The sequence below is a fragment of the Vanessa tameamea genome, chromosome 9, assembly GCF_037043105.1.
Source record: "Vanessa tameamea isolate UH-Manoa-2023 chromosome 9, ilVanTame1 primary haplotype, whole genome shotgun sequence".
NCBI lineage: Eukaryota > Metazoa > Arthropoda > Insecta > Lepidoptera > Nymphalidae > Vanessa > Vanessa tameamea.
Window position 1 is genome coordinate 6,009,550 of NC_087317.1, and position 255,331 is coordinate 6,264,880.

General features: G+C 31.1%; 3 protein-coding genes across 6 annotated transcripts; all 3 read left to right on the forward strand.

Moving 5' to 3' along the window:
• Positions 1-13,035: 13,035 nt before the first annotated feature.
• Positions 13,036-200,467, forward strand: LOC113394950 (uncharacterized). Of its 4 annotated transcripts, XM_064215858.1 has the most exons (17): positions 13,036-13,970; positions 103,212-103,268; positions 156,268-156,497; positions 188,724-188,799; positions 189,748-189,840; positions 191,331-191,392; positions 192,598-192,669; positions 193,262-193,399; positions 195,708-195,773; positions 195,895-196,086; positions 196,236-196,455; positions 196,586-196,841; positions 196,982-197,150; positions 197,332-197,547; positions 197,624-197,790; positions 197,910-199,710; positions 200,254-200,467. In XM_064215858.1, exons 3-16 carry the CDS (start codon positions 156,453-156,455, stop codon positions 199,702-199,704), a joined length of 3,567 nt encoding a protein of 1,188 aa, XP_064071928.1. In that variant the 5' UTR covers positions 13,036-13,970; positions 103,212-103,268; positions 156,268-156,452; the 3' UTR covers positions 199,705-199,710; positions 200,254-200,467. The 4 variants fall into 4 exon arrangements, with proteins under 4 accessions (XP_064071928.1, XP_026488226.2, XP_026488228.2 ...); XM_026632441.2 differs by having other exon boundaries at positions 13,037-13,970; positions 197,910-200,467; XM_026632443.2 differs by lacking the exon at positions 103,212-103,268 and having other exon boundaries at positions 13,037-13,970; positions 197,910-200,467.
• Positions 200,468-242,962: 42,495 nt separating this feature from the next.
• On the forward strand, positions 242,963-245,260 carry LOC113395135 (serine protease easter-like). The gene is made up of 5 exons (XM_026632693.2): positions 242,963-243,398; positions 243,555-243,677; positions 243,751-243,919; positions 244,479-244,672; positions 244,752-245,260. The coding sequence occupies exons 1-5, from the start codon at positions 242,987-242,989 to the stop codon at positions 245,138-245,140; spliced, it is 1,287 nt and encodes a 428-aa protein (XP_026488478.2). The 5' UTR covers positions 242,963-242,986; the 3' UTR covers positions 245,141-245,260.
• A 4,775-nt stretch (positions 245,261-250,035) lies between these two features.
• Sro (shroud) lies at positions 250,036-254,602 on the forward strand. Its single transcript, XM_026632471.2, has 5 exons — positions 250,036-250,149; positions 250,515-250,661; positions 251,701-251,858; positions 253,850-254,012; positions 254,143-254,602. Exons 1-5 carry the CDS (start codon positions 250,050-250,052, stop codon positions 254,481-254,483), a joined length of 909 nt encoding a protein of 302 aa, XP_026488256.2. The 5' UTR covers positions 250,036-250,049; the 3' UTR covers positions 254,484-254,602.
• The last annotated feature ends 729 nt before the right edge of the window (positions 254,603-255,331 follow it).

Consider the following 255,331-nt stretch of genomic DNA (forward strand, 5'->3'; position numbering starts at 1 on the left):
CACCTTGCCCAAGGAAGGATGAATTGACTATGCGGAGACGGAAGCCTGATGTTACAAATTTTTGTTAACAATGTGTGTCATTGTTGCTATAGAAATTACCAACATTTTCATGGATATATAAAATATTGTTGTGAATATACTATGAAGTTACCGTTATTACGATCCAACTTGGATAAAAATATCCTGATAGGTCTCAAGCTATGAGATTTTAAATAAGCCTTTTATCCAGCGGGGATTTACACCAAAGTGGATTGTATTAGAATCTGCTTCATGAAAAATTATATAAATGTGTCAACTTTTATGGTGATCAGTCAAATAGTGTCGAAGTCTATTACTTCCAAAGATATATAACAACATATTTTTTTACAAATAAGTTGTAATCGATCAAAATATGTTATTATAGATTTTTTCGAAAGTAAATATATTCTCAAGTGATTGCAATACTCAAAGGGCGAATTCTTTGAGCATTAATGTTTTCGTGACACGAAACAGGCGGTTCTGACCGATAGCGGTGCTGTAATGAATTTCCAAACGTCTCGACATTCTGCTTTTAACGGCTTTTAGTGTAGTTTATGTGTTTCGTGTGTATTTTGCCCTGGGAATATTTATTTATACTTACTTGGTCAAACCTTAAACCTCAATCGCTTAAGCGTAATCATTTATTTATTAACGACAGACGATTAAATCTCTCATCAGTAAGTTATATTTTTATACAATAGCTCGAAAAGCTAATAAGAATTGTTGCAAAATAACATTTTCACCTGCATGTTATTAAAATTAGCTATATCTACAAAGTATATATATATTTTTATGATAGAGGTAGGCTAATGAGCATATGGGCCACCTGATGGTAAGTGGGCACTACCGCCTATAGACTTTAGCGCTGTGAAAAATATTAACCATTCCTTACTATACCATTGCGCCATCAACCTTGGGAGCTAAGATATTATGTCTCTTATGCTTCTCATTGCACTGGCTCACCTTTGGCTCACCCTTCAATCCGGAACACAACAATATAAAGTATTGCTGCTTGGAGGTAGAATATATGGTGAGTGGGTGGTACCTACCCAGACGGGCTTGCACAAACCTTACCACCAAGTAAAAAATATATAAATATATATTTATATAGATACGTCCATCTTGAAACTATAACCAGTAATAACTAGTTTAAAGTAAATGTATACAATACTTTCACTTTACCTTACAAGAATAGTAACACCTGGCGTTAAATAATTTTACTTTCTTGTGGTAAATAGTAGCTTTATGTACAATTTATAATATATTAATAACAGTTAGCCGATAGCATTATAATACATAGTGTAAGCCTTGTTTGTAATCGTCTAATTATTTATTTATTTCTTACATAATCTGACACGTGCATTTTAAAGGCAAGTACCACAGAATTTTCATGTGCTTAATTTGTGTTTATAGTTCATTTCGTGCTCGGCGGTGAAGAAAACATCGTGAGGAAACCTGCATGTGTCTAATTTCAACGAAATTCTGCCACATGTGTATCCACCAACCCGCATTGGAGTAGCGTGGTGGAATATGCCCCAAACCTTGTCCTCAAAAAGCTGAGGAGCCCTTAGCTCAGCAGTGGGAAATTTACGGGCTGTTAATGAACAATTCTAATTACGGAGATTCTTGCCTGTTCTTTGCAGTCGAATCTACATTCTAAACCGTTTTGCATTTAATTAATTTTAGTAATATTACGATACAAAAAAGCCTACCTGAACAAATAATATTATAATAAAATAAATCGTGAGCATTTAATATAATTTATTTCGACAAAAATTTAAAAAAACAATTTATATGGAATGATCAATAAAAATACATATTTTCTTTTTTATATGAGCATTTTACATTGATACCAAAATAAAAGTGGTTTTTTAATATCGTCCTTTTATGTTTTTTCATGGGCGGTAAAAATTTAATGGCAGATCCCGAAGAAATATGTAAATCTGACGCTTTTGAGGGTAAATGAAATTCAATCAATGTTGATGAAAGTTTTGTCGACAGATAATATATTTTGAACTCATTGTTTGCTTAAATGCAAAATAATTTGGTTATACATATTTTTTATAGCATCGGTAGGCGTGCGAGCAAACTCACTCACCCTACAAACCGGAAACACAACAATACTGAGTACTGTTGTTTTGCGGTAGAATATCTGATGAGTGGGTGGTAACTACGCAGACGGGCTTGCGCATAACCCTACCACCAAGTAACATCTAAGTTCCCAAGGATGTTTGCGGATTGGTTTTGTAAAATTCCATATAATGTCTATGGGCAGTGGTTACCACATACCATCAGGTGGCCCATAAGCTCGTCCACCAAACTATACCATAAAAGAAGTCCCTTGTGCCTGTAAACATACAAAACATTACTATTATTAGTATTATTTATCTGCTGTTAGTTACCCAAGTTCGCAATATCGAATTTGAATGAGATATAATATAATCTTTATAATATCAAATATATAATATCTAGGTTATATTTATGTAATATTCAAAAAGGTATCAAGTCGAGATAACCCTTATCCAAATCGAATACAACGTGATCTATTCCTTCTGAATGTAACATAAGGTTTAAACTTTGTAATTTTGGTTAAATGGATGAATAAAGTTTGGAGTATCGTAACAGAGATGGCTGTCGTAAGATAGTGACGGGTTGAAGCCCCCAGATGGCAAATTAGCCCCCGAATCACTTTCCCATAGCGGTTAGCAACTCCACGAACATCTGTACCTACATGTTTCAAATTAATGATCTTGCGGTAATACTTATGTCTTCATCTGCATTGATTGATGATGTATGCTTTGTCTATAATAACAAAATCTCTGGTTATCACATAAATCTTTGTTACAAATAAATGGATAAAGGATTTTGGTGTTTTTTGCTAAACCGTATTATTAAGGCTGCTAAAACGAATTATGTTCTAAATTTGATGTGAAGTAATTTTGAATTTCGAATAAATTGAATTGACTTAATAAAGAATATTTTGATTTCGAAATGATCTGGACGTGCGGGGTGAAACTCTGCCGCATGTGTATCACCCGTCCTGCTCGGAAGCAGCTTAGCGCAATAAGCTCAAAACTTTTTCTTTAAGAAGATAGCAGGCGTTTGCTCAACCGTGGGAAAAGGGCAGTCCTTAATACTTTATAAGATACAAAATATCAGTGTTCTCATTTTAAATAATATGCACCAGAAGAATATAAATGACTGTGCACAATTAGATTTATAATAAAAAAGTAATATTTATAGTAGATATTTGCGATTATAATCTATAATATTCTTGCTTTTATATCTATCCTGACACCTTGAGCTATTGTCGTACCCACTCCTAACACAAGTGATAAGCTTAAAAGGAGGGGTAAATAGGAATATTAGTAATTCCTTATTTAATTTGGGGCATTGCTAGTATTCTTTTAAAATAAAAAATAAAAATATAATTAATAATAAAAATAATTATTATTTTGATAATTTATCAAATCTTCTTTCGAAGAATATTGTAATTAACACAAATGTGCTGTTCGTAGTTTTATTGCCTGCTTTTTTTAATAACGCTGGCCATGTACAGCCAGTGTAATTAATTCGAATATGTAAATTAAAAAAGTAATTAAGATAAATAGAGAGTGCGTCTTATACAGATAAATTAATATTGAGATTTGTAGTTTCATTATCGGTTGTTGACCTCAAATTATCTGCAAATATAATAATGTGGTTTAACATTTGATTACTGAATAGCCACAAATGCAATTTCACTCGATCTTCCCTATTAAGCATAAACGAATTATAATTCTGTAACTTGGTATTAAGAGCCAAAATAGTTGAGTAAAATGTTAAACACAATTTGCAATTGGACGAATGTTTAAAAAAAAAGTTACATAAAAATGTCATATGTTATTTATACATCCAACATCGTTTCATCGTTTCTATTCTGATTACCATAAGGACAATATTGGCCCTTTTAGCACCAGGAGTCAGAATTTAGATTACTATGTTTATTTAAATAAAATAAAATAAATACTTCATTTAGCCTTTTATAATTGAAGTTTTAAAAATCAGTACCAAACGTGCTAGTTACTAGCTGTTACCGCACCCTTTCGAGAGTTAATTAAACGTGTGTAGTATTTTTATTAAAAATAATTTGATACGTTCTTACTTTTTATAGTCGTTCTGGCTGGATTACTTGACAAAAAATCAAATAATACTTTTATGTTTATAATCTTAGTAAGAAAAGCACAATTAAGGATTTTTCCATCGTTTTATTTTGTTTTATGATAGAGTTTGAATGAACGATAGAAATAGAATGGGAGATTAACGTGCCGGCTGTATCTCCGAAGACCACTTCACCTCACTATCTCCACACAGTAAATATTCCTATAGTTACCGCAATATATCATAAATAATGCGATATATAACAAATAAGGAATGTTGGACAATATATCTCATGTCGCGCGCAAAATTTCATATAATATATTACAGCTAGAATAATAGTCAAGACGATAATTCAATTTCAAAACAGTTCCACCGACTATACAAGTTTTTGAGGTATTAATTTATAGATGAACGAATTCATTTAGTGCAAATATAATGGAGACAACACATACACTCCGTTTAAAAAAAAAGCCTTGGTGAAAAATTAAATGTATAACCTCAAATGCAATAATAGTTAAAAATTATTTATTTTTTCAAATACATAACATATGTTAAAATTTGCCGTTAAATAAAAGTGTAACCTTGTAACCTTTAAATGTCTCCCTACTGGGTAAATGCTTGACTCCTTTTAAGGATAAGCTTCGGAGTTTATTTCATCGCTCTAGAGCGGTTTGGTGAATATAGACGTGGCAGAATAACCTTCGTATAGGTTTTATCACGACGTTAACCCTGAAACACATGATGATGTAAATTATTTACTTAAAAGTTCAATAGTGATTGCCGGAATCGGTTAATATCTATCGATGCCGCCATCTTCGCATATTTAACAATAAAAATTACAATTTAACTACTTTTTAATCTGAATATGAGTTTGTTCCAATTTTATAAGTTCAAATAACTTTGATAAAGTTTAGAGCTAAATATAAGTAAAGACTATAAATTTAGATTAAATATTGATTTAAGCTGTTCATGATAGAGTTTCGACCAAGGATTGGAATTTACATAAGAAAATTGAAAGTTTTTAATACTATGAAACATTATTCCGTATCGAAGGAGTTTGAATAAGATTTCGATATTGACTTTTTAATATTATCAATTGTCTTTTCGTTGAAGATTCCTTAAGTATATTTTAAATTCAAATATACTTTTACAGTTTGGAATTAAATGTATATATTAAGTGTTTTTTATCAATTTTAATGTAGATGATGTTTGAAACAATATTTCATAGACTTAGGTTTTATTTAAGTCATTAAATTAAATGCTGTAAATATGGCATTACCTGACCTGGCCTTTACCACCTAGATGTCGCGGTTTTTAAGGTATTTTCTGCCTTGCACAACCACTCTGAGGAAACAGCTTTCGCTGGCGGTTTTTCCGAACAGCTACGTCTGGGAGAAGAGCCTACACATTTCTTAAAATCATTGCCTGTGGTAGTCACTTTCTATCAGGTGAGCCTCCTTGCCTATATCATAAAAAAGTAGGTTGTTTGATGCATATATTGCAAAAAATCGTCCTGCAAGAAGTAGTAGTAATCCACATGCAGGTTTACCGTATTACGATCCTTTGCCGTTGTGCAAGAGAAAAATAATTAAGAACATCAAAATTCGCTTGCTCTTTGGTCGAAACCACTATCTTCGGTTAAAATTACAATTCACATATACTAATCCCTGTGTCATCGCAGCTATAACTATATTTATTAATTAGTAGTCGCCGTTATGACAGCGCTTCGAAACGTCTGGCAAAATAGCCGTGGATCAAATTTGAGTACTATATACTCGTAAATATGAATAACATTGTTTAAATTAACAATAAAGTAGACGGGAAAATGGCCGCAAGCGTGGTAGAAGTTTTAAAACCGACAATATGCCGCCAACTATAGGATATGTTTGCACTGCATATGATTTAATTACTTATTATAATGTTCAACATATAGATAGTATATGTAGATATGAGTAGTTTCAGAAAATCCTGTTTCGATACCTTATTCAAATCATTTAATAAAATAATAATAATAAATATTATAAATATTGGACAACATCACATACATTACTCTGATCCTAATGTAAGTAGCTAAAGCACTTGTGTTATGGAAATAAGAAGTAACGACGGTACCACAAACACCCAGACCCAAAACAATATAGAAAACTAATGAACTTTTTATACATCGACTCGGCCGGGAATCGAATCCGGGACCTCGGAGTGGCGTACCCATGAACACCGGTGTATACACTATTCGACCACGGAGGTCGTCGAAATATTATGATTATTGCTAAAAAAATGCGATCAATGAAGTATATTTCAATTAAGTTAATAGTTTGGAGGCCGTGATAGACTGACGGACTTAACAAATTAATGGGAGTCGCTGGTGATTAAACGGATCCCTAAAATCGATCTTTTAACTAAACAAAGATTGTATATAGTGTTTGTTCCGGCCATTCGCTCCCAAATTTATATCCCCTGTAACTTGAACATGTTTACATAAATTAATATTCTTCATAAGCGGAAAGCACATAAATATTCCGATATATATAAAACCCTATATAAATAAGCTTCTCGTAAGATGCTATACATTTCATTTGAATACTTTATTAATAAAAAATGTTCTTTGAATAATTGTTTTTCTGTTTTGTGGTATACATACACGAAACGGTATATGTGATCTGTTTGCGTACGCGATAATCTTTTTCGAAATACAGGTTTTATCACACACATAAAGTTCCGATTTGCTTTTATAAGACATCGGGTAATAGTGTCACTAACTCACTCCGTTTCCTTTTATATGTGTGTGTGATGTGTGCGTGGTTATCTTATGCTACCTTATTGCAATATCGATATAATTTACATATTATACTGATTAGTTTTTTCTTTAAAAAACATTTTGTTGCTAGCAGGTTTTTGTTACAATTATAAATGTTGTTTATATAAATATTAAGATAAATTTTAATTACAAATACAATGATACATGTTCAGCGATTAGTTGTTCGAGTATTTTAATAAAAAAAAACTACATTTTTATTCCAATTTCAAGTTTTCGACGGGTTGGAATAACTAAATAACAATTATTCCACCACCAAACAGCAGATACTTTGTGTTACTGTGTTCCGGTTTGAAAGGAGCGTGAGTCAATGTAATTACACGAGATGGCTTATATCTTATATCTCGTACTTCAACGCATCGATGGCGTAAGTATTAGGTTATACTTTTACAATACCAGGGCAACGGTGATTTGCGACCAACAAGCCTTTTGATTCATGTTCCTTAAAAAAAGTAATTACCTACATGACAATGTATGACGTTGTGTTACAGAAGTCATTTAAAAACTGATGGAAGTCGACTTCCAAAATAATTAAAAACTAATAGAATGTAAAAAAATATTGTGTAATTAACATATCACTAATATTAAAAAGATGACGAAGGGTGTGTATGTTTTACTAGACTTATATATAGGCAGCAATAAATCCTTGATTAACTTTTATAGTGCGAATAAAAGTGACATGCGTGTTAAACTAGGAACATCGCTGGAAGGCAACGACCTCGTAAATTTTATGTTCACGAATTATTGTAGGTTCAACTACTGTCTCAAATATTTTGACATCGATCGACAAGCTCAAAAAGCAAGGCGGGCGCCAAAATAACAATTGTAAGAAAGAAAGGGACCACCTTCCCCTAACGTTATCCATCCGGGAAAATTGCCCGGTGCGAGTCTGCTTTATTTATAAAAGAATATTTTTGAAGACCAATTTTTTACATTGTTATTCTTGTTTAGTAACTAATCACTTTAACCCTTCCGCAAAAATTAATGCGAGCATGAAAATATTGAGTGGATAAGAATATTTTTCTTTTGCCATGATTGCTTTTGTTATGATTTCAAATATGTACGGTGAGAAATTAAGGCTCAATCATTAAAAAAAAAAGTGCTTAATATGATATTTTTCAATTTATTTAATTTCAGAATAAGCAGAATAAAATATTTAAAGTGCATGATTATGGTTTTTAAATTGAAAAGTCGCTTGTTGTTATTAAAGTTTAATATTCACAAATTTAAATAAAATAACTGTAAATTGCCGATTATTTATATCCAACCTTTTTCGGGGATATGCAAAGTTAATAACGTATCCCCAAATTCCTCATCCATCAAAGTCTTATTATAATCTGTGTACATTTTTATCTGTACGTACTAGGCGATTTCTTGGAAAAGTCTGCATTACATGAATAATGCATACAACATGGCGTCTATTGAACGGTATGATCGCCTACGTTCTATTGTTACGGGAGCATTGCGCCATTTCTCCTACAATAGCTTTGTCCTTTACATGTTCTTATGTAACATAGCTTAACTTTCAAGAGAAAAAGCAAACATTTGGGTTAATAGCTCGAAGAGATCATGCTTTTACGAATGTGCCATTTTAATAAGAGCGCATGAAATAGCATTTTGTCTTGTTTACTTCGAAACATATACATCATGTTAAGCATTATGAAAAATATTTGTAGGCTCAGTTTGTAGGCTCATTCAATAAAGCTAAGAAAAAAATTAAGCAGGATTTACAGTTTGTGCCTTGGCCTAATTTTATTATAAAAAAATTACTCTTGAACTTCCAAAGCAAAATCCGTTTGATTTCATACTTCATAAGTATTTTTCAAAAAAAAAAACAAAAACAAAATATTATTTTAATATAATTAAATGTATAAAAAACATTACATACATATTATTGGTTTTTAAATGTCACTCAGATCGCCGAATGTTACGCATTCGTATTTTGGCTCCGAGTTGACAACGGCCCTTATTAAACTGTCGCCAATCTTGTCCATGGCGTGCAAACTGCTGACAACATAAAAAATAACAGGCCCATAAAAGTGTATTGTGCCTCTCTGGGCTTCTCGCTCATTATATGCGTATAGTATTTCTAGTCAATTATGATCACTTTATCTGTCTATTATATTTCAACTATATTCATTTTGAAATGACGATTATGTAGAAAGAATAAAATATAATTTTGAATATAAAATTTAACAACTAACATTAGTGACCTTATTTTTTGTGTGAAGTGTTCGTTAAAACTATTTAAATATTAATAATAGAATGAAATTGTTCTATAAAAAAAACTCATATTCCGCATTCCATTTAGAAAGCTTTTTATTTTATTTCGTGAAATATTAGAATGTAATGCAATTTTCGTCATATTTTTGTTTTAATAAAAGAAAAAAGAGTTATTTTGTATTTATTTCGATAGCTTAACTTATTTTATAATTAAAATACTAGTATTACTAATGCACTTCCCTAGCAGTGATTGTTATGAAGTAGTCGTATCATATCCGATGCCGTCTGATGCACTCACTGTAATACGACAAAATTTATTATTATTGTTACCATCGCTGTCCACTTGTGGTGGTTTAGCGTCGTAGAAAACATAAGACATAAGATCAACAATGATTTAAATGATATTTAGAGAGGGAAAAGAAAATATGCAAGATTAAATTTTTCTAGAATTCATTATTTTCTTTTTTAAAGAACCAATGAGCCGAGATGGTCCAGTGGTTAGAACGCGTGCATCTTAACCGATGATTTCAGGTTCAAACCCAGGCAAGCACCACTGAATTTTCATGTGCTTAATTTGTGTATAAACACATCTCGTGCTCGGCGGTGAAGGAAAACATCGTGAGGAAACCTGCATGTGTCTAATTTCAACGAAATTCTGCCACATGTGTATTCCACCAACCCGCATTGGAGCAGCGTGGTGGAATATGCTCCAAACTTTCTCCTCAAAGGGAGAGGAGGCCTTAACCCAGCAGTGGGAAATTTACAGGCTGTTAATGTAATGTAAAATGTTAAAGAACGATTGAAAGATTGTACAGTGGACAAAACACGTAGATCTTAGTGATGTTTGTAGTTTCAAATTTTGTCCGGATTTGAAATTGTAAATCACAATATTGTCATGTGCTTAATGCATCTTCTACTTAAAGATGACAAAAAACGGTAACGAATGTGTTGGATAAAATTCAATCCCATGTTCATCCACCAACCCGCACAGGTGACGTGTGGTGGAATACGCACCGAACCATCCGTTTTTAAAAGGTTATCACCAGTTTTTTTAATTTAAATTTGCCTTTTTATGTGTGAATCTAATGTCGATCAAATTTTTAAACCATAAAATATTATTAATAATTATTTATATAAAATATAGTTTTAGTGCTATTCCAGACCGCTCAGCCGTTCTGGTGTGATTGAGACTTTCAAGATTGTAATTTCTCTCAAAATTGTCGCCAAATATAAATACTTGGTTTTTTAATGTGTATAATGCTCCTTAAAATTTGATACCTGTTCCTAGTGTTATATTGTATTGAGAAATATCGTATAAACTGTCAACTATTCGACTTCTATTTCGACATCAACTGTTATTCAATGAAATGCGAGGACGAAGCCGAAGTGCTTTGAATGAAAGAGGTACGTCTCTATGGACAGACTCGATATCCGTCAGAAGAGTTCGAATATAAGATATTATAAGACACAATATTATCATGTAAAGATACACATTGCAAGTTATTTGTTAATAAGAGATCCGTTTTGAAATTTTCCTTTGACAGAGAGAACTGATTAACACAATATATTTTTACGTTTAATATTGTTGTCTCTCTGTTTGTATATTGCCATACTTCGTTTCGATGTGTTTGTATCATATTTGTTGTTGTTTGAGTAAATTTATTTATTTATATTTTTTTTATACCGGGAAATAATAAAGTTTAGAAATGTTAGTCAACAATCAGTATTATCATGTTCAATCTAAATAAAGGCGCGGACACAATGTACACTCAATTATTATAAACTAAAGTCCTATAAACTACTAGACAAGTTCTTGTTGAAATTAGAAAAATGTAAACTAAAATTAATTTATAGAATATCTTAAGGAACATTTTTAAATGGTTTTCTAAGTAGTAATATTTAAGTATTGACAGTTTTTTTCGATTGAAACAACGACGGCTCTTAATCGACTGATTATTATGTATGTGTTGTACTGTCTGATCTCTACTTATATTATAAATGCGAAAATAACTATGTCTGTCTGTCGTTCTTTCACGCCCAAACCACTGAACCAAATTTTGTAAATTTTGATGAAAACAGACTTTACTTACTTTTAGAGGTAATATCTTGATAGAAAAACCCTACCCTCTCCTGAAAATAGATTTGAAGCTTAGACCTCGGGATGTTCAATCTTATATAATACTCACTAGACTGACAAGGCTTGTTAATTTTTTTTTCCGAATGAAACAATACGATTTTCCGAGTAAGTATATTTCAGAGTGAGGATGGGAGCTTTACATTAAATTAAATCTTTTTCACTTGTCATTTGACGATTCACGAGGCCTAGTAAGAGCCTCCTTCAATAAAATGTATTTTGATTTTAATGTATATCAATATGATACAGATTAAAATAGACGTATACAATGCATATAAGTCAAAATATTACATGAAAAAAAATACTGATACTTTAAAACTTTGACATAAAAAAAGTATCAAAAATCCATTTTAAATAATTATTTTACTATTTAAGATTTATTAATATGACTATAATTAAGAGTATTTACCTATGACTTCAGATTAATTCTTTAATCAAAGACGTATTTCTTTCTAAGCTATAAATAAATAAATATATATATTACGACAAGCAAAACTTCCACACATAGGGACTCAGACTTTAATACACACTGGTATCTCATACCGTACAGACAAAGTTTTTTTTCTCACGCTATCTTTCAAATATCATTAGAGACTTATTAATGTACCGAACTACATATTTATAAAAACAATTTGTATATTTACAAATAAAAAAAGTTTTCGTAGTATTAATTCATTTAAAATAACGTTACAATAACGCATAATGTTTGTAGCTCCGTGAACTACATGATATTTATTAGTATTAAAAATAAATTCTGAAATATTTGATCTTCCAGTATTGAAATTAAATTAAATTTTTACCTCATAAAACACTTATAATCGTGATCAATGATGTATTATTTGGATTATAAAAATGTTATATTAATATTTTTGAAAATGGAACAGCAAAAATTCAACTTATGGCCGTGTCAACTTTTCCTTACGGCAGATACAAATGGCTTTCGTAAAGTTGATCACTGGAGACCAATATAAAAAGATTCTCGAGAGTGACCGCATCGATGCGGCTTCCTTATTATATGACTTATCAGTAAAAATGTATTTTTTTTTGCTGAATTGCTATCCACTTGTAACTTTTACTTTTTTACTAATATTAGTTTTATAACAAGATTACTGTGGCTTATTTTTTTTACTATTTTGTACATATCTTTGTATTTTGTCCTTCGTATAGCTTCGTGTATTGTATTAATATTAAATTGTAATAAAGTCGTTTCAATAAGAAAAAAAAAAGATATAACTATTAAAAAATGTTAAAATTTAAGCCATGAAAGTGGTTTAAATTTAATACATTTATATAAAGATAGCTAATGAAATTGTTGTCGTTGCGCTTGTACATGTGAAATTTCCCTTACTTTACGACCATGCTTCCTGACCTAGTTTGGAATCGTCGCGGGATCACGAAAGGGTTTACGGTTTTCAATATTTGTTATCCAGTATATATGACTACTTCTCTATATCTTATGGGAATAGTTTCAGTTTCATTGGAAGATATCTCTGGTGTCGCATAGCAGAAACGATATTTTTGACCTATATCTGAGTCTATTTTAAGAAATGTAAGAGGCTTAAATTAAGGTTTCTTATATAATATTGCACAACCTTTTGAAAGAATAATCTGCTTTAGCGAATGGAATCCAATTTGCGCTCAGTGGTGTGGACTTGTGGGGCTTCGACCACAGCCAGATAATTGACACCGAAGTCACAACCGCGGCCGTAATAACCATTATAGACGACAACCGCGTCATGCAAAAACATCAAATTACAACACGTCGCCGCCCAGAATATCCAATCTCCTAAATGCTTTATTATTATTGTTCCGACTATTGTGACTTCCAATAAAAATAACGTAATTCACGGTCCCAATAGCGCGGTCTTATAGGTTTAGTTTAGAAAGTTGGCATCTTGTCCATAGCGGTTATTTCGAGTTCCTTACATAGGTTACCGGGTGCCGGCTGCACAAAAAGAAGGCTCTATTTAACGGGAAAAGATTCGGAAAAAAGCGCTCTGAGTCCCAGAGCCAAGAACTGGATTACTGTGGCCAGGCTGAAAAACAAATCTACCACGATTTACGTACCGTAAACTCGTTACGCGATGTGAACGAGGCGAGTTCGTGGATGGGGAGCGATTCAAAGTGTATCTTGTTTTGATTATAGGACGGTCGAGATCGGGTTAAACGGGAGTCGATAGAGATACGTTTAGTGCGTAGACGGGGCGGCGAGAGAGAGGCGAGCTTATACGCTGACTATACAGAGGTTCGCAGGTTCATTCGTAAGAAGTGTCGTTATCACAGTCGCTGTTCGGCAGTCGGGCGGCGCGCTAGTTGCAGGGACTCTCGCTCCCGTTGCGCACTGAATCACTTCGGCATAACTTTTACGAACATCGCGATCGGAAATTTGAGAGCCGGCAGCCATTTCCGATTCGTGACTGATTACGATACCCAGTGGAAAGTGAAACCGAGCGATTGAGACGAGGTAAAACAATTGTGTAAGGACTTTACTTTTGGTGTTAAATTGAGTGACTAAGTGGAACCATCTATTTGAAAAGTGAAATTAAACTTATATTGGACTAGTTTCGATATCAACTCAGTTTTGTAATAAAAACTGTGTCTTGACTATTGAAGCTCGATTGTTTTTAACTTCCTTATACGGTAAGTGAGTTTTATTAAGCTTTTGATGTATATTAAGATTATTATATTGCATAAAAATGTTAATGTTAGAAAATTGGCATAAAAGCGATGAATGCAAATTGCTTTTGCCAAGATAATATTTTTGGTTTAAAGCAAGGGACCCACTTCAAGTATTCATGAGGAAAAAATTTAAAAATGAAATATCATTAAGTCGGCGCTGTACTCTGTTACGCCATGATTTTTTTAAAACGAAAACAGCTTTATTAGCATTTAGCTTACTTTTAGGGGTGAATATATACATAAATGTATGTATTCAACTCTGTTTCTAATATTGGATGATATTAGTATTTTTAAAACATTAAAAATATAAGATTATAGCTGTTATTACATTTCAAAACAAATATTATTCCATTCGAGGTTTATGATGTAATTTTAAAGAAAAAAACGAACTCAATTTTGCCGTCACTTAAATATTACAGTAGAGATAATCGATTACGAATAAAAATACCGATTTCGGTCGATTGCAACACTAGATTGTCATTACAAGTAGAATTTGTTCGGTAATCTATATTTTATTTCTATTATATAATACTGGTCGCCGTCGTATTTTAGGTAATAAATAAAGAGTGTTTTATATACATACAGTCATGCATACATATATAAAAAAAATATTATTCTTAAATTCTATTTTTAAATTTTATTCTTGTTTTAGATATATGCAAATTTAAAGTTAAAAATTGTAGTGCGTGTTGTGTTTTTTTTCAATATAATTGGTTAAGACTATGAGATGGAGAAATGTCCTTCTTAAAGGGAACCAAAATAATTGTCCCTTATTATGTAAGCTCCTAATTTAGTCGTAAGTTAATGCGTCAGCCATACAAAAAAAAAAAAACGTTTTTAAGACGTCCTTTTTAAAAGCTATTTATATAAAAAAAACAACCTAAAAACGGATTGCTATGCTGTTTAAATTTGATTTTTTTTTAAACCTTACGATATTTAAAATCAGATTATTTGTTTTATTTCGTAGTGACTATTTCATATTTATTTTTAGAGAGGTAATTCATAATTGGGTCAATTACAAATCTGTTGTAACAAACTTACAGCCAGTGCGTGCTGTCTTTACCATGATAAAGGGCCTTTGTAAAATTATGCTAATCGTTGGATCCGTGGGTTTGTGTTGGCCCCATTCGTCATCAACCAAACTGACTTAATGACGATTAAATCAATTTAACTTTGAATTAGGATTTAGTTGAGTAGTAACACAATATTTACTACTATTAATACGTATTAATACATTCGCATTGGAAAGTTTGTAATTGGTTGGATTTTGTCAAACTGGACGTTTTAGTTGTAGCGTCATCGGTTTAATGTTTTAGGATATCTACGAGTATTATTATAAAAACTAGTTGTTTAAAGGGTTATTGTCAGGGTTTAGGCATATAAAGTAGTCGTTCTTTGGAGTTAAAGCTTGCTTCGTACCAAGTTTAATTGAATTTGTTTATTTGGTTTGAGTGTGCAACAGACAAAGAGACAGAATTACTATCACGTTTATAATAGTAGTGTAAATAAATATTTTTTAGAATTCTCTTTAATATTTTATATTTTGGAAATGTTTAGTCTCTATGTCTGTGCGCGTATTTATGTGAACCCTGCATATTAAGCGGTGTGGCTTTAGCAATAGGGTTCCATCCATTTGTGTACTAAAAATATCGATTCCAATTTTCATCTTACGCGTAATTGCATAATGAATACTTAATTAAATGAATCTTATCTGTACGAACATTAATCGTGAAGTTACTAGTGCGGATAGACCAAATCGCACGCAACCAAAATTTGTTAACTATATTACAATTTAGTATATGTTTGATGGGAAATATGGATATAAACGATTTAATATTATGTCGATCAATATATATGTCACTTTGAGTTTATGTCAAGGGCTATCTTTAATAGGTTCCTTTTATTAGGTAATACTTTAACGAAGACTGACAGATAGTCAATATCATCCTTTATTTATTTACATAATAACAGATAACTTATCAATCAATTTATAATATTAATGATTATTATTCATGATCAGTGTTCGTCCAGTGTTCTAAATTTGAACATAATCGATATTGAACATTTGTGGAAATCAAATATGGAATTGTATATCTTGATTTATTTTTGTCTTAATTTTTTTTTATTAGTAATACTAAACAACGTCGATGAAAACAATTAAAAAAAAAATCATGACAAACAGAGGTGAAAAAGGTATTGAACTGTTTTATCTTTGCGTGTTTATATATAGATTGTGATCAAATTTATTTCAGTTTTATTATTTCAAAACGTATTTGTTTCAAGAACCCATATTTAAGTCGTAATATTATTTGTCGTAAGTTTCTTTAAGCTTAATAGGCCGTTGCCTAGCATAAGAATATATGCAGAACCCAATACATAAAGTAATAGAATGCAATATTAAAACAATGTTAACATTTTCATATAAATGTATTGAAATTATATAGAACAATATTGAATCTCGTATCCCATACATCAAATACAACGGTCTAATTGTAGCTGTATTTCGTAATAAGGAATTTGTTTTGTTTTCATGTTAGGCTTCTCTATTTGATATAATCACGTGTCGGTTGCAGATACATCTAAGAAGGTCAACCGTATTTTTTGCTTATTACTGTTTGATTCATATTATTCATTGTATTCAATGATGAGATACAGATTTCAATCTAAGCGTATATAAATTATCTACGCGCGAATGCGAAATTATATGATATCAATTGCTGATTTCATTATAAATGGTAAGAGGAAAGTTATAAATGTGTATTATACATCGCTTGCTATAGATTTTGTTTTTTTTTGTATTGTACTTTGAAGAGTGCTTTGTAAAACAATCAATTAATATCTATTGTTTGTTTATGGCCAATGAAGTACCTACAATAATACTTGTCAAGTGTAATTAGTAATTTACTGTACCATGTACTAAATTAATTTACTTGAAATTTAAACAAATCAATATATCCTATTGTACTTTACAAACATTTGTAAGCTGTATTCTATAAATACAAATATTAAAAATATTTAAGATGCACAGTGATCTTATTGCTAAAGTAGCAATCTCTTCCAGACAAAGGAATCACGGGCTTGAGACAAAATATATAAATATGTTATCCGACATGTTGGGTGTTGGGTACTCGTTAAAATGTTGATAAAGTATTATTAAAAAAAATTGATTTTTTTATGATTACTTCATATAAAATTTGGGTCATTTTTTGCGTGTCTGTATCAGTAACCGGAGTAAACTGGTATTTTTTTTCGGGAAGCGCATTGCCCTCGACGCTACCCCGCGGCTCGTTTGAAGAGAGAGACGAGGGCGCGTGAGAGAGACCGGAGAGTGAGAGATTAATGACGGGGGTTGAATGTCTTAAGCAAGCCTTTTCTTTCTATGTTCACTTAGCTTATTACTTCCGATTCAAAAACTGACGAGAATTCGTAAGAATCAATCAAAGATAATGATTTAGCACTTCAATACATTGAACGCTGGAGTCGCGATGGTTTTGTTGTTAAAGGTGTGGTATAATCTGGACAACCACTGAATGAAAATTTCGTTTGCTTTTAATTATTATCATGTTCGGAAGTAAAGAAAATATAAATAGGTATTGGATAATGTGGTGATATTAATGTAGCGTGGTAAAATAAACTCCAAGATCTTCTTCAAAAGGTTTGTATGCCTTGGCCCGACGGTAGTATATTTCATTTCCTTTCAGCAGTAAACTTATCTCCACTAATATCATAAATGCGAAAGTAACTCTGTCTATCTGTTTCACGCTTTCACGACCAAACCACTGAACCGAAATTGATAAAATTTATTATGAAAAACTAGTAATCTATAATTGGTATAAAATATAATTAGTCTGTGCAATGTCATTGTACTTGAACTACCAAAAACCTTTTGGAATATTTTCTACCATTAAAATATCATTTGCGATGAATGGTTAGGCGTAGTTTTTAAGCGCACGTTTTTTTTTTTATAAAAAAATACGATATAAAATGTCATAACTATGCAGCGGTCTCGTGTTTTCAATATTCATTAATTAATTCATTGAATTAGGGACTTCTATAATCAATCATGTTTGTTGGCAGCGCTGTCAGTGTTCTGCGGGCTATTTTAATGATAAATAATTATTGATCGAACTGTGAATATGGTAATTCAATTACCATTAAACGGTAATGATCTGTGCGGTGTGCAGCGTAAAATTGGAATTTTAAATATGGAACGCTTCCAGAAGGTTCTCAATACTAGGATAATACTGATAAATAATTAGTAAAAAAAAAACACTTTAAATCAAGCTTATCTACATGATATTTGATGTCTATGCCATTGAATGTTGAGGAGTTTCTGGGTGTAGAATCAGATCATGCTTATCATAAAAATGCATTGCTATCTTAACTGAACCAACGTGACAAATTTCAACTCTGTGGAATAACATTAAGTTATCTTAATATAGCTTGCAAGATTTGACCTAAACACAGTAACAGACAAATATTGCATTTTAGATGAAAGTTTGTAAAAATGTGTCAAGGATTAAAGATAATTTATATTTAAAAAAAAAAAATGCTTCTATGAAATAAGATTTATTAAAGCTTACTTCGTTGAGTACATCACAGATTCACAGGCGAGATAATTGGCAAGTAGAGGGTATGATTAAAAAACTATACAAAGTACTATACATACATAGGATACAAGCGAATTAATCTTTCAGCACCACCTCTGTAAGAAATATTAGACATTCCTTAACCTATTCCTTATCGTTATCCCCAATGCGCCCTTAACCTTGAAGACCGAGATGTCTAATTTGTCCCTTGCACTTGTTGTTACAATAGATTACGTAAGTAATGGAACTGCAAACTGGAAGAACGCAATAAAACTGAGTATTGCGATTTGGCGGTAGGATATCTGATTAGTGGGCATCCTCTGGGTCTTACGTCTGGGTTTACATGTCCTTATACAAAATCCAACCAAGTGCAAACACTATTATGAAAGGCATCCTTTAAATATTATAATTATTGTGCAGTTTATGTCCCAAATTTTTTTTTGAAATTGTGTAAGACAAGGTAGTGTTGAGTTTTAAGTTTGTTATAAAATAGCCCTGCATGTTAAAATAATTAACTAACGTAAATAAATAATATAAACATATAAAAAATCTATTTAAGTTATCACATTCATAACTCACATATTAAATTCTTTACTTCGTAATATTTATAACACGTAAATTTAATAATAAATAAAATTAATTCAAAATGCAAATGCAATTTTATTACAATAGGTTTTATAAATATTTATGTATGTTATAATACGAACATACATTAATCGGGTCAGTTGAGTCAGATGTATAGACAATGTGTTAAAAAAACACAATAGTATGTCATAATTGATTTACATAAAATGAAATAGTATTGTTTATTTTGACAGTTGGAAGGAATACAAAATTTTATTTGAGACTTAAGTTCATAAATTGTAATAATCTTGTATTTAATTGCTGAAGACGAATAATTTCTCACCAGTTATTTTCAGAAGAATCGATATTTCAACCCTATGATAGCTTTCAATTGAAACTAACCCGTGGAATGACACTACAAAAGTGCTCCAAAGAGCCTTATTGCCTTTGTAACGCGTGTGTGGTATAGTTATATAATATAGTTATATAAATAATAGTTAATGTGTTTTATGAAAGGTATATAACCCTTTTGCAATAAATTTAAGTTGTTAAATATATGCAAGTAATTAAAAACGTTTTATTAAGAAACTCTTCACGGTCAGTACATCAAGTTATTACTGAGAGAATAATTTAAGTTACACACAGGTACGTCGTAAATTTAAATAGTAATAAGTTTGAATGTTGAAACTTAATAATTGTTTCGAAACTAGTTTTTACATTTTTGCAATTTTTACCGTCACAAAGAATATTTTTAATAAATAAAAAGGTTCTATATTTTGTTCTAGTCGCATGACATTTACTTAAAGTAACAAGATCTTAAGGTTGAGTCAAGTCAAAAAAAGAAGTTGTACCGTTACAAAGATAATATTAAAAGGATTATTATGTTCTTAAACAATATCTTTTATTTTATATAACTTTCAAATTTCCACAGAGGTGTCGCTCATATATTTCGGTGTGCTGTTTGTTTTGATCGAGTTCTGTATTTAGATATGCTTTAACAATTGGGGTATATGTTTTTTACCATGTAGTTTATATATATATTTTCTACTATTCTTTCTTATAACGACATGATTTTTACACGATTTATGAGCAAGAATAGTTATAAGTTCTAACCAAAGAAAATGTAATTAATGACTGTATCCATAAAGTATCGCTTGTGAAAAAAACTGTTTTTCTGGGACACGCTTAGTAGGGGACTAATACTCGAAAAATGCTTTCCACTTTTCTTCGTTATCACTAAATAAGGGCTCTCAGCTTTTGCGGTGGGTTGCTATACCGCTCCTAAAATTTGGCTTTACTTTATTTATCATAAAACAGTACTTTCTTTTTATTTTAAATAACAAAAAAAAAAAAAATCTGCCATATTTTTCAGATAGGTAATTATTAAGTTAGTAATTTACATTTATTAATTATTTTACAAACCAAGCCCAAATTAATGTTTGTAAGTGAGTGTTTAACTCAGTATCTCAGTGTTGCCAGTGATATAATTCTGATAGATAAATATTTTATTGTTACAAAAATATAAAAGGAAATCGCTTGTCTTGTATCAAAACTATATACATACATACGAATTATGCATGCAATATTATTAGTGGTATTTTTTTTTATCAACATTTGCACGAGTTCACGGAGCATTTGTCCATTTTGTTTTTTTTTTACAATGTCGCGTATTCGCATTTTTATCATGGATATACTCTTATGTTACAACGTGACGTGTTTAAAATTTTAATCTATATTTTATTTTAGTAACTTAATTGTCACTGTAAGAACTGCAGTGTTTTCTGTGAAAAAACACTTTATATTTCACTCGTGAAATTAACGTAAAACCTACAGTCATAGGTTATTTTTAATAATTTATTATTCGATAATCACTTTCAGAGAATTTACGATCGTGTTTTACGGTTAGTTTCGAATATGTTCGTACAGAATAGCTCTACTGCTATAAATGATGATGACATCTAAAGTGATTCTCAGATATGTTATGTTGTATAATATTATACATCGGTAAATGTATTTCCGTAATGCAATGACAAATATCGAGGCAAGTTGACCGTTACTAGGCGTGCCTCAATTCGTGTTTTACCGTTACGTGTATTCGCAACAGCTCATCATGTTAATTGACCTTTGCGATTGGTATTAATATTAAATCATAATGTATTGATGGTATAAGAATGAAATCATTGTTATAATTTAAAATGCTGCTTTACAAATTGTTGCTTTTTTGTATTGACAAGGATGAATGATCTTGATGAGTAAGTGAAACTACTTAGATGGTTTTGGGACAGCATTGAACTTTTCTTGAACATTATATAGTATTAGTGACATTATTTAGAATTTAATTTTTGCAAAACGAAACTTATCTACAGAAAAATATTTTTTATTTAGTATTTTTAACTCTGAACGTAATACGTGGGGACGATTGAACGTATAGTATCAATAAAGTCTCTTTTAAAATTTTTAATAATTAACTCTGCAATTTCTATTCGACTTGTTTATCTGTCTATGTTTCGGTGAAAATTTGTAAATCGGTTTCATTTGAATTCAGCCACAAATATTTTCAATAGCAATAAAGAAAACTATATTTTATATTAATCTTTTCATCAAATATTTCATATAAAGATCCCCACTGCAATTTTATTATATGTATAGATGGAAGTCCATTGGCATTCTCTGGGGTAATGTTGCCCATATCAATACAATCGTTGTCCTGCGGAAGAGGGCTATTCACGGCACTTATAACGTTGGCCATAAAGTTTAATTAAGAAGTAATTTACTGAATTTTCTCGTAATTGTAACACGCTCTTAATCCTAGAACAAGTATTCATATTTTATCTCTTTTACTGGAACTACACAGAGTATATAACTCTTACGAAAGAATTAAATATGTAGGTTCCTAGAAAATACCTAATAAAAAATATTAAATTTTATAAAAATAATAATGGAAAACCGTGTGTATTGGTCAATTTAAAAAGGTTAACCAATCGTTTTTGATGATTCACTTCTCGAATTAAAATGTTGCATTTTGTCCGTTTCAATAAAAAAATAAAATTACATATATTTATTTATACCATAAATTTAATTTGGTGAAAAAATAACAAAAAAGTCTTTGATTTTATTTTGCTGATAATTAGCATTTCTTTCTAAATTAGATTTTTGACTTTCATATTGTGCAGCCATTGTTTCAAATGGTGTTAAATGCTACTCAATTGAATAGAGAATAAGACTGATTTGATTTTAAACGGATAAAACAAGATTCATTAGTGTTTGGTAATAACTTTAATATAACAATGTTATTAATGATTTTTAATATATTATCTTAGATTATTTATATATCTAGACTTGAGTTGAACTACAAAACAACTAAAACAAATGGACCAACTTTATTATCTTGGTTGCGTGACAACTAAGCTTAACACTCGCCAAACGTCACAGTACTTTACTAAGTTAAGTTTAGTAAAAGTACGCAGTACGTAGTGTCTATAAATAAATAATCAAAGCACATCATATTAATGAACGAGACACAGATTATCCTCATTTAATGGTAACGATAAAAACTCTTGTGCAATCTTGTTTGGTTACATATTATATTCATCGAGCCACTGTAGGCAATACTTGGTAAATAAGGTGTAACCTATTAGATTTGCGACGCATTGAGTGTTTAAAAATCGTATAAACCTCCTTTTATATTTAAAAATATAGTAACTCAGTTATATGAGAGGAATTCGTTAAATGCCGCAGGCACCACCACAGATAACATATTATAATTAACAATTAATTGAGATAAAATCTATTTGTTTGTATTTATCAATTCTCATGTGATTCCCGTTAAAATTTTATTTATTATAATTATAATTACATAAGCCGTTGGGACTCATAAATGCTGTTGATGATTTGTTACTTAATGATGCTATTATTATTTATATAAAATTATTATATTCGTATCGATATTTTATTATGTACACTATTAAGTTGATACAGCGATTGGATTTAAAATGTCATTTTAACAATATGCAGACTTTAATATTCATAATGTAAATGTATTTATTCACATTAATTTTAATATGTCCGTCCAGTCCGTAATAAGCATAAAGGTCAATTATGTTGCAGATGATGTTTACAATTACCATAATCTTGTTGGTTGATGAGATGGCGCCAATAACTTTAATTAAAAAAAGAAGGAGATTATCAATTTAGATTATTTTTTTAATATTTGTTACCTCCGAACTGTGTCCTTTACGAATTCAGTTTGTGAGGTCATACCTACTTCAATTAAATTTGAAGTCTGTTCACTCTGTGTCACTTTGTTCGTCTGAATCTTTGTTACTCGACAACATAGTTCCCTTCCGTCAGCGTCTTTCTTTGTAGGTTATGTCAGTATTTCCCAATAAAAAAATATTATTTTATATTCACTTAAATTTTGATTAGATTCATCTTTGTTAATACGTAAACGTACTTAGTTAAATGATTACAACAGGTACATATCAAATCATTGGTTCCTAAAAAAAAACAACAGAGGACTTACGACTTAACGCCACCGCAGCAAAAAATAAATAAATCTGCGCCAATATATGTTTATTTATTTATTAAATATAAAAATAAATAATCTAACCTAACCTAATCTATATTGGCGCCTTTTTGCTGTGGTGGCGTTAATACGTAAGTACCAAAAAACAGTCTACAAAAGCGCGTCTGTCGCCCAAATCTCGACTTCTGTTAAGGATAAGCATAAACAGCTTATTCCTCCGCGTTGCTCTACTTAGGAAATGTACTTGAATCAGAATATATTCCTATTTTCTAAAATCAAGATTATTGTAATATACAAGTTTCCTACATATTGTATTTTACTAAATCGCGAACGAGATCAATAAAGTCTATAAAAACTCAATATTCTTAGCCCCTCATTCATTTAATTTCAGTTCATTTCCTCGACTCGGCTATACAGTTAGTAGTATTTGTTGTATTTTCTATTATAACTCTACAGCAGGTACCAATCAGTGTAACGTTATTGCAATTAATCTAAGGTATAATACGGATAGTGTTCACTGACCGTAAAGATTGTTTTCTCTGCGCACGGGCAGCCAAGAACTGAGACAGGTGCCACTTTCATCCGGCGCACGAGCGTGCCGTGTCGAATTAAACGAATTATAGCAAAAACGTATTGAATCGCCTGAACTTTTTCATGTCTAACAAGTTGGTCAAATGACGTATTTCATTTCCATATTGCTACTTTTGTCTTTGTTGCATTACTATTGGTCGTCGTACAGTTTTTTTTTTTAATTTTATAATTAGGAAATCTTTTTACGAATGATATTTATTATCTATTTTTTTTTTATCAAAAACTGGAAACTTGATAGAGATATAAAGCGTAAATATTTTTCTTGTTATTTTTATTTATTAGCGTAACCTCATTGCAGTTACAAAACATTTTGAACCGTTATTTTATTTTTTAATTACGTTCCGCTAGGCTTGTGCTTATAGGCTGCAATGCCTTCAAAGTGTTTTGACATAAATATTTTTTAATCTCTTTGGAAATTGTAGAACCATTAAAGAGATAATTTCAACAATATCAGCACTTGTAGCAGAGATCAGGATAACAAGAAGAAATACTGGGTGGTAGGGGTATGTGAAAGGACCTGTGATTAGGTACCTACTACACAATCATCGAATGTTCCAGCATCAATAATTAGTATTATTGTGTTACGATACAATATAAAAAAGAAAAGGAATCAAGATTGTGTATATGTGTGTATCTGTTGGGGCTTTTATTGTTGTTATATGGTTATCGCTTGCTCAATTGCCAAGAAGGGCTCAATGACAATGAATTGTGTTTACATTCGTTATGTTTTCATGTATACTGTTGTAACTATCTCTGTATTTAATTGTATGTTTAATTTGATACTTATTTTCATTACTAGGAACATATTAAGTTTGATACAATAATTTTATATGTTTTATATTGAGATTTTGACCTATTTTTTTTGGGAAGTTTAACTTCTTTGCAAGCGATTAGAGTGAATAATAATAATTATTGATAATAACTACTGATAATAATTATTAACAGAAGTACCTACGCAACTTTTTAATATATGAAATAGGAATCTGTGGCTTTATAAACTAAAATCTAGACCAAAGAATCTCATAACCGAGCATTATTCGAGGAATAGTGTAGTTACGTAAAGCAGAAACACTTAATATTATATCTCTACTTAATCAATATTTAAATGTCTTATGGAAATTTGAGAACACCGTGTTGCCATATTAAGACACGAATTAAAAAAAATAATCTTTTGCTATTTGTTATATTTGGTGAGTTGCACTCACGTTAACGTGTTCTTAATTACAAGGAAATGATCAATACAAATTTTATAATAAACTAAAACCAAAGACGATGAGATAATCGATACAGTAGGTATTATTTCCGACCTTGACGTTCACTTGCTGAATCAGTTTCGAACTCACGATTCTTCGAGACCCCTGTTGGTTAATAATGTGATAATGGGTTTTGTTAGCACGAATTTTGAGAGACATGAGAATATTTCGTACAATACAATAATCAAAAACATTTAATTCCTATTTGTTTTCGTTTGGACAGAAACAGTGCTTGAGAACAAAAACAACGAAACGAATACCTTTTGCGATTAATACTTTAAAGTAGTTGTACAACTGGTATTTAAAGAACTTGTCTTAATTTATGTTTGTAAAATTACTTAATAGATTTTTCATACAAAAAATAAACAAATTTGAATAACGTAACATTGAATATTATTTGCTTTCGAGAGATTCGAGATGGCCAGTTGTTAGAACACGTGTTCCTTAACCGATGATTGAGGGTTCAAACCAAGGTAAGCACCACTGAATTTTCATATGTGAAATGAAATGTGCATGTCTCTAATTTTAATGAAATTCTGCCGCAATAATATTCACCTACCCATATTGGAGGAATAAGTGCCAAACCTTCTTCTCAAAGGGAATTTGCCAAGCAGTGGGACATTTACAGGCTGTTTACTTTATAGCCTTTTAGAGGAACATTAAACCCTGTTCATTTACTCATTGCTCTCTTTCTGTCAACAATGATTTGACATTCGAAAGAAGAAGACGCAGCAAAAATAATTAAAGCCACCAGTGTGAAATGGATATGGAGTTTAAGGATGACTCAATAAAGTCGATTGCAGCCTCATTGCAGATTGTAACCTTTGCGATGGTGGAAATGAATAGAACTATGAATTCTGACTCAGCAATTGAAGAGAAATCTGTGTTTATTATTTCATAACCCTCTATACTATTTACTTGTAAAGACTATTTGATTTTTACCGGGTCTTTTGTTCGCATACACATTCTGAGCCAGCAATTTCTTCTAGTATAATTGACGCAATAAGGTATAAATAAATTATGAGGGCCTAAAATTTTCTGTGTTTTTTAATATTTATATTTTGAAAAATGACACATTCTAACCTCGGTAAGGTAACTGTATACATATTAGAAACATGAAAGCACCGTTTGAATTTAAAGGTACACTATAAAAATTTAAAGGTTAATAAAAAAAAGTGTATTTTAAAATTCATATTTTATTAATTCGTACGTGACGTTGACAAATAATCTGTGGCCCTCTCGACACGATTAAAAGTCATATTTGCATAATATTTCTTATTTATTTTTCCGACCGTGCCATCGGTATAGCTAGCTGACAAGGTTCAACCAATAAAAAGTTAACGAGTTTTCAGTCAAGAAACTCAGTGGTAAAGTTTGGAAGTTAGTATTAACCCTTCCGTCCGTCGAAAAGTACATAAAGCCGTTCCTCCGTCAGTTTTTGTCGGACTGCCGTCCCGTCATATTATTAGGGTAAGGGAATAGCGAGTGTAATTGTGCTTGAGCAAACACTTGAGCTCTATAAAATCACTTGCACAGTTGGTTTGACCATGGCGTTGAGAACGGTCGCGGTGACCGAAACCAGTAAAGAAGAAACCATCATACATACACACTATCAATTTTTACTCTACTTCTTTTAGTTACTATAATAACATCCACGTTTTCGAAAGACACGAGGAATAAATGCATGGAATTTTGATACTAAAATAAGCAATTTTTTGTATATTTGTACTAGTCGAAACTGCGGCTTTACCCGTGCAAAATTTATTTAAAATTACCTATAGCGCTTTACTAACTCGATGGGTGAATTAAAACAGAAGCCTATGCCCTTGACCGGGACTCAAATTATCTCCATTTTCAATTACATCTAAATCGTTGCAGCGGTTCAGGCGTGACGACAGACAGAGTTACTTTCTCATTTATAATATAAGTATTGGTTTACGGTTATTACTAGTAATACAGTTGCCACTTATGTATATATATACATAACATAAGTTTTGCATGACGCTTAATATTAAGTTTTTGATTTTAAGTCTTTTTCGTTTAGATAATAATAATTATTTATGAATCATTCATAATACGCTCAGATATACCATTCAGCGTTCGTTATCAACTCTACTTTCTAAATCGACAAGGGAATGAATTTAGATACTTTGTAATGTGAAAGCAAATTAATGAGAATCGATCGAAGTGTTAAATGATGAATCTAGATTTCCTTTTTTATAATGGCTATTAATTTAATACGACTCTGTTATTAGATCATTTATATGAAAGCCGGTATATCGCATGGAATAGAATCCGTGGATCTTACTCAATCGGTATCTATCCGGCTATCAAAGAAAGAAAAAATAAATTCTTTATGACAAGGCGTAATTATAAAAAGTATATATATAAAATAGGTATATACTACTTAATCTACAAAAAACACAACAAAAAAGAAGATTTGGTAAGCAATAATAGTAATCGTGGCCTAAATAGGTGTACCATTCAACTTCCAAGTTGGGTTCTAAAAACCCAACGCTGATTTTCAATGGTACCCTAAAGATCATTGAGTTTTCATTTCTGTTGAAAAAAAAAACATTTTTAGGAAACCTGTATGTTTTGAATAAAAAGCTCTAACGTTTGTACGACCATATATCCATCAATTCGCTTTGTGGAATAATCTCCAAACCTTCTTAAGAGGAAAAGAAGCCGTTAGAGAGCGGTGATCCATTTACAGGCTGGTATTTTTTTAAATATCTTTTTAAATCCAAATATAAGTAGGTCATGTTTCATAATTCGTTAAAATTATAACCGTTTAAACATCTATGTCATCTCAAACATCGATGTGGAAGTAGATCTGTCTGTCTATCTATCTGTTTGTTAGTTTTTCAGAGCGAAACGACTGAATTTAATTTGATGAATATTGGTTTAAAACTAATTTAAATGAAGAAACCAAGGAAGAAAATAAATTTATGTATACCTAAAACCTACCGATTCCCCCTAACACGGACAAAGTCGTGGGTCACTTTTCGAAGTCTCTTTTTATCTTTACTACAAAAACGAACTGATTTTAGAAGGTAAATGGTCCTCTAGCCAAATATATTACAATTGTTACGAGAATATGTCACTTTATACATTGCTAATGAGTTGTCTCTGCAATGGTATTCTGGGCTTAGGTAAACGCATCCGTCTCGACATATTTGTTTTATTTTAATTATATTTACAGTGTTTCTTTGGCAAATGCATTTACCATTAATGTATTTTATATAATCTATGTTAATAATATAAGACTGGAGATTTTGTTTGAGCTCGAATCTCAGGTTCTTTTAGGTCACATTAAATGTATTATGGAGTCAGACATTCAGCAAATTAAAAGGGTAATAGATGTAAATTAGATATCTATCAGGAGCGGAGATGGATGGAACACGTGCATCTTAATTGAAGATTGTGGGTTCAAACCCAGGCAAACACCACTTAACTTCCATGTGCTTAATTTGTGTTTATAATTCATCTCTTTGAATTAGATTTTTCGTGGAATTAGCTCCAAGCCTTCGTCTCAGAGGGAGAGGAGGCTTTAGCCCAGCAGTGACATATTCATTGGCTGATACTTTTAGTTGTATATATTGCATACCAATACCAAGGGGTGTGACATAGTTACGTTTAAAGAAATGAAAACTTCGGAGTATTAGGACTATAACATAGGTAAATAAACCGGTGAACCATTTTAAATGTATTTTTATATGATAATAGTCTAACATAACCTAACTCACGTTACCTTTCGGATAAATTGTATCGAATATGGTTTTGGTAATTATGAAATTAAACTATATTATTAAACATTATGACTTATAATAAAATCATTACGTCCGTTTATATAAATAGTGTTACATAAAACTTCATACCTAGTTCGGTCGTTCATCGGTTCATAAGTAGATAGGAAATAAAGTGACCGACGAGATAACGATGTTTAACGATTCGGTTTCTACGATGCCTTTCACCACTCACTAGCCTCTATGATATCGCTTAGTGTCAAACAAGTGTAAGGGCAAAGGAACTGTCTCTAATTTATTACGTTCTTTTAAATATTTATTTTGTAACAACCAGAAAAACGAGCCGAGATGCGCCAGTGGTTAGAACGTGTGCATCTTAACCGATGATTACGGGTTCAAGACCAGGCAAGTACCACTGAGTTTTCATTTGCTTAATTTGTGTTTATAATTCACCTTGTGGAAAACATCGTGAGGAAACCTGTATGTGTCTAATTTCAACGAAATTCTGTCACATGTGTATCCATCAACCCGCATTGGAGCAGCGTGGTGGAATATGCTACAAACCTTCGCCTCAAAGGGAGAGGAGTCATTAGCCCAGCATTGGGAAATATACAGGCTTAAATTAAAATATTGTGTTTATTTTATTCATATGCTTAATAATTATACCATGGGTTATACAATAAATTTAAATAATTATGTTTAATTTAAATTTATAATATCGTTAATTAATCAGATTTACACAAAACTGTGTAATATTTCATCGCTAATGAACTAGACAAGGCAAATTACGTCGAAACAAATATTGTACTTAGTACTAAATATTCGTACATCTTTTTTTTTTTAAAGTATAACATATATTTTGTATTCAAGCGATATCAGTAAGAGATGTAACTGTTACTGGTGACCCTCCAGCAATCCATTAATATATATATACACGGCAAAGTAAAAAAAAAATAACATTAATTTTGTTAAATGACAGATTACTTTAAAATATTTTGTAATTTTTTAGTTACTTATGAAATCAATTCCATTAAAAAATAGCTTATATTTTTTCTTTAAAGCTGGTATATATTTTTATGTTTTTTTTATTAATATTCTGTAACATTTATACAGTGTTAGTTTGACTAAGTTTAAGCTCAATATAAATACTTAAGCAAATTATTGATGCTATGATTTTAACACTAGATTCTGATGAATTCGTGAGCGCTAATGGAATTTCCGCATCGGAAGTCAGAACATTGCACGTGCATGTCGGGACCGGATCAAGGTATCCCTGTTGTTACGATGCTGGTGGAAATGCTGTATACATATTATAATAATATTCAAGTACAATAATAAGTTTTTACACTGACTGACTGAGATAAGCTGTTTCAGATATAGTTATTATACAAATACGCATGTGATAGAGTTGTGTGACATTTAATGACTTAATTAAATATCCAGGCCAAATAATGATTTTTCGAGGAATGTTCGATAAGTTTTCAGGACTAGCGTTACTATTGTCATGGAGTAGATGCATCGAAATCAGGTTACTGAGAAAAAACAGTAATAGTATTTACTATTTAATATATTAAACATTACAGTTTATCCGGTAGTACATATAAAATACAATTTCATACAATTTATCCTATAAAGTCGTGACATCCTTTACTGTTAAATAAAATATATTTAACTACTTTTTGGTGCGACTGGTTTAGTTTAAATAGTGTTTGTTTATTGTTTTAAGTACTAATGAAGTTTTGAACTCTAAAGACTCTTTTCTAACCTAAAATATTAGAAAATAAAATCCATTTTTCAGTGAAATATATTTTAATTTCCAATTGGAACCTTTATGTTTTCTATATTAAGATATACATCGATAGTCAGTCAGGATGCCTTTTATTACAATTATATGAAGATCTGCCGTTAGGATTTCCATGTAAAGGTTCTATCTAGCAATATAGCTCAAATGTTACTCAGTTATATATTTTGTTTGTGCAATTTTACAGAACTTATGAAAAACAATGATCTCGGCAGAGGCTATGTAATTTCAATCTATTCGACCGCTCAAACTGTTCTGTCTCCCAATGCCAATATCGAGTCATCATCAAGCCGTTAATCAATTCCTCTCTCAACAATGCCACCATTTGATGCATCTGTACTAACGTCAGTCAATCATGTCCCGATTACAATCAGCTCATACAAGATACTTGACGTTTCTTTGCAACTAAATACCGTTAAGCTAATAATACCAAATGAAGGTAATATCCAAATTAATTGTTTAATATATATGTATAATTGTTTATAAATATGTATTTTTTGTTCGTGTATTGCTTTTATGTACGATTCAACAGTCTCTTAGAATTGAGCACTCTGTATGCTACCCCAACCCTTATATTAATCGGATTAATTCCTAAAGGCACCTCACGCCTGAGAGGATTAGGGCGTGTATTTAAATCATTTTTGCATGTGGCATTTTGACGTTGAACCCCTAAAGTTACCTTTCACAGAGGATGTAATTGGACTCCTACATTTTGCTATAAAATGGCTAATGAATATTTATTTACGTAATCTAAGCCGTATTTATTATAAAAAAATTCATCATCAAAGTGACGTTTCGGAATAATCCAGAGTATGTCTCTTGATCGTTTTTGTTGTGGAATGAGACAAAACCAATAATAAATGTTAATAAATTGCATTTGAACGAGACAATTGGTAAAATCCTTTTTGGTATCGGTTGATTATGTAAATGCGAGATTGTTTCCAATCTGAACATATCGTAAGGATCTCAAATAAAGATATCTCCATTCAGTCGGAATCAGTGCTCAGTGATCTTGGTTTGCTTGATTTTAATCAAAAGTTTCGATTGGACTGCCAACCACTCGGGCGAGTGCAATCGAAGCGTATGTTCCCCTCCCATAGCCTAGGAGGATAGGGTTTAATGGCTACAACCGAAATCTCTGTTTGCAGTCTAATACCTATTTGTTCTCACATAATTGTGAAAAGTTTCCACAGAGTGTGACGTGCTGGAATCACTGAATTCATCTGTTTTCGGATCTGAAATTGTTACTTGTTAAAAGGACATACATTTCAAGTATATCAATATCTCTGTCAAGTCGTAATATTAGTAATGAACGACCAACATAAATTTGTACCATAATTCATAGTATGTCTCATGTATTAAGAAATAGTAGTCAATGTCAATACTATGGGTATGGACTACCATATCAATACCGTGTCTAATTACTAGATTAGAGAAACCCTATCTATCATTTCAAAAGAATTGAAGTGTACGTGTACTAATAACGTCTAATAGATATATATACAGATCTGATAGACGTTGATATTATGCCGAATAAATGTTATGCTGATAGTCAATATAAAAAAGTATCTCATAGATCAGATGAGCGATTTGTGAACGCTAAATTTTACATTATTAAGCGTTGATGTCATCAAAATATGCTCTCAAGATGATGCAATATAAAACAAAGTATACAACAATACACATTCATTTCTTAAAATATTATTTAAAACCTGCGAACCTCCAAAGGATATTTATTAACTTCTAAAAATCTGATGTTTCCGTTCCATTACAATAACAAACGCGGTTTGTATTGTGAATGAAACCGAGCTTTGTAATGAAAAGTGAAGGTAAATCTCCTCGGATCCATGGTTAAGTGAAATAAAAATATAAATTGCTCTCAAAGTGGGATAGCCGCTCAAATTAAGCACCTGAATAAATTGTGTGATAATCTGTAGCCGTCTTATAATGCTTTATTTTAGAGAGCCGCTGGCGACGAAGGCGTGCGGAAAAGAATAAACGAATAAGATAATGATTACTCTCATTTCATTTACTTCGTTTGATCCTAGTAATTGAGAAAATTAGGTCGCATCTGAGATAAGACTATTCAGTTTTGGGTTCTCTCCATAAGTACCTTTAAACGCGTTTATTGCTTTTACCACCTGAGGGTGTGAAATAGACCGTGACCAGCAAACATAAGGTGCAGATATTGGTTTCAGAAGCTAAATTAGTGTTGAAGCAAACTTTCTAATTGCTATAACAGTTCCAAAGTCAATGTCGTCGTCGTTACACGTGTTAATATTAGTCGAGCAGTTATTGTTGGTTTTTATTTTATTAAACGCTTCATCTGGGTTTAACTTATATTGAATACATTAAAAATATTCCTTGCTATCCTTAAGGATATAATATAATATTTCGTTGAATAAAAAAAAATGGATGATCAAAATTACTAATTGGTTTTATTACTGAGAGATAACTGAGAGTTTGCGTTAAAATCTTGCGTTTTTGGAGCCGACGGTGGTTTTAATTTATTTCTTTCTCCGTTGCTATCATAATGGACAAAACATTAGCTCGGCCTACTTCGGGTGAAAGCTTTCAGGGTTTTTTTGACTCATCTTTGTTAATATTCCCAGTAAGTGCATCGTTCGTTTATTTGCGTCGAAAATAAATTACTAAATTTTATTAAAATATATTTGTGTTTATTTATTTTAGAATACATTTTATTTGTTATAACTATATAATTTAATATTTTTTAGATGTGAATTGAACTCTCAATTAATAATACTAAAATAGATTAATGTTTTCATTAATACTCACACAGTATTTTTCGTCATGTCATGTTTCGTATATGTTTAGTAAACTCAAGATTCCCGTAAATCATTGAATGTAAATTGTTGTAACAGATGTCATTTAAATTCAAGAAACATACACATTGTGACATGTTAAAATTAGTAACAAAGTTCTTTAAAAGTATTAAGAAAGTTGAAAAGTAACGAATGTCATCTCAATTTAATTTAAATACAAAGTACCGGAACGAGTGACAGCAGACAATGACATAAATTTAATTAAATTATTATTTGCATCACTTCATCGGTAAAGGAAATTATTATCGCAAAAGGGTAAAATGAATTGAGTTATAAATTATTGTTCAACGAAGACCTGTTATTTTATATTATAAAGTATGTTATTTTTGTACTTATTATTTAAGGCAGTGGAAAGTATTTACACATGTTTTTAATTATAACATTATTTTTGTAAGTTTGTTCTGTTCTGTTAAAATCAAAACCATTTTGATCACTTGTCACGTAAACGTTGTGACGTCACGATCGCCGTGTAATGTTGTTACCGTGTGTCAACAGGGCGCGTCCATTAAAAGCGCGGCAACGATTTTGCAGGAATATATGGGTTGAAGGTTGATATAAGCGTGTTTACACGAACACGACCGAAATACGGAGCACAAGATGAATGGTATTTGACCACTAACATCATAAAGGCTTGAACATTACCGCAAAATGTCTGAACTCGACTAAAGTGAATGTGGTGATTTCAGTAGTACAAAAAGATAAAAACGTTTCTTAGTTAAATAAGGATTTAATGGCTGTCTGGCGATGAATATGATAATGATGTTGATTCAATTCTGACTCCCCATGCTATGGATGTTTACACTCGTAACCCGAAGCTCTTATAAAGATGCTCTCCAATGCGAACAACAATAGGGATAATTGAAATTTAATGTTATTGTTATTATATAATATCTTGAACCTGATGCTTTGATTAAACTGCCCAATAGTCGTTAAAAGAATAACCTAAAACCTTACATTTTTACTTTTTCACTGGCAAATCTTCAAAGATTTCTAAATATGCTGCTTATAGACGGACACAAATTTAAAATTAATTAAAACACACAGTATTTCATACTCAAATAATTGCAAACAAATTTAATTACTGCGGAAACCAATTCCTTCGGAAATTTTTCATCTTCCTAGAAATACGCAAAAGTTTCTTTTATAAGCCCGCATTCAAGTAGTGTAGTTGAATAAGTCAAACCTTCTCTTCAACAGGTTAGAAGCCATTAACCCATCATTGGGATATTTACAGCCTAGTTTCTTACTTCTTTTGTTGTAATAGAAATCATTTAATAACTAAAATGTAAAAACTACAATTGGTTTTATTCAAATCATCAACATTAACAGTCTGTAAATTTCCCACTACTGGGCTAAGGCCTCATCTCCCTTTAAGGACAAGGTTTCAACCAACATTCCACTAACCCTCATTGGAGCAGCGTGGTGGAATATCCTCCAAAACCTTCTCCTCAAAGGGAGAGGAGGCCTTATTCAAATCATTTCTCCTTTATTGTGTATACTATGCCAGCATAATGTCCATAATACGATCTATATGACCACTAAACGGGTTCGATCAACCTTGTGAAGTGAAAGTTCGATAACAGTGAAACCTTCAAAAATGCAGCCGAACCACTTTTCTAATAACGAGATGCATAACCATATGTGACATTCGAGTTTAACCCGCCGGACACAACATATGATTATAATCTATTAGGACTACGCCGTGTATGTTAATGTGAACCGCTTTCACGTCGTTCGTCTTATGCGGCATAGCAGGGGGTTATTTTCCAACAGCTTTACGTAAAAGGTTAAAAAACTGTACGAGACTATACGTGTTTTTTTTTGTTCCCGTTTTAATATTCGTTATATGTGCTATGAATATCATCACGTATGTATTTTGAATCCGAGATGGACTTGTTAGGACACGTGAATTTTAATTGAATTGAAGACTGCGGGTTCGACCCCGGCAAGCGTAATTTAATTTTCACGTACTTAATTTGTGTTTAAAATTATTATTTTAACTAGCGACCCGACCCGGCTTCGCACGGATGCATTTTTGATACTAAATATACTACAGAATGTCTTACAACTTTCACAGCTTTTTTGTCATCAGACAATACAAGCCGCTATGTCCCTGCAAATGCAAATGTAAATCTGTAATATCTTCGAAAAATTACATGCTGTACAGGGCCATATTGATCTATATTAAATGCACAATGAATTTAAGGTACTTCATTGGATAAGGATTAATGCTGTATTGCTTAAAATTGCTTCGAAAATAAGCCATTATTTCTCGTAAAAAGTAAAGGATAAAAAATGGTTATTTTGGGTTATCCCTACGAGATAGACATATACCATCGCGGATTTTGTTGAAGACCTTTATAAGGTGTACAATACTGTAGTAGGTACATCTTGATCTATCTCATACGGTTTAGCCAGCGTTTGCAGTGTAAGCGCAAAAAAATGTGTTTATTTACGACATCACTTTAGAAACCTCTAAAACTATCAGTGTTTCTCATATGAACCTTCCTCTTGAATCATACTATCTATTAAAAAAATCGTATCAAAATCTGTTGTGTAATTTTAAAGACGACGACTTTATTTTATACAATATAATAATAATCATGATTCATCCTTGGTGGTGACGGAAAATATCGTAAAGAAACCTGAATCTGTCGGATAATTTGCCACATGGGTTTTCTATATATATCTTCCAAACTATCATCTTAAAAATAGAGTTAATAGTTCAAATTTCAAGCTAGGAATTTGTTCAAAGTAACTACTCTGAAAATTTTATACAGTTACTAGGGCAGAAATAGAAAATACTAGGTTAAATTCTCATATGAACAGAATTCTCTTGAGGAATAAGTAATTGGATAAGTTTATGCAAGATGAGTCGACGCCTGAGCAAAAAGTCCCTCAGAGGCAATGTTATCACATATTCTCGTAATATATTCGCAATAATTTCACGTCCCTACCTCAGGCGAGCTGTAAAGCACGGGTGACAGTTTTACTGGTAGTATGCGCAAGAAATAAAACTTGCTTGAATCCGCGGATGTTCCACGCCTTAACGCTTCGTTTTTAATACCCGTTTTATGATTGTTCCGAGAAAAAGATTTTGTGAAAATACTTTGCCTTGAGCCCGGTAAACTGTATTTATAGGCAATGACTTTTTTATCATGACATATATTATTGTACTGAACGAAAATGCGAACTAAGTATGGAATTATTTATTTATTATAATTGTGTGGTATTTATTATATGAATAGCAATTGCGTTGAAGTATAACGATCACACACAGAATATTAATTTATTTATATACTGTATTAAAAATATAAATGGGAAATAACTTTCCCTTTAATTGTACTCCTTCGTTTTGTTTGAAAGATATGGAGAGAGGAAAATACTTTGTGAGTAGATAATAATAAAGTGTTCCTGGAGAAATGTTTATTTGTTATCGATGCCAGAGATAATAATTTTATATAAGTGTCCATACAGGTCCACACTTTATTCGCTTATATAGTCTGATGGGATAGCATTCTAATACGACCAGGATGAGGAAGAGTAGGGCCAGGCTTTACGTTCCGTGGCAGAGAAGTGCAAATACTACAGTTTAAAAATCTTTGATTCGCCTGACTTGAGTTTTATACCCAAGACTAGGACATCTCCGTCCAGTTATATAAGCTAGCTAAAAGACTGCTAGAATGAAGCTGTGAGTTTACTAATGTAGGTATACTCACAGCTCAATATTAATATACACCTATACTAATATTGTAAAGTAACTCTGCCTGTCTGTCTGCCCGTCTCTCTTTCAAGGTCAAACCACTTAACCGAATTCGATGAAATTATGAAGGTATGAAAGACCTCGAACCTCAAGGAAGAACATTGGCTTTTATATACCTGCAACTCGACGGCAACCCCCTAAAAAGCGAACGAAACCGCGGTTGACAGCTAATCTCTTATATAATATCAGAATAGTTTTTAAACATACCCATCTGACTCATAAAATAACTTAATGGAAAGTATAATATTAAAGTTATTAAAATATACTTCGCTAAGTGGTCTTTAAATATAAAACACACATTTCACCGAAAACCTCTTAAGTACTTTATAAAAAAAAAAAACATGTAAAATTTTTAAGTACCGACATCAAGAAAGTTTGCAAGCGCAGCCATTAAGAAGAGATGGTTAGTTATATTGCTTGCAGTAAATTCATATCATGGCAAACATATTGCACAGTACAGCCTACTCCAATCATGACAGGGGCTGAGAAAAATAAGCGAATTTGACATTTAATTGAAATGATATCATTGATCGAGATGTTATCGTTATCAGAACATTATAAGTATTTAAGAATTTAATAATTGTTTTATAAATAAATATATATCAATGAAGAACTGTTTGTGGTGCAGCGTTTAGTAGAACTATTAGAAAATCAGATAGTATCTGATGTTTGTTTATCTTTTCAGTTTCTATTGGAATAGACCAGTGATTCCCAAAGTGGTCCAGGTGGACCCCCAGGGGTCCACGGGAGACTTGCTAGGGGTTTACGTAGGCGTGAATAAAAAATGGGGCTCCATAAGATGTTTATGGGGGTCCACGAAAATTTATCTGCTTTTGATAGTAAAGAGCAAAAATGTAAGCATAGTTTTTATAAGGGCCTACCTACATTGTTTTAAGTACCTAACTAAGCAGATAATATTTTAATAAGGCAAACGACTGTTACTTGTCCAAACTTGCGTATTCGATATTACGTACAATTTCGTGTACAGACTTGCAAAGCGCTGCTTAATGCTTGTTCAGACATGAACTTGATCACCACTATAAATACTTGATGCCAAAGGTACCTACCTTTTTTTTTTTCTTCGTTATCAGTTTGAGAGAATCACTAACAAATTCATTGATTTTAATAGCTGAAATACTCGTAGGGTTACTAAGGATGGAATTTAAAGCACCAATATGAAACAAATTTAAATTTAGTTCATATTTTAGTGTTTCTCTCAAACTGTGGTTACGGACACGTGCCAATAGGTGGTCCACGAGAAAAATAAGTTTGGAAACTACTGGAATAGACTTTAGTTATAAAGGATGTAGTTAAGACGCCTGATGTAACTTAATATGGCAGAATTATTCGTGTCCTATCCATTTTAGCAATATATTCCCTTGTAATTGTTCTTAAAAGCAACCCCTTCTATTATTCGATGAAGTGTAAAGGGATGTAATTTATAGGGTAAGTCGGGGCCACTTGATTGTACGCAATAACTGGTAATAATGTTTGTTTAATTGCTCTTTCGTACCCGAAAATGGGTAATAAAATTAGTTTTATAACTACATTTTAGTACTAGTTTTTCACGATGAAGATAATATTAATTACTTTAATATAAAGAAAACAGTTCTTAAACTACATTCTGGCGACATTAATGTCTTTATCTAATATATATTATTATGGTTTATTACAAAATCATCCTTTTTGATATCCATATAAACGTAGGTAGCATGAACAGACTGGTCTGTCGTCTAGTGGCTTGCTTATACGTTTGCAGATCATAGAGTATAATTTTTTTTTATTTTCTTAAATTAAATTCTCAATAGCAATTTCTTATAAAAAAGAATAAAGTTAGCTGAAATAAACGGCTAATTATATTTCAAGCTTACCAAGTAGAGTACAGGCAATCTAGTTGACAAAATGTCTGGATCTTAACTAAAGAGTTTAAGGTTTTAAATGTGTTAAATTTTAATATTTAGGCAAAAGTAGGCCTAGTTGTTAGGAGCCGAGATATAGACTTAGAATACGTTTATCTCAACCGATGATTACGTGTTCAAACCCAGGCAAGCACCACTGAATTTCCATGTGCTTAATTTGTGTTTGTAATTCATTACGTGTTCAGCGGTGAAGGAAAACATCGCGAGGAAACCTGAATAAGTCTAATTACAAAGAAATTCTGACACATGTGTATCCACTAACCCGCACTGGAGTAGCGTGCTGTAATAATCTCCAAACCTTCTCCTCAAACGGAGACGAGGCCTAACCCTAGCAGAAGGCCCTCCATGCTGTTACTTTATAAACAAAATTCTTCCAAATGTACATAATATATAAAATAAATCGCAGTGGATCAGCGTGGCGATACGAACTCATAATCTTCGAGGAGAGCATTGGTACATACTTACATTTATTTATTACATTATACTTTTTACTAAAGATTAGGTACTAAACATCGTGTTGAAGCACGTGCCGTAATTAGAAGAATCCTTTTTCCAACATTTACGACATTTAGGGCAACATTTTAAATTTGTATTAATGTTGAAATATACAGCATTACGAAAGTAACCCACTCTCTTCCAGCCAAATGTAAAATTTATAGGAATTAAAGCAAAAGTAACAACTGATAAAACTCTTGCCCTATATTAGTCCCCACCGGGCCCAGTTCATCCCCAACTTAGTCCCATAAAAGTTAAAGAGCACATTACGGCAAGTAATAACCGAACGGACCCCTAAATTGGACAGGCCGGCTCGTGTGATCCGATCTATTTGTTTCGTACCCTTTTTAATGACACCATTTATTACCTAATTATAATATTGTCATTTAATTTTATTAATTTGAAGTACACATGTGTGAAGCGCTAATAAAAGTCATAGATTTTGTTAAATATTTCGATTACGTTTTGTTTATGTTTACAGCATATTGCAATGCTGTGTTGGTGTCGAAATCAACCGGTTGCGGTAAGTCTTGGTTGCGAGACCTCTATTATCTAATCCAACCGTGCCCTGCTAAAGAGCAATAACCTCGCTAACATTAAAATGCTTTGTGCAGGTTGCGAGCCTACGTTTCCTAATAAACTAACAAAGGTGTCAATTTCACTTAAGTTTATAGCCCATTTAACGGCTCCGCTTAAAGGACAGTACTGCGTCTATTATTCGGTTCAGTCGTTCACCCAGATCTGATGTTGTTCAATTATTTTTTATAAAAAAAATTAAAAAATTAAATGTGATATTATTTTTTATTTAGGTGGTGAAAATTTGTTTTTACTCATTTTGGCATTCCAATTAACATTTCAAACGTTCAAAATTAGTAAGTATTCGGAAAGATCCTTTTGTCAATATATTTTTAATTATATTACATATATGTACATTATACGTAACAATAAATTTGATGTAATTAAAATTACGTTACAGAAGAGTATGTTAGCAATAGTCGAACATAACTTTGACTATAAATTCAGCCACAATAAACCTTTTCTGTAATTCAGAAATTCCATAGGTCGTTAAAGTATTGTTTAATTAAGTTTAAAATTAAGCAATCCGTCCTTACGTTCTGTAATCTTCAATATACGTTTAATGTAAGTTAAATCTTAGTCTGAAGATTCAACATTTCAGTAACAATCGTCAATCTTGAGATTGGCGTCGTAATCCCGGTATGAGTTAGTTGGATGATCGTGAATTACGTAATGTGAGTCGTGGCTAACAGTTGCTTGGCGCTTACGTTTTACTAATCCCCTTGTCGGCAAGATTCCATTCAACGAAGGGTGAGGTATTAATGTAACTCACATCTAAACCTTTTTTGTCTAACACACGTCTACGTCACTTATATTTACGATAATATGATAATTGTGTTCGTTTTACTGAGATTTACAGAAATATACAAATAATATATATTCTTATAAAAAATATTTTTTATGTTTTCCGTGGATTTTATTTATCTTCGAGCTGATATTGCGCGAGGAGATTGCGGGTTGAAATCTGCGAAAGCACCACAAAGTGTTGAAAAATACTGCCGCGTGTGTATCACGAACTTACATTGGAACGCGGTCGAATGATCCCCAGATTTTTTTTATGATATAGGTTGTCGGATGAGCAAATGGTAAGTGGTCACCACCGCCCATAGACAATGGTGCTGTAAGAACTATTAACCATTCCTTTCATCGCCAATGCGACGCCAACCTTTGGAATTAAGATGTTATGTCCCTTGTGCCTGTAGTTCAAGTTAGTCAAATCGGACCACAACCATACTGAGTACTGCTGTTTGGCTGTAGAATATCTGTTGAGTGGGTGTGGTACCTACAAGACGGGCTTGCAAAAAGCCACCAAGTACGCAAAGCCCTACCAACAAGTAGACCTTAAGGCCTTTGTTCAATTTTGGGACATTTACCGGCTGTTAGTTCAATTCTCTTTATTATATTAGTAGTTTAATAATACTAATTACTTAAACACATTCCAATCGTATGCTAAGTTCTTCAAGTTAAATTGGACAGTATTGCTTAGTTAATAGTAGTAACGTTTATTCAAAGCGTTTGAAGGTATTATAGGCATTCGACGTATGAATGCCAACGCTCCTCCCGCAAACTCGCATGCATTTGACATTAACTGATTTGAATGCATTTTGTGTGCGATGGGAAATTTACCGTAAAGTTATTTGATCGTCGTCCAAGAAATTCTGATAGAATTGAAATGTATGTTCTTCTATATTTACTATTATTGTATGAGGCTATCTTATGACGTAATAAAATATTAATGTTAATAATTGTAAAATTAAAATTTGTCTGTTTTCATGATTTTAGTTGCAAATACAGTAATTTATTATTTATCGATAAGTATTACTAATTAATTTTAATTTAAGTTAGTTAATTGACCTGCTGGGTCGATACTACCCGCTTAGCGATTATTACTAGTTTTCGTTATTAGTAATTCGTATAATGCTAGTAATCGATAGAATGTTCAGTTAGCTTTATTATATGTATGGGACTTAATAATCATAGCACATGATGCACAGATAATATTTATGCTTATGATGTGGCTTTACTTTTTTTATTGCGTCTGTTTTTATAGACAAAGATGACGACTTATCATAAAGTGGTAATTTATTAATCTTCTCAATCAAAAAAAAAATATATATAAATAAACAAATAAATAAATATTGGACAACATCACATACATTACTCAGATTCCAATGTAAGTAGCTAAAGCACTTGTGTTATTGAAAATCAGAAGTAACGACGGTACCAAAACACTTAGACCAAAGACAACATAACAACAATGAACTTTTTCTTCATCGACTCGGCCGGGAATCGATCCCGCACGAAATCGAACCGGTGTACACACTACTCGACCACGGAGGTCGTCAAAATAAAACAAAAAAATAAAATTGAAGTCTAAGTCCCTTTGCATACTTAAGTTTATATCTACGGTTTGATCAAAACGCCTGATTTACTTGTTTTGAACTTTTAATTGAAGAGTTTTCAAGACCAAAAAAATCTAATCAAATTACGATTTTCAACTTTCGGACTGTTATCAAGGACAACCATAAAATGTTTCTTTTTCGAAATGATAAAATTTTTCTGTCTCGTAATTCTGATGTTTTAAAGATAAAAAGAAAGACTTCATAAAGTTTATAAATGTAAAAAGACCGTGACGTGGTGAGATATTTTGTAAGAATTCGTATACTTTCAGACGAAAACGAAAGGGTTCAACAACACAAATACAAACTGTGTATTGTAAAAAAGAAAATCAATTTCCTTTTAGAAACAAAATAATACCGATGCAGACGAAAGTAAAGCTTATCAAGTTAATTAAAATATTGTATTCAACTAATACCTTAATAACCCTAATAGCTTGACTCGAGGCGAGTATTCTTATAATTAATAAAACAAGAACAACGATTAAAATCGAAAAATTCGTAGTTTGAAAATTTAAAAATAAATAAAATTCGATCAAATTTCGTCAACCTTCTTCCTATCTGTGCCAGATTTTCTTTTGTTTACAATTCTACGACTTACGTAACAAAAACATCCGTTCTGAAACACGTACACGTCAAATCCTCAATAACAAGACGATTGTTGTTCTACTCGTAATTGGCAATAGAGTCATAATTCACGATAACAAAAGGCGAATATCGCGCGGAGTATCAGTGATTCTAATTAACATCGCAGAATTGAGTCAACTTAGGTGATACCCTGGAGCAAACAATACCTCATTCCATTGTTACATTTGCGCTGACTTAATGGTGACACCCGAGGAAACGTTAATTAAACAAGGATTCGACGAATAAGATATTGTGCGGTCTCATAACTAGATTGTGAATGTGCGAACTAAACTTAATTATTGTTTCACAAATATTGTTTACGCGCTTTTGGCACTGAATCCCGTGATCCACTTAACGCCCTATAGAAATTAAATACAATATTTATTATATTGTCCTTTAAGCGCGACGTTTTAGTTGCTTTTTTTTAAACAGAATGAAGAAAGAGACGAGGAGAAAAAGAAAGTTAAAAAGACAGCTTCAGTTTTTAAAAATTTTAAAAGTTCTTGTAAGCGAAAACCTAAATTTAAAGACTACTCACAAAAGTCTGGAAATCCTAACCTTTGGTCGTTACCTAGAATGTTTTCAACATAGTACTCTTATAAGTTAGCCAATAGACCAACGAGTCTATTGAAAAAGGGAGTAAAAAAAAGGTGGACAATAACACGCACCTTTGCACAAATGGCATCGCTCAACCAAGACAAATACAAGAAAACCTAAGAAAAGTAAGGATTTTTCCACATTAAATATATTTTTTTAAATTGTTTATAAAGTAAAGATATCCCAAGTATAAAGATTAATGAAACGATCAGATAAGCAAAGTCATACTGCAGGGATTTTGTAACGAAGAAACAATGAAGCAATACAAAAATGTTGGCACAGGTTCACTTTTCGATATTCAGATATTCATTTTCAGATGAAGCGATCAGAGTTTGCTCCACTTTCATAATTTATAGAACACCAACAAAAGAGTTCAACCTAAAAATACAAATGAATATTCAATGCGAACAGTCAAGCACAGTTAACGTAGTTACCCTAATAATTATTATTGAATATTAAGTTTACTTTTGAATTCATGGTAAATTATAGAATTCATTTCAAAATTAAAAAGCAATTTAAGGAAAAGTTTCAACTACTGTTGTTCCATGTTATTTGTTAATATATACATTAGTATAACAATTTTTTTTTATTATTATTACTTAATCCATCCATTTTATTATTATTATTGAATATATTATATTATTAATTCAATTATTGAGTTATAAAATAAATATATAAGCTATTTACTTTGTGATATTATAACTATATATTTGGGTACAAAGAAACAATTTTAATGTTATACCTCAAAATTAAATTAATGTGTTATGCTTTATTTCGTCCAAAATATGGCGAGGCCTTTTCAGAAAAGGTATGACATAATAGTAGGATGGAAACTCGTCTCATCCATCATTTTATTTCACTTCATTAGGTACTGCGTATAAAATGTAAACTGTTGTCCGCCGCCGCCGGTCGCTTGAACAGAAATGTCAACTGGTTAACAAATATTTAACCTTATCATAAGTGATGTATATTACTGACATTACAACGAGAATTTGACTAATACTGTGCACACACCCTTCTGGATACATACCATTAAATTACCAATGATACGAAACATCATGTAAATGTACCACTACTGGGCTTAGGGTTCGCTAATTCAATACGCTGTTCCAATGCGGGTTGGTAGATATACATTTGGCAGAATTAAATCCGATTGATGTAGGTTTCCTCATGACGTTTTCCTTCACCAATCAGAACGAGATGATAAACACAAAGTAGGTACCACAATGTCATCATTTGAATCGAATACCGACATAAAACATATATATAACATAACATATTATATGAGCTTGTATGAAGAGTGAAAGTTAGTATATGTATAAGGTAATAGGGATTAATGCACTCGTAACGTATTCGATCCCACACTTGATGAAGCATCGATGACGTAAGCAATGGATAGGATTTCTTAAGGTGGAGGTGACCACTAACTTAAAGTCAGGTGTTAGTAACACTCGTACAATAGCAAAAAGAGCTTATCTTGGGGATAATACTTACTAATTATTTACCTTATTTTATTAAACATATTTTATTTATTTAACACACTCTACCTTTAGATATTACATTGTATATTAATGGATAATGTTCTTCAAATATATTTTATAATCAACAACAAGATCCTTTTACAATAAAACTTTAACAGCACAAATTGTAGTTTAATATTTTATATCAGAAATAGATTTTCACACTGGAAATGTACGTAGCGTGTGAAAAATATTAATATTGCAGCAGATACAAGAGAAAGTTATTTTTAAAAACGCCCACTGGGAACTTCTTTTCTAGGAATTACTAGACAATAAATTATATAGTGTATCGTATTAATAGTGGATATGAAAATATGGTGTCAGAGTCAGGAACGAACAGCTATTATTACATCTCTATGCAATTGGAAGTGTTGAACTATTAATATATAGAGGCTCTTTAGTTTTTGTTTTTTTAATATACTTTTTTTACTGTATTTTGATAGTTAGACGGACAAACAGCGTTAACAGCGTCACCAAACTTTGAAACTAAGATGTTATATTCGTTGTACACGTAGTTCCACTAGCTTACTCACTTTGAACACAACAATACTTATTGCTGCTATGCTGTAGAATATTATGAATGAGTGGCATCTACTCAATCGGGCTAAGTCATAAAGATTGTAATTATAATGAATTTTATTGAAACATAAGCGTCACTGTATTAAACGTTTTTATTCTTTCGTAAACTGTTTCTGAATATTTCAAACATGTTGGCACTATTCCAGTAACAGGAAGCCTCGCACAAAACAAAAGCTCTGCAATTGAATTTTGTTTTGATTGGTGATTTTGTTATCGTATTGATATTTAAATATTGAACTGTATTGTAAACGTTGTAACAAATATAAAGTTAAATAGACTGAGTATTCATACAAAACTAAATTTGATATACGGTGGAACAGTTTTTTTTTTAATTTATTCTCAAAAAATGTGCACTCGACTTGGTCTAAAATTTGAATGAGTTCAGTAAAATTGCTTCGTTAGTCTAGTGGTAGATTTATATGACTGTAGATTTTATAGTCATGGGTTTCATCCACGGGTGGATCAATCAGAGTTATTGAGTTTCTCGGTCAAGAAGTTCTAGTAGCATCTCGGAAGTTAGATATTGGTCTTGCACTTGATCTCTCTTCGGTCACATCAAGTTGCTGTTCCATTTGACTTCGAATGTGAGGGAATAAGAAGTGCTGCGTTTGTTCACACACTTTGTACCTACTATAATATATTTATTGAATTTGTTTGTGTTTGATATTGGCCGCACTTGACTCGTTCAGAAAAGTTTTAAGAGGATAATCTATGATCTAAAAGGACTAAATTAGTTAAAACAATTTTGAAATAATTCACATTAATCTGAAAGAGAAACGGTTTACTCAATTATGCTCCGACTATAAAGACATTTTTCATTTACATAACTAAACGGCTTATTTTATGATTATGACTATGTCGTCCTGACCGATTTCGGCCAAGACTGCAAATCTCGAGAGAGACACGGCAACTGGGCAGGACATATAGTTCACGAGTGTGTGACAAATACACGTGCCTTCTTTTCATTTCCTCCACTGTAATGAACAGGCGCACGAACAACGGCTTTAAAAAACTTTTAGATAATCCTGAACTGGGTTTGAACGCAGGACCTCGGGTTCTGCGCCCTTTTATTTACTAAAACTTATTTTAGAGCCACTAGAACAATGAGGCAGTCTAATGTAAATAATTTATTTTACGATATGTATAGATAAAAGAACATTCTAGATATCAAATGTGTCATATTTAAAGAATGATTTTAGTGAGATGTACACACGTATTACGTGTAGAGTAAAAAGTCCCGTCAAAATAAAGGAATAAGTAATACAATTACTCGTGATAAATTACATTTTAGAATTGAAAGCTTTGACAAAGAGGCCCAATGATATTGTTATTAAGTCAACTGTAGCTACTCTACACATGCGGCGCCCGAGGCGTCAATACTCGCCTCCCCGATAAATAAGAAGTAGCTGTGTTCCGAATACAATTTAACTTGAAATAAAATTTTGTTACCCTTCGCAATGAATAAGTCGTATATGACCCGGAATGGGAGGGCCTTCTCCTATCTAACGGTATATCGCTTCGGGAACACGCTACTTGCCGATTCGCTGACTTTCGTGTTTTTCTTGGTTAATGATATGTGCAAATACGATAATAGATATGCTCTGTTATTTTTTTAATACGAATATTTTATTGAAAGAACTTTTTTTAACAAGTATTAATCATTAATTTTATCTTTCGATTCGTTGTCAATGTTGATAATTTTTTTTTATATTAATCAAATATTTTGTTCGTTGAAAAAAGTATAATATTAAAGTTTTCTGTTCGTAAAAAGTAGTAGCAATATTGTGATATATTTTTTTAAAAGCAGTTAATTTTAGATGGCGGATATATTTTTTTCAGAGTTTTTTTTTTGCTATCATGACAACAACCAAAAATAAAACGCTCAAGCATAGGCAAGTTAAATGAATCTCGATCGTAACATAGTTTCGAACTCCCTGTTTATTGGTCGAAGAATAATCAACATTTTCCTCTTTTAGTTCGTTATAACTTCACCATAGGTAAACAATATCGTGTGTACAGAACTGATATCAATTTCACGCTACTTATACGGATACGTCTTGAACAAACAAGGCTGGCTCCAAGTGTGTGGCGTGGGAATCCACACTTGTTTGCAACACGGGTATGGCTTGCTCCTGATTATTATGTACAAGGACTATTGATGATATTAATATTAATATAACACTATATTATATAGAAAGAGATGAAAGTTTTTTTATCGAAATTGAAGTAATTTTTATTCAAGAAGTTTCTTAAAAAAGAGGTTATACTGAATCGCTTAGTTATTATTATATTTTTTTAATTACAAACCTTAACTTTTACACTTAAACGATCATCGTGTAAATATATATTTTTCTTTATATACATTTCAACACATTATATTTATACATTTATATATGTAATTATTGTTGTTTATTATATAGTATTTAGGAGAAAACAAATAAACTAAATAACGCATTATAAACAAGGGCGAATTGGAATTTTCTTTTAAGAGTGCGTTGTTTTATTCATAAGATTCTTTGAATAAAGATGAAAATATTAAATCAGTCCAGAGAAACGACGTCTCCGGGCTAATGTGGTTGGGGGTTAATAGTCATACATATTAATGCAAAAAATAATATGTTGACCGCGCAAAAGATGAGGGAGCAAACAAATAAGAAAAACTTATATGGTACTAGTTGTCGGTCCTGGCTTAGCTCGGGTTTTAGGGGTCGTTTGGTATAAAAAGTAGCCTATTCCGTTCCCTATGCTTCAAGCTTGCTTCATATTAAACTACATCAGATTCGGTTAAGTATTTTGACTGGAAAACGTAACAGTCAGAGTTACTTTCCCATTTACAATATTAGTATATATTAATAATAAAATTTAAATACACACGAAATATGGAATGAAAATATATTAAGAAAACATTATAAAAATAAGCTTTTATTCGGTAACATATTACGTTATTCAGTTCTAATTTCAGCTCAATTGGTTCGGTTATCGGTTCGGTCGGTTGGAGCTAGATTTTAGTTGTAAGATTTCGGCCGCAAATGCCAGCAGGTGATGTTTAATAGAAGTAAGTCAAAACGTTTTATAAATACATTTTAGACTTTAGTACAGATGGTTTTTCGTAATTTTTTATAAGCTTTGCCCGCGTAGATTAAGAATATATTTACAAATTAACTTAAAATATTACGTTAATGTAATACCTCTTTGTAATAATATCTCTTTCAGCCCTTAGGGTAGAATATCCAGAAACGCTTAAATGCGAATCAACTCATTTTTAATCGGTAGCCCAAAAATAAAATTTCGAGCTTCTAACTTCAAAATGACAGACTTCCAGACTAACCTGAATACGAAATGTTAACATCTATTATTCCCTTTACGCCTAAAATATCAAGAAACGCATAAATACGTATCTACTAATTTTTAATAAGTAGCTCAAAAACAAAAATTTCATGCTTCTAACTTAAAAATGACGGACTTCCAGACTAACCTGTATACGAAATGTTAACCCAATTTCCCGCTTTAGGCGTAAAATATCCAAAAACGCTTAAATGGGAATCTACTAATTTTTAATAAGTAGGTCAAAAATAAAGTTTCATGCTTCTAACTTCAAAAATGACGGACTACCAGACTATCCTATATACGAAATGTCAATTCAATTTCTCTCCTTAGGCGAAACATATCCAAAAACGCTCAAATGCGAATCAATACATTTTTAATCAGTAGCCCATAAATAAAGTTTCATGCATCTAACTTCAAGAATGACGGACTTCCAGATTAACTTATATAAAAAATGATCTACCCCTATTAAACCCCTTAGAGGTAGAATATCTAGAAACATTTAAATACGTATTTAATCATTTTTAATCAGTATCCCAAAAATAAAGTTTCATATTTTTAGCTTAAAAAATGACGACTTCCATAAAAACTTTCAACTCTTATTTCACTTCTTAGTGGTAGAATATCAAAAAATACGTAAATACGTATGTACTCATTTTTATTCAGTATCCCAAAAACAAAGTTTCATGTTTGTAACTTAAAAAATGACTGACTCCCATAAAAACTTTCAACCCTTATTTCTCCCCCTTAATGGTAGTTTATCTAGAAACGCTTAAATACGTATCTACTCATTTTTTATCAGTATCCCAAAAATAAAGTTTCATATTTCTTCTTAAAAATGACGGACTTCTATACAAACTTTCAACCCTTATATCACCGCGTAGGGGTAAAATATGCAGAAGCACTTAAATAAGTATCTGGTCCTTTTTAATCAGTATCCCAAAAATAAAGTTTCATGTTTCTAACTTAAAAAATTACGGACTTCCATACGAACGTACAACCCCTATTTCACCCCTTTAGGGGTAGAATATCCAAAATTTCCTCCTTAGTGGGTGTTATGATATGTTAGTTTATAAGTATACAGCCTAAAATATAAGCTTTATTCTTCTAGTTCTAAAAATTCTAAACATGACAATACTTTTAACAACTTTTAACCTTTAACCCCCTTTACAGCACTTTTTTCCAAATAAAAAGTAGCCTATGTCCTTTCTCAGGCTCTAGACTATTTGTGTACCAAATTTCATTTAAATCGGTCTAGTAGTTTTGGCGTGAAAGCGAGACAGACAGACAGAGTTACTTTCGCATTTATAATATCAAGTATGGATATATGATATCAATATTAAGTGTTGGACTTTGCAGCATGACTTTATTCTAAACACAAAACAGAGGAATAATGAAGTGCTTTTTATCTCTATGATCTAAAATATGTCTGTTTTGATTATATTTCAACTGGTTAATTTATCTTATTCTCCTATGTATGTGTTCAACTATAATAATTAAATTGATATCATAATGTCGACTTAGTATAATTTATTTTCAAAGTATGTACATGTCGTATTTTAAAAAATACTATACAATACTGTTCCGATGTCAATGTTACGTTTTTTTAAATGTATTGTTAGTGAAGTTCCAATTGCAGTTTGTTAGAAACGCATGCTCTCAGCTGCCGGATCATAAAACACTGAATAGCTGGAATTAACTAATAAACAGTTTCATTTGATTAGTAGACCGTTGGGACTTAGGGAGGGAGGCGAGTAAATTAGCCAAATAATGGCAATAATCACATATTTCAACGCAATATGGACCTAGTAATGCCATGTTGTACGTTTTTATTTTCTTTTTTATAGCTTTCGGTACAGCGGTTTCAACCCACAATAATACGACCGATATCAACGATACGTTTACTGACCTTGTTGATGTGTAGTATGTATCATTAAAGCTCAAGGGGAAATATGTAAAGTATTTATACAATTAATTAAAAATGTATCGGTGTTCTTAAGAGTATAGTATTTGAATCGGAGAGTAATCAGAGTATATATATGTGAAGACGTGATGGTGCAGTGATTGCGTGAATCCCGATGATAGCGGGTTCAAATAGAAGACCAACTTTGTTATCATGCTTAATTTTTGCTAATAATATCGTGAAGAAATTTCCACTTATTTGACAAAAATCTTCCGTAAGTGTATCCAAAAACAGGCATTTGAGTAGTGTGAGGAAAAGACCTTATCGTCTCCTATCTGAGCTGTAATATTTATTCATCGTATTCCGTATTTTATTTCTAAGATACTATAACTATTATACACAATTGCTATCTTTGTTCAACTTCACATGCGAGAAAAAGATGGTCATTGTATTTTGAGGTGAGAGATTGTATAGAAAATCAATACTATTATATAATAATAATTTCCTTTAATAGGATAATTTAAAAATAACCGTGTACTCTTGCCTGGTATCAGGCGTTTAACTATAAAATAAATACATTAAATTATAAATTGATAAGTAAATTTGAATATAGATCTATTCACACACGAAGGCACCCTCTGATTAAAAAAAAAATGTATTTTTTTGCTGTTGGTACTCTTAGTCGTCTCACGCACACTAACACATTTTGTAAATACGAGCGACACCCGTACAAATGCACAAAGATAATAACAATTTAACATGGCAAGGCGTCCCTTGTGATTAAAAAGATCTATAACAATATCTAGCTGAAAAACTATTTGTAACAAAATTACATAGGTCCCCACTTTGCATATTTGTGGTTTTTGTAAGACAATAAGTGAATACGAATAGGCTTTATGCAAATTATTATTAAATATTATATGGAATACAAACATATGTAAACTGCTTCTATATGGTGCTTAGGGCTGTAATATTATGTAGTTAATTGTTAACTGTCCACTCAACTTAATGAGAAATATGTATACCTATTATATACATACATTTAATTATCACCATTTCTGTGTGGTAAGGTTTTGTGCTCCTCTGGGTAGCAATATTAGTATAGTTGTGTTCCGGTTTGAACGGTGGGTGAACCAGTGTAATTTTAGGCACAAGCGACATAACATTAGTTCCCAAGGTTGGTAGCGAATTGTCGATGTATTGAATCGTTAATATTTCTGATATCGCCAGTGTCTATGGGCGGTGGTTATAACTTAATGTTCGGTAGCCCATTTCCCGGTCCACCTACCTATGTCATAAAAAAACACCGCTATTTGAACTGTTTCCAATCGGTTCAACCTTTGGGTGTTCTGGTCTAACAAACATAATTAAGTCCTTACCAGCGGACGTATTTCGTTAATTGTGTACGAAATTGCCATATTTAATAAAAATTAGGCAAGGCCTTTAATATGATATAATTTCGAATTTGGAATTCCATAACAAATGTAGAATCTAATTCCAAAATATGAAACATTATAATACGACAATTCCGTAGATAATAATATAAAATGACTACACGTTTGAAAAAACATTGGTACTACGAAAAAAGTAATATTAAAAGCGTTGATTTTGTACATTTATTTTAAAATTGTAGCTTTCATATAATGTGACACGTAAAGAAATATTTTTAAAAACAAAAAGGTTAAGCGGTATTAAGGGAGCGGTCAGATCTGCGCGGTCGCTGTTTTATGCCTCGCTTCGACTGACAAAAGTGATGTCTGAATTTCGGCGTCACATGTCCGTTATGGCCTCTAGTTTTCTGAATAGGAGTTACTTTACTCTTTATTTAAGTAATTTGTTTTTGTTTAGTTTATTAATCAAGTATAAGTATATAACCTTTTTAATAGTCATAATGATATTAAAGATAAGTTTTAAAATTCGAACGAAAATAGGTAGTAGGTATAATTTTAAAAGGTAGGTAATTTTGGTTTTTCCATTTAATAAAATAATAGCATTTTGCAAAAAATACGCAAATTCACTCATTGGATTTGCGTTACTTTTATTGGGTTTATTGGAATTGGGTGGCTTGGTTGTAGTTTTATGTATTTTTTATTCAATATTTATAACCGAGAATTACTGTGTTTGGCGCTGTGTACAATTTTTTTAGGCTTCTAAATTTAAATAATACGAAGATATCTGTGAAATCTGTGTGTGTGTGTGGTGTGAAATGTTTATATATATTTATATTTATTATTATATCTGTAGCTCCACAGTCTTGCTGTCCGAGCTTTTGGTGTATATTATCTTTAATTTGTTTTTATTTTAGTGTGCTTGCAGTTTTTATTACAAGGAAGCATCACAATTTAAATATCAAGTTTATGGTTTTCATTTGCAATATATGTTTCTTTAAATGATAAAGGCAAAGAATAGAAGTCTCGTGGTCATTATATTTATATACTTGGTCGTTCGTGTATCTCAGCTTCCGTGAGGAATGAGTGCTGTCTGTTTTGACGTCACGTGTCCGTTAATGTCTTTAGATTTATATTCTCACCTTCCCATCAATATCCCCTCTCATACTATAATGGCATAACAATAATTTTATTTGATCTGACTTGACACCCAAAATGAGTTTGATAGGTTTTGATTTCCATGCTAATGAAACATCAGATCTGCTGTATATCTCAACAGGATTCTTTTACGAAAAGAGTTCTACTCCAGCAATCAGTCTATGGTAATGGATGGTGAACAGATGACACGGTAGCAAGGGCATAGTCTCCTAGGACACCTAGCATGATCATACCCCATAAAACAGGGTATGTGTGAGGAAAGCACTGATTTCACCCGAGAACCCATAATCTTCGTTTTATATATAAGTATGTACATAAATTGTTATATATTGTTAATTCATTATTAATTACCGATTTCATGGTCAGAGAATGCCTTCAGGCATTAAGTCCGCCTTTTGTCCCATTTATTTTGCGGTGGTCAATAAAGTATTTAAATAAATTAAATAAATCTGTAGCAAAAAAATCTAGTCACTATCAATTAAAAATGTTTTCCTTCAGAATAAATGATATACATATGTAAGTGTGGATCTAAATGAAATAACTTTTTGGGTATCAATCGAAGTATTTTTTTATTTTTAATATTATTGGCTCACCGTAACCCTTATGTCATCGGTGGCGTCGTTACAAGAGAGAGACTGAACTGTCACGCGTCATACGGCAAAATCAACTTTCACTCCGTTCAAAAGTTAATAGTAAATCAATTCTGCAAATCAGTCCCTCATCAGAATGAAGTCACTTAACTATGACTTAAAATCTACATATAAATCTAACAATTTGAATAAACTTACTGATGACTTTAAATAAAAATCTTTTTTTCAAAACAACACTATATTATATTACATACTTATATTCTTTGCGCATTTATAACAACAGTATACAAATTACTAACACATCATGATATTTACAAGTTTCTAAAATATCTAATAGATACGATACGCACTAGAAGTTAGGCACTAGGTTTATATACGCACTAGAAGTTATACAAATGACAATATATATTCTGTATCATAACTAAATTAATCTCCGATGATGAAAGGAGGGCTGGTTGATTTTGTTGCTCAGAGAATGAGATTCAACGCGATATGCTGATAGAATTCTTGCCGCCATTCCACGCGGTCATGATTTGTATAGTAACAATTTTTTTATTTGTGTATAATTAAAGCCAGAGTGATAATAATTCTTATTTACATAGACATTTAATTAAAAAGTTTCGCAGATCTATTTATGTTCGATAGAAAAATATTTTTGTAGACATCTTTGCGGTATGTAATTGCCGTCTGCAAAGTTTTACTAAATCTATAGTTTTTTTCTGTTATTGCCTTTCCTTTCACTACGTTAATGTAACTAATTATATTTATATTTCATAACTTATAAATTTGAAACAAAATTATAAAACGTATATAAATATTATAGGTGAAAACAAAATAGTAAAAAAATATGATAGCGTTGTTTTATCATCATCATCATCATCATCAGCCCATATTCGACCACTGCTGGACATAGGCCTCTCCAAATGCACGCCACTGTGGTCTTTCTTCGGCAACTCGCATCCAGCTCCTGGATTATACAATTGGCTATTTATAATTTGAATATGGAACGACAAACTTTATTTATTTTAACTTTGCAAAAAAGCACTGGCATTTGTCACCGTTTACTTAAATCAAGAATTTGAAATCGGGGCGTGAAAACGCGTTAATAGTGTTTACAAAGAACATTGACTAACGAATCGTAATACGTTCGTCGTAACACAGAACAAGCGCGATGTTTTTCTTCTTCTTTTCCCTTCAAAGTCAACACTAGTGTTTTGTTACGCGTGCTTTCTCCGTTAGTACAATCTTTGCTTCGACGATAGCAATATTGAATGCCGGCCGAATACCTAGAAGTAATGTCTAAGAAGTTAACTTCCGATTACAAATAGATTTTCAACGTTGTTTAGCGAAATTTTAAAGATGCTTCGACAAACTTCAACTCGCTTTAACAGCTTCGAAAAGGGTTTGTTTTGTTGTTCACGAGAAATTTATATCCGACATAACTTTGCCCTCAGTAGCCCCTTAAGAGCCATTCGACTCACGTGCATCGGTTATTTATTGTATTATTTTTTTGTTATATTAATGTATATTTGTTATATTCATTGAATCAGAAACTGTAATTTGGAAGTTAAGTTGATACTAATGGTTTTAAAACTAGTACAACGCTCATCTTTATTCAGCGAGCGTTCATGAATATCACAACGATGTAAATACAGGTCCCATGAGAACAGAACTTTTGATAACACAGATACTGCGGATACATTGGGGGCAATACAGTTCGGGATCTTTACGGCGGAGGTACCTACTCGTAACAGCGAAGTTTTGGTCTTAAGCCGTGGATAAGACAGAATAATATAAGATTAGCAAAGTTCCGCTTGAATAATAAATGTCTTTATGGATATAAACAAACAAGATTTCAATATATAATTTTAATTGTAATTTATAATTATTTTAAGAAATTATATCGATTTGTTTTATTATTATTATTGGTTTGTGTTATAATATTGATATTTACATGAATAATATCGTATTTGTTCCACACGATGTCCTGGATTTGTTGAAATAAAGTCAGTAATGTAACTATCCAGCACTAAAGCTGTGATACTTAGCCAACTTAGTGCAATGAATTAGGTTATTAATAGTCTAAGTCGTTCCTAGCAAGACGCATAGGTCTCTGCGGTACAAGGTGTAATGAAGGCAGGATGGGTTAACTTACCAGACATTTGTGCAGTTTCTAACATTATAACCGAGACACTTCAATTGTTGCAATACGATTTAATGTTATACATAAAACGGTAGGTCTTAAAATTGTGAATATATTTCCTTTCATTCTTTCTTTCTTTTTTTCTTAAGTTCTTGTCAAATTTGTTATTGCTGATGAAATCAATCGACAATAAATTAACCAATCTTTTTTTAATGAATATCAATACCTATAAATAAACAGATTTTTTTGTAATGTAAATTAATTATCAATATAAATTAATTTATACCAAAAGATGTAGCGTGTTTCGGAAAAGGTTTTTAGTATATAATACTGTTGTACGAATCGATGCGTTTTGCGGTTGAAACCGCATCAATTTTTGACTGTTATCGTGACAAACGTGAATTTCATGTTCCTTTATATTATTTTGCAAAAAATCAAAGAATATAAGCATTTCATTACTATTACTTCAACATTCTTATTAAGATATAAAAAATCTATATTAATTCTTATTGCAAAAACCATTCACGATAAACATAAAATTTAAGTATCAATTTTATCTCCGCATTGAGTCGTTGAAATATACCGCATTATAATTTTAAAGCGCAGCGTCCCTCATCTCGTAAATAATTTTATTTAGATTATTATCGAATTCGAATGTATCAGCTGTTATTATTTATATAGCTTTTATTTTCTCATTTTGTGATTAGCTGACTTATTTAAATAAATAGCAGAAAATTGTGCATAGATATAGTTGTAATTATATGTATATAAATACATGTACATACACTTTATTGTATTTTAATTTAATTGACTAACAAATAAATGCTATCTACTTTCAATTTATAAATTAAAAAAAACTATATATTATTAAAAATGTAACCCCAAAAATCGAAATAGTATTTTATCTATTTATTGTTATAATTAATATTTTGTGTCTATAAGTGAAGATATCACTAACAGGTGATTATAACTTCAGGCGTTAAAAGTTATGATTAATGATAAAAACATAATAAAAATATCTCATTGAGGTGGTAAATCTATATGGGTTTATTTGGTAAGATAGTTTGTTCATTGAGGAAAGAGTAAGGCTATAAAGCTTCAAGCTATAATTCTAATTTGCAAAGTTGTAACTATAAACGTTAACCTATAAAGTAAACTGTATGAAATAGCAATTGTATTTGGAGAGCAGTCTAGTTATTTAAAAAAAAACATTTTATAAATTTAAATTCACTTAATTGTACATTTTTTTTAAATTAAAATGAAGCTTTTTTTTTCTTAAGAATGGACAATATCAAATGCCACCTGAAAAGTGGTCATCTTCGCTCGGATAACGATTGACAAGAAAAAAAAAAATTCACGACTTGTAATAATAACAATTATTTAGAATTTATCTTATTACTAATTAATATGTTTTGAGGTTTATGTTGTTCTTGGTTAAGGATTAACGAGGAAATTGCTTTTATTATGTTTATATTCAAAATTTAATTGATTTCGTACTCTCGACCGCACCTATCAATCTCGAATCTTCTCCGTTCTACTTGACATTGGCGAAATAATCTGTGCCCTGTCAGCACAATTACAAGCCATTAAGACATTGACAACAGCTAAATGGGCTTCTAATGGCTTAACCTAAAAAGCATGTTTAGCTAAATCTCATATCGTCTAATATCTAATATCGTGGAAGGAAAAAAAATATATGTTGATCGAGATTGTATATAAAAAAATATTTTTATGGTCGATACGAAAAATCTACCTATTGTCTAAAACAAATCTCTTAAAAACATTTAAAAATAATAATATTTATGTTATATTAATTAAATGAATATCAACAAGTTAGAAGAAAATAAAAATATATTGTATTTTAATTTGGATTAGTCAACCTATTTTTAAGCAATTCATTTCTTTCCTTATTTAGTGAGTGAGTGAAATATCTCATCACTTCGTTTCAATCATTTGCGGTCTAATAGCTATCCGAGAGATGCGATGCTATAAACAGTTATTTCAAAATGAGCAACAAACCTAAAAGAATATTATACTGTTGAAAACAGTAAATTAATCTAACATATTTATTTATTATTTACTCCAGAGAAAGTTGTAAAACACACAAGCCAATTTCGTATGAAATATTAATTGTCAATTATATAGTTGAACGTAGTTTAAATATCGGAACATAGAAGGTCACTATTATCAGCGTCTCACCTAACCGAAGATATTTGACATACAAAATGACAAGAACTTGATATTTCGAGTTTAACATATTTCCCATGTAAAATTCAATTACTCGTGATACAATAATCGTCTACACTTTATTAAATCCGCTCAGAGGCCAAGCACATGCAAGTTACATATAGCGGTATAAATCATGTAATAACCTAACAGGCATAGCTTTATTAAATGGTCCCTCTTGCGACGGTCCATGCATTTTCAATAACCAATCTTTTTAAAACGAATTCTGTCGCAACTTCACGTTAATGATTTTTGGGAAACATTTTATGAGGTTAACATGGCTACGTAAAATTGTAATAAACTTGTCTAATATATATTCACACATATTTTATTAAACCCACTCATAGCATGCAACATCACACATACAGAAATACACTTCACACACGCGTGCGCACATAAAAGTAATAGTTATTTTAATTCATTACTTAGATTGGTAAATAATTATTTTTTTGTGTTTTTGATTATTATTATTACTTTTACTAACATTTTTTTCATTTTATTTTGTAATAAGAAGCAATTATGTAACCTAACATCTGGGAAGGAACTGACTTCCAAAACACAGCGAAAGCTAGTTTGGAATTCAGGGCTGATATTAAAAAATGTAAACAAAACTTGTGTGTAAAATAAAGAACAAAAAAAATTAAAATGGCGGTACTTCATTTTTCGTAACGTTCGCGTATTTAAATTAATTGTTCGATTACGGAAATCAGTAAAAGACTTCATTAAATTTCTTTCATTTGAACAAATATAATTATTATAGCTTTAAATTAACGCTGATTTCAAAAATGTATTTAATTTCGCTTGTATGGTTTTTGTTCCACATCAAAAATTAAAACTTGGTTCGTAACACTGTTATAATTTTTTGGTTATTTTCTTTATCTGGGAGCTAAGTAAATCCTTAAAGATAAATGAGCTAATATGTTTAATACCTTCTAACTGGTCTGATACGAGATTCGAAACCCGTACCTTGGAATATTTTGGCTTATAAACTAGACACTATCCCTATTAGGCAGTTTGTATAAAATACATATTAAATAAAATAAATACATTTATATATACAAATTTGTTTATCGTATCAAATTATTATACTCTTCGAAATATTATTTATACGGTCCATGAATTTCAAATGAGATGAAAATATTGATAGCAGATATAACGACTGTATTGCTTAATATTATGTTGATACATAATCGTAGCTCCATAATATAATCCCGACAATGACACTGTGGTAACCACACGTCATAATTATATAGGAACATTTCGGACGCAGATTACATAACTATAATTTCAGTAGTCGAATGAAAATTGTCATTTTAATGCAAATATTTATTTGTAATATGAAACATATTACTACTAGTTATAGTAGTAATTTTAATTTTTTTTTTTCAATGTGAGAACTTATTTATTTACTCGAAATTGTTATAATTATTAATTAATTTAATTAATAGATATGTTTGTATTTGCGTGAAATATTTGAAAGTAATTAAGTATTTGCACTAAATAATGTGTTTCAAATATAGCTCTTCCAACTGAATTGTATAATCCAAACGAACTTGCAATGATTTTCGAAATCCAATCTCTAAGGGATTTAAAACTTTTTATTATGGAATTAACTGAAATCTAAGTTTAAATATTCGTTAAGAACAATAATGAGACCGAATCAGTGCCTCTCAAGAACCAAAAAAAAATCATTTGAATGGAAAAAGAATTTTTACAAATAATCTGCTTTACCTTCATAAATTAATATTAGATATTTATAATATATATTTTAGTAAAGAGTAAATTATATATGGTAGGATTGTCATTAAGAATCGTTTAAAGCTTTAAACTAAGTCTTAGTAATCTCGTAACATAACAATACAAAGCTGTTTGTAAAAAGAGACTACATGAATACTGAGCGTTTTGATTTTGAATGAGAATCGTGTTTCTAGAATATATTTTAAAAATAGAACGCTCTACTTAGGACATGTAAGACGTAGTGGAGTCCTGATTGTATACGTAACAATATTTGTATTGAAAAGTAGTGAATCGCATCCGTATTCATATATACAGTCATGGAGACAAACTTGAAATTAACGACAATGCCTTGTTTACCGAAGGCACTCGACTGAAGAGACGTGATGTTTTTCGAATCCATTCGGCCGAGAGGAATCACTCTCATTGGTTTTTATGCTTATTCCCAACCTATTGTTATTAATCCATCGTGCGTTTGTTTTATAGATTTTTCAAGCCTTAACGAAATATATGCGGCTCTGTGGTTTCATTCCATGTATATATTTTTGTTTCCTTTTTTATACGTTGTGAATTTAATACAATGAGAAGAGTCAAATGGCTAGAACACGTGGATTTTGAATTTAAACGAAGATTGCGGGATCAAACTCTGGCCAACGATGCGTTTTCGTGTGTTTATTTTGAGTTTTTTTTTATGTCAATGGTTGGCGGACGAGCATATGGGCGCCTGATGGTAAGTGGTCACCACCGCCCATAGACAAAGGCGCTGTAAGAAAAATTAACTATTCCTTACATCACCTATGCGCCACCAACCTTGGGAACTAAGATGTTATGTCCCTTGTGCCTGTGATTACACTGGCTCACTCACCCTTCTAATCGGAATACAACAATACAGAGTACTGTTATTTGGCGGTAGAATATCTGATGAGTGGGTGGTACCTAACCAGACAGGCTTGCACTTAGCTCTACCACCAAGTAAATACCTACCTATTATAATTGATAACTTACCTTTTATTTAAAAAACATATTATAAAGAAGCCGTGTATTCGCATTTATTGTATATGTGTGTATTGGATTAACCTCCATTCATCTTAGCCCAGTGATGGGTCATTTTCTATATTTATTGATATTAAAAATACATACACATATATGCTAGTAATCATATTTGCTTTTTATTACTTTTGTGTAAGATTATATCATTATATAATGAAGATAGCTTTGAACGAGGAAATATTGGATTACGTAGTACGATCCAGACACCGCATTGATTAAAAGTTGGAGGGGCATTTTGTTATACTGAGCGTATTATGGAAATGGCTTAATATAATTATGTACAGTCACGTACGCAATGTTTAATGATTTTTGTACATTCATATAGAAAGTTATGTAACATTGAAATTTATTTGCTTAGCGTAATTTTTGTATGTTTTTAAATGTTATTAATATGCAACTAGTTACTCGTCTTGGTTTTACATGAGTAGAATTAAGGTCTACATAAAACATTTGTATTAAAGATTAATAATATGCAATATGCGTATGCAAAAAATCCCATCAAAGTTTCATTATAATCGGTACAATGATTTAGGAACTCATATACTCGAGGACATATCACATTCATTTTTATTGAGAGATTTTGTAAAAAAAATTTTTTTTTTAATATAACATATTTGTGGCATGGGAGACACTTGTGAACGTTTTAAAACGTCAATAACTTCACATCACGTATGCACGCTGTCATCACACGTTTACATCTAGTATTTAATAATTGTTTACGACTGTACCTTAATAGCAATGTCGTGTTTACAGCGAGGTCGAGGGTAGTGCATAGTTTTGACATCGCGCCGCGCTAATGTAAACTCTTTGGAACTTTCCCTCGTTGCGTCGTTAGCATAGAGAAAGCGTCGTCAGCTGAGTTTAAAGTTTTCCTTTTCTGAATCTTAACAGCTATTTTATCTGACAGTACGTTATAATGATTTATTTATGAGTTTTTCGATGGTTTCTGTAAACATTCTGTGCGTGTCTAACATATCTGAACGAGTAACACGGGCTTTTTTATTTCATGTTTATGTAATGACGCTCTACTTAAAAATAAATACGCGTACAAAAACAAATATTATGCTCTTTGATCTAAAGATTGAAATCTAACTTTAAATTCAATTAATTTTATTACAAATAAAATATATTTTAATAATTTCAGCTTTAAGAGATTGCCTAGACAGAACACGAGAATCTTAACCGATTGAGGGTTAAAACTCAGGCAAGCACCATTAAATTGCCATGTACTTAATTCATGTTTATAGTTCAGCTCGTGCTTGGCGGTGCAGGAACACGTGAGTTTCTTGCACGTCTCTTCTCGCTATAAGCAGCTTTACGAAGCAGCGATAGAGTTGAAATATTGACATTAAAAAATCTTATACTGTGAAGTTAACTTTAATAAATACATTAGATTTGGCTTGGAAAATATAGTGAGAAAGCGTGCATTTGTCGGATGAAAATCAGTTAGCAACGTGTTAAGTTCCAAGCCTTCTCCTCAAATGGAGACGAGGCTTTAGACCTACAGCTTATCTTATTTATTAACGTTTCACATTTATTATTGTAACATTATTATTAATCAGAAAAATCGTTTGTCATATTGACAATATTTATTATAAGGTTATTAAAACTTACGGATGAGAGTGAAATGAAGACGTCAACATTGTCAGAGGGCACGCACGAAAGTGCTAGAAGCGTCTGTGGGTTTCATTTCCGCATAACTCCTGCCGCCTCTAATTAAATGTTTCGTGAACTTGTTGCCTGTTTCATTTAAATCTCCTAAACCGAACTTGAGACGGAAATTAAAAATGCCGGACATTTTTATTGTTAAAGTTTCACTTGTTTGTAGACAAGTTCTGTCATCTCGAATGTTTTCTATCCGATTGTTTTAGGAACGGGCTGGGTTTTTCGTGGTTTTTTTAGTCGTTTTTGTTACTGAGAATTGCGAACGCCTCGTTGTTTTGCGACTTGTTTATATGGTAGTGTAGTAGCTGGGTTTGATTATCGAGTCTACTCAGCTCATGTTAACAATTTGAAGGTGCTATACTCTTGTCTGTCTCGGAAAGCAAGTGAAGCCCTGTGTCTAAATTATATCTTAACGTTTTTTTATTTTATTTTTATTCAATTGCTGGCTAATCATTTAACTGAGAGACATTATCTTTAGCATCATTTATATTTTTATCTTTAAACTATATACGTTGCCAAATATTACCCGCACCACGTAGATGTCCGAAAATCCACAACAGCGCGATTTTTAAGACACTTTCTGCCTCGCACAACCACTCTGTGGAACCAGCTTTCGCCGGCGGTTTTTCCGAACCGATACGACTTAGGAACCTTCAAGAAAAGAGCGTACTCTTTCCTGAAAGGCCGGCAACGTACCTGCAAGCCCCCCGGTGTTGCAGATGTCCATGGGCGGTGGTAGTCACTTTCCATCAGGTGAGCCTCCTGCTCGTTTGCCACCTCTAACATAAAAAAAAAAAGCTATAACAGCTAAGAACATTTAATACAATGAAATAAATAATTTCTGTGTATTATTTTTTTAATCCATATTATATTTTATAATTATATTTTATTAAATGCGAAAGTAACTCTGTCTTTCTGTCTGTCTGTCTTGCTTTCACGCCAAAACTACTGGACCGATTTAAATTAAATTTAGTACACAAATAGTCTAGAGCCTGAGAAAGGACATAGGCTACTTTTTATTTGGAAAAAGTTCTGTAAAGAGTTGAATGAAGTTGAGTTTGTATGAAAGTATTGTCATTTTTAGAATTAGCAGGATAAAAATTATATTTTAGGTTGTACACTTATAAAATAACATATCTTGACACCCACTAAGGAGGAGTTTTGGAAATTCTGACCCTAAAGGGGCGAAATAGGGGTTGAATATTTGTATGGAAGTCCGTCCTTTTTTAATTTGGAAACATAAATCTTTATTTTTGTGCCACTGATTAAAAATTACTTGATACGTAATGAATGAAATAAAATGAATTAAACGTTTCTGGATATTTTACGCCTGAGGAAGGAACTAGGGGTTGCCATTTCGTATGTAGAATAGTCTGGAAGGCCGTCATTTTTGAAGTTTGTAGCATGAAACCTTATTTTAGGGCTACTGATTAAAAATGAGTAGATACGTATTTAATCGTATCTGGATATTTTACGCCTAACGAAAGAAATAGGGGTTAACATTTCATATACAAGTTAGTCTGGAAGTCCGTCATTTTGACGTTAGAAGCATGAAATTTTATTTTTGGGATACTGATTAAAAATAAGTAGATACGTATCTAAGGGCTTAAATAAACACCTATGTGGTATACAAAGTCGTCTTACATTAACGTAATATTTTAAGTTAATTTGTAAATGTATTCATATTCTACGCCAGCAAAGCCGCGGGTAACAGCTAGTTTAAATATAAATTATATTGCATATAATGGAATATCAATATTAAACGTGATAAACGTTAACAGAAACGTACCATTAGTAGTCGATAAATGATTTTCTGCTTGAATATCTGTGTTAATGACCACAACAAAAACAAAATGTCTTAGGTCTTGACCAAGAAGCACTTTCCCTTTAAATCGTTTGGGAAATTCAAGGAATAAATTACGGTTACCGTCGTTACACCATTTAATCTGCCCCAACGTGTCATGGAAGAGATCATTCTACGATAAGCTCGCTTCTTGTAACATCCATTACTTTGCTTTATTTTTATTGGAACTGTTTTGTCTTGCTGTGCAATGAAGTGTATTAGGGGGGTACCTCACAGGCAGCACACGCTTGTAATGTAACAATCAAAGATTTGATTTTGAGCATTCATTTGCAGTCATTCATTTGTTTTTATAATAGTGGTAATGGTAATCTTACAAATTGTATAATTCCAGGTTGTATACTTTAATGCTAAGTTATCTTATGTAATGCTCGAATCTGAACTGTTACAATGCAGGTGAATGCTCCCGGCGAGCGATCGTCGTTATGCAAATAACTTAAAATACCATAAATATCGTTTATGGGATAATCAGTTAAGCTAAGTCTTTCTTTTGAATGGCAAATCAATTATGTAAGAAGGAGAAAAATCGGTCAAATCACGCGCTAAACATGGATTATAAGAGCCCGTTATATTAATTTTTCTTTTAACCATAACAAAATATTGAGAATCAAATTAAAAAATAGCAGCTGCTCGGAAATTAGTTTTTTTTATAGAAAGATTACAGATATTGTGTAGATGAAATCAATCGTTATTTATAAGCAAAATATATTCAATATGTTTTACTTCAACGCACATCAGTGGAGCTGTTCTGTAAAAATAATCTAGCTGATAGTTATATGGAAGTTCGACTGTAATACAACCTTAGATTTTAAAATAAAAGGCAGGTGAAGAGTGCGGAACGTTATAGTGAAGCACCGGAAGTGCGGAACGTCACGTTTCTTGTTAATACGTTATTAAAGTACTGTGATACTGTGTTAAAATGCTGCACATAAATAATTAATTATTAAAATCTGAGATTATAACACTTTAAGGATACATTTACGCATCAAAATAGAATATCAACGTTTTTGAGATTAAGTGTGTTTGAAGTGAGTTGTTACAGAGTAGCGGTTCAGTGACGTAATAAAAAATTGTTAAATTTAGTTATATTATGTTTGTTATGCTTAATTTTATAAATCACTATAGTTCTTTATATTTATTTAATGTTTAAATCTTGTCTATTTATATAAGTTTTTATACTTTTTCAGTTGTATCGTGTCCTGAATAAACATTCTAAATGGAATGGATAGGGTTTGTTTGTAAATTACGAAATACTGCGTCTGATTTTAATATCCAAATTTAATAGAATAATTATAATATAATGTTTATAAATGGGTAATAACTGACAAACAAATTTTCTAATACATAATTAATTAACCTTAAGATATTATCTTCATCTTGAGAATTAATTAAACCATCTTGTTTACAGGTAAGAGTCCAGTTTAATGAATTACGGCAAAAATTTATAGGAAATGTAAGTAAAGAAATATAATACTTTAATTATATTATGAATCAACTTAATGACGATTTATATATTAAAAGATACGTTTGATTAAAATATCAGTTCCGGGAAGATTCGAAAGCTGTATGGATGAAGAATGTTGAAATTGTTTTCTTATCATAATTAAAGTAGGAAAGACTTACTAAGTAGACATTTTTGGTTGATATTCTATCCAGAGTACTTGTATACTGGTATACTGGTATATTTTGTATACTGTCTCGAGTACTATGAATACGAACACGAATTAAAATTTATATAGACAATAGTTATATTCGTATTTGATAACATTGACGAAACTTCATATTATGTCGGGTAGCGTTTAAAAAAATAAAAACTTTTTTCCCGAAAACTGCAATGCAAACTATTTGGTTACCAAGCGGACTTATAAGGAGCTCTACCACAGGAAATTAATACTAAGAAATAATTGAATAATTTTAGAGTAAGTAGTATTTTTTACTTGAATTTATAGATTGCGAATGGCGCCGAAATTTTTTGTTATGTATTCAGAGGGAGCGGTCAGCGATTACCGTGCGGATATTGTGCGTTCGAAGATGAAAGTAAAAAGAGAAAATGGCTCCAACATGACACCGATTGGTCAAAAAATATATAGAAACGAAGAAAATACGTTATTGGTAGCAAATGATATTGAGTGGTCGAAAAAAGATACTGGATAAATAATCGTTTATATTTTCTAGCGACGGAGTGGCGGTTAAGGCGCGGATTGATAAACCGCACGTCTTATTTTAACACGGTTCGCAATCGCGCGGTTTCCGCGGGTCTGACCAGGGCCAACCTCTTTTTAGTGGTCAGCAATCCATCTCGTTATCAGCAATGATAGAAATTAGGTAAAGAAATTACATTAGTCGGAGCAAATTAGTCAGACGGGAGTCGTTGTTGTTAGTTGGAAATTAATAACCTGTTATTTGTGTACTCATATGCTTTTAAATTTTAAGGTTATGTAAAAATTGGTTTTAATTAAAAGGTATTAAGATATAATATTGAAAAATTTTACCGTAACGCAAACTTTTAATTATTATAAATAATAAATAAATATTGGACAACATCACATACATTACTCTGATCCCAATGTAAGTAGATAAAGCACTGGTGTTATGGAAAATCAGAAGTAACGACGGTACTATAAACACCCAGACCCAAGACAACATAGAAAATTAATGAACTTTTTCTGCATCGACTCGGCCAGGAATCGAACCCGGGACCTCAGAGTAGCGTAACTATGAAAAACGGTGTACACACTACTCGACCACGGAGGTCGTCTATTTATATTGATTAACATTTTATATAACATATTTTAATATTACACATACCCTATTTAGTCACTGTGATGAATGTCTAAATACGTTTTGTGAATTATGAAAGTTTAATTAAAAATATACAAACAAAATTGGTGTACATCAAATAAGGATATTATTTGATTTATTAGAAAAATGCATTCACAAAATCCTTTCCTTAAATTAAACACGAATTAAGGAACATAAAAAACATTAACCTCCTAAAAATAAATTGTTTTATGGTTACAAATTATTTGAGGCTAGCTGCGATATTTCGCAATAATTATTGTTTAATTGGTTTGTGGGCAAATTCGTTTAAATTATTCGATTTAAATATTCATTCCACAGTATTTCGTTGTTTTTTTATTTCTTTTGATATCAATAATTTATGGTGTATTTTTTAGAACAAGCGAACATAAACTTTGAACTTGTTCGAAGTTTCTAAATTATAACCTCCGATATTGCAGCCTTTAGTAAAACTTTTTTTGTTTACCATTTTTTTCACCTTCAATATTTTGTCTATATAACGGTCCTGTAAGATATTTGGTTATATGATAGTCCTGAATACATAAGAAGTTCCAAGAATAACGTAACATATAAATATATAGTTGATACAAATAAGGATTTAATCGTTAGCGTATAAATTTTTTTTTTTTAGTAATAATTCAAAATATCTAATCAATACTACGTTTAATTTTATTGTCATAACCTTATTTCCTGCAAAAAATTGTTAATAATTGTTGAAGTCGCGTGCGTAAAAAGGAAGTTAATATTATAAAACAAAATTAATAGTCAATTATAAGTTAATAAAGAAAATGTATACAATACATTTTCGTCCCAAAAAATGTACATATATAGTTTATACTTATAAACATAACAATTTTAATTATAAAAACATATATCCATATAATATGTGTTTATTCGGTACGAAATAAAATCAAAAGATGTTCACTTACATTATAATTTGCTACGCGTTACAATTAACCCAATAGTAAAATACTTTTGTATTGATTGAATTTAAAAAAAAAACAAACTAATTTTCTAGCATAAAATACATATTTCAGACTTTTAAGGCTTTTAAACTGCAAAACGTATATGGATCGTTAATCAGCAGTCATTAAGGCAATCCATGCAGTGTATCCGGTGTGCCATTGGTTGGTGTAATTAAGAAAAGTTGCCTTATAAGTATGGATTAAATTATTGTGAAAAACGTTAATATATACGGATTATGGTAGTGGTTTCAAATATTTTTATACATTTACGAAAATAAATAGTTCTCTTTTTGAATTAATAATTTACATTTACTCTTATTTTGATAAAAATGTTATTTATCAAATTTGTCTTTATGTTTGTAGCTACATATATTTTATACGTACGTACGTTTATTAGCAGATATGGTTGAACGTGATTCCTCAGTTATATCTAGTTACAGTAATACTTGAAAATTGCCGGTTCAATCCCGAGCCACCTTTGAGACTTGTTATTGATACTTATTATGTTTTCGCAAGAAAACCTGCTTAAAATATAAACCCGTTCGATATACAATAATGAGTGTGACGGAATAATGTACAAATATTTTCGTCAAGAGACGAAGCCTTAGTAGAATTTAGTCGAATAAATCGTCAAAAATGTTCCAAAATCATAATCATATTGCAGTGTTTTTTCGCTGCCGTACATTTTCTAAATAAATCCCATTAAAGACTAAATATATTAAAGAAATCTGAGCAAGGAGTCGTTAAAACGTGTAACGAATCGGATCATATTTAGGTAATTAAACGTGGAAAATCTAATAAAGTTTTTTTATGTAATCAGTTGATTTAATAATATTTATATATTTTTTTTTGTTGTTAAATATTATTGAGGTATTTTTGCTACACTGCGACCGGCTACTCGGTAAACCGTAACGGGTTCTATCCTTACTCGTGATTCATGTATGTATAGACCATATGAGCATTTTTCGTGGTCTGGTTAGCGTTGCTTGTTTAACTACTATTCCTTTTTTTTTGTCGCTTTTTGAATAAGCTTTTAATCAAATTATCACTTAAGACAAAACATGATTTTAATAAACTTTATTATCTATATAAAATAACTACATATATTTATTTTAAATAATCGCCTTTTTTTGATCTAAGAATAACACGGACACACAGGGCACGTGACAGGACCAGCTTTGTGCAAGCCTGTCTAGGTCCATCATTCATCAACCCCCTATATTTATTATTTTTGTGTTCTGGTTTGAAGGTCAAGTGAGTCAGTGTAATTACAGTCACAAGGGATATAACCAATTCGATCCCAAGGTTGGCGGTGCATTGGGGATGTATGCAATGGTTAATATTTCTTACAGCGCCAATGTATATGGGCGGTAATAGCCACTCACCATCAGGTGACCCATTTGCTCGCCCGCCTACCAATTTTATATAAATGAAAACACGATTTTTGATAAAAACCTTGAATAATAAGTCCATTGTGTCATTTATAGCACTTGATGAAAGACAATCACAACACAAAGCTTTGTTTATGGGTCGCATTAGTCGATGTCATCGGCAGTTCGACCTTCATTTTTATTCTTTCACGTTCAGTAGAATCGTAAGCAAAGAGATTTGCATAAAACATTGAAGAAGCCAGAATATTACGATTTATCAGAATTACAGACATTTATAGTTTTTTTTTTAAAATATTTGTGACTGGCATAGAACTATCAGTACTGAATAATATAGGAGAACTAATAGAAAATCTCGTGGAATACGTAAATCTAAGTTTGGTTTATGTTCATTTATTCTTCGATTCGAATAGATGACACATACTACAGATCATTCTCATTACTACTTTTGTATGTGTAGTAGTCAGGTAAAAAGGTTGTAACACACTTAATCTGCACCAATGAAACGAACAAAGACTGTAGTGAATTTTTATATTTGTTATATGTGTTCAGTCCGTGATGGATTTCAATTACTCGAGTGTCAATAGATTCGTTAGTCGTTTCTGATTGATCAATCGCAATTGAATGTCGTTCTATTGGAAAATAAAATATCTTTCAAGTGAAACAATTAAATTGAATGTTTCTGATTAAAATACCTTTATTACATAATATGATTTGAAATATATCACTCAGATTTGTAAAATAAAAATAAAGTCGTATAGTTTGAAATAGTTAATATGTAATGATGTTAAAAATTATATTTTTCGCTGTCAGCCCTTGCGTGCATCACGGTCACTTTAATAGATGGTTTGTAATGTGTCAAAACTTTCTTTTGTAAATGTTTACGGCACAATAACGGATTATTTTCAAAATAGCATAATCGACAAAACAGCAGGTGTTTCTTAATACCTTTCGCAATTGTTATTAGGTAGTTTCGTTTTCGTTGGCACTATTTTGTGTAATTTAAAATCAAAATATTCTTTATTCAAGTAAGGTCATAAAGCACCGTTGAATCGTCGAGCTACATCGTTGTATTAAACGTAATGCAACCACCGGTTCGGAAAGTAGATTCTACCGAGAAGAGCCGGCAAGGTAACGTACATACAGGTACAAAGAACATAATATCCTCTTAGATCCCATGGCTGGCATGGTTGCCGAATTTGAAAGGCCGGTAAGCCTGTGCACTTATTGCAATGCAATTAATGTCAATATGCTGGTCTTGCCGTAAAATTAAATGATGCCGAAAAATGTATTACATGTCGAGCCTGTAAATTTCCCACTGCTGGGCTAAGGACTCCTCTCACTTTGAGGAGAACGGTAGGAGCATATTCAAACACGCTGCTCCAATGCGGGTTGGTGGATTAACATGTAGCACAATTTCGTTGAAATTAGACACATGCAGGTTTCCTCACGATGTTTTCCTTCACCGTCGAGCACGAGATGAATTATAAACACATGAAAATTCAGTGGTGCTTGCCTGGGCTTGAACCCGCAATCATCGGTTAAGATGTACGTGTTCTAACCACTAGGCCATTTCGGTTCTTGAAAAAATGTATTGCTATTATCATATCATTGAGAAGCTGATAAATTACTTTTAATACCGAAGCATTTTTTTTATTGGTATATAATACATATAAATATATGTAAACGGAAAATGTATCCTTATCTCTTACAAGAGTTCTCTAGTAGAAGCCCTAAAGTAATTGGAAATTTTATTTTTTATCGTCATTTTTTTAGCATAAATATGTATTTTCGTTTATAGTATGCAAATTATACGTTGTGTGTTTCGAATGGCAACAAGCTAAGTCCTTTTCACAAGCATTTATTTTAAATATTTTTTTAAAAAATAACAAATATAACTATTTTAATTTTCTTTAAATATTATTATTATATCGTTTTTATATATCGGGGCAAAATCTGTTAATTTATAAACACACTTCCGTTACCTAAAGTAATATTCCTTCCATTGTCGAGATTGATTATATATATATATAACGGTTTATATAGTACGGTCCACAATTTTTAAGATTATATATATATATATGTATCATTGCTATTTAATAGGATCTGATTAAATTAATCTGATGTGAAATGAAATATTCAGTTCGCACTCAATCAATTCAGCTGGACTTTACAATAGTTCACGTGACGTCAGGTTGAGCCATTCCCACAGCATAGAACTCAATTTGCCGTGGTCCTATTGGAACCATAGAAATTTTAATTTGAATCGCTCTTGGTTAGCTGAAAATGTCATGTTCAGGTGAAAACCCTATTTAAACTTTCAAAAGTTGTCACAAATAATGGTCCGGTTATGTTATTGACGCAACATTTAACCCTTTCGTATTAATATGTTGGTTTTATGAAGAGGTAATTATGTTTCAAGTTAACCGTTTTACCGATAAATATCGTTTAACGTGTAATTAGTAAAATAATATTGTTTCCTCTTTCGAATGTCAAATCAGAAATGATTGAAAGAGAGAGAAAAGGTGTTTAATTAAAAAAAAACACACACACTAGGCCGTCGGTGTATTGTAGTGCTTTGTGCAAGTCCGCCTGGGTACCACTCATCAGATATTCTACCGCCAGATAGTACCGGTGTATCGGTTTGAAGGGTGAGTTAGACGACATGTACAAGGAACAGAACATCATAGTTCCCAATGTTGGTGGCGCATTGGCGAAGTAAGGAATCGTTAATCTACGGGCGGTGGTGGCCTATTTGCTCGTCCCCCAACCTATATCATAAAAAATACACCTTACTCGATAACATTTTTTAAGAAATGAGCCATAAATATGTAAATAACTTTACTATTCATTGCGTGCCATCATCATATCAATGTATGTGAAAGCAGGTGTGTCCTGCACATGTCTTTTAAAATAACATCATTATTCTACGTGCGTACAAGAATATGTGAATAAAAATTTAAAACAAAAAATGCAATTTACCTTTGCAAAATATATAGCCCACACACACATATAGAGCCGAGGTGGTTCAGTAGTTAGAACGTATACATCTTAACCGATGATTGCAGGTTCAGACCCAGGCAAGCGCCAATGAATTCATGTGTCTGATTGTCAAGAAACCTGCATGTATTTAATTTCAATTAAATTCTGCCACATGTGTATCCAACCCGCAATGGGGCAGCGTGTTGGAATAAGCTCCAGAGGAGGCCTTAGCCCAGCAGTGTAACATTTACAGGATGTTACTTACATACTTTACTTATACCCATAGTTATAGATACTGCATATAACAGTCCAATAACGAAAACCATATTACTGAAACATAAACTTAATTATTATTTAGGTAATACATACTTGAAATAGTTATGTCGAGCGTAACAAGTTTTATTTACCTTTGAATCGTTTCTACCCTCCCCGCATTCAAAGGGCACAGAGAGAGATCCGTCTATATTTATTTATCGATATCGTATTGGCAAGAGATCGCAATTACCGCGACCCTCGTGCTACTGCAATTTTGCAAATTGCAGATTTTACCCGTCGATGGGAAGAACTTCGAAATTGCGAGTCGTTCCATGCATTAGCCCATCTTCACCTCGTCGCGTAGTCTTCGACGTGACTTGAGCCAGACGTGTGGAAATTATAATTAGAATAGAAATCAATAGGATACTATATGAACGATAATTTTGTATATAATAATATCGTATCGTATGATATGTTTTGTACATAATTATTAAAATGATTAGTCAATATGAAACAATAAAATGCTTTTCTGTGTTTTATTTTAGAAAAACGTAGCCAAGTTCGTTCTGTTAGAATCTTTTCAAGCAGTACTGAATATAATTACAATTTATCTCATTCTTGGCGCTGAAGTAAATCATGGCGAGGCTCACCAACAGACGAGGCACCAACCCATACTTAACCGGCGGTGAAATAGGTACTAACATTTTTTTTACAAGGATATGATAGGCATATCGCCTCGCTTCGACTGTGCTTCGCCTTATGCTATTTTAGACATCTTAAATTAAATACAATTTTTAAAACTTGAAACGGCCTAACATTTATATTATTTATGTGAGAATAAGATGTGAACAAAATATAGAAGAAGTTCATATGAATACGAATATGTAAAGCTCACGTACAAAGTCACGAACGAAATTCGATAAATAAAAAATGACAGTCGAATAAAAGACGCCACTGGAAACGTGAACATTTTTATTATAAAACAAAAAAAGCGTTTAAAAACGTTGTAAACGAAACAATACATTTAAAACGTATAATTAAATAAAAGTTTCATTTGAATTGGACTCAGTTATACAAAAATAATCTAAGCCTCAATAAGAAACCATAGTCCTCCTCGTGGCTCAGAATTTTTATGTATCCCAAAATCTTTATAACGTGGGTTGTTACATTTTGGCATTACTGAGATATAAAGAATATATTTCTTATAAAGAGTTTATTATAAAAAGAGTTTTAAGTATACTATTAATATGAATGGGCATTGTACAACAATTTTAAGGTAATTTAGTTTTAAATTGCAATAGCTTCATTAACAAGTTGCAAGATCGTGAGTACAAGACATTTTTCTTAACTGGAGCAGACGGTCTTATGCATATTTGATGTACCATGGCCGTACTGAGTACGTCTACGCTAACGATGTAATGACTACACGACTGAACTAGAATAGACGCTATTGTATTTTCATAAATATTAAAATCGCATACCCCTTGTATGCGGTATTGTAACGATTTAATCTTTTTGTCGTATGTTACGTCGATTCTTTAAAGTTACCTAACTAATTAGATGTGCACTGGACTCGTCTATCGTTCTTATTGCGCTCGAAATAGGATTTAAATTGTCGTTTTATTTAAATGTAATGTCCGAGAACACGAGTGCATCGCTTGAAGCATATGTCAAGGGCGCCCGCCGTGCCCGTAGCCCTTTATACAGGTTCACCAGCATTGAACTAAACGTTTTAATAGGCCGTACTTGTGATTCGCAGTATACCGGGCTTGGTGATATTTTAAAATTCTGTTTAGCTTTTTCGAACGAAGGAAAGTTTTTTTGTTCCGTTTACATGCACGAGAGCCATTGGTTGGGTAGTTAATTAAGGAATTTGAAAATATGTAAGACTAATATTGTTTTATATTTCGAACATAATACTATATACTAATACTATTATATATACTACGCATTGCTTAGTACGTATATTGAATTTGATCCTAAAGATACAATCTTGTATCTAAATCCTTTAAAATTACCTGTCTGTTGGCTTATCATTATCCGAGGTAATGTTTTATAAGTGATATAAGATATCATGGTTCTGTATTTATTAACTAGCTTATTTATTTTCGAGGAAAATGTATAAACGGAAATATTGACTAATAGTCGCTTCAATTCAAGTCAATAACGAACTCATGATTACAAACAAACTAATTCAATTGTTTTCCTTTATAAATATTTTAAACTATAAAAAAACTTAGTAAAGAACTTTTATACAATTTAAATACTTTTATAACTAACACTTTATGTGAAATACGAGTTAACAAAGTTATTTCTGAATGGTTCGATGTATCGAGAAAGGAAATCTTAACTGAACTTTGCGAACACGCGAGACGGCCTGAGAATTTTTTAACCGGTATTTGTTTATAATTTCCATCGCGGTTTATATTTATGAAAAAAAATATTTATCCAATGATTAATTCAATTGAAAATTTTATTAATCTTGTTTCATTTTAATCAAGTATACTGTATGATTAATTCCAAACCATTAACATTTTAGAAGACGTACCCATTTAAAGTTCCGTGTTGACATATAGATCATTCACTTATGAAGGCGCGCCCTTCTACCCTTAATTATCGGCGTGCATTAGATGAGTGACGCTCATGGTCACAAGATGTCTTAGTATTCGTGAGATGTCTAATGGAAGAATAAAGACAGCTAAAGAAACACAAATTAGATTATATTTGTTAATGCACGTCGTTAACTAAGCGGAGAGGATCGTGCCTTTGTGAATATCTAATATCTATAATGAATTGTTCTGAAATTATGTTGAGTAGTAATTAGAACGCATACATTTTTACCGATGATTGCAGGTTTAAATCCAGGTAAATACCATTTAATTTTCATGAGCTTAGTTTGTGTTCATACTCGGAGGAAAACATCACGAGGAAACTTGCATGTGTCTAATTACAATGAAATTCCGCCTCGTGTGTATCTGGAATAAGATCCAAACTATCACCTCAAAAAGGAGGAGGCTTTAGCCCAAATATTTACAGGACATTACAGTTGCTTCTTTATTTTTAATTTTACTCATGTAACGGTGTCTTTATTTATATAAACTTAACTGTTCGTGAAGAGTAAATAAAGCATATGATTATAAAAAATACTTAGTTCACGTATTGGAAAGAACTGAAGTAAAAAAGGCAACTTTCGTAACAAGACAAGACCCGCCCCGACGCTATTGGCCGACAAGATTTTCATTGTCCTATTTCCCGCTTCTATTCCGACCCCATAAGCCCAATTCACGTTTGAGTCTATACACCATTAAACGCAAGCGTTCGCAGATTGTACATATACCTCGGTACGTGTTACAGCTACGGGGTACCTACCTACCTACCTACTTCTTTTGTGGCTTAGATTAGTCTTGAAGAGATTTATTATTCGTTTGTGGGTGAGCCCAACTCCGAACGTCAGATGCGGGCAGGAATACGTACGTGTTTTGTTTCAAGTGTCAGGGGTGGCTTTACGTTTCACGTTGTGAAATTGAAGCTTTAGATTTTATTAGAAGCGTTATATTTAGATGTCATACGGAATTGAAACAGAGATAAATGTAAACGTGGCATACCTTTTTGAAGTACTTCAACTGATTTTAGAATCCATTTCATTTTGTAATAATAAATTGTTTCAATTTTCTAAAAATGTAAACCGGTTTCATTTTTGCCAAAGAATAATTTTAATCCTTAATCAGTAACCTTAATTTCGAGTAACGTTATAATTGTATGTTTTAAAGTAATTATTGAATATACAAAAAATATATAGGCATAACTTCAACGGAAAAAAGTAACGTAGTAACCTCTCGTCAAATAAGTTATTAATTTAATGAGTGATTAATATGACATGTTTAGGCGGATTAGGAATGTACTTGAAAAAAGCGGGATGGCGGAGGTTAGTTTCTCACCCAAACACTAAATCCGTTAGTTACGCGTCATCATGAATGGTTAATGATCTATGATTAATACTCTTATTTTGAAGAAATATTTTAGATTGTGACTTTAATTTTGAGTTTCATGACAAAAGTACGTGAACCATATATTTTCTTGGAGCCCATTTATAACAACGATAGTGGAATAGCACAGTATTTAAAAGAACAATCGCAATGGATATATCCAATAGAGAGAATCGGTGAATTTACCTCCAGTAAATACTGCCGCGGAACCAAATTGGTTTCCCGAACTTTAAAAAATATACTGCACAGAAGATACAAGGCAGGATTTTTTGTTTCCGAATCTCCATTGCTCGGTAAACAAACCGTACTATAAAAGGGATCCAGCGGGAATCGTATATCTGTTTGGGGAAAATGCTAAGAGAAAATTGTTACAATATATATTCTGTTAGAATTACAAACTATGGGTTATGTTTAATGAAAGTTTACCAAAGATTCATTATATATAAATACTTTTATAATGTGGAAACATAATAAATATAAATATCATATTATTATGTCAAGGAAAGTTTGTATAAAGATGTTGATGTGATAAAAATTAGTTCGAGTTTCGCAGGTTTTCTTAAAAAAAAATTCTTCAAGTCAAACAAGAGATTTACAAGAAAATTCATTGGTGATTACTTGGATTAAAATCCCCTAAATGCGGTTAAAGCTACCTGTATTCTTTCAGCGGATTATTATCCCTTTTAAAAAAAGATTTAGTAACAATACAGATTTTTTTTTACAGCAAAAATTACTTAAAGCACATCAAAGTTTATTAAATCTTTACTAATGGTTTTAATAACTTTAACTAGCAAAGCGTATACCGTATAGTGTGCAAGAATTGATTTAACAGCAATATGTCTGCCAAAGCCACAAATATTGGCGGAATGATAATAAATGTGTTCCTGCGCGCGTGATGTCTAGAGTCTTGCCAAAACGCTTCCACTCTATAAACTAATATCTTTCTGTCTCCTTTTTGTTCAGTTCTATAACTTTATGATGAAGCTATAAATTTGGATTTTAATACATTAATATTACGGGCATGACGAAAATATAAAATACTTAAAACTTATCTTGATAATAACATGTATTTTTAAAACTAGGACAATATAAGCGATGTTAACTATAAACTAAAATTTCTAAATAATCATAGTTTATAACAATTTTGTATTGCGATGTAACAATACAAGTAAATATGTTTTATAAAATGTTTAAACGTTAATATTTAAATCGGATGGTGAACGTCTAAAGTGTGGGTAGAGTTTTTAAAGAAGTATTTTTTGTGCCCGAATAAACTTCTATAATTATGTTAGCTCTTAGTATTAAAATGGTATTTAGGCTTATAGTATGTTATATACTTTATATTATATACTAGCTGCCACTCCCGACTTCTCCTGGAATTGATTGAAATAACAATTTTATTTTCTTCCCGATCGCAGCACCACCTACCGTCCAATCTAAGCCTTTCATGAACTCAAATACATATTCAATTCATCGAAATTTGTCAAACCGTTTAGGATGAGTTCTGTTACATACGCACGTACATTTATAATTATATATATATATATAAATTCTGGGCAATGATGATTTCTATAGAAAAGATACGAAGCATATTCAACCACACCAATTTACTATGGCTTGATGGACATGCATCCTTACGATGTTTTTCAAACCGATAACGAAATTAATTGTAAAAGAGTTTAGAAATATTAAAATTAAATTCTACTTCTATCAAATGATAAATTGATAACGGTAAGCGATAAATCGTGTAAAAGCAAGGCTGTTAGTGTAATACAACAGTTTCAAGTAAATTAACAGAATACTATTATTTAGATTATTTTTATTTTATTAAAAACTAGTTAACCTCGCATGTCTATTCTCGTTAGTGTGATCGAATATTACAACAATTGGAGCACACCATTAAGGTGTTTTGTTGATATGATCTGCTTGTGGTAATAGACTCGGATCACGATATGCTTAAGTGCTGGTCTCAATATAGCAATTTCCTTTAGATCTTAATATGTAACAAATCATACGATTTAAAATATTGTATTTCATATATGTATTTTTGTTATGATAATCAAATATATCGAACAAATTAATGTATCAAATCCAACCGTTAACAAAACAAATAATTTTTTATAATTTTGACTGATCTTACATATCTTAAAGTAGGGTAGGGTAATAATATTGTAGGGTATCGTGTAATACAATTTTTAAATTAAATATATTTAAGATTATTATTTGTACGTAGATAATAAATAAAGAATCCAGTAAGAAACATTTCTGCGTTTTATTATACATGCGAAATGACAATTCAAATGTAGGCACACATCTGTGTCTTATTTGATGTCTGTGGTGCTTAAGAAAAGATTAAAATATGTTTTAAATAGTTAAGGTTGTATTATCAGTAATCCATTAAAAATATAACTAATAAGTTATCTATATATTTAGAACAATTTTGTGTTTTAATTAATTTTTTGGTTTTAAATAAATATACCTTCTAACGCTTCGTAGTTGAGTATCTTATACCGAAGGAGTTTCGAAGGTTCAATATAGTGTGTGGTTTTGTGTAAATTATATACAAGCAGCAGTAGCAGATCGAATTCAAGAAGTTGACTGTATTACACGTCGCTGGTTTAGCGTCTTAGCTCTCTGCGGTCGTGCGGAATCGCCGTCCCTTCGGATTGTAAGAGTGAGGGAATATTGGATGCTCCTATGTTTTCGGATACACTAGAATCTCGACTTTACTAGGATTTTAGATTTGCAAAAGTAATCAATCTCAGTAATATATGTGATAGAAACAGTAGAAAATAAAATACTATCGAGTTAATGAATTATTAATAAAATAATCACTCGGATATTACACGTTATAAAATTGTTATTCGAATCGCATGTAAATGATTTTGTAGTTTCAATTTTTAAATCTTCCCCCTCAGTAATCGGAATGGGATTGATGATTTTATTAATGTTCACAATGTGCGACTGATTGCAACGAAATCGTATATAAAAAAGTAATTGAATGATTTCGAAATGCAAATGAAATTTCAATTAATTCTTGGTCAATGACAGCGCGCCGCTCATTGCACCGTGGAAACATATGTGAATTATAATTTGATGAGTTTTATTTCTAATCTTACAAAATAATATTACTTTAATTATTAATAATGTTCAATTTAATTACAGGTACAAGGGATGTTTATTTATGTTTACATGATCATATTAGTTTATATTAATTTATAACTAGCATTATAAAAACCATTGAGATATGTCCTTAATGTTATGTAAAATGTTAGTTACCATAGTTGGTGGGTGATACATTGTTATGTAATGTTGATGTGGTATATTAATATGTTTTTGTATATAGTATATAGAGTGACTAGTGATTTTATGGGCATTCATGTTCGCTAGGAGGCTCGTCAGACGAGCTATTGAAAATATTTCTTTTAAATTAAATAAGATTTTTAAATGCAACGTATTTAAGTTTTATGTAACATTTAAATAACTCAGGTACTAAAATGTAATTATTTAATATACTATTATTATAAAAGGCTTAAAGTTCCGTTTCATTCAAACGTTCCACATCTACAATTGTATTTCTTATACCAAAAACCTTGGATTTAGAACGTTTTCAATTCAATTATAATTTGCTCTTTCCGATACAGTTACCTGTCACCTGTTCTTTCAACTATATTTAACCAACGAAACGATTAGAAATATATTTATTTAATAAAATAATTTTACAGCGTTTAAATATACCATCGCAGTGGTAAGGCCTGTTCTCTATATAAAGAGAAGATTTGCAAGCTTGTAGGTTTCCTAACGTTATTCATCAACCGAGCACGTGATGAATTATACGCGCAAATTAAGAACAAAAGATTACAGTAGTGCTTTGGTAAAATTCATATCATAAAATGGCTTCTTTCTTTATTTGCATCTTAAACAAATATTTCATCTAAAAACGCAACATTATTTTGAAATGAATTTGTTCTTGAAAATAAAGTAAAGCAATCAAAGAAAACATGACGTGTTAAACTAATTCTATCGACGAATTTATACAGCGTGATTAAAAAAGTTATAAGGCATCTGCTTAAGAATAGAGAGGGTGTTTTTACGGCAGTGGGGTATTTGTGTAACTGATGTATAAATGATTTTCAAACAATTAACAGTCATAATTAAATAATACATCGACAGGCTCGAACGAATAGCAATGAAAAAAAAAACACAAAAAATGAACAACCGTACTTATTTATTTAGTTCTCAGTTTTTCAAAATCTACAATTAAATAAAACATAATATATTCATAGAAAACGCACAACCATAATGACGAAATAATATACTACAATGTCTACAACCGTGGCTAATGAATACATACATTAAGGCAGCATTTTTAAAGGCTTGGAATAAGTTCTATGGAGAAAGTTACGTTAATTAAGATGCCCTAAGTAGGGCGCGCCCTGAGATATGTTTCAACTCCTACAATTTTCTTTAAACGGCCACAGCTAATTGCGAAAAGGGTACAAAGTAATGGAACACAGTAACTAATTAAGTCGAAAGTGTTTTGTTTATCCATGGTTTATTTAAACTAACTTCGCTGCTCAAGGCTATGGTAAAAGATAATCTTCAGCATCGCTCAAGGCGCCAGACACAATTTTCCTTTAGAAAACTTAAGATGGTTAAGAAAAAATACACTTAGGTGTTAACTACCAAGTGAAGTTGGTAATACAGTTGATAAGATAACTTTCCTATATAGTTTTATAAAATGCTTTAATAATATATCGTTTCGTATACGTCCCGGCTCCGCACGGGACCTTCCTTCAGTATTATATGTAGAGCCTTATTTTACTCATGCAGCGTCTAAATTAGGCGATGAAGAAGCCGATGGGCCAAGACACACATTGAACAAATCCTCAAAGTTTTATCACAAATTGAGCACCATTTTTTTCACAAAAAAATGATCACAATTGGAACACATAAACGAGAAACATACGTGCAATTAGTTTTACAAGCTTTTATTTAACTTTTATTGTTTCTTAGTCTGTTTAGATCAAATCTTACAAGCTAAAGTAGCGTTAATTCCTCTAAACCTACTGAGTTGAATATATACATATTGGTTGTTTTCTTATGCCTTCAATGAATTTCTACGGTAAGTATTAACCTGATTATATAATCAGTATTGGCAAAGTAAAGGGTGAGTCAGTCTACCTACAAACACAAGGGACATAAAATCTTAGCTCTCAAGGTTTGTGGTACACTTGCTATGGTAGGAATGGTTAATATTTCTTACATTAATAAGTATGGATGTCGGCGTTGGTCGCTGACCATCAAGGGGCCCCTTTGCATTGTCATAACACATATAACTTTTTGATTAAAACTATTAAAAATACTAATAAAAACGATCATCCGTTATTACTGAATACATAATTATATTTATTTCAATCAGTTATTTAAATTAACAAATATAAGTATAAAGTTTACTAAGAAAAATCTGGCACGCATTGTAACGCCTCTATAGTTTTGTCACCAATTATTCGATACGTCTCGAATAGCACTTAGTACATTTATAATACTTTGTCAGAAAACTTAAAGCAAATGCGAACGATAATTGAACGATAATTGAATCGAGTGGAACAATTGGAACGTATCCGAACAAACAAAGAAACGTTAGGTTTAATATAGATAGACTTTTGGTGAATCGATTGATGTTAACTAGTACTAAAAAATAATTTTAGTTTGGTCTAATATATAAGTTATATAACTGTTTAACGTTTGATTGTTTCTAATTCTCAAGAATGTTGCAGAAGAATCAGATTGACTTCTGGACAATTCAATTAAGCTTCACGTTAAGTGCGAGTTTACAAACAAGCGTGCAAGTTTCCCCAAGTGAGTTTATCAAAGAGATTGTAGCGAACGAGTTAGCCTTCATCAAGCGTATCTAGTACGGCAATGTTTGTTTAGCTTAGTATTAATATTCAAAGGAATTTCTGTTCTTTGCCCTTTATAGCATCCGTTCAATTAACAACGAAATCTATTATAATACTTTCTTTAATTAAATATTACGTCGAACTGTAATCAAAAATATTTAGTATGTAATATTTTATTCAATATTTAATACTTAGTAAACTTCATACAGAAAAAATAGATAAAGGTATAACATAATACAAAATGTGTTATAATAATTATTGAAGTATAATTTTCTTTGTCTCGTATAGCAAATGATAGATGTTTCCTTATTGTCGTGAGGTACACATTTCTTGTAGGAATAACGTTATTTAACGTTATTTTGTTAAATATTTTCCAATTCGTTATATAATGGAATTAGTGAAATGAATACTATAAATCTAATAACGTTGGCACATAAATGTTGAACGTCAAACGATCAAATACATTACGGACATAATAATAAAACTCAATTCGATAACAGATATACGTTAAAATTCCAGAACGTTCCACAAACGGAACTCAAAACCAAAGTTATTGGAAATGATTTCAGTTTCGATACGTAACTGATTTCAAATCCTCTGGACCTAAATTCAGTTGTTAAGTTTGCGTCGGTTTGTTAAGTGAACCGACGAATTAAATTATAAGGTCTGTAACTCTGAACTTATATAACTAAGACTGTTGAGATTCGGGATAGTGGGAATGCTATCATCAATACCGTAGTAAGATGTCTGTCTTTACATTTATGCTTATTCTAGCTATTATGCCAATTAAGTCAGTTTGGTTTGGGTAAGGCTGTCTGGTACAATGACCATAGATTAGGGACGTTTAATATATCAAGTTATATCTTTGTTATTATTCGATATTTTTGAAGGAGGTTATACTTGTTTATTGACTGAAGAAGTTGGAATAATATACCTGGGTCTTGAACTGAACCGATGAAATAAAAAGTACAACATACTTGGCAATTTTTTTTTTTCTAATGCTGAAAGTTAAATTAATTCCAAATAATAAATGTTCCATTTATATTGAAATTTAACACACAAATGTTTCCGGACAAAGGTTTTTCATTACAATTAAATATATTTTGAACATTTTCTAGAATTGTTTTGTAAAAGCGTATTATATATTGTCAGACAATTAAAAATCATCAATCTCGTGTTGGGCAACCTTAAGCTTTGTATAAGTTTTTCGTCTGTCAACAATGACCAACTCAATGACATATGTGTGAAGGAGTTTTGTGTTTAATTTAAGACTCATTACAGATAAAAAAAATATCGTAATTCAGATTTTAAAATTACGCGTATTATTATATGTAGTTTCGTATATATTTTTATTCTTTTGATTCTATTTTTAAATTTAAATCAAATATTATAATGTTAAAATAAAATTTTATGATAATTGTAGTCCGTCATTTTTAAACAATTTGCTTCATCTGGTTGAATTTTTCGAATCGATGCGAGGAAGTATGAAAAAAATAAACACTTGTTTATTTCTGCTTACGCTTATAGTCTATGCAGCGCTCTGCGAAAGTTTCCGTAGCGGAGGGAGAACAGTTATGAGCAAATGAATGCTGTTTTTAAAACTACCTGTTTCCACATTTTATTTTTCCACAAACTATTGGAGGTGAAGTGTTCCTTTTCAGAAGTTTGAATATGGCATTTAATATAAAAATGAAAAACATACTTTTAATACTTAATATGAATAGCAAGCGTGACAAAGTTAGTCGCTAAACATATTCGTGCATAAATTCCCCACATGGCTATCTGTCGAGTATTTATTTCATTAGAATGTCGGCATGTTGTAACACGGTATTAGTTATTACATGTGTCCAGCTATTCCATAACCGCTAATAAAGGTTGGGAGCTCATTAAAACGGTTTACCACAAATTCACAAGAGGGAATACACCAAATTCCTGGATTATACGCGAGGTGGTGAGCTTGTTGCACTGTATCGCCGCATTCGTAATTATATGACATTGCTAACGTTTGTTCGAAGGGAATCGAAATTCATCGTATTGTTAATCATCAATAATTTGAATGCTTATGTAATTTTGATTGTTTGTCCTCTGTGATGACATTCGAAATACGATTTCGTCGTATCGTCCGCAGAGTTGATGGGATTGCTTTATGTGTAAAATAAACGAACTTAGTTATCGAAAACTCGAATATATGTCATTATTGTGTCGTATGTACATTCTGTTGTTATTTTTAACTTTTGTGTTAAATAATTCCTTTACTAAAATAAAGTACAGTATGTCCCCACTGCTGGAAAAATGCGTCTTCTCAGCTTTAACACGATCTTAAGGATGATGTTTAGTGCTTAAGTCACCAAGCTGCTGCTATGAGGAATTGTATAGTAAAACCCTATTTCACACGTGTTATGGTTTCTCCGGTCTTCGGTCCTTAAGGTATTTTCGTTTACCGTTAATGTATTACACATGCAACCTCAAACTGGTGCTTGTATGAAATTGAACCTAGGCTTCGGTTAAGACCTATATTTTAAAGTCTTTTTTTAGTATAAATAGTGCGTTAAGTGTTATATAAAATTTCATAATCAAATGAAATTATTTTTCAACGAAAATTAAAATGTTTTTGATCTTTAAATATTTTATGTTCATGGAATATTTCCTCTTGAAGAGTGATTCCTTATATATATTTCAATTGATTGTTCGTATTTTATTTCAAAAATACAATTGTACGACGACAATAAACAGTTTACAAGTTTGCATGATCAAAGTTTTTAATGGTTTCATACCATTTTTAAACATAGTTGTATTAAGAAAATATGGTAACAAGATCAGTATTGTGTCAAGCGATTTGTTGTCTAACCTGCCTAAACTTTAAAGTAAAAGTAACGCGTGTAAATCTTACTATTGGGTACCTAACATTATCAATGTGCAGCAGTGATGCGTATCGGATATTTTTTTAACATCAAAAAAATAAAGTGCTATTGTATTAGTTATTGTACTTTAATTGTATTACAATATACTTGTAAAACAATGATCTGTAAAATAACAGAATATATTAATTAATGATATAAAATATAACGTCGACACAAAAGCAATTAAATGAAGCTTTATTACTAATTTGTAATTGAAAACGTGGTATCGCGGAGAGAAAAGAAAAAATATATATTTCGAGATTAATTTTCTTGGAGGCTTATGTAGTAAATTTTGAGTAAAGCTTGAAATTACCATGGCATTTTCCGGAATGCTCAATTTACTTGGGGGAGCGTAGAGCACTGTCTGGTCTTTCCGCACTTATGGTTGAATTGATATTTGTTTTGGTAGATTATTTTTAGAATTTGGGTTTAAGCTGCTCAAATAATGTTGAAAAATAGAATATATATTTTATTGTGTTGTACAGTTGATACGTTTTAAGATTATGTATATTACATAACTTCTTATACATTTACGGAATATTCATCATCATTACATCGTATAAAACAAAGTCGCTTACCGCTGTCTGTCCCTATGTATCTTTAAAATCACACAACGTATTTTGATGCGGTTTTTTTTAATAGATAGATGGATTCAAGAGGAAGGTTTATATGTATAATGCTCGATATAGTAGAGAAACACTGATAATTGTAGAGGTTTCTGAAGTGATGTCGTAAATAAACATATTTTTTGCGCTTACATTACAAACGCTGGCTGAGCCCTACGAGATAGATCAAAATAATGTACTACAGTATTGTACACCTTAAATATTTATTATTTAATATTTATTAGCATTACACTCGTGCGAAGCCGGTGCGGGTCGCTGGTTATTTAATTATGTGCCATGTTATATGATTACATAATTATGTACAAATTGTAACTTTTAAATGTTTTTATTAATTAAAACATTTAAAATCAACTTTGTGACTATTTATAACGTCATGTCAAATGTAACTAAAAGGGTATTGTGAACACATACCATATATGTATGTATTTTTAATGTAAAGGATAAAAGCTAATAAATAATGTGTATTTATATAAAACATTGAGTGGTAGCTCTTATGAAAGCTATTAATAACTCTTGTGTATTTATGTTTATAAATTTTCTGTATTTGAATATTTGATTTGATTAAGGTGGCCCTGTCATGCGCGGGCGCAATCATGAAATGAATACATTCTTATTACACCCGGACGAAGTTGGATCGGGCGGCTAGTATATTTTATAACTAGGAAAAGTCCAAACAGTTGAGCCTTTTCTCATGTTTGTCAATCAATTATAAATTATTTTATAGCCAGCTTTTGATGACCTTAAGTGTTTAACAAATATTAATTGAAACAATGTTTTTGACGTTTCTCTTTCTTCAACTTGTCAATAAAAAATAAATTTACGAACACTAGTAAGTTTTATTCGGCTGTTTGTTATCTGTAATTCTAAGAGGGATCTCTATACGGTCAGTATATATTTGTTGGATTCTCAGTAGCAGTATATAGTTGGTATATAGTTCTGCGTCTGATGTCTTTCTGGTCGTATTGGAATGCTATTCATCGGACTATGAACGAAGAGAAAAGATATTGCACTTAGGTTCATTAATAGGATACTTATAACTGTACTAGTTACCCAATCCGGCTTCGCACGGGTAGTATAAGGCTCTACATAAAATGTGTATATCGTAATACACATAACTCTATATAGCCAAGATGACCCTTTGGTTAGAACGCGTGCATCTTATCCGATGATACCGGGCTCAAATCAAGACAAGCACCACTGAATTTTCATTTGATTAATTTGTGTTTGAAAACATCGCGAGGAAACTTGTATATGCCTAATTACAATGTAATTCAGCCACATGTGTATCCACCAACGCGCATTGGAGCAGATTGGTGGAATAAGCTACAATCTTTCTCCTTGAGAGTGAGATAAGCTGTTATTTAACAGTGCCACGCAAAACAATAATAAAGATATATTACTCTTTTTTTTAGCATGGCACAGGCCCGTAATGATCCCGGTCAGATTATTATTACCTGACATCTTAAACGTTCATCGTCAAATATCAGCCAATATACAAAAAACCTTAAAGAATTATACCCCTTAGTCCTCACGAACCGCTCCGTCCTTTGATGAAAGCCATTCGGTAGTTTTTTAAATTTATCCGTTCTGACGGAAAGACAGACAGACGGCGACTAGGAGTCTTCTTTATAATATGTAGTGATAAGTGAGTCGAAAAATTATATTTATACAAAATAACAGATTTTATTATAAGCCCATGTTTTCGAATCTTTAAGGGACATGACAGTCTCAATATCAGAGAGATATTGCTTATCGGCGAATTGTTATCTCAAAAGCCGAGGGATCGATGTTTTAACCTTTGTATTGTATACGAAGGTTTTCGTGTTCGGTATTTTGTAAGTTTTCCTTTATACAAAAAAGTATACTTCATAAAATACTTACAATATTATTTTATAAATCGTGTTCGCACAAAGTACCTAATATATTGAAATATAAAATTAAAAAAATTATATCATTTCGTTTTGAATATTCATTTTACACATTATTACAATTGAAGCTAAAACCGTCTCGGAGTAACCACGAATCGATGAGAAATTGAAAGTCTCCTAATTAAAGTAAAAATTATTATGTTAAATATTAATATATGTATAAATGTAAATTAATCAAATTCCTTTATCAAATTAAACAATTATTTCTTTCCTCATCACCCGAATTAATATTCAAATGAAGTTTACGTTACCCATCTTCAGTTTTTGTAAATTTGAATTATGTTTTTTTCCAACCGTGACAGTCATGACAGGCTACCTTTGTCCTTATTCACGTCCCAAACGTATAAATAAGTTATTTATAATTATAGCATCATTCTTCATTAGCCCCCAAATGATCGTGTTTACTCAATCAGAACACAACCTTTTAATTCGTTTATTTGTATGAAGCAACATCCGTATATGTAGCATATTTAACCAGTAAACTGGGTTCCGTATTTGTTTAAGCGTTGTACGTAATATACTAATGTTAATATGACAACTTACATACAAAAAGTCTCATATTGAAATATTATAAGCATCCCTTGGAATATAGAATTTAATGTAAAAGTAATAAAAAAATTACTGCGTTTTTTTCACAAGTTCTCCAAAATGTTTGAGAGCTCTCCACATCGGAATACAAAACGCTGATGTTAAATATTATTGTAGTTTGATAGTTCTCATAAAAATAAAACAAAACTATAATTGTGTTTTGTTTTATGACTTATTATTTACGTCAATATTAGTGGAATTGAACCCGTAGAAGCAGATTAACATGTTATAAAAATTATACGCGTTATTTCAAACAAAGAATTTGACTTTTAATTGCTTTACATATAGCAACCGTTTTTTTTTTCTTTTCTAATCCGACAATTATCAGCCAAAGTAAAAATTAATCAATGCATCGTATTTAGTATTATGTTGGTTAAAGTTACTACTAAGTTATACAATCATCAAACTACAAAGAAACAAAGTTTAAACCATATAAAGCGGACAAAACGAACCTACATGTAAGTAGTGATGTATGGGGTTGTTAAAAATGTCGTGCATAATGGAGATTGGGAAGGGGCTTTAATTAAAAGTCAACGCTAGCCCTTGTAGAACAAAAAAGCAATTTACTTTGAATGTCCACCTAATAGTTATTTTTTATTTGAAATTCACTTTGATTCGAGACTGCTTTGGTTCGCACTCTAATGCCTAAGTGGTCAAAAAACCAACCGTTTGTTCATTATCGTCGTTTAAAATATACACAATGATGATGTATTGAATGAATGCTATTTATATTTACTTTACTTTATATAAAATTAAATGCGAATAGATTTATATATGTTACTCTAAAATTAAGTCTTTAATTATTAGTTGTGATGCAATGTAATGAAATTTCCTCTCCTTCTCAGGTTTAAAGTCTTAAAGTTTAGTCTACTGTGGTTTGACAGTGATCCAAGTGGCAATTTGATACAACACATGCCGGTTTCCAGACGATGTTTTCACAAAACTCCTCGCATATTTAGTGTTATAAAATTCAGTGGAGATTGACTGATTTGAACTCGCGATATTAATCAGACGAGAGAGATTCAGAGATTTAATAATTTTAAATGAATTAAGTGGGTGTGTCCTAATAGTAATACTTATTTTGTATCAATAAATTTACTACCTTAATTAACTTGTATATACAACTTTTGGAACGAAGATATAACAAAAAGTCCATATTGGTTTTGTTACTTGACAAAATTTCCTGCAGCGAATATAATCTGGTAATATTTCACGGCTACTAAGCTCCGATGAAACAGGGTATTTCTCGGACATATCGCATTGATTTATGAACTGTTTAAGTACCCCTTAAAACTATAGCCGAAGAAGGCGATATTCTTAGCGTTATGTTGTCATTTTTAATAAACAAGGGTATACAAGCTTGCGTAATGATGCTTAAGATTAATGTGTTAAGTTTTAAGAAAATCTTTTGTGTAAAAATATGATTTCACGCTTTAAATTCTGATTTAGAGAGAAAAAGGTAAGCTGGATGAAAAATGTACCGTCACAACGCAGTACAAAGTGCCCCGAGCGCTACGACAGCTCCTGTCTGAATGGAATTTAATCCAATTTTAAAAAATAAAACATAATTTTAAAATTCTAGTATTGAATAGGGTACATTACAATGCTATGTACATCTTGACGCCTCTTATTTTAAATTCTGAAGATTTTTATTTTTTCATTAAAATATTCAACATACGACTAATCATAATATGTATATGACGTCATTTCCTAACCCTGTAAATTATATACGTGGAAACGCATTCAACCGCTTGAAACTTGTTTTGCGTTCGTCTATTTTCCGAAATGTCGAAACAACTTTCTCGAACAAATTTAATTTTGTTTCAAATTTATCCTGATTAAAGTCTAAATGAGCGTGGGCCTCTTCAGTAGTTTCATTTAATTTCTTGATTGGAAAGGATTTTTCTTCGTTGTATAACTTTATATTGTTATTACGTTCTGATATAATATACTCTCATTTTTCTTAAATACTAGATGTGATCCGCTTCTTCGCTCGCGTTTTAGGGATTAGTCGTCAGGAGTAAGGCATAAAATAGTACCTAACTATATCTTTTACTCCCTCGTTTAAAATATTAGTGTAGATTATGAATATATTAACACGATAAAATGTTGTCGGTACAGACCAAACAGGTGTGGAATTAATTATATAAATTGAATTTAGGATATACATATATAATAATATAATGATAAGTTTATTTATCTATTATAATACTTATAAAAGAGTAACTACCGAGTTTCGGTCCTGTTCTCCTCATTAGGATCTAAATTCTAACTTTGGTGTGATTAGTGTTTGATTTGAGTTTAATTAATCATTTAAAATTACCCCATGTTGCTACTTGTCGTCTTGAATGAATTATATTTGGATTTTCAACATAAATAATTCAATAATTTAACGCTATCTTAAACATTAGTAAAATGTAACATGTTGTATAGGTATAAATATAATAGTATTAAAGTAATACAATATATTTAAGCCCTTTTTTGGAATGATTCTTTTTTTAAATGTTTGTTTTATTACCAGAAGCGTATTGTCGCGTAACTTCTTATGGTTTGGTGGAGTTAAATGTGCCTGCGTGATTTTATTTCCGGGTAGCAACAGAATACATTTTTTTTAGATTGCACGTTAGATACGTTCAAAAATCGACAATTAATAATACCTACAAAGCAAATATAGGCTCGTACTTCTAAAACAAAGCATAATTAGAGAAAATTTGAAAGGTACGTTTATTAAATTTATTCGTACCATAATATTTGATCTTGTTACTCAAATTTCTAACAAATTGGCGATAGTAAAGAACGGAATTAATTTAACGTAATATTTACTCCATGTAATGTAAGCATGTATATTATTAGGCTAAAGAAATTCACAAAAGAACGTCTAGGACGTATCATTTCATAAATATTCACGAAGTAATTTATTATGAGAAGGCAATTTATAAAACAAACAAAGTGTATTACTGTTTTATTAATTTCTACAATATTGATCTGGTTTTATTCTGATTAATAATAAAACATTCCTACTTATACATAATATATATAAATAACCTAAGAGGCCAGCAATGGGGCTTTATACAGAGTGTTACATTACTTTACCAATTATATAAATATATTTTTTGTAATATTTCTTATACTGTCTATAATATGTGGTATAACTTCAATGTTTTATGATTGTTATTATAAATAACTTATTAAATTTTAATATGATTAGTTAATAAATTAGAGATATTTCGCTGTTATTATAAGTTACATTTTCGTTTATGAAAATTCAAAATTTATTATCAAATTACAATTTCCCTGTGTCATGTAAGTCGCATCATTCGAACCCCAGATAAACAGTAAAAGCCATAAATAACAGTGGACGATTAACAAACCGATGGCTGCTAGGGTCGTAATATATTCACTAGCTGATCCCAATTTGTCTGACCTAACGCAATATTGGGAGCCCTCACTCGGTTTGCATAATATCTCTACGTATTACAGATTACTTTGATAATAGTTTAATTAAACTAATACACACTATCAACGGAAATATTTTTTACAGTATTGACTTAGTTTTTTTTTTATGAATGTACAGGTTTAGAGATGTAAATTTTTTTGATCGATCAAAAAGACTAATTACTGAGTTTATGCTGATTTGTCTCAGTAGAATCTACATTCCCAATCGGCGGTAGCGTAATATTAAAATTAAAATTAACCTTATACAATGACGATTCAAAAATCTTGTAAGAGTCTACTTGAAAAAAGCATATTTTGACTTTTGTAAATTTTTGCGTTTAGTATAAATTAAATTTTTTCAAACTTGATTTTCAAACTATTTTACAAGCACAAAAGGTATTCTAAAATTTTTATCATCTTTATAATTTAAATAGTTTCATAAGTGTGCTAACGATGTTTTTTTATAAATAATCTAATTCCCTAAAATCGGTCGTCGTTTAAAAGCTCTAGTCACAAGGGTGGTCACTAAAATTAATTCAATTCTTGTGGACCGAACGTTGCTTTTAAATAGAATAAGTTATTCATTTCATATAAAAATCTATGGTGTTATAATTTAAATTCTATTCTTTGAAAATATTTTACGTTACATAAATATCGCCTAATATTTCGCGTATTTATGGATACATCAAAGCAATATTTATTATTATGATCTAAATTAGATTTGAAAATAATTATTTCGGACGCCTGTTTTAAATAATAATTATTAAATATATATTGATGAATTATTATTATCTATTCCCTTCATCGCCAATACGACACCACTTAAATTGTTATATCCTTTTTGCCTGTCTTTGACTCACTTCACTCTCCCAACTAGAACACAATAATACTGAGTCTTAGTGCTTGGCGGTATAATTTGTAATAAATGGGTGGTCCTTACTCAGAGCTTGCTGCACAAAGTCCTGCCACAAAGTAAAGTATTACCATGCCATATTATATTACAATATCAAATAATAATAAGCTCAGAGCAATTTCATTCCTTGCAATGAATGAATCTTATTGCAGAAAATTTAATTGTTCCATGATTTATTCGTAGACAAAAGATTTAAAGAACATTGTAGAGTTGAATTTAAAAATCTTAAGAAGACAAATCCGCTTCATTTGCTATTCTTAAACTTGTAACATCTTTAGCTGAACTTGTTTAATACTTAATGCAATTTGAGTGTTTAATTTTCTACTTCTGTAGAGAATTGCAAAGGCATATTTAAGATGTACTCGGCATACAAATAGAGTGAGTTTATCGACTGTAGCAAGAGCAAGTGTGGTCGTTTTGAAAGTTTCGCCAGTTTAATTGTTTTCCCATTTGGAACGTTTGCCGCATACGCCTTTTCTATGTTGCCTATTATGAAGATAATTAAATTAAAGTAAGCTTGTACGATTCCTATGGAATGTTTTATTACTTTGAAGAAATCGCTTGTAGTTATTTTATGTTTGTTTAGTGGTTTACATCGATCGTTCTTTTTTGTTGAGTACTAAAGGAAATATTTCTAAAAGTTTTGTTTCAAAAAGTAGATGGTTAAGCGTTTAATTTATTTATGTTTAATCAAACAATTTGATCTATGTCTGTAAGCGTTGCTCCTCGTAGTGAATAATAAGACTTATTGGCCTATCTTCGTTAGCGTGTTATCCCTTCATCACCAATGTTGTGTTAGTTTTAATCGATTGCAATTTGCAAATTATTCAATTCGTTAGTCAAAGTAAATCGTTCTATTACTTGATTAAATTCTATTTATAAAACGATCCTGAACTATGACACCAATATTTTTTTAAATAGTTTTAATTTGACTTCGGTCGTGTTTAATTTTTGCTATCAGTTTAGAGTTAGTGGTCTACGTTCTCGATGATCCATAGAGGTGTTCAAATTTAAGAAAATGACAAACAACACGTATATACACATAATATAATATAGTAGCAAGAATTATTTTATTCGCTATGAGCGGTACTTAAAACGTTTAATTTGTAAAATTATGTTAAATATTACTAATATGTTTCAATATAAATCATGTGTCCACGGTTACATCATTGTTATTACAGTAGAAGAAGCCGATTGATGTAGAATAAGATTGTATATTTGGAGGTTCTGAGCTCAAAACCCGGGTCAGGCTATGGCAAGAAGTGTAAACCACAAATTAACTCGCCAATGTGCGCCAACCGTGGGATCAAAGTCAATATACCCCTTGTGTCTATAATTATACTGGATAATTTATTCTTCAAACTGAAGTAAAACTATATAAACTATTGATTTATAACGGTATAATGCTGATAAGTCAGTGCTACCCTCCGAAGCGCCTACACAAAGCCCACAGCTAAAAAGATGAAACCACAGTAACGATAAATTGAAATGTTAATAAAATTGAAAATAATTTAGAATAATGTTTGGTGTTAATCAAAATTAATTGCGATGTTATATTTAGTTTTGTGTAAAAAAAAACACTAATTACTTTTTAGATCAGTTGTTTCAAGGTTACTAAAATGTATTTGGGAAACGCGGAAAATAAGTATAGTTTAGGTCGCGCGTAGAATTACGGATTAGTGAACGATTTTTGTAATCCTATGATTATTGTAATATAATTTTTGTAAATGAAGGTAAAGTAGTAATAATATTTTACAACCGGGCACAAGTGTCGTCGTTAGCAGAAGGCTGGAGCTCATTCCTACTTCATTACTGGTAGGTGTCGGAGAGTTTAATTTGATAAACGAAGATTTTTTTTTATAGTGTAGGTGGCTGACGCGCAAATGGGCCATCAGGTGGTAAGTGGTCATCACTGCTCATAGACAATGGCGTTGTAAGAGATATTGACATTCTTTACGTAGCCAATGCGCCACCAACCTTCAGAATTAAGAAATTATATGGTCCTTGTGCCTGTAGTTACACTGGCTTATTCATCCTTCGAACTGGAATACATCAATAATGAGAACTGCTGTTTGGCGGTAGATATCTGACGCGTGGGTGGTACCTACTCAGACGGGCTTGCACAAAGCCCTACCATCAAGAAATTTTCTCATATTTTTATTTTTTCACTGCAAAATATGAGATTTATCCATACTAATATTATAAATTATATGAAAATGATATACTGATATAAAAGGAGTAGATACTCATTAAGTGTTTCTGCATATTCTACCCCTACGGGGGTGAAATAAGGGTTGAAAGTTTGTATAAAAGTCCATCATTTTTGAAGATATAAACATGAACTTTATTTTTGGGATACTTATAAAAAATGAGTAGATACGTATTTAAGCGTTTCTAGATAATCTACCCCTAAGGGGGTGAAAAAAGGGTTGAAAGTTTTTATGCAAGTCAGTCTTTTTTTAAGTTAAAAACATGAAACTTTATTTTTGGGATACTGATTAAAAATGAGTTGTTACCTATTTAAACGATTCTAGATATTTTACGCTTAAGTTGGGAAATAGAGGTGACATTTCGTATATAGATAAGTCTGGAAGTCCGTCATTTTTGAAGTTAGAAGCATGAAATTTTATGTTTGGGCTACCGATTAAAAATGAGTTGATTCGAATTTAAGCGCTTTTGGATATTTTATGCCTAAGGAAAAAAATTGGGTTAACATTTCGTTTATAGAATAGTCTGGAAGTCCGTCATTTTTCAAGTTAGAAACTCGAAACTTTATTTTTCGGCTACCGATTAAAAATTAGTTGATACCTACATATTTAGATTCTGGATATTCTACCCTAAGGGCTGAAATACACACCAATGTGGTATACGAAGAGGTCTTACATTAACTTAATATTATAAGTTAATTTGTAAATATATTCATTTTCTACGCGAGCGAAGCCGCGAGTGACAGCTAGTAAATTTATAAATTAATCACCTGAAACTTAAGTTTAGCTGGCACGGTACTGAAACGACGTTTGAATTAAAATCCACGTATTGTATCCACTAGACCATCTTGGTTCTATTTGTAATATATTATTATTTTAATTAAATACCTCAAGATGAAATATTTATTGTTCGCGTTTGAAGTCGGGGCGCGGCGCTATTACACACATAAAGACATGTCTCTTGGCTGTCTTGATTAATGTGTGTAGCGAAACTAAGAATGTCGTCTATTCGCCCGGCGCTGCCAGACTAATTGTTTTAAACGCCAGCTTAAATACAATTGCCACAAAGTAATTAGTTTCCCAGGTCTTTACCGACTGTCACGATGAACATGTTTGCGACGTTCCGCCAATACGTTAAAGTTACTTTTATTTTTATAAACTTACCGATCTGTTTTTAAGCGATATTCTATTGATAAAATTTATATAGAATGGTCTATAATGTTCAGTGATCGTTAATTGACCAAAATCATTATTGAAAAATACAGAAAACATATATATTTGCATGATTGCAATATTACGTTATTAAAATTAAAGCTACTTATCAAAGAAACTGGTTGACAAATAGAGGAAAAAAAGGCTCAGTATTGTTTTGTCTTTTTCTGTTTATACCTTTGCTTCAAATTAGAAACATTTTTTATCAACGTCGATTGTTTTAAATTCAATAAACAAACCTCTTTCTTGATCACAATATAGTATTTCAGAAGACAAAAATATAAACTTATTTAAGGAAATAACTAACAGAAATTTAGATGTAATGAAAGGGTTTTAACATACTCGTATAAAGCGATATACTCTGCTGAATTCTCGTTAGCGATCACCTGGGAGATGTCCGCTACATTATAGTCGGACTGCATCGGGAGCAGGAAAATCCAGAATCATCGAGCTCGCCACAATGAGATGGGCGCTTTTAGCGGAATTAAAATGTTCCACGACTGTCCACATGTTTTATTGATAAAATGTACACGGGTTTGTAATTTTTCTGCTTCCATTAGCAGCAAAGAGTCGTATTCCTGTACGGTATTATACCTTAACCGAAGGTTAAATCGAATTGTTATTGTTGTTATTTTATGTTCCACTATATGTGATTTTTTACACTACATTTGGAAACGATTATTGTTTATAAGAATATTTGATGACAAAAAAGCGTACCTATAAAATATGTTCGTGTATTTACGAGCAGAATACTATGATTGATTAATTTGGGTATCGTTATTAGTGTAAAGAAACGAGAATTTCTTGTGGGCTCTAGGTGGTACTTACACTTATACTTATACTTTAGTGGTTTCGAATGATTTATAAACATTTTGTAGATTTTTATAATTTGAGTGTAACAATTATTGAAATAAATATCGATATATTTATCACCATAACCTTAAAGATCCAAATCATTTTATTCTTCAATATCTAATAATAAATTAAAACCTTATTAAGAAAGATAATAAAGCGGTTGCGAACAATATTTTTTTAATTTCGTTTCTCAAACTGACAGACTCAAATTAGAGGATTAATATTGAGTACTTGTGTGTAGATGGAGTCGGGCAATTTAATGAAAAGCTAAGCCTGATGTTATACAAAAATTTATTTACTTACTTGGTGGTAGGGCTTTGTGCAAGCCCGTCTAGTTACCACCAGTAACAACAGCACTCAGTATCGTTGTGCTCCGGTTTGAAAAGTGAGTCAGTGTAACTACAAGCACAAGGGATATTTCTTACAGCACCATTGTCTATCGACGGTGGTGACCACTTACCATCAGGTGGATCATTGACTCGTCCGCAAAGCAATATAATATTTTTTTATTTAATTATATATAATACTAGAAGTCTAGTCATAATTTTTTTTATTATTTATAAAGATCATGTCTGAAATTTAATTTGGGCCACCTGAAGCGGACTTACATTTAGTGAAAAAATAAAGGGACAGGCTATAAAAGTTAAGTAACAACTCCTAAATGTCTCATGGATGGGATAAGGCTCCTCTTACGTCGAAGGTTTGGAGTTTATTGCATTACGTTTTCCTCTACGGGTGGAAAATTGACAAAATGTTTTGATACATGTGTAATTTCTGTATATTGTAAATAAGTAGGCAGACTTGAAATTGGACCAATTGATGGTGAGCGGTCATCACCGCCTTAAGACATTAACGCTGTAAAAAATATTAACCATCCCGTACATCGCCAATGCGTCATTAAGTATACCACCTTAGGTACTAAAATGTTGTATAATTTTGCCTGCCTGCCTGCCTTGCCTGAAGATAGAGGCTCAGTGTTATAGTTCTGATTTTTGGTTACCTACCAAAATAAAATTCACGTATTTTTTCGACTGCCGCATTGGCTCAACATTTGATTAAAAACAGGTTATGATGATACTGTTTATTACAAGAGGAGATAATTGAATTATTAGAGTTTTTATATCGCCGTAGTTTTTGTACCACGCGTTATTAAATAGTCGTTTCATGTTTGCCATATCTTTTTTTATCAAACATTTGCGTCTCACAAAAAAGCGTTTCATTTTAAGCGTAGATTTTTTATCCAATGTTCTTTAAAATTCAAATATTTATTTTTTTATTTTAGTGTATTTTTAATGTAGGTATCTATCATTTTATTTAGTACTGTGCCCGCGGCTTCGTGCGCGCTGTTTGAATTTAAGTTATTTGGATATTGACACTCCAATTTTATTAAATGTATAGATTCAAAATCCAAAAAAATTATTTGTACACATAAATATTTCATTTTAAATCAAACATTCGATTTTTAATTATTTATAAAAGTAAAATATAAATATACTTCCAAAACATTTCCAAAGTCAAATTTAATAGTCATGACGTATTAAACCTGTTCGATTTTCTCGACGCCATTTTAATCTTAATTTTAATAATATCTGTGTAATTAAAGTTGATTGAGTTGTCATTTTTATTCCAATCACAAACGCATACATGAGCAATTTATCGTATGCAGTCGTGTGCGTAATAATTAAAAGTTATGCAGCGTGACCTATTAAGGGGAAATTATTCCGTCATACAATAAAACCAATATTAATATACGGCTTCAATATTTTATCAGAGCGAATTAATTGTCTACAGTTAGTCGATAAGACTTACAGTTTGATTGTAGTTTTTTTGTTAAATGTGTGAGTACTTTAACACTTATATGCTAAATTATTTTTTGTTCATTCGAATTTTTAAAGTTAACGGTATTTTAGTTGATGAATAAGCTTTAACTTTGCATACTTGTTTTATCTTATCAGTGGCTCGTACATAATTTGTTAGGTCGGTTTTTTATTTATATATTATTATAGAATTATTAAAAAATACATATGATTATATTAGCCAAAGTACTTTAATCTTGACGGATTACACGTAAAAACTAAAAAATTCCACCGTCGGGTTTTAATACTGTAAGATAAATAAATGTATTTAATGTTATCGCTTATTATACATGATTTTATTAAAACAAAACATAAATAAAATGGTTACTGTTAATTACTGTTAATTTAAATTTAGGAAAGATCTATACAAAATTTTAATGTATCTGTTAATAATTTTGGCAGCAATCCAACCCAAAATAGTTTTAAATAATAATTTTAAAAAATCGTGTTAAGTAATAAAGCTTAAAATATAATAGGATTTGTAGTTTTTGTGTGCACTTGGAAAAATCAAGTACGTATGTAGGTACAAGGCGAACTAACAAAACCTACTTTGTTACGATATTAGTATGCTCGGTATGCCACAATCGATCAGCGTGAATATTATGTAACCTGTCAGTTGTAAATAAGCTTAAGTAAATCCCGATAACAGACGGAGCGAGCAACAGGACAAATGCTACGCACATTATGTGTTTACTAAACAGTTATATGTGAAGCTTCTGAGTTATATCTTAAAGCTAAGTGTGTATAGTCTATTCAAATTGAAGAAGGAATAAAAATAAATAAACCTTAGATTTATGTATGCTGCGCGATTTGCTAGTAGCTCAGCTATTTTGGGCACTACTGACAGTTCTTCTGACAGTTTTTGACATATATATATATATAAATATTCCACTTAACTACTTACATATATCCATAGTTTAGTCGACGTTCAAATTTTTTCGCAAATCCATAATGAATATCACGGATTCTTCAAGCTCTCGACCAACGATACCGCGTCAATTCGATGTCAAATGTTGTTTATTTGTCTTTTGTCTTCTTGTTTATCCAACTAGAGTTAAATTTGCATTTTCTTTGAAAATAATACGTGTCGTTTTATTTTGAGTTTGGATATCCAATGAGCCGAGATCGCTCAGTGGCTAGAACACGCCAATCTTCTTAGTGAATTTCGTGCCCGGGAATGTACCGCCGAGTTTTCATTTGAGAGATTCGATAGATATTTAAAGGCTGTAAATAATTATTTAACTACAATTGACTTAAGCTAGAGCAGTAATAACAGAACACGTATTTCGCATATATAATATATACAAGGAAAATTTTGTACGAGTCATAATTTATTAATTTATTTCCTTTAATTAATAAAAAGGAGTCGCTATTGTTTACGGGTTGTCTCGGTATTCCGAGCCAATGGTAGCTTTATTTTTAATTAATCTCGTATAATTACGATTCAAAGACACTTTGTAAGAGTTTACTTTAAAATATAAATTTATTTCAAATTTGAAATTTTGTTCTATGTGTAAATAAAGTTAAACTTTACGTGAAACAAACAACCGATTATATATTATTATTTTGTATTAATAATAACAGTACAGCTATTGTTATTAGTTTCCCTATTTTAATTTTTATAATCAAGCCCTCCTTTTACGCATAAATTATATATTGTGAACGTATAAAGCCTAAATATTTATTTATTTTTTTAATAATATTGAAAACTAACACATAAATGACGAACGAATTAACAGTTTTGTCACACGTCTTGTTTTTGTTACTGTTTGCTGGTGCGTTGAATGTGCAATAGTTTGATTATTGTGATATTAAAAAACGAATATTCTTTTCCCTAAAGTCCGCATCGCAAGTATCAAAGAATTCATTGTCATAGCTCGTGCGTAATATATTTCACTCGACTGTGCTTAGAGAATGTGCCCAGCACTAATTGTGTAACACGTGCGAGTACGAACAACAGACTCATGCAAAATAAGTTCCGAAATGAAAAAAAGTATGACAAAAAAAGGGTTGCATTCATAACGGGGAAAAACGTTTTAGAGATATTTTGCATTGCATAGTGAAATTGTTATCGGCATAAATGATTTCAATATTCGTTTTTCATCGTTTTATTTATAACACGTGATATTAATGTTTTGAAATGTCTACTTTATATAAAACTGATTGTCGCTCGCGGCTTCGCTCGCATTTTAGGGGTTAGTCGTCAGCTGTTAAGCAAAAAGAGTACCCCAATGAAGCCAGCTTGAACTCCAGGGACTCAAGGGAAATTTCATCAAAATCGATTCAGTGGTTTGACCGTGAAAGAACACACACAACACAACAGACAAACAGACAGAGTTATTTTCGTATATATAATATTATTATATATATACATGTTATAATCTTATAGTAACTGTAATACTGTGGTTCATATAGACAAGCAAATAGGCTAATAGTAAGAAATATTCACCCAAAGTCACTGAAGTATAATCTACTACCGCCAAACAGCAATACTCAGCATTATTTTATTCCGGTTCAAAGGGTTAGTGAGCCAGTGTAACTACAGTCATAAGTGATATAACTTCTCAATTACCAAGTTTGGTGGTGCATTGCGCCAATAACAATGGGCGGTGGTGGCTACTTACTATCAGGTGGCCAATTTACCCGTCCGCTTACCTATATAAATAGAAAATACCTCTACCTTCAATGCAACAATAACATTATCTAAGGTATTACGTTCCTAGACTATAACTAGAGCAGAAAAGTAATAAAGTGCTGTTAGGCAGTAGAATTGGTGGATAGTCGATGCCCATCGAGAAAGGCCTTCATAAAACTCAACGCCGTAATATATTATATAATAATAAGGAACAGTACAATAATCATATTATTCCGAAAATATATAACACATAATAATAATATAAAACACACAATCGACAATAGCGAAACATAATTTGCTTAGATTAACCGATATATTAATGTTATTTCAATAATTGCAGGTAATTCACAATCTTGGTAACGACAAGAAGTGATTTACTTCTGGGAAACAGTTTAACGTAAGTACAAAATATGTGGAAACAATATTATTACAGAAATATTTACTGAGAAAATAATTATAAGGTTTATAACGCACAATATAATATCTGTGTATAAAATATTTTGTCTATTAAATTATTAATTAAATGTTTTATTCCTATCTGTTTTAAATTAATAAAGTGATTTTTAGATATAAATCTTTTGATATGAGTATATGTGTGGAGTTCAGACTCATCTGCCATATAATTTTAAAGTTCAAGGTTTTTAAATCTGAGCGCACTAGACTGGAAATATTTATTAAGATGTCCAAAAAAAACATACACGTACAATGCGTACCAATTTAGTTCAAAACTTAATTAAGATGACTTCAAAATAATATGGCACATATTAAGTACAACATCATTATTTTCAATATTGACTGCAAAAAAGAGGTTTTATATAAATTCTAGTTTTCACCAACCACGTGCCCCTTACACGTGGTTAAGGGTAAATATTAAGTACCCTACTTTTCTGTATTCCTGACAACATATGTGTAAAATATCATGATGATATGTTGAGTAGTTAAGGTGTATGAAAGCGCAACAAATAAACTAACTTTCCCGTTTATAATATTTACTTAGATAAAAACTTTTTAATAAAAACAATAATCATTCTTAATTCAAAATCAAATGAATTCATTTATCATTACTCGAACTTGCAAAATTATTTTTCTTTTGTGAGGTTAAAAGTTCATTTTTTAATTTAAGACTGGACAGACAGAAATAAAGTAGTTGAAATTAAATGGAAGTTGGGTGGTATTTTGGGCACGTCCGAGTTAGTTGGCCCATGGTGACTTTTAATTAATTTGGAAAAAAAAACGTTCGCTTACCGCGTTCGAAAACAACAGTCAATTTGAAAATAGTCTTTTTAAAATTCATTAACGTCGCAAATCGTTTTATAGGAGATGGAAATGTTCGATTAAACTTTCGGGTGATACAGAATTTTGTAAGATGATTAATTTCGAATGCAAATCTGAATGGAAATTGATTGGTTATTAAAATCTTGGTTCAATAATTAAAATCATAGATTGGCTTTAATTATTTTATCAACTGATATTTTAATTTACGAACAATTTTTTTTAAATAGAATAAACTGTATCGCACTTTCACATATAATCATTTAGAAAACATACTACATCAACGAATTTTATTAATTTAATGGAAAAACCTGTACTTCATTTAAATTGCCATTAAATTCATGATTAAGTCAGTACTTAATAAAGTCATTTGTATATAAAAAGACGTAAAGTAACAGCATGTTAATGTACTCTCGAGAAAATAAAATACGCTTAAAATAGCTTGGTGGATACACGTAAGGAGTACATGGCTGTATCAATTTTAAATATAAATTAAGAACATGAAAACTCACCGTAAAAACCTCTTAGAGAACCCGCTATCTGTCTCTAAAATAAACGTATTCTATCAACCATATCGGGTCACTTCGTATATTATCACTTATAATATAAATTTTCTCTTTTCGACAATTTATGCTCCGTTGAAGTTTAATCGAAAACTTTCCACCTGCTTCCATATAAACTCTCTAAATTATTACGCTAATTAAATAAAAAAATCACCTCTAATTAAATGTAGTTGTGCCAAGCATTTGACCCAATTACAGTGAAATTCGTTAACATTTTATCAAATATATATTAAACACGTTATAAAGACATGTTTTCATTTATATCGTCTCTAGTGATCCTTACATAAGCGCTGAAATAAAATTTGAAGTACTTTTTAACTCCTTGCAACGGTTTAAAGTAAGATTAATAGATAAAACTAATGGAGGCTTATCGGGAACGAGTTGCGCAATTGAATACGATGGAGTTTTAATCCCGCATTTCTTAGGCAACACGCTTATTCCTAGGTTAACTTTACTCTAGGTTACTAACTTTATTTCTAGGTTACTTTAATTGAACCTAGCTGGCCCAGTGGACGGATGGACTCGGAGTTTAAATTGAGATTGCGGGTTTAATCGGGGTAAATGAAATTGAGATTTGAAGAACTACAGTTATGTTTATAATAATTATTCATCCTTTCTCCGTAGAAAAATGTTCAGAATTCTGATTCAAATTTTTGAAAAACGAAGATTTTGCCCAATAGTGCAACATTATCTTTACTTGGTTTTTGATACTTTAGTAAATTTGTTTCTAAAACGTGCTGTAAGGATACGGTTTATAACACAACATTAATATTTAAAATATAATCTAATCTTCCTGTCACTCAAAACTCTTCTTAAGCTATTTATTATGGTTCTGTGTAATTTATCTCACTTTGCCATCTGTGTATCTTTGTATGTTTGTCTCGGCTAATCGTCGAATCGCCCAATCAATTTGTAAGGTTTTTGACAGGCGGGTAGAGGACTTTGGAAGAGGATATCTAAGACTTTTTTATTTTAAGCTGGTGGTCGCTTGAGGCTTTTAGAGGATGGTCATATTTTAGAGGTTGGTCATCCGGTAGGCATAACAAGGCTATATGTCCTTTTAGTTCAAGCTTGCTTCATATCAATTCGAGTTTAGCCGTCAAAAGAGCATCAGGCATTAACTTACTTGTTGGTAGGGCTTTGTGCAAGCCCGTCTGGATAGGTAGAAACCCACTCATCAGATATTCTACCGCCAAACAGCAGTACTTAGTATTGTTGTGTTCCGATTTGAAGGGTGAGTGAGCCAGTGTAACAGGCACAAGGGACGTAACATCTTAGTTCCCAAGGTTGGTGGCCCATTGGTGATGGAAGGAATGGTTAATATTTCTTACAACACCATTGTCAATGGGCGGTGGTGACCCCTTACCATCAGGTAGCCCATTTGCTCGTCCGCCTACCGATATCATAAAAATAGGCAGTAAGAGTTACTTTCGCATTTACAATCTTTGTACAAATTTTTAAAGAGTCATATGTAGCTTTTTGAATTGTTGAGTACATTGTATCCGAGAATAGTTTTCGTTATCTGTGTAAATATATAAGTAAAATAAATAATAGCTTATATAATTGTTTTAGCAGTCTATTCGACGCATTTAAACACTATAAATAGTATCAATAACCAAATATAGGAAAGATTTTAGTGAATTAAAATGAAAATTGATATTAGTTAAATTATAATCTACTTTGAATAATTATATAGATTAATTTGTGTCATGGTGGAACACACATACTTATCTATAAAGCTGCGAACTCTCTAAAACTTCATTACAGAAAATCCTCGTAGGACGATTATGACTTTCTTAATTGTAATTAGAATATGGGATTAGATTACAAACGTAACCCATTAGCGTAATTTAATAAGATTATGTTCGCTTATTAGAGTGAAATAAAGATAATTACTGCTCTAATTTTCGGTACGCGTTTTATAGTCTCTTATGCTTTTATCAAATAACGTCTACCACTAATGTTGTACAAGTAGTATGATTGATAAAAATGGTTTAATAATTGTTGTATACAAAATAAATTCAAAGTAATAAGTATTTGTTTTTTATTGACTTTGAGAATATATATATTTTATATAGGTTTAAGAATATATAGTCTTGGCAATTATTAGTTGGAATTATATACACTAATACGGTAATACTAATATTGAAATAATAAAAATGATTGTATTTTTTTAAATTACAGTTTAAATAGTTAATTAAAAGACGAAAAATTACATTTAGGTAAGTTTAAATAGTTAATTACAAGACGAAAAGTTACATTTAGGTAAGTTTAAATAGTTAATTACAAGACGAAATATTACATTTAGGTAAGTTTAAATAGTTAATTACAAGACGAAAAGTTACATTTAGGTAAGTTTAAATAGTTAATTACAAGACGAAATATTACATTTAGGTAAGTTTAAATAGTTAATTACAAGACGAAAAATTAACGGAGCGCACGAGGTGTGATCGTGTGTATAAAAAAACTTCTAATGTAATATTTCTAAATGAAAATTCTTTTTGATCTTTTATCGTCATCACAGACAAATCTCGTAATGTTTCGTTTGGGACCCATCAATAACATCCAGCTAACAGTACGGATACATATTTATGTAATATAAGTAGGCGGACGGATAAATGGGCCACTTGATGGTAAGTGGTCACCACCATCCATATATTCCGTCTCCGTTTCAAGAAATATTTACCTTACATTACCAATGCTAAGAATTTACCGTCACCCTTCAAATCGGAATACAACAATGCTAAGTATTTTGCTGTTTGGTGGTAGATGACACTTCAGTACCTTTGGGTGAATATTACTTACCACCATATAGGTAGACCATTCGCTCGTCTGACTGGTACATAAATTGATATGATTAATAATTCGTGTTATAAATAAAACAATGAAAAATTAATATAGGAATCATTTATGGCGATAAAAAATATTATTCTACTTACAACAATTGATACAATTGAATTGAATTGTATAGCTGTGTGGGGGGGAACATATAATGGTGTGGTCTACTCAGGCTTGAACAAACCTACCACCAAGAAAGTGTGCGCATAGACAAGATCGAAAATTGAAATCATTCAAAGATTTAATGAATCACCTGAAACTAGAAGCGAATTCACCGAACACGTTCCAATGTAATAGTTTTAAAGTTGCGATACATTTATAGAGCCTACACGTGGTGCTATATTTCCACTCGGTATCAAATAAATGAGTCGCTCGGTTTGATTCATACGAATGGGGAACGGAAAGTACCCGGCAACGAATAAAACAAATCAAACGCAGTGCATGGGGTGCGGAATACACTGCACTATTGCCATATGAGGCATAGGCTGACCGTCCAGCGAATATATAGCGACACAGAGATTGTGTAGGAACTTATATCCTATTAATATTATACGCAAAAACGGCTGGAAGTGTTGGTAGGAAATTTGGCACAGTTTATACTCTGACTTACCACATAGACTACCAGTAAGAGCTTGTAAATGTTCCACTACTGGGACTTCTCCGCTTTTTAGGAGAATGTTTTGGTGCTTATACCGCCACGCTGCTATTTTGGTGGTTGTGGATTTTTTATTCGATGTTTTCCTTCAGCGCTGAGAACGAAATGAATTATACATACAAATTAAGAACATGATAATTAATTACTTGCCCGGATTTGAACCCGAAATATGTACATATAGGTAGGCGCGATTTGATTTTTTTAAGAAGGTTATTTATTTCTTATCTTAATTGTTTTTAAGATTAATGAACGCTGGTTTTTGTTTCGCTTAAAAGCCGATGTGATTATCATTTTATGCAATATTTTGTATTGAATACGCTAATTTCAAGAACGTTTTTAAATTGTAATTGACTGTGATTGATGATGAATGTTTTGTGATAAATGTAATCATTAAGTGCTATTTATAAACATACTAGTTTTCGCCCGCGGCTTGGCCTCTGTTTTAAGGTCGTTTGTAGGTATTGGGTTTAAAAAATGAGTTCTATGGCTTCAAGGTTGGAATACCAAATTCCATCAAATTCGGTCCAGTGGCTTAGCTCTGAAAGCATAACAGACATACAGAGTTAATTCGGCATTTATAATGTTTGTATAGATCAGTATAGATAAGATACTGGTCGGTTGGTGTTGTAACTTATAATACGTGATATTTTTTTTTATATAAAAATAAAAAAAATCATTTATATTATTAAGATTTTAATTTCTAAAAATGTAATATACTTTCTTACCCATGATATAAAATATACCCGAAAATATAAAATAAAAAATATATATGCGAAGGTCATTTATATAAAATTTAACAAACTATAAATGACACTATGCGTAATTTAATTTTAATAATAACAATAATAGAATTATTAACATCAAGGCTTTAATTATATAATATTATATATTCTATAATCTAATTGAAATTAGATTCATTAAATTAAAATAAAAAAGATACACCACACGAATTCTCTAAATTCAGTTTGATAGCATGAAACAGCCTTGATCGACTGTACATTTCCTGTGGATATTCAACCTATACACTAGAATTTTATATATTTTTTTCAATACACAATAAACTTGAATACAACTCTTTCAGTCATGAATTTGTGAAATTTAGGTAACATATATGTAAGTAAACTATCTGAAATCAAAATCATGTCAGAATCTACTTCAAATCAATAAAAATCAACTAGGCACTACGTATTGAATCGTCATTTTGCAAAGTACAGGTATAAATTTACACGTTTATCCGATGTTTTCCTTCAGAGCCGGGATGAATTAAAACATAAATTAAACACATTTTATTTCTTACTTTACTTTACTTTTTACAATTAAAAAATGTACATTTAATATTCTTATACAATAAAATTTATGTTTCCTACAGACATCACCGAATACTAAGACCAAGCTCTTCTATCATTTATATAATCCTGCAAAGTAATATAAGCGCTGTTTATTAAAGAAAAATAACATGAGTTTTGCATTTAGTTATAGGTGAATTTTTAATGATCGGCAGCATTTTATTTTAGAGGTGTTATTTCGAACGCTCAGTTTTAAAACGGATAGAATATTGATTCAAAACGTCAAGCGCAGATCTTACGTTCAAAATTATATTCTAACGAATATCTATGTATGTAGGATTGGAACTAAGTCCAGTGGATGTAACACGAAGATTTTAATTGATGGTCACTGAATAAAAAGTCGGAAACACTACTGGGTTTTTTAAATGTTAAAGTGGTTATTAGTTGACTTTTGAAAAAAGAACACTTTTAATTCGGTCTTGCTTTTGCTTTGTGTATATGTAATTCTATCGCATTACATTGTGACGTGAGAATTATATAAACGATAATTTTTATATAATTCGATGTTGTGTATCGAGGTCACACAAATCACATTTCAAATTATAGGCAAAGATTGGCCCTATGTAAATTAGTAGAAAAATCCACTTGGTTTAATAATTGTGTCCCCTAAAAGGAGCGCGTCGCTAACAAATTTATAGCTTTTTTATATTAAATGAGGATACCATTTAATATAAAAAAAACTATAACACTTATGTATATTTTCCTTGCCTTGCTTTGAAGTGGTCCTAAATATTATTTTTATTGCAGGTTATCTCGCTTAAATATATCATTATATTTAATAATTTCAATTTCAATTTCCTAATTGAAATTGAAATTGAATTATTATATTTATATATTATATTGTCCTCAATAGCCCATTAGATCCGAATAATATCAATTTTATTCAAGTAAACTTCACAATTTCGGTTTCGGAAAGCAGATACCAGCGAGAAGAAACAACAAGAAACTCGCATAGCTGCTCTTTTCAAATAGACAGATTTACAATGCTGTTTTTTACAATAATTAGTGTCCTGTGATGGAACCCGAGCCTAAATTCAGGCGTTTTTTTTTTCTAAAAAGTATTCTTTTAATGAATAATAAGATTTATTTATTAATTTAGTCTTAATAAACTTTTTAAATTTAGTAAATGGTAAATTGATTATATTTCCCGGTATCTTATTATGTATGCGTATACCATTGCCCAAAAACGTTCTCTGTACCCTATGCAAGCTGAAAGTAGGGGTTACAAGATTATTCTTATTTCTTGTATTAATAGTATGTATCAGCTTTTATCGAATATTGTTGTATATTCTTCTGTATAAACATTATATTATATTATTATATTGTTATTATATTATTGCTTCACAACATGTTTTCATAAATATATTGTGAAGCAGCCGTTAATACACCTATTTCTTTAAATTTTTCGCGTAATGATGTGCTAGGGCTTCTTTTTTTTCATTACCCCATAACAACATTCCATATGACATAAGACTATGAAAATTACTAAAATAAACTAGTCTAGCAGTACTTATATCCGTGAGTTTTCTAATTGTTTTTATTGAATCTACTAAATCAACCTCACCCAGCAATGGGACATTTAATTTATATCGCCTGGCTGTCTTTATTGAATTTAGGCTTAGTAATGTTTGATTAAATTATATTATTAGAAAATATTCTAATTTAATGTTCTATGTATTTAATAGTCTATGTATCTAACCAATTATTATTGCACTAAAAAAATTAAAATAACAATCACAGGTAGTATATAAATTTTAAAGCAAAACGAAATAAAGATGTATAAGACAGATAAATGAACAAGGAAAACGTAAAAGATTCGCCAAAAAGTTATAACTCTTTTGTTTTTCTTCCCAGAGAGTTATTGCTCATTGCTCTTTGCATTAATTATAAAATAAAAAAACTCATAATGAAATCTGAACCAGCAAAAAGTTTCTATTTAAAGCCTAATTGTACACTAGTTAATAAAAGTACGAACGTAAAAAACCTGTGCCCGTTTTAAATGTGCACAAAATGCCTCACAAAGCTGTTGCAATTTAACGCGCCACTTGGCCGATATGCGAGCAAAACAAGAACATTTTTCATTTCAATCCAGTTTTTTATCAGTAATGGAATTTTAAGTATTGATTAAAACTTACTTGTTAAGTGTTCTTTACCACAATCACAAGGAACACTCACACTCCGATCTATAAAAGACTAAATAATACATACAGTCTTACCAACGTTAAGAGCTATCAACTGAAACCATTTGAAAATGGCCTTAAATAAATAAAATAAAGACGTATGTAGAGATAATTAAAATAAATTTATGTATGTTGTTCCAAATGCTATCATACTGTTACGATCATTATCAACCAGCTCATATTTGAAAGTGTAGAAATGAACTTAGCTGTGCAAAATATGTTAATTTAAAACAATTTTAAGTTTGAATCAATTAATCAAATCTCACCTATTTAAAATAATTAGTATTCTGCTCATATATTTAATTTAAAATCATCATAAAACCAATATTATATTTTTATCTGTTACATTTAGAAAATATTTTTTATCATTTATCACAATGTGACTGACACGAAAAAAAATGTCTCGTACAAATTCTTATTGCTTTGATATTACAATGAAAAAAAAAAAAGGAAATGTTCATATAAAACATTTGTTTTAACTAAAACCGTGAAACTTTTTGTACATGAATACATCTACATCTAAATTCACAGTTAACTCGATTAGTATCAAAATTGAAACTTCAGGACGCTTTAGCAATTTAAAGCGTCACATGCTGGTAAAATGGGAACATGACTCATTTGCAAGCGTTTTTGTGATAATATATGGAATTCTTAAGCAGATGCATGTGTTACTGAATGTGTTTCGACTTTTGTCGTATAAATTATCACATTCTGTAGCTTGTTCTAATTTTTCTTTTAATTATTCGATCCCTTTGTTACTATAATCCTGTTTAAAAATACAATTGAACTGGTTATACTAATTTCAATACGCAGAGATTATTTATTATTAGACTCCGTGTACACGAACACGATTTTAACGTAAATAATTTCTCGTATATTTTTTTGTGAATTCTTAAAAATACTTGGTGATAAGGCTTTGTGCCCGTCTGTGTAGGTACCATCCACGCATCAAATTTTCTACCGCCTAACAAGTAAGTATTATTGTGTACCGGTTTGAACGATATGTGAGCCAGTGATACTATAGGTAAGGGAGATAACATCTTAGTTCCCAAGATTACTTAATGTTTCTAACATCGCTAAATTCTGTGGTAGGCCTATTAGTCATTTCGTCTAGCAAGATATTTAAAAAAAAACTCTGAAATTTCTCTTATTTTTATAGACACTCAATAATTGCAATTTGGATTCTGGAAATGCTATCTTAGTGAAATGTAAATCAATCAATCCTTTTAAGTGAATTTGCATTGACCATTGATTTTCTCTTTGTAATTTCGTTGATTGTAACACTTATATTTTATTGATATTACTATCGGATATTATATTTTATTTACGTCGGAGAGTCTTTTGAATAAATCCAAATTATTGTGGGTGTCTACATTTGCTTGTGCCGTCGTTACTACAAAGGGATAGGCGGCAGCACATTTTGCTCCTAGCATCCTGGCATCTAACGTTTGGTCCAAAATGAACGCAACATCATCTAAATAATATAATTTAAGAAAGTAATAGCTAATATATAAAATGAATTATGCATTACTATAGTGCTTAAGTTAGTTACTTCTTATAATCGGTTCTCGTATGATGAGTCATTTTATTCTATGAAAATAAAATGTTTCTTGTCACACGTATGGAAATAAGATGAATAATAATACACGTATAAACTAACACAACGTCAATATTGAAGTCTAAGGTTATATATCCTACGCATACTTTTGTACGTATAATACAAGCAATCGATACTTAAAATACTCAACAATTATTTGTTGAAACAATTTAATTTGACCAAAGAGTATATATATAATCTTTTATACGATTAAATAATTTTAAATTTCGAATCATATTGTTCTTTATTTAATTCAATTTGTTTTTTTAATTTGTAAAAAATATTAGTTATACGTGTTTTCTTAAACGGTTCGCAAATCGCTACAGTCAAATCATGGACCACAAAGCAATTCTGCCCGGGACAAATCGAGCTCCAACGTTATTGCATAGTATCGCGACACCTGTAACAGACATAGAGACTGACGGTACTATATTACACTTATTGTAAACATGCCCAGACTATTGACATTTCGTGGCAAACGTTTAAGTGAATACGGTACGGAAGTTAATTTCCGTCTGTGAACGAAGGCAATTCAATATGCGGTTAACATATTATGCCTGGGAGTTATATGCAAGAAGACAACATTCAAATTTCGAAGGTCAAAAATAATGTAATCGTATCTTACGCTAGTATTTCTCTAAATGCTAAATAATTTTCCTTTGTTCATTTTTGTCCGTTTTTATCATGATATATTGAATGAAATAAAATTAAATACATGGAGGGTTTGTTTGGAGGGTGTTCAATAACGAAACCAGTTTCGTTTTCTATTAGATTGCTCTATAGATTTAATGTTTATTGGACTCTGTTTAAAAAAACAATCTTGGTGTTGCCCTAATAATTAAATCAACGAATGTGTAAGTTATGAACTAAATTAATACGTTGTTAATACTTGGAAGTTTATTAGATAAGTAAGTATACAGAGCATTTTGTGTTCTTTAGATTGTAATTTTTTTATATCTACCTCTGTTTCTGAATGTGTTACTTACCTTGTACGCACTTATTTTAAAGTCACTCCTGTCATATTATTTAGATTTTTTGCATTTATTACATACGCACGTGACCTACACATGGATTTAACTGGCGTAAACAATCTGACTTAACGGGACTTTGAAAAAGTCCTTTTCGATTTCTTTTTGGAAAAAATTATTGGACCTACTATGTGTCTTACTCACTCTCAAAAATCGGTAAAATTAATTGTGTGCTATCACATTTGTATGTGTGTGTGTGTCCATATCTTACTTTTTGCAACAAGTAACACAGAAAGACACACAAAACAAGTTGTTGTCTGTACACTATTTTAGTACGATTTCTGTTTGCTTGTAATAACAAGTCTTATTATAATCTTCGATGTATTAATACACGAATACATAATACAACACGAAGTGATTTGAATATTTTTAAGTAGACCCTGTTTATACGTAATTTAAGCGCTTCCGTGTGGATAACTCTCTTGTTGATGGCGCCCAAACTTTGGCTGCGAATTCGACTTTCTTTACGTATGACGACGTAACAAACTCTGAATAAATATAATATTCTGTTTCAAATATATTCTAAATCACTGATATTAAAATTATCCTACAATATCGAGCTAGTTTTTTTATTATATAATGTATTTGTTATCAGTCGCAATGCGGTAAGTTTCCGTCTGAAATGCCCATTAATATGTATAAAGCCACGAATCATTTCCATGTAGACTAATATTTTTTAATGCAACTATTCCCTTTTACATAAATGTTATACGGCAAGTGTTGGTAAATGTATATTTCCCTCAAATTTAACGACGAAGGGTGAACCGCAATCAAACGATAAACTGTTTCACGCCGTCGAACAATTATATTGGTCGGAATATTTTAAAGTATTTGCCAAAAAAAAAAACTATTTTAAATTTAATATTTTTCAACTTAAAGAAAAAATATTAATTCCAAAATTTGGTTGATCAGCGCGTCCAAATTAGCTAAAGTTATAAGAAATCTACAAGATGAAGGTTTAATTAATAGTGGAAGATCAGTGGCTGTCTATAGTAGAGTTTAATAATATTACCCGATAGACGATGCGATTCAATTGGCTTCGGTCGGCAAGTTTATCGTTGGACTGCACTCCGAATCTGAAGAAGGCTTGAATACTAATATATTCTGACGAATTAGAATACTGTTCAATAGTAGAAAACGATTGATTTATTAAACGTATGTTTTGTATAGAAATATTATTTCATTAATGTTATTACACTTTTGAGATTTATTATGTTAATTAAAAAGTCCTTTTTTCACCTTTGGATTCTTTGATAATTATTTATATGTCTAAGATGTCAAAGAAGCGAATGTGTCGTCTATACATATAATAAAATCGTAACTGATTAAAATCTGTACATAGAAGATATTTGAGAAAAAATTGTACTGGGGGTATTTAATAACGCTGTTTATCTATTTGTTCGCTACCGCAAATCTCGGAAACAGTACCTAGTAGTAGTAAATTTGTACGTTCGTCGTCAAGCGTATCTTTCACGATAATAAAGTTGCCTTGTTTGTTTTAGTTCTTTTGTTGAGCGAAATTTTATCTAGATACATTTTAGATCGTCGTTCAAGTTAAATAAAATTACTAATGTTTATTCAGAGATTTGCTAACTTTTGACTCAATAGCTATTCCTTTGCGCAAATATTTACAAATATAAATGACTAATAATTTAGCAAGAGGGTTAAAGAAGTTATTTAGCTACACCAATTTCCAGGGTCTGGTTTTAGACAAACTTCCCTGCTAAATAATCAATAATTAATTTTTGATGGCAAGAGAAATTCTGATATAGTCTGGATCATTCCCTTAGGGCAAATTACATTACCTTTTGATCTGTCCTCGGGAAATTCGCTATTAATCTCAGCTACAGCGCTATTTTAATATTTAAATTAATATTAAATACATATAAAAACGAAAAATATAGGACTTTATTAGATCTAGTTCCATAGACAGACGAATAAATCGCTCATAGACATTGGTCATATTAGATATTGAACGAATGTATACATTATCAATAAACCACAGATCATAGGATCTAAGGTTGTGTATTAGTGACAACACTAGTTCGCCCAACCTTTTAACATAACATTACCATTGTTCAATAATTCCATAGTATTCGCTTATATGACAAAAATAAATGTATAAAGTAACGTCCTTAGTAAAAACTAAATTAAATGATTGCGTGCAACTGGCTGTTTCTGTTGTTTAATTTACCTTTGTCCTGTTTCTTTTTCTTTTTATAGCAATCCCGGTTGAATTCCGTAAGTCCTGGTAAGATAGGTTTGTTTCTAAAGAGATTCTTTCTTGTATTTCATTATTATGCAAATACTATGACCCGCCTTGCGCCTCGGTGGATGTTTTTATTGGCTGAATCAGTCAGTCTCATTTCATTTAAAAATCCACTTTTCACCTTGACGTCTTATTGCATTATTAACTGGTCCAAAATAATATATTATATGATGATTTAGTCGAACGAAGTCGTACGACGACTAGGTATTATACATTTTTATATAAGAGTCAAACTTAACGGCCACTTCGTTTGACGGGAATGTTTCTGTAGTTTTACTTGGTTTTGTGCAAGCCTGTCTTGGTAGGTACCACCCGTTCATTACAATAATACTAAGTATCGTTGCTTGGCGATAAATATATTTTAGTATTGTTGTGTTTCGGTTTGAAAGGTGTGTAGGCCAGTGTAACAGGCATAAGGGACGTAGGGCGAAGGTGAACACTTACTATCAAGCACAATTCTCCGGCCGTCATTATAAAAAAAAAGCTGTAATGGTTGATTTATGATTATTAATTAAAATGTAGCGATTCTGGCTTTTGTTCATGTATGGCCTACATAATATTATTTTTTTAAATTTTCATGATGATTGTTTGAGCACTTGAGACGTGGAAGCGTAACAACAAACTGCCATTCGAATTTATAATATTAGTAGCGACAGAGAAATTAAAAAAAAAATTGAATTAAAAACTATTTTCTAATTAGCAAACAAATTAATAAGTTGAAGTAGTTCTTAGGATACGAATAAAAGATACTGCGATGGTAAGGTCCCGGGGTTGGCAGCTCGAACGCTGACTGCGCCGGCGGTTTTACCGCTGATTCACTTAATTGGTAAATCTTAGCTGAGTTAGCGCTTTCCAATTACGCTCTATGCAACTCAGATGAGCCGGGTTTAATACATCGCAGTGTTTCAAAGGAACGCTTAATTAAGCCTAACGTTAATAGTAAAGCTCTTGTTTTAAATAAGTACACTTATTGGAGCGGAATTTTTTATGATATGAAATACGGGGTAACTTAAAAACCGACTATCCGAGCCGAACTCTTCGATGAAAACGTTTTTCTTTTGTTTGATGTTTTATAATTAGTTTAAGGCGTGGATAATGTGAAATGGCTTCATTTGAGTTACATTTATATATTTTTTTTATTTAACCTACATTATATAAATCATTTCCGCTTCCTCTCCAAGAAAATTAAAAACGATTAGAAGAAATATAAATAAAAATCAAAGTATAAGCTGAAATACAATATATTAAGTCATAAAATACTAAATACCTTCAGCTTAACAGGAAATTAAACAAAATAAAGTAACTCCTGGGATTTTTGTTGGTTGTTCTTGATCAAGATTTAGACTTTTAAATCACACAAAGTAACTTCGCTTACAATTTATAAAGATAGAAAGGATTTTATAATACGAAATATGTCAAATTTCCTTACATGAATACTCACCCTTATGCGTACTCCTGTTACGGACAATTAAGTTTAATCGGTGTTGATATGTCAAATCACAGCAGTATTAAATTCCCGTATCGTAGTGTACATATATGTATGTATAACCAAATACGTGATAAAGTGATTGATATGATTAGGATACACGCTTCGCAGATACACTATACAGAAATTTCTGAATTTGACTATTGATCATATTCGTAATTGAAAGGGATCGACTTCGTAAGATTCTGATCACGTAGACAACTTGTCTGGGCCTGTTTGCAACTGATCTCGGATACTCAATACATTATCGTTATCTGGAAAATCGATTATCGATACGTTTAGTTATAACTTGGAGATAGTACGTAGTTCGCTACGTGCTTTCTTTGTTTAATTGATTCGTTCCTTAATTAAAAATAAATAAATATATACCTATTATATTAGCGTAAGAAAAAAAAAATATATACAATAATCTTTAGTTATGATGTTAGTTAAACTTCATTTATTTTAGTATAATTTTATATTTATTTAATGTATAAATATTAATATTATTATTGTATGTTTAGGTATTTATAGTACATATTAACATAGACAGATTGTCACAGCCGTTGAAATTCAGCGTTGGCAAAGTTATAGAGTTTTGAATTTCGAGTTCACTCTGTTGAATTTCTGATTAACGAACGCGTTTAAATAATTATATATTTTTTAAATTTAACATTTAAAATTATTTCAGCCATAAGATCAACGAGGTAATAAAAGTGACGTGTTATGAACGTATCGTAACACTTATTATCCGTACTAATATTAAAAATACGAAAGTAAATCTGTCTGTTACCTCTTTACTCTTAAACCGCTGAACCGATTTAGATTAAATTTTGTATAGATATAGTTCGAGTACAGGGAACGATAAAGGTTCCATTTTTAATTTACCTTTCGAGCGGGTAAAATCGGAGTTGGAGATTTCTGTACTATAAAGTTTTATAAATTTCTCGCGGGTAAAGCCGCGTTACAAATAATTAATAAAAAATTTGGTGGCAATTTTAGGTTTAGGTTCATTAGCTGAAGTGTATTAGTGTATGCGAAACTTTAGCTCCATCGGCTTAGTGAAACTGGTTTTAAACTAAGTTTGACCCACACATACTAAGTTAAATGAATACTTGTCAAAAGTGTCGTTCCTTGAGAACCAGCTTATACTAAAATCGCGGCTATGGGGTAAAATATGCAAAATCATGTGAAGTATTCGCTCTTCATACGGAATGAAAACAATTAATTCGATCCCCATGTGACCTCAGTACAAGACGTCGTGTGACTTTCCAATTTAACTTGATAAGTTGAAGTTCCTTGCCCTACTTTTGGTAATACATTTTCACTCGACTCTCCGTTATTTTTATGTTTTTCTTATCTATTTTATTGCGCCATTACGATACGAGAGCTCGATATTTCGTATCGGAATTACATCTGTAAGCCTCCCAAAACGTATATTTTTGAAGATAATTTCAATTATTATTCAATATATTTTATGGATTTGATTTCTTTTTAATCAAATAAGGTTTAATTAACAGCTAACTGGTAGTTAAGTCTGATAAGGCAACTATATGTATATATGTATATACCATTGAAATAAATTTAGAATTTAATCTAACTTTCTTGCGAAGTGAAACATCGATTTATAATGACTTTTCCATAACCACGATCTAAACAATGCGACTTCGAGGAAAAGGGAACTTCCCGATAAAACGAATTTAATGATGCGAAGCTGAAAGCGGTAATACTTACTTTTCTTTGAGTTTAAAACGATTACGTTAACCCGACAATGTAGAACAATAAGTAGTATCATAGAGGAGTCATCTATAATCAGGTCTTATTTACGTTTAAAACTGTTACATATATTTGGTTAGCTATATTCCGAATTCGTTAATATCTATCTACGTTAAATAATTAAATAGTATGGTGACTAAACCTTGGGCAACGTTTATACCATCGTTCCTTTTAAATACCTCGTTAATTTAGTGACTAAATTATAAGAGATTTAAATATATTTGATTTTAACAAGTTTATCATTTCGGTCGTATTATTTTTATTTTTTTGTTTCCTTCGTTGGAAAACCGATTTGGATTTTTTTTATTTATATACCATACATACTTCCTGTTTGGTTTTAAATTTGAATAAAACAATTAAAGTCTGATTTTTTTTTGTTAAACTTTTATATTATTTTTGTTAAATAATCTCATTAGCAGCTCGGAGGAAGTTGGTAGTGTTATAATTCCATGCTTCGGGAATCTGGTAAAGCCGTTTGTTTTTGCGCCAATTCTCACTTCGAACGAACAGGTCTGCTGTCCCTTTGGACTTTAAGGGAGATAATAGGGAGCGCAACGTGTTTGTGTACTTACTAGTGAATAATAATATTTCATGCGTAGTTAGTCAGTTCTTGTAATTGGTTGTCATTGAAATTTGATCAAGATAATTTCTTGATACTTGATTTAAAAATAGAACACAAAACACAATTTGTCTAGTATAATATGCTTAGCGTCATGTTTATAACTATAAAGTATTAGAAAACTAGATATGTTAGGTATTGCTTGCTCTTAATTACGCCGCTTTGATGGACGGTCGGCATTAATGTTGCTATTGTGCTTAACACGTCCAAGTACCGGTTCTGTACAGCGCTGAATGCTTACTTTCACTAAATCAGTATCGATCTCGATCGTCTCTGGTTGTGTACACGATTTCCTCATTAACGTCCTTTTGTTAGGTTGTCTCAAGCGCATCGAAACGTGCATCAGGATGTTTCACACACCTGTATTATTCATGCGTAAGGCTTGTCGTCCATTACACGAGCAAGGTTCGAAACATTTCGAATACATATCACTGGCCATCTGACCGTGCATTTGAGATATTTATTAAAAGGTGGTTATCGTGTAGTCGTTTTAAAATACCAATACCTTAGATCGAAATAATTTTGCTCTATTTATATTCTATTTGAAGGTAATCATAATTATTCTACTATATAGATGGCCCAATGGTTAGAACTCGTGCATCTTAACCGATGATTTCGGATTCAAACCAAGGCAAGCACCACTGAATTTCCATGTGCTTAATTTGTGTTTATAATTCATCTCGTGCTTGCCGGTGAAGGAAAACATTGTGAGAAAACCTACATGTGTCTAATTTCAACGAAATTCTGCCACATGAGTATTCCACTAACCCGCATTGGTGCAGCGTGGTGGAATATGCTCCAAATCTTCTCCTCAAAGGGAGAGGTGGCCTTAGGCCAGCAGTGGGAAATTTATAGGCTGTTAATGTATGTATATGATAAAAAATGTTATTAAGTCCAATAGTAAACCTTTTCGATACTTAATGTACACACATTCGATTCTAATCTCTACACTTTAATTTTACGATTATAATTTTATTTTAATTACTGCCTTGTAGTTTGATACAATACATTTTGTTTAAAATACTCGTGAATTCCTATTTTGATTTTGGTTACGATTATTATAATACGTTATATGTTATGTATGTAAGCTGTTGGATTATCAAAATAAGAAATGACAGACTCAGTTTAGTTTCGATTATATTGAGAAATAAATCTATAAGTACTATTAACTAATTTCAACTAACGACTTTTTATTAAATTTAATTGGACAGTTTTGCGACAGCTATTAAACGTATTTGCGTTTGGAATAATTAACTGAAACCATTAATAACGACAAATAGAATTGTTGAATTCGAATTCTATTTTTAAATTTTAATCATAGCGGATTTTAGGGAATCCCCTTTTAAAAATATGCATAAAAAGTCTTCAAATGTATTAAATGTGAAGATAATAGTGAAAAAATAAATTGTATACCTTTTTTTTTTCTTTTTTTTTTTCCAATGGCCTAAGTAAACGACATGTCCTATGAAATTAAATACATTTATTTGAATAAGCAATTACAAAATGTCAAGTAATAAATTACATAAATTGTAATGTAACAAATTTGATTGTATTATTATACTGCGTAATTTATTATAAACACATAAGTAACAATTAAGTGCTGTTTTATAATTATTTCACTAAAGTCTGAAAGTAATGTTTTATAATTATTTCACTAAAGTCTGAAAGATCCCTAATATCTGTTCAGTGCTCAGTTCACGCTGTCGGGCCACGAAACACGCTCTAATCAATGTTTCAAAGTGTCTCCTATACATCAAGCTTAGAGAGCAACTTTGCATGTCAAGATACGCATTTTCATTTACGATAATGAAGCAAAGACTGCAATTAGGGTTTAATTTAGTTTGTCAGCGTTGTACGTTTATTGGATAAATTAGCTCGAATGCGATTTCTATCTATAACTTATCATTAACTTAGTTTGGTTTTTGTTTATTTCCATGATTACTTGGTATATCGTCTTTGATTGTGAGCATATACTTCACATATTATAGGTACGTATAATAATAGCAGTTATAACAAAAAATACGAGCTGAATAAATAAATAAATAGAAGTGAGAGACGCATTTTTAAAATGATTATATTTCAATTTATAAAGCGTGTGTCTTCTAAGCGTTTTTATTATAATTTTTTTTAATATGGTAATATTCTTCGTAAATGATAAATCACGTTTGATTGGCTGATGAAATTTGTTAATAAAATTTAGCAAGAAATTCGATTAAATCTAGTAATAGAATATCTATATATGAATTAGACATTTATAAAATAAGCCATTGCTATAGTTTTGTTCACGAGTAAAGCGTATTTACGTATACACATTTTATTCATATACCTACAAAATATTTAAATTAATCTGTTTCTGTTACGTATAAAACTAAATAATTTATTAACATTTGTATGAGTATTATAGAACACTGCAGTTGTAGTTTTGTCTTATAAGAAAAGCGTAATAATGGAGACGTAACATTTTCTTTAGAAAGTAGGTCGGCTTGATGAGGATTTCTTAGTGAATATGAGCGAAGTACAGGGAAAGCAAGACGCACATAGATTGTCATAGTCAATATGGGGTCACCATAAATTAACATAAATGAGCAAAATTAAATTGAATAATTTATAACGAATAGATATTTGTTTTTATACAAATAATGGTCATGATGATGTTTGCAATTTCGTAATTGATATTTTTATCAAATGAGCGTCAAGGTGCTATTTAATAAATTGTTTTCAGTTTATAGTGGAAATAATATACAAAATATATGTAATAGAAAAACCGAATACCATTTTATAATAAACTAGGAGAAACTGTGGCTTTACCCGCGCGAAATTTATTTTACCCCCGTAGGGGCGGAGTTTCGTAAAATCCGTTCTAAGCAGATGTTTAAACCTTATAAGGAACCTTCCTGCCAAAATTCAAGTTTGTAGGTGTTACAGTTCCTGAGAGTTCGTGATTAATCAGTGAGTGGTATTTCTCTTTTATATATTAAAAATGTATATAGATTCTACTTAGACGCGATTTACAAGCCACTAAGTATTTTTTATTTATTATTTCATTCTAGGCAATGAAGAAAACCATCGTGAGGAGATCACCAAACAATGCATGTGTCATTGGAACAAAGTCATGGAATATAAACTAAAAACCTTCCCTACAAAAGGAGAGAAGACTGTTACTATAGTTTTATCGTGAAATTACCTATACACTTTTTCTAAGTGTGTATTGCGTATTGTATTGCCTCGTATAATATGAGTATGTGTATGTAACATTAATAGTTTTATTTTGGTTGAAAATCAACCCACATATGAAACAGTGTCTTTGTTGTTCTTGTTTCTTTCCGGCGTCTCGACTCTTGAGATAACATCTATCAATTTACTTTGAAGCCATGTGGATTAACTTGTATTTTCTTATTTCCTCCGCGAGGAAAGCCTTGCGGGCTACAAGGAAATAAACGTCCAAATATACTGATGTTTAACAACAGTTAATTAAAGACAATCGTAGTTAACTTAATCAGTATATTCCAGAATGAAGAGTTTAATGACACGGTAGCATGGCTTCTAGAATGTTTCATATAATTCGAGGTAGTATTAATGATAATTATCAAATTACCTTGATAAGAATTACTCCACAAGCTTTAAATATATGCCAAATATACCTGTTTATAACTTAAATAACATGTTTGCATAATTCGCTTTTGCATTGATTGCAATGTAAATTCAACTGACATTCTCAAATAAATTAAACTAGACTGTAATTAAGCCTTCGAAATTCCACTTATGTTACAAATGTGTTAACAAAACGTATAATTTCGATTCGATAATCGATAGGTGGATGAAAATCAGAGAGAGAGCGAGACGAAGACGAACAGAGAAAGAGAGCTATATATTTTAGGCGCGCGCGATTGCTGCCTTATTATTATTTGTTTTAGTCATAAAATATTATATTTCTGTTTAATATTTTTTGGTATATGTAGGCGGACGGGCGAATCGCCATGGCCTATAGACATTAGCGACGTAAAAACAATTTTAACCATTTCTAAAATCGCCAGTGCGCCACCAACCCTGTGAACTGAGTTGTTATGATCTTTCACCTTAACTGGGTCAGTCACTCTTCAAACTGGAATACAACAGTACCAGGTATTGCTGCTTAACGGTAGAATATAGGTAGTGGATGGTATCTACCCAGACGGGTTTCCACAAAGCCCTACCATTAAGTACTTTTAACGAAACAAAAAAAAACTAAATGCCGAATATATATATAAGAATAATTGCGGCAATACTTAAGGATATTACATACAAACAAACAAAAAATACCTTATTATATTATTAGTATAGGTACACATAGATATTCATAGCAAATATAATGATTTACATTGACATACGTTTGAAGTTTATATCGCTTAGAGACTTAAATCTTACAAACCTATCAGATATATAAAGATTATAATATTTTTTTTGACATTGTCTTTATCCTTATCGTGTACACAATACGGACATTGAAAAAATATGTTACACGTTATAAAATAACACCCTTTATCTAGTATTTTTATATAAACTTATGAATAAGAATATTAATATAAGGCTACACACACACACGCACGATTTTCAGATCTCCCTTCACAATAAACGGGATCATCTATTTTCTATCTAGCCGTCTGATCCGATTTCCGTAGGGTGTCTATTTGAGATGCAATTTTGACGAGATCGACGACACTGACCGGCCGGCGTCTTGCTGACGCGGCCTAAGTTTTACGCTGGGATTACATCCTGACGACAAAGATTTTTAATAGTAATAAGAATATTATTCTTAATTAAAAGAGAAGCTATAAAATATACTTTATAGTACTATTAATTGTATTAAAATTACAAAATTAAAAAAAAAACAAGCGAGCCGTTATGTAATTAAAATTTCTCGTACTCGTAAGTATAAATCTGAATTGACAGTTTACAAGACTTATTAAGCGGAAGCTACCACCGACATCGAATGTAATTATTTTTTTAATTATATATACGGGTTCAATCTTTAAAAGTTTTTTTCATCTCAAATTATATAATAATTTCGAAATTGGGAAAATAATTATCAAAAAATATTTTCCACAATATATACTTACAATGAAATTAAATGTACTTATTTTTTATGACTTACTTACTTACGAGCAAATGGGCCACCTGATGGTAAGTGGTCACCACCGCCCGCAGACAACGGCATTATAAGAAATATTAACCATTCCTTACATCGCCAATGCGCCACCAACCATAGAACTAAGGTATTAATTCGCTTGTACCTTTAGTTATACTAGCTCACTCACCCTTGAAATCGGAACACAACAATACTAGGTACTACTGTTTGGCGGTAGAATATCTGATGAGCTACCAACCCAGACGGGCTGGCAGAAATCCCTACCATCAAAATATTTAACTATTTGCTTCTGAACACCGTTATTTTAAGAAATTTATTGATATGCTAGTGCCTTATGGAAATTTCCCCCTTGGCTTGATATTCAAAGAAGGGACTTATTACGTAGTAGTAAAATTAATGTGAACATTATTCAGACGGGACAGCTAAAGCCCTTAAATGATTGTAAAATATTAAGCAAGTAAAAATAATATTGGATTCGCAATTCTATATAAGCCGAGCCGATCGTAACCCTCCGCCTGCAAGTGACGTGTCATTTTCACTAGCTCCCTCGGTGAATTTTTCAGATGGTTTATTTTATTAAAAGTGGTCGGAGTGTTATTGGGCTTAGTAAATTTTTTGGTGTGAATTTGTAGTTAAATGTTTTCTCGTTACAATTAAAATGTCTGCTATTCGAAAATAAAACATATTTTGCTATATTATACGTCGCCTTCATTTATTCCGAAGGGAATTTAGCAAATATTATATATATAACGGAGGTAAATGAGGATCTCGTTATGAGATTCGTAATTAGATGGATGAGACATCGTAGCAAACTCAAATAATATTTTACTCTTTTAAAATCGTTTATTCTCTTTTCATATCTTTGATCATTTTTTTTATTTTTAATGACGGCTGTCAACCCTTGACCGATGCCCATCCAGTCGCCGCTGCTCCATCTACTTCACTCCAGCGTACTAAAGACGATTTAGAGATTCTTTTAAGTGTCAGATAAAGCAATATATGGCATCTGTGACATCTATTATTAATAATTAGCTCATTACGCAAAATGGCCTCCTGTGTACCATACAAAACGCGATTAACGGTGTACAATGCACTTGTTAAATCCAACCTTGGCTATCTAATAGAAGTCTGGGGTTGCGCTCCAAAAACTAGTCTTAAGCCTCTCCAAATAGCACAAAACAAAGTTACTTTTTAGTTACGATAGACTGACTCACACGCCCATACTGTACAAACAAACAAAAATTTTTAATTTAAAACAACAAGACATACACAAACAACATATGTACATTTATAAAAAAAACTCAGCTTCGTCAAATTCATACGGAATTACTACTAACTAATAAAACTTATACACACAACTTAAGAAATAAACACAAAATCCATCTTTATAATCCTAGAACTAAATACGGTAGTAGAAGCGTTCTGTATAACGGGGTAAAATTATATAATAGTTTGCCGAATATTATTTGCCGAATTTTAAAAAGATACTAAAAAAATTTATAAGCGAAAATATATATGAATAAAATTAGTAAATATCATTCGCATATTTAAAACACAAATTTAATGTTTCTGAAATTTAAATTTTTACATTCTTTTTTAATTTTTTTATTTATTTTATTTTTTCTTTTCTTTTTTGGGTCAAAGTGGATACTGCCACAGATTCTACCACTAAAACAAACTTTATTTATGAGTTATTTGTATTGCTCATTGTAAAGTGAACTGTAAGGTTCTTTATGAGTAAGAAAGTTCTTCTTTAACCTGAAAAAATTTATTCTATTAAAGCTGAAATTTGAATATAAAAGTAATAAAAAACATTTTGAAAAATATAATATAATAATTAATAAAGTCGTTACAACATTATAACGATTAAAAACACTTCCTAATTTTTTTTTAAATTATTACTGTTTGGCGTAAGAATATATTTTTGGTATTATATAACTTACATAACAATTATTACATGACTTTGGCAAACTATTTTAATATTCATTATAAATATGGTAATCTGAAATTTCGCATTTATATATTAAAATTTTAAATTAATTAAATTTATTCTAATGAGTATCACCCTACCAAATTAATACATGCATGCATACTCCTGTACAATTCTAAATTATTTAAATATGAAGTCAGAAAGCAATGTATTTGAAATGCAGATTGCCTTGTCTATAAATGAACATTTCAATAACAGTTTTGTATTTATAAAATAATTTTCAGACAACAGGAACCCTTAATGTAAACAAAAACGTTTTCAAATATAACTTTTGAATGAATAATTGGTTCATAATATTATTTAAGGTAACATGTTTTAGTATTGGAGATAAAATTATGTATTTAGTATTTAAACTAGATGTGGAACATTAACGGTTTGCGAAACACTTCCTCTCCTTTTTACGGAAAAATTTAGAGCTTATCCAACCACACTGCTCCGGATATACGTCTTTTAGATTTTCATCCAACACTTACTTGCAACAATTATTAAAGAATACATCAATAGTGATGCAACTTTGACACATCCCTATATTTTTATCGAATAAAAAGAATAAGCGTTCCTCGAACAATAATAATAATATAAATAGTGTTAATTAGAATGACAAGAAGATAAACTAAAAGAACGTTTTTTTTTAATTTACTGTGAAGTTTAGAAGATATTCACATAAATTGTCTGTTATAAGTAGGTTTGTAAGTAAATAATGAGAGGAAACATTTTTAACAGACTCTTTGAATAAATTGCAGGACATCATTTATACGATAATATCGCTAGCAAATACTTTAGATTCAGAACTTCAATGAAAGCCGCATTTGTCATCCCCATTACAGGAAGACTGAGCTCAGTGGCTGAGGCAGTTAGGAAAGTTAGGCAACTAACTAACATTGATACGATTCGATTTGTGAATTTTTTTTTATAAAGCATATTCCTAAGGCTTATTTTCTTTTTTTAAAGTCGACTAGTGTCGTTTACTGGGAATCGTGAAACTTTATCGAATATTACCCGACCAAATACTGCTAATTTATTATTTGCTTAATTTGTGATTATAATCTCGTCCTCGGCGGTGGAGGAAAAATTCATCAGGATGCAGATGCAGTTTACATGCACCCAGCAACCTACATTGGAGCACTCCAAAATATTTACTTTAGCATTTCCTATAATAATAGCCTTTATTTAACAATCTTACATAATACATTTCTTTCTTAAATACTAAATTTTAATATTTGACACCAGTTTCGCCAAGATTGTCTTGCTTCCCAGCATAGGCCTCCCCTAAAGCTTGCCACAAAGTACGATCTTGTGTCTTTCTTCTCCATGTAAAACCTGCTATTCTTTTTATGTCGTCTTCCCACCTGCGACGTTGTCTTCCTTTCTTTTTTTTGTATTGTCTTGGATACCATTCAGTTATATCCTTGGTCTATTTATATTTTTTGTTTCTCATCATGTGACCCGTCCACCTCCATTTTAGTTTTTTGATGTAATATGTCACATCTGTAAGTCCGGTTTGCTTCCGAATTGTTTTTAGTTTTATTTTGTTTTTTAATTTAACATTGAGCATACTTGTTTTCATTATAGCATTTCCTAGAAAATATTAATTTCATTGCTAGTTATTTAAAAAAATAATTCTTTAGCTTTAGTTGTTTTTTTTTTGAAAAACCATAAAGAATATTACATTTACTATTCAAAGCGTTGAGGCTTATTCTGTAAAAATACGATTGTAAAAAATGATCACATGAAATGAAATGAGCTTAACAGAGTATATACTAAGTATATCGCCGGTCCTCCTCGTTACATTACATTTACATAGGAATAATACGACCATTCTAAGTGCTAAGCCAATTTGAAATAAATTATATTTTAAAATTGAATTGAATTTGAATTTACTCTGTAAAACTGGTTCCTCACAACGTTTTAAAATTGAACCAAAGCAAAATGACGAGTACGAAAAATATTGTCCACATGTAAAAAAATACCGTTTATTTAGAAGCTGCAGCTCTGTACAAAAGATACGATTTCTCGTATCAACTGACATTCGTGCAAAAATACTTTGAGCGCGACTTATAACTAGTACTGCACGAAAAGGATGTTGGACGAAATTCTCGACATTTCACATAAAAATTATATTTTTTTCAGGATATGAGATCGTATTTCGAATAATGTCATGCTGTATTATAAGTCACTTCGTCGTTATCACTCGTGAAATTTATCGTATTTCATCGACTTGTGGTGATTCGGTATTCATGTATCCTTTAAATGTAATCTTTATATATTAATAGTGTAAGTCGATTTTTGTCCCAGTAATTATGGAATGAAAGCTTCATATAAAAAATCGGTTATGGTCTCATTTTGAAGAGCTCCAGCCGTAGATATGCAGACAATTAGACAAGATTCTTGAAAGCAATGTACTAAATTGTTACGACTTAACAACGAATTAATATAGAGAGCGGAAAAATGTTACTGGCCGGTTAGAGCGCGTAAACAAAATTAAAGTGCCTAAATTGTTTTCGACAAACTCAAATTCTAACAGAATTAATGTATACTATTTGATATTAAAAAGGTTTCATCATTTTGGCGCCAAATGTATGTGTGACTGGCATTTTACAATGAAATCAAAACAAAACCTGTCATAGGTTCCGAAATTCCTAAAAATATTTTGAATAAGCGCGAAGTTTCGCGCGAGACCCACTAGTAATTTTATTAATGCAATCGGTTATCGCCGTTCTTCTATCTCATCTTATTTGATAGTAGAAGTTTATGAAAGCCTAGCCTGGTCGGTATTTTTTTATTTATTTATTTATTTATTTATTGGAAAAGTTACACCATCAACATATCACTAAGCACTTAAAATTAATATCTGTTGGGTAACATACAAAATGATACGTCATTAAAGGTGTAAACAACATTAAATTTAAAATTTAAACATAACATTAAAAAAACATTAACATTAAAAAAAATTATAGTTTGCATCTACTGACTACTCAACACATATTATTCTATCACTGAACAGCAATACTCAGTATCGTTGGTTTACGGTTTAAAAGGCAAGTGGAGTGTACGTACAGGTAAGAAACAGAATGTTTTATTTTCTAAGGATAGCTAATATTTTGGCGGTGGAGACCATGCTCATATGCTCACATGTTCCTGACTTTTCACAATCTTGTGATTGCATTTTATTGTATATCATATTATTTGACTTATTTCGTTTGACGAATTCTATTTTCAAATTTAGTGCATTTGCTTCCCGTAACTAAACAATATATCCGACTTTAATCAACTCGAACTTTAAAATTTTTTGGGCATAAAACTAATTTGGTAAGTAATTATGACAAAATCTGTACACTTTGAGATGCTCGTTACCTAAAATTGCTAATTTTATATAACTTTAAAACTTTCTTTATTAAAAAAAATAGGAATAGGGTATACTGATTGGCAACATGGTATAATAATTGCCCCAATACTTTACTCTGACCACCACGCTTTCCCAGAGCTGGTGAATTTCACCTTCCTTTTCTGAAATTCTTGTGGTAACAAATTCCCACAAGAATTTCACGCGACACTCACAAATTTCCTTACAATGTTTTCTCCACAACGAGCACAAGATAAACTTTATTATAAATAATTAAGCAGATCTAACCCACCAGGATTCGAACCCAATGTCTTCGGTCAGATTCTAGGTGTAGTAATAGTTATGTTATAACAATGTTGACATGGTCTATTTTTTTAAAAATCGAATATCTCTTTTGTTATTATTTGAATACAATATGATTCTAGTATATAACAAAAACGTCGTTATCATTATATAATATGAAACATTTCAAACTGCATATGTGGTCTGTACGGTTGTTAGCATACATATTGATTCATGACGTCATAAATCTAACAATGAATTAATCGAAGTAGCTTTTGTTCGCTGTGCCACATGTCGTTTGTTTAATTCGAAAAACAGTTTTGTATTTACGATTAGTTATAAAGCTAAAATTTAAAAATTCAACGATTAAAAATAGCCAAGAAACATATATATACATAATATGTTGTATATTGTATATGCTATAAAGAATCTTCGTATTCAAACATTCACGAGTTAAGATACTTTTGATTTAATACATTTTTTTCATTTCCTTCGTTTTTAGTGGCGTTATGTCTTTTGTTAAGGATAAAGAAAAATACTCAAGAAATATAATATATTTGATGAGATTGATGTGATATATAAATATTTTAACGGAATACGAGACGCCTAGCGATGCGAAGAGTCGGATTGGTGTAATGTCGTCTTTTTTTTTGTAATATCTGACGGACGACGGTCCGCCGTCCATAGACATTAGTAAAAATATTAACCGCTCCCGGTGATGTATGCCGACCGACCTTAGGAACTAAGATGTTATGTTCCTTGAGCTTGTAGTTACACAGGTTAACAGGTTAACCCTTCAATTCGGAGCACAACAATACTAAAAATTGTTGTTTGACGGTAAAATATCTGATAAATGGGTAGTACCCAAACGGGTTCGCACTCACACAAGTTACCGCATAGTCTTTACTTCTAATAAAAGCCTGACGAGAATTTCAGATGATAATTTGGAATAAAAGTAATTCTTTGAACTTTATATTTTTTTTAGAAAGAAAAGCAAAGATTACTCACTTAAAGATGCGAGACATATTAATCCTAACTCAGAAATACAAGACTACTTTATGTAAACGTTTACTTGACTCACTTTAAAATAAAAGGTTAACTGACGATTCCAAAAGGAAAAAGGTATATTTGAAGTGAAAGTAAAAATTTGATTACGATGATACGTTTCGTATGGCGCTTCCCTTCTAACCTTATTTAAGATAAAAGAACGCTCCTAATAAGGAAAATTGTGATGAAATTTCACCACTCACTAAAGAACTCCTTAAAACACTAGAAAGACGGCAAAATACTCTTAACAAGAAAGACAGCTAGGGTTCAAATAAGCCCACGTCATAATAACAATGTATTTAATATGTGCAATGAGCATTTGATTGCAAATATGTTTGTGATCTTTAGAAAAGGCGGGATTATCATTCAAACATTAATTTGATGCGTAATAATATAGTTTTTAATAACTAGAATTTTTGTATTAATTTATTTACAATTTTGACAAATATATATTTTTGATTGATTGCACTGTCCACATAATGGTTTTTTGCAAATATCACACATTTTATTGGATTTATTCTTACAATTAGAAGTAGAACAGTGGCGTCTTTTTCTAGTAGCTACGGCTGACTGCCTCGGTATTGCTGGTTGTATTGAACCAATGGTAGAAGAGTCCTCCGACATATTGCTGAGTTCTAAAGCTAGCTGGAGTATAAAATCTCTTCTACGCACTTTGTTGTTTGTCACTTCTTGATATAAAATCCATGCATTTATAACAGCAAGGTCTAATATATTATAAAAAACTCCTAACGACACCATACTGTTATCGCATTATCCGTTGCTTGCATTTCGCGAAACCCACGCCCTTGCCTCCTTCGTCCGCTTCCCCTAAATAATCGTTGACGTTGTACAGTAGCTGAAAAGACAACGAAAAATATTTAAATATAATTGTATAATATATCAAATCATCTACGTTGGTAATTCTAGTAATCGATAGGTGCAACTATTCTTATCGAATAAGTAAAGAAAAGAGATAATAATTACCAAGTGGCATGTTGTCATTTGAGTCGTCACTCAACTAAAAAGTCAAGTCAAATAACTAAATAACACTGTTTGCTCCACGAAAATAACGTAAGTAGTAAGTTGGTATGATTCTATACAATTAGTTTCACATGTAACATCCACAGCTACAAAAGTATAATGTAAATATTACGACCTACCTTCAAATGGATACTGTTTATCTTAATAAATGCCGCTTGGGTCAAATGTCCCGGCGCCGTCTTTGTAGGTAAATGTTGTGTTTATTTAATTCAGGATGATAATTTAACAATAACATCAAAAGTACATTGAAATATAAACTATATCATTAAAAGTCACGGGAGGACGTAGCACCAAAACTAACAGTTTCGAAATTATCGAACGATAAACTTCAAAATGGGTCAAAAGGCCCCTGCCCGTCTTTCGAGTGTTAAAGTAATCAAAAATATTTGAATCAAGTAAAAATTTCCTTTAATAAATTATTGCACGCGATCGGGCGTAGGGTTTCGTCGTTTCGCATCTCGATACGATCTGAATTTGGCAACCCATCTTTTTAACTGCTCCGTCGTCAATTATCATTAGAATCTCAGTATCGGGTACTCGAAATGCGACCGTAATTCAATATTAGTGCCTATAAAGGTGAATGATATCCCGCCGTAAATCCTCCTTAGAGCCTTTTCTTGTATGATGCCATAAGACTTATAAAGTGATTTCATAATGTGTACACATTGCAGGCACAATATAATTTTTATGTTTATTTTAAGAATATCTTCAATTTATAAAAACTTTAATAAGTAAATTGTTCTCGCTGTCTCTTTGAACGATGTAAAAAAAACGTCTGCTACGAGATGAAACTGCATCCTTACAAATAAAAGAAATACATTATTTAGTTCATTTGCAAGAACTAAACTATTTCTCTTGTAAACAACAATGATTTAATACTTTGCAGATATTTTTTATCTCTCTTATGTGAAAGAATTATCTATATTATTAATTGATGCCGACTGTAGGATGGTTTAGAGCCGAAGTTAAATAACGTTAAGAAATACACATTTCGACGTTTATGTTGTTCGTCCAGCTGTGGTGTGTTTCATAGGCTAATTAAATGATACGCAACTATTTTTATCTAATGTACCTACTAATTAATAGTATTTTATATATTTATATAACATAATGATAATACTATTATATTAAAATCTTGAAACAAATATACCAAAAATAAAACATAAATAAAACATAATATGCCTTTATATCGGGCAAACGTCACGTAAAATAAAAAATAGACAATTCTATTGAATTCAACTATTAAAATAGATAGCTAGTTAAATATCTCGTTATAACAGACAATAACAAAGTTTTTATTTGTACTACATTTCGCAGTGGGTGGTAAATAAGGACAAATTCCTGCGTGTGCGGCGTCAGGCCTTGTCGGGTCAGTATTACGATGCAGTCCGTGTGAAAGGACTTGCTCGGAATTTGAGATGTGGGTAGTTCATTGTTCCCCTAACATGAACTACAAAACGAGCTTAATGTGTTCTACGCAAACAGAAATTGAATTTGACGCTTGAAGTTGTCGTTGATATTATGGAAACATATTGAGAAATATTAGAAGTAAAATAATTTATTTTAATGATTGATTTGTGTTTTTCTTTTGCAATTTAATGCAGAATTGGATTAATGTGTAGCTGTGAGCTTTATTGATTGAATGAATTAATGAAAGAATGAATTTATGAAAATACATAAAAATTAACACAATATAAATATTCCTCTTACGGAGCAATGATATTTAAGTAAAATATTTGAAATAACATTTTTAAAAAGATCATTTTTAAATCCCCCTTTTTAATATTTTCAATCTTATTTTCACAAATTTATTTCGGATTCGTGCGAGTAATACTAATTAAATTTAATCTTGATTCACTCTGTAAATATATTTCATATTTCTTTATAAAGTGTAACAATTTATTTATTATTTAAATACCATTTAAATAAACTCATATAAACTTAGTCGAATACCAATAGTAAGTGTCCTGGCCTGTAGGCTTGGCACGTCTCTCGCTGCCGGTCGTCTCTTAAACCGATTACAACCGCTCCGAAAATACACTCCTAGATACGAATTACAGTCACAGATTCCGTGGAAATTCTAAATTAACCATTGCCGGAACACGTTCCAAACATTACTCTTTACTTTTAACCCTCGTTCGTTTAACATGCTTGCTCACTTTTTGTCCTTGTCTTTTTTTTTTTTTGTTTTCCACGAAACAAACGTGTAAATAATTCAATCATTAATAAATTTTTCATGCATATATGTATGTATGATATAGTTTAATATTTTTAGTCATTACAAAATTCACTTTATTTAAATGCTATATTTTCAGAGCTCAACAACTGAACGGATTTTGATGCAATTAAAACTACAACTTAGTGAAATAAGAAATACTAATACCACGCAAATAAACGGTGTCGTGGTAAAGGCGATTATTATGAAACGTTGGAAATTCAACGTATCAGACAATAAATCAATGTAATATGTCGCTTTGAGGAATAAGGAATCCAATAAAAATTCCTGCATGGACAGTGTCGTAGTCGCTTTAGACAAAATAGAGGGATCGGCATCTTATTAGAGGTCATGTCTCGACTTGGACAGATAACTGAAAGCCTCGAGATCGAAATATACATCTACAAAGTATTGCATATTATAAATCGTTATAGCCCGTTGGTTTATTTATAATATGTTGGGTACAATCTCTATAATAAATGTAATTAAATTCTTCTAAGTTCTGCTGTACCGCCATTAAGGTGCGATATTGAAGCTTAACTGAAGGGTAATTCAGGCAGAGTCTTTTTGTTGAACCGTTGAACATTGAAACATTATTATTATTATTGAGTTAATAAATAATACGCTTGAAGCATATAAAATCGTGTATGACTTGTCTTCTGTTATAACGGTTTACAAAATCAACTTAATTATTAGCTGTTTGATCTATACCTCATTTAGGGATATCGTGAGAGATGCGCAAATTTGCATTTTCGAAATTAGTTCGGGTAAATCGAGCTTCCGTTTGACCATGCTAGATATCGGTTGCAGAAATTTACGGCAACAGTTATATAGAAATCATTGATTGAACTGTCAGTTCCGTTTATTTATCCTGTTTTTTAAACTATAACGTCCACGAATAAAAAGAATGTTCTAGATTTTTATATTCTTAACTATATATAAATACAATGGAGTTACGTCCTGGAATTTTGTATTCTCGACTAAGAAAAATATTATTATTTTAAGCGAGGATGTTTGATATTAAAACCGAGATCGCAAATGCATAGATAACTTGTATCATAATTGGAGGTCATGCGGATTTGATACTCAAGCTCAGTTGTGAAAGATAACATTATGAGAAAATTCCATATAGCGGATAGTAGTCAGCCACCAGTTCACACTGGATCAGCTTGGTGGCAATAAGCCTAACAAAATTTCCTCAAGACAAAAGGAAAACCGTTTTGTTAGCAAGCATTAGCAAATTTAGAGGCTGTTACTTTTAAGTTACTATTGTATATGTTACTGTAAAAGCTCGAACTAAGGTAAATCTAAATATTTTCCAGTAAAACCTAAGATTTACCAACATGAGTTGGTAAATGTATCAAAGTATTTATTATAAAGGGACGACTTTTTCGGACTTTTAAATAACTAACCTAAGCTATTTAAATTATTTTCATTTCGGATACTATTTTATAACACGTTATGACATGATTTTTTTTCAACGTTTACCGTGCCTTAAATGTAAATCCTAAGATTTACTAAGTGAATAGTGGCGAAAGTTCGAATCGCAAACCGTTTTGGGCATTTACCGTTAAGAATTGGTAAATCTTAAGTTTTACTGGAAAATCTTAGGATTTACCGTAGTTCGAGCTTTTACAGTAACATATATATGAATTTAAGTGTACCTTATTGGCATACTCTGTAATAAAAATGGTGAGAAAGTGTTCCTTTTAAATTTCTTGCTCGGTGGAATCTTCTTTCCGAACAGGTGGTAGTTTTACATTTAATTCAACAATGTAACGTGACGATTCAGAAGTGCTTTCATGAGCCTACTTGAATAATATTTTGATTTTGATATCGTTATCATAATCAACATAAAGAGACTGAGTAACAATAAAACTCTGTATAAATAATTCGCTTCAAACACCAATAATTCGCGAATTAACATTTAATTAGTTGATCCAAACACATTAACCAATTCGGGATCCGAATATTGAATAACAGTGCTAGTATGAACTGTATTGTCTATATCTGCATTGTGTTCAATGTTCATTGAATTAATGTTTGTGCGTAATAGCTGAGGCGTCGCACCGCATCGCGTCGCGTCGCGTATATCCGATTAGCAAGAACAGTGTTCGTTAAAACAATGACCACATATATACGAAATTAATAGACTTTATTATTAAAGCGTTAAAGGTTATATTACAATAACAATTTCGAAACCTCAGACACGCAACTAAATTGTCTAGACGATAACTCATTATCAATCAAAATAAAACTAAATTGTTTCTACGTATGAACATAATGAAAACAATTAATGTATTTAATTGAAATAGTAAATAATCATTTTCAACGTTATCATGAATTAGGAAAAGATAATATTTTTTACTCCTTGTAAGTAAGTGACGCGGATTCAATTGTAATAAAACGTATTCCAGTCATTTGATTATGGGACTAATGTTAAGTGAATAAAAAACAATTGCCTTTATTAATGAAAGTTAAATAAGTCCTATTTATATTAAAGGTCCCAGTCGGATAGAGTATCTAATGGGCGATAAATATGTTTAGTTCTACATATTTTTGTATGACCAACAAATATTAAATAATAATGTTAGATCATATTTAAGCCTGATATGTGTGACATTCCGTGTGCAGAGTTCAAATAAAATACATTTTATAATATAAAATATTTACTATTAAAATTCCCAGTTCATGCATTGCATTAACATTGCACACACCTATTTCAAATCCCCGTCTTAGAATCATGCTATAAAGTTCTATTTCCCGACCGTTTTACTTTTGTCCATTAGCGCTGCAATATGATAAGACAGCGCACTAAGCTCACTGTCTGTCCGTTAAATAAGAAAAATATTTTCCAGAATCTCACATATAAACATCTTAGATCTGCGCACGTATTTACCGTCTAGAGAATTCCCTTATACTCATGGATACAATTTAACGCAACTTATTATACGTACCGTCAACAATGTTTTTTTGTCAATGAAATTAAAAAAAAAATTGATTGACGCTGACTGATTAACTACGCGAGATAGTAATGAAAGCGTTCCTCTATTGTTATAATCTGTGTTGCATTGATCTTTGAAGGGAGCTAAGATGTTACCTCCCTTGTGTCTGTTCACTGGCTCACTCACCCTTCAAATCGGATCACGGAAATATTGCTACATAGCGGTACAATATGTAATGAGATGATACCCACACACGGCCTTGCATAAAGCCCTACCACAGAGTGATTTAAAAATTCCTCTCGGACGTTATTGCAATTTTTTGCTTTTACGAATAACATTATGTGTATCTATAATGTGTTTATGACGGTTGTATATGTCGAAAGATCCATTAAATAAAATGATGATAGTTTTCCGCTAGAATGGCGTAAACATTAAGCTATTTTATTTTAGTGTAAGCGGTTTAGTATATGACGTTTTAAGTAGACAGGTAAAATGAGGAGCGCTTCTCAGCCGCTGTTTAAGAATTATTTATGAAAAAATATCATTATTTAAAAGTAAGCAATTAAGTTATTATTTCGTGATTTGTTTTTAAAGACACGCGACACGACATTATGACATAAAACTAAAAATATGATTATGAACACACATATTTAATGTTTCAAACATCTTTCAAAGTGTCGTAAGTACTGTAAGCGGTGTCGGTAAGATTATCGATTGAGGATTAAAGAGAGGTAGATTTTTGACAATCTTTAAGCAATTGTGATATTTCTGCATTAAATAAATATTTTGTCATTGACTCTACTTGGGTACTAACTTTTTAAAAAAAAAATAGTCATCTGCGTAATGAGTACGCTCTCCGACAATATGATGGGATAACAATCAAACACGATTTGAAAGTTGAGGCGAACCCACGACTTATCATGATTTTCAACTTCTAAACTTCGATCTGCCACTGAAAAATAATTGATTTACTTTTTACTGGCACGACACGAATTTTGTGGAATTAAAATGGAATTAATGTGGAATACAAAGAGATGTTACATTAACGTGATATTTTGAATTAATTTGTAAATATATTCATATTCTACGCGGACAAAGCCGCGGGTAACAGCTAGTGATAATATAATCTTTTAAAGTGAACAGCAGCTTACATGTAAGGCCTATTTCTCAAATTTTAAAGTCAATCTCCTTTTGGTATAATTCATTACGTATTTAAATTGAATCAAACCTAACAACAACAAATATAATTTAAAGTTTTAATTAAAACAGATACAAGTATACCTAAATTAAAACGGCTATAGACTTAAGTATATACAGAACTTAAATATATTGAAATTATATATTACTTTTCGGAATTTGATACTAAGAATATATAATTTACACATTTCAAAAGTACGAAATCATTTAAGTGTAGCAATTTATTTATGTTTAAATGTATATACTTTAATTAAAACATAAATTAACTTCAATTATTCTTATTGCATATTCTAAGAGTTTGGAATGAAAACAAGGGGTGTGTACAATATTTCCCGTCAAAACCTTTGAGCCTTAAAACCGCGCACTATGCTTTTAGCGTCGCAAGTTTGTAAGAGAATGAGTACTTCATATCTTTAGAGAGTTTGTCAATAAGTTGGAAGCATTTTTGATGAGATCTAGGTTAAAAGGATGTGTTATGAGGTCTTACATAAGCGTTAGGAAATATCATTTAAACTTAACTAACATTTTCTGAACTAAATGGATATTCATGTACAAGTTTAAAAGTGGTTCGTAATTCATGCTACGTTAAAAATGACTTAAGAAAGGAATACAGTATCGCTACAATGGTTAAATAGATAAATTTATACTACGCAAAGAAATGTGTTTATTTACGACTTCTTCTTCTTATATAAACATTCTTCTTTAATCACTTACTTTTTCTTTAATATCTATTAAAATTATTTAGTTGTAATTTTAAAATTCTAATTAATAATACACAGGCACGGACAGACAGCGGTAAGTGACTTTCGTTTATACTATGTAGTGATTAGGTATATCTTAAATTGATAAAAAAATGTACTTATAACTTGATTAGTAGTATGATAATAGATAAATAAAATCTATAAATAACATACATATATATATTTCTACTTCCCTGTATTATTATGAAATAACATGTGCATTTATCCGCGCGAAGTTTATAAAATTTTACGTATAGCACACAAACCGTCGCTCCCCATTTAAACAAATCGAGAAGTGAATTAAAAAAAAAGCTATCTCCTTTCTCGGGGCTCAAACTATCAGTATACCAAATTTCATCCAAATCGGTTCAGTGACTTAACCGTGAAGATGTAACAGACAGAATTACTTTGGAATTTATAATATTAGTATAGATTTAATATGAATATGAATAAAAAATAAAAATTAATTAAAGGTTAACATACTTTGTTAACTGTATAACATTTATAGCAATAAAAACGAGACTAATAAAAACTACTTTACTTCTCTCAGTCCCAGTTCTTGGATAACACTACTAATTGGAAGATCAAAGTTCCACTGTATATAAATATCACGCCTGATAAAGGTAGTCTCCCTGTTATGCGTTACATATAAAGCCTCCATAAACAGTCTATAGTTAAGTCCACTCGCGTTTTTTGGCCTTCGGCTCATGATTTATACCGCGCCTGCCCGGAATATGATTACCCGCTACGTGTCGGAAGAGCCCTTAATGGATATAAACGGTATTTAACCAACGACTAAATAAGGGCGTTTTTGTTGCACCGCTCAATCGCTTACATACTGCTCGGTCGTTTATGCGCCGTTAACAGAAGATTTCAGTGTTATTGGTGTTTATTTTAATCGGATGATCCTGTTATTTGCCGCTTTACATTCAAATGGAATATAAAAATTAAGGGTTTATGTTTCGTTTTATATCGTTTTTTCCGATTCTCGCGGTCCGTTGAACTCGTAAGCCGATAAGTCGATACGTTTTATTATAAGCGATTATGACAAGTCCCATAACTACGCGTAGTCTTGTTAAAATATTAAACCAAAATAGAAAATAAGTAGTACAATTATAATAAATGGAAAGTTCTTTGGATTAAAAACAAAAGAGCTTCACTATCACGGGTTTATACAAAGTAAAAAGAAATATAAAGGGTCGTCCGATACTATTAATGCAGGCGCAGCCGACCATCCATTTTCCCGGCTAATAAATGAAAGTGAAATGTCTCAGGGATTGGGGAAAGACTCAATCGATGTAGTTTATTTTTTCTACTTTAAATTAAAACATAAAATATTACAAACTGGTAACTGGAAGTAGGTCGTTAATGTGACAAAATTAAAGAGTATATTTTCCAGTTGTTTGGTATTATAAACTCAATTAAAAGTGTGAGGAATATAAAAATTGCACGCGTTATAAATTATATAACATACTTTGGTTTAGACGTAATTTTTTTTTTCTAACACGTCGTTATTAAGGCTCGGAAGTGATTCTAATGAGGAAAAACGTTATCCACATAGTTACGTCGTGAACTTTTATGCTCTTAACAAGTTTCTCCCTCAATTAACTTGCTTCATACTTGATACTTTGTTTTCTTAAAGGATTTTAAACACTTTAAGCATGTGTCAGAGACAGAAAACATTTCTTTTAAATAGTATTTTTATCAATAAATGATGATGATATCATGAGAAATATACTATAGGATCCATTAAATGGGGAGATTATCGTTTTATTATCATACTGTGTTTTTATTTTACCGTTAATCTTTAACAAGTTCAAGAAGAGTTACAATGAAATTACGAAATTGTAAATTTTAATTAAATGTCAGAATTACTTATTATTAGTAATATAAAATTACTTGATATGAATTAAAACATACATATATATGATTTTATATATTTTTTATCGATTCAGTGATGGTTGATGTAAAACTTGTAATACAATTTATTTGGCGTTATTTAAATTTTATTGTCTCTAAACCCGAGGCTTGAACATGTTGAAAATCCTATACAATTAAATATACTCGTAACACACAAAAAATAAATATACTTTTTTTTAATTTTTGGCAATAATCTTATTACTGAATATGGCTTATTTTTTATTCAATATTTAGTATACAAATATTTATATATTAATTATACCGTAATCATTATTAAATGTTACAAATACTTTAATACAAATTTGATGTTAATATTAAAATCATATAACCAAATTACGTGGTAATTTTTATGCACCATTACGTCATTAATTTAAAGCTACTACGAATGTTTATTGATGGACCGTTATTCCAACTTTGTGGTCGGTGTCATATCAAATATGTTTTAAATTTAATATTAATATCAAATTACTGAAAATTTACGAAACATTATCAGTGATAAGTAGTTCAAAAATGAACAATTATATTTATTATAATTATGAAATTTCTTAAGAGCGTATTATATTACTTATATTAACTATAGAAAACCCATCAAATTTTTTTTTTTTTATTTATATTTCATGTATTATTATTATTTACATTCTGTTGTAACTTTATCATGTGACGTGGAATGTTGAGTTGAAAGCTTATCAAAATAATTATAAAATTAAAAAAGTCCCCATCGGCGCTCTATCGTTCCGTCTGATCGCGATAAACTGAAAAACTAATGAAACAATTATCATATGGTGTTCGTCATTGTACGAAGTGATTCATGAGGAAATTATATATACTATATAATTCATTATGGTTCTGAGTAAATGGGCATTGGAATTTGACAAAGATTTTGTAGATGTCGGAAAACCACTGGGGGATTGGCGTGCGCTGGGAAAACTAATAGAGATAAAAGTTTCATGTTCTCTTATTCTAAGCGCGAACCGTACGAACAGGTAGTACATAAAAAATAAAAACCATTCGAAAAAATCCTATTTTAAATAAAAAACGCGGTACATAACTGGGCCTATAAAATAATAACTTCTAACGATACCTATATCCAAACGTTAACATTGAATGAGTGTTGCAATATTAAAAAAAAAAAAAAACGCACGTTGTTGTAAAGTTTTAGTATTATGTGTCAACATTTTGTATAAAAGCAAAATGAAGCTATACGAAGCACCAGTCGTTACAAGATAAGGGAGGCCACGCACGCAACAGCTATTCACGTGAAATGGCACATACATTTTTTTACCAGAAAAACGACTTAAGAACAATTGGCAATCCTTACCCAGATCAATGATAAGAGGTCTTCTGTATTATAATACATTCGGTATTAATTTTTAACCGACTACGGCGATACAAGAGAGCGTTATGACTTTAACAAATTGGCAAATGTATGGAGTTTGGTAACAAATGAATGGTTTTCATTCAAGGTTTCGAATGTATATGTATATATCTATATATAAGATTTTGTATTTGTGTTTGTATAATAACTTACTTCATTGTTGTTGGGTTTTATCTTTTAATTAAAGAAAATGATTCATTGTATAATAGTGATAAAGTTGCTCTAACATTTACGTATAATTTTACATAAATAACATTCTAAAAATTTTATATAAACAAGTCCTTATAGGTGTTTTTTTATAGGTTGGTATTTTAATTAAATATAAGTGCTTCTACTGAATATAGAGCTGGAATGTTATTTTCTTAGTCCAGTACTGAGTTATTTTTTCTATAACAGATAAATACTTTTATTTTCTATAGAACGATCTCTCTTCTGTACATATTTATGTCGTAATGTTCAATTAGTCGTATGTTCAAGTATGTACAAATTTTATTTTATTTTATTAACAATATTAATTACTTTTCGTTTTTATTCGTATAGAAGATCATAGTATTTATAAGTGTATAAAAATGTTAAGAAAATGATTTCCAGTAGGTTTCAAGGAGTATTTTATATTCACTCAGTGTGATTTATGTTATAAAATAAAATATATGTCGTTACAATTTTTTTCCGTGTTAAAATTACAAGGGAAAGAAACTCTTGTTCACGGCTCGGAAGTATCGCGATAACAAGGGGTTCACACATGACCGGAATATTCCTGTCACCAATTTCCTTACGAAGGGCTTAACGTCATGAAAAAGTTACTTGAAGTTACCTGAACCACTTTGCGAGTTGTCAAGATATAGTTTTATTTATGCACCTCTAATACATTTACTAAAAAACTTTATAAAAATCATTGTCATTCATGAATGAAATGTTTAGCTTAGAATACGTGCTTTATAAATGCCCAACTTTTACTTTATGTTGCCTCTGAGCGACGGAAATGTTGCGTCTTATTCAAATAAAAGTAAGAGCTACTGAGAGACGTGACAGAAGGGAAACACTTATGTTAGTAGAAATATTTGACTCCAACGTTACAAATAGATGTTGTTGATTCAACATATTATGTTGAAATGAAATTTTGTCGTACCCAAGAAAGTAAAGAATAATATTAAAATAAAGAACATTACACTGCATATGAAATATAATTATAATATCAATATGTGATATGTTTACCTGAAGTGCGTCTACCCCCACTACCTGCTAGGGCACCAGCAAAATTACTAGCGCGGCGTTGCGGTTATTATCCGCAACAAATTCTCAGTCAGAGATAAAATATCATTTGATTTCAGTCTGGTTTTAAAATATTCGTATATTTTTTTGTTTGAGAATAATTATGCTTATACAGTTTTTAAATATTTTCAAGACACTAAAGCAGAAAGGAGACGAATGACTCAACCTGTGTTACAAGGGAATACATATCTTATTAACACATAAAGGAATACACAGTAACACACACATAAAAATATAAATTAATATACACACACTCGCGATCTAGTTATATTATGGGTTTTATTTTTATATCGTCTGTTTTCATGATCAGTGAGATTATATCACACAAGGATTAGCTGGAATTTTGAACCAGTTATTAGCAGATCGCATCTTGATGTTGTTATCTATTACGCATCGGTTTAAGATCTACGCGTTGGCTAGCCGTAAACAGTTACTTGAGATCCGTCGATATCTCAGGCCCGACGTATATATCACTTAAAACGACAGAACATAAATCTATGGGGGCTGTCTTCTCGTTATTTGTAGTCGCCACGTGAACCACCGGTTTCGGGTGAATATTAACGATATCGCCAATTTTCCGCAAGCTTAACCGCGTCGCAATTTCTCGCCAATTGAGCAATCGTATCACATCGAGGGTTGATGTCGTTTTAGTTAAAAAGTTTACTAAAACATCGAATTATGACTGACGATCGTCTACCGATACGGTACATATATATTTGATGCCAGTACATTTTATTACGATGTTATAACTTTATCGAATCTGCTACCGAAAAAGTATTTATTCGGCGTCTGATGTTATTCGCAACCAGAAATACAATTTTCGAACAAAAGTAATAGATTTGAATGTTTTAAAATATCATGAAATAATTAATAGTGTAAATTTTATCCATCAGAAAACAAAAGACGCTTGACTAAGCCGTGTGACGAGCAAAACTAATTTACATGACTGTTATTTTGTCATGTGTTTAAGTTTGTCATTTATACAAACGAAACAGATTTTACGCAATCGTAACGTTTAAATTAAATATACTCGTATGTTATAGAAATCTTTTTCGAATAAATAAATTCAATTGAATTTCAATTTCCTGCGTTTATTTTCTAAGAAACGGAAAATGTTGCCAGTCTCAGGTCTGTGTTTAAGGAAATACTATTAATCTTATCCGAGAGTTTAGCTTTTGTATCATTTATGGAAGGAACAAGATTTTTTCACATTAAATGTGCGTAATGGAAACTTGGCTTCCTTGATGGTAATCCTATCAGCGATTCGAAATGGATTTATTGAAACGTATTACGTGATATTAATCTCTTAAAAGAACTCGCTGTAAACAAGTTATCTAAGAGCAAAAATCATTCTTATAGTATTAGTAGATAGTTTTGTTTTCGATTCGATATAAACTTTTACTTTATATTATTAATGTTCTAAATTTTAGATGTTGGACAATAAATAATGTTTTACTAGGTGGTAGGTCTTTGTACAAGTTTGTCTGGATAAGTACCACGTACTCATTACATATGCTACCGCCAGTTCCCTAAATTGGTGGTGTATTGATAATACAAAGGGTTATATAAGATTTCTTATAATGTAGCCCAGGTGGCCCAGTGGTTAGAACGTGAACATCTTAACCGATGATTATGGTTTCAAACACAGGTAAGCACCGCTGAATTTTCATGTGCTTAATTTGTGTCTTGTGCTCGGCGGTGAAGGAAACATCGTTGGAAAACCTTCATGTGTCTAATTTCAACGAACGAACTTCACAAATGTATCCATCAACCAGCATTTGAGCAGCGTGGTGAAATATGCTCCAAACCTTCTCTTCAAAAGAGAGAGGATGCCTTAGCCCAGCAGGGGCAAATTTACAGGCTGTTACTGTTGTATGCCTAATGGTTCTAAAACTACAACTTACAAATGCTCAAACTACCAGTATGCCTAGCTATTGTGAATAAAATAAGACCGCTGATAGCGATGACTTAAACGGATTTTTTTTAAATGTACATTTGAAAATTGTAGTTGTGTATGACTTAGGACATCTATATGTCAATAATTTAAATTGTTAAAATGTTTCGAAAATGTTTTCACGGGTATTATATTATGTAGTAAATACGATTAAGATTAGGTAGCTGTCATTACCAAGCGTAGTCTGCTTTTAAGGTAATCTTTATGAAGGAAGTAATCGTGCACTGAATATCGCCTGGTATAATGAGCCATTTATGCGTCACATGCATAACAATGTATAGAATTTTATAGAATTCGGACCTATGATAGTTCTTGTCGTTGTGATTAAAACGAAAACCAGTTATAAATTATAACATGTCGTGCCATGTCGCATGTGTCAAAAATATTTTTTTTTATATACGATTAAGAAAAAAAATCAATTGTTTTATAATAGGAAATCATTTTTCATATTTTGAATGAGCAACACTGTATATTTAGTGTCGTGACTACACAAGTTGCCGACCTTGCTTCATTCACATGACACTAATTTGAAAGCTCACTACTAACGAGAGCATTTTATACGTCAAACGTAATTTTTTTTTTATCATATCACGGAGACAATTACATATTGTTTTTTGTTTTTTTTTTTTTATTACATCACGATGTATGGGAACTAGTGCAATCGTATTCATCGTTATATTGAACTAATAACAATGAATATGATTATAAATAATCTGATAGTTCAATGTTAAAATGTATTGCAAATTTTATCAGTAATATCAAAATATATTTTTTATGATATAGGTAGGTGGGCAGGCAAATGGGCCACTTGATGGTAAGTGGTCATTGACGCCCATAGACAATAGGGCTGCTGGAAATATTAATCATTCCTTACATCGCCAATGCACTAATAACCTTGGGAAGATGTTATGTCTCTTGTGCCTGTAGTTACACTGGCTCACTCACCTTTCAAACCGGATAACAGCTATATTAAATATTGCTGCTTTGCGGTTTGAAAGGTTAGATGAGTGGGTGGTACTACCCAGAAGGGTTTGCACAAAATCAAGAAAATTATATATTATTCAATTCATTTTCAAATACATAAGAACAAATACATTTAGTGACAAATTTAATTACGTTTTGATTTTTTATTAAAATGAATCATTAAATAAGAAAGTACCTACTCAGACTTGAGAAGAATCTACGGAAGACACCCACCAGCCGCTTTTTGTCCCATTTCAAAATCGTTTACAAATTTGAATATAAGGAATAGCCCGCAGGCAATCGTTTAATTTTATGCAGGTACACTTATCAATCCTGTTATAATATTAGCACACAACCGTACCTTTACTTTTTCAAAATTTATTAACAGTTTGCACGTTTTCTGAGATCCTGTTTTCAAATCTAATAAAACCCATACAATGGTGACTGGTATTGTGCAGTCCATTAACAGAAAAAAGAAATCTTAAATTAAAATTAAAGTTTAATTACTAAAAAAAAATTAATAATATTTTTCCGTAAAAACAACAACTTGACATTCCAACAAAACCGTGACCTTCATAGCAACATTCTTGACTTCGATATCGTTTAAAATAAAATTAAAATAAATATTTCTTCTTCTTCGATAAAATAACAATTTGATATGATCCAGATGGTTCCCCTGTAGTAGGCTTTTTTATTTTTCCCACAGTAATAGGCTATTACTTTAGTTTATTTTGTACCTATATTAGAAAGCACAAAGGCTTTTTATTCATCCGTATTCTTTAAGGAACGGATTCGTATTGAAATGTACCAAGTTGGGGTCCGAACAATGTTCGGCTTTGTTGTCATAGCAGTAATAGCTTCTAAGAAATCGCGTAGATTACCGTCGTAGAAGCAAATGTCACAAAAGACGCCCTTCCCGTCTGCCCGTATAAAAGGATATTTGCACAATACTAATAACACCCTCCACAACGACTAATGCTGACATTATTATGGAAATAATTAAAATTTCTGGAGTAAAATTAATTAGAGAATGTGTAGAAAACATTTTATAACAATTGAAGTTATTATAAATTGAAATATATGTATATTATTGTAGATATATTTATAGCTGTGCCCGCGATTTCGTGCGCTTTTGAATTTAAGTTATTTGGACATTGCAGCGTGACTTTATTTTTATTTTAAACAAAATTCTAAAATAAAATTAGCCTAAGTTACTCCTTATTACATCAGCTGTCTGTCAGTCAGAAAAACTCCCGTCAAAATCGGTCCAGCCGTTCCAGAGATTAGCCGGAACAAGCAAACAGACAGACAGACAGACAAAAATTGTAAAAATGTTATTTTGATATATGTAACGTGTAGACATACATATGTATCTAGTAAAAAGTGGTTATTTTAATATTACAAAGAGACACTCCAATTTAATTATATGTAAGTATTTATTATAATCAAGATATCAAGTGGTGTGTAAAAAATACTCAAAGGTTATACAGACAATAACACGACAGACGATTAAAACTCAAACTATTTTAATAAGATATCCAAAATATATAAAATTTAAAAATATTTACACTTGAATTATCACGTAATTGAAATTCCATTGAAATCAATTCAACCAGGAGCGTGATTTCGTAAAAAACGACTTAGATTTTTTTTTAATTATGGTGTTATATTTTATGAACAAATAATTTCCTTATTAACATATAAATATATTTACTGTATCTATAGAATAGTATAAACTCTATCAATAGAATGTAAGTGTAATGAAAGGGCATCCGTTCGATCGTAACCACTTTCTCGCAATAAAAACAAAAGTGTATATTGCAGTTATACAATTTTGGTCGTCAGCGGCATGGACGTCGCTATTTAGGGAAACTAGAAATCATAGAACAGAGAGAACTTATAATTGAAAGTAACCTATAAGTACAAAAATAATAAAATAAAAAAAGTTAGTGTCTTTATTAACGATGTATCTTTATTTATAATACTACATTTAAGTCCGTTTTTTTTTTACATCGGAATAGAGAATATTCTAAGTATAAAAATAAGTAACATAACAAAATGACCGAGGCAAAGGAGTAATTACAGATATAACTAGAGAAAAAAAAATTAGCGTAGAGAAGTATACTGCATAAACGACAAATTAAAATTCTTCGTTTTTTAATATTGAAGCATTACTACATTTCTGCCGAGAGCTGTGTGGCTATTTGTGACGTCACGTCACTCTGGTCTGTTTTTAATTATTAGTTTATAGTCTTCTTTGTTATTTGTTTTCTTATATAATTAATTAATTCTTTAAATTTGGAGTGAATGTGTATTGTATTATGTTGATTGATAGTTAAAGAAAAGATTTCAGGTTTTCTTTATTTTCTGCAAAAAAAAAAAATTGTATTTAATTAACATTTTTTTATGATATACGAGTAGGTCAGCAGATAAATAGTCCATCTGATATTAAGTGGTCACCACTGCCCATGTCAGAAATATTAATCATTCCTTACGCCACGAACCTTTGGAACTAAAATGTTATGTCCCTTATGCCTGTACTTTCAATGGCTTACACACTCTTAAAACCGGAATACAACAATAATTTGTATTGCTGTTTAGCGGTAGAATATCTGATGAGTGGTCGGGTACCAACCCAAACGGGATTGCACAAAGCCGTACCAAGTTAGTAATAACGTATACACAATTAAATTATAATGTACTTTTATTCGCAGAAAAAAAGTACTGAAGCTTTAACCGGTTCAACATAATTTATATTCCAAACCAATGATAGTTTTACGTATAATATAAAACAGATTTCAAAATATCCATTTTACACCATATAATAATCATTCATCTCCCTTACAATTAAAATAATCCACGATAAAGCAATGCCATAAGTATTCTAGATAGATACATTTTTTAATAATAGTGACTGACATAAAATGGATATATTCTGAATTTGAATACGTTTCAATTCTACTGTACTCTGTGTTCTGAGGGAGCAATCAGTGGTAGGCAATGATTTCTCCCTTGCACGGAGTGTTCTGAATAGAGGAACAGTTTTGTGAGTGCCCATTCAAAGTTTGGCAAAAGGCAATTTAGTTTTTGTTGTTAGACTAGTCGGAGTTGGAGTATTCTAAACAGGCCGTTGTTAGAAGTTGACTATTCACTACTTTACTTTGTTTCTGTGTGCTTTGAAAAGAAAATCACACCTAAGCTTAAAAAAAATGTGAATTATTACTGTTATGAAAACGGCGACTTGATTACGACACGTCCACTCCATCTCCACTTCACTCCCATCATCATGGGAGTGGCATTTGCGTTTAGGGTATTGCCTGATAAATAAAATATTTGAAACCGGAACCTCGATTCAAAACATTTAATAATAATAGTATGAAAACTTACGTCCCATTATGTTGCGTTCATTGTGTAAATGTCATGATTTCCTTTGAAGGGTGAGCGAGCCAATATAGAGACAGTTATTATATATATACAGGGTTATTGGTAATTCGACGTATTCCCGTTAGGAGGTGATAAGGGTGACTGTTTGCGATAATTTTAACCTCCATATGCATGATACAAAAGTGAACCATTTTTGAGTTATCGTCTTTTTTAGATTTTTTCAAAATAAGTCCAAAATGCAACTTCAAAAATTTATTTAAAAAAAAGTATCAATTAAAATCTATTTTTTTCTTCTGATTTATAAAAACGATTAAGCACTGGATATTTTCAATATTTTAACAATAATTATCGGTCCAAATTTAAAAATGCGACACGGAAAACGATATTATTTCAATATTTTTTTTTATTTTTTTCACTCATATATGGCTGAAAAATCAAAAAAATTATTATGAAACTTGTTCTGCAGATTATTTTAAATATATATAGTGTATACATATGTATATGTATATAACAACTTGGTTCGCAATTTTTGTGGTACATAGATAGTGTAAGGAATGGTCAATATATTATACAGTGCATTAATGGGACAGTCTCAGCTTCTCTTAAAGATAAAGTTTGGATCATATTAGAGTAAGTTGTTTCACTGCCGGCTATGACCATTCTATTTAAAAAAAAAATACTTGCTATTTAAATTATAGAAAGAAACAATTAAGAGCGATGTTTAATCGTTCAAAGTACCGTGAGTTTTATAGGATAAAAGATATACAATATCGATCAAGGCAATGAATGATTGAAACAGGAACCCGTCATTCCATTGACGGATTATGCACAAGTACACTACAGGATATTTCCCATGGGCGTATCAGAATCTCATTAGCGGTAAGTCCACAAGTGCGGTTGACAGATGACGGATTCCCACAATACACTCTCGGACACTTGAAATAATTTCACTAAAATCTACCTCATATTTTTTAGGTTTTAGATTAACGGTGATCTGCCTATCACGGATAACCTTAAAAAACCTACATGTTTTAATGTCCATATGGATCATATATTGGGAACGAATTTACCATTTAGTATAATAGAACCATTTAGTATGTATTTTTCGAAGGAATTATTTATGTGAGTATGTATGTATGAAAGTACATCTATGAATATGTTTTTGTCACACATACTTGGAAAACAAACAATAACATTGATCTATCAAAATTTGATATGAAACCCATTGAGTTTGTTTCATTGGTTCTTCTCAGATAAGGTTATTTATTTCGAAGCTGATGGTAGTTACTTCGACTATCAATAAGTTATTCCAATGCATCTAGATTGAATAAAGATATTTTAGTTTATACGATACCAATGATATCTTGATGAATCTTGGAGCAAGCGTGTCTCTGTTTTGTCGTTACAGTTTTTGAAGGGTACCAATACATTTCAAGGTCAAATTTAAGTGAATGTTTTATTTATTTTATACATTGTAGGAAGTCTATCGGTCAAATTTCATGGTCAAAACTGAAACCACCTGACAGTAAGCAGTCACCTACGTCCACAGACACTGCAAGAAGTTTCAAAAGCGCTGCCAATCATATCAAAATTGTATCTCTTGTGTCTGTATTGATAATATTGAAGAATTAATGTGTGGGTAGTACCCACCTAGAAGCCCACGCAAAGTCTAATCACCTGCTACTAATACTTAGTATCTATATTTAATATTTACTTTCTGAAGTAATTGCTGCACATCCATCTTTATCATCTACGAGTATATATTTAACGATTTGTCTGAGTGTATTCTGCAGAGTTTACTTTCAGGTGTCTTCTTTTACTTAAAGATACTGCTTGCCTCGTCACTTCTCCGCAACCGTACTTCCCTAAGCTTCTTATTGTTTAAGTTACCTGCAACGTCTATTTTAAATTTAAGCTTTATGTGTCGCTTGACGTATAACTTATTGAGTCTGGCGAGCGCTTGTAGACTTCAGTGTTCAATTTTACTTTATTGAAAACAATATGTAACAGAGTGATCAGGTTCTTATAGTGAGATAAATTTTCATGAAAACTCGTTACAATCGAATTTTAAAATAAAGAACATTAAGTTTTTTTTTATTATTATTTAAATGAAAAAAGAAGTTGTTTTATAACTGTTTCTGACGATATAACCGAAAATACTTTAAGACTGGAACGAAATCCGCAAAATAAAAGGATTGTTTTAGAATGTAGCAAATGCTATAAAAGAATGTATCGATCCGGCGACGCAGCTAGAATCTTCAACGTAAATCCGATTTACCTAAGCAGCGCTGCATTGAAACAAGAATGCAAGTATGAATATTCAGTCGCAGTGTGCAGTCGCATTATATATTACATTCACGATAACAAGGTTCGTCAGCAGAACGCGCCACCGTTGTCGGTTGTGCGCATTTTCTGCTATGTCACACTACACGACTACAATGACACTTGGCCGAAGACTTGCATAGCAATTGCAAACCATACGAAACTATTTCTTGTATGAAAATCGAATTGTCGCCACTTAGAAGACGATCAAAGTTTAAAAGTGAACTGAGACTTTCAATAGACTTGGCTTAAGTTACAAAATATTATAAGACTTCATATACTGGAATAGTGTTTCGATTTCACGTGGGTGTTACTTACGAGGAAGCTTATTCTAAATCTGGATAAAACAACTTCAATCCGGACTAAACAAGTTTAAACTGAAATAAGTAGTTGAATACTTGTTTCTTTACGCCTCAGGGAGACGGGGAAAAGAAAGTGTGAAGCTCGTTCAGGATTGTCCCGTGTGGGTGCACATGCTTCTGATCGAGGGAACTTTCCGAAGAAAATCTCTCGTTCAAAAAGTAGTTACGAATTTATTGACGACAAATATTTAATATTTTTACTTTTCGTATTTTTTTTTTATTTATAAATCTTTTACGCGATTGAATATTCTAGTTGATTGTACCAATACTATAATCATGTGAATGTAGTTTTTTTATGATTCACCCAATATCCAATTCAATGAATATGTAATTTTCCTATTATAATAGGTTATTGTTTTAGGACATTGACTAGATGTTTATGTTTTAGATTAACCTCATTACTTTAAAGGAGTATAATAGAAAAAAAAAACAGATTCCTGAATTCAAGAGATTTTCGAATTATGAAAACTTTGGATGGTTTGTGGATATCTTGTGTAATTTTTTAATTGTTTACAAAAATATCCCTCGTATTACGTTTCAGAAAATGAACGGTAACTGGATTAATGGATTTATTTGTCACAAAACATTAATCCTTATACAAAAGGCATTAATTGCTTTCTACTTTTTGCCGTGTTTTGGTCTATATCAAATATAAAAACATTTTTAAACATTATCTCGGAAAATATAAAACTTAGTGTACATTACTGTACACTGTGGTCCTGAGCAATAAAATGATCAGGGTTATCCGAGACTATTTCAATAACCTGTGCGAGGGGTGATCAGTTCTTTGAAAAAACTCCAAACTATAGATAGTTGAAAGTTACCCAAAATAACCCATTAAATCAAGAAGAATAAATATTTGTATAGTTTAATTTTAATTTTAAATAATTTCTCAAAACAAAAAATTCCAATTCACAAATTGAATATAAATATAACAATATATCGGTATTGATTTCGTCCAGGAAGATATAAATATAATCACAACAACGTCGGTTTATTTAAAGAAAAAGCTTAAACAATTACATTGCTGTTTCATATTCTGATGAAATTGAATACTACGTATTTAATACATAATATTACTTTAAAATTAATTACGTCTGTCAGAAATTACTTTTATTTAATTTTAGTGAGACTTTAATTAAGCAACAAGTTTATAACTAATTCATTCTTGCCAAACATTGGGTTGAATTATTATTCGTATTTAATGAACTTAGGCGTCGCGACGAGCTATGCATACGATTACCATCAAGCAAGTGCATCTCTAGCGTAATTATGTAAATTTTACACCAACATCGCTCATTTTGTGAGGCGTTTTAAGGCATTTGCGTAAAATAAATATAAATTGCGTAAACTTAGAAAGCAACAGTGAAACGTGCTGCACGTTCTTAAAGTTAAATCTCCTACGCATAGATATAATCGCTTCTTATGAGCACAGAGTTGAAAAGTGGGTGTTCAAATATGCATGCCAAGTATCGATATGTCTATTCTCTATTGTATTCGTATAATTTCGGTGTAGGTAACACTTGCCGCAAATTGCTCGCTAACATTTATGTGGCCAATTACTCGTGTGGCATTGACAAAATTTCGTAACGAGTTTAATAATATTTTACGTCACGAACTAGCAGCTCACGAATTCGTTGCTTTGTATATTCACGTTCTACCATTAAATTTTTCTAAAGCATTGAAAGATTTAAAATTTATCATCAGCCAAAATAATATTTGCGATTTTTCTTACGGTGTTAATAGATTTATTGTTGACACAAAAAGGCTCTAAAGCTTAATCGATATAACTGTAAAGAACTACGCCTTAAAATAAAAATTGTGTACGTGTGCCGTTGACCCGAATATTGCGGAATGACCACCAACCACTAAATACCAACAAAACTAAGCAATTAGGTGTCTAACAGTACAAAGGTTTAGACATCGACGGTCCATTTCCAGTCACTGTGTGTTACTAAACACTTCTCATAGATACGAGCGTGGCGAGGCGATAGTGACTCCACTCGCTCGCTCCGCTGTAGACGCACGTCGCGATATTATACACGACAAAAAGGTGCGAAAACATTTCGTTACCTATTTAACACATTACTTTAGAAGTCTTATTCACAAAAAGGTGTCGAAAGTTTGCTTCTAAACATTGTGTAACTTTCTGTTTCTTATTTTTATAATAAATTGAAAATAAAAAAATATATATCAACGGATATCTTGTAGAATTTCTTGTTTTTTTTTTTTTTTTAATAGTGTCGTTGTGTTGTTGTCGAATATAAAATAATGTGTTTATTTTTCTTATAATGCTTTTTTCTTGTTCCAGATGTCGGCAGGAGCCGTGTTTTCTTAAGTGTACAGTGAGCCAAGTAAAGCATATTCCAGTGTATTGAGATGTGAATTTTGTGCGAATAGTGTTAAAATAATATAACGTGTGAAAACTTAATCCTAATGAATTACAAAGTGTAACTTTGTTGTTTTTTGTAATCAGTTTACTAACGTTCATTCACAATGGAGACAGAGGAACTCACGAAACTCGTGGACGGCATATACAAGGTAAGGACTCCTTATTCTGACATAATATACTTAAAGTTTTAACATTCAAGTGATAAATACTGTTACTTTGGCCATAATTCTCGCTGAAGTCTCATTTTTTCATAGAAATTATTTCTAAAACTTTAACCGTCGTTTAAAGTTTTAATGTTTTAATAACATTATTATGTTTGCTAGCCGAATTCATTTCAAATGTATTTATTACTAAAAAATTAAATGCATTTACAATGTACCACTGAGCCGAGATGGCCCAGTGGTTAGAACGCGTGCATCTTAACCGATGATTTCGGGTTCAAACCCAGGCAGGCACCACTGAATTTACATGTGCTTAATTTGTTTATAATTCATCTCGTGCTCGGCGGTGAAGGAAAACATCGTGAGGAAACCTGCATGTGTCTAATTTCAACGAAATTCTGCCACATGTGTATTCCACCAACCCGCATTGGAGCAGCGTGGTGGAATATGCTCCATACCTTCTCCTCAACGGGAGAGGAGGCCTTAGCCCAGCAGTGGGAAATTTACAGGCTGATTATGTTATGTTTATGTAGTACGTATCTAAAGCCTCCTCTACTAAGGAAAGATTGAAGCTTAGTCCACCACGCTGCTCCACTTCGGTTGGATGGGATTCACGTGCTGCATTTTTTTCTGACACATAGAGTATCCTTGGTCATTGATGACGAGAAGAATAGTAAAAAAAATTAAGAACATGAAAATTCAATCGTGCTGTGCTTGACTTTGAACCTACGATCTTTACTCAAGCGCTCTAACCACTGAGGCTCCTTATGCAAGTTTATCTAATTGAGTATAATGTTACTCCGAGATAAATCACGCATTGTCCTCGTTTACTAGCTATCCCTGATTTCTAATACAGACTATTATCATATCAGACGAGTGAAAGGGATAAAGGCCGGTACGGTGGCCTTATTCAGTGGAAAATATACTTATAAAATTACAGACCTCGGTCCATAGAGCCAGACGCTAGTCTATTTAAGGATTTAAAGCATATTATTAAATGACTTTTATGATATAATTTTACATGATATCCGTAGTAATTTATCTTTTAAAAGAACGTCAGACCAATATGACAATTAATCAGCAACTACATCTATACTAATACTACTCTAAAGTAACTCTGTCTGTCTGTTGTTCTTTCACGACCGAATCACTGAACCGAGTTTGATGTAATCGAGTTTGAAGCAAGTTTGAACTAACTAACCAAGGAAGGACTTAGGCAATTTTTTTATGCCTTAAATGTGACGAGCAAATTCTAAAACGTTAGCGAAGTCTCGGGCGACATTTAGTGTTAATTAAATATATCTAGGTGAGCTTATTAAAGAAATACTACAAGAACAGACGTAACCGTTTAATCGACATTTAAGTAAATTTAAATATTTTTTATTAAAAAAAAGTCAAAGTTGTTAATAGCATAAAGGCAACGCTAACGCTAATTTCTCCAATGACATTTTAATTTTAACACATTCGAATATAGAAAAGCGCAATTATTTTTAATTGTTATAACGTTGCTGTAACGTTATTTTAACGCTTAGCTTTGAACGTAATAAAGGGGCTCAGGAAAGTGAAAACACGAGTATAAAGTCTCAAGCGGATCTCCACCTGCCTTACAAATGTCAAGGTCAAACGGTCAACGAAACAAAGTGATCAGACCATACGATTTCTCTAACTCGTTTTATTTTATGATATAAATATGTATGTTTATCGCATACCATGCTTGGGTCAAAGATTTCGTTTCTCCGATTGTTTTCTCCGTTCGACGAATATGGCGATGGCCTATTGAGCCTTTTTTTAACTTAACCGGTTTTTTTTTTTAATACACCTCCTTGCTCATAACTTTTTCATCTTATGAAAGTGTACATACTTTATACAAATGAATGATTCTTTTATTGTGGTGAATGCGTATTGTATTGTCCTATACCATTCATCTAATCAAGTTAAAACTTTTGCGTATTTGTGGTATCGAAGCGTTTTTAAGCTGGGCGTGGATGGCCGATTCCGACACTGTGGAATTGTATAAACCAGTAATCAAGGAAACAAAATCTAAATTATTAGCAAACAAATTCTATTCTTATAGTTCTAAATTAAATAACTTTTAAAAATATATATATTTTAACGTGGCCGTTAACTAAATACGAAGATAAATTAAAAATTCGAAATTCAGAATGTCGTTTGACACAAGCCCGTCGCGCAGTCTACAGACTGCTTGTGTTGAAAAAAAAAATTAAATACATATTGATTATCAGAATTTGATTATTATTTATGAAAATGTAATAATAATACAGGAATATTATTCTGTTTTAAATCAACACGTTCGATTCTAGCTAGGAATATAGATTTAAAAAAATATGTTTCTCCTTTGAGTATTTTTTGTTATTTCAAATTTAAATTTTGAGATGAAAATATGAGATGTGATTACAATGTTGATGCTTGCATCCTTGGATGAACATGGTTACATCTCGATGTTTGACTGTAATACATCGTTATTTACGTGTTCAGATACACAATCTGAAACGAACAACATTAATTAATGCTAATTAGCTGCTTAACGTTGAGATTTTAAAATGCTTGTAAAAACTATAAGTATTGCTGGAATTTTAAATAAATTTGCATTTTATTTTTTTGTTTGCAAATTGTGAATATATTTAGTAAGTTAAGTAAATTAATACTTTTTATTTTAAATGGTCGGTCTTTGAATAAAAATAACGGTAGAGATTTAAAGGTGAAAGTAAACTTTTTATGACTTTTACTTTATAGGGCTATTTACTTTGACGCCACATTTTATGTACTGGCAACAAAATATAAGTCATAATTATTATATTGCAGGATCAAGTCCATTCAAACACCACTAAGTAATCTGTGTTGGATGAATTTCAGCCATACGTGTACCAAACCGTACTAGAGCGGTGGATTAATTAAAAATATCCTCCTTATGAGAAGATAAAACCTTTGCCTCCTTGGACGTTTAAGGAATGTTTATGTTACTTATTTCATATTTTATTGTTTTACTTTCAAAACCGAGAGTTAGAATTGCTCTGAATGGAACATACTTATCTAATTCGGTTATTGTTGGTTGGAATTCACGTAAACTTAAATTAATTTAATAATTAATTGTAAAATAAAAGAACTACAAAAAAACTAAAGATAACCTGCATTCGATTATAATTTTTTTTAGACGACTTGTATACTTGCAATTATGAAGTTAAGTAATACGATTTGCATTCACGAAACTAGGTTTTACGGACATGGTCTTAATTGAATAATCTGAATTCATGGTCAATTTGACATTACAACAAATTACGTTAGAACATTTGTACGGTTTCCCGACATAATAAAATTATAGGAAAGTAGGTTAAAACACAACTAGTTGAATAGTGTCAAGTATTTAATAAACGAATTATAAATATTTTTTTATTAAAAACATTGATGCTTGTCGAGCTCGATTGACGAAAACTAAAATGAAAATAATTTTCAATTTTTTTTTAGTTTTCATTAAACTATTTCAATAAAATAATAAATATCGTCGATGCAGCATAAAACATGTAGTTATAGATATAGGTTTGGTCGTAAAAATGAACTGTACACTGATGAAATCATCCTCGTTCATTGGCTTAAAGGAATGCCATTAAGCAAATAGTTGACTTTAACTGATTGATACACGGTTCCTAAGCTATCCACGTTTCTGTACTTAGAGGCATAATTTATTTTCGTTCCTCATATTTCACTGCTGAAAGCATAAGTGTATATTAAGTATAAAGATATAATTATATAAAACCGCATAGCTTGGAAATTTGCCAGACGTCTGGTTAAGTGCTACATTGATTTATGTCTAACTTATTATATTTGCTCAATTATATAAAGAATAACGAAAAAAAAATCAAACTATAAATTTAAATAATATGTAATTCGATATTTAAAAGTAAACTTTTAATTTAATATACGGGCAGTATTATTAATAGTTATTTAGTTGCTTTTGTGTTCGAAATTACCATAATGATGTGTTTATTTAGCAAACAGAGTTGCATCAAATATAATTTCTAATGGAGTATTTATTATCCCCAAGACCATTATACCAATAATACCTGAATATATTACGCCTCCATAAATTAACGCGAGCCTCTTAAATGAAACGAACAATATTAAACGTTTCGTTAAATATAATGAGAAAGGAAATTTTATAGCTTTATTCTATTTTAATATCGTTGTGAACGTAAAAGTGTTAGTTGTGTGCATTCAATTGCCTTATGCGAAGTACTCTTTGACGATTTAATTTAGTCGCATTATATATAACAATTGCTTTTAATGAAAGTAATAGTCATTATCACGAAACCGAGAACTTTCGTTCAAAAAATAAAAGGCTATAAATTCGCCACTGCTGGGCTAAGGCCTCCAATCCATTTAAGGAGAACGTTGGGAATATATGACTCCACTCTGCTCCATATTATAATATAAATAAATTATATATTTTATTTTATACGATATTTTTAAATCTATTTTTAGTTCAATTTATAGTAATGAAATCAAAACAACATACTCAATCTCAATCGTGATGTAAAGACTTGAATAATATTTAAATAAATTAGGAATAATCTTGATTATTCCGAATTGATTAAGGCTGCACAAATTTGAATCGTAAAGCTCGCGAATCGAAAAAAACACACATTTAACAAATAAGAATGTCAAGGTTGCGACGACGCCTTCGAGATATGCGGTACATTTGTCTTTGTTGCGATATCATGCACGGCATCGCATCTGGGTTTACAGAGCCACATAGAAAGACCTATGTTATTAATGTGAAATTAGGCTAAGACGTGTTTTTCGCGGGTCAAAGTTTACTGGTCGACGTTTACCCAGTTTCCTTGCCCGAATGAGATTGCCTCGCGACATTAAACCAGCCTAATGTAAATTTTCATCATTAAGCTATGTCTGTTCGGTCTCAGTGTTCGTGCGGATCATTGCGTGATTTCCTACGGTCATAAGTAGAAATATAGATTCGCTTCAGGCTTTATATCCTCGAATATTACTACGTTACTTATTTGTTTTCTTTATATATGCAAAAATTTACTAATATTTCGAATAAAATCAATGCTCAAACCCAAATTTGATTTAATAATCTATCCTTTTTTTATTACATACATTCCCAATATTTACAAATGCCTTCTTTAACTGTTTTGGAAAGTATATTTTTTAATCAAAAGCTCTTAAATAATCAACTACAGAACCTTCTATATAGAAGGCTTAGGACTTATGCCACTACCCTATTCTGATGATTGATACATCCGGTTCACAAAACTATCTAACACATCCAGTTCAATGATAAACACATTATTTTTAATACAATTATTAAACAGTATTTAAAAACATTTCGTTTGATCTAACGATACAATTAGGATTCGGAAGCGTTGTGGTGAGATCGCACCTGCCTTAGGTATATGTATATGTGACTGAGTGCGTGGAAATGAAAATGCTAAAACAAACGGCTATGGCGTGACACCGCGCTATCAGATTCAAATCGGCCTGATTCGCGAGAAGCAATCTACATAACGTGCGTAGGTTTCAGCATTGGAACATAGAACGACGAAATTTTGAAATTGCTTTCGATAAGTCTCTAAATATTTCGTTAATTACAAAAATCTGCTAAAACTATTTAAAGTCTGAATCAAAAAAGGTTCGGAATGTAAATTCTACTAAGAAGAGCCGACAAGAAACTCTGTCCATATATACTGCAAGAAATTTAACGAAATCTCCAATCTCCTTTGTCGACTTTTTAAAGTTGAGATTTAAACTAATTTATTTAATTGTAAATAAATTATTTTTTCTAAAGTAATATAATTTTATTTAATCCTTTCATATACACTTAAACTCGAATAGCTTTCACAGGCGTTTATATTTCAAACCACTCAGAAAATCTAATTTGAAAATGAGGCAACGTTTTTCGTCTGAAATAATCAGTGAAACTATGTAATTCAAGAGCTCTAATGTCGGTCCTATCTAGTTCACACAGTCACGGCTCGCACTCAAATCGGTGCCCGCACTTATTTGAATAAGAATGGCCAAGTTCCCCTGGGATACTATACTACCTACTAGTTCACATCTAGACATTTACCATTTGTAATTCAGCTGTAAGCTTTGGTTGTTTAAACCATTTATTAATGAATACTAGAGGTTTGTTTTGACAAGGTAAATGCCAATTTTGTTGTTTTATATTAATAGTGTACTATTTTTTTGTATTGCTAGGCGAACTAGTAACCACTCTTAGAGTTTGGCACTTAGAAATATTAACCATTCCTTATATTGCCAATGCGGTACCAATCAGTGTCCAACTAGATGCTATCTACCTTGTGCCTGTGAATTACACTGGCTCACACCCTTACTCTTCAAACTGGAACACAACACTACTAGAATAATAGATAGAATAAGTCCATGGGTAATGATGACCCAGGTGGGCTAAATTAATTGTAATTTTTGTATTTTGTAAACTGTATTCAGAACTGTAGTAACTGTGTTGGCGGTCTTCATAACTGCGATATAATGATTTTAGTTTTTTATTCTGCACGTTTACTTACTTGTATTTATCTTCCTTAGCTCAAAATGTAAAGAAGATTCTGCTATTTATTTCTGTAAACATTTTCACTTTCTTTTCAAATACTGCTTTAAATCTTAGGGTTATAAGATTTAATTAATTCGATTCAAGCATTCGTTAGGCTATCCGAAGGCGTTCGTCATAACTCAGAGATCATTATGATCAAGCCATCGATCTTGATTGCTATCACAAATACTCACTGGAAAGAAATATTATTTTTAATAACGTTTCGTTATCGGTTTGTTATCGTTAATGTAATTCAGTATGAAACAATCACTGGAAACTTATAGTACTTAAAATATTGATCTATTTATTTAAGAAAGTAATAGGAAAATGTTTAATATGATAAGTGGTTCCCTCAATTTATTTCAATTCTTTGCTTAAAGACTTTTGGACGAGGTTACCACGTTCGCTTGGTGAAGGTATTATAAGAAGAATAAACCATTTCTTAGAGTGTCAATATGTTACTTACGAATATAAGAGTGTCTTGCTATTAATGACACTGCTTCAATTATACTTCAATATTGCACTAAAGGAATACAACTTATCGAAAACTGACGGTAGACGAAATCATTGGGTAGTATATCAGAAAAGGTGAAAGTCCTACTATAATTTAAAACTCGTGAATTCCTCGGAATTATTATTAGTTATGTAAATAGAATAATATTATATTTGGTAACCATTTCAATTTTACATTGTATTCATAAATAAATAGATTGATATGTTGCTAACGCCTTTCTATCTCTCTTTAACTGTACGTAAGTAAAAAAATAATAATAAATAGCAATTGCAATTATTATGTTAGAATACTAAAAAGCAGAATTATGTGCATTACAATACTAAAAAGTTACTATACACGATACTTTAATACACAACTTTGCTTTATTATAATCATCTAAAAACATCGGAACAAGCTCCACGTGTTTCGTTACACTATAATCCGGATTGTTTTTGTGTTTCAATATTTAGTTCCACCGCATCAATCAAAGTTACCCTATTTCCACTAAAGATATTATCTCTTACAAAAATGTAGCAATAAATGATCAATTGTCGTTCTGCAAACAAAATGTATTATTACTTAATAACAACATCAATATAATGATGATAAATTATCACGTTAATAATGTTAACAATGTTTTTTTTTATGTTTAGCCGATCACGCTCAACAGATGTAAATTTGAATAAAATTTATATAGAAATCAATTATTATACCGTGGTATAGAATGTATAATAAAAAATATATTAGATACATTTATTCCAGCAACGCTGATCGTTCATTAGATATATTCTGCATAAAGACACTCGAAACTAACTGCAGACAACAATCGTGAAATGTCATAAAGTGATATACCTAATGCAAGTTTCACTATAATAATGAAAACATTTAAAGGATGAAAGACAAAATAGCGTGTCACCGTAAGTATAGATATTTAATAGGACTACAGGTTACACCTAGTTTAGAAACGTTTAAATTGATTGAAAAACGCATTACGAGTTTCCCCCACATGAGAAGAAGTATGAGGAGTTATATGTGGGACTCATCGGTGCCCGGGACGCCTAGTGCGCCCTAGTACACCGGAATATCCCCTAAAAAACCAGGGCTACCCTCTCCGCCATAAGATTTAAATGTGGAATAATATCTTCTATATACATATCATAAAAATGGATTGTCTGTTCGTATTATTAAAATAACCATTTTTTACAATTTTTGTCTGTCTGTCTCTTTGTTCCGGCTAATCTCTGTAATTTGACGGGACTTTCACTGTCAGATAGCTTATGTAATAAGGAGTAACTTTATTTATTTTAGAAATTAGATAGAAAATAATATAAATTCACGCTTTTTTGTTAAATTCAAACGCGCACATAAATGCGGGCACAGCTAGTAAGTATAGTCTTACTCAATATAGTCGGTATTTAACATTTCACGAGATAAATACGAAATCAGAATTTCCAGAAAAGCACACTGTAAGTTACGACTTGTTCAGATATTAGATCAATAATACAGTTGTTTTGTGATAAATTAAATATTTGCTTGATATTTAATTACTAATTGACTTATTATTTGAGTAATAAAATAAATCAACAACAGTCGGTAAATGTAACTTGAGCAAATAATATTCTCCTTTAAAAGAGAAGGACTTGTAGCTTAATTCACTGCGCTGATTGGTTGGCTTCACTTTGGATTAGTGGATATACGTGTTTCAGAATTTCTTCCGTGACATGCAGCTTTCCTGTTATGTTTTCCTTTTACGAAATGAAATGAAAAGTAAACTTTAAAAAGGTAGTAGTTTCCTGGAATTTAAATTACGAGCTCTGTTAAAATCAACGTGTTTTATTCGTTAAATGTAGCTTATGACGTCTTTTTATTTAATTTTTATTTTTTAATGGCATTCAACCTTACATTAAGTGGTCAGTTTGAACTCCAAATATTGGTATTTTAAAAAATGTAACCTAGTTCCTTACACTGCCCACATCCCTTGTTACGGTAATAGCTCATTACAATACAAAGTTATTATCAGTACAATAATTGACGAGTGTGCCATGTAAAACATTTATTAATAAAATAAATACATTTAAAATTAATGACAAAAATCAAAAATAACGCTTAACATTAAATATGTATTTAGCGTTCGTTTATTTGAACCCACGATAAATTATAAATGTTAGTATTTAAATAAATAATATAAGCTATTGGTTGAAAATAATTACTAGTGAGTTTCTTGTTAGTTTCTTTCGAAGAAGCTACATTCATAACCGTTGGTACCTTGACATTTAGTTCAATAGTCCAACATGACGATTAAATGGTTCATTTATAAGCCCACTTGTACAAAGAATATTTTTGATGAGAATTTATCGTCAAAATACCCGATTAAACGAAATGTTGCATCAAAATATAATGACAAAGTAAAAACATAAGATTAACATGTTCATATAGTAAAGAAATATCAAAATTAATTCGAGTCACGTTCGACCTTACATTATACTCAAGTGACATATTCCGACCTCTCGAGTGAAGATGTAATGAGAACATCGAGTAGATTCTATTTATTTGATAAAACGACCATGCTAACTCAGCTGATGGTTTCAATTTAAATATCTAGTGCCTGAACATGTCTCGTCTCTATCAAGTTAAATTGCATCTTTAAAGGAGTTTACTTAAAAGTTTATGGGTCTTTAAAATATTCGTCATCGTGCCCAAAAGTTTTTTAAATAATATATATTTACTAAAAATTATTAACACTTGCAAACTGAATTAATGTCATTAAAATGATATATTAATCGTTGAAAAGCTACAATATCAAAAATAAAACAATTAAATAATGAGAAAATTCAATAAATATTTATTTAACAAATATGTAATAATCCTTAAAGTAATAAAACTTACTCTTAAATGTAATTTATACATAATGTTTCATTTACAAGTTAATTAATTTATTATAAATATATTTAAATTCCAGCTTTGCATTAAATTATGTAACGTTAACGAAAGTAAGAACATTGAATATGTATATTCAATAGAAGCTGTTCTAAACGACCAGAAAGTGCTTTTAAAATTCAAACGAGTGTTTCCGGTCTGTGGTCATTATTGTGCGGAACTTCCGACTCAGTGTGCACTCGACATGTCAAACGAGTTACCGGTAACACGACTTACCGCCGATTTTCAAACGGTAATGTACCTAAACGCCAGTATTGCCAACTTAGTAACATGACCACAAAAAGCAGTATATTGAACCTGGTAACCAAAAATATATTTAGCAGTTGTTGATTAAAATACCTTTTAAAAAGGCTTGACTGTAGATAGATGGATAAAATATTAGACTAATATTAATAATGCAAATATTTTGCCTTTTATTACCTCATAACGCAAAACCTGTACCCTGTATCCTGTGTAAGGACATAGGCACATATTACAGAATTTTGTTCAAAATTTAGCATCAACAGAATTAACAAATATAAAATTAATATTGGTATATATATATGCCCGAAAACAGCTAGTTCATTTATAAATAGACGTCGTATTGTATTAATTGAAAGGATTAATTTTATTTCTTCAGTTACAGTTACCGATCACAGTATGTTTAACTGATCATACGATTGATAATACTTAGTTCACGCGAGTTTCTTTTATTGTATTGCATGAAAATAAAACTTTCAAATATATCATCCTAATAATTATTATCAAACTAATAGGTAATAACGCTTAGAAAAAGTATGATCTATTCGAAAATAAATGAATAGTCGGATAATTATACTTACACCTCTTATAAAATAATTTAATATATCTTAAGTAATGTATCGTAAAATTATTCCATTTAATTAATAAATAAATAACATTTAATTTAATTCTGCAATGCTTGAGACTGTTTGAGCACTATACAACTAGATTTCAAAGGCCTCTGAAGAATGGTTCTTAAGTCGTCTGCATTTATTTGCAAGTCCTCATAACAAGCTCATTAAAATATTGATTCCATCTTTATGGAATTATTATTTATAGCTACTAGGCCCTAACATTACCCACTCTATCAATTAAGATATTTCTCATTGATTTATCATAGAAACGAATGTTTTATTGAATTTATTGTTGTCGTAAAAAAATATTCATTGGATTGTATGAAATAGGAAGATATAAATGAAATCTGTCATTCGGGTCGCATATGTATTAGTTGACGCGAATTCGTCCAAATACAATTTAAGGAAGGAAATTGCCTCGCGGTGAAACCCGTACATAATGGAATATGTGATATTAAATCTGTATGACAGATATTAGGACACACGAGTGCCGGTCGTTGAAATGCTATTAAATAAAAATTAATAATATTTTGTTAACAATTTTTTGTGCCGGACAACATTCATTTATAAACAATTGTATTTATTTTACAAATTCGCAAAAAGCAGTTGTAATTAATATTAAATTAAGTAAATCTCCAAAAATTATTATGCATAAAATATTTTTAATATGAAAACGTCGTCTAATATGAAATTTTCTGTAATGTTAACCGTTTTTAAAAAGTGCCTTTCCACTTCGCCGTGTTCTCGTAGACTTCCGCTGCGCTTAAACTGAATAAAAGTAAACGCTAGGCATTTGGAGTCGATGTGATTGGGAAAATTACCGGTCGGGGCCGAACGTGATTGGCACACAACCAACAAAAGTGACAACACGTAGTTGGAAACTTATTTCTAGCCTCTATTTAGATGTATGTTTGTACGAGTGTTATCGAACGTAACTGTCAGACGATTCACTGATAGGAGAGCCTGTCTCGGTGGAAAATGGTAAAAGTTTATAAGATTTGTGGCCAGCATTCTTTATTGAAGTAGATTTAGTTGAGCAAAGTTATACCTGAATAGACCAATTTATGTCTGTTTTATTAACTACCTTTCAATTAAATGAATGAATTTAACATACTGGTTTGAAATTGAATATATTATCAATTATCTTTAAATAAAATCAAATCCAGATTAATTTAAACAACTAATTAAAAACACACACAAATCACGAAGGTAAATTAATTATGTTAAACACATCAAAAGATATAGAATATTTTGATTATAATGTAGGCATAGGATAAATTAAAATGTATTCTACTTAAGCGAAAATTAAGTTCGTGAAGTTGACAACATCGTATATTATTTGACCACTTGTAATTTAAGGAATATAATAAAACGTAAAAATTTTTAGAAATAATCACAAAGTCGATCTTACGTCTCCGTAAATAAAAATATAACATCGTTTTATAACCACGACGGCCTCTCGCATCAGGCTCTTTTGTAGGATAACAATAAAAACCGTTGTTCCTCTTTTATTTTAGTTATTTACGAATAACGTAAAACAACGTGATTTTACGTGAAGCAAACCATACCTTTTGTTAGGATTTCATGCGCTCCGAAGTTTGAAAATTTCAAGCGTAGTTCGCAACTTATGAAGAATCATTTTTAACGAGACACTACTATACATAAAAGGAGACATTATTGGCACAATTGAGTCGTTTACTTTGAAAATCGCCGCTGTAGACAAAATCAGTTAAGCAGGCATTACCATCATTAATAACTTTTGCTGCTATTAACTTATTAGAATCCTAAATTTGTATCTTTTGATAAAGCACTTTCGTTAAGGGTACTTTAAGTTAAAATATCCGTCTATACAAGTAATGCTTGCTTATGACAGAAATAAAACATTTTATTTTACTTCTCATTTCATTCATGGATATTAAATTTTATGCTAGAGTTGCCTCGTACTTCCAATTTTAAATATAATTTGATAAAGGTCTTTAATATCGCGAAGCTTTTTAACACAGATTATTAAATATTATTTTTACTGTGTATTCTATAATAAAAAAACGGTGACGTTTCTGGAAATCTGTGAAGGTTCCGTAATAAATGCCTTCGGACGATTTGGACCTTATACATGCCTCAAATGATAAAAAAAAAAACAAAAGATCGAAAAATTGTACAGATACGTTGCTTTAGAATATTTTCACACGATAGTTAAACAAAGGTGCCACGTTTTGCTGTAAGAAACGAATTTGACACTAGATATTAGACCAGATTGTACGGTGATAGGCAATTCGATACGTGTTTACTTTTAATATTAATAACATTAATAATTTTTGAATTTCCACGATCGTGATTTACATCTACTTTTTAGGCTATTCTAGTACCATGTCATAATTTTTTACTTTTTTTTTCATCAATCGAAATACGAGTATATTCTGATCAAATAAAAAACTGATCTAATCAATTGTCTTAAGTAAATATTTAATTTAATTTAATTTTAATATTTCAATATGAATCTGTGTATAAACATAAAGTTACTACGTATATATAGGAACTTATAATGAATATATTATATAAATGTATATAAGATAGTAAAAAATATATCAAGAATATAAAAAAGGCATTATTATTTAAAGGAAACGATATTTAAATAATAATCGGAAACATTTCAAATATCACAGCGTATATAATAATTTTGCTTACATATATAAAGAGCTTATGAATATATACGACTACGTACGCAGTAATATTACTTACCACAAAAAATAAATAACTTGAACATATTTTCATTGTCTGATATTTCATACGACAATTGTCAATATTTTCTCTCGATAACGAAATAAAATCACGACGTACAATATAAATAAACTCGTATCAAATCTGACATCGTGATATCGTACAACTGGGGCTCGAAACTAATAAGGGCAAACTCTGCCGTTTTCATATTTGCGCAAATTACATTAATGCTTATTACCGTTGATAAGCGAGGTTCAGGAAAGGACGCGAAAAAGAAGCGATTTTGTATTGCGTATTTTTTTTTGTTCAAACAAATGTAATAAAAATGTTATTATTCGCCTTTGTTAATCGTACTAAATTCGTTTAGTTTATAAAACCAAAATGTAGATGACTTTAAATATGATATCTTCAAATTCTATATTGTAATCAAATGTTGATTTATGAAGTTATCGCTTACGGAGCGACACTGCTGTCGAAATATTATGTTCCAAACAACTTTCGATTTTCTTATATTTTGTGAACATATTTGTTTGATAATTTGAAAATATTTTCAATTTGATTATAATATATTTAAGCTGTTGTTTGTTTATTTTTAAAGTGGAGGAATGTTTGATGCGGGTGAAATCACGCAAATATAAAATTATATTATATAAAAATTATAATATAATTTTATATTATATCATACGTATGTATAAATTGAAATACATACCAAAAGCAACAACATATTTTTTGTGATAGTTTATATTATTTCCTATATCGCTCGATATTATTTCTAAATATTTCATAGCATGCATTTGCGTTCCAATATATTTTAATTTAAATATTAAGTATGTATTATGAAATAGCGAATATTTTAATTCAAACTGTCATTTAATATTGTGCTTTAAATTTTAAATAAATTATAATATTCATTGATATTAGAAATTTTATTTTAATATTGATTTACGTTTTGATAAATGCAGAGTTTTATTTAATAACAAGATGTTATACGAAACAAGTGATCTCATTTTGTTTGTTTTATTTTTATTTTTCATTTTATTTCATTTCATCGTTGTGGTATTTATTAATTTGTAAAAAGTCTTAGCACATTCCCTGAAGTAATTTAATTTATATTCGTACTAAAAGGCAAAACAAGATTTTATCGCAACTTGATTTTCAGCTCTTAATTAAAATATAAACTGATACTAAAAATAAAATTACCAATAAATTGTCATATGAAAATTAAGCAACAAGTAGGTAAAATGTTTATAATAGGTACTTAATTTTTTTCTTCATCCACTAAAAATCTGCGAGTATTGCTAAAACATTAAATTGATTGGAAGTAAATTATAAATATTCACATTATAACCAATGACAATATATCTAAAACAATATACTGTCACATTCACGAAACGCAAACGCGGCGTTTCGGCTGCGGCGTGTAATCCGTCATATTGCATGGCGTTAACGCGGCATATCTGTATAATTGCGTTACTCGACTTTCCCTTCTGACGTCTTCGTACTGTTGATTGTCGTTTATATAATTGCCAACATTCTGTACTATCACGGCTCAGTTTACGCCTCTTCTCGAACAGACATTAGTCACTCCACACGAAATATTTTCTTAATTACGCGCAGGAGACAAAAGAGCGTCGTATTTCTCGATCCGGATTGCTCGCTGTCTCAGGACTCAGTGCAAACAAAATGAGATCACTTGTTTCGTATAACATCTTGTTATTAAATAAAACTCTGCATTTATTAAAACGTAAATCATTATTAAAATAAAATTTCTAATATCAATGAATATTATAATTTATTTAAAATTTAAAGCACAATATTAAATGACAGTTTGAATTAGAATATTCGCTATTTCATAATACACAGAGACGCCTCGCGCCGGCGAAATCTTAAAATTAAGTATCTTTTCATGAGAGAAACGTTCTTTATTATCAAGATATAATGTTATAAATTTTATAACGTTAAGATATTTATCCGTAAATATCATATAATATTTATATAAATAAGTAGATTAATTTGCATGGAAAATTGCGTTTTATGTTCTTGATCGTTATTGTAAAAATGTTTTGGAATAAAAAATTATATAAAGGTATATTTTTTTCTATTACGAATTCGTAATCAGTCTTTACGTACAATGGCTCAAGTTTCTATTCGCATCCGACTGACAAGTATCGATGGCTCGTTTTAAAACAATTCCATTTCGCCCATTGTTCCGTAATGTTTTCTAAGTGAAATACCAAGTAGGCACACATCACCGCGAAATCGGAATTACACAGAATACCGTTGTGACACATTACCTTAGGCCTGCTTTCCAAGGTAGCGTTTCATTTCATTTGTAAAAAGGAACTACTTATGTTTTGCTAAAAATGTCATAAAAAATGGTCTTATATTGTGTTCCTTTTTTTAAAATAAATATAAATAATTGATAAAATAAGAGAGCATTACATTCGTATTATGGGATGATGAACATGATTAAGATAGGCATCGGTGGAATGTACGAGTAAGCCTCGTTTATCCTGAGCTCAACGCTTCCAATGGCACATACTTTTGCGGTATTCTTGACATATGCAATCGAGAACCGTAAATAGTCGAGGTGGTTCTGTGGTTAGAACACGTAAATATTACTCAATTTTTTATGTATTAAATCCAGGGGAGCACCATTTAAGTTTATATTTTTAATTAGTTTTTATAAGTCATTTCGTGCGCAGATAAAAATAACATGAAAAAACCTCCACGTGTTAGACAAAAAGCAACCAACATGTTCATCCACTTATCCCAATTAGAATAGAAGGGTGGAATAAGCTGCAAACCTTCTTATTAAAGGAAAGGAAGTCCAGCAGTGGGATTTTCACGTGCTATTTCTATGTAGTCAAAGAAGTCCAACTTACCGTAGACAAAACTTCACTTAAAATTCTAGTCATACTAAATTCATGTTAAAACGAGAGGCCAAGATATCGCCGACGAAAGACTTTCTAATCAAATTATATTATCGGTTGGTCACTTATTACTTTCTTGTAGCATTGAAAACTTTTTAATGTCTGGAGAAAACCAATCTTATTTTATTTTATAGACTTTCAATATTATAAACAACATTTATTACTCGTGGCAAAAGTGAAACGAAGTGACTTCAAAATCTACGTAATTACATTTATTCCTGACAAAAAATGTTATTAAGTTTTATAAAATTAATAATTACATATTTTACGTAAACATGTTTTTTTTTAACAACGTGACAAAAAGTCTGAACTTATTAAATTTTAGTATTTACTGATAGAAACATGCGCTTGCTTAGCATATCAGAGACTAGCGTACCGCCCAGCTTCACACGGGTGCATTTTATTAATTGAGATAATGATTTGGTACACAAATAGTCTAGAGCCTAAAGGACAAAGGCTACTTTCTATTTTGAAAAAAGTGCTGTAAAGGGTTGAAAAGGGGGATGAAAGGTTGTAAGTTGTTGAAAGTTTTGTCATTTTTAGAACTAGAAGCATAAAACTTATATTTTAGGCTGTATATGTAACTAACATTGCATGATACCCACTAAGAAGCAATTTTGGAAATTCTACCCCTAAAGGGGTGAAAAAGGGGTTGAACGTTTGTATGGCAGTCCGTAATTTTTTACGTTAGAAACATGACACTTTATTTTTGGGATATTGATTAAAAAGGAGTAGATACTTATTTAAGTGTTTCTGCATATTATACCCCTACGGGGGTGAAATAAGGTTTGAAAGTTTGTATAGAGTGTCCGTCAATTTTGAAGTTAGAAGCATGAAACTTTATTTATGGGTTACTGATTAAAACTGAGTAGATACGTATTTAAGCGTTTCTAGATATTTTAGGCCTAAAGGGAAAAATTGGTATTAACATTTCGTATTCAGGTTAGTCTGGAAGTCTGTCATTTTGAAGTTAGAAGCTCGAAATTTTATTTTTGGGCTACTGATTAAAAATGAATTCGCATTTAAGCGTTTCTGAATATTCTACCCATGTGTAAACCTACCAATGTGGTATACAAAGAGATATTACATTAACGTAATATTTTAAGTTAATTTTTAAATATATTCATATTCTACGCGGGCAAAGCCGCGGGTAACATCTAGTATGTAAATAATTGGGCAAAGGTGATACTTAATATAACATTTACAAATTGTCTGACAAGACCAATTAAAATAGAATATAAATCGAGAATTATTAATAACATGTTACAAATAAATAATTTTGGAATTTGAATGACAGATTTGTTATCTATACTAATATTATAGATGCGAAAGTAACTATGTCTGTCTGTCTGTTGCTCTTTCACGGTCAAACCGTTGAATCGAAATATATGATATTTGATATAAAGCAAGCTTCAACCCCAAGGATGGACATAGACTTTTTTTACCTAACACTTGAGAAACCCTAAAACGCAAGTGAAGCCGCTGGCAACACCTAGTATTAAATAAATTGGCTAAGGAATTTATTTGTGTTAAGCATCAATATTCAACGCCTCAACGTGGTAAAGGAAAATCAACCTACCAGCAAAAACAATTCCAATACGATAAATAAGGTCTAAAAACCGAAATTCCTTTGTCGACACCAGGTAAATAAGAAAATAATTATTACCTACACGTAGGTATCGGTTCTCAATTGAATAAATTTAAAATAAATGTTGGAGCGTTTTTCTAATATTAAAATACCAACGAGTTTATAACTCGTATACGTAATAAACATTCCCTACGACAAATATTGAAACTAAAAATTGAATTTATCAACTTATTGGAATTAGATAGAATTTACCAATTTGTTTAGTCGCATTAATATTACTAGCTCATTATAAATAACGAACCATTTAAATTGAACGTACTCGTAATACCTAACCTGTTTGAATTTGTAAGACGATTAAAGACACTTAATGTTAGTCCTACACGAGGTTTACAGGAACTGATATAAGGACAAAGCGTAATCATTAGCCTCCAAAGCATTGGCTCCAATCAAAGCTGATTACGATTCCGAGCGGTTAACACGTAAATCCGATGTGGATAAATATTTGCACGACAGGTTGTAAAGCGTACGTGCCCCGCCCGATTAATACGCAGTACAGTTACTCGACCGGCCGTGAACGTTTTAAACATTTTAAACAAATACGCCAGTGTTCTATGTTATGTTATGCCTAAATATATTTGAACATTATCTAGTTTATTGCTGTTAATAACAGTATCGGTTATTCAGTTCAATTTTAACATATCCTATAGCTTGACAATTAAGGTTGCCGTTGTTAATTTTTTGTAACGTTTTGTTTGGTTGGTTTCAATATTGGTTTCGATGCCCAAAAAAATCGAAATAATCCTTATTCAAGTAGGCTCATGAAAGAACTAAACTTAAATGCAAACCTTGTCTCAAATATAAAAAAAGGATATTTTTAACGCAATTTTTAATTTAGTAAATGAATTCATAGCCGTTATAATAAATAATCGTGTCTTAAAGTTTCAAACAGTTTTTGTCAGTAGCCATCGAACTAAAGTTGTATGAGAAATCATATATACATATATATCTCAGTTAAACACAACATTATATGATATTATTATATGATTTATTACATAACTATATTTATGGTTCAAATTGTAAATAAATTAAGTTAATATTCAGCATTTGCATTAAATTATATTTCCTGTAATTAAGTTATTAAATATGTATATCTCCAAGTTTATTCATAACTGCGGAACCAATCGAATTACAATTTATAATATCCGACTCCTAATATTTAATAACTAAACATTAATCTCATTTATCATTTGCTTAATCAACTGTTAAGTACAAGAAAATGTAATACACACTTGTGACGTCAAGTCAAAATTTAAAGCGTGTAGAAACGAGAGTCGTAGTTCCGTGTTATAATATTATATACTAAACTTTTCTCCGAAATGCGTTGCATTTTATGTACATTCGTTTTTTTTTTCAGGTACTCATTACAAAATAACATATTAGTCAGTGATTAGTATAGATTACTTTGGGAAAGTTATATCGCGACGGAAATATTGTAGACGTAGTATAGATACCGTAGACGCGAGATAGTGTCAATTTTTATATTATATATAAATTGAGAAAGCAAACATTTCACCGAATTTATTATGCATTTCATTAATAAATCAATCGTAGAAATATATATCGTATAAATTTGAAAAGTATCGTATAAATTTGGAAAGTGTGAATTTCATAGTTCATCAAAGTGAAAAAAATATATTTTTTCTTAATATAATTATAATTATTAATATCTCTTTTTATATATATTTCGTTTAGTCTTTAATTTAAATTTAAGATAAATATAAATGTAACTTTCTATATTTTTTTGTTGCTAAGTGTAAAATGAGAAATTATTAATTAATCTTATTGATACCAAATATCGAAGCCACGCATATTTAAACTTCAAACGTAATTACAAACTTCATCTTAAGTTTATTAATAAGGAAAAATATAAAAAAATAAATGAAACAGCCAATGAATGTATCACTACCGAGCAAATACCTCCTCTTCTCTTAAAGAGGAGGTTTAGAACTCATTCCACCACGCTGCGTCAATGCGGGTTGGCGAATACGCATTTAGTATAAGTAACCTTCACCGCCTAGCATTTATAATTTATAAAATATAAATTAAGTAAATGATAACTCAATGTGGTCGGATTCGAACCCGCAAACTTAGTTAACATTCGCACGTTCTAGCCACTGGCCCATTTCGGCTCCTAATTATCCAGAAATGTATAAAACAGGACGTGTCTTACACACAAACCGCACGCGTATTTATATAAATTTTAATCCTCTCGAGAGGGTGATATTTAAAGAATTTCATTATGGTAAAACTCTAGACCGACACCGGAATTCATTTCGTTTGAAATGTACCGCCTTATCACCAACTTCGGATTATATTAGAGTTGCTTCACAAGACTACCTTTCGTTATTAAAAACTTTTATAATAATGATTAAAAAAAAAGTACACAGTCATACAAGAAACATACTTTCTTATCGAATTAAAATTCAAGAAAATACAAACTCAGAGCCATGATGGCCCATTGTGAAACTGAATCGGTGATGGCTGGTTCAAACCCATATGCTCAATATAATAATTCATCTAGTGTTCGGCGGTGAAAAATTTCGTCAGGAATCCCACACTCATCCCACGTCCATAATGGGTTAAGCGCTAAAATTTCTTAAAAAGAGAACAAGGCTTAGTCCAACAGTGAAACATCAACAGGTTAGTTTAAGCCTACATAATCATTTATCTGATGGTAATAAAAGTCTATTTTTATAAAACCAGCTAGCTAACCACATCCTAGAAGGCAGTGTTTGTGAATTTGTTACCTAGAAAAAAATATTCAATGAGTTTTTTTTTATAAAAGACAATAGTAGATTACGTTCTACCGAGACGATGTGTTGCGGAAGAAAAATTCAGAATGTATGGAATGCGGCTGCTGTCTCAATTCGTGACTGAGATTAGACTGCGTAATGCGTTGGCCACTTCACGGCATATTAAAATCATGTAGGAAAACACCGACATTAACTCGCGTTAAAGAGTATTGTACGTAATACGTGATATATGGCGTCTTTACTCTGATATTATGTTACCGCTTATTTAAAAAAAAAATCACATATTTATATTAACAATGTTTTATTCAAAAACTCCCGGAGTGAAACAAAACTATACGATCGCTATTTCTATTATTGTGGCAAGTTCTACAATTATTTTTTTCCGATTTTCATTTATAAAGTATTATATTGCTTTGTTAACCGCGGCCTTGACTGAATAGTTCTTCGACTAAAGAATCTTTAAAGTAGATTTTGAATGGCACATAAAAAAACATTATGACGACATTCTACATTTTTTGCCAACAATTGCTGGTGTCAGAAGCTCTACGATTTTATTTCTTAACAACCTCAAAGTATTCTATGAAATACGATCCTTGCATTTTATTTATAAAAATATGTTCAAATCTATTTATTAAAATGGCTTGATCAAATATATTTATTTAATACATAAATAATAAAACAAAAGGAAAATATACATTGGTACTGTAAGAAATGTTAAGCATCCCTTACATTGCTAATGCGAAACCAACTTTGGGAACTAAGATGTTTCGTCTCTTGCGCCTCTAGTTTACATTTTGCTCTATCACCCTTTAAACTGGAACACAACAAAACTAACTATTTTTATTTGGTTGAATATGTAATGAGGGGTTTAAATGGTACCAACAAGTTAGTATTTTTTATTTATAGAATGAAAGAAATATAATCAAACAATGTCGGTTAAGAAGGCTCGGTTAACATTCAACTCAGCCTTTTTGTAATTAATATTTATTATTATTACCACATACTTGCATCAGCTCCGCCTTCAATATAGTCATCCTAAGGAAGTCTCTATTGACAATGAAATTAACATGGGAACCTTTTGTTTTGAATCAAATGGACATTGATATTAAAATATAAAAATGAATTTATTGCAGTATATTAAACAAAATGATAACAATTCAAAAGTACTGTTAATATAGCGAATATATTCAATTATAATCTACTAGTGGAAAATGCCTATGTATACCTTTCTTGGGGTTCGAACTTTCTTCATATCAAAGAGCAACGGACAGATAGACAGAGTTACTTCCGCATTTATAACAAAAGTATAGACACTCGTGTTCTAACAGATAAACAATTTTATATATTTCATATTTTAGACAATTGAAATTAATTATATCTGGCGTAATCTAATTACTAAAATAACATATTAATTAAAGGCAAGGATTATATAGGAGTGTTTCATCAGTACGTAGATTGCATCAAAATCTGTACGTTCAGGATGTAACCGCAAATGATAGCAACCGACAATAAAATTCGTTTCGGCTGTTTCATTATAAACCGCAGACGATGAGCTGAGCTGATGTTTTCCCAACTTATTATGCATTACGAGAAAACATTTCGTTGTTATTTAATAATGTCCAATTTAAACGAGAGTTGCGAGCGGACATTGCTACTGCAATTATTTCTTTGCCTCGCAATCTGTACAAAGGATAAAAACATTTAATTATGGTCTTAAGTGGGGAATAATAGCGTTTTATATTGTTATATGGCGAAATAATTTCGGTAAACTATGCATGATTTTAAATTTTGTAATATCAATTATCAAAAAAAAAAAAAAATTGGATTTTAGAACAGATGTGATATAGGATATTCGTATCTATTTGAGATTAATTAATCAACATCATTTCACCGGTTACCATGAAAGTTAAATTAAAAAACACGTATATGTAATATTGCATGGAAAATAATTTTATATTGTTTAATTTGTTTTAACTCACGACTACAACACGTCAACTTCTATACCGTTTAAGCGATCACCTTGATAATTGGGATATCATACATATGTATATTCAAATTATCCAAATTCCATATTTCAATTTAGACGTTGAAAATTAGAACGTAACTCAAACGGGGAGCTACTGGCGTTTCAGTTTTGCATGCGATTGCAAAATTTTACATTGTAATTATTAACCAAGCACCAGTTAACGAAGTCGATTACATTATTTCTACTAAGTCTATGTAGGAGGTAAGAGATTATAAAATTATAAGTATTTATAACATTAAAACATGTTTAATTTTTAAGTAAATGCAGTACGATAAAACAATTGATTGAAGTATTGACTTTTTTATTATAAAAATATAATAGCTTGTTAATATCAAGCTGAGTTTAGGCCTCCTACGTTGTCGAGGAGGTGAGAGTAGTCAGGAGGTTTTGCGTCATATATATGTATATACGTATGTCATAAACCAAGATAGCTCAGATGGCCCAGTGCATCTAAACTGATCCCGGGATTAAACTCGGAGAAAGTTTTCATGTTTAATTCTTGTCTGTTATTAATTTCGTGTTGAATCTAATATATTGGATGAAATTCTATCTCCTGTCAACCAACACGCATTGGAACAGCGTAGTTGAAGAAGGTCCCAACATTTTCCTTACATTGAAACATTTAAAGCTCCTATTCCATAATCATTCCATAATGATATAATGAAGATATCTTTTTTAATATAAGTAAGTGGAAACTTAATCAATTTTTAATATATTTCTATATCTGTAATCCCAATATTAACTTCGCGTTTAACACTCAAGTGAAACGAAATGAACACTTATTTTTTTATAAATTTCTTTACGTAATGTCGGAAATAATCTCGCTTATTATCCATTTCGTTACGTAAGATAACCATCCTCTTGTTATGAAAGTAGATTATAGTACCTTATAGTATGAATAATTATCTTCCGTTGTTTCATGTGCATATGCTTTTAAAATCGAGATGAATTTTATAATAAATATTCTTTTTATCAAAAAATCCCTTTTATTACATGACGTATATACAATCGGAAAGTATTTATACTACAAAAAAAATGGTTTAAAATGCCATTAATATACAATCTTCTTTTATATTCTCTTATGAAATATTTATAAACATCACACATGTATCTGTAGTGCTCGTAGTGTAGTTTATTAATTTTACACGTTTTCTAAGATATGACTTCGCTGAGTGAACTTCGTTGACTAAGAAAACTTTATTATTATAAATATTGTACACACTCATTTTACACTCCTTTTTTAATTTTGTTTATTAATGCTTGAACAATTATAATCCGATACTAACTCTCGATCCAACATAAACAGTTTTTTTTTATTTGCAATTTTTAGCGCTGTATGTGTGATTTCTCTAATAAATATTAGTTTAAATATACGGGATCAAAACATCAGACATATATGACGTCACAGTTCAAGTAAATAATAGCTACAGTTTAAGTGATTTATAAAGTAAGACTATGAATTGTAAATTATGGTGATTAATAGTAGAATATTTTATGTATGACATCATGCAGACGGGGAGAGGGTACCGCAGCCTGGCTGTAGGTAACCACGTCGTGATGCAATTAGCATTGAGCAACACTGATTCTGTAAATATGTTGTTGTTAATGATTTCCACGATTCAATAAATATTTTAATATCATATGAGATATTTCAAAATATGTATTATTATAAATATTATCTCACCTACAATTTTATGATTAATAAGCTGATTAACTTGTTTTTATTTATATAATTAAAGACAAAAATGTTTTTAAGAAAATCATAATATATATTATATTCTCCCACCGTTCGGATATTGGAAACGCTAAATGGATTAATCCTTTAAACATTCTCGCATCCGATTTGGATGAAAACTTAATATATGTCCGAATATCGAATTCGTCGATTTGGAAAAAGTCCTGTTTTATTGCATCGTCTGTCGCAAAGGAGGATTAATTTCTGAGATAAATTAAATAGGGAAAACTATATATCAATTGCGCAGAAAAATATGTATGTATAAAATGTGTATTTTGATAATATCCTTTAACAAGTCGTCTGTCGGTACATAACAACGAAGTTACTGCATATATCCCAATTACGGTCAGCATGACTTATTTTTGGTATAAGATACCAGTAATAATTACCGGAAAATAAAAAAATATACATTACATAATATAATCGTTACTACGTTTTATGCTTAAAATTGACATTAACTCCAATTAACGAAATAACTGCTATAAAGGAAGCTAATAATTTTAAAATTACATAATTCATTAATACAATAAAAACGTCGAACGATACATTATCATAAAAATTAACTTTATAAAAATATTTCAATGGTCAAAAGCTGCTAGCGTTCATGCCACCATTCTACGCGATCATGATTTGTACAATAACATTTTTTAATATTTATTAGTATGTAATTATAAACTTAACGTAAATATTTTTTATGTAAATATAACAAACATTATAAAAAAAAATATTCAATAAATTGTCTTATAATGCGATTAGAAAAACAATTGATAGATACATGACATCAAACGTTTTTGCACAGTAATTCCGCACTGTTTATTCATTAACACAATACAATTGTACTTAATGGCACAGTAAACACGGGACTAGGGGCTAACTTAGTTTTCAAGTTCAAACTGTATTCGTGTCACTTCGTGTTTAAGTTTACTAGAGTACCCAAACTCATAAGGTCGTGTACACAATATAGAAACAAGGCTAGAAAAACAGTGACTTAAATAAAAAAATATAATTATATTAATTTATTTGTAATTGAAGCTTAAACTTAGTCATTTATACTGAATCTACAAACTTTTGTTTTTGTTCTAATAATTGCTATAAGATAATATAAAATGACTCATGACTATAAGTCTAAGATGAACTGTTTTTATCAATAATATATTGCTCTAGTTCAATAGTGATTGTACGGCTTGCAGTCGTAAGGACAGTACAAAAGCCTTTAATTAAAAATAAAACAAATATCGTTATTTTATTGATGAATAAAAGTAACTACTGAGTTTCTTGTCGGTTCTTCACTATTGAATCTACGAAACGGTGCTAGTCATACATCAAAATTAACCTCGTAAAATAACTGATCAACGGTTACAACTGACGACATTTTCATTTTAATCTCAATAAATATTTTACTCTAATCGAAATTTAATTATTAAGGCGTTCAGTATTTTTTTCCATCCGAAATTAATAGTTTTTGGGTTATTTAACAGTCAGTCAACATTGTACGAACGTGCCTTTACGATAAAACTATGTAATGACCTTGTCAACTATTAACATGAATAGCGAAGAACCTCCGTCTATATGAACAATTAGTTTAAGTATATAAATACAAAGCGGTTTTTTTTCAACCAAACAGGTTTACCTTGTAGTGTTAAGCTGACATATTATACCGACATTGGCATTCAAGCGTTACACTTTACAAGGATTGACGATGACTTTTAATATCATAATTAACTTTAATTGGATCTAGAAAGATATATTAAATTATTAATAGTTTATAATAGTAGACAATAAAGACATTTTTTGCCTCGCACAACCACTCTGTGGAACCAGCTTTCGCTGGCTGTTTTTCCGAACCGATACGATTTGGGAACATTCATGAAAAGAGCGTATTCCTTCCTTAAAGGCCGGCAACGCACCTGCAAGCCCCCCGGTGTTGCAGATGTCCATGGGCGGTGGTATTCATTTTCCATCAGGTGAGCCGGCTCGTTTGCCGCCTATCACATAAAAAAAACAAAAGAACTCTTTAAAAAAATACTATGAATTCTGCCCACACAAAGATGAAAAACTCAACATTACAGAATTAATGTTATATAAGATTCCATAGAATAGTATAACTTTTTCTAACCACTAGAGGAATAACGAAAAATAAACAATTTTGACATTTAATTGACGCGATCTTGAATAGTCTATGAAATTACTCGAACAAATTGCGTTTTGAATGTCGGCGAAATTACTATCGGAACTTTGGAATCCAAATACATATATATATATAAAGCCGATATAAGTAACTAAGTGCAATATTGTACATAAATAAATATCTATTAATCAACAAATTTTTGTAATTCTCGTGCATAATATAGAAGAGCTATTAGCAAATCGCGTGGAGTATGTAAACCACTAGTTTGTTTGAGAAAAATGTATATCTAAACCCAATTTATTTAAACAAAATCGGCCATATATATAACAATGTAATATAAATTATTAATAAGGTTACATTTGTACTGAACCCTAATGCAGATAACTAATTCATATAAAAAAAAAGTTATTATGTTACTGGGGTTTTGACGGATGACTCATTTGGTTATGTAGCATTTCAAGGTTTTGAGGTCGGAACAAATCATACATTCGACTTAGCTCATACAGGTATTCAAATTTAAATTCTATATATATAAAAGCAATATTAAATATGCCGATTATTCAAAATGTTACACTAGTCCAGAAAGCAACACAAAACGCCTCAGACATAAGAGGAACCGGCGAAAGATTCAATTTAATCAGAAATTTATGTTTATAATAATTATTTATTAATTTATTCATCCTAAAGGTAATCGCTTCATTTCTTTCCAAGATACGCTTCTATCTATAAAGTAGCCAGTTTTTCAATAACCGTTGCACATAACCGTTCAATCTGTTTTTTAAGTTTGCTAGTGAATTACCAAGCCAGAAAATATTATTTAAAATCATACAACTTTATAATCTGATTAGAGCACTTGCTATTGGTTTCAGACATTTTACTTTTTTTTATAGGTATCAAATCATTAAATCTTTATTCAAACTTAAGACGTATTCAAAAGTCCTGCGACTAAAAGTTTCGTTAAAAATTAAACTTTTGAAAGTACGGAATCGAAGGCAGGAGTGGTCGGCGTCGGGAGCGCTCATTTGAATTATATTTCACTCCGCCTTTTGTAGTCAACTTCATTTAGGAAAGTTAAAAGCGAAAAATCTTTTATTTTGACTTAGCAAAGAAATTCAAAGATGCATTGTTGAATTGGTAACAAATTGCACATTCTTGATTACGTTAAGAGTTCTAACGTTAGTGAAGGTGGGGTGTAGATTGGAATTTAACAATCACCTTTCATTGCGATGAAATACTCAAACTAATTGCTAAACAAAAAAAAAGAATGATTTTATAGTAATTGCTTTTAGCTACGTGCAGTGTTTACTTAACAAATTTTGTAATATATTATTAGTGTAACTCTATATTATAAATTCAATTTTCATATATTCATATATATATAATACAATTATATAAGAGGAAATAGACTGACTGCTCGTTGAACATGTGAATATTAACTAAAGATTCCAGGTTTAAGCCCGGGCGAGAATCTCTGAGTTTACACATGCGTAATTTTTATTAGCAATAAAATATATCTCGTGCTCAGCGGCGAAAGAATCATCATTGAGACCTGCATGTTTCGGATGAAAATCTGCCATATGCTTATCTACCAATACGCATTAGAGAATCGTTATGGAATAAGTCCAAGCCTTATCAACAATTGGGTAGAGGGCCCAGTATTAGGACATTCACAAGCTGTTACGTGTAATGTCATAAATTAACTTTTCGAGAAATGATATTCCTTATTCTAAAATGTATATTTTTTTATTACTCGGTTACACTAACTCTTACCTAACTTTACATTTCGTATTTGTATAGTTTAAAGTTATTTCATAATGGTTGCTTCAGTGCACATTTTCAAGGTTTTCATTACATTCTGTCTTCTAAAAATTTTATTGCAGTTGCAAAGTTATCTTCAAAGTCTTGTAAACAACGTCATGTCGCTGTGTCGAGGGCAACAAGTGTTCAGCAAACATCTTGCCTTTGCACTATGTATGCTCCGAAGTCTATTTACTCTATGATGCATTTCATATACGAGAGTATCCAAATTTTTATATGAAACTACGAAAATATGAACAAAATATCATTGTTTCGAGATTGCAATCTTTATCTAAAGCAATTTTATTTAAGTCATTAAAATATTCATACTATGCATATATACAATAATCACTCATAAATTTAGCTATTCTGAATATATTATTATTCATAATGTCATTCTTTATATGTGTAAAGATGAGATGATCGTTACCCTTCTAAGAGTTCATTGATCTTATAAAATAATAATTTATTCGTAACTAGCTATGCCCGCGGCTTCGCCTGCGTGGTATACAATAAGTGCCTATGACGGTACATAATTACTGCTCTCACGGATCCAGTTTCTAGCTTGCTTCACAAAATAAATTTAATATAACATATAATATAACTTTTAATATTGAAATAAAATATAACTTATGTTATATTTATATAAAGTAATTTCTTAATGGTGAAAGAATTGTAATAATGTAATCGTCTTGTTATTGTAGATGGGCATTGATAATTTTATGTAAAGCCATGTTGATTTCAATGAATATTTAGATATCCATCATATATAAACATGTCCTGAGGAATGAAGTGAATCTAGTATCCAACTTAACCTCAATTAGTAATTTATTTAATGCCTTGTTATTTAATGGTAAATGTTTTACTAAAACTGGTTGTAAGTTGATCCTAAGCAGCCTTAATGAGTAGGCCTTAAATAAATTCTGGGAATATCGTTTGAATTAAAAGCAAATGTTGAAATTAAAAGACCTTCATCATGCTTTTGAAAATATTATCTCCTTCGAAACTTTAATGTATATCAATATAAAATTAAATTCTCTTCAAATGGAAATTCTCAGATAAGACTCTCGAGGAATCTTAAAAAAACGGAGTATAAATAAATAACAAAATTTTGCTTCGCTATTTTATATAACATTGTCAAGAAATTTTCTTGCAAAAAAGAAATTAATGGGATAGAAAAAACTAGATATGAATTCTGTTTCATACATCACATACATAGAAAAACAGTTGAACGCGTGCGTAAGACATTAGGCTTGGTAGGAAGGGGTCCCGTCACGAAGTCTACCCGAGGCAATTTGGTACCAAATGTCATTTGCTACGTGCCCCACAAATAAAGAGGATGGAATAAAGCCGCCTGTATTACTTTAGGAGCTGTTAGTTCACAATGCGCCGTATCTTATATTGTGTATGCAAAAGGAAAACGAATTTGTTATTTCGAACCACTTTTCCTTGTTCGAGGCATTTGATTTTATTTTTGTTGTTAAATAATGTATAAATATTTCCGTCCTTTCTATTGAAATTAGATGTTTCTCCAATTTGCATATTTAAACATGCAAATAGAATTACCCAACCATTTATCATCAATATTTTATAATAATATATTTACATATACAATAATAAATACGGCAGTCAAATGTTTATTTGCAATTACAGCTCTCTAAGTCCCGATCCAATTTTAATTTTCATAAGTGCGCATTTTGTTTTCTTTCCCATTTTCGCGTACGAAGTATCCTATGTTTAGAATTGCATCGCAGTTTATAAACAGAAGTCGCAATGGCTCAGGGGTCTAAAACAAAACAACGTTCAAACTCGGGTAACTTTAAAGTTGTAATTTTTCACAATTTGTGTGATTTCAAAATAATGTGTAATGAGTTAAATGAAAATATACGCGAGGAAATCTGCAGAAATGTTATTTACTTTAATTTTATAAACAAGATATCCATTGAAGGGTATACGTTATATTAAATTCATTTCATTCAAACATTCGGTAGAGCAAAACAAAAGTTATTGATGACATTATAAGGACTTTATCGACGCCTTACGAAATGCTGCAAGACAAAATCGTATTTGAAGATTTTGCTTTTAAAATGTTTGGAAAAAAGCCTTTATTATTGGTATTTTAAAATGAACGACATATTCTCTGTCGTGTATTATAAAGCCGTACCCATAGAAAATAGGTCTATTGAAAGGAGAATATGATTAACCTACCCCATTATAATATATGACTACGGTATAATATTAAAAAAAAATATTTCAAATATAAGTGGTATAAATTCCTGTAGCGACAACATTTGTTTTATTTGAAGACTTTTTAACATTGTCTTATTCGTAAACATGAGCATATTCCTAAACAGCCCGTAGATTACTGTCAGAAATCGTCAGGACAAATGTGACGGCGACATTAGGAGGCACGATGTCGTAAAACACATTAGCACGTAGTTGCCCTTCGTCCGTCCTTATATTCGGGTAACAGAGAAAATGCATCGGCTGCTTGTAATATCCTATATCAAAGTATGATAAAAACGGTAGAGTCGGTATATGTTTTTAGATTTATTTATTTTTTGTATTTGGGATGAACATTTTTTTGCCTTTATTTTTCTAACTAAGCGATTTATAATAAAATCGATTCTTTTATACACCTGCAATTTTCACTAAACTATTAAGTCGAGTTATTGATATGAAAAAACTTTAAATAGATAAAAATGCACCTATACTTGCAAACGTGTGTACTATAGTATACGTTTGTACGTGGTACTTTTTCGAGTTCTTTTGACTAGTTCATAAGTCGGAATTCAGCTAATTGTTAATATGATAATAAATGGAACCTTATATAATATTAATGAAAACGGAAACGTTTTTAGTACGATGCAAAAACGTTTGTACATCGCATAATTGAGCTTCGACGTACTCGTAGAGATGTTTATGATAAACTCATACAAAATTGTAAACGATAATAGAGAGGATAATGTATATAATATATATTTTTTAATGTCTGCTTTTTAAAGGAACGCATGCGCGGTATAATTTAAAATACTAAAAATTGCCCAATCGTAACGAAAAATCTGATCTTATTGTCGATATCCTCGAGTCAAACCGTATCAGACTGATCATTCAGAAGATTTAATCCAGTATACAAATATGCGTCCTTTTGAAGTAAATAGGTTTCCGAAGAAGTAGCTTTGAGCAATATTTACAATGGAATGCCGCTAGTGCCGGCAGTTGCCGCACCTAACGAGGTTGCAGCATCCTTGAGAGGCCACATTCCTATACGTCTATTTACGGTCTAAGTCCCCATTTTCTTTGCAATTGCAAATGAATGTTCATGCGAAAAAGTGGTCTGCTTATTTGTTGAACCTAATTTTTCAGAAACCAGTTTGAACCAGTTCGTTTTAGTAGATAACAAGGCTTAATACAAAACAAAACAATAATATAAAATTCATTATATCATGAATTCTGGACTATGTTTTATTTTGTGCAATGTATTTTATTTACAAAAAGGGTTTTTAGGACTTAACCAGCAGTAATTATGATTACATTCAATAGTTGGTTTCTAGTACATTTGAAACATTATTATAATAATTTAATTATGTTTTTCTATTGTTTCAGAATATATTGGACAAATTCAACCCTGGCGCTCGACAAATGATAACAGCTGGTAAAGCCTATTTGAAGGCTTTACACGGTGAGAATTTTCAATATCCTTAAAAGCATAAGTTCGTAAAAGAAATACCTTTAAGTACAAAGAAACTCAGCTAAAGTACTCATAAAAAGTAACGCATATCATTTGTTTTGTTAAATAATGCGTATTCTAGAGATCAAATTAGGTTTATCTCTACATCTGAGTACACACAACACATGATACTGACACAATCGTTCCCAGGGTCATAATATGATATCATAATTAAGCTGTAAGTCAATAAGAAATCCAGAAACGAGTGACGTCATCAAATTAATTCGAAATGATGCGTATTCAGTAAAACGTAGACAATTAATTTATATACCGTAAGCCAAATGGGTGCATCTATATGCAAAATCTTAGTTGCGCTTGTTTGGCTTCGAAACTAGGGCGTAGTTGGTGCCAAATTGTCTCTGTTGGCTTATCTAGCGTATTATACTCGACGCTAGACGCAATAAACTTTGCCATTGTGTACGACGATGTATTACTCTTGATACTTGCTTTCCGCTACTTTCAAGAGTGCACACTCAAGTGTATTGACATTTTTTAAACTGATAAGACGTTGAATTTTCTATACAATATTTTGTTTACCAGAGTCAAGTGCTCTCAACCTTTTATGTACGATCGCAAATTTATACCCTTGCTTGTATAAACAATATTTAATAGACCGTAACCATGAAATTGGAACAATTTTTGATTACAATTTTAATGGAGTATGCTATCCAATAAAATAGCAAGTACTTCAGAAGAACAATACAATAAGAAATAAATGCTTTTGGAATACGCTCTTTAACTCGTCCTTATTAAGAAAATCTATTTAAAAAAATATATATTTGTATTAACTTCTAAATTCAAATTTATAAATGTTGTATGTAAACCATTCAATTTCACTTCATATTTCTAGTTGCTGTATCGTAATGTCTATGAACTAGTAATTATTATTCAATTTCGCAGGTGCGGCGGCTGCATCTCGTCTATACGTGGACGCGGTCGGCAAACTTGGGAGACAAGCTCAGCAAGGCACATGGGGGGGATGTGCCGATATTGGTAACTATGAGAATTATTTTCTAAGTACTTCAATTCATGCACTGAATGATATATAGAAAGTCAAGCTTAGTTATTATTTTCCAAGAAACATAAATCGGAAAGAATTTGAAATACAAAAAAATATATATTATATAAACTTTGAAAAGTTTCAAAAAAACCCTTGCAGCATTTTTGATATGCAAAAGTAACTAACCTCAAAACACACAAATTTTAATATAACAGCTATCTAGCTGACTAATCTTAAAAAAGATATTTTTTAAGATTAGTCAATGTGACTTATGCCAAATGTATCGTATATTCGTATTGCCTTGTAATAAAAACAATTACTCATCCATGACGTTCAAATAGTTCTCTACACAAGTTAACATTAGTTGCTCAATCTTGTACCAGACGAATACTAAAACACAGTTCAAGGTCTCAGTATGAAATACTATTATTAAGCCATAATAGAAGTATAATGACGTAAGTACGTAATTTATCCATTTAGGTTAACGATCTCACGAAGAATTATATTTTTGACAGTATTTTTATGCAATATTTTTGTTTTAAAGTATAATTAATTAGAAAAAATAGAACAATTCGTATTATTCTTTCTAATTTATAAAGACTTAATTAATAAAGTAAGTAATTATTATGCGTTACAGTGTAGTTAAATAGGCTGTTGAATTTCTGGTTCGAGTATTTCATGTTAATAAAATGCCGCTTGAAATAAGTCTTAATTTTGATTTTAAGGCCATTCGACTATATGTTATTTGATTTTGTATTCATACATTTTACATGTATCTACTTATATATAAGTTTGTAAAGACAAACTTTGAGTTTCTTTTATTTCTGGTACTTATTGACGAATTTTAATTTACGAACAAAAAATCTGAAAATAATCATCATTCATCGAATTTTCAGTAATGATTGAATTATTTCAATTTCGACTACTCGACGAAACTAATTTCACTAAATCTGAATGTACTCGGCATTTGATCCTTTACATAGTTGGCATACATGCCACAGATATTGGCACTGTTAGATGTATGCCAACTATGGGGCCTTAGTCGTTATTTCCTTTGTACCTTTAGTGTCACCGACTCTCACCCTTCAGAGCGGAACTTAGCAATATGTAGTATTAAAATTGTTGAAGCAGGAAATAATAGGATCGGTAACAGAATTGAGTGTATGTCGAAGGCTGGATGTTTGTATCCATTACAGCTTACTCTATCTATTTTGATGAAATTTGGTAGCAAGCTTGAACATCGGGAGAGGATACAGACTACTTTTTTACACCTAAAACCTGACGACATACTCCTAAATTGTAAGCGAATCTGCAGGCGAAAACTAGTTAACTATGTAAGCGTAACATATATGTTTATACTGACGCAAGTATTGACGGTGTTGACTTTTAACTATACAAATTATTACTACAGTGTTTATTTGTAGTAAAGTATGTAAGCTTATAATTTGAGATGGCTAACTATAAAGTGTTTAATTTCTTACAGGTACTGCTCTTATGAAGGTTGTAGAGGTGTATCGAGAAATTCAGGATCAGCAAATGAACATTGTGAGTGAGATAGCATAAATTATGTTAAGAGTATAATCTTTGTAACCAACACTTAAAGGTCCACTTGTTGACATGGGTCTTGCCTATCTGACTGGTCTGACCGGTCTTGTGATCTTTGAAGTAAATATAATAATAATAATAATTGAATATACAACACATCCTACGATACAAATAACATAAAGATAATAAAATGGTTTTGTAAAATGCACTAAGTAACACTAAAAACTCTTTTAGTAAATCTTACGTGTCTGAAAATCAAAATACACGCGCAGTTGAGTAATGCGTATAATGTTCTGACTTATGTTTTCTATTATTCATAAACAATATCACGAGGGTATATTTTAATTCCATATTCACATGGAATGGTTATAAAAACAAATTTGAAAAAGTTATTAAGTATGTCATTTAACGTAGAAGCGTCGACGTTTAATTAGGTATAAACAAGATGGAATGTTGAATTGATAGATGGGTCAGTAAATACAGCTACCGCATCGGCTACAGTAACGAGAAAATTATCTTTGAGAAACCATCGCTTCGTACATATAAGGATACACTTTATAAAAATAACTTTAATATTAAATTAACAAGTCAAAAATTTTTACATATAGATACAACCATTATAGGACATAAAAATGCTTAGTTTTCATAGACATGTTTTATTAGTATATAAGTTATATTTACTGATATTTGTTCATTACTTTTTATGCGACAAAATATCTTAAAAAGACAGAAACAAACGATACTTAGCAGTTTAAACTTTAACTGAAAATGTGGTGCTAAATGAAATAAATGCAAGTTGAATAATAAGAAACTTCTCACATTCTATTCCAGTCCATATAATGAAAAACATTTAATAATATTATTTATACAATCTGCCACTTTTATTACACAGCCAACTAGCTGTTCGGCGTGGTTGTCTTCGCGTTAAACGATTCTACTCTATCTGTTGCTGTTAATATGTATAATATAATATTTTTCAACAAATGGGCTATCAAATTTAATAATAATTATTCAAATCCGACTGGCAGGTTATATATTCGCGTACAAACACAAAAAAAAAACACTATTTTAATAAAGTCAATTATATTACTTATATAAAGATATTGTAAAAATTTAAGGGCCACCAGTTTCCTTTACTGAACATATTACATTTAAATTGTTCATTATGTATGAATGTTATGTAATATTTCAATCGTTTGTTACAGCTGAAAGCGTTTTATGTCGATTTGCTGGTTCCCTTGGAGACTAATCTCGAAAAAGATACTAAGGTCGTGCAGGTTCGTATAAAGTTTAATTAAAACTTTCACTAAATACTTTAATCGAAAAGATATTTATAAAAAATATAACTTAAAGTAATATTTAAGCAAATATATTTAATCATATGTTGATTTTTTTATTTATCGAACAATAAATAATTTAAATAATAATAATTTACGATCGATTAAAGATAAACATTACGGTCACGATTCATATTGTTATAATATTAATCGAAGTTCACATTTCATTGTATCTGTATTGCTATTGATACATTTATTTAGCAAACAATAATAGAGTTTGAAATGAATCAATCAAATAATTATATAACGCAAACTTTTCGTGAATCGATAATTGATTTTGATTAATAATTATATAAATCCAACCGAAAGTGCATATTTATAATCTGTATTTGGTGAATTCGCTCATACTGAAGCAATAAACATTCGTTTTTAATTGCATTCAAAAGTTATGAAAACACAACGATATAAAATTACCATATTTTTATTGTTCCGTGACAAATTTGATAAAAACGGACCGAATGTTTAATTTTTTTTTAATTACTCATTTGAAATTCCCAAAATACACAAAGTGATTAAATTGTTGCATTTACAGTCGGAACAAAAAAGGTTTTTACAACAACACAAACTTCGCTCTGAGAGCTACAGCAAGGCGGCAGCCACTATCAAGAAGCAAAGAAAAAAGAAAACCAATGTCACTAAAGTCGGCTCTGCGATGGATAAGGAGATGAAGGTAGTTATGTAACTAGTATCAATGATTTTATTGATTGTTTTGTAAACAATTGTCCAATATCTTATACGTCAAATTATTAAGTACAATTGTACAAGGTTGTTTACAGCTCGAAACGATAGATAGAACTAAAGCAAACATTAATTTTTAATATAAGATTGCATTTATATAAACATAAATTTTATGATGCAAAGTATAATTTCATCACTGCAAAATAATGCAATCACGAGCAATTTGTATCGCAGTACTCCAGTTAAAAAAACCAATGCACCATTATAATTAAAGGCCTTAGGCCTTAAATTTTTTTAAATTATTCTATTAGGTCACTTTGTATCCGTCCCAGTATTTGAATCCGGGAACTTGGGTCTGCAAGCGTAAGCGCTAGTTACTAAACAAACGAGGCAGTTAAATCATAATTACATAACATCTTATATTTAATGGTTGGCAACGTATGTAGAGAATGGAAGAAGCTTTACACGGGAAATATTTTAGGCTGATATAATTGTATAATCGGGAAACATATTCGCGTCTGGCTTCCAACTTTTGTTAACAGAAATAGTAATATGTATTTACCTATTCATAAAAATATGATACTAGCAAAAAAAGTCTTAGGTGTGGATTTTTTTATTTAGAAATCCTGCGAGTTCTTTTCTTTCTCTTCTCAAAATACCAAATATAATATGATCATTATATAAATGTAAGTTAATATGAAGCTAACACCAGTATATGTAGGAAAAGCCTTTTGACCTGAGGGATCTAGTTGTGTCTGGCTATTTCTAAAACAACATCTAGGTAAATGCACTCTTACTGGAATAAAACATAGTACTTAAAGAGATTTTATATATTAAATTATTTTTAATTTACTTACTGAACTCGTAAATATATATACAAATAGATATCAGTAAAGTACACAAAATGAAATGAAAATCGAATAAGCAAAAATCATAATAATATATATTATACAAAAATTATCGGATATCTTGAGATCGAAATTCTGAACACGTGTATCCATTAAACCGCATTGGAGCATCGGGGTGGAATATGCTCCAAAACATCTCCTCATATCCCTAGGAGGCTTTAGCCCAGCAGTGGGAAATTTACAGGCTTTTACTGTATACTGTGTTGAGATTAGTTTTTTCAAATCCGCCTTGGGCCATAGCTTTTTTTTTTCACTTTATGCCTGAAGTGTTTGATTGACCTTTGGTAGATTTTTATATAAAAAGAAATCTAACTTCGGATTAATGGTAACTGGCATTTGGTTAACTGGTTTCTATAAATTTGGCCAAAATACATTGCATAAATAAAAAAAATAATTGAAATAAATCTATCAGCTCTCGTAATGTTTCTTACAATGTTTCATCGAAATCTGTTTCCATGAATTACAGACAATAATGTATAATATAAATAATGTTTATTTATACTTAATTATAGAATAGAAGATAATACATTGTTCTAATATGAATACATTTTCTCTTTATTAGCCTCTTAGACAAGTTTCTGATGTTGTTTTCGGAACAATACCTCTCTGAACAGATAATTGGAATCATAACTTTGCATCAAATTTCACGTAAATAACTCACTTGAAGCGCTTCACAACTTACGGAAGATTCTCCGAAATCCAAATTATTAAATTGATTTTTCATAACATAAAGGGCTCAATTGATTATAGGCCAGTCATCGCGACCTGAAAGTTAGAATTATTAAAGTAAAATGAATGCTGAAATTAGTTCATTTTACGTCTCTTTTGCTATAAAAAGTGACCCTTTTGCGAAATTGGACAGCTGTTATTTTGTTTATTAAATAAACAAAAAAATTAACAAAAAAATAACCGACTTCAAATAAAACACTATTCCAAAACAAATTAATATGCACTAAAAAGTAAAAATAATAATTGCGTATTCTTCTACAACTTAATAATCAACTTACTTTTTCTACTCATCAATATGTAGGGACAATCTATGAGTTTAGTAAGTAAGTAAAATGAAATGAAAAATATTAGAATACATATAAATCCATTTACTATAATATAATGTATTTACAATTATTGTTAGTTTTGGAGTCGGTGTCAGCCAAGGAAACACCACAATATACCTATCAAAAATAAGACGAGAATACTTTAATAAATATACATTTTTAACCTCCTCCTTTTTGAACTCGGTTAAAAACTCACTAAAAGATGGTCTTTCACTAATAGTTGTTCTGGGACAGGAAAAGTTTCATTTGTAAATCCATATGATTATCCCTTTAAATTCCGTCTACAATACTTTTGTCGAGAATTTAGGTTCTATTAATATTTATTTTTTATTTACAGAGTATGCAAATTTTGGAGGAGGAAAAAACCAAGTTGGATGCATTTTGTGAGCAAAGCTTAAAGAATGTAAGTAGCAATACTATAATTCTAGAATTTATACTTACCTGCTTTTTAAAATACTCATAAACATATTTTTACTTAATATTTTAAAAAAGTTTATTTTATTTTATTTGGATTGTGTTTACAGGCGATGACACAAGAACGTCGGCGATATGGATTTGTCCTTGAGCGCCAGTGCTCACTCGCAAAACATTGGCTTGCTTATCATACAGCTGGCGCGACTGCCTACAATACTGGTCTAGATGAGTGGCTCGAAGTATCACGAACACGAGAATTCCTTCCATCTAATGTGGAGGCCATGTTTGTCAGCAGGATGAGGGTATGTACAATATACTTACCGGGTGTAAATTATTAACCATGTAATATTTTCTTACGCCCCGGAACATCATAATGCTCTACCCGTATTATGATGCTAATTCTCGCTAAGTTGTATTTTACAGCCATCTAAGGTCAAATGTTATCTTTCAGCAAGTATCATTTTGGGCTGATGAAGATGTATATGCCAGCCCACGAAATGGTGATGACGATGATCGCGCATCTGTTGGCTCAGCTTTGCGAAAAACTAGATCTGTTGATGCTTCGTGCTTAGATGTTAGATCTATTGCAGACTTAGGATCTCCTACTCAAGGATTGTCTAGAGCCAAGTCTGATTTAAACCTTCAAGCAAGCCTACACAACACAGATCAAGGTATCTATTTCTCCTTTCTACACATGATGCACTCGCAAATATAGATAATAAAAATGATAAACATAAAATAAAAAATTAACGGATATTTTTTTTCAAAGCCTTTTTAACATATTTATGTTTATGATTTTAGATACGGATATTCGTACAAAAACCCGCCCATCTTCTCTTGCTCCACCAACTAGCACATCCCGTGATCCCCCACTAGCTCGAGCTTTATACGCATACTCAGCAGCTGGAGATAACCAGCTCAGTTTCCAACAGGGTGATATATTGGCCTTACTTGGGGATAGGACCAAAGGGTGGCAGTACGGAGAAAACCTGCGTACTCATAGTGCTGGCTGGTTTCCATTAGCATACACTGAACCAATAATCAGTGAAGAGACGGGGTAAGATATATTCTATTTTATTTAACAATACATTTAAATATATTTAGTAGTGTAATTTATTATTTATGAATCTTAAATTAGAATAAATGAACATATTAGATGGACATTCATCAGATAAGCAAGTATTGCTTTATTTACAGCAACAATTCACCCGCCCGTTGGAGTATTGCCCAAACACCAAGTGAGATGCCTCCGCCGGCGCCAATTTCACATACGCAGGTTTCTTCAAACTCCACCACACCTCACGCGCATTCTCACCCTCCGACACGAATGTTTGGTGACACTGTTACAGCTCATCACGTCACAAAGGTATTCATAGTAAAGAAAATAAATTCCTATCATGAATATTTATCATATATATCCTAATGTTTCTTGAATATTTTTTTGTAAATAACTCAAAAAGATAAATAATACTCATGAAGATATATATTTATACTTTTCTAAATTAACGTTATGAACAACTATCTTATATATTTTTGTACTTTTACAGGGACGACTTGCCAACAGTTCTCCAGGATTACCTCCAACTTTGCCCGCACCATCTCCGAATGCTCTTAGCACATCAGCTAGTGCTAACTTTCACCAAACACCCATTCCAGCAACATCTGGTCCTATGAAAAACTCAACATCAGCTGCGAACTTTACTACTCATGCCGTTATAGAAACGAGAACGTTTGGACCGCAAACACTTCCTATGCGTTCACAGGTAAAAAATAATTCGATGGATTTAATTTATAGTTAGTATCTATGTTTCTTTTCTAAATTTTCTTTTTATGTTTCAGGTGGCTCAGAAATCAGTACCAGCTAAAACTGTAGTTTCAGCTGTAGGGGCTGTTGGTAATGTTTCACTGCATAGCTCTAATGATTCTGGTTTTTCAAATGAACCACCTCCGCAACCCGATGTTGACTACAGTGATGAAGAAGCACAAAGACTTCGTGTTCCAATAAGGTATTTATGAATTAAATTTTAGAATAATTAGTGCTTTGCTATATTTTATGTTTCTTTTTATTTTTAGTTGTAGCGCTAGTGTTTATTTTTATTTTTTAATTTGCTAATTATTTTTGTAGTAAATCTGCTCAACAAAACTTCGAAAACAAAGCGTATCTTTTGAAAACACAAAGCCTTAAGCGGGGACCAAAACCTAATAACAGAAATAACGGATATCTTACTGATGATCAACAATTATTATTACGAAATATGTTAGACATGGATAAAGATTCACAAAAAATAAAGAGGACTAAATCATTCTGGAAGTTTGGTCGAACGACACAAGAAGAGATCATGGAAGGTATGTCTCTTTGGCAACACAGAGATATAGTAGATACTGTACCAGAATATAAGAAAAAACTATTCGTGAAGCTAAAGAAGGAATTAAGACCGGCACCAGATATTCCGGAGCCTAAACAACAACTTATACCCGATAAGCCTGCCACAACTGATAATCCCGTATCTCGTCCACAAGAAACAATCGATAGAAAAGATATAAAGGTTAACAATGGTATGAGACAAGCTAGAAGTTTAGGTTCTATACAACACGAAGAACGTGCAGAGAAAGAGCGAAACGGCAATATGAATTATCATCCAAACCAAGCAATGAATAAAAAAAGTTTTTCTGAAAAATCTATCGCTGAAGAAAAACATGATGATTTTTCTGTTACTCGAAATGAGTCCCGACACTCAGATTTAACTAACACAAGTACTATTAAAACTAATTTTGAAAATAGTTTCTATAATGATGAAAATGGAGATGGATATGTCATGAAAACTGTTAAAAGACGAGAAATATTGCAAAGATACGATAATGAAAGCAATTCCGATAATAATTCTGTGGCCTCTAGTACGGATCCCTATGACTGCATAATTGTTGATGATCATATGACTTCCAAAAAACAACAAGAACTTGATAGACGTCGACAAGCACAAATTCTAGATAACGAAATCAAAAACAGTAAAGAAAATGCATATATGCCTGAATTTGAAGAAATAGAAGTCACGCCTATCAAACCACATGTGAGAGCTACATTATCATCGGATAAATCAAAATCAGCGCATGAACGATCACCACCAAAGGTGATGGAATTCAAAACTTTTAAAGATACTTCAAAAGAAATTAAAACGTTTTCTGCATCGTCGGAGACATTAAAATATAAAGATAATGACCAACCAACTGATCGTTATGGAATACCAATAGAACGAAACAACAACGAAGTTAGAAACGAAGAATCTTATGATGAACACGATGAGGGTACGCTAAAATACAAAAAACGCTCAAATGAAGAAAAGCAAAGAAAACATAACAACGAAAATGGAAATAATAAAGAATATCCAAAACCTGAAATAAGAAATCAAAAGAAAGATCCAAGATCCTACGAAGCTTCTGAACCAAGAATTGATTATTCATTAGATAGGCGTCATACAAGGAAAGAATTTGTTGATACAAAAAATCGCGATAACAGAACAAGAAACAAAATAAATAGAAGTTATGATGACAGTACGTTACAATATAATGGACGGAGAGAAGAAAGATATTATGAATCGAACATATCGTATTTTAGTGATCAAGAGAGACGGGCTTCAAGATATGATTATGAAACAGATTCCAAGAAAGCAGAGAAATCAAAGATGAGACAAGAAGAAGCTAGGCTGGAAGCAAGACGACTTATGGATCGAAGAAATGATGCACCGTACAGTGAATCAGATGATCAAAAGTTTAACGAAGCGTTAAAACAACAAAGACCACAATTGCTACCACGTACCAAACTCCTTAAGCGTTCGGCCGATGGTAATGAATTACCAGAAGAGGGTCATACTTTTGGACCGTGGTATGATTTGTGGGGACGAGAAACTGCCATGTACAAGTAGATCCAGGTTTGAGTTAAAGGGTTTCTATTCTAGTGGTTAATTTGTATTACATTACCAGTGTTTTAGTCGATGTTTTTAACATTCTCGTAGTATTAGTCTTCTTTTAATCTTGCACCTTTTATTGTTTTTGTAATAGAACTTTATTTTGCACTGACTTCTCTCTGTTTAGAATTTAACTTTATTATCTGTAGCACCTAAACTATTTTAATTTTTGTATATTTTGTTGTTGTTATTGTTAATTAATTAAACAAGGAGCAAACGGCTCAAGCAAAGCAATACATATAACTCAAACAAATGTTTTCTACCAATTTACATAATACCTTTTAACACAGCCAAATTAATTGTTAAATATAATAACGCAATATTTATTTCACAAAGTTCAGCTTTTGTAAATTGCAATTGTTGATTTTATTTTAATTAAAACTGAATTGAAATATCGATTTCGTCATATTTATTTTACAGTTATATAATTGGTTAGAATGAATCTGCTTAAGGCGACATTTTTTTTTTATAATAGTGCCAAAAATTGTATAATTTTCTTTCATCCAGGCCTCAGCAATTTGCAACAGTGAAACTAAGAAAGGCATTGACAAACGACCGATCGTCGCCTGCCATTGAATAATTTTCTAGATGTTTAATATTATTATTATTATTTTGTTAAATATATATTATATTATGTAAATTAGAAACATCATGTATTTTGTACAGTTAAATATTATTATAGTTTAAGAAAGAATATATCACAATTTTTATAATAATTGAAGATTTGTTTTATTTAAATCATATCTACATTTTACATTAAATTTGAATAATAAAATCTAGTCATAATTATTGAAGCATCACACTCAGTTATAAACACACACGCAACCGGAACTTGAAATAACTCTTAATTTTGCATCATTCAATTTTTAATTCATATGAATGAGTTCTGTCTAGAAACTCATGTTTGTATTGAAAATACATCGTTGCATATAAATTGTAATGACGATATAAAATAACTAGTTGTATTCGATCCTTTGTTTACAATTTCAAAACGATTCATTTCAGAAAATAGATGTCACGACTTACTTTCATTTCGAAAAAAAAAAAACTTGATACGCTTACAACTTATTCCGTGTGGAAATGACAACGGATGGGAAAAGTCGGTGTCAATTGGTCCTGTGACAATGGTCGAAGATTTATCACATCTGTATCCTTAGGGTATCATACACAATAGTGTCTACCTCGAGATGCCGTCGCTACCAACTTTTTATATTAAAAAAAAAGAATGCTTTATATTTTACAACTTACATTAATATAATGTAATTATAATAAAAATTAATAATATGCGAACCATTGCAATTGTTCTGGTATTGTATAACAACAACAAAAATGTTATTATATTTTTAAAAAAAACTCAAAATTAATTAAAATTTCTATCACGCCCTCCTCACTCCGGTAACTCGTGTGGTGATCGTACGTACCAAGCACCATGTGCGTATGTATATATGTGTGACTTGTCGCTTGGAATGTAGTAAGGGACCGTGTTTATTAAAATAACTTAAGCACCTCTGCAAAAATATGATATTTTATTCCAATGTATCTAATTGCGGACGTGCTCTTAATATTAAACTCATAGGAGTGTTGTTTTAAAGCAACGATAGATAATAATAATTACAAGAAATTAATACCTGTCAAATTTCCAGTTCCCATAATTAACCTTTTTAAAAATCGTAGAACATTGTCTTTGGGCTTTAGTGGTTTAGTTAATACCATGTCAAACTTATTCCTTTAATTTATTTTAAATTCCGTTTATACCCAAAGCGCATCAAAGATTTTATCTTAAAAAAATAACATAATATTTACACAATTGAGCGCTAATGTCATTTCGTTGAGCTATTTTAAGGTTAATGGTAAACTAAGACTAAGTTCTCGACAAGCCGAAAGTGGGTTGTATAAGCGACAAAGTTACTGTCCCTGTTATTAAATCTTGTCAAGTTTACTGCCGGCGAACTTTATCCAGCGAGTCACAGTTGAATAGATGTGTACAAACAATGTCATATATCAAAATTGAAATAGGTGCATACAATTGCCCGTTACAAACAAACGTGATGCAATAATAATTGTTGTGATGTTTGCTCAAAATCATTCAATGTATTCGCATTATCAAATAATAGAGCTTTGTATAAATTGAAATAACGACCGAACTACAATACTTTGTATAGCTATGTTTAAATCAGCCAGTTTAATTAGAGACGAAAGTGAAAGAATCTCTTCTGTCGCTTAGTTTACGGTGTATTCAAAGATATATATTCGTCTTAGAGTCCCAAATTCTACTGGCAAATCTGATTCCTTAATACCAGGTGACCCAAGTGATTCGACTTCTACTATTAGTTAAATTAAAGCGTTGTTACTTTAAAGTCATTCTATAAATTAAATATTTCGACTGATTTCATCCAAGAAATCTATGTTAAAAATATACTTTATTCGAATAGGGTCTTATAAGCAATTTTGAATCGTGAATTCATAAGTAAACTTATGAATTCTTATTTAAAGCTACTTAAGTTAAGAGCAGAACCGGGATGAAACTAAACAGTTACTCTTTTCATCAATCATATTTATGTAACAAGGCGTTTTGTAGGCGTACAATTAAATTTATGTATCCCGTATGAAAATCAACGAATACGAATTTAAAGGTAGTTATTTCCGATGCAAAGAGCTGTTACTCACTGCCGAGCTCTTAAGCCTTTCACACATTGATCACAGTAAGCGTCACAGAGTGCCACATATTTAAATGCTCAGAATTTCACATAAAAGGAGCGAACTGAGTGCAAAGGAACAGAAATTACGCCTTTCAGGAAGCTTGACACAGAGTCGACCCTTCAAAAGGACCGTTTCAAAAGTAAGTTGAATATCTTTGTTGGATTACGTTTATTTATATATGCTACTGCTAAGAAATATATAAAAAAATCTAAATATACAGATTTTTTTACAATATATGTTTATAGACGGATGGGCAAATGAGCAATGATAGTACGCGGGCACCGCCGCCCGTAGACACTGCCACCGCTAGAAATATTAACCATGTTAGTGGCGCATAAATTACCAAAGTGAACTAAGATGTTATTGCCTTATTAACTAGAGGCTAGTTACATTGATTCACTCGCCTTAGTGTGATATTTGCTATAACAGTTAAAATGTATGACGTCATCTAACCGTCATCACGTCACTAAACCTATGGATAGATAACACTTATCTCACGAGGCAGCGATGACAACCGAAATGCTTACAAACACGAAGTCAGCTATCGATATAAAAATCAATTTGCAGTGCAAATCGAGCGAGAAGACCAATGCTTTCCAAGTCATCGGCTCCCTTCAAGCGCCTTGGCCCGGAAAAATCCACAATTTTGTAAAAAACATACACCAACTTTTAAACTGCAACACACGTTACTGATGCGTCGAATGGAATGAGAATTTCATTTGATTCGCACTATGTAGCTACACTGAATGTTGAAAACCTGATGCGTGAAGCATAAAACATTTCGAGTAAACTTTAACCGAGTTAATTGCCAGAGACTTATTATAATTGTAAAGGATTTAAAATTGATTACCTTATTCCTTTTATAACATTTGTAATTAGTCACTACCTTAAAGATCATTTGTTACTTTAAATAACTAGGTCTGCCTTGTTATTCTGTAGTAACTCAGTACGTGTCTCATTCCACTATTGAAGACCGACTGACGGTGATGCGCTATTCAGACACGCGTATCCTTTAAATGTTATAATTATTACAAATAAAGATGCATATCACTTTCTGACATATCACGATCTTGTTTTGCGTTGAGTTTCAAGATTGTACTCTCAAAACAACTCTATTAAAATTGTCAATATAGGTATATAGAATACAAATTTATTTATCTTAGCAAAGTGCTGTTACCGTCCATTATTTTTGTGCTTGTCTGCATGCCTGCATTGTTTTTCTCGAGAATCCTATAAAAAGGTTCTATTGTTAGAGTTCTTTGTAAATGAAAGTTAATAATACCATTCACTGCCTTTGAAATCACAAAAACAATTTTATTTAAGACTTTAGTTTGCGAAAAGAGGTTTTTATAGTTACAACTTTAAACAGTTCCGTATGTTTAGTAATACCACAAAGTCCTTAAATAAGCACAGACAGTTTGGTCCGTGGTTACAGTTGGACACTACAGCCAACAGAGAAACAAAATTCTGCTATTCTAATGTTCCGTCGGAAGCTGGGAATGTGAATAAAAGGTCATTTACAAAAGCGCAGCGACAACATGTCCAAGGAAATTGCTTTTTAGTGGACGCCTTGTGCTGAATTAATTACTAAAAATGTATTCGAAATAAATAGAAAAAAAAATCGTTAATAAATATGCTTTTATTAACTAGTTCCCGCCTGCAGCTCGCCTGCACGTGAGGACATGGGTACACTATGTAGTTTCTGTTCCCCTTGTATGCAAAATTTCATGATAATCGGTTGAGTGGTGACGAAGACGTAAAAGAGTAACAAACAGAGAAAGTGTCTGTTCATACAAACAAACAAGCTAATATTCGCATTTATAATTTTATTAATATTCAGTATAAAATATTAAGCAAGTCCGTTGAGTCGTACGTTAAAATCATGTTTCAAAAGTTTATAAAGTAGGTACCATCAATTTGATGAATCAATCTTAGTCAATAGCTTAAATAATTCGCCTGGACCTGGCCCATACGTTTTAAATTGTTGGATAACCGTGACGTGGTATACTATAGCCGCGCTAGACATAATCCAAATGATAAGCGGACGGGGCAATTTGGCAGCGGCGAGCGGTCTCTATCACGGTGATGCCAACATTGCCAACCCGCACGGCTACATGCCACTGCCCGCCATTTTAGTTGCCCTAATTTATGTTAAGCGCCATTATAAGCGACACATTGTTTAACATTTGTAGCGAGAATTGCAGTTGCAATTTTTTTTATATTTTGAACTCTTTTATTAGTTGTAAATGTAGAATGAAGATTTATCTTATATTGTCGTGTTTTGAAGCCAGGTAGCTAAATACAAACATTACATTTTATAATTTGAAATAAGTTACATGCATACAAAAAACCGTAATCGTAAAAGTATTGTATGCTAGATTTTATAATTATGATAAATTGTAAGTTATTTTGTTTTATACAGATATTTACAAACTATGTTATGACTGCACTCGTGCATATACAAGATTAATATAATATATTTTAATATCGATATCAAGATCAAGATTGTGTGATTTTCTTCTTGGACACATAGTCCAATAATAAAATTCGTACGTGATATTGGCATAATAATCTGTATCCTCACAAATAAAAGCCACAAGAAAACTCAATACAGCACCTCTTATTAATATTACATTAAATAGCTTTGAACCATGATGATAGTTGGACATGACAAATACGGCAAGATGTGTCATAATAGTTGTCGTAGCACTCTAAAAAAAAATGCCAGTCATCCACTAAATATCAACTAAGACCAAAAACTTTTTAGTCGAAAGCAAATACCATTGCCATCTTTGAGGGATTGCCAGGTAAAAGGAGCTAGGCGCCGACACCCGTAACCATAATTGCACCTTAGAAAGTGCCCAGTACTACCGCAAATCACTACCACTATATTGTCCTCTATCATTCAAGTCTTTTAAAAGTTACGTACTAAATAATAAATAAATATTGGACAACATCACATACATTACTCTGATCTCAATGTAAGTAGCTAAAGCACTTGTGTTATGGAAAGTCAGAAGTAACGACAATAGCACAAACACCCAGACCCTAGACAACATAGAAAACTAGTGAACTTTTTCTACATCGATTCGGCCGTGAATCGAACCCGGTACCTCGGAGTGGCGTACCCATGAAAACTGGTGTACACACTACGACCATGGAAGTCATCAATAACAATTACGTATGATCATTAAAACGTACCAATAATTATTAACAAATATTATAACATAACGCAAACAGTATGACAAAACACAGTCCCTCACCTTTCTATAGCCCATTCCAATCAAAGAAGGCATTAAGATAAACAAACCTTATTTACATTTACGTCTTCCATGCGATTTGATAATAGATCAATTATATTGTACACTACTAACAGTTCTTGATTAATATACTTCCAAAGTTCTCATGATAGCTTCGTCGACGTTCAATACGCCATTTTGTTCGTAAATCCATAATGAATATCATACTTTATTCAAGATCTCATTCAATTATATCATGTCGACTTGATGTCAGACGTTGTTTATTTGTTAAACTTATAGATATTTTACTGTCTACAACACAAGCGACCGTCACTTTGTCACGCGTATATTTGAATAAATCATAATATTTCTGATAGAGCCGAGATGGCCCAGTGGTTAGAACCAGTGGTGAAGGAAAACATCGTGAGGAAACCTGCATGTGTCTAATTCCAGCGAAATTCTGCCACATGTGTATTCCACCAACCGCACTGGAGCAGCGTGATGGAATATGCTCCAAACCTTCTCCTCAAAGAGAGAGGAGGCCTTAGTCCAGCAATGAGAAATTTACAGGCTGCTAATGTAATGTAATATTTCTGATACGGCTGATTCGAATCATAAAGTTTAAAAGGAAATGTTCTATGTCCGTTCTGAAATGATATAATATGAAAGTTTCAAATCAAAACACTCTGTCTGTCTGTCTGGGTAGCTAGACCCACTTATCATATATTCTAACTTCAAGTAACAATACTTAGCTTGGTTGTGTTCCGTAAAGGGTGAGCGAGTCAGTGTAACTACAGGCACAAGGGACTTAACATCTTAGTTCCCAAGATTGGTGGCGCATTGGTTATGTAAGAAATTGTTAAAATTTCATACAGTGCTAATGTATATGCCAGAACGCCAAAGGATGCCTAAAAAAAACCAATTATATCAGTATTTTTTCTGGTATAAAATAAAACAAACGATATTGACATTTTCATAACATTAATATACGAGTATAATTTAAGATACAATTTGTCGAAGTTGTAGCTGTTACTTATTTATAAAATATGTTATATTTACAAGAATTTTTAATTAAAAATCTCCACTGTAATGTTTCACAACCGATCTAAATAGTCATCCAAATACTTAGTAAAATGTTCTCATAACTCCATCAAGTTGAACGGGTTGTCTATCTGAAGATTGCCCGGAATGAAAAAATAAATGAAAAGATCAACATGGGACATGTACAAAGTTTTGAAAGTTTCGATTTGTATAGGATTTGTATAGTCGCATACAAAAAAAATATGAACATTCGTTTTCGGTTGGATTTAATAAAATGAAAATCCGAACCGTATAAAACTGTGATACAACTATATTTCAGTAGTTATTTTATAATAATTAACTAACAGAACCCGTGTGTTCTCCCTCTTGGAATTCAATTCATAATAAGAAAGCTTTAAAATTACAATCCTTTATCCCCTACATTACTCTCTAAAAGGATAAAAACGTAGCTTATGTCCGTAGTTGTGGTTCAAGCTTGCTTCGTAGTAGTTAATCTGTAAAAAAGTAATAGACAGAGAAGAGTTACTTTAACATTTATAATATAAGTACAGATTATTTATGTCTAGTAAAGATCAGCTTTTGGTAGTTGCTCGAAACAGAAGTAGGAGTTCTCTTGGTGATAGGGCTTAGCGATAACGGCTAAGTTGTCTTCATATTCCTAATACTGTTCAAATATATATTATGTACGTTACACAAAATCGACCTTAAATTTTTGTCTTAGTTCCACTCACACAAGTATCATTAAAAACACTATATAATACCATATTCCTATCTTGAGTTTATTTCATTTTCATATTGAATAGTAATATGAAAATTAAAATATAATTTATTTCTGAAAAATACTATTTTATTCTTGGAACTATGGAGTGCTATGACGAACGTGGACGTGACGTGCGAGTTCATACATAATGCATGTTACTTTTGTTTTGCATGTCTTTATTCCAATTTAGGCTGCAAAATGTTGGAAACAGAAAATACATATCACACAGCGTGAAGTCGAAAAACGAGGACTTATACGTTGTGTAATACAATACGAAAAAACTGGAAGAATAAGAGCCGAGATGGCCCAGTAGTTAGAACGCGTGCATCTTAACCGATGATTTCGGGTTCAAACCCAGGCATGCACTGAATTTTCATGTGCTTAATTTGTGTTTAAAAACTCATCTCGTGCTCGACGGTGAAGGAAAACATCGTGAGGAAACCTGCATGTGTCTAATTTTAACGAAATTCTGCCACATGTGTAATCCACCAACCCGCATTGGAGCAGCGTGGTGGAATATGCTCCAAACCTTCTCCTCAAAGGGAGAGGAGGCCTTAGCCCAGCAGTGGGAAATTTACAGGCTGCTAATGTAATGTATGTAATGAAAGAATAACAGCACTTACATCGTGTAATTCAACAAAATATATATTAAATGAAAGCAATTACTAATCTACTTAAATAAATAAAACAACATTACTAATTAATTTGTTTATGGTTTGTTTTCGGATGTAAAATAGTTCATATTTTTTTTGGTAAAATGTTATCACATATTCAGTATACAAGTTGTAGTAAAGCCGATAGAAGTTAACATTAGAACATATTAACTTTGCGATCGACAGTTTTTCTTTACTATATCCTACTCGCTTGTTATTATCCCACTTGTGCCGGAGCCAAGCACAGTTCTACGAGCCAAATTTTAGATTGGCATTGAGCAGATAGTAGCCGGCAAACATTGGACATCATAAGACTATCATCGTTTGAGTCAGCGTTTTGTACAATTGCTATAAAGGTCAGTGAGTACAATGAGACTCATTTTACTTTCAATACTTACTTTTCTTTTCGTTTCTTCATATTGAATTGAACATACATTATTTATCGTGTAATCAATATTGAGTCTGTTAATCTGTCTGTTAATGTACCACGACTGGACTAATGACCTCCTTTAATTTGAGGAAAAGGTTCAAAAGCTTTTTCAACCTCATGTAGATTTCAGTTCATTCTGTAGTGCTTGACCGAGTTTGAACCCGCAATCTTCGGTTACACATCAAATGTACCACAGCGTCATCTCGGCTCGATACTTAATTTACTCTTTAAACATTTACTCCAATCTATTAACTTTATCACGTTTATTTATATTTGAGTAAATGGCTTAGCAAAATTGCTATTGAAAACTTTCATGATGTTCGTTATCAGAACGAAACTTTGCTACTAAGTAGATTCTCCGTGACTAAAACGAAACAATTTTAGTAAACTAAAATATTAAGAACTTAACTACCAGAACAATATTAAATATTTACACGGTTAAATTACAAATTCATATTAAAAATAAGAAACACATAAATTAAACATGACCAAATCCTAATATCGAAATTCTAGCATCCAGCTTTTGTTTTTTTCACATATCTTCCTAATTTACTGGTCAGCGACAGTATCACTAGTCTGATAGCTACAAATGTATTTTACTTTAAACAAATTTCACTTACAGCTAATAAAACCCGGCTAGAGTGTAGATGGGACGCGTTATGCGAGAGTTAACCCGAGAATGCTACCGTGGCCATGTTTACGCTCGGAAAGTAAATGTCAATAAACTACAAGAGCGCCCTCTGGGGGAAAAGTGTCCACACTTTGTGTTTCAGCAGAAAAGGGGGAATAATGTAAAATACATGTCAAGTCCGCGTAAGTGGTTTTTGAAGAGATTCTATTTTTGGTAAAAGGTTTTATATTTCGAGTCTTTATATATTCAATAATTATGATATTATTCAATTTATTGTTTTAATTTTAAATACTGCTAACAAAAATCATTGTCTTTTTTTTCAAATATTAAAATGGATTTATGAGATACATTAATACATTAATTAAAAAATTACAAGTTTAATAGACTGCTGCGCGCAAATAGATGTAGAAAATCATATTATTTTAAAAACACAGAGTTGTAAAATATTTTTTTACTTTTTTGATGAAATGTCAAAGTCAGTGGCCTGAATTAAACATCCCTCACGAGGATGACTTAGTTAGGTATTACCGTGTACCGAGCTAACGCTGCATTTTTAGATGCACAATCACATCACGCCTGAAATCCAAAATTTTAACTTAATTTGAAATGTTCAAATAGATTGAATACTTCCAAGAACTTCGTAAAAAAATGTTTATTGTTTTGAATTTTTATCCTGAGAGTGCGAAGGCATACATATTCTAGTAGCTTTCAGTTGAAAAGATTAAAGTTTTTGCTGTTTGCCTTTCAAGTGGGTGGAATTCTTCCAGGCAAATTCTGATTTTATAGTAGCATAGAAAAGAGGATTTATAAAGTATATTATTAAATTTTTCTGTGTCTATTTGTTTTATTATTGCAACGCGAAGTGACTATTGAACTCTTAAAGCACTTATTGTTCTTTCTCTTTTTAACTGAATACTACTACTTAATACCTTATTTTATGATAGAGGTTGCATAAAATACTTTGCCGTTATGTTTCCTGTTTTAATATTCAATTTTTTTTAAATATCGAACAATCCATCTCTTAATAAAAAACATTTAATATAAATAAGCCAACTCCTACTAATCCCGAGATCTAGAATGTTACGTCTCTTATCTGTTGTTAAATTGGCTCGCTCAATATTTACGATAAAAAGTAGTTTTGTTTAATGGCAGAAGAACTGGTACCTACTTAGAAAAGCCTGAAAAAGCTCTACTATCAGCAATTTCGTTGTTAAAGTGCTCAAAACTAGAAAACACAATAAAATAGTTTTTTTTTTTGTGAATAAAATATATAATAAAAACTGCAAAAGCCTTAAGTACATCAATTTTGAACAAAATAGATTGCAAATATTTCACTCGTATCCCTTGCCTTTACACCCGACATTTGTAACTGTTTTGCCCTCCGTAAATACTATTTACAGGGCAGAACCCTTTAAAGATAGATTGGTGGTTTTTGTTTTTAGATTACCTATTGCTGTGACTTATACGCGGTTCTTATGCACTCTGGCACCGACAAATCGTTAAAAAATTGGTTAAATAATTTTTAAAACATACGGCTATGATATCGATATATGATGTAATTGTTTAATAATGTATCTATCGACAAAATAATCATTTTTACTCAATACTATGCATTATTTAAGTCTTGACGCAATTTATAGCTACGAAACGTAACGTTGTTTTTCCGCTTAAAATAAAAAGTAACATTCTGTTTATGACCTAACGGTGAGCTACGAAAGTTTTAAGCGTATTCCACCATGCAGCTCCAATGGGAGCGGTAGATTTTCTCATATACTTGCAGGTCTCCTAACAATGTATTCTCACCAAGAACGAGATTAATCATAAACAAAAATTAGTAACATGAACATTCAGTGAAGCTTGTCCGGATTTAAACCTGCAATATTGAATTGATAACGAACTAATTACTAAGCCATCTTGACTGAATTGTTAAATAATGAAAGCGATCTCGAGACGATGATCTTGGAAGAAATTCTCAAAGGTTATAAACTTAAAGAGAAACGAGATACATTAAGAGTCTTAAGTCATAATGAGGAAAATAAGCTGTAAGGCTACAAAATCCTGTCAGCTCAATCTCCTATAACGTTAATGCGGTGATAATTAATGTGACGTTAAAGAGCATTATGGAGGCCATTAAGACCCCCACAAGCGCATTTAAAGGGTTATTCTCCAGACCGGTTGTAAAATATAATGAGTACGCGTACTCTCAGCTAATGACCATAAAACCGCTTGTTGATAAACATTGGGAATTCTGATGATGAGGATTAAGGTACTCTTTTCATCTGGCAATGGATTTAGAGGATTTAGATTTAGCAATCATATCCTGTGAATTTCCCATAAGTATGCAAAAGTATTTTCTGATACTAATAAAAAACAGAGAGATAGCCGTATTATTTACTAACATATGTGAATACGTAATTATTATTTTATGACTACAGTCTCACGCTTGACCCTTATGGTACCTACTGACGCTCTCTGAGATATCTATGAACTCCAGCCTTTAATATGTTACATGGATTTGAAAAAACTTGGACTCAAGAAACACATATGTAATAAATTTGAATTGAAGTTGAGTTTTTACAAAACAAATAAGGTGAATATTATACAATCTTTATAAGATAAATGCATTGTTGAAAAATCCATTGTCACAATATTTCAATGTAAAAGAAATAAATTTCACGGAATCAAGTCGAAAATTCATTCAATTCTTCCATTTTAGATGCGATATAAATCATCGTCAAGTACACCTGACGGGGGAACGGAATGAAAAATAAAATTTTCGATATCAACCTTACGGCTTTTGCCTTTTCTTTCGAAATCAAAACATACTTTAAATAATCAGAATCAAATATGGCGATTCAAAATCTATGTATTAGTAATATGTATTCAAATTATATTGCGAACATTGAGATTTATTATATATTTTTTTATATAAAATGGGTTATTAAACGTATATGGTTCACATATAATAGAGCAGGTTTATAAATGACTATTTACAAAAATATTGTGTTTTTTTTGGCAATGTAAGCGTTAACTGTGTAGCGTACATGTAGGTATACTTAATTCGTAATGGATAAGGACATTCGAAATGTCAAATTTTTTAAAATATTCATTTATTAATTCCTCAGTGTGCTCTTTTATTGATAAATTCAAAAACTTTTGTAGTTTTTCATTTGTACTAATATTTCAAATGCGAAAGTAAATCTGTCTATCTGCCCATCTTTTGTTCTTTCACGGCAAAACTGCTAAACCAAATTCGATGAAATTTGGTATGAAGGATTTATATGCCTAAGACCCAGGCGTTAGGTATAAAAAGTGAAAAGGCGGGCGAAAAATAGTACAATATAAGGGTTCTTTATTTTTAGTATACTCACTAGATGCGATAGAATTACTAAGTACCAAAATTTAAGATCAATTAAACTATCGTTTAAGCTGTTGCTATAATAAAACCTTCAAATTCAATTTTAATGATACTATCGTCTTCATATAGTCTTAAATCTATATAAAAGTAGGTATAATCACGTAGTAAAAAAAAATTAAAAATCAGAAAACTCAAGGTATACAGAATACTGTATAATAAAAACTTCAGGACTTCAACGTAGGACTTCAACCTCAAACATTATGTTCAGTACGAAAAGTTCTTGTTGAAATCACATGTATGGTCGTATAGCCATCGAAAAGATGCCATGATTCTCTTAAAATTACATCAAAGAATTTCCTAAATTTGTATGAATGTTATCGTTTCTCCATAGTTCTCTATGGCAAACGTTCTACAGCATCTTTATTACATAGTATAAAACAAAGTCGCTTTCTCTGTCCCTATGTCCCTTTGTATGCTTAAATCTTTAAAACTACGCAACGAATTTGGATGCGGTTTTTTTTAATAGATAGAGTGATTCGAGAGGAAGGTTTTTGTATATAATACATAAACAGTATAGTCAAGTACCACTGATAATTTTAAAAGTTTCTAATGTGATGTCGTAAATTTATACATTTTTTGCGCTTACATTGTAAACGCTGACTGAACCCTACTAGATAAATCAAAATAATGTACTACAGAATTGTACACCTCAAAAATGTCTACAAAAAAGTCCGCGATAGTATGTGTCTATCTGTTAGTGATAACCTACAATAACATTTTTTTGACATTTATTTTTTACACACACAAATATTGGCTAATTTTCGAACCGATTTCAACCTACACAGCATCAATCCTTATCCAATGAAATACCTTAAATACATTGTTGATTTAATATTGATCTATATGGCCCTTTACAGCATATGATTTAAATGAATATTTTCGAAGATATTACAGATTTAAAAATTGCGGAACGTAGCATTTCCTATGGTACCGGCCGGCCGGTGCGGCGGGAGCGTGCTATAGGCGCATCGGAGCTCTGTAGCGAGGGAAATAACAATCCATACTTCCATACTTATATTATTATTAATTATTAATATTATAAATGTGAAAGTAACTCTGTCGGTCTGTCTGTCTGTCTCGCTTTCACGCCAAAACTACTGGACCGATTTAAATGAAATTTGGTACACAAATAGTCTAGAGCCTGAGAAAGGACATAGACATAGGCATAGACATACTTTTTATTTGGAAAAAAAGTGCTGTAAAAGATTGTAAGTTGTTGAAAGTATTGTCATGTTTAGAATTTTTAGAACTCAAAGCATAAATTTTAGGCTGTACACTTATAAAATAACATATCATGACACCCACTTAGGAGGAAATTTTGGATATTCTACCCCTAAATGGGTGAAATAGGGGTTGAACGTTCGTATGGATTTTTTTAAGTTAGAAACATGAAACTTTATTTTTGCGATACTGATTAAAAATGATTATATACGTATTTAAGTGTTTCTAGATATTCTACCTCTAAGGGGTTTAATAGGGGTAGGACATTTTTATATAGGTTAGTCTGGAAATCCGTCAATTTTTGAAGTTAGAAACATGAAACTTTATTTTGTGCCACTGATTAAAAATGAGTTGATACGTATTTAAACGTTTTTGGATATTTTACGCCTAAAGGGAGAAATAGAGTTTGACATTTCTTATACAGGTTAGTCTGGAAGACCGTCATTTTTGAAGTTAGAAGCATGAAACTTTATTTTTGGGCTACGGATTAAAAATGAGTTAATTCGCATTTAATCGTTTCTGGATATTTTACCCTAAGGGCTGAAATACACACCAATGTGGTATACAAAGAGGTATATTACATTAACGTAACATTTTAAGTTAATTTGTAAATATATTCATATTCTACGCGGGCAAAGCCGCGGGTAACAGCTAGTTTGTTATAAATAATTATAAAAAATACAATGTGTCAATTTGATTCTCATACACTACACATAAAATGTACTTATTTGATAATGGTGAATATTAAAACTGTTGAAACGTTTTAGCGTCGACAAACTTTCTTGTCTCGGAGCTTAGGTTTTATTATTTAGCACAATGAATAGACCTGTCTGAGCCGACGTGCACACTTTCAACCAGACTTTTAATTCTGTTGACTATCTTCTAAAGCTTTCTAGTCTTAGTCTTTTTATATTGAACATAATTTAATCAATTTCTGTCAAACATACAAACTTTCTGATATGAATAAATTTGAAAATATTACTATCAAATTATAAAATTTAGTTTTTTTTTACTTTCGTATTAAAAATTATATTTATTTTAAGAATTCAAAAAATAATTTTTATTCATCAACAAACTATTTGTTTCATTGATTTCTCAACATTTACTGATTATTTTTAGTATATTAAGTAAACAAATCCTGATATTATAATTACTATTAACACAGAACGTAAAACAATTTTAACTTAAAGTAACAATTTTTTTAAATGTGTTTATTTCGATATAAATTGAAAATATTGTGCAAGGTTTATTATAAGGTTTCTCTTCATGGAGAACGTGTTGGGGATCAAAGATCCGTGTTCCCAGCAAACCCTATCATGAGCTTTGCGGCTTTAGCTTAGTCGTCTAGACTCTAGACACAGTAAAGGTTTACCTTTTTACAAAATTTTCCAGGTATTTTCTACAGAAACGCCGCTTTTAAATGTACTATTTCCTACATAGAAAAACATATGTCAAATAATATTTTACTCGTAATTCAGTATGAAAGCTTAACCAAATTGTTTTTAATAAAAAAAGTGTTATAATTAAAATATAATAATAACTTTTAAATAAAACGATAAATTTAATGAAGGGTTCGCCAAATTTATTTTTCAGAACACTAATTAATTTTCAATAAAGCTATTTCATTTAAAAATAAAGAAATATTTTATACATACAGCGTTTAAAAATAGTTTCGGTAGCATGCCTTTTGTATGAAACTTTTTATTAAATTTTTCAGTATATTTTCTATTTAATTATTTAAAAATAATCTTATCGTACACAAATATTTTTCACTACAACACGTATTTAGTTGAACGCGCTTAACATAAAAAAAAATACATACCCTTTTTACGAGACATCAAAGTAATGTTTCAAATAAAACGTTTACTAACGTAACCGATTAGTAATAATAATTCCAACATCATTTTTTCACACAGTTGGGCGATCCCTACTTTTGATCTTCTACTACTAAATTAAATTAACCACCGATAAGAATTCTAATTACATTTACTTCCATCAGTTTCAAAATCTAAAAGAGAAATAAGGAGAGAAATACAAATAAGAATATAATTAATTTGAATGCACTATCGTGAGCAGATCAGTTTGCAAATGTATTGTAATTGCGACTCGCAAAGGATTTCCTGACGAGTAAAATAAACACGACTCGAGTGGGTGAAAAGACGTTAATTCGTTATCTAATTAGATGGATCGCTGGCCTGGTGCCGGCGTCTGTTTATACTACATTTAGTTAAAGCGTTGACAAGACGAGTCGTCTCATGTAAACTTTATATTATGACAAACAAGTATCGCTTAATTATTTTAAGCTGAATGATTACGTACCGCAATTGATTAATTGTTGATTTATTAGCAATTAAAACATATGTATTTTTTTCTAAAAAGGTCCAACTCTTAACGTCCTTTCTTCTTTAAGTTCCTTCGAGTTTTTAAGAATTCATTTATTACTATCGAGATTATAGAATATATAATTGATTTTTATACAGGATGTGTTTATGTTTAGGAAAAACACTAACAGCTTTTTTTTCATTTATTTATTGGTTTAGTAAATCAAAATTACAAGCACTTTTGAATCGTCTTTTTATAAAACTATATTAAGTAAAGCTACCACTGGTTCGAAATGTAGATTCTACCGAGAAGAACCGACAAGAAACTCAGTAGTTTTTCTTTTCAAATATTTGGGATACATTATGTTAGTTAAATACAATTATATATATGTATATACGTATCCTGCCTGAAAGTAAATAAATAAATAAATAAATATTGGACAACATCACATACATTACTCCGATCCCAATGTAAGTAGCTAAAGCACTTGTGTTATGGAAAATCAGAAGTAACGACGGTACCACAAACACCCAGACCCAAGACAACATAGAAAAATAATGAACTTTTTCTATATCGACTCGGCCGGGAATCGAACCCGGGACCTCGGAGTGGCGTACCCATGAAAACCGGTGTACACACTACTCGACCACGGAGGTCGTCAATGTAGTAGTCAACAAGTATAAGGTCCACGTTGTTATAATTTTATTACAACCTCATTAATGCCTCTATATTCTTATTCTATTTGTATTTTCTATTCAACAAAGACATCGAATATATCATAATATTACGGTACCTATATAATATACTTGCGCACATATAGCGCTCTGGTAACTGCTCTAGTAGTTCTCGTTAATACGTTCAAAGATCGTTAATGTTTATTATTTTTCTAATAAAATTGTTTTCATTTTTCTAATAAAACATTCGACGTGGTGGTGATTTCTGTGCGAACACAAAGCGGCCCCATGTTCCTGGGTCCATTTCAACACATATGATAAATCAAACGTGATATTTCTTATCTTTATGTAGCTGATTACCTATAATCAACACATTTGATTTACAACACTAAATTGGCCTAAGTATAATAAAATAATAATAGCTTATCTGAACACACTTACTGGTATCCATAAGTCTGGTCACCATTACATAAAAACATTAGCACGCGAAAAATATTTCCTGTTTTGTAGCATCAACGCCCCGCCAACTATTAGAACTAAGATGTTATATCCCTTGTTTTTGTAATGATTCTGGCTAATTCGTCCATCAAACCGAATCACGATAATACGAATTTCTGTTATGGCAATAGAATAAACGATGAATAGGTATTACTCGGGCGAGCTAATTGAAAGTTCTGCAAAAGATATTGAAAAACGATAAAAAAAATTAAAATAAAACTATACTATAATGAACCTAGGTTTATCCAAGCCAATTTACTTTTTTACGTGCTTTCCGCTTTACGCCCGAAATAAAGCGAATAAATATAAACGTATTTTAGAATTTAATATGAATTCGCTATTTTGCAGAGAGGGGGAAATCTGTTTAGTGCAAAAGGCGCAACGTGGACTACGAAAGGAAATGATATTCTGAGCAGATTATCCGACTAATTTCCCGCCACAAACACGTGCTATTTCCGTTCGCTTACTCTTAAATGAACAAAATAAACTCGCAAAATGGATACAGTTTAATATATTTTTCAAATTAAATTTCGGTTTGAAGCGGTTGCCTTTACTTTTTTTATATAACTTTGGTCTAATTGAGTTGCTTTTACGACCGTTAAGTGGATTGTCAGCCAGCTTAGCTTAATCAGCTGCCCAAACAGTTCCGGACACGACAAACACACACGTGACACTTTTCTAAATTTTAGGTATAATTTAAACTTAGAATAAGTTAGAAGCAATCGAAATTCTTACAGTTTAACTAGTAACTATTTAATATTTTATTAATATTCGAAATTTGAAAATTGTTTTGTATATAAACCTCAGCACTAGTCAACAAAGTCGATGTTAAGTGATACTATAATGTAATAAATAAACGGTTCTAGATTGCAACATCATAGAGATTCCAAAGCATGTCTGGGAAGTTCGAACTCTTTACGATGAATTTTGAACGACGCTTTTGATGAATGCTCGGAATATTATGAATGTTTTCGCTCATTTGACATTATCTTCTGTAATTATGATGTATGCGATTTTCATATTATAAATACGTGATATAGTGCAAATATTATGTATTTTCTGTAATCATAATGCGGTCTGCAATGTCCAAAAGTTGGACAACGACCTCTCCTTTCTAGGTTCTCCATAGAAGAACCTTATTAGTGGGTTAACACTTGTGACAGATTTTTATCATACACAAGCTATTTTCCTCACGATATTAAAATCTATATTCTTTATTTAAATTACAAACGTATGCATACGTTGCAAAAGTATCTTCACAATGTTATTAATACGACTTTAATTCAGTGTATATAAACTTAATTGAATGAAGATAACTTTTCTATTAAAAATTCATTGGAAATTGTCTTGTAGTTTACATGAATGGAAGATAACGATGGTCCAATCCACCTGGGAAATTACAAAACAGTTGAAAGCATTCACTCGCCGCTAGAGGATTGTCATTTTGAAACTGCTTTAAATCATTACGAACTACCCGGTCCGTCTTCGCATGGATAAAATTATAATTTTATATCTTTATTTACTTTTACATAATCTTACTAATCTATTTTATAGACTGTGAAAATAAAATGAGCTAAATTTATTATTATAACCTCCTACTTTTTTGAATAAATACTGTGACTTATATAAATATGCATATGATATATTTTTGCTAACTGCAAATATTGAATAATTACATATTCTTCAATCATCGACTTTTTTATTGGTTAGACTCCATCAATTTGCTGTCCATGAATAATCTTTAAAATTATTAGAGACTCTGTATTGTAATTCGTAATAAATAATAGCTTTATAAACACGAATGAAAATGTTTGTAGTGAACAGATTTTTAGTATATTATTTGTATAATAATCTCAATATTTTAACTAGTGACTAGTGATAACCTCTTGGACTTTTCAGACCTACTCTTATGACAAAACGACTGGACCAGTTACATTCAATTAGTATTTGATTATAATCAATTTATTAAAAAATAATAAATATTATTTCAATTCAAAAATATATCCCGTGACATGAATTAATTATCTTTTTAAAAGTAGGATAGGATATAGGTACATTTAATTTTGTTAAGGATATTTTCGTTGCGAAGATATTTTAGTATGTTGACTTACACGTAATATTATATTTCAAAATATCCAATTACCCCTTGAACGAACATATTTCACAGTCCCCTAGGAACTTGCGTACCCTCGTTCAAAAACTGCATTACCATTAAATCTCAAGTATTTTAACTTATGATTACAAACAAATACGAGAACATTTCTTGGCGATTTGTTCTGTACTCCAATAACACATTTCGCTGCTGACGTAAATCATTTCAAATTAAATAATCATTCATTCAAATATATGAAGTAATCTTTTGTACTAAATCCTATGTTATTTGTTTGTGAAATAATAAAGTAGTAGGACACTTTATGACATACAGACTTTGTTATGATAAACTATGCTTAATACCGACAAGTAACAGATCCGCACCGGAGCAGCTTATCGGAATATACTTCAAACTTTCTTCTTAACAAGAGAAGAGACTTTCGCCCAGCATTGTAACACTTACAATAATATATAACAATAAAATGTTTGCTTACCCAAATTGTAACAAATAAAAAAATTATGCTTAAATAAAACAAGTAATATTATTATTATCGATCGATGAAGAAATTATGATGGCAATGAGCCAAACATTCAGATTCGAATCATCGACTTTAACTATCTTAGGCGGAATGTGAAATATTGAGCGTAAGGCTCAATTTGCAATGGCACATTCGTCTTTAATTTCATTCCATAACTTTTGATTATCATACAATGCAAATACGCAAAATTACCACAAAGTTGTTTACTCGGGTAAAACCGGGAAGTTAGCTCACATCTGTTCCGTCTCTTAACTATTCAACCGAGTGATGAATAGTTCGAAATAGTGATATTATATTCACGAATGTCTCGTCTGGCGGGCATAGTTTCGGGTACCTAACGTTAAATTCTAAATTTCGCTTCAAAGACGTGTACCGTTAATATTGTATAGAGCTAGATCGGATGTCGAGGCGGTATTTAATAAATAATAGAATATGTTCTATATTCTTGGAAATTACTAGATGATTTTATTTCAATTAAAAACGATCAAACTTATTCTTCTAGTAAATCTACTTACTTTATTTTGTGACAAGGCTTTGTGCAAACCAGTCTGAAAGGTCTTTCATCACATATTTTAACGCCGAACAGCAATATATAGTTGTGTTCCGTGAGCCAGTGCAACTAAAAGGACAACATCTTAGTTACTAAGATTAGAGAAAATTTCCAATGATACAGCGGTGATGACTTCCCATCAGAAGAACCGTTTGCCAGTCAACCTACCTACTAGACTTCAAATAGTAAACTCATGGTAACAAAATATTGATCTGCTAAATATTAATATACATCTTTACTTATTTCTCCTCAGCAATCACAGATACAACACTTTCTGTTACAATATAAGTCGACTAACTAAAATTAAGGAACAATTATTATAATTGAAGGCTATGAACTTTTATTAAGATCAAAGAATATTTATCAAACTATTATTATAAAATTACCAGTACTCTTTCGTTAACTGTACGTATAATTAAAAATAGCATTAATAATAATTATTTTTGTGTATGATCATTTTTCTATGACGTGTATAATAAATAGAATAATTTGTAATAAAAGACCTTTTTTTTTACATCTACAGAGCAACGCTCACGTAAAGGCAAACGTAAGTCCCCATACAATTTTCCGTTAGCGGAACAGTTAGCAAGGAAATTTAATGTCTCAGGAGATAATATTTCAAGTCTGTTCAAAAGTGCATTTCGCAGAGATCGTTTACGAGTCGACACTGGCATGAATGCGCGTAACGAGCAGATTGACTTCCTCCCCTTAATCCCGAGGGAAAATACTTCACTGTCCTCGCTAGTACTAGCGTCTGGATGGATTACACTGCACCCAATTTCAAGGTTCTGTAGGCTCACTTGTTACGTTTTTGCTTGCTTACATAATGTTAATAATTAAACTGTAAAATTGGTCTCCTCATTAAATATAATTCCAAAAACAGACACACTTTGCTAACTACATGCAAACGACATTTGTATTGACTCGTCTACCTGCAAGTCTTTTACCAAAAATGATATAAAATAAACTAATAATTATCTTAGTAATAGTTAAGACTCTCGTATTTAATTCTAATGTTTTTATCACATTTCATTGAATTAACAGACTTCATAGGACCCCTGGATTTGTTAGACACAGCAGGTTATATAAAGTGGTTAATGAGTTGATCGATAAATATCTATAGGTGCATAGATGGGTAGATAATAAAGTACCCAATGGAAATTATTTCAAGTCTATATTAATCAAAATCTACACGGGCAAAGCCACGGAAATATGCTAATCAATATATGTAGGTATATTTAATATTTTAAAAGTAAAGAGTGTTTTTTTTAATTCATTCTGATTTCAAATAGCAAAATATATTAACTATATTTTTGTGTAGAAATTATTTTGGACAAATATTTTAAAGTTTGTCCAAATTCTCTATAGATATCTAAAATGACGCGATATATTTATGGTCGGTCGAAAATGTATCTCTTTTAAAATTTTTAATCAAATATATCTCTGAATCTTTGAATGAGCGATCTTAGCGAATAAAGATTTTACGAAGCCCCATTTAAGACAATGTCTTGCCAAAATGCGGCAAGCTTACGTCCTCATGAACTGAGGTGACACATAAATCTTAGAAGGTATTCTCCGCGAACCTCGGGAGACTTACGACTAGAGACCTCCCTTTATTTTCTAAACAGCAATAGAGATAAGTAAGCAACAAAAGAGCTGAAGTTCGTTGTACTTTTATCACGTCGAATTACTTTAACATTATTTCACGTAGTTGCGCTTTTGTCGACTTTAACGACTCCAAATATCCGTATACATTACGTCGTACTTACTTTAAGAATAGTATTTCATTACTTATTATTGGGCACTTAAGTCATTTTTATTATTTAAGCAATACTGAAACGACATTTAACTTGAAATTGTCCCTCGTAACGTAACGATCATCAAGCATCAAGTCAAGGTCATTGTATGCGTTAATTATCTTCAGTACGTGTAAAATAAATCAACATATTCCGAAAAGATGAAGTTTTGTGTGCTCACTTTTAGCATTTAAAGTATGCATAAGTACTATGAAATACATACTTACAACTATCGAACGGTATCGACTTATATAAAAATACTATAACTATAGTTATAGCATTATATTATTGTGTAGATAAAACTGGTAATCCGGACATCGTACGAGTAAAATATATATATATATATATTTTTTTAATAAATCTTGAAACCCAATCGCGCCAACCGACCAACAGATCCAATCCAAACCATGCAAGAACCCCGCTCAAACACACTCAAAAAATAAATCATAATTGTCTAGCCGTGAAGGAGGAGCTCACTGACACACGTATCCGTATTCTTCTGATTTGTATATATTAAGAGTAAAAGCGAACACTTAAAAATACGTAAATATTAAAGCATTAAAAAATATTATGTAAATTACAGTAGTTTTCGTTACACTCCAATTAGAAAGAGAGGCTCTCGTCTTGCAGTAGGACACAAACTCTTAGTTTGTTTGTACCATCCCACTTTTAAAATGATGCAAAAGTTTTAATTTGACACCGAAATGCATAACATTTCAGTGTAATTAAAACAAATAGTTTCATTTTTATTATTTTGTTCATTTATTTTATTTTAAGAGCCGAGTTTGCCTAAGTGGTTACAATAAGTAAATCTTAACTGAAAATTGCGGGTTCTAGCCCGGGTATCAGGAATAATGTATACCAATCTTTGGGAGTCATATTTATTAAATAAAAGGGGGGTCCATTAACAATTGTGGTTATCTCTGAATGTCATACTTACTCTCAACCAAGTTATTGTGGCATCTTAACAAATTGACGAAATATTATTTAAAATTTAAAAATTATTTTTAAAGGTGTCATGACCCCCCGTTTCGGAACGCACCAACCGGGTATGGACTATAACTGATATTTTATTTGCTTAGTGTTTTCATCTTGTGCTTGACAGTGAAGGAAAACACGGTGTAGAAAACTATATAATTATGTCGGGTGAACATAGCCCACATTTGTATTCACCAACGCGCATTGGAGTAGCGTGGTGGGAGATTTACAGCCTGACTTGTAATTTATTTATCAAAAATAAAACCAATAAAATTTAATATTAAACGTAAAACCTTTCTTCTACAATTGATCACTCTAATGAGCAACGATTGCTCTCTAAACCGAACTTGATATTCTTTTCTCATTGCGTACAAAGGGTATTTAAAAATCGAATCAACCCATTAGATTTATCCATTCAGAAATTAAATAAATATTTATTAAATGCTACTTTAATCAAGGACTTAAAAGATTACCCTCAAAGATAACCGATGTATTTGTTGATTACAATTTAAGCCTCGTCCATTCAGGTTATTCTTCAGGGCTCGATTCAATCTTAAAGAAGAGCCTCTTTATAAAAGCTGTTGATATAAAATTTTGCTATTTCGTACCGTGTTTTCGCTGTCAGGGTTCCCTAGCGATGTTTATCGTATATAAATGATTCTAGAACTATTTCATAATTATTTAAAATCAATTTATACCTAAACCAATTATTAATTTCTGTAAATTGTTTCTTTAATGTCATTAGCTTTATGATTCAAAGTCATAACATCACTGATATGACTATATAATTTTTACTATTACTAAAAGTCAGGACAAAAGTAAAAGTCTATAAACAGGAAAACTTATTCATAAAATCGTTCTGCGAAACGCAGATAACAAAATATCAGCGGTTGTCTCGTGCATATTGCGCGTTTAATATTAAAGATTTGTAAATAACACAACCGCGTCCGCACCGCACTTCGTTTACGCACCCCGACCATAAAGCCTGATACACATTGCACTAAATAGCCACGAGGCAAGGGGAAGTGTAATTGAATCCGTATGTCCGTAGCGCCATCGTTAGTGTGTAGTTATGATAAACGGTACGAGGATTTTGTTTATAAGCGAAATAATCAAACCGAAGAGATTGTTTGTTTGTATGTATGGGTGGTTTTTGCATCAGATATATTATTATTATTTTATTTTATTTTACATCCATGGGCTCACAGTTGCCCGTGCCTCTTTGTACATTCTAATTTTATACATTTTGGCGTTTTATACTATACTAGCTGTGCCCGCGACTTCGTTCGCGTAGTTGTCGGAAACACTATCATGATTATCGTTTGATTGCTCACGTTGGTTTTTGTTATTATAATCGTCAATAAGATTTAATAATATGTTTTACAGTACTTCAGCGTAGATTATATTTTTAGTTTTTTTTTCTTGTGGTAGAAGAACATACTGATTTTGCCCGCAACCCGATCTTGACAACGCGACATATAGTTGGCCGTGTGAAAAGCAGTCTTGACGTAAATAGATTCCTACGTGTTTAAATGTTTGGCCCTGTGATTTATTAATGGTTACGGCAAAAGATAACTTAATGGGAAATTGAATTCTTTTAAAATTAAAAGGTAAATCATTCGGAATCATTGGGATGCGAGGTATAAGCACTGTTTGACCAACTGCCGGACCATTCAAAACTGTTGCAACGATCACGTTATTGCGAAGGAATTTTACTTGAAGGCGGGAAAATTATCGCAGCACCTATTTTTAACTTCAGGGAATGTGGTGGAAGGCCGCTCGGGTTTAAAGAATTGAGAAACTCTTGTGGGTAATGGCTGCATCTTCTTGATCCATTACATTATCAATAGATGTGTAGGTAGTTATATCGCCTGGAAGTTTGGTTAAAATTAGGTCGTTAATTTCGTCAACGCTACTATTTCTCGCCGCCAATATTGCCCTTTGACACATCCATTGGTAATCTTTATTTTCTATTTCGACGATATTAGGGTAAACTTTTGATATTAAATCCTCTATGCTAGTCACTTTTTCTCCTAAATCGCGATCAATTTCAATTTTATTTTCAGAATGAGGTACTTTTCCATCTCCTATTAAAAGTAACTTTGAAGGAAAATTTGTACTTCCTCCCCCCAAATGTGCTCTCATATTCGTAGATAGTTTTAAGGTATGGACAAATTTCCATAACGGTGAACTTTTAAGGCAAGACCTTACAATGTCTGCTCTAGTTCCTCTTAAAATTACCGGTAAAGTTTGTCGAAAATCCCCAGAAAACATAATGGTAATCCCACCCATAATTTTATCACAACTTCTAATATCTCTGAGAGTTCTATCTAGAGCCTCTACATGAGCTCTATGGATCATGGTACATTCGTCCCAGATAATTAAAGAAACGTCTTGTAAAACTTTACCCAGAGGGCCATTTTTGCGAATAGAGCACACGCTATCTTTTTGTAAAGAAACAGTTAGAGGCAGTTTAAAAGTGGAATGAGCTGTGCGTCCACCTGCTAATAAAGTTGCCGCAATTCCTGACGACGCAACTGCCAAGGCTATTTTTCCCTGAGACCTTACTTTTGCTAATATGAAATTAGTAATAAAAGGCTTTCCAGTTCCACCTGGAGCATCCAAAAAAAATATTTTTCCTTCGTTAAAACGAATACTGCACATAACACGATTGTACGCCGTCACCTGGTCATTAACTAATTTTGGTTCATTTTCAGTAATATACTCATTTAATTCATTTACATCATACGGCTTCCGTAGTGCTACTTCTAAAGGATCTAAATTATTATGTGAATTATTCCTTTTTGATGCAGGAAGCCCAAAATCAGTCAATGATTTATCTGAAATTTCATGAATTTTATCTTCAATTAAGATAAGTCTATCATTGTATACGTTATCAGTATAGGTTAATGTTATATCCTGATTTTCATTACGCATTCTGTTTAATATATCTTCACATAAATCATTGCGAAATTTATTCCATAACTATAAGGGGTAAGATGGCTGGCAAAATATAAGGATGATTTGATTCCTGTTGTCGATTCACCGAAGTTCGGAAATTTTGTAAGGCTAACCTCTGTGAACGTTCAACGCTCGATTCCCTAGCACGATGTTGTTCACTGACCGTTCTTTGATTAGCTAACCTCTGCGTATTGTCTTCAGTTGTTTCATTGCTACGCAAAAGCCGCAGACGCTTTGCATTAGCAGTCTGCCGAGAAAGGTTAGTTCTTTTTCTAGGCATTATAGTGACGAAAAAGATAAAAAAAATGTAGGTATTAAATTTAAACCAAAACGTATCTTGTAATCAATAAAAACAAACATATGGTAAATAATTAAGTACCCGATAATATAATGAAATCTGTATTGAAAAAAAAAAGTATTATAAAGGTTATTTAATTTTTTTTTTTATTTCGATATTTTATCGTAATAAAAAAACCATATATGTTTTAATAAACAAAAACCTAACCAAATCAGAATAATTATGCAGATGACAACCACTTCTAATAAACAAAAATTTTGACAAAAAAAAAAACCGACTTCAAAAGAGAAAAAAAATAATATGCTCTAAAAAGTAAAAAATAATTGCTTATTATTCTACAACTTAATAATCAAGTAACTTATTCTACTTACCAATATGTAGGTACGTTCTGTGTTTCCACGCAGGGAGATAAGTATGTACCTACCCACTTTAAATCTAACTTAACACAAACCTATGAATAACAAACAATGATTACAATATTTTTTAGATTTAAACTATGTAAAATGAAATTAAAAATATTTAGACTATTTAAAAGTCAGCAAAGTTATTACGATAATATATTATAGATAAAATTATTGTCCTTTATAATAAAAAAAGGATCATTAAAATTGGTTGGCACAATTTTGAGTTATTCACCTATTTATCGCGCACATACATAATGCACATTTAAGACTTATATCGTTTTCATAGGGATACCATCATCGTAACAGGATAAAATTAAAATGGGACCCCACGGGAAGCACTACCTTTCAAACAAAAAAAAATTATCAAAATCCAGTGAAAAGTTATGAGGTAACAAACATATAAAAAACAAAAAAATACAGACGAATTGATAACCTCCTCCTTTTTGAAGTCGGTTGAAAACAAACAATATTAACTTAAACGTAATAAGATAAACAAACCGAACAATAAGAAGTTTAGATTGTTTCTCCTTTGGTGTTATTATTCCATAAGGTGATTATAGTACAACCGTGTTGAATATGCTTGAACGTAATAGAATTTACTTGAAATATTGAACTACTAATTTATTTGTGTAGTCATTTTAATCGATATTCACCTATTTGCTTATTTGCATAATTTATTTTCTCAGTGATGATTAATCTGCATCGGTGAAAGTATCGCTCGCCATTTTGAACTTTTTTACGTGTGTAATGTAATTTTTATACCTTATTTATACCGTGAAACGTTTGAATTGTTTACTTGCAAAGTACGAAGGAATGTTCATTGAAATTTTATCTTATATCGTAAGTTAAAACTACAGCAGATTATGATTTAAATGTAATCGATTTTAAACGATAAAAAATAATGAGCAAATAAGCTGATAACAAAACCTAATTTTGATAAATAATTTAACTATTAAGAATGTTAATTTTTTTAAGTCGTTATGTGCATTGCTACTTCGCAGAACTACACCCGCGGGTGAGAGTGGCGAGCGCGGCGGCGGGGCTGACCCGCCTCCCCCTCAGCCGCCGCCGCGCCCCGCCTGCTAGCACACTCTTAACAAATAGACATATAGTGTCACGGACTTTTTTTTTATTATTAAAAGAGGAATATATCTTTCATACACATTTTTTGAGTAACTTAAAACGTTTATGTTGCGCACGCATCGAAAGTCCATAAATGTGAATAATTTTCCCCGTTTTTGCAACATTTCTCACTGTCGCTGCGCTCCTATTGGTCGCAGCGTAATGTTATATAGCCTAAAGCCTTCCTCTATAAATGGACTATTCAACAAAAAAAGAATTTTTCAAATCGGACCAGTAGTTCCTGAGATTAGCGCGTTTAAACAAACAAACAAACAAACTCTTCCGCTTTATATATTAGTATAGATTTTTACTGAACATAAGCAGATCTTCGCTGGACTACAAGCTTGTCGTCTTCTTGGAAGACGTGGCCCACACTGACTTTTTTATACCGACAGCTTCGTCACCATCGTCCGTGTAATTGACACAGGTGTCAGAGTGTTAGTGATTGCCAACTGCGTGTGGAACACTTTCGTGTATATGAAGCCTTACATTCTACGACTAAACTATGATAACGTCGCCGTAGGTCTGTCCCTGAGATTCGTGGATGCTCATGACGCCTGACTCTTCACCTTTTCCATATCCATTCGCATTTTTTCTTCACCTTTTCCATATCCATCGCATTAATAGTATACAATATCCATCCTTGGAGTTCAAGTTTGCTTCGTACCAAATTACATTAAAATCGATTCAGTGGTTCGACCGTGAAAGAGAATAGACAGACAGAGTTCCTTTCGCATCTATAATATAAGTAGGTATAGATATTGCACTGTATAAAATTTATATATTAGTAATCATTCTTTTTTAAACTTGGAAGTAATATTGTTGAAGTATTATGTAAATAATACACAACTAAACTTCATTAAGGATCTCACGTTTATTCCCGTTCTAATAACGTTCTCCGTTACAACAAAAACATATAATAACAAAAGTAGAGAAAGAAACTAGCTCCCAAGATTTGTGGCGCATTGGTGATCCAAGGAATATTTGATATTTCTTACAGCTCCAATAGACATGAGCGTTGGTCACCACTTACCAACATTGGCCCATTTCCCCTCCGCCTAACTATACAATGCATGTAAAACTTGTAAGTAAAATTTCCAAGTATTTGGATGCAACGTTTACTTAAAACTTTTCTGATGTTTTTGATCTAAATGTACATTATAATATATAATTATAAATTTAGCATTAAATAAACAAAATGAGTACGATACCTACATCATTGACTCACCCTATTCCCGTTTTGAGTGCAACCACAAATAACGTCGGCAGAAGGGTCGCGTAATGTTTTATTATACCAGCTTTATAACCGAAAGAAGAAAGTAATCTCACTTATTTACTGAAGGATATGAAAGATAAAATAGATTGGCAAGGAAAATGGATAATAATATGAATTTACAGTTGTAGAACTGCACATAAATAATATATTTTTTTTTTATAACTTGGAAGTAACGTTGTACTTTTATTTATAAACAGAGGTCTAAATACCGTTAACGTTACCGTTATCCTGTCTCTAGCGTCAGAAATGATGAATTTCCATACAATAATTCATCACCCTTTTAACACCTTTTTGGTGGATGCATTTTGAATAAACCTGCCTTGAAGTAAAGATGGGTAATATTCATATTTCTAAAATTAAAACTAGGCTGCGGTCTTTAAATTAGCACCAAAATTCCTGGATATTCTACTAGATATATTTTCATCCAATTTATACGGGTCCATCGAGATATACCATTTCAACCTACATTTTCAAAGACGACTAAGAATTATAGAAATATAAACTACGTTTAGTTTCGGTTAAGTATGATTATAATACATAATATAATTTTACTCAGTAATAGTAGCTAATTTTGGTAAAAATCTTATACGTAGCAACCAATGTAATGCAAACAATTATTTTACCACTAACACACCTCTTATAAAAAACATTTATAGTAGTGTCTCAACAACTGCATAAAAATTCATCTCAATCAGTTAAATAGATTTGAAATGATTTTTTTATATGCTATTTCTTATTACATTTATTAAAACTACAATAATAATTAAACGACATACTCGTATATAAAAAAATGCAATACAAAAGGGGTTATTAACTTTATCTTCTAGACAACCTTAAAATTAATAAATAAATATACACTAATCTTATTTTATCGATTTCTTATCATTGAATGTATTTTTTATATATGTTGGTCAAAAAACGAAACATTAATTTTATTTATGACAACATTTTCGTTTTATTTCTAACAATGTATAAAGTACATCATATAGAACAATCAGGACGACGAAACGCGAAGAATTCTTGATGCTCATTCATTGTCGCTGCATTTTTTTTGATGACGTCTAATTTTGCACGGTTTTCAAAACGAGGGGCAAAAAAGCTTCCGCGCTTAAGATCGTACCTGCCTCGCGCCATCAAAAGATCATTGTACTGAGGATTGTACCATACGCTGAAACGAAAGAGCAAAGAGCAAAAACATAGCCCTGCCATAGCTAAGGCAGTCTTTCAGGCAGTGAATAGCCGAGTGTTTCAAATTACTGCCTGTGCTTTATTGTGTGTGAAAACATTCGCCCGACTGCGTTTATTTGAATAGATGCGAATGTTCTATATTATTTTTAGTAATAGAAACTCGGCCTGACTAAATAAATATACGAAAACGATGTTATATTTTTTGAAAACACAAAACACTGAAAGCTGATCTCCAAATACGTATTAATATATATAACATATACGTATTTTTTATGGTATAGATTGGCGGACGACCAAATGGGCCACCTGATGGTAAGTGGTCACCACCGCCCGTAGACAATGGCGCTGTAAGAAATATTAACCATTTCTTACATCGCCAATGTGCCACCAACCTTTGGAACTACGATGTTATGTCCCTTGTGCCTGTAGATACACTGGCTCACTCACCCTTCAAACCCGAACACAACAAAACTGGGTACTGCTGGGTGGTACCTACCCAGACGGGTTAGGACAAAGCCCTATCAGCAAGTAAATATACGAACTAAGGTAATTTGCAGAACATTTTATACAATTTTAAAGATATTTGTAAAAGTCAATATGATGCGGGAAACCGAAGTTATTATTTTTCTTTCTCGTGAATTACAGCATCCTCTTCTTTTAATTACACACCTTCGCATGTGTTCTCGACAAGTAAGAAGCTGTCAGCCTACAGTAACCAGGGATGCTGGGAAATTCAATTAATATTTCTAACCATGTTAGCTTCATAAAAATGTTTATGAAATATTAATTCTAATATTTTCTCATAAATAGACAATGAAACAACAATTCCTTACAAATACTTGTCACACAAACACGAGCAGTCTTGTTTAACTTATTTTCGTTTAAAATATTTGCAATTTTTTTTACAAGCAATTGTAAAATTCAAAATAAGCCATTTGATAAAAAAAGTAAACAGTTTATTTAACAAGTTTATTTGTATTAAAAAATGTTCGACACATTCAGTTCATTAGAATGTGTATAATTCAAATATAATTAAACGCATTTATGTAATAAAGGAAAATTCTCCATATTGGTTTGAAAATATGCGTGTGACATACATATACATATATACATACACCATATTTTCGGCTTATTTTCAGATTCATTTATCATCAGATTAAATTATCATGCTAATTTAACGGGCACTTCAAATAAAAACAAATTAGATTTCGTATAATTTATTTCATGACAATTCACAACTTTTCTCATTCCATTAAAACAATAATATCCAAAGCTATCGCTTCAGCGCTAAATCAGTAAAGTCAAGGTCATAATCCAAGTTAGCTTAAATCGCTTAACGATTAAAACAAGGCAATATAATATTTTGAAGGTCAACAATTTTATAAAATACTCCTAACAATACTGATGTAATTAATATTCGATTAATGAAAAAACCAAATATTTTCCACTATAGTAGAATAGTCAAGAGAAAAAAAAAATCAAGAGCAATATAATATTCAACTCTGAAATGTTACAAGATTGAAGAATTTTTTGCGGTCGAAAGAACTTTTACTTTACCTCGACATTGACAGTTCTTAAGTCGCTTCTTTTCTTAATTTTCTGCGTGAATTGTTATTATGTCCACTTCTCAGTTCTTTATTTGAATACGACTCGTTTTTATAAGTTTTTATTATTATTATTCTTAGAAGAAAATTTTTATGAATCAGAATATTGTTTATATCACACTCGTATTTTTATAATATTATTACATTAACTTAATATTATTTTAAGCACATTGCACACGTGCAGGAGTGTGTCGTTTGCCATATTTATAGTTTAATAGATGTCGCCTGCTGCTTTACTCACTTTCACTTTCACTTTTTAAGGGTAGTTCGTCAAGCGTAAGGTATAAAAAAGGCCTATGTCCTTCCTTGGGGTTCGAGCTCGGTAAATATCAAATTCGGTTCAGGATACTTTCATATATATAATACTAGCTGTGACTTCGTGCGCGTTTGAATTTAACAAAAAAGTTATTGTTGTAGCCTAAGTTAGTCCTTATTACATCAGCTATCTGTCAGTGAAAGTCCCGTCAAAATCGGTCAAGCAGTTCCAGAGATTAGCAAACAGACAGACAGATTGACAAAAATGGTAAAAAAATATATTTTGGTATACCGTGTATACATACATACATACACATGCATTAAGTAAAAAGCGCTTACTTTAATATTACAAACAGACACTCCAGTTTTATTATATGTATATAGATTAGTATATGTTACTAATATATACAATATTACTTAAGTATTGAACTGTAAGAAATAGAAAAACGGATTTTGTTTGTTGTTACTGTTAAAATATAACATTATTTTTTATGAGTCATATCTGTCAAACACAATAATCTATGGTAAAACAGAGTAGATTTTAAGAAAGAGTTTCTCCAAATCTTAATACAGGCGATTAGAAGCAAAATATTATGTAAAAGCAAATAAGTAAATAGAAAAACTACTATCAAATTAGACACATGTAGTTCACACTTTTTACATCTATTAATATTTTTTCAATGAACAAGTCGTTTAAGTGTCTTCTGTTACATGAATGCATGATAACGAAGTCCGATCCACCTAGGAAATTATAGCTAGTTAAAACCATTCAAGTCGTCTAAAGCTCGCCATTAGCAATAGTATAGAATTATATGAACAGATTTTTACTTTACATATTTTAGTGTAAAGGAAATTATCGAAAATCGCCTCAAGACCAACACACTATAGCATACATAATAATAATAATATTTTTAATATATTCACTTGGTGGTAGGACTTTGTGCAGGCCCTTTTGGGTAGGTACCACCCACTCATCAGATATACTACTGTCAAACAGCAGTACTCAGTAATGTTGTGTTCCGGTTTGAAGGGTGAGTGAGCGAATTAGTCTACAGGCATAAGGGATATAATATGTCAGTTTGAACATTAGGTGCATTGGCCCGTCCGCTTATCTATGTCTTTAAAAAAGGTTAATTGCGGATATTATAATCAAACGAACATCTTGCGATACATACTATATTTTAAAAGTACTATAAACATGACATCAAAGATTCCAAGATTCCATTTGTACAATTTATATCAAGATGGCGTTTTAACTAGGGATTTCCATCGCATCATTTAATCCTTTTTTGACGATAATCCGTAATGTACTCTCGTATATCGTAAATATAAATAAATATCAATATGCTTGGTGTTAGCTAAGATTTTTTAAAACTATATAAATGTAAGATGTATTTTTTAAAAATGTAACAAATGAAATGACTTCTTTCTGATTCTCAGAAGTCTGTTTCATAGGCGTAGTATAGATATTAAGATTATTAACAACTGGTCAATAAAAAATATATTGCCTATTTTTTTTTATAGATAAAAGATTATTTTAAAACGAAAAAATAGTTCTAGTGTTTATCCATTACAAAAAAAGCAAATCTTTTGCCTTTATAATATTAGTTTTGACATAATATTTTTATTCGGGGGCATCACGAAATCGCTAGCGCTTGCGCGTATTGGTCCGACGTGATCTGACCCTGACCCATACATACCCACGAACCATAGCGACGCCTTTTCCCCGGTCTTCTTCAGCGGAACGAGTCAGCAGAGAGAGTCACTGTTCTCACGCAGCCGCTCCGCAGCCACCTTCTGCGACATGATATTATCTCAAAAAGAGACCACCTCCATCCAGCTCCACATGTATGCGCCATGCTAGGCAGCGAGAGATCTCCGCCGACTGTCGCCACCAAGGAATGCCTATTGGGGTTCCTTCCTATAATTCTGCAATCTTTAATTAAATTGCAGTAGCAATGTTATTACAGATTTTGCGAACAAAGTTGATATAGTGCGTAAACAATTTTGATATTTCAATTAATTTATGGCACACTCTTATGACACGTTTGCATTTGCAGTATCTAAGTCACAGTATACTTTATTCATGTAGGCTCTTACAAGCAATTTTAATAGCATTTTTTTTTAAATTACCGTTTTAGAATGTGGACTTTACCGAGAAGAACTGGCTCTTTCTTCCTTATTTCTTGGCTATAAATGCAAAGTATTGCTGTTTGTCGTATTTTCAATACGTGAAAATAATATACATAAAATTATTAAAAAATAAAACTTAAGCATAAACGTATAAAAATAAAAACAGCTATCACTATGATAAATCGAAATAGCCGCGTAATAGAAAAAAATAAAATATATCGGAAGGTGCGTTTGATATTTGAGCACTCTTCATAAATATGCGCATAAAGGGATCTTTGTTTGCAAATAGTTATAAATTAATTTGAATTTCAATCCAGAGCCTGTTTCCACGGTTTTGTTGAATGAAAATAAAAAAAATTTAGAAAAAACAAAAAAAATATCAAATAAATAAATTAGCAAATCACTCGAGTCTTGACTTGACACGAAAACTGGAAACGAAATTTTATGTCAATTTTACAAATATTGAATGTCACGTAAGTAAATTTTGCAAACGAAAGCTAACTCAGTAGTAAAACGGTGAGAGTTTAACCATCCATATTTTTAAAGAGAAAATGAATTTAGCACGGAAGATGAATATTAGGCGGCTTCCGCAGAGAGACAAATCGGTTTAGCACGGCGGATTAAAATTCTGCAAAATTTGCTATTACGTCAATATACTTCTTTTAAGTGCAAACATATTCACAGATTAAGTGTTTGATTAATAAGAGTGTTTTGTTTGTGTAAAAGGTTAATTTCGTATTCAAACCACCCATAAAGTGAAACAAAAAATTAAATTGACTTTTTGTTTTATTGCAATAATAAGAAATAGTCTTTTAATTTTCAGTGTAAGCACATCTTTTATAAAAGTATTTTATACTATAGACGCTGTACTTCACTCTATTTTAATTTAGCTAAATAGTCAAAACTCTCCTGTGTGCTTTGATCTTATAAAAGCTTCATTCCGATTGAGCGGCGCTTGGAAAAAGTCGGAAAGTTAAATTTATTTACTGAAGCTTTTATAAACATTTAAGTGGAGCATTTATGTATTTAAACAAACATTTTTATTTCATAAAAATATGACATTTAATTTAATAAGTGTATTTATAAAAAACATATATAAAAAATCTCTAACAACGTGTTTCATTATTCGACTTATCAACTAATACTATTACATATTTATTTTCATTTGCTTACGAGTAAAGTGATGATAAATTTATGATAAAATACTTGTAGTCCGTACAGTATCCGGCCGAAAATATACTACTGGGTAGTATATTACATGGTATGGTACAAGCCCCACCACGCTCCTCCACTGCGCATAATTTTATTCGACACGTGCAGGTTTTCTCACAGCCGAGCACGAAATTAATTATAAACACATGTTTAGTACGCGAAAACTCTGTGGTGTTTGTCCAGATTAGTTCCTGGCTCCTGAGACATTTTTGTCGTAACAGCATTTTAATTCAAGTGAAAAAAAAAACCTTACTTAGGTAATAATCTGATTGCGTCTATTAGCGTAAAATTTAATTTAAAACAATACTATATATGATATCATTAATACAAAGTGCCTAGTTACTGTAAAGTTAATTTTCAAAAACCAGTCGGATTTCATATTATTTCGTATAATGTAAGTTTAATAAACGAAATAATTTGGTAATGGCCAATGTCATTAAGATAATCCTTATTACTTAGTTGAATATCGAATCGTTTTATTTGTTATGTTTGAATGACCTTCTTGTGTTTATCTTCTACTCAGAACACTGATATGATTAAAAAGTCTTGTAGCTTACATAGTTTCACTACAATGTTTTGTAAAGACAATATTTTATGCGTAGTAGTAGTCATAATACGGAGAATACCTTGCAATATTTTCTATAGCACCAAGCACGAGAAACATTATTAACACAAATATAACATTTATATCCTTAGTAGTATCTCCTTGTTTTAAACCCGTGATCTTCAGATAAAATACACGTTTTAAATTCACTGGAACATGACCATTCAGAATTGTATATTATAATAAATTCTGAATACCGAAGTATACAGGAAAAAAAAAACATTTTTATATTTTCGAGCATTTTACGAGTCTCCTTACAAAAATATTTTTGGGCAAGAGACTGAGTTAAACGATTTAATGATTATTAACATAATCTAATAAAAAATATATAAAATAGAAAACCTATTTAAGTCAGTACTTAATATAATTTCAAAGCAGCTTAACATAAATCCTTGAGGTTATTAAGTATATTCTTTGTGTTAAAGAAAATTTCTAACTTTTATACAGATGAAAAACATCACAAAGCTATTTTAGTCATGCCTCACTGTTCCCAGACACAAACGGTCTAAATTCGATTCTGTACATACAGAGAATGTTTGTATGCTAATTGATTTTCCTTCTATCCACGCTGCGTATACGCCGACTCCGTTTCGTTTCGCCATTCAACTAGCTAATTAACAAACAACTTCGATATTCACTTTACGAATTTTGAACGTTGATGTTGAACGTAATTGTAAGCAAGCAGTATATTACAAATACAAACAGAACTTGAAACTAAAGATATAATTAATTTATTTGTAATATAATTAAATTAACTACATTGCCAAATTAGTTCAACATTTTGAATAAAACAAACGAAATATATTACATAGTATACAAAACATGTATATATATTTTACAATGAAAAATAATGAATTATTATGGGATTTATGATTTAATTTAACAATTTTGTGAGAACATGTATTGTAAATATTCAGAACAATGTTTACAATACATTTAATAAAAATCAAATACCTTTTATTGTGAAAACAATGTGAAGGATAAATGTGTGTATTATGCAATATCAGGTGAACAGTATCGAGAAAATCATGTAAACATCTGACTAATTAAAACCTTAAAGGTTACGGAGATAAAATATCAAATCTCAACTTACTGCTCGAGGGAACATTTTTAGCTTCAGCTTACATTGTCTACGTTATCATCTTATATTTATATATATTATATTTATATATATTATATGTATATATATATATATATATATATATATTGCTCGACTTTGCTTCTTTATCAAAATTTAAGATGTGTAATATATCGTGTTTTATTTGTTCCTTCCTTGGGTTTCTAATTTGCTTCATAGAAAATTCGATTCACTATTTTGGCCATTAAAGAGTAACAGACAGACAGAAAGATTTACTTTCGCATTTATAATACCTATTACTATAATATATATAATAATTAATATATATAAGTATATAATCAATATACAACACTCTTTTCATACAGTAACCTTTATTTATTTCATAGTTAGGTTAGTAAAACTTTATTGTCAATAGATTCGAAGTAGCAGCACGAACATTGAAAATTAACTGTTTTTATTTAGCCTTGCCTAAGAAAAGATGTAATCCCTGTAGAAGAGTAATAGTTAGAAAACTATTACTCTTCTCGGCTATCGGATTGCCTTCCTCTCGGATCACACGTGTTAGGGAATAGAGATTGCATATATCGTGCATATATACGTTATACATAATATCTCCTGCTAAGAGTAGATACATAATATCTCTTCATTGTAAATGTCCGATAAGTCCGCAATTTGGTGAGTGTGGAAGAGGATCGCATAATGTCTAACATAATGTGTATTAATAAAAATAATTAAAAATATCATTGTGAATATTTCTTATATAAAATGAGTATTAAAAAAGAGGGCAAGACGACCGTCGATTTTTTCTTCGAATTAATTACAAGTTTTTAAAAAAGTATATATTTTAGAAATATACTATAATGTCCGGAGCATTATAGTATATTTCTTTCTTCAGGCTTGGATGTAAATTGTTTATAAAGAAAATAATATGATATAGGGGAGAAGTGGCATGAAAAAGCCAGTTTTCTATAGGGACCAAAAAAGGATACTTAAAATTAAGAAAGCGATTAATATTTATTTAAAGAAAAAGAATAGAATTTACTAAAGAAGATAATTTAATACGAAAAAACCTTACTACTTTTCAATAGTACTTACCTTAACTACTATTGAAAAGTATTCATTTTAAAAAAAATATGTCTTCTGGCTCTTTCATAACATATCGGTATTGAAAGAGCCACTAGAAGTTATGAAAGAGCCAGTCTGTTTTATAAAGTATAATTGAGATAATAATGCAAATTAATAATAAGTACTCTATTACAAATAAAACTCAGAAACATATTAAAAACTCATTTTTAACTAAATTAAAACCAATATTTTTACAGTTTTTTTAATTCTACCAGATATTTTAAATTAAATTCTAGCTAACGCTTTAATTTCAATATATTATTTAGTCATATCTTAAATGTTAGGAACTTAGGAATCCATTATGTAATTTTTTTAATATAAGAAACATGTCTAGCAAAAAACAAAAAAAAATTTAAGCCACAGGATTCACAAGCAAAATCAGATTTTTTCTGTATAGAAACCAATGTCATCACTGTTTTCATATGACTTTATTTGTAATTTTTTTACTGTCTTGTGGTCATTTTCTTAATTATAATTTTGTTTCTTTCCATTAGCATCTTTTTCTTCTATTATTTTCTTTTTGGGAGTGTCAGCCACAGCCAGCTCTTTCAAGGCCCAATCAACCGGCTCTTTCATAACTTATGCTTTAAAAAATTTTACCCTTAAAATAACAACAATATCAAAACATTTGAGGCTTAGTTTTTACGCAGCTGCAAGGCCAAATATATGCACAAACTCATTCTATAATCCATTTTCCTATAGTTGTTTACAATAAAATACCAAAAAATAAGTTAAATGAAGTAAGATACTTACTTTTTAGTACTAAAAACTTTGACTCGATATGCTGCCGTTCGTTGGTTTCGATTTTATTTGGTTGGTTTTATTTAAAGTCAACAACCAACCGGTACCTACTTGAAAAACAAAATACTATCCAAACATTATGTTGGCTATTTTCTAGCAGTAGAACATTGAAGAGCTGTCATTCTTAATTTAAGTACTAATTCTTCTAATTAATTAAAAGAAAAAATATGATGTACTTTTAAATTTGTTTTCGTCTTGTGGGCTGGATGACGAAATTAATTTATTTTGAAATATGTAGATTTATATCATACATATTGTGCTGAACGTTTTTAAACACAACTAATACAAATATGAAATATTATTGTTCTAAAAATATTATAGTAAGTATTATTTTTTATACCGTCACTTATACTCAGCCGATTTTGCTGGACATTATAAGATGTTTTTTTTATCAAATGTTTGTTTAATTTTAATAAAATTTTCCTCAAATAATCTGTTTACAGTTTTCCAGGCGAATATATATACGGCGTAAATATTTCTATTGTTTCATTGTGACATCACCAATTATCGAAGAATTTTTCTATGAATAGTTCAATTTTCTCATTACCACTGGTATTTATTAGTTGGCAACTATTAGTTTAATACGCGATAGTTATACTGCAACGTCACATAATTAGCGGCAAATACCTGAGACCGATTCCCTTAATCGACCGTAATTTAGATACAAAAGCATTTGTAAATGATAATAGTGGCATACTATGTGGAAGAGCCCGCAGAGTATAACCTTGTCTTATTTCGTGTATTTAATATTCATACCCAATGAAGAAGTGTGGCATTTTCATCAGTTTAATTCTAATAATAAGTAATATTTATACTATTGAAGCAACCAGGAAAGGTAAAAGACCAATTTAATTTTCATTAAATAAGTGACTATTGAAAACAACTTTCAAAGTTCTCGCCATAGATTTGAAAAGGAAAGAATTCGCCACACATTGGGTACTATTTTTGCCCAATCCCATTTCCTAAATTAATTTAAATTAATAAATTATATAATAATATATTTATATAATTTAAATTAAAAAATAAATAAATTAATAAATTGTAAATTAATAAAAAACGTAAACTAAGTAAAAAAAAAGTAATAAAAAGGAACCCTACACAAGCGGGGCTACTTTTGCACAAATCGCGTCTTTCGAAAGTGTATTGAATTCTTCCATCAGTTATCTATGTAGACATTTTAATCAACGCTGAAATAACAGGGAACAGTTGTAGTTTAATAAAAACAAAGTTTAAATGTGATTTAAAAAGCATTTTAAAATAATATATGCAAGCGTATCAAGCTATTAAAAACATAATGTAATTTAACATAGGTACTTATAATAATAAAATATACTTTTTAGATGTGTGTAAGAAATGTGTATATATCCAAGATTGTCCAATTATCGCAAGCCTGCCTACCGAAAAACAGCAAATATGGCTGGATACATTTCCCTGTGAGCACTTAAGAATACATAAACATCATTCGTTTTTTAGGAACGTCGCAAATGGAGATTATGTAAGTATTTTAATAATAAAATATTTAATACTTTAATTTATATAAATATAACCTAAAAACTTTTACATAATATGACAAAAATAATCTTGTAATGTTTTATATTTTATATATATAACAATATCAAAATTTATAAAACACATACTTCCGACCCCGGTTTCACCCCCTTAAGGGTAGAGTTTCGTAAACTCCGTACATAGCTATTGTCTACCCTGTAAGGAACCTACCTGCCAAATTTCAAGTTCATAGGTGTTACAGTTTTCGTGATTAATCGGTGAGTGGTATTTCGCTTTTATATATAATAATATTTATATAGATTTATGATAGAATTTTAACCCAATGTCCAAGCTATTTTTATGACGAATTTATTAGAAATCTTACCATCATATCCATTGATAAAGAAATGGTGCAAATCGACTTAATAACGCCCTTATGCTTTTTTATTAAAAAATGCCTGGAATATGTAAATAAAACTTATTTTATCATTTAAAAAAAATAGATTTATTAAAAAACAAAAACAATTGATATAAAAATCCTAACACCGTAGTTGTAGTAAAAATTGTAACTACTAAATTTTCATAGAAAATTGAAAGTAATTTGATCGGGTGAAGATTTTCCAACAATTTGTCTCACTCAGTGTATAGTGATGTATTGTTGTTATCTCCTTTTGCTATCTGCATCATTCGCATTTGCACCCCTCCCAAAGCACATTTCACGTCTCTTATGATAGCTGTTATTGGATTACCTTGTCTACCGAGTTTATTCCAAACTTACTCGTTCTAAAGTCTCACCATAAATAAACCAAATAGATAGTGCCACCAAACATGGATGATTGTTTATGGCAATCAAAGCCAAAGCTTTATTTAAATGACAAAGATATAGAAAAAACCTAGCAAGAAAAACTTACCACTGCTTGTTTGCACGAAAACCAACCACCATAAAATTCATTAAACTAGAACTAATATCTAAAAGCCGTACAATAAGCAACTATCTCACCAATTACACAACATTTAAGTTACGACAAAATATGTATTCAATTTATACTCTTCCCTGTTTCGTTATGGACAAGTAAAATTATATCGAGGTCGATGAACAGCAGTACGTAAATAAAAGACAGGTCGTTTCTTTTCCAGTCGGATGAAGTGTCCTTTTTATATTTATTATTGTTTTGCGTGATCACTCTCACTCCTAGAATTCACCTCAAACGAAGTCGCATTACTATTCTTGGTAGAGTTTTCTGTTATTTTACGCGATCATCTCCTATAAGCCTTATATTTAGCCAAATATTACGGTATCGCCAAACATTGTGAGAAATGTATTAGAAACTCGCAATGTTTGTGCCACTTGATTGTAGTTGCAACTATTTTCAATTAAAATGACTCTTCACGAGACCTGAGTTCCTCTTCAATACGACATTAAACGTATCAAAAGATGTTACCGTAACTCGACAATAATATTTATGGACGAAAAAAACATCATTGGAATTTTCAAAAGCAACGAAATCGTGCAGTTGAATTAATTAATTAAATTATTTATCATATAAAACGCGTAAACAAAAGTCGTTTAATACCTTTTAATTATTTTTTTAATTACGTGAGCCGAAATAGATAAGAACTAATTAACTCATTTATAACATATATACGTTGTATACGTTTAGTGAAACACTGTATTATCTCTTTTTTAATTTCTCTCACCTGTCATCATTGATTTGACATGCGATTGTTTAACTAATCAAAACCTAAATAACATTAATATGTAAAGCCTTTAGTAATACAATGATATGAAATTTTTGAGGTTAGTTTGGGTTTTATACTACCAATAACAATAACAACACTCGTCATGTCGAAGTAAAAAATCAATGACACTTTTTTGATTCAATTTTTTTGTTGTGATTATGACATTGACTTATATTTATACCACATGCGATGTCCGGTACTGAGATACGGTTGTTGAATGCAACGATTTATTTAATTCTCACTAAATTCGAACATTTTTATGTTTAGTCGATATAATCAAAATTATATCGATTTTATTAACATTATTACTGAGACTGCGTTATTTTATAATATATTACAGTAAAGAGCTTTTTTAACAATAGATATTTAAAATATTACAGACATGCTGCCCAAATTTTAATATACTGGAAATGGAATACGATACTGGAAATACAAAACATAGTCCACTTTATAAATATCAGAAACTGATACTAATGAGACAATTACAACAAGGCAATATAAACCATCAAAATACTTATGGAAATCCCGTAACAGACCAGATCAACCAGGGTATTGTTAAACAATCACCAATTACTCCGGGGCCATATTATCCCAACCAACAAAACCAATTTGAGCCGGAGCTCCCACAACCAGGTCAAATAAAAAATACGCAATCTTTGCAAGTACCCAGCCCAGCACAAAATCCTTTTATGAACAATGACAATGATAATTTTTTTGGGGTAGTTAATTCAGGCGCTCAATGCACTGAGGTAACGAGCTTGATACCGGACCCGAGGACAGGATGCTGTGGCCAAGACATGTCAGAAACTTCCAGGATTACGGGTATGTTTAATTTAAACGATGGAAATATATTTTCACGGTGCAATATTTTGTGTTTTACATAAATTTACACGTTACATTAACTTTTACTCCCATGTAAGTGATTAAACTTTTTTTAACACAATTCAAATTTTAGATGTCTTTATTTTTACTTAACAGATTTACAAAATATATTCAATATATTTGCACCTTCTAATCTAAATTGGACGAATCAAGTATTTCGAACACGACGATCAGCCGAAAAAAAGGTGGAAGACAATGCGTTAGATGACAGAATAGCTGGTAAGACAGTTTAATTTCTCTACTAATCATCTATATAAATTTGAGCTTATTATCACTATTTTCCTTAAATCAGGTGGAAAAGCAACGGAACTGGATCAGTTCCCATGGACAGTTTTCTTGAAAGTTACCTACAGTTTTGGTGACAAACGAGCGTCTTTCAATTGCGGTGGCTCTTTGATCAGTTCAAAATATGTTCTCACTGCAGGTCATTGCGTTAATGAAAATGGCGGTGTATTAGTTGAGTAAGTAAGAAATAATATATAACGAATAACTTAATGCATACAATCAATTTTAAAAATAAGTCGTGTAAAGTAATTAGCAGGGTTTTGTGCCCATCCGTTCGGGTACGTACTACCAAATTATCCGTTAGTATGCCGCCAAAAAGCAATACACTTTATATGGTTGTGTTACGTTTTGAAGAGTGTGTGAGCCAGTTTAATTACAGATACAAGGGATAACATATTCGATCCCATGGTTGGCGGCACATTACATTTGCCATTTTGAATTAGCGGAAGTGACCAAAAGCAGCCCATTACTAACCTGTCTTCCTGTTAAAAATCTATACTATAACTATATAATTTACCTACTTTAATCTTAATTTACTTAAGATACGATTTGAAAAATATTTTTATGTCAGGTAGTCAATTAATTGAAAATGGTTATAGGTGTTGGAAGCGAAGCAAAATCAAACAAAAAAAATCTAAAAAAAATGTACACTAGTTTAAATTATTTGTATAATAATAACAGTAGTATGTACAATATGTGTGCTAAATTTCATAGAAACAATTTCAATATTTTCAGCATTGAATTAACGTTTGCTGAGTATGATAGGAGTCAGTTTCCAAGAGACTGTAAACCTGGGTTAGGCGAGATGAATTGCATTGACAATATTTTAATGCATGCTAAAAATATAATAATACATCCTCAGTACGACGATGAATCGCTTCTAAATGACATTGCTCTTATCGAACTAGATGGACACGCACCCTACACTCGTGAGTTACAATATTTAATCTATCATTGTTTTATTGTTGCAAATGATTTCAACCAGTTAACCTATTTTATAAATTCCAGAATACATTAGGCCAATATGCATTCCAAACATCAATGTGGATGATCCTGAGTTTTCAGACTTGCCTCTTGCTGTAGCTGGCTGGGGTCACAATGGTCGATACCTAATAAATATTAAGCAGTCAACAGTTTTGCATTTGGTTCCTCATGACGAATGTGACCAGTCTTATCCTAATTTATTAAACACCCAACTTTGTGCAGTTGGACGGACTGGTGAAGACACTTGCAAAGGTGACTCCGGGGGACCTTTGATGTTGCTGTATAAAAACAATTATTATGTTGTGGGCGTTGTTAGTGGCAAGAGAGCAGATAGTCCATGTGGAACTTCTTTGCCGACTCTCTTTACAAACGTGTTCCATTTCGTTCCGTGGATAAAAAGTATTATCAGTTAAAGTAATATTTGATTTATTATTTTTCAAGTTAAGTAATGCGTAACAATATATTTTCAGTGCTATGTGCTGATATTATATGAATAGGAAATAAATACCTTTTAACAAAACATATGATCCTGTTTTATAATAAAAATTATTTATTCTCATAACCTTATCACGTTACTAATATTATAAAGAGTATTGTATGTTTGTATTTCCATCTTAACGTTTCTGAAAACTAATAATCTAACTCCTTTTATATATCTTATATATCTAAGATAGTTGCAGAATGAGTAGTATGTGCGTGGGTTGCATATTTGTGAGACAATTAAAGTTTAAGTTTTGTTTGCCAAGCTAAAAGCAAAATTTAAAAGATAATAGCACACAGTTAAATTAATTGGCGATAATATAATGTTCTATATTGTGGGCCTTATATTTTATTGCTGACCATTGAGCATAGTGATCTATGGATCACTATGTTCGATGGTGATTCCATTTAAATAATTGTTTAAGTACATATTTTTATTAAAAATATCGTGGTGTATAAGCATTATTTAACCCTGCAAATAACATATCAAGTACCACTTCAGGTGATATTTCAATTTTAGCTGTAGTAAAAATTATCTCATGCAGAATAATTTTACAGTGTAAATTCACAGTCTGCAGCTCTTACTGAACCTGTTCTGTAATTATATTCGCATGTTTTATTTTTTTCATACTGAAAGCTACGTCATTTATGTCGCTTGGAGGAAAACGCAAAACAATTGAATAAAATCTCAACATGTAGGTTTATTAATGTAATGTTTAAAGTCATTTGGGAAGAGATTTATCAGCTATTTGAATCACTGATTCATTTAAGTCTATGAACAATTAGATTACGCAGACACTGATTAGCCTAGGAAGTACTAAAATACATATCTTTCTTAATCCATATTTATTTAGGTATATTTAAAATAATAACGAAACATCTGTCTATTAGAGCCAACATTGAGAAATATTTTGGGGTTTTTATTTCGTTTTTACCAAAGAAGACTCACGCAGAAGATTTAGGCATATAATTTATGAATGTTTTGTTCGCTGGGATTATGATGATATATTTTTATTAGATTTTTTCCTGTAAAACAGTTCTAAACGAAATCCCACGACACTATGTGTTTTTCTTATCGGTGTTGATCATTGGAGAAGAATCCAGGACTGGTCGTTGACTGAGCTAACGATAAGCAATAAGAACAAGACTTGAAAAAAATCGAAAATCAAATTTTATGTTCTTAGTACATCAAAGTGTAAAAATGGACTCACTATGACGGTAACGATACATATACAATACATCAGGACACTTAAATGAACAAACACTATTATCAGAACGTAGCCGGGGGCGCGTAGATTTCCCTGGAGGGCGCTTCTCTTTAAAAGTGTCGGTCGAATGACCGCTATTCGGTGAACGGGTCTTTTAAATCATGCTCGCAAAAGACAAAAGATCTAAAATAAGTTTCAGTAAAGTTAAAATTTTATTGCTACCTAACTGTACATTTGGGATGAAGAAGTTAAAATTGGAGTTGGTATAAATCTTAAAAGGTTACGACGAAATACATACTGACTGTTAAGGATTAAAAGACGGGTTATGATCATTTCTTTAATTTAGTACTTATTATGTTCATATCTAGTTGTCAACCGTGGTTACACTGCCCTCCACTTTTTCCGGGACACAGTCTATGTTATGTTCAGGCCCATAAACTACTTTTTTGCAAAAAATAATAATAATCTTAATATGTTACTACAAACTAACAAACACATTTATAATATACAATATTGATTTTAATTACTTAATTTTAACAATTTTATTCATTGTTTTAATGGCATATGTAGGTTGACGTGAATATGGGCCACCAGATAGTAAGTGCTTATAGATGTTAGCGCTGTAAGTAATGTTAACCATTCCTTGTATAAGCAATACGCCACCAACCTTGGAAACTAAGACGTTATGTCCCGTGTGCCTGTAGTCACTCTAACTCACTCACCCGTCAAACACAACAATACTTAGTATTGCTGTTTGGTGGTAGAACATATGGTACCTAATAGATGGTATGAAAGTGTGGTACCCTTTTTTTTTGTTTAACGAGGAGGAAATGCATTTACGCATGCCGCCCGGACGGGGGACCGGGACGGGTATGTGGGACTTGAGTCCATTGAGATGAGATGACTGACGTGTACCCCAAAGTATGGTACCCTACCCAAATCACGACCAAGTATTTATTATTATTTATTACGTTCGAATTCATATTATATTAGTCAGTAAGATCAGGAAGTTTAATATTTTCTCTAAGCAATTGTATCAAACCAACCGTTGACTGGTTATTTAATTTATACATCAATGTAATGGTATTCCATAAAGTTATCAAATGTAAACGCAATAACAAAAAAAAAAAAACGTACGTAAACACAGACCCTTTTAACATGTTTTTTATTTTACATCTAACCGTAAGCCGTTGATCTTTACCGAGAAAATTTATGTAAAACCAATGCTACAAATAAAGATCAACGAACGATCTGTAAATTTCCGCACCATGTCACAATTAGTGCGTATCCCGCTGTTGGGACGTGTTTTGTTATTTTCTATCGGAGACAGGTCCCTAGCGAGCCATTAAAAAACGTATTTTGGTGCCGATTCATCACAGTCACAGACACGTACCTAAACAATGCGTGTATTTTTTAAGAAGATTTTTTTCCATATCCATTAAATTATTTTATCAAATGTAAAATATAGTAAGAATCAGCCTTTTAATATACCGCTGCTAGACTGAGGCCTCTCTCCATTTGAGGGCAAGTTATTCTTTCCACACGTATTGGAGCAGCATGTTGTTATAAGTTTCAAGATTTTTCCTCAAGTGGACAGGAGGCCCTAGCTTACCAGTGGGACAAAGTCATAGACACTTTACCTTAATTTATAAAACGCAAACACTTAATTTGTTATTAGACACTTTGTATGATGAAGAAGCGAAAAATGTTTGTCGTTTAAGTTATTTGTGCACGTATGCAGCAAAAAAATAATTCAGTTAAATTACTCTGAAGACATAAAAGCTTGGTCAGTAAAATAGGATCATCATTAATGAAAATATGATTAATATAATATAATCTTTATCGTAAAATGAGCAAAAACAGAAATGATTTATAAAAAACTCATTTCACGCGTCATTTTTCTAACATGGCGGTAAAAAATAAGAAAGAAAAATCGTAATTATTTTCCAGATAAAACTGACAAATGACTGGACTAGTGGTGTGAATTCCAAAAAATTAAATTAGTTTTTAATTAATTTCAAGAATAATGTTATCATAGTACTTGCTAAACTTTCGCTATAATTAGGAGAAAATATTTCATTCTGAAAATTCGGGATAATTACTTTGCCGGTTGAATAATTAGGTCGGGTATTCGAGATCGCTTAGTGTCATTGGCGGTGGTTCCCGAAACACTTTTGCCCAATGGATTCGATCATGGATGAAGTGAACCAGAAATACAAGATTGTTTCCGTTCAATAGGTCTAATCTCTCAGTTGGGTATTCGTGCTGAAATGATCCTCTTTTATTGGCATCTCTTTGTTCAAGTGTTCAACATTTTTCATAATAACAGTCAGCCGCAAGTTTTATAGATGACAATTTAATATGCTCATAACAAACACTTATTTAATTTCATTAAATATAAATGTCGATAAATTGAGAATTATACTCTTAAAATACATTAAAAAACGTGTTTGGATTAAATCCGAATAATAAATAACTTAAAAAGATTATTGTTTATTGAAGAATGTATGTCTAAAGTTTCAAGGTCATTAAAAAGCACTAATAACAAAAAAAAATATTTTTAATAACAAAATGAGAATTAATTACCAATACTAAATTATTATTTAAGTAATTTCTGTTGGGTTATTAATTTCTAAACGACTAAAGGCAACTAATTATTTGCAACTAATAAATTACTAGACAGAAATTAATAATTTCGGTGACAATTATAGTAAGCTATAAGTATTAGATAAGCTTCAATCATAAGCTCTTTTAAAAATTTAATAATGACAGTTACATTAACGGTCGCGTATATAAAGTATGTCAATGGAAAATCAGAAGTAAAGACGGTACCACATACACCCAGACCCAAGACAACATATAAAACTAATGAACTTTTTTCTACATCGACTCGGCCGGGAATCGAACCCGGGCCTCGGAGTGGCGTATCCATGAAAACCGATGTACACACTACTCGACCACGGTGGTCTTCAAAAAAAAATCCTTTGTCTTCAAATATATTTACCTCTCATCTGGCTCATTTTAAATAGAATTCCAGTTATATATTTTAGAATTACTATTAACAAACTAAAACTAAAACAAAATCAAGAAGCCAATTCAAATTAAAACTAAGCGCTTAACTTATTTGTTTCAATAGTTAACATATTTCAAAATTGTTAATAACTACGAACCTATTTTATTTGGTATCCAATTTTTTTTAGATCCCTAATTCAAATTACTTTGTCGCCGCACTAAATACATACTATTGCTACTCCCAGTATGATATTTTATTACATCTGAATGTGAAACTAGGCGTAATACAAACATGAAATTCGTTATACATATGCAATGATATCCGACGCCTGTTTCATATGCACCGCTTTAGTCGAAGATCACAGTGGTCAGGTACTAAAACGGTAGATAATAAAATAAACATTCACCTTTGTCAGTACATCCAGAACTGTGGTCCTATAAAGACCGAACAGTGCGAAAAAAGTAAGTCAAACTTGTTCTATTCAATAGTCAACAGAACAATAAAACGTTAATTTATTTTAAAATTAAAATATAAATTTTAAATATTTTTTTGTATTTCATATAGTAGATACGACGGTCAACTTAAGTTTTATTTTTTATACTTTAAAGTAAAAGGGAAACAATGTCCTGGACTAAAGTCGTAGCCATAACAGGATGTGATAGTGGCCTTGGCTGGGCTTTAGCGGCACGGATGGCTAGAGAAGGACTAATTACAGTGCCGGGTAAGTATACTCTTTATGTAGTTAATAAACAAGTAAGATAATGTATGAGATATTTTTTAGATTTATTTTTAAATGTACCTACAAACAATCGTTAAAAACAAATGAATTAAAGTATCATGAATATATCAACGATGAACGTATAATACTTTTTATTACAGTAAATTCATAATATTCGGATAACTCAAAATATTAATGACAGAGAATTAAGAACATTCTTTTTTTAGCGTTTGTTTTAATTTCTATTGAACGGCGTTTTTTTTTTTGTTTAATTCCGTCTGTCAAAATTAATTTGTTTCATATAAAAAGTTATTAAATTCTCATTTATTCCGTTAATCTTTCTATAATAATTTATGTAATGGTTTTAGGCATGTACAATGGGACTGCTACTGAAGCCTCGCAAGCACTTAAAAATCTTTGCGCTCATCCGTTTAAGCTAGACGTTACAGATTCTAAGAGTGTTCACGAATTTAGTGATTACGTCAAGAGTATTGTAAAGAAGAATTCAAATTACAGTGAGTTAAAATAATTATACAAATGTTGTAAATCTGTTAAAAGGTTGCATCTCTGTGTTAAATGTTTTTTGCAATACCTACTGAATGGATTTCCATGAACAGATAAAGCTTAAATAATATATTTAAGTCTTTCGTAGGTTCTGTACGCGATCATTCGAAAAATTACGTTGACAATTTATGTACTAATTACGTTAATAGACATTGAATTACAGGAAAGATTTAAATACAAATTTCATAAATATCGTATAAATATGTAATAGGTCGTCCTTTATAGTAAACAAACTTTGAAGTACTTTTTATTAATACGCAGGGTGCGTATATACCTATATATCTGGAATAGAATGAACTTTTTTAATATTAATATGCAAAAATGATATTTTTACCGTAAAACCGTTTCATAGTTTCAACCGAAGCCAATGTAAATATATAACGTGTGTTAACTTTATAGCAAAAAATTCAAATGTTATCACAAAGTGAATATCAATATGAAAACTCTCATATTCGAATTTATACGAGTTTTTACAATTTGGGAGAGAATTACGTACATCGAGTATACCAGTTTGGTTATTTTTATAAAAACATAGCTGCAAATGTTTCGTTTTATTTTTATAATAATTTGTTTCGTACTTGAGTGCGGAAAGATCGGAAAGAAATATATTTTTCGAAAGAACTTTTGAAACATGTATTATTTATATCCGACAACCCGCAGTTGAACAGCCTGTGAGAACTCCTACTAAAGAGTTTCGACACAGACGTTTTCTTCTCTAAGCTAAGAAACATGCAGTTATTATGGTTTATTAAAATTGTCTTATCCTCATCAGAGTTATTAGTCTTGTTTGTATATTCACTGTATACGTTTTAATTATTATACAGTATCCAGAATGTTTATTATTAATAAAAAACATTAACTTGTAGGTACTGTTCCTAACAAAACAAGAATAACAAAAATATTGTTATGTTTATAACATTTTTTCATTCAATTCAGTTATTCCAATTAAGCAAATTAATAAATTTTTAAACTTTTATATTGGCCTTTTAGAATTATACGCAGTAATAAACAACGCTGGTGTAATGACCATTGGTGACTACGAATGGCACACGCCACAAATCATTGAAAACACAATAAACGTCAATTTACTCGGAGCAATGAGAGTGGTTTCTGCATTTTTGCCTGATTTACGAAAAAGTGCACAGAGTGTAAGATTATTTTATTATACTTTATTTTAATACAATTGTTTGATTTGATTAAGTGTTGCAATCTGTTTACTCTTCAATTCGTTACATTTGTAATTTGAATGAAGGTGAATTTGATTCGTATGAGGAGAAGGTAGATTTTTTACTATCAATAAACAAGTGTAAACACTTCTATATTGAATAAAGATTTTTGACTTTGACTTTTGACTTTGTTCATTCATTTTCTCTGTGAACAATTAATAAATCGTTAGGAAATTGTCGTATATAAATTTGTTTTTATTAAATTAATTAGCTTGTTTTTTTTTAAATATATCATTATCCATAAAATGAGTACCTACCTCTATCATGCATACTCAAACCATGACGTTGTGGCAAATTAACCCACCCAATCACCAATCACCCGTTTATAATATTAGTAAGAGTAGATAATATTATTACTTAGTGATAGAGCTTGGTCCCGTCTGGTCTTGGTAGGTACGTCCCATTTATCATATATTCTATCGCCAAACAGTAATCAATGTCGTTATGGTAAGTGAGCCAGTGTAACTAAAAGCAAATGGGACATTTTAGTACAGATGGCTGACGGCGCATTGGCGATGTAGGGACCGGTTAATATTTCTTACAGCGACAATGTCTATCAAGTATTCTGTTCACACTAGCTCTTTTTTTAAATAAGTTTGGTGGACCATGGAAGGCCACGCTCCTTTAAAGGCCAACTATTGAAAATTCGTAGTTATTGACATGTAAAGACATACTCCTTCTGCTATACACTAAGATGCATCAAAATCAAAGCCATAGATGCAGTGGCAAGTCGCCTGCGCTGCTATTGCTATTGTGGCTGTGTGATCTCATGCTTCGTAAACTTTGTCGTCGACGTTACAATTGTTAATCGCGCGCACAGAAAAACAAAGGTTTTTAGTTTAATAACGTATTATTATTTGTTACTGTAAATATCGGATATGTTTATGGTATTTCAGAAAAATAAAATAGTTTTGCCTTGATATAAGTTAAAATATTGGTAGTGTTTTTAGGAAAACCGTTGGTTCCTCATAAGGCCAATCAAAAGTTTGACGGTTGGCTTTGCTAGGGCACATGGGCCTTACAAGGAACTTCTACAAACTATATAACATATGAACATATATTTTTTTGTTCTAAATACGTACCGTTACAGTTAAAACAATGTTTTATATTTATAATATTTTTATTTATAAGTTTTATTAACTTTTTAAGTCATATCGAATAGAGTCTTTTTCAAAATTATTTTGACAAAACAATTAGAAGAGGATTTATCAAAGCGAATCAAACGTTTTGCAAACCTGGGTGTACCGCTTACGCCTAAATTTATCAGGAAACAAGCCTTTTTATTTTTTTAGAGGTTTGTGTATGTATGCACAAGGATGGTTGGACACAAATGGCTCAATATGTTTTTGGCTCGAAACCCATCTATTTCAAAAAGAAAATGCCCAGCTAATGAATCCAGCTAGAGCTCAAAAAATAAATAAGCCCATTGTAAAACACCATTTTGAAGAATCTCACTTTTTAAAAAAGTAATTGATAATAATTGTTAGTTTGGCCTTCTTAGGAACATTTTGGCCTTACAAAGAACGAGCCCATAAGAAGACCATTATAGGTAAAAAAAAAAGTTTTAAATTTTATTATATAACGCGTTAGCAAGTTAATTGATGTCAATATAATACTCATTAATACAATTTTTAAATAATTCCCATTAATATATTCTATATTTACCTTGTTTGGAGCTGTGTTCCTTGCAAGGCCATTTGGAAGAGCTTAATAAAACTTAATTTTAATAAAAAGTGATTAAAGCTAGCTTAGAAAAAAGTGATTTATATGGTACACAATAAAACAAAGTATTACTTAAAAATTTGGTTCCGTCATTTATTTAGTTAATAAACGAATAAAAAGTGTTTGTTCGTTAAAGTGGCCTTTCATGGTCCACCCACCTTATGTTTTTTTTTTCTATATTATATTTTCAGGGTGTAAAACCTCGTATTATCAATGTAGCTAGCCACTGTGGCTTACATCCACTTCCTGGCTTTGGTCCCTACAGCGCGAGCAAAGCTGGTGTTTTAGCTTGGACACAAGCCTTACGTATGGAATATCTACAGAATGACTTGAAAGTTTTGACTTTTATTCCAGGTAATTAAAGCAAACTAAAGCTAATTAATTAGGAATTACTTTAAAACAATTGATATTTAACACCAAAGAAATGAAACAACATGTAATACAAATCAAATAATCTTAAATTATTTTAAATAATACATTTCAGGGGGCTTCGTCGGATCTAGCAATTTGTTAAAAAGTCAATTTCTGAACGGGACTGCGATGCTGGAACATATACATCAAGACCAAAAAGCTTTACATGAAAAGAAAATACGAATCTTGAATGATTATTTAAAACAAGCATCTAATAATACCAGATTCGATTCCCTAAACGATGAAAATATTATTGAAACCTTTATGAAGGCCCTCACTGATAATAATCCCAAAAAAATGTACAAACTTGAATCATTACGCTATAAATTTTATTACAACTTATTTAAATTACCTTTGCCAGACACAATACATAAAAGCCTTATTAAAAGATTTCTTAAATTCCCTGAAATTTAAAAACTGCGATGTTTTTCTTTTCTTTTGTTGGTCACATTTATGATTAACAAAAAATATTTATTAATAATTGTGAATTATAAAATACGAAGAGTAAGAATTTAATTTACATTTTAACTTAAGTAGGTATTTATATATTTTTTAATATAAGTGTATGTACTTAATTTTATTATAGTTGATCGTTAGTTCATCAGCTGTTTGTTTTTTTTAACGGTTCAACATTTTATATACTACATATACTTTATTGAATATTAATAAAATAATTATATAGTGAAGAATAGAACTTATTAAAAATAAAATGTTTACTTATTTTATGTTTATTTTATTATAAGAATCTTTAAAATAATAAGAAATACAAATTATTTTAATTCGTTTAAAAAATACAAGCCAAAAATATTATTTATGCCCTTGTTATTATACTGTTTATTTATTTAAATGCTTTATTGCACGACATATAAGTCAACTGATAACATAAGAAAAATCCAAAAAATAATAATAAGGCACAAATTGTGTGCAAAGTCTGTCTTATCGCTTATAGCGATCTCTCATAGTCACAGACAACCGTTGGTAATGAAGCTTAGTAAGAAGACAGAAGTTTAGGATTCATCGAATAATGTTCTAGTTTTATTTTCTGAAATATACAATTAATACAAATCTTGTATTATTGTTTAAATGGTATGACTATGGAATAAAAATGAAAGAGAATATATATTATGAAGATGCATCCACTTTTTTATACAATATTAAGTACATACTTGAATTTACATAAACGAATAATAACGAAAATTTTTATTCATATATTCAATTTAAATAACGAATTTTGAATATATCATTAGAAAAAAAAAACTAAA

Coding starts and splice junctions, on each gene's coding strand:
- LOC113395135 (XM_026632693.2), top strand. CDS start 242,987: ATGGAATACGATACTGGAAATACAAAACATAGTCCACTTTATAAATAT. Junction 243,399..243,554: donor AGAAACTTCCAGGATTACGG/GTATGTTTAATT, acceptor TTTACTTAACAG/ATTTACAAAATATATTCAAT. Junction 243,678..243,750: donor GTTAGATGACAGAATAGCTG/GTAAGACAGTTT, acceptor TCCTTAAATCAG/GTGGAAAAGCAACGGAACTG.
- Sro (XM_026632471.2), top strand. CDS start 250,050: ATGTCCTGGACTAAAGTCGTAGCCATAACAGGATGTGATAGTGGCCTT. Junction 250,150..250,514: donor AGGACTAATTACAGTGCCGG/GTAAGTATACTC, acceptor TAATGGTTTTAG/GCATGTACAATGGGACTGCT. Junction 254,013..254,142: donor AGTTTTGACTTTTATTCCAG/GTAATTAAAGCA, acceptor AATACATTTCAG/GGGGCTTCGTCGGATCTAGC.
- LOC113394950 (XM_064215858.1), top strand. CDS start 156,453: ATGGAGACAGAGGAACTCACGAAACTCGTGGACGGCATATACAAG. Junction 196,087..196,235: donor TGTTTGTCAGCAGGATGAGG/GTATGTACAATA, acceptor GTTATCTTTCAG/CAAGTATCATTTTGGGCTGA. Junction 197,791..197,909: donor AGACTTCGTGTTCCAATAAG/GTATTTATGAAT, acceptor TTATTTTTGTAG/TAAATCTGCTCAACAAAACT.